Source organism: Agelaius tricolor, unplaced genomic scaffold (genome assembly GCF_023055355.1).
Source record: "Agelaius tricolor isolate 1412-34295 unplaced genomic scaffold, bAgeTri1.0.p SCAF_1, whole genome shotgun sequence".
Lineage (NCBI taxonomy): Eukaryota > Metazoa > Chordata > Aves > Passeriformes > Icteridae > Agelaius > Agelaius tricolor.
In genome coordinates this window covers 111402391-111690748 of record NW_027269261.1, presented here as the reverse complement: position 1 = coordinate 111690748, position 288358 = coordinate 111402391, and the positions used below count along the sequence as shown (strand labels likewise).

Genomic DNA, 288358 nt, shown 5'->3' with positions numbered 1-288358 from the left:
TATATTTATTATGCTATACTAAAACAATACTAAAGAATAGACAAAAAATACTTACAGAAGGCTTAACAAGATGCTAATGAAAAACTTGAGACTCTCCAGAGCCTTGACACAGCTGAACCATGATTGGCTATTAAGTCAAAACAATTCACATGTTGGATAAACAATCTCCAAACACATTCCAAAGCAGCAAAACACAGGAGAAGCAAATGAGGTAATATTGGTCTTGGTTTCAAAAGACAGGTGTTTGCTAAGGAGGGCAGGAGCCTCCCCTGAAATGGAAAATGTAAACCCCTCTCCCTCCAAATTGCTATAAATTTTAGATTAAGGGGCTCTCAGGCAAAAAACATGGGAGCAGGGAATAACAGTTCTTTAATAGGGAAGAAAATAAAAAGATAAACAATGCAGTAAACCAAATCAACACTGACAGAGTCAGGACACAACCTGACACCCTGTTGGTCAGGGTGTTGGTAGCAGTCCCATTGGAAATGTGGCTGCAGCCCTCCTACAGTGTCAGGTGTGGTTCTGCTGGAGCAGGGTGCAGTCTTACTCTGACAATCCAGGGAAAGAGAGCAAGTGTTCCTCTGGGAAATCCAATGGAGAAGCTGTGTTGGTGTTCCAGAATCTCCAGATTATATCCGGGTAGGAATGCTTGGCTCTCCCCTCTGGGCGGAGCATCTCCCAATAGGATGGTGTAGTCCTTATCAGTCATGCAGTGACATTCAATAGCTGTTATCAGTTGTCTCCCCAGTTGTGGAAGAGATAAGGAAAACTGCCCACTTAACAGAAGACACCTGCCATACAGATGGCAAATAGAATACAATTGCTTGACAATCCAGGACAATATTATTTTCCTTTTCCTCTGAGGCTTCTCAGCTTCCCAGGAGAAAAAAATCCCGGCGAAGAAATTTTTCCAGAAAAATATAACAGTGTAACACAGGTGCTTAAATCAGTTTTGTGTCCCTGTTCCCAGGCTGGACGAGGATCCCGACCGCTTCCCGCGGGTGATTGCTGATGCCCAGTGCCGCCTGCTGGGCTGCGTGACCCCCCTGGGGCAGGAGGACCACAGCCTCAACTCAGTGCCCATCCAGCAGCAGATCCTGGTGCTGCGGCGGGAGCAGCGCGGCTGCGTCCCCTCCTATCGCCTGGAGAAGAGAATCATCACTGTGGGCTGCACCTGTGTCACCCCCGTCATCCAGCACCAGTCCTAGCGGGAGCCATCAGGGCAGGCAGCGTTGGAAAGAGGGAGTAAATCCCATAAAAATGCCTCTGGTGGAATCCCACAGCTGCCCGCTTCGCGCTCCAGGAATTCAAGTCGTCATTCCCCTTTCAAATTGTCTCCTAAACTCGTGATTCTTGCTGTTGTTCATTTATGGATTTCAGGGTGGGGATCGTTGGTAGCTGGTGGTGGAGGGGAGGAAGAGTTTTGTTTGTGGCCCCAAGCAGTGAGAGGGGAAAGCAGTGCTTTTTAAAAATTTATTTTTCCCTTGTGGTTTATATCAGTTTGGTGAATCAAACTAATTATAGTTTCCAAAATTGTCCTTGGCAGTAAATTGCCCAAATTGAATACATGCCCACCAGCACTGCCACAAAAAATTCCTCATCCTGCACCTTCCTCCCTCCCTTCTTCATCCCTATCCCATTTCCCTTCTCTGGCCATCCCTGCTCACTGGGATATTCCTGGTGTCAGTCAGACATTGGTGCCACCAGGCCTGGTTGTCACCACAGTCTGGGTTTATGTCAGTGCTGCAATTGATTTATTTCAAAACATTTTGGGAGGCAACTGATTCCACTTGTTGAGTGCTAAAATGGTAAAGAACAAACAGATATCTATATTTATATTTATGTCTTCTATTTATGGCTGTATTTATGATTCTGTGTGTGCTCAGAGTATAAAAATATTGATAAATTTAATCTGTATTTATTCAATAACTTATCTGCTGAATAAAAATAATATTTTATTTAAAAAAATGGTTTTTCATGGTAGTTCAGAATGACAACAGACACAGAGAAGGGGTTTGTGCTGCAGTAGCACTGAGAGATTTTGGCACAGATCGGGTATTTTCCTGTGCAGTGAGATGAGTAAGAGGGAGCAGAAGAGAACTTGCAGCCTAAGTAGATGAAAAGACACAAAGAAGAGGCTGAAAGCAGTGAAGGGAGGTTCTGCAGGCAGTGGTGGCAATGGAATGAGGTTTTTTAGACCTCTGGGATGGTGTCTAGGGATGGTGGGAAAAGAGACAGGAGATGTCACATTCCAGGGCTGCAGCCAGAATTTGGGATGGGAAAGCTCTGTCCTATCCTCCTCCAGGCAAGCTTTATAAACAACCCCTATAAACAACCCTCTCCTCCCCCAGCAGAATGGTTGGCTGAGCAGGAATGCAGGGAGATGCCAGATGGCTTCATCTCACTGCTCCCCAGCCAGGTAATTCACAGGTGCTGGATGGGATTAAAGTGGTGGATGAGGATTCCTCACATCCAGGAACCAGGAGCTGGACCTGCAGGGCCTGGTTTGCTGCTGGGCTGAGGTGTCCTGCCTTAGGAAATGAGGAATTGCCCTGTCCCTCCCTGAGCTGCACAGGGAACACAGCCTGGCACAGCTCACTGCTCAGGAGCTGGACTGGGTGATCCTTGTGCGTCCCTCAGGATATTCCATGATCCTATAACTATCTACTATTTCATCAAATTACTGAAATGTTGCTTTTTCAGATATTGCTCCTCTTTCATCCAGATCTGAGCCAGGCTCTCAGACCTCTGAGTTTGGTTTCTGTTGCAGGAGGTTTTAAGCCTGCATTTCCTTTTACATTTAAATCAGGACAAACTCATGCAAACATTCTAGTATTTCATTTTGACTGCACAGAAACCACTTTAAATCAGATCCACCTGGTGCAGGTAGACCCTGGGTTTCCTCCCCAGGGTGGGCCAGGTGAGTTGTTGGGTCTAAATGAATCCAGGCTAGGTTGGCAGGGCTTTGAGCAACCTGGGATAGCAGAAGGTGGCAGGGGATGGAATGAGATGGTCTTTGAGTTCTCTTCCAACCCCAAACATTCCACAATTTTGTGATTCTACAATTCTATGATGTCCCCTCTTGTTGGGATGGATGAAAGTTTGACAAGAAAGTTTAACAGATAGGCATGCTTGGCAGAAAGATTCTTTTGAATGTAGAATCTGAAGAAGGAATAGAAATGAAAGCAAGTTTTGATATAGAAGAAAAGAATTGCTGAGCCAGTCTTACTGGATAACTAGGAAGGCAAAGGGTATGTTACTTAGAAGGGGTTTGTATGGCTTGGAGCAAAGGATAAACACACCACAAACAGAAGATGATGTTTTTACCGAGCATAAAGATCCCACAGGCAAACAAGACTGCCAATGATGCAAGTAGAAAAAAGGTCTCAGAATTTTCTGCTGCAAGAAAACTGAAAAACAACTTTTATCTTAAAGGGTACCATACTAACTTTTTGTGATTGGAGAATAGTAACATGAATATGGTAATTATAGCAGTTATGATAGGCTATAGGTAGGAGTAGAGGTATAGATTGGTTCTTCAGTATTAAGATGCTCAGCAAAGAAAATTATATAATGCATTGTAACCAAAATTAAAGGGTCTTCAGGCTTGTCTGCAGCTGGAGCTGCCAGCTGCAGGTGTGGCTCTGTCACCCACCACCCTGGGCTGTTGTAACATGCTGGATACAACAAATTCCCGCATCTCTCATCCAGGCTCTCATCCTCTGGTGCTCTGTGTTGAGTCAGGTGTGTTCTATGCCCCGTGGGTCACTGGGAGCCTCTCCAACCATCCGTGGGTGCCCTTCTCACTCAGTTAGGAGCATCTGCCCCCGTTTGTGGCAGCAGCTGTTTCGTTATGACCGCTGAGCTCTTCTTGTGGTGCAGAGCCAGCCCAGGGAGGCGTCTCCTGCTCTCCTCTCTCGGTAACCGCTGACCAGGAAATTGCAACCTTCTTCTTACTCCTGACCTACTTCTCTCCACAAACCTGCCTCCTGGGGCTGCCCTCACTTGTTTTTTCAGGGAGAAAACCACCCTACATCTCTCCTCTCAGTCATAATTACTTTGACACTGGGTTCGTGGCATCATCCTGTGCTGATGCTCCTAAACACCCACCAGCTTACCCTAAGAGTGGCCCTAACTGGATGGATAATGATGTGGCTAATTAGGAAAATACAAAATATATGGCTAATTAAAGAAGTTTCACCCATGGGTCATGAGGTTTTGCAGGCAGAGCTCTCAGCTGCAAACCACACACACCACTCAGGGAGGCATTGCTTGTACGTGGGGTTTGTTTCCTCCTAATGGCATCATTCTTAGAGTGCAGCAGCTTGTAAATACAAGCCTGGTTATTTTTTGGGCGCTGGTTTTTGCTGCCAGCAATCTATTAATTTGGGGGTTGGAACTAGATGATCTTTAAGGTCCCTTCCAACATAAACCACCCTGTGATTCTATGAATCAGCGAACATGGCAAACAAATTTTAGCTTCTTGTAAACAGCACAGTCATATCAGCACCGAGAGCAAGTGCAATTCACAGCCTTTGCTAAAGGCTTGGCTTGGTTTGTTCCCTTTGCAGCAGTGGCCCCAGACCCTGGGTGCCTAGCTGGGCATCTCTGGCTCTGCAATGGGGCTTGGAGCATCCTCCAGGGGCTGGGCTGTTTTACCAGGAGGAGGAGAAGACACAGCTGGAGGTGTAGCAGCAGTGCCACCTTGTCTTCTTGTAACCTGCTGGGCTAAGCAGCCTCCAGTCACAGGTTGGTATCTGAGCCTCGTGGCCTTTCCCATTCCTTTTCTCTTCTGATTTCCTCTCCCTAACCTCCTACTTTTGTTTTTTGGCTCACTGCTGCCCTTGGCTGTGTGTTCTGGCAGCTGATCCTGGGGTGGCAGCTCCTGTGGGATGTTGGATGGAGCACAGGGCAGAGCCCCCTGCATTACCATGGGCTGGGGGGCACAGCAGTGACCCAGCACAGGTAGATGCCTCCTCCCAGACCTGTGCTGTGACCTGTGGACATGTTGACTAAAAAGTATCTCAAGCTTCTTTGGACTCCTGACCACAGGCAGGTGCTCCTGGGAGTGTTCAAAGGGACTGCAGGCCATGGCAACCTATTCCACAAAAATCACTGCTTTGGAAAGCGTTACAAAATTAAATATGTAAAGAATGGAAAGGTTGCAAGTGAAAAGGTTGGAAAAAACCAAGAATCATCTGTTCAGTAAGGCAGAGGGTTAATGGCTGGAAAGTCGACGTGGTTTATTGGGAGTTTGACATTACAGGCAAAATTTCAAGGTAATGAGCAATTTTCTGATCAGTTCTGTGGGGATCTGTGGGTTGGTGCCAACATGATGGGTACAGATGATAGGATGAGTTTCTGTATCAGCTGCAGGTTCTGGAGATGGCCCGAGAGACCAGTCCAGAAAGCTGGTGGCTCCTGTGCCACCATCACCTCCAAAATAGGAGACTTTCCTTGACCTTCCCTGTGAGGGTGATGAGGCAGTGGCAGAGAGAAGCTGTGGCTGTTCCATCCCTGGAAGTGTCCAGGCCAGTTTGGATGGGGCTTGGAGCAACCTGGGATAGTGGAAGACGTCCCTGCCCATGGCAGGAGGATGAAATGAGATGATCTTCAATGTCCAACCCAAACCATTCTATAATGCCACAATCTCCTTTTGTTTCCATCTCCTTCTCCCTTTTCCTGGTTTGATATTATTTTTAACCTCGTGCTCGAGAAGAATGAGTGGGCTGATTCTGCATTTCCTACAGCACTGTTACAAGGCAGTGACGAAAAAAATCCCAAACCTGCTTAAAATGTGTGTGATTGTCTGGTACCAGTCAGCAGAGCCAGAGCTGTTGGTGGGGATGGCATGGGCTGGTGCTGGCTGTCAGGAGCTGAGAAGATGCCAGCCAGGCTCAGCACCAGACACAGACTACACTTTCTGCCTTTGCTGCTCACAAAGAGGAGTTCCAGGAGCTGGACTTCAATGATCCTTCTGTGTCCCTTCCAACTCAGGATATTCTAGGATTAAAAACATTTTTCATATTTTCTAACTATTCCCCATACTTCCAGGGCTAGACAGGGGAGGAGGTTCAGACCCTTACCTCTTCAGAGAAATCCCTTCTTGCTTTTGGTGTAATTGTTTATTTATTCTTCCTTAAGAAAAGTGGCTCAGCTTTTCTACCTTTTCCTATAACTTCAACAAAATATTAAAAATATGTTTGACGCACTTTGGGGCTCATAGACTGACAAAATGCTGTTTTCTGGGCACAGCTTTCTATGAGTGAGTAAAATCAGTACAAAACATCATGTTTCTGTTTATCTGCATTCTTAGTAAGCACAGTATATTTATATCATGATCAAGATTCCCAGTTCTGGTAAATGAATAGAGATGGTTTATCTCCCCTCTAACGTGACCCTATAATTTTTAAGGGTGGCTTTTTATTTCAGACTTCTGAAACTTGTGTTCTTGGCCCTCATTACAGCTGAATCTGCAGCACCTTTAGAAGAATCTGGTTTCCATCCAGATTGCTTTGATAAGTGGCAATGATGAGCGTGATTATCTGCAAAAATCCAATTTCAAACTTCCCTTTCTGCTGGGTTTCACTCACAGGTTGCCAAGACACTGTTGCTCAGGTTTTGCAAACTGACACGAAGCTGAGATGGGGAGCAGTGCTGGACTGGAAACTTTAATGTTGGAGAGGGTTTTGCAGCAATTCCGCCCCGCTCCCTCCAATGACAATATCACTGAAGAGCATCAAATTAGCAGAAATTTGCACTGAAACTCTTGAAAACAAGGAGGAACAATCTTTACCTGTTGAACCTCAAACTGATAAGAGCTGTGCATGGGTGAAAGAGGAGCTCTACTCTCTTTGGTGTCTCATTGTGTCATTATTGATTGTAGAAGGATAAGGACACTGATGAGGTCACCCTTGTCAGGATGCAATGGTTTGGGATTATTCTGCACCTTTCCAACTGAACACAGCAAGGAAGGAAATCAGGAAGGAAAATCTCTTGGCTCATGGTGCCAGGAGTTCCTTGCAGTAGGAAAGAAAACAGTCCTTTGGCCCTATATATCCAGTTTGTTAATTAACCTATTAAATGCTTCTGCAGGAGCATGTAGAGCACCCAAGCAGCCTGTAGGTGTGAGCACAGAGTTGTCCAAATAAATAAAAGTGATTCTGTCCTAAGGCTCAGATTTAGCTGGGTTGGTAAATGGTTTCAACAAAAATCATGCTGGATTTTTGCAAGGGAGTGTATCTTCCATAAGGCCAGGTTGGACAGGGCTTGGAGCAACCTGGGGTAGTGGAAGATGTCCCTGCCCATGGCAGGGGGGTTGGAATTAAATGACCTTTAAGGTCCTTCCAGCCCATTCCCTTCCATGATGATGATGCTGATCTGTGAAGTTTGTCAACAAAAAGCTGTTGGCTTTTCCATGCTCCAGCTGTGTCATCTCTTTCTGACCTGTTTCTGAGGTTTTCCACCTCAGCATAGCTCTCTCAGCATTTTCCAGTCCCCACTACACATGTGCCAACTCCAGCTAGTGGCACATGACTTCCAGGGAAGAAAAGGTTGGACTTTCTGTGATTTTAACTGTTGGAAGTTACTCGGGCTAATTGCAGATCATTTGACAAAAACTCCTTCTAGGAGTGGTAGGATGTTAAGAGATTATCTAAATAACAAGGAAGTCAGTTCTGTTTCAATGTTCCTGGACTAATATTTATATCAATCTTTGAAAACCTTGAAGGATGAGTGTTCCTTGATGCTTTTTGTTTTAAGGTTTTTTGGGTTTTTTTTTTTGAAGTCCATTCTTGCTTAATAACTTGTGGGACAGTCAGCTGGGTTAAACTTCAGGCCCTGCAGGAGAGCTTAAGGAAGAATAACTGGAGATAAGATCAGAAACTAGGTAAGTTAGGATCACATACACTCCTAGATTCCTCTGTTTAGGCAAAGTTACATCAATGTTTGAAGGTAACTGAAGGTGTGGACAGGAGTCCACTGCTGTGATTGCAGGTACTGGGATCAGCCTGAGTTAATCAATGTTTCCTTGGCCCAGTGTTTATCTGCCAGGTCAGGGAATGGCGTGGCTGTGCTGTGGGTTTAGGTTACAGGCTAACCCACTTGGAGCAGGTTAGGGAGGGTTTGGGCTCACTGGAACAGCTGGAGGGAGTAATTCCCAGTAGCAAAAGTTGGGATGATCACAGCTGGATCTGGAGAAGATGCTTTCACCTGAGAGGAGCTTCCCTCTGGTTAGAGACTCTCAGCCCTGAGCTCTGTTCCTCTGCAAGTTCTGTATTTGCTGTTGCACTTGCTGGCGCCTCAGCAGGGCCACACCTCCCTGAGACAGCAGCAAACAAAACATCCGCGTCTCAACCAGCCAGCCTTGCCCTCTGAACCAGGGAACATGTTCACTGGGGCACTTTTAACCCCAGTGTGCTTTAAATAAACCCACCTGCTGTGCCAGACACCCACCCACGCAAGCGCCATCCGCCGCGGCTCAAGTGCTGCGTCAGGGTGCTCCACTTTTGAGGTGCTGAAAACGTGTTGGACAGGCACGAACACAGAGAGCAATCATGACTGCAATCTGCCAGATGTGGTTAATTGCTTCAGTCACCCACCTGACTCTTGTGAGCTTCCCCCAGTGTACCCAGGTGGTGTCTCTGCTCCATGGAAAGGGGCTGGGCTGAGATTCACAGGTGATTTTGGAGTGAAGGTGAAGCTCAGCAGTGGAAATCTTTCTCCTAAAACTCGCTGTTTTAAGGGAGGGAGTTTCTTTCACCCCAAAGAAGCATTCAAAGTGTTGTGTTGAACTCATCTTTACAAATCCTTTTCCAATTGGATAATTAGGTGGAATACTGGGTAATTATGCAGCAGAATTTTTTTTTGTTTTGTTTTGGTTTGGTTTGGTTTGGTTTTTTTTGTCAGTCTTTAATGTGGATCTCTTTGATACCACTTTATAAATAATTTTCCTCCAGGTATCTTAGCTTTTCTATTGGTAAAATGGTGTTTTCCCTATTTTTTTATTTTTTCCCCCCATGGGCTATACATTCTACTGCTGCAGAGGTAGATGTTATCAAGAGAATTGGAGGATATAACATCACGTAAATCTCTTTTATGGTCATGATAGAGTGATTTCTTGCACTCAGGAAGAAATCCTTCCTTCTTTATCAAGAACACTTCTTTAGAAAGAAAGGAGAATACCAAAGAGATTTTCACTGATTTCTTTTTATTACACAAAGATAAATAAAAATTACCTTAATAATTAAAAAAATATATATTAGGATAATACATTATTACCATGTTTCCCATCAGCATAAATAGATTTACATAAATAGACATTTAAAAGTGTAAACTAAGGATGGGTAGAGTTCCCAATACTTTTCAGCCTGGCACATGAAGGTGTCTGTATTCTGAATTTGTGGAGCTCAAGATTTTGGGGGGAAAACATTATTTTTTACCCAAGATGCCTAATTCTCAATACATTCTGATGTATCCTTGACAAATTTTATGGCTTGATTCAGCTTTTTGGAAGGAAGGAAGCTCCCCGTGGCTCCTCTCTCTTGCACCTCCAGCTCCCTTCAGGCCTGGTGCTGGACCAAGGGGGTGACACAGGTGCAGCCCACGGTGATTTTTTTCTTCTCCAGCCTGTAGGACTGCTGGCAGCCCCTCTGCTCCCTGCGCAGCACCAGGATCTCCTGCGTGATGGGCACGGAGTTGAGGCTGTGGTCCAGCTGCCCCTCGGGGGTGACGCAGCGGCGGTGGCGGCACTCGGCGTCCGCGATCAGCCGCGGGAAGCGGTCGTGGTCCTCGTCGATCCTGGGGGTTGGCAGCAAAGGGAATGTTTGAACCCAAAGGCAGGGTATTCTGGGTGACTCTGGGCTCCCTGCTTGGGAACCTGTGCATCCTGCCTGTGGGGGGACAGCCGATTCTCCAAGACTGCAGGTTTTTCCAAAATAAAATGTGAGTAACTAAATATCGGATATTTTTGGATGTGTGGCTGCATGCAACTGCCTTTCAAAGGACTTGCTTTGAGCTGGCACTGACTTTGAAAGACTTATCAGAAATTATTTGAGCTTTCCGATGTGTTGCTCCAACTAACAGACCCTAAATCCTTCAGTTCCTCCCCAAAACGTGAAATGCTGGTGTTAAACCACTGTTGAATTTGGTGCATTATTAACTCTCTGAGGTGTTTTTTTAATGATGTTTTACATATAGAATGCTTTAGAAGACAAAGCTTGCCCCAGCATACAAATTAATTAGTAAATTATAAAAGTAGTTTGTTTTGCCTTCTGTATATTGCCTACATCATGCAGGGTTTTTTGTGCTGCTTTCTGTACTGGTTCTCTTTCAAAGAGGATTATACAGCCATTGATACCCTCATATTTCCAAAAATGTCTCAACTGTGAAGCACTGAAAATAGAGATGAAAGCATTTTTCCTGGCCAGGGCATCCAGTGTTTTTCCAGGCCATGGGGACAGGGATCATACCTGTAATCCCATGGAGCCAGAGAACGGCTGCTGACATCTGGACTGGTTCTGGTGTCCTGGTTCGTGCTGCTGATGCTGAGGTTGACTCTCACAGTTTGGGGGAATTGTGAGTCTTTTTGGGTCAGGCATCCAGCAGATGCTTGCTTGAAGAGATTCTCTGGCTTGAGCCCAGGCTTGATCACCTTCCCCTGGGCAGGACTGCTGGCTGACAGCACGGCCAGCAGCACGAGGAGCAGGGCTCTGAGCTGGAGAGAATTGGTACATTTAGGATGCAAGACAGGTGTGAAATTCATCCACAGTCAGCCTAACTGGTGGTTAAAGCCCCTACTGCAGGTTGGAGTAATTATGGAGAAATGTGCTGTACATCACATCCACTTTTCTTCTCATTAACTGATTTTCACAGTGCTGACAGTTATTTTTACACCCAGTTGTAATTTGGTTGTAATGTTAAATTATAGAAAAGAATATAATACAGAAGAAAGCAGAAAGGGTATAACAGAAAGAAAGATACTCTAAGGTTGAATTTTCAATTTCTTGCCTCAGAAAATGCTGCGAGAGCTCCATGTCACTGACGTGCAGTCTCATTGCTGCCCCATGAGCATTCTCACATTTTAAGTTTTTAATTATTAATGATTTAAACAAGCATTTTAAAGGTGGGTGCAGATCCCTATTCCATCTATTATGATTTAAATACGTCTCTGTCAAACTGGGGGAAAATAAACTCAGAATTCAAGTTCTTACCAGAGAAGCGCAAAAAGTTGGAGACATCTTCCTTCCTTCCTTCTCTTATTGCTTCTGATGCTTGTCCTGGGCTCTGCTGAGCTGAAGGTGTCTGGGCACATCTGCTGCTGGACCTTTTATAAGGGTTTCTGGGCTGTGCTAAATAATTTGGAGTAGGTGTTTTTTTCCCCCAACTTTAACTGTGGTTTCTGACCATAACCTAAATTAAGAAGTGCATGCGTATAGGTTCCATTAACACAGGTGGAATAGAGGATATATCTTAGATCTGTAGATGATGTCATTCCTTCAGCCATGTCACTCAAATGGTGACAAAACCACAAACGTTGCAAGTTTGTGGTGCAAAGTATTTGATTTTAAATTGGGATGCCATAGGGATCAAACCCAAATGTCGCTGGCACAGGTTTGGATCTGGTCACTCCTCGGTCGGTCTGGCGTCTTTTCACCCCAGATTGGGCAGATGTTGGACAGCTGGCCACCACCAAATTGCTCTCTCAGATTCTTCTTCTCATATTCTCATATTTTTCTTGATGTCTGAGGAGCAATGTCCCTGCTCAAGATCAATTCTCCTCTGAACTGGGCTACTTCTATTCACAGCTAAACTTCAGGTGTGATATCTCAGTGTGGATCAGAATGCTTGGTGATAGTGAGCTCCCAAAGGTCAGTCACTCTCCACATAGAGAAAAAAATGAGTGAACTTTGTTTTGAGCTTGCCATCTTTTCAGTTTTTCCTTCTCTCATGCTATGTGGGCAGTGTTTTGTTCCTAAGGAAAGGAGTTTGGGAAGTGTGATGGATGTAGTTAAACTTCCAGTTCCTAAGTTAGGGAGAGGAGAGAGGGGTTCCAGAGAAACTTTTTGAAGGCTGAGAGATGCAAAATGACATTAGACACAGGCAACCCAGAGGAGCTGTGGCTGCCCCTGGATCCCTGGAAGTGTCCAAGGCCAGGTTGGAAAGGGCTGGGAAAACCTGGGATAGTGGAAGGTGTCCCTGCCCATGGCAGAGAGTGGAACTGGATTATATTCAAGATCCTTTTCAACCCAAATCATTCTATGATTCTAGGATTCTATAACATCAAGTTTATTCTCTGATATTTCTTTTTTTTAGGAAACACTTCCATCATTTTGCTCTGACAGTGGGTTTCAAGAAGCTCAGATGTGCCCCATGAAGTGACTCTCAGTGTAACATCCTTGAGCTGCTGATCAGAACATTTCCCAGGTCTAATTTTAGTGGGTTTTTCAATAAAAATGATGTGGAGAAGGTACAGATTTTTTTTTATATTTGCTTAATATTTATATCTAAGTCCAAATTTTACTCACCTTGTGCCATCCAAAGGAGGATGCAAAAAAGGGTAGAATTTAGTTTGCGGGTTCTGGGATACCCGTGACCTACATCCGCTTGTTTTAAAGATGCTGATGTTTCAGAAATTAAATGTATATTTCAGTTTCCCTCTTCAGGTTAGAGATGTGCAGGTTAAAGGAAATGGTCCCCTCAGAAGGGGTTTTCTCTAATGCAATTTACTGAAATATCCTTTCAAAGTGGGTCAGTTAAATTGCCAATTTTAGAAGCAAAATACGTTTTTGAAAGCTTACAAGGCAGCGGAAGGTCAGGTTCAACCAGCCTGACCCTAAATTGTCTACCTTAAATGCGTCAGTGGTTTGGATTACCTAAGCAGCTGAAAGGTGAATAGTTTAGCATTTGAACATGGCTGATGCACCACAACATTTCAATGGCAAAAAAAAAAAAAATATTTCCATGGTTTATATTGGGGCATGAACACATTTGTTGGCAGTTGTCGTAGGCAAGGTCTGAGGAGAAAATGTGCCTCTTGAAATTTCTGATTTCAAGATTTTTCCAAGTTCCAAATAATTATTTTGTAATTCTTAATGCTCTGAAGTAAAAAAAAAAAAAAAAAGAAAAAGAAAAAAAAGAAAAAAAAAATTCCCCATGAGATTAGAAGTTACCCCAAAGGATTTGTTTTATTCTGTCACGTAGCTTTCTCTTAGCTAGAGATCAGGAAACTGGGACACTAAAAAAGGCTTCCTGAAACAACAACAACAACAACAACAACAACAACAACAAAAAATTAAAGGTTATCAAAAGCCTTTTGAAATGAAACCTACCCTTTCTCTTGGCTCTGGTCTTTCCTGAGAGTACTTTATTTAAGTACTCTCTATTGAAGTACTTTACCTGGCTGAGATTCCTCAGGCACCCAGACCTGGATGTGTTGGCATTTGATGACACTTTGTCTCCTCAATGTTACCTTAGAATCACAGAACGGCTCTGCAGACCCAGCAGCACCCTCAGGAGCCAGGTGTCACCAAACCTAGGGACTCACGCTGTGGCATCTCCTCCTCAGCATCACTGAAGTTGTATAGGATCAGTTAAATTAAAAATTATGAATAAATTGATTAATTAATTAATTTAATCCAGTAGGAGCCCTCCTCACCTTCAGTGCATGCCTTCTTCCTTCTGGGAGGGGGAAGGAGGGGTCAGCCAAGGGTTTGGGTTGGAAGGGACCTTAAGGATCATCCCGTTACCATCCTGTTACATCAGTACCCATCCCCATCTGTGGTGAACTCCCTACAAATACATTTCTAGAGACAGCTTTTGCTTTTACAACCCTGGGACTTTTCCACTCTGCATTCAGATTTGATGCTGACTTAGAGGCACTGATTTTGATTCAGACAAACTCTGTCATCTCAGTGATGAAAGAGACCTATTCCAGTCCCAAACTTTGGTTGGCTGTTTCTTTTCATCTTCATCTTGGAACACAAACTCAGTGAGGAACGACTGAGGGAGCTGGGGTTGTTTAGCCTGGAGAAAAGGAGACTCAGGGGTGACCTTTTCACTCTCTACAACTCCCTGAAAGGTGGCTGTAGTCAGGTGGGGGTCGGTCTCTTTCTCCAGGCAGCATCGACAGAACCAGAGGGCACAGCCTCAAGCTGCACCAAGGGAAATATAGGCTGGATATTAGGAAAAAGTTTTTTACTGAAACAATGATAAAGTTCTGGAGTGGGCTGCCCAGGGAGGTGGTGGAGTCACCATCCCTGGATGTGTTTAAAAAAAGCCTGGATGTGGCACTTGGTGCCATGGTTTAGTTGTGATGTTGGGGCTCGGTTGGACTTAGTGATCTTGAAGGTCTCTTCCCACCCAGTGATTCTGTGAATTCAACATCCCAGATCACTCCTCTGACCCTTCTCCCAGCAGTCCTTGGCTGTTTTGCTCCTTATTCATAGAATCACAGAATACCCTGAGCTGGAAGACACCCATTTAACACAAAAATCATCCAGCCCAGCTGTTTGTGCCAGCCTCTGCCATTTACCAAGGAAATACAGGGCACCCCAGCAAACAGCCCTGAGAGCAGCAGCATCTAAAACCCTGGGTACCTGAGCTGTCAAGGTGAGTCCTTTGGGAACAGAGAAGGACACAGGTATAAATCTGACCTTGGGATGCTTTTGGGTGGCAAGAACAGATGGGAAAGCTCATGGGTAAATCAATTTCTTTTGGTGTGCATCCCTTGCCATGGGCAGGGACATCTTCCCCTATCTCAGGCTGCTCCCAGCCCTGTCCAGCCTGGCCTTGGACACTTCCAGGGATCCAGGGGCAGCCACGGGAACCATCCAAGTGCTGGAGCTCTGGAGTGCTGACTGAACTTGCTGTAAATGAAAGAAAACTTTACACATTTTTTAAATTGCCATCAGTTAAGTTTATTATACTTTTGTAAAATAATATTGGTTTTTATTTACAAGTAGGAACACACTTATTTTTTTTCTTTCTGGAGAGAATGTATTTTCTTCCTTTTGAGTATATGTTATAAATCCCCATAAATACAGCAGCACTCTCCCTTCATACAAGTAATACAATGCAAGACATACAAGTATTGCATGACCCACTCTGCATTGTGGAGGTAATTTCTAGGGTTAGACTAAGCCTGAGTTCAAAGATCTGTGAGAAACTCAGAATTTGAGAAAGATCCTGGGAGGGGACACGACCAGGACAGCTACCCCAAGTTACCCAAAGGGATATTCCACACCATAGGATGGCAGCTAAGATAAAAGCTAAGAAAAGGAGGAAGGGGATGCATTTGTTATTTACAATATTTGCCTTCCAGAGCAACTGCTCTGTGTGCTGAGGTCCTGCTTCCCAGGAAGTGGCCAGACATCACCCAATGATGAGAAGTAGAGAATAAAATTATCTTTTTGTCTCTTTGCTGGTGTACAAACTTTTACTCCTGTTATTGTAAACTGTCTTATCTCAACCCAGGAGTTGTTTCCCATCTTATTTTCTCTCCCCTGTCCGGCTGGGAAAGGGGAGTGATAGAGTGGATCAAGATCCTTCCACCACAAGCCTGGAGAAGAGAAGGCTCTGGAGAGACCTCAGAGCCCCTTCCAGGGCCTAAAGTGGCTCCAGGAGAGCTGGAGAGGGACTGGGGACAAGGAATAGAGGGACAGGACACAGGGAATGGCTTCCCACTGCCACAGGGCAGGGTTGGGTGGGATATTGGGAAGGAATTGTTCCCTGTGAGGGTGGGGGCCCCTGGCACAGGGTGCCCAGAGAAGCTGTGGCTGCCCCTGGATCCCTGGGAGTGTCCAAGGCCAGGCTGGAGATGGAGCTTGGACCAACCAGGGATGGTGGGAAGTGTCCCTGCCCTTTGTAGGGGGGTGGAACTGGATGGTCTCTAAAGGTCCCTTCTAACCCAAACCATTCCATGATTCTCTGAAGTCACTGCACCAATCTCCCACCCCTTGATTCTTACACAGGAGACACAGAAGAAGAGATAAAGTCATGATTTTCCTCTATTAAACACCAGTATTTTTCCTCCCCAGCCACTGCACTGCAGTAGAAATTATCATCTCCTACTTCATGCCTAAATTTTCCAAGCACATCTAACAGAGACCACAGTCTCACATCAACTGTGGTTGCTGCCAGTGGCTGAAATGTCCTTTGCATAACTAATATCTAATGGATTCTCAGTAGGTAAGAAGCCAACTTTAAGAAAATGAGCTGCAAAGTGACATTTTATGAAAGGGACATTTGTGGAGCATTGAGAGGTCAGTGCTATTTGCCCAAAATCCAGCCCTTACTTTGGGCTCCACCACTCACCACTTCCAAACCAAATTAAATTCAGAAAACTTGTTTTCTCACCAGTACATCCCTGTATCCCCCAGAGCTCAGAGTTGCCAAGCAGGTCTGATAGGGCAGCCTGCAGAAATAAACTCATTTCTACTGTAGCCATTTTCCTGCTCCCAGGTAAAATCTGAAAATCTTGGTCATTCATTGTGGAATCAAAAAAAATCACAGAATCACAGAGGAGTTTGTGTGGGAAAGAACCTTTAAATGTCATCTAGTCCAGCACCCTACAACGAGCAGCATCTTCCACAGCACCAGCTTGTTCACAGCCCCATCCAACCTGATCTTGAATGTTTCCAGAACCATTTCTTTTTAAGAAGGGAAGTTCCTATTTTTCTGTTTTTTCTTGCAGAGCACTCACTCCTGGCCACAACATTTTGTGTGCAAGAATGTGTCAGAATCCTAAGTTTTACAGAATAAGTGACTCAGAGCAGTTTTGGTGAGAGTTGTAAAAGCACCAGTAGGATCCTGATTTTTGAGCCCTTTCACCTCACTGTGGTTCAATTTGACTTGTTTGGTTTTTGGTTTTTTTTTTTAAGTAAGTAATGGAAATTCACCCCTTTTCTAATCATATGCAAATTCTGACCACAGTGCAATGAAGTTTCCAGAACTATCCCAGGGAGGGATTTCAGAGAATAAGCACTGCTGAAGATTTCCTCCTCAGAGATGTGGCCTTGTGAAGGTGGGGTGGGGACCACGGGTGGATGACAAAAAACACCATGTCCCATTTGAACCTGAAAAATCCCTCTTAACTGGAGCTGATCCTTCTGTGCTGATGCTCTGGATACAAGGGCAAAGTGAATAGGTGTGTGCCAGGCAGAATGGACCATCCCTGATTCTTTTTCTTCTGGCTGTGCTGAGCCCAGCTGGGCTAGAAAAGGAATTGTGGTCTTTTGTTTCAACCAATGTACAATTCTGAATGATTGTGGCCTTTGAGGGCTTAGAGGGGCTTTTAGAAAAGAGACAGCAACTTTTTTACATGGGCAGATAATGATGGGACAAGGATAAACGATTTTAAACTGGCAGAGGGCAGGTTTAGATGGGATATTGGGAAGAAATTGTTCCTTGTGAGGGTGGGGAGGTTCTGGCACAGGGTGCCCAGAGAAGCTGTGGCTGCCCCTGGATCCCTGGGAGTGCCCAAGGCCAGGTTGGACAGGGCTTGGAGCAACCTGGGATAGTGGAAGGTATCCCTGCCCATGGAACCAAATGATCTTTAAAGATCTTCTCCAACTCAAACCATTCCATGACTCTGTGAATAGTGGGACCAAGACTAGTGGGGTTAGAGCAATGAGCTTCTGGAGAACAGAAAATAAAAGTTATGGCTGATGAGAGGTTGATATTCTGATTGCTCTTCACATTACCTGTGAAAGCCACTCTGTTCTGAGTGGGAAGATTAGGATCGTATAAATATACAAGACTGACACGTGCAACTACAAGCAAACTGTTTTCCCTTTAATCAGTTAAGGAATTGCTAAAAGCTCTTCCATTATAGTAGCTGAATTTCCTCTCTCTTTTTTTCATGCTTTCCTATATATATATATTTTTTTTGTTTTGTTTTGTTTTACTGTGAAGACTGAACAGCTAAAATGAAATGTGCCACCACACTTCCACCACAGAGAAATCCTCTTGCTGCTGCTTACACCTACAGCTTCCAAAGCCTGTAAAAACCTTCCCGCCGTCCCTTCAGAGACTCAGATCTGCTGCCTCCCCTGGTGGTGCCCTGGGCACAGCAGCAGTGAGGGAGATGCCAGATATCACAGGGCTTCTGTGGTACACAACATCTGATGGCTGATAAGCAGTTTTTGTGAGAAACACAGAAGGCAAAGTACCCAAATGTCTCATCATCCCAGCCTGAAGTTGGTTTGCAAAGGATTCAAGCAGGGCTTTACCATATAAAGTTGCATCAGGCAGAGTTAATCAGGTGATGGGGTGAATGCTAATCAGAATGTTAATCAGGGTGATTGCTTGTCTGTCCTATTTTCTTTCTTTTTTTGCAGCAAAGGGAAGATTGGCAGAGGCTTTCTGCATGTTTGTAGGAGACCTTTGCTCCTTCAGGGGAGAATAAATGAGGTTTTAAACTGGATTAAATGGTCTCACACCCTGAGAGAACCTGGGTATAGCTGGTGGAAGAGCAGATAAATGGTAGTGGGTCAAGAGGTGGGTCTTGGTCCTCTCAGGAAATAATTATAAAGAAAGAGGAGAGAACAGTGTTGCTCTTAGGGTGCTCAGTAATCACCAGAGATCCTCCTTGATAATGATGCCCAAAGTATTTTGTGTGGTCAGTGTCTGTTTTTGAAAGACTGGAATAATGAACTGGATTATATTGAGTTTACAGAAGTCTTCCATTTTGAATCTTTTCAATGTAAATATACAGGCATATATATATTTATTTTATGTGGGGAAAACTGGCTTCTGGGATGAATGCAGTGCTTCCTGAAAACTGACAGTTCTGGCAATTAATGCCCAATAAAATTGCACTTAATTTCACACCACAAACACTCTGAAGAATGTTCTGCAGGTGGATTTGATTTGCAACCTTGTTTTTATTTACTGTGAGCAGGGGCTTTGCTCAATGCAGAATTGCTGAAGGCTGTTTCCAAAGGGGTTTGGACTTTAGGTCTCAAGTAGACAGAAATTGGATCAATTTTTGCACTTTCTGAAGACAGAGGAACATTGGTCATTTCTAAGAATTATTTATTTTCTGAATTTAGTAATTTTTGATCCTGGTTATCTCATAATTGTTTGGCTAATAAAATTCAGAGTGTGTTTTTTTCAATTAATCAGTGTAAAAAATCACATTAACAGTGATGAAGGGAAATGAGAGAAGGTGATAGACAATCACTGAGTGTGACATGTGAAAATGCTGCTGTCTACACTCCCTTTCATTCCTGCTGTGCCAGGACTAAATCCTAGGGATGCTCCTGTCTTACAGAGTTTGGCAGAGGAAGGAGTGAGATTGTCCTGCTGTGCTCATGGCATGACAGAGAAAGATGAACTGTGGTAATTTCAGCACTCTGTGCTATTTCTCGCTTTCCAAAACACTTTTGGTGGACCAAAATGGTTCATAAATTCACCAGAAAACATTTTTTTTGTTGTTTTTGTTTTTATAGCATAATTGAACAGGGCAAGAAACTGGAATTTTGGTCCTTCTTGATGCAAGATGGTTCATTCCAGGTCATCATCAAACTCAATTATGAGCTTTGAGTATTCAAAAGACCTTTCCTTTTAAGTGTTGTTGGTGTTTTGTTCCTCATTTATGGCAGTTTAAGAAATATCTGGCTGGAATATCTGGGTTTAATGATTGCTGAAATGCAGGAGGAACAGAAGATGGGGAGGATATCCTTTGCCAAACTACTCTAATGCAAAGGGTGCTTACCAAGAGGGAACATCATGTCAAGAAGGTAATTTTTAATTTCTGTCTTGTCTTGCATATTTTATTTTCCTCATGTTATTGAGCAAATAGACACAGGTACTTTTTCCCCCACTCATATTTTTGACAAGATTTCTCTGGGGTACTTGGCAAGACAGGTGGCTGAAATCACTTTTAGTTTTTAAATTGTGGGACTATTTCCACTTATGTCCTGGCTCTCCAGGGTTTTCCTTTTATTCTGGGGCTTGCTCTGCCCACTGTTGGGACGCTCTGGGGATCCACAGCCCAGTGCTCTGCAGGTGTCCTTTGCATTGATGTGGTGCTGAGCAAACCCAGCTTGTGTGGAGAGGACATGCAGTGAGATGTGAGGTGTTAAAAATCCCCCTTTGACTCATTCCCAGGTAAAAATGAGATCAGTTGACAACAAATGCTTAGGAACCCCCAGGGATTTAGGACTGAAATGGGGGATCTCAGTGGTTAAGATCCATGGACTGATGAATTAATTGTGTATCTGGAGTTAAAGGGAACCTGGGGAATAGAATAATGGACTGGTTTGGATTGGAAGGGACCTTAAAGTCCATCTCATTCCAAGCCCCTGCCATGGGCAGGGACACCTTCCACTATCCCAGATTCTCCAAGCCCATCCAGCTTGGCCTTGGACACTGCCAGGGATCCAGGGGCAGCCACAGCTTCACTGGGCACCCTGTGCCAGGGCCTCCCCACCCTTGGAACAGTTTGTCTTTTGACATGAATTTACTAAACCTTCCAGACCCAGGAGCCTTTTGTGTGTCTGGGTTTTCCAAATGACATTGCTGAGAAAAATGAAGTTATGTTCCATTGCATTTGGGAAGATGCGCATTTCCTGACCTTAACAGAGAACCAAAATGCTTTGGAACAGAGTGATGCCACTCCTCATTCTGCTGCATCCATGCTCTTTCCTCCCCATCCATCCAGCAAAAAATAATGGTTTCATGTATGAGGCACATAAAAAGCTTATTTTGATAGACATTTGTTCATTTATTTATTAACAGCTTTGAAATTTTTTTGGTGGGGTGAAGATGGGGAACAACCAGCTGAGCTGAATGTCTGAACTTAGATCAGAATTCATTGCCTGGCTCAGAGAACAGGTCAGCAAAGACATTTTCAAGTTGTTTGGCTGTTTTTCTTCATTAGCTGCAGTGTGATGTGGGTGGGAAGATTAAGAAGATACCTCTCATGGAGATGTGTGATCTGATGTGTGTTGTCGCTGAGTGGATATGGAATAACTGATGTCAAAAACCTTTGCTGTGCAGATTATGGTTATTTACAGCTCCTTTTTGCATTAAATAAGTAAAAAAGACACTTGGACACAGAGGGTTTTCAAGAATATGTTGCCCAGGTTCTTTATGATTATTTTTAATAATTTAATAATGGATTACTTGAACTGTCAGTCCAAGCAAAAGGCAAGGTGTGGATGCAAGTTTGATAGGGAAAGAGAATAAAGATGGCTGTGGCTCTGCAGATCCATGCTGATTTAGAAATCTGCTGACTGTTTCAGAGCCAACTGCTTTGTATGTGGTATTTTGAGCCTCTGGTAATCATGCAATGGTTTGGGTTGGAAGGGACCTTAAAGCTCATCCCATTCCAACCCTCCTGCTGTGGCAGGGACACCTTCCCCTGGACCAGGCTACTCCAAACGCCATCCAGCCTGGCCTGGAACACTTCCAGGGATGAAGGAACTGCTGGAGCAGCCCTGCTTGCAGTGATGCTTATGAAAACCAAAGGCCTATCCCAAACCTTTCCAGGTGCCCATCCCCTGGTGCACCTCTGGAAAACGCTCGGAGCGGCAGCAGATCCATCCGGCAGGAAGGGCTGGTGGGGCTGAGCTGAGGCACAGGCAGGCAGACCTTTGCTGGCTTGGTGTTTTCCACACTGCTATAGCTGGTTGAAGGGGACCAAACCTCCGAGGAAGACGGGCTTGGTTCCGTTTGACCAGCCAGAGCAGAGCATAGCTCCGGAGCTCAGCGCGCGCTCAGCTCCGCTGCTCCCGACCTGCAACAGGAACAGGACACATGAGACCAGGGACACAGGGACTGACCTCTGCTCACAGGGACAGCAGGGTGCTGCAGCACTTATGGCACCACCTTGGAGACCTCACCACTCTCCACAGAGCCATGGAATGGTTTGTGTTGGGAGGGACCTTAAAGATTGTCTCGTTCCAACTCCCCTGCATGGCGGCACCTTCATAAGGCGCTTTCCTTCCTGTTTCTTTCTCTTTTCCTATTCTCCCTCTCTTTCTTTTTCTTCTTTTTAGTTTTTTAAATAATGAAAACAAGGCAAAGTGGGAGGGAGGAAAGACCCCTCCTTTGTCCATTGAAGGGGAGTCACCTGCCAGTTGTCAGTCAGGCATCACTTTTCAGAGCCACCCTGAGCCCTCCAGCTGTACCTGGAGCCTCAGCAAGGAGACAGCTGCCAGAAACCACGAGCAGCAGGGCCTGGGGCAGCTTCCAAACAGGACAAAAGCAACATTTTTCCTGCCCTGTGCATAGGCCCCTTTCCATGTGCATGTGGTTTTCTGGGGACTTAGAGTCGTTGGATCATTAAGGTCAGAAAAGGCCTCTAAGATCATCAAGTCCAAATGACTTGATACATTTTTCTCTGAAAAACATTTTGATTAGGAGGAGGTTTTCTTTTCTTTTCTTTTCTTTTCTTTTCTTTTCTTTTCTTTTCTTTTCTTTTCTTTTCTTTTCTTTTCTTTTCCTTACTTTTCTTTTTTTTCCCTTTTGTCTTCTCACTGCTCAGTGTTGGGAGGAATATTAATTTAAGTAACCTCTGGATTCCCATGCTTGCTTCATGCTTTGTTAATTGGGGTATTCATTAGCAAGAGAAGCATCAGCAACTTAAATTCAATATTCCCTATGGAAACACCTACCTTACTGCCAAAGAAACACCTCCTGCAAGCTTCCAGTTACAAAATTCACTTCATACTCTGCCCCACCAGCACTAGAATGCTGCAAACTTGACAAAATTTGGGAAGAATTAGAGTTTTTTACCTTCCGTCATGGTCTGGGTGTGGTTACACAAGTAGAGGAGGGAGGAAAGAACAGAGTTAAACCAGTGGCCTTGACCCCCCAGACAGGCTGTAAGTTTCCCTAAACCTTAGCCCTGTGTCTAGGTTATTTCTTCTCCTGTGTCCTTGCCAGTGTGTGTGTGCCTGTAACTCAATCCTGGCCCGTGCTGTGCAGGAAGAGTCACTGCTGATCCCAGGCTCTGGCAGAACAGGCTGGGAACAGCTGCAGAAAGTAAATAAGGGATGGGATTCCACTGCAGGGTTAAAGCCCACATTTATGCAGTCAGTCAAGTCTGGGACAGGCCCAGCTGGCCAGACAGAACTTTGGCTTCGTTTGCCAGCATGTGAGCACCTGGCACCATCCAAGGAGCCACAGGTTGTCTGGGACAGCCACGTGGGATGTGCAGGTGTGGCACAGCACAGAGCTGAAGGAAGCCACTGGAAGCCATTCTTAGGCTGTCTCCAAGGGCACTGGGGGACAATTTTGGCAACTAAATAAAGTCCACAGTGCCACAGACTGCAGAAGGTTTTCATCACCACAGAGGTGAAGACACCACCAGGTGCAGAAAGGAAGAATTGGGATTGAGACATGGGCAATGGGTTGGTCAGCAAAGGGAGGGAGCACAGGTCAGGATTCACACTCCTGCCAAGATCCACACCCCCGCCAGGATTCACACCCCTGCCTGCTCATTCCATCAGGAGCCTTTTTGTCTTGCCTGGTTTTCATGATTAGAACCATGGAATGGTTTGGGTAAGAAGGGACATGAAGGACCATTCAATTCTAATCCCCTGCCATGGGCAGGGACAAATTCCATTATCCAAGGTTGGTCCAAGCCCTGTCCAGCCTGGCCTTGGACACTTCCAGGGATCCAGAGGCAGCCACAGCTTCTCTGGGCACCCTGTGCCAGGGCCTCACCACCCTCCCAGAGAACAATTCCTTCCCAATATCCTACCTAACCCTGCCCTCTGGCAGTGGGAGGCCATTCTCTGTCTCCTGTCCCTCCATCCCTTGTCCCCAGTCCCTCTCCAGCTCTCCTGGAGCCCCTTTAGGCTCTGAAAGGGGCTCTGAGATCTCCCTGGAACCTTCTCCAGGTGAACATTCCCAGCTCTCCCAGCCTGGCTCCAGAGCAGAGGGTCCCCAGCTCTTGGAGCTTCTCTGTGGCCTCCTCTGGACTCTCTCCAGCACCTCCACATCCTTCTGATGCTGAACTCCAGGGCTGGAGGCAGCTCTGCAGGTGGGGTCTCACCTGAGCAGGGCAGAGGGGCAGAATCCCCTCTCTTGGCCTGCTGGCCATTCTTCCTTAGGTGCAGCTCAGAAGAAAAAAAAAGGATAATTTTTCTCTGCTAAATTTCTCTTCTAAATTATCACAACTAGGAGCTGGTTCTGTACAAGAAGGACAGGATGAAATAACTGTTTGACAAGTGCTTTCCTGAATTACATCTAGGAGACCACAGGGCCTAGGTCAGAGGCAGCAGCCCTGGCTTTGATTCAGACTGAAATTTTGCAAAGCATCCTGGTGGCTTAGGAACATAAATGTCACTGGTTTCAGGGTCTATATTGGTACATTTTATAGGGCTGATGTGCAGGCACAGGAACTCAGTGGTTTCTGCTGTGTTTTTCACAGTTGCTGGCACAGTTTTGACCTGTGTCAACTGGGACTGACCCTAACAGCCCCCAAGCTCAGCTTTGCTATTAGAAGTGGTCAAGGGCCATTCCTTGGCCAGTCAGGAATTTGAAGATGATGAAGTTGTGAACATTAATCACTGAAACATACATCTGGTTTTTAAGCTTCTAACTAGATCAGGTTTGTTAAGGGTACTTCTGGGTAGAATTCCTAAAATTTCTCAGGGGATGTGAAGGTCTGAAAACCTTTCAGACTTAGGCCTTAATGATAAGAACAGTTGCTTCAAAAAATTTGCTAAACTCTTTCTTAAAATAAATTAAGACTGACTGAAAACTGCCTTGAGTTTTGAATATTTGGCATGTAGTGGAAGAAAATAATGTATGAGAAATGGTTTGAACTCTTCAGCTCCATGTCACAGGATCTTGAGGATATCCTAGAGACATCCAGGATATCTCCAGGCTGTCCTAGAGGGGTTAAAGGCAACTGGACCACTGTTTGCAAAAAAATACACTGAGCTCATTGCTAGACAATGTTATTAGAATAAAATATCAAACAGTGCTCAGAGGAGGAAGGCACATTTGTGACATGGCAGGACTGTCCTGAGTTGTGAAAATACAGATCTGGGGAAAAATCCCACTGTTTTTGACAAGTCTGTGTGCCTGCTTAGCTCTACAGTGATGTATTAATTAGGATGAGACTTCCTGCAGCCTGTCCAATTTACTGTACTGAGGCAGTGCAATGAATTAACCTTCAACAGTCCACTGCAGCAATCCCTGTGCCTGTGGCACTCATTTCAATCCCATTAAAGAAGATCTTGTTATGAATGACTGGGAGTACAGAGGAGAATTTTCTGATATCTGGATCATACTCAGTTCTGCTCCTACCCAGCGCTTTTTAATTCTTCCTGTGCCACTGAGTCCAAAGCATTTTCCACCATCTGAGAATGGATGGCAACATGAAATAGGGTAGATCTAGATTAGATATTGGGAAGGAATTCTTGGCTGTGAGGGTGGGCAGGCCCTGGCACAGGGTGCCCAGAGAAGCTGCTGCTGCCCTTGGATCCCTGGAAGTGCCCAGGGCCAACCTGGGATAGTGGAAGGTGTTGGAAATTGATGAGCTTCAAGGTCCCCAAACCATTGTATGATTCTATGAATTATTGAAGCTCTCTGGGATGTAGTGATTTTCAGAAAGCCCTTGAAAAGCACTTTCAGTATGGTATGAATATTATTTGGATTAGGTGAAACCCACAGTCTGCTTACCCCATGCTTTTTCCAGTGAAAGATGTACAGAATATATCCTAGTTCTCAAATCTACATGGATTCAGGAATTTGCAGCCTTTTTAGATGTTCAGATCCCTCTGTGCCCTCTGTGGGTGCTGAGGGCATTGTAGAGTGAACACAAACTGCCTGGCTCTGTTTGACAAAGTCAAATTCAAATGAAATGCAGTTAGAGGAAATCTTTGGACTCCTTGCAGCGGCTGGGAGCAGAGGGCACGGCGATGTCTCCCTGAAACCACACACTTCCTTACATTCCATAGCAGCCTAATCCATATGGGCATATAAAGAAGCATGTCATCTCACAAGAGAAGCCTGGCTTGTGCCTTCTGGCCAGCAGGAGAGCTCTCCATCCTCCACTCCTGAAGGGGTAATGCTGCTCCTCAGATGTGTTTCAGAGCCAGCAGTCTGCTTCCTCCTTGGAAAAGCAGTGACAGCACAACCCTTGTAACTTCCCTGGTGCCCTGGAGCACTTGGGGATGTTTTGGAGGGATGTTTTCAGGTGGTTCTGATTTTTTCCAGTGCCTGTGGGTCAGCAAACATTCCTCTGTGTGCCTCTGCACAGTGCTGAAGGCTGGAATCTCATGGAAGTGCATGTTGGAGAAGGTCCTGGACTTTTTTTGACAGCCCTGAAATCCCCAAAAACTGAAGTGTGCTGTAAAAACAAAGTCACATGAGTGAGAGTTGATAGACTGTGTTCCTTCCTTTCCCTTTATCATTATTATTCGTGCTGAGGCAGGACCTGGAGGACCTGCCTGAGCAGAGGAGTTGCTCATACACACTCAGGGATGTGATCCCTGCCCTGGAGAGCTGCTTGGCCAAGCAAACAGTGCCTTCAGAACCAGACAGCAGCTCACCAGAACCTGCCCTGGCTGACCAGAAACAAGTTTTAGTCCAAGGGTCACACACAGAGTGGTTTGGGTCAGAAGGACCTGGAGGGCTCAAAGCAGGAGCAGCTTAGATCAGGTTGCTCATCACCATGTCTAGTTGATCTTGAATCCCCCCAAGGATGGAGTTCCCTCAGTTTTTTGGGGTCTGTTTCCTAGAGTTTGACCAAGCTGATGGCAAAAAACCTGTTTGGTGACATCTAATTGGAATTTCCTGTGTCCCAACTTGTGCAGTGCCCTGGTGCTCCTTTGAGAGGAGCCTATCATGGCACGGAGGGCAGGACATATGGATGGATTTCTGCATTTAATGATAGAAGTGGTCATCAGAGGTGAAAAGCAAAGTATCCTGCTGTCCCCTCCTATGCTAATCCTTGATTTGGGGTTGTTGCACACTCTCATCCTCAGGGATGCTCAAAGGGAGCTTTGGCCATGTTTGGGAAACAACTGGTTGGAATCAATTTGTTCATGGAGCAGATTCACAAATATGATTTATTTCTCAGTGGAAGCTTCTCTGAGGATGGAAAAGGGGAGCGAATATCCACATTTCTAATACACAACCAGTCCACACAAGTATATAGGACAGGAAAAGAAAATAAGCCTTTCTCTCATGTTTTCTCTTCCTAAAGAGCCAAAAGACCAAGGAATGATCTCAAGTGACGAGAAGCACTAAAATCAGCACAGGAATACCCCAAGCTTTGAAGGAAACATAAATCCTCTTTGAAGGCAGGCCCAGCACACACTCCAGAGCACAGAGCAGCACTGCACACCCTCCTCAGAGGCTCCAGCTCTCCCTGGAGCATGGTTCCCCCTCCCCAACTTTGCTGTCACTCCCCAGGCATTTTATTGTGATGGAGAAGTTGGGTCAGAGCTCTCTCCATGCCTGCAGGGCTCTCCATCCTCCCCTGTGGCAGAGGTGTTCCCCTGAATGTTACTACTTCAGGAAATATCAATTTTTCAGCGTCCCCCAGTGTCTGACATTGCTGATTTTTCACATCTCACACACAACCACCTGGGTTTCTCTGTCCCTATAATTTCCCTCTGTCAGCTGTCCAAACCTGTGTCAGTACTTGATAAAAAGAAGTCTGCAAAAGGTTTTAAGGTGAAAATCCATCCCATGGCATTGGTTGTGTTAATACTCAGCTGGGGCAATGGATTTGCAGAGTGAAGAGTGTCAAAATGGCTCAAATTTATTTCCACTTAAAAACTTCATGATTCTGGTATTGTACATGCTGCTCCAAGTAATTTTGCTTGTACAAAAATCCATGTTGACTGCAGTGAAGGGATGAATGGCTTTTGGGGGAAGCTGTTTGTCTTAAAGCCAGATGAAAACTTTTCTTTGTGATTTCTAAGAAATGAATGGCAGGGAATTTCACACAGTCATTGTACCAATAACCTCAGTACCTGATCAAACAAATGAATGCAAATTCTACAGAAAGAGATGAGTCAGTCAGTGACACAGGGAATTATATTGTTTAAACGTTCCCAGACCAGGAGTGGTGTTTGAATTTCCATTATTTAGAGATTTGTACACCAAGCACACCTAAAATATTCCAATTCTTTTTGGGAAAGCAAAATATTCCCATTCTTTTTTTTTTTTTTTCCTAAATGTAAGTCAGATCAATGTTATAGGAGCATTCAACTACATTTTGAGATTAAGAACTCAGTGTAATATTTACTTCCCAGTTAGATGAATGCCTTTGACTCAGAGGAGGTGAGGAAGATGAGTCCTGCTGACATCAGGGTAAAACTTCAAGAGATTTCAGCAGAGCCATGGCACAGGCTGTGAGTTCCCAGACTTTTGAGTGCATAAATCTGTTTATATCAGCTATCAACAAAAATGAATGAAGAGATATTTCTTCTTAGCCTTATTAGCCCTCAGTTTAAATGGTAGTGGTGCTTACTGATAGCATTTTTGTAAATTTCTCATAGGCCTGTATCAAAGTACCATGGAAATTCTGGGGTCAGAGAATGGATTCAGAGTGATTAATGAGGAAACAGACTTAATTACTGGGAAGATCCTTGATCCCAACCATGTAGGCAGGTAAATATTCCTCATTTATGTATGCTTTCTGATCCAATTTGTAGACTGGGACTTTAAAATCTTATTTTGGTATAAATGGGAATTTATTGATAATGTTAAAACCTAATTGGAGCAAGATTTGTATTAAATACATTGATTGGAATCAACTGGGACTGTTGCAGTAAACACTCACTAAGTTGAATTTCCAGACCACACTATTCCAAGGTTTATGAAACCCAAACCAGGCAGAATGAAGAAATGTGGATTAGGAAATTATGGCTAAATAGTTAGAAATTAAAGAGCTGACTGGGACAGATACTTGAGTACAAAAGTTTGGCAGGAATGGCCATAAAAGCCAGGAAGGAAAAGAAGGAAGTCAATAGAATATAAATGCATCCATTTACAGCCAGCATCTCTCTTTTTGCCCACCCTGGAATATTATATTCCTTGTGAGCAGCAGATATGCAAACTAAGAGCCAACAGTCCATGGCCTTTGGAGCCACTTGGAGTAACCCAATCATCTGAGGCAGATCCAGAGCCACATCTGTCCCTGCCTGGTGTGAGGAAAAGGAGGAGGGAAGAATGGGGCAGCTGTCCTCCAAGGGTCCCTGTGGCTGGCAGGGTTTGTCACCAGGGCGAGAGGGGAGGTGATACTCCCAAAATGGGCGTTCTGATACCCCTGGCATGTGGGCAGTCACTCGTCTGGGCTCTGTGTCAAGTCTCTTTTTCCAGCCTGGATTGCAGGATGAATGCTTTCCAGGGAGCAGTTGTTACTGGGAGGAGGGAGCCTGCTCAGCCTTGGCTTTTCCTGTCTACACCCACATGCACAGAGAGGCACATGGATGTGACAGCAGTGCAAAGAAGGGCAGGGATAAATAGGAGTGATCCCATTAATTTAAGGTAAATTTCTAATGCTCTGAGCTTCTCCAAAGGAAATATTTGAGCCCAAACCTTTGCATTTTTTGAATTAACCACCTCATTTTCCCCCTGTCTGCACCAAAAGGCACCTCACATGAGGCAAAAACTCGTGCAGAGACTTTTCTTGGCTCTTTTGCAACTTTTCTGTGGGCAAGTCAGTCAGGTCAACGTTTTAGCCCAGTGAGGCAAATTAGTTATCTCAGGGGAGATTTTTGAAGCAGAGTTTCATCTTAACCTGATCTTAACCACAGCCTCCAGGAAGCTTAAAACTCAAAAAAATCAAGTTTGCTTCTGTCTGCAAAATATTGCCTATATCTAACCAGAGACTTTATTTAGGCCCTTGGGTTTTGGAGAAGTTTCAAGAGCCTTTTTAGCCTTTTTTTTTTAAACTCTATTGGGGTTTAATGGTAGCGTCTCAAAGTGTATTGAGTTTCTCCATAAACTGGGGTGCTCAGCTCTCTGCCTCAGTGGGAATAAGGCCTCAGTGAGCACCTCTGAAATATCACCCAGTCCCAGTGTGCTGACATTCAATTTCTGAAAAAAGGGAGGCACAAAGGAGAAAATAAGTGAGTTGCCCAGGGCTATTTAGGAAGGCTGTGTCAGAATCACCAGCAGTCCTTTGTAAGGTGCCTGTACACCCTGCTCATCTCCTTGTTAAAATTTTTATTTCACTATAAAAAGATACTCATATTGTAATTCTCTAAATTATATTTTCTCTTGTATCTGGTGATTTTAAACTGAGATCTTCAGGCTGATTTTATGTTTTACTTGAGCAGTCTGATTCTTTGCACCAAAGAAGAGTAACTGCCCTTGAGCTAAGGCCATCAACATCCCCAGATTTGGGGTGGGGAAACTGAGGCACAGAGGTGCAATAATTTGCCTGGAACAAACTGGAGTGCCTGTAGAAATGCCCATAAATATTCAGCATGGTCTCCCTTGCTCCTTAGTTTTTCTTTTTGCCCCATATCTTGAATGTAAATTAATTTAACAGTGCAATTTATGGTAACTGTCCTTCAAGACGCCTAGTAGGATTTTTGCCACTGGTTTGAAAAAGAGGGAAATCTTTTTACTGCACCTAAGACTGTTCATCTGCGGATTTTTGGTACTCCTCATGTCACAAGGCCTTCTTCAGGTTGGAGTTCCTGGAGGGCAGGAGGCCTCTTGTACAGCCTTGGGAAAGAGCACAGTGCCCTTTTCCTCTATTTTTTTAAAATTTATTTATTTATTTTTATTTTTTGTTTTGGTTTTTTTGTGGTTTTTGTCTGGTTTTTTTTTTGTTTGTTTGTTTTGTTTGGTTGGGTTTTTTTTTTGTTTGTTTGTTCCTCTACTTGTGATCCAAGAAGGAAAATGAGGGAATGAGCTGAGACAAGAGGAGGATAAACCCACACTGGGCTTTGACAGCTTCACTCATTCATTCCCAGTTAAATTAAGCAGTAATTTTAATAGGCTGGAAAAACTGGGAGCAGCCATCCATGGGGAGCAAGGACCCAGGAATGTGTCCAGAGGGAGCTGCCCCTCTCTGTTGGCTCAGAAGGAGCCAGGGGTGACTGTGCTCATCATTTAAACTCCTCTCTGAAGGGTCTGAGGGCAAAAGGGATGGATTTGGACCTGTGGATGCCTTTACTCCTGGTTTTCCTTGGTGAAATGGGGAAACCACCTCATTGCCCAGTAGTGATTCTGGAGCATTAAATAAACCAAAAAATAGTGTTGGGAAATGTAATTTAACAGCTGGACATGGTGACAGGAAGACACTGTGGGAACCTGCTGGTCACCACTTATTTCAAGGTGAGAATTAAAATCAGATCACTTCCCCTGGAAGGTGTTCATCACCTGGGCACCCTCTGCTGTCAAAGGAGGCTCCTTGGGAGCAATCTGAGATTGCAGATCTTCCCAGGGATGAAATTGTCTCCCCCATGCCACAGCCCCTCCCCAGCAGTCCCTGCACCCCCATGGTCCATGAAGGGCTGACCTGTGAGAGGAGAGACCTGGCCAAAGGGCTCCAAACACCAACCCTGCTGTGCTTGAGAACAAAAAGAACAAAACCCCAGCTCTGAAGATGCTGCTGAAAACCAAACACATCCCTGGGGGTGGTCTGTGCACAGCTAAGAGCCTGAGCACACCCACTTTGAAAGGATGCTCCAGTGCCAGAGATGACATCCAGGCAGAGGGGGCAGATCCCTGGGAATTTGCTAATGAGCCTGGGGCCCTGTTTGAACCATGAGGACACCACATCACCTCCTCTCCTATTTCCATCCATGGCACCTGCCCAGAGCTCCTTAGGATGTTTTCCACAGCCCTGGATGGGAGGCACTGGCTGCTGCCTGTGCATTCCATAAATCTCACACACAGGAGGTATCACATGAGAGAAAAAGGAAATTACAGAATTTACCTTCAGCAAAGGAGCAGTCGGTCCCTTCATCCTCCTCTCCTGGGTCCTTTGTGGCTTTGTGGCACCCCAGGGCTGTTATCTGGGCTGGCATCTCCAGCAAGGGGTGGGGTTCATCCTTGTCAAGGTTTCCCCAAGGAAGCAGGAGCTGGGCTGGTCAGAAATGCTCTCCAGCAAGCAGCCTATGCATGGGGCTGCCCAAAAATCTCTTGAAGCAGCTGATCCTACTGACCTCTGTGTGTGTGAGTGTGTCTGGGGATTTGGGCATTTCCCCCTCTCCCACACTCCTCTACACCACTGCCTCCTTTTTTCCCTCTTTTCCCCAGTAATAACCATATTAAATTCCCCTTCCTTCCCTCAGTTTTCTACCACCTGAGCTCATTTCTTCCTACCTCGCTCCAGCATCCTCTCAACTCCCTTATCAAGGTTTTCCTGTCCCATCCTGCTCAGGGCAGAGCATCCTGCAGCCCTCCTGGCCCGTCCCTGCCGCTGTCCCCGAGGATGCTGCTGCCATCCCTGCCCGGTCCCTGCCCTGCCCGGCTGTCCCCGGCCCTTTTGTATCGCCCAGCCCCGGGGCCAGCCCGCCCCACGGCCCCGTCCCGGCACCTGCCCGTGTCCTTTAGAGCCCTCAGTGTCCCTCCTGTCCCCCTCAATCACCCTCTGACAGCGCCACCGCTCCAGCTGTCCCGTGCCCGCACGCTTTTATCCCTTTTTCCGATGCTGTAACTCAGTCCTGCCAGGGGAAGAAAAAAAAAAAAAAAAAATCCCACCAAAGATTTCCAGAATAAAGCCACTTACTACAGGTACAATGGTGTGAAAAATGTGTATTTTATGATTGGCTTTTCACAAATGTTAAAATGAAGATTATATGTGTTGTGTTAGAAAGTGATGCTGTATTAATTTTCTTAAGTAATGCGTTAAATACAGTTTTAGGTTCTAGTAAAATGTTAAAATAGAAACTATGCTATGTAGGATACTTGTTTTAAAGAAGGGTCTTGCAGTGAGATAGCAGCCACAGGACACCTGAATCTTTCAGAGAAAGAGAATTTGTTGCTCCATTTTCAGAAGAAACAAACTTCTTCCCACCTCGCTCAGCCATGAAGATGCTGTCAGGATTCAGAGGAAGAAGCTGACACTGACCAGACAGAATCCAGTGTTTGAATGGAATTTATGCATCATGCATGAGGTGTATGAATATGCAACAGGCTGTTGTTTTTAAGGGTTAATCCTCTGTCAATGTGTGTCCTTTTTTGGGCTTATTTTGCCCAGAAAAGGTACCCAGACTATCTGTAACTCTTTGTTTTTATTGTCTCATATTGTCCTAATCCAAATTGTCCAAATTATTATTACTCTAATTCTATTGCTATTTTTATAACCATTTTATTACTGCTAAACTTTTAAAATTTTAAAAACAAGTGATTGGCGTTTTTCACAAGTGGTTTTATCTCTTGATGGCCAGAGGAGGAGGAGGGAGCTGGGTTTGGAGCTGATCCAAAATCCTGATGGGTTCTTTGCTAAGAAGTGGTCAGAGGAGCTGGGCTTTGGTGAGTGCTGGGGTCAGACAGCAGGAGTGGAGTCCAAGCAGTTCTATGAGCCACAATCAGTCCAGCCAGGATCCTCCCAAACCTGGTGCTGTTAAAACTGTGCCTTTTCCCCTCTTCTCCATCAGATATTTTTAAAAAATAGTGACCCCTGGGAGACTGGAAATGAATCCATTGGTGTGGGTAAAAGTTTTCAGAGAATTTTTGGCTGGCAAATGATATCACAGAATCATGGAGTGCTAGAATAGTCTGGGTTGAAATGGACCTTAAAGATCATCTTGTTCCACCCACCTTCCACTAGACCAGGGTAATCTAAACCCCATCCAACCTGGCTTTGAACACTTGCCCTTTTTGTCCCCTTATGTTGGAATTTGAAAACATCTTCAGCTTTCTCAGAGTAAAAGAAGCAAATTTCCAATAAATCTGTCATTCTGTTCCTTACCAGATTCCTATAGCATATAATCCAAAATGCCCTCTAAAATTTTCCACCATTTCCCCTCCATCTTCTGTCAAAATCTCAGTGCTGAGTGTAATCTTGCTTCATAGGGCAGAAATACTTTTGAAACATTCTCAGCATTTTTTTGGAAGGGAAATATTTTTGTGTTAAAATCAGAGTGACCATACAACCCTGCAATCACTTCCAGAGGTTTGAATGCTCACCTAAAAAGAATTATTAGGATGGGGACAAAAGGCAGGGAGCAGGATCTGTGGTGAAAGTTGGGGTGTAATGGGATTATTTGAGAGAGCAATGACCAAAAGTAAATGAAACAGGCCCAGGCACTGCTGCTGGGTGCAGGAACTCCGCCATCCTCAGTGCAGGAACACCCTCAGCATGGCTTTGGCTGAGATGATTTCTCTCTCCCATCCTCTTTAAAGACAGTTCAGGAGTTTGCATAGGATAAGGCTCATCCCAACAGGAAGCTGCATGCAGCAATCCTGTTTTGTAGGTTGAAATACTTCAATAATACCAGTGTGGGCCGTCTGGCTTCACTGCCAGCTGTGCCAGTCATATTGAATTTACTATTTCAGATGCAGGGGAAAGTGTGATTAAAAAAAAACCAACAACTTGCTGTGCCATAAACTTCTTCCAAGAATTTGGGCATACCATCCCACGCCTCAGTTTCCCAACCATAAACAACATTTTGAGAGCGTTGCCCTCTCCCAGGGTGGGATGAGGACCCAAGAGACCCTCTGGGCACTCAGGTATCCCATTCATTCTGGGCTGTGAGGGTGGTCAGGTCCTGGCACAGGTTTCCCAGAGAGGCTGTGGCTGCTCCATCCCTGGAAGTGTCCCAGGCAAACTGAGGCTGACAGAGGGCTTTGGTGTCACTGGAATGTGCTGGTGCTTGCAGGCAGTGCCAGGTTTCACAGGGATGTGGGGATGGCAGCTGGGAACAAACTGGGCATGTGGAAGCTGTAAAAAATGGACCTTTTCTATTTGGAGCTACTGATACACCTTGTAAGGATAATGAGAGCAGCATTTGGCTCAGGGACCTCACATGATCCCATGCAATCATGGGATGAACTCTGTATTTCCTATAAGATATTGCCCCATTCCTTAAGGAAAGAAAGAAGGTTGTGCCTCAAAAACCACAACCTTGGCCTGTGGATCACATTTGTGAGCTGAAAATTTCAGTACAGAATGGATAGTCCTTTATTTTATTTTATTTTATTTTATTTTATTTTATTTTATTTTATTAACTCTACTTGTCTGAAAAATAGCAACAACAAAAAAGTTGAATGTGCTGAATTAATATTTTCTTTTAATCTCAGTTAATAACCTGTAGGGCGTAAACTGCATAAACTACACAAACTACATTTGCTTTGTTTTTAGTTTATTTTTATTCATTACTTTCGATTTCATTGGGATGTAGATTAACCCAGCCCTGTGCAGAGCTCCATGCTGATTGTCATCCATAAAATTGTGGATATGCTGGATGACTATAAACTCACTATAGGAAGGAATTTCTGTAGTCTATCTACTTTGGGTATTTCATTGCCCAGAGAAGCTGTGGCTGCCCCTGGATCCCTAGAATTGTCCAAGGCCAGGCTGGACAGGCTTTGGAGCAACCTGGGATAGTGGAAGATGTCCCTGACCATGGCAGGGGTGGAATGAGTTCAGTTTTGTCACCATTGGTGTAAAGTCCCTGTTAGAGTAAGGTAGAGATGAATTATATTCAGACACTTAAATTTCATCTTTTCCAGATTATTCAATTCAAGTAAGAAGATTGATTTTTATTTCTATACATTCCCCAGAGGGACACGAAGAGGATGGAGGCAAACAGATCCTCTGCCCCTCTGGCTGTGCCTTCATTCCCAGTGCCTGGGTTAAAGTGGCCAGGAACAAGGCAAGTGGTGGTGCCTCACACCTGCTTGCATATTTGTGGGGGTGGAAAAGAGCAGATGTCCAGAGCTGCCAATTCTGGGAGTCCTGCAGGAATGTGGGGCCTGTGACAGCTGATTGAGCTGGAGGGGCTTTGGATGGGGCTGGGAGGGGGTTTTGGTGCCTGCTCATGGCCTGGCAGAGCTGGTGATGGGGAAGGGAGGTGGAAAGTTGGTGTAGACTCTGGAATGAAAAGGTTGCTTGAACCTGGAATATTTATGTCCTGGAAGTGGAAATTCATTGCTCTTCCCTTGGGAGACACACAGTCTTGAAGTCTGTGCTGGATTTTGGGTGTATTTTCTGGGTTAGGTGATGGGAAGGGCAGGTTGTCAACCTCTTCAGCCTTGGGCTGAGACAGAGAAAGCCAACAGCTACCATCAGTCCAATCCCTTGGAGTTTCATTCCAACCATAACTGGGGGACAGCAAGGGTGAGAGGACAAAACCAGCTCAAGAAAAAGAGTGAGAATTAGCCTGGTTTTCACCCAATATTCAACAAATCTTGTAAAAAAGGTCCCCTGAGCCTTCTCATTCTCTGAAATGGCCATTGTTTAGTTTATTTTATATTGAATTTGTTTTTTTATATATTGAATTTATTTATTTATCACCTTTGCACATTCATTGTCTGAGGGTCCAACATGTCACTGATTTCACATTACTCCTGCAGTTATCATTACTGATCGATGACAAGTGAATTTCCCAGAGCCCACCAAGCATGGAACAGAGCTGGCAAGTGAACCTCTCTTCCAGGTATTCCATCTTTTAAGGACACCCAGTCTCAGCTACGGAGTTCCAGCTCGTGGCTATCCTAATTTACTGGTGTTAGAATAGGAACAGAATTCCTGCCTTTTCCTCTGTACAGGGGTGTATTTCCATGGCAGGGGGATTGGAAGTAGATGAACTTTAAGGTCACTTCCAGCTTCAACCATTCTGTGATTCTTTGACAGTTCCATCTGCCTTCAAGGCAGAAGAAAAGTTCCTGAAGAAGGATTGGTGAGTTCTGATATGTATTTAGACAGGATGAAAAAAAAGGGATGCCTTAGGATAGAGTTTCAATCTCATCCCAGTGGTGTTTTCACAATTAAGCAGCTTAAGAAAGATCTCATCAAGGTCCAATTCCATGTCAGACTTTTGGAAAACAGCCTGCAGATATCCGCACACTGGATGCATCACTGGGTGCAGATTTGTCTTTATGCAGTCAGGATATGAAACTTATTGTCCCTGGCTGCCAGAGGATGGAAAAAATCCTTCCTGCAGTTTCCAGGTAACTTCAAGGCTTCATCCAGCCCTGATGAGAAGAGTTTCTTCACCATTTTCCTGTCCTCCCTCCCCATCCTTGCAGCTACAAAAAACCAAGAGTTCCTCAGGATGCCCTTGGGGTCACAGCAGAGCTGAGCAGACCCTGAACCCAAAATCCCATCCTGCAGCCCCCCAGGGCAGGCAATTACCCAATTAACACCTTGCAGTGAGAACCCTTGAGTGCGAACTGAGCTGGATTCATGGATGGGGGGGGTTCAAATGAGGGCAGTGCCAAACTTTGTGTGACTTAAATAAATGGAGTCCCCACTGCCAGGTCAGTGATTTGGAGCCCTTTCAGATGCCCTTTGCTGTCCCTCCACCCAGGAGCTGCAGGCATCCTCTCTAGTGCCCAGCTGTTGCCCTTGAGGTTTACACAGCTGCCGTGGGGAATGGGGGGCTGGGGGTGGGAGGTGCAGCCTCCCCAGTGCCTCAGAGCCACAGCAGGGTCAGAGGTGGCCACGTTTGGGCTCAAAGAGGAACAGGTGGGCACAGGGCTGGCATTTGGAACACTGGCACTTTTATTTTTAATGGCCCTCCCTCCCCCCTGCACACACGGTGCTGGAAATGGCTATGAAATGCATCTGGCTGGGCTGAACAGGCATCCTGCCCTTAAATAAGGGAATAATCTTGGGTTTGGGGGTTGAATAGTCATTCAACTCACATTTTAATGCATGCAAACCCGTTCTGAATTAAAGCATTAATTTAGACTTAAAATGTATTGAGCAGGTTCTGATCAAGGCTTCCTTCCTCATCCCACCCATGGGATCTTTTTCTCTCTGCTTCTGTTTTTCTCTTCATTGCTGGGTTGATGGGTCTGTGCAGCAGCAGGCACAAGGATATCTCAATTAGAGATGTAATAATTACCAATTATTCAGATCACTGTCAGTACTGAAAATGTGGGGTGGAAAAATCTTGCTGTGGTTCAACCCAAGTGGTTTTTTGAGGCTGGGTGGAAAGTGACTTCTTGCTGGATTCAGGCAATGAAGGTAGGCAGAAAAAGAGAAGGAAGTGTGAAAGAAGTTGTTTTGAGTGAGAAAATAAATTAATACTCAGAGCACTAATAATGAATAGAAGATGTGCTGAGCAGTGATCAACCTATCTGGGGCTCCCAACAACCCTGAAACATCCCTTACACTTCCACTGAGAAGAAAAGTGATAGAAACTCACCTTATTTATGTGAACCTGGTACTGCCTGTGGCAAGGAGTTGGGAACTAGGTGATTTTTCAGGTCCCTTCCAACCCAAAGCATTCTGTGATTCTCTGATTGCTTTCTCCTGGAGTGACAGGTTTGGTGTTCATCCACCTGCCTTCCATGAGTTTCTGTGATTCCTCTGATTGCTTTCTCCTGGAGTGACAAGTTTGCTGTTCATCCATCTGACTTCAATGAATTTTTGGTTTTTACTCCTGAGAGGATAATATCCCTGGGATGTGACTCCCTGAGCAGTGAGTCCACCTTGGCAGGGTCCACCTGGGAGTCTGCTGTGTGTGACACCAGACTATCAGAGTTTGGGCAGAGAGAGGCTCTGATTCAGCCCTCTGTGTGATGGCAGGCTGTGGAGCTGCACACCAGGCCAATGAGACCAAATCCCACCCTAGGGATTTGACAATGGAAAAAGATCTCATATCCAGTGTCTGGCTTTACACAGCTGGGATCATTGTAAGTTGTTCTTTTGCACTTTTTTCTTTCCCTTTTTTTTTTTTTTTAACTTTTTTAAAATCAGGGCTGTGGCACATCTTACATAGAAGCCAATTGGTTAAAAAAAGAATAAAAAATAAAAAAGAAAAGTGTCATTTGAGTCCAGCCCTGAGGAATACAGTGGCAAGCCATCCCCTCAGCTGGAGGTGAAGCAAAGCCCAGGAGCAGCCTGCTGCAGGGTCTTTCCTTTCATGTGATTAATACACACAAATCCCCCCTCCCTGGGGGCTGGGGGATCACTGACAGCGGGGACAGGCTGTGAGAAAGGGGTGAGGGCAGCCAAACTGTGCTCTCCTTTCATTCACCAGGGTCAGCTGTCCCACCTGTTCCTCCTGCTTAGACATGGGGAGCAGGGATGGATGGAGGGGATGGGGCAGTGGCAGCATTCACAGTGAAAACTCCTCAAGGGAAGGAATTCCTTTTTTAAAGGAGAAGAAAGAAAGTGGGATTTTGCTACAGAGGTGGAAGGAGAGAGGCTGCAGGGCACAGCAGGGCTGGCATTTGCCTGAATCACTTCTCTGAGAACTGGGGAGCAGGCCAAGAACAAGTTTCCTAATGAAAGACTAATGATGGATGAAGCTCAGTAGGTGCTGGGTTGCAGTTTGATCCTGAAACCCAATCCTCCACCAGCTGTTTGTTTAAGCAAATGCTGAGGTTCACTCCACAGCAGTGCCTGCCCAGGCTTCCCTGAGAGATTTCTCCTGCCCAAATGACACCTCTTGGTTTTATCCTTCCCTCCAGGGTCCAACCTGTGCAGGTTTCCTTTGGGATTTTATCACCTACCTTGCAAAACCTGCAGCAGGCATCTTTTCCCACAGGCACTTGGGATTTTGTCCCTTTGCCCCTGCTTAAACTGGAAGCTGCTTTAGGGTTGGACACTCCCTGGTGCTGTGTGGCTCCAGAGTGCTCAGCACAGCAGAGCTGGAGCCTTTTTTGGGTGACCAAAAGCCCTGTAACACTGGAGGAGTGATGGTCCATCACACCAATGGGAAATGTGGATGTGTCTGTGAGCAGCCCAGCAGAGGAAAGAAGAACTCAACACCAGGAAGTTTTTCACTGTGCAGAAGCAGCTAGTGCTTTACTTGAAGTTGTTTTTATTTCCCCTTTGTGACTGTGTTTTCCCCTTAGGAGGATTTTTGTACCTGGCAGGTGCTGGGGGTGCTTAGTCTGGAGAAAAGGTGGCTCAGGGGGACCTTATTGCTCCCTACACCTGTAAGGAGGGTGTAGCCAGTTTGGGTTTGCTCTTTTCTCCCAGGTATCAAGTGATAGGACAAGAAGAAATGATCTTAACTGGTGACAGGTTGGATATCAGGGAAAATTTCTTCACTGAAAATGTGGCTGCCCAGGGAAGTGGTGGAATCACCATTCCTGGAAGTATCCAAAAAATGAATAAATGTGGCACTTTGTGGCATGGCTGAATCATGGGCATGGGAATATTTCATCAAAGGTTGGACTTGATGATCTTGGATGTCTTTTCCAATCTTAATGATCCTATGATGGGTCTGGGAGTCGGCCTTGGCCTTGGTTTTCCCTGGCAATCCCCTGTGCTCTGCAGACCCCAAGGGAGCAGGGGAGCCTCCTCTGTGTGGCTGGGAGGAGGCCAAACCTGAAAAGACAAATCCCCTGCAAGATGCTGGTTTCTCCTGGCCTAGATGCCTTGTGCATCCCTGTCACAGACATATTTTCTGAAAAATGCTTTTGCTAGGATTTTTTCTCCTGAGAAGCTGACAAGCCTCAGAGGAAAAGAAAAACAATAATTATCTGCTGCTGTGGAATGCAACAGGTGCATCTTTGATTGGTCCATGTGAGTTGTTTCTACTTGATGACCAATCACAGGTCCAGCTGTGTTGGGACTCTGGACAGTCACAAGATTTTACTATCATTCCATTCCTTTCTTTGCTAGCCTTCTGATGAAATCCTTTCTCTTTTTTTAGTATAGGTTTAGTATATAATTTTGTTTTAATATAATATATATCATAAAATAATGTCTTAAAAATAAAATAATACAAAATTAATATAACATAAAATTACATATTATATTATATTATATTATATACAAATATATATAATATAAAATATAAAATAATAAATCAGCCTTCTGAAACATGGAGTCATGATTCTCATCTCTCCCCTCATCCTGGGACCCCTGCAAACACCACCACACATCCCCAGGGTCCAGCATCTGCCAGGGACAGGGGCTGGGGGGACCCCACATCCCCTCTGTGACCCACAGGAGATGTGAGCACAAACACACCCAACCTTGAAACCAAAGAAGCCTCAAACCTGTCATTAAAGCAGCTGCATCGGCAATAAATTTAGAATTTAAAGAAGTTCAGTGCCTGTTTAAAATGCAGCAAGAGTAGCTATGGGAACAAGCTCAATAGAGTTTTTATCCTGCTGAAAAGTGACCCTGTAAAGATGTGGAAGGCTCCTGGAAGCACCAGCATTTTTCCTTTCAAAGGAAAGAGTTGAATCTCTTAAAAATCAGGTAGAAAAGTGAGCCAGGTAAGTCAGGCAGTTCATTTACAGGCTGCAAATGTAAGTAGAAGTAGTGGTAATAAAATGTTTTAAAATCTCAAAATCCTAATAATGTGAATATTAAAAATATTCACATTAAGAATCCTTAATGTGACTATTATGATTTCCAAGGAAGAAAATGCTTTTCTTTTCCTTTGTAAAGGAACAGTAGGGGTGAAGAAGCCTGAATGCTGTTCCTACCAGGAGACATTTTCAATTCCCCATCCCTGGAAGTGTTCAGGGTCAGGCTGGATAGGGCTTAGAAATAGTGGAAGGTGTCCCTGCCCATGGTAGGGGGCTGGATTTAGGTTATCTTTAGGATCCCTTTCAACCCAAATCATTCTGTGATTCTAGGATTCTTGGCCAGGAGCTTTTTCTTCTGATTTGGGATTGATCAGGAACAAACTGTATTGGCTTTCCAGTACTCAGATCCCTGTTTAGCACCACTGCCCAGCCTCAGCTCACCTCCCCATGGACAGTAGCCTCACCCAGCTGGATTCTGAGGGCCAGCAGGAGGAAGACTGGGATTCAAAGGGAAACTTGATCAGAGAAGGTTTTCCAAATCCCCTAGTTTCCTTTGGAAATCCCAGCTCAGCACCCTGCCTGCCGATGTCTAACAAGCCTCTCAAGAAAAAAAAAAAAAAAGACATCAAACCCCAGGATTTATTATTAATCAGCCCAGCTTCTTAACACCTTCTCTGTGACCTTGGTTGCTAGGAAGTTGGTGTCAATACAGGAAAAGTGAAGTATTAATAGAAAGAAAGAGCAGCTGTAAGACCTCAGCAAAGAGCAGCATGGCCAGTGGAAGTCTTCCAGGCCACTGGTAACTCAACCTTCCAGGAGAGGAGTAATGATTTCACACTGAAAGATGGTAGATTTGGATTATATATGAGGAGGGAATTCTTCACTGTGAGGGTGGGCAGGCCCTGGCACAGGGTGCCCAGAGAAGCTGTGGCTGCCCCTGGATCCCTGGAAGTGTCCAAGCCCAGGCTGGATGGGGTTTGGAGCAACTTGGGATAGTGGAAGGTGTCCCTGCCCATGGCAAGTGGTGGAATGAGATGAGCTTTAAGGTCCCTTCCAACCTGAACCATTCTGTGATCCTATGATAATGCCAAGTTGGAAAGCAGAGATCTCTCCCCGTGTCTGGAAAGTAGGGATCACAGCCCTGGGTCTGGACACTGTCACTTAGCTCCAGCAGTTTCAAGCTGTTTTTCTTTACTGTGTGTCCAGCATGGCAGACCCTGCATTGGAGGGGAAGCTGCTTATCCAAAGATAAATCCAGAGAAACACAATGCTTCTGGCCACCAAGTGCCATCAGTCCCCTAGAAACCTGATCTAGGGGGTGACACCCCTGCCCAGGACAGGGGCTGGTATAGATGAGCTTCTTGGTCCCTTCCAACCCAAACCATTCTGTGGTTTTATGATTCTATAATTTCATGCTCCAAGAATGAGCTCCATTAATCTGGCTTTCTCCTGGGATCCATTTTTCTCTCTTTACAGGGGTAGGTGCAGGAATTGTGCATTCTCACCTCATTTCCTATGGTGCCAAGGCCTGACTTTGGCAAGCAGGAGGCGGAGAAGGCCGCTGCCCTTGCTGAGGGGTGGTGGATACATCAGCAGGGCTGGGAGGGAGGAGGGGATTGCAGTAGTTGCAGACAGAATTGTTAAACCTCTCCTTATCCCACATTACCCTCCCCTCAGCTGTCCCTCTGGGAGGTGCCATGTGGTGTCCAACAACTGCCACGCTCCTGTCGCGAGGTGGCCGCTGTGGGACGGAGGAGGGAGCATGAGGGGACCCCTCATCTGGCTCCTGCAAGGCTCCTCCATCCCAGAAATGCTCCAAGTCCTGGAGAAACGGAGTCTTTCCATGCTGCTGCCTCTGAAAAAGGCCCCGTGGGCAGTTCATCCCTGCCTTACACACCACTGTTTAGCCCAAATCACGCTCCGGTGAGTGCAAGGGTTGGGAATAAATCCCACATCTCCTCTTCCTGTGCCGCCTGCTTGAACCTGGGCTTTTCCTCAAGCACAGGGAATTAACACAAAACACTCCTGGACCTGTGTCAGGCAGAGCAGCGGCAGCCAGGCCACTCCTGGGTTGTATTTCAAGTGTCAGACAGGCCTTTGATGGCTCCATGCTTCCATCTAGTGACAAAAAGCCACTGCTCGCCCCTCCTGCTTGGCTCTGCCTCCTTTCCCGTTCACTGCAGGAATCACTCAGATTCTGGATGCTGAGCCTGTCCAGAGGGCTGTTTCAATTTATTTAAATCTAAACCTCTAAACGAGTAACTCCAAACAAACAAAACCAGGGGTGAAGTTTTTGAGCAGAACTGTTCTTTGGCAGGAAAAAAAGGGGCTTGCATGTATATACAAATGTGCACTTGCTCATCAAAAGGTGCTGGTTTCCTCTTTAGTGGACATCTTTAATTAGATGTCCCTAAAAATGGGCATCAGCCTGTGGTGACAAAGTATTTACATACCCTATAGCAAGGCTCTTCTGTGCCTTGGCCATTCCTCTCCTGATCTGAATTCTAGGCCTGAGTTTCTGGTTATTAAGGACGATGTTTTTTATAGAATTGTGGAATACAGAAGGGTTTGGGATGGAAGAGACTTTAAAGCTCATCCAGTTCCACCCCCTGCCATGGGCAGGGGCACCTTCCACTATCCCAGGTTCTCCCAGCCCTGTCCAACCTGGCCTTGGACACTTCCAGGGATCCAGGGACAGCCACAGCTTCTCTGGGCACCCTGTGCCAGGGCCTCCCCACCCTCACAGAGAAATCTTTTTCCTAATATCCCATCTAGCCCTGCCCTCTGTCATTTTAAACCCTTCCCCCATGTCCTGTCCCTCCAGGCCCTTGCAAATTGTTTCTGTCCATCTTTTTTGTAGGCTCCCTGCAGGTACTGGATGAGTGCAATTGGTCACCCCCAAACCTTCTCTTTTTGAAGCTGAATTCTCCCAGTTGTCTCATCCTCTCATCCTTTTTTTTGCAGGAGAGTTGTTCCATCCCTTCAATTATCTTTGTGGCTTCCTCCAGACTTGCCCTTTCCTTCTTTTCACATTTCAGCTCCTTTATAGGTAGGGCTCCCTATGCATTGTTTCACTTAATCTGTGACCTTCTGCAGAGTAAACTCATTCCAGCCAAATCCTCCTGATCTGCAAACCTCAGATGTTTGTTTGAGATTTCCTGGATAAAACATTTCCTTAGAATTGGATCACAAAGTGCTATGGATGCTAATACCAATGCTAATAGTTTTTGCTGACTATGACTGGGAGAGTTTGAGTGGCAGAGTGTGTTGGGAGCAGCAATAAACCATAATGGCCCTGATCAGCCTCACCTGGGACCACCCTCCCCAGCCTGGCCATGGTTCCAGAGCACAATTTAACCTCATCTGTGGCCCTGTGCTCCCTCCCTGAGCTGTGCTTTGGAAGTACTGCTCTGTAATCCCCCTCTGGTCCTGTCTTTTTTTCTGGATTATGGGCTTGTGTTGTAGCTGAGCACCCTGCCCTGTCTGCTCTTGTTTCTGAGCGGGGTTTCCTGAAGTCACCTTGCACCTGGTCCATCCCTTTATTTGGGGCTGTGGGTGGACCCTGTTACCAGCATCTCTTTTGTTTGCTGGGTGAAACAGGCTGGGTTCAAGTTGTCATCCTTGAACAGCCTCTTCTTTAGCAATAGTTTTTTTTTTTTTTTTGTTTTTGGTTTTTTTTTTTTAATTCCCTTGAGTTTACTCTTCCTTCTGACCACATTTCCAGTCTAATTTTGCTAATGAGTAAACTGAGTGTAGATCACTGGTGGGGTTAACTCACACGGGGTTCCTGCAATCATTGGCCGAGACACTGGGGCTTGGCCTAAGAATAAACCAAGCACAACTGGTTCCACTGCTGGGCAGAGCTCCAGAGCTCCCCTGAGGGTTGATTGCCCGTGACTTTGTGCCACTGAGTCTCTGAATTGAGGCTCAGCAAGCCTGTTCCACCTCCCTTTGGGGCTGAGGTGAGAGCATGAGCACATTCTGCTGCTGTTTGGTGTGTGGTAACTCATTAAACCTCAGTTATGCTGCAGGGGTCTGGGAACTTCCTGCAAATTTTAGTGGAAACTTCCATGAAGGTTTCCATACCAGGGCAGGGGCTCAGCAGCCTTTGAGGGATTCCATCAAAATCCACCTGGGCTTCAAAGAGAGGAGGGCAGAGGTGGGAGCAGCGGTATTATTCAGTGTCTGGGGGAGGCTGGATTGCATCTTCCCAGGAGCTAAGGCTCTCCAGGGCATGGATGATCACACACTGTGAAAGTCCACTGCCCTCTTTTCCACAGGCAAAAAGACCTGCAGGATTAAAGCTACTTGAGAAGTGATAAGGGCTCTAAACACCCTTTGGGCAGAATTCCCAGCAGATGATGCTGTTTGGAATACCATGGAAAAATTAAATTAATAATATGTAAGGGAACCTTGAAGTCCAGTTGCTGTGAAAGTCAGTCCCAGATTGAGTATCAGCATATCAAGAAACAGTTGTCATGTTGTAGGAGGGAAAAAAAGAGGATAAAATGGATTAATTGTCCTCTTATTGGAGGACCTAACCATATACCAGTGGAGGAACAATCCAAGTTTATTTTTGTTATTGTTAATAAAGTCTTGGAACAAAACAGTTAATAGCAGCAAGTAGCTTAGGTTAATGATTAAGCACCCTCAGTGGACAGCTCTGAGCTGTCTGTGACAGGATTTGAGCCTTTTGGGAAGCTTGTCTGGTGGGTTTCAGCACTGGGCAGAGTGACTGACACAACCATAGCCTGAAACCTGTGACAGAGCTGGTGCCAAAGGGATGGAGCTCTTGTGCTGGTATCAGAGCCCCTGCACTTCACTCATCAGAGGAATGGAGGAAGAACAAATTGAATAAGGTAAGTAAAGCCAGAAAAACTCCTAAAAATAATAGCAAAATTAAATCCAAATGATGTTTTCTGCACCTGCATTGAAATGCAGCATTCACTTGTGCTGGACTCTGCCCCGTGCACTTTGCAGTGTGTTAAAATGTGCAATAAATAGAAAGTGGTTGCAGTGGGTCTTGTGGTCCATAAGCAGTAAAAACCAGGTTGGATGGGGCTTGGAGAGACCTGGTCTGATGGAAGGTGTCCATGCCCATGGCAGGGGGTTGGAACTGGGTCATCTTTAAGATCTCTTCCCACCAAAACCATTTTGTGATTTAAAAATGTGGCTAAATTCATGCACCCATACTTTTCCATACTGAGGGTGAAGGCAGGAGAAGTTGTCAGTCTGTCTTTAAATGTTAGAACAGCTCCTGACATGGACTTTATAAAGGAAATGTGTGATATCTCTGGCTATGATAGTGAGTAAGACCTGGTCTGTAACTCAAATGTTTATATTCTTAAATTATTAGAAGAGTTCACAGCTATTGCTCCCACAGATTTGCAGTGAGAAGAAAGAATATAGATTTTTTTTTTTTTTTTACATTTTAAGTTACAAGGAATGTCCTGGAGCCAGACTCTTGTGAATTCCTCATCCAATGTTCAAGATGAACCTTTGGAGAACATTCCTGATGAATGCTGTGCTGATATTCTTGGCAGGTGGGTGATGGAGAGGTGTTGTCTCCAACCACACCTGCAAAATCCAGTGGGGATTGGACACAGACTGCCTGTGAGTCGTGGAGAAGAACCTCTAAAAGTTGTTGAAAACTATGGGATATTGACTGTAGCACATTGGACACTGTCCACCCTTATTGATTTTCCATGGCATTGTTTCCATAGCCATAGAGGAGATTTCTGGATTAATTTTTAATTCTCTGTATTCTACCTGAGTTCATATCATACCTATTGTTTTTTGTTTACTTGATGATAAGTATGTCACTCTCTGCATGTTGATATTAAGGGTTCATGATGCAAAAGTGTCCAGTATTTGGCTTTGGTGGTCAATACTGATGTTTGATCAGATTGCATCCAAATATGGCTAAGAAGCTGGAAATCTCCTAAAATGTTAATCAGGCAAGTTGATATCATTATAAAATGACTTCTGGAAAATTCTGGTCAGGGGCTGCATAGAAGGAAGCCTGGTTCATCTCTGAGCTTCAGAGAATGAGGGTGCCTAAAACAAATCCTAAATTATCTGAGGAATTTGGTGTCTTTATGAAAAACATGGCATAGCATGTTAGAGGTGATTAACATCATGAAGCAGGAGCTCTTTTCCAGGCTTGAATGTCTTTCCTAAGGACTTCAAAAGGAAATAGCTGGACAGGCTGTCTGGGAGCCAGAAAAGAATATATTCTGTAGGCACCCTTAATTTTGGCAATGTGCACAGAAGTCAGCCAACACATTTCTTTGAGAGATGAAGGAATAAAAATGATGTTTATCATCTTTAATTCTTGAGGATGACAGGATGCTCGGGCTGTAGCTTGGTTCACCAAGCCCTAAAGGCATCAACACCTCCCTGAGGGCAGCTGTAAACAGGGGAGAATGGTGGGGGAAAAGGATGGGAAACAGGATTAATTTGGATGGTGCTTGAGAAAGACAAATGGGATGCAGGGTGGGATCACAGGAAGGCAGCTCTCAGGTCACTGTGTCTCATCCTGAATAATTTTTTCAAAATGTTTGCATTTCCCTTCAGCTTGATGGAGCTGGCTTTTGTTTTTTTTTGTTTTTTTTTTTTTTTCTTTTTGCAGGGACAGCCTCAGGATCACTTGTGAAGCCCCAGGAGGGCAGCATTGCTGGGGGAACATGGGTTACCATCACCCTGGATGGTGAGCTTCAAATTCTTATGAAGTGTGTGTTGAAATAGAAAGGATTGAAAGGGACCTTTAAAATCATCTTGTTCCACCCCTCTGCCATGGGCAGGGACACCTTACACTAGCCCAGGTTGCTCCAAGCCCTGTCCAACCTGATCTTGAACACTTCCAGGGATGGAAAAATAACAGATAATCAGCTCCCTTCTGAGGTTTGTGGTTGGAGTGACAAACCCTACCCAACAGAGCCATAGGCTACAACACTCATAGCATGAAATCAGCTTGAAATGATGACTTTATAAGCTATTGCTGAAGGTTTATTTCTAAGCAACAAAAGTCAAAATGTTCACTTTATTTTTTTTCAGATGTAGGGCTAGAAATTTCTTTACTGCTCCTGCCCTTTTATTGAAGAAAAGCTAAAAATCTGCCCTGTTCATATGGCCTGTGATGCTGGAGCATTTAAAAACTCTTATGATAAAAGGAGATCTTAGTAAAAATTTCAGAAAATTATATGTCATGTCCATTTTGGCCCCAAACCAACTGTACAAACACTGATTTTCCACAGTGAAGAATATTTATTAATTGTGAAGAGAGCTGGTTTCTGAATCAGCTGTGCATGGTCATTAGCTGGCACAGGCTGCCCAGTGCAGGGGTAGAGTAACCAGGGGGATTTAAAAATGTGTGGAAATGGACTTGGGAGCGTGGTTTTAACCCTTCCAATCCTTTCCCCATGTCCCTGAAGGGAAAGTGAGTGAGTGGCTGTGTGGGGCTGAGTTGACAGCTGGGGTTAAACCACCACAACATGAAATGACACAAGCAGGGTTTTAAAAAGCCTGATCAAGGGCTCTAAACCTTATTCCTAGAGAAGCTGGGTTATACCTCCAAAAATGCTCATTGTGTGACTGGGAGTGATCCTGTCCTCACAGAGCCCTTCTGATTGATTTTATTTCTTAGGCTCAGCATCCCACCAGGTAGAATCTGTCTCTCCAGCCAGTGCATCCCAGCTGGAGGTGTCCCTGGTGCACCCAGACCTGCCCAGGCTGCCGTGTGATGTCTCTCCTCTGTATTTGGACTTGCCCACCATAAGGTGCAGAACAAGGTATGATCCATAGCTACACTGTGGGTGAGACCTTGCCCTTTGTCAAACAAGATCCTCATTTTCCTTCTGTGTCTGCACAAGAAGTTTGGGAGTTGAAAGAATTCCTATGGTGCTGGAATCTGAAATTTAGGGAATTCTCAGAATTTTGGGCCTATAAGTCAAAGTTTAGAATTAAACACAGGGATTTGATATGAAGCTTTGGAAAAGTCTTTCAAATTTAGGTATTAGAAGTAAGAATGTGGATTTCTAGTTTAAAAGAGAGATATGTTAAGTTAGAAGAAAGTTTAGAGTTTTAGAGTATTGTACTGTAGGTTTGTGTACTATAACAGGATTGACTAATAAAACTTACACTGCAGTATGAGTCTATAAGAAAAAATATTTAAGGATTGGGTAAAAAGTATAAATATCCTTGTTGGTAGTGTTTTATTGGTTAATAAATTTTTAAGAGGTCTTGTGACCTTCTGAGCCATGTGGTGGAACTCACCTTTCTTGCTTATGTAGAAGATAAGAAAAATAAATCACATTATTTAAACCAACTCAGAAATCCTTAAATTCAAAATTCCTTCACAAATCCTCACGCTGTGGCCTCACTGAGCACCTGCTAACCTGGGTTGATTGATTTTTGTTGTAAATTCATGAAGCACAAGGAGACCTTGAGGGTCGCAGTGAGGATTCTTGGGCAGTCCAGGCTCAGACTTGCAGAGGTTTGTAGACATCCAGTTCTCAGATGCAAAACTCCCAAGGAAATCTTGGAGGAGACTCTACCAGCTTTTGGTGTCCTTGACCTGTCCAAGGTGATAGAGAGAGGTTATGAATAGAAGAGGAAATAAATATGGTTCCAAGCACCAACTGGGCAGTTTGGCTTGCCTGCTTTCTATCCTGTCATAGCTTTAACACAGGTGGTTGGACTGGAAGACGGGGGTGTCTGAAGAGGGACCTAAGGGGAATCTTCCATATTTTGCTGCTATGATTTGGCTGGGAGTTAATTCTGCTGGGTGCTGTGCTGGGAAACTGTGAAACAAGGATGCAGCATTAATTTATGGACCAGGATCAAGATGCCCTGCAGATCAGGGATTACTTTTATTACTAATGAATAACAATTATTTTCTGTGCATGCCTAATGAGAATGCTTGTGTTTTGCATTAACAATAATTTAGGTGGAGTGCCAATGCAGTCCTGTCACCTTCTGCTCTTAGCTGTGATTTCTTACTGTGCTTCCACATTTCTTTTAAATTGTTATTTTAAAGTTTGGCTTCATATGTGTGAAGTCTGGGCTGATAGTGTAAAGCTCCTTTGCTCTATGAAAGTCTCAGCGGACTCAATGTGAATGGAGACTCTGTAAAGGACTTGGCTCCTAAACACAATTTGTATAAAAATAAAATACACATTTTCTTCCACCTAGGTCTTCACCCCAGGAGGGTTTGTACTATGTGGAGGTGATCTTTAAAGGACACGTGATTAACAACCTGACTGGGGTGGAGAAAGAGAACTATTCTTTCAAGGTAATCACCAAGCAAGTGTAGAAGTGAGGATAAAGAATTCAAGGTATTGAAGGGAGTGAAGCTTCAACATTGTGTCACAGGAAATACATTGAAATGGATGGAATCATGGAATGGTTTGGATTGGAAGGGACCTCTAAGACCATTCAATTCCCACCCTAAACTAAAGAAAGATGGGGAGAGACTTTTTGCAAGGGCATATTAGAGACAGAACCAGGAGGGATGATTTCAAGCTGAAAGACAGTGGGCTTAGGTTGGATGTTTGCAAAAAACTCTTTAATGTGAAGCCCTGGCAAAGGTTGCCAAGAGAAGCTGTGGCTGCTCCACCCCTGGAAGTGCTCCAGGCCAGGCTGGACAGGGCTTGGAGCAACCTGGGACAGTGGAAGGTGTCTTCCTTGAGAAAGAGAAAGTCTTTAAGGTCCCTTCCAACCCAAACCATCCTGGGATTCTGTGATCTCTTGCAGAGCAGAATCCTTAACCATGACTGTGTGCTTTGGGATGAGGCCTGGTGTTTTTGAAAGTCACATCCCACCTCTGTGTTAATTTTGAGCAAAAAACCCAGCACTTTCAGTAAATTGCATATTAAAGCTGAAGAGTCACTGGGTGGTTCAGCTAGTTTAGAGAGCTGATGAAAAATCACCAGGGGATGCTGTTAATGAGGCACATTCCAAGCTAAATAAACCACAATGTGTCTCTTTGTTTTGGGGCTGGGCCCTGGGAGCTACATGTATTAAAATTAATTTTGCCTCTGCATTAGATTGGAAAAGCTGCTGCAGGCACCAACAAGTCTGAGCAGCTCACAAGACTCTGTCAGCCAGTGGCCCCAGTTTCATGCTGCTTTTGGCTTCTTTCTCCACATCTCCTGCAGCCTGGAGTATGGTGTGACGGTGCCTTTGCTCCCCAGAAGTGGCCATTGCTGGTGGAAATTTGTGGCTGCTCATTCATTTTTAACATGACCAGGAGTAGGAGGGAAGGGAAAGGCTGAGCTCTGAAATGGAATGGGCTTCAAGGAAAAGTTAGGAAAAAAACTGATATATGCAATGGTGCCTTTGAATTAATGCAAAAAATTACCTTTTTGATATTTATTGGGCTGTGAGCAGCATCTGTAAGTGCCAATGAGGTCTTGAGGGGGATCATAAGGAGGTGGGGAAGATGAACATGTCCAAAAAGGGTGGGGAAGGGTCTGGAGCACAAATCTGATGAGGAGCAGCTCAGGGAGCTGGGGGGGCTCAGCCTGGAGAAAAGGGGGGTCAGGGAGGACCTTCTCACTTTCCACAACTCCTTGACAGGAGGATGCAGCCAGGTGTGAGTTGGCCTCTTCTCCCAGGTTACAAGATACAGGATGAGAAAATTACCTCAAGTTGCACCAGGGGAGGTTTAGGTTGAATATTGGGGAAAATTTCTTCCCCAAAAGATTGTCAAACCCCAGGGAAGTGGTGGATCACCAGCCCTGGAGGGATTGAAAAACCATGCAGATGTGCCATTTGGGGATATGTTTTACTGGATTTAGCAGTATGGATTAATGGTTGGACTTGATGATTTCCAAGGTTTTTTCCTCAGAGGCAAAGGTGGTCCTTTCCCCAAAAAATCTCTGTTGTTTTGCTGTAAGATGGGCCAAGACAAAGCCTTTGCTCCACTGCTTTAGGGTACCCAACAAACTTGCCAAAGAGTGGCTGAAGTATTTCACATCTATGATGATGGAATTGTTTAAAGGATATACTATTGGGAAGAAAAATGGTGTCACCATTCCAGATAAAATGCAGGTTTTAACTTCAGCTAAAGGATGTCTTAGAAATTTGATATTGTATTATATTGTATTAAACTGTGTCTTCTGACATTGGATCAAGCCAGGATGGGCAATTTGGGCACAAAAGATTGTGCAAAAATATCACTAATCCAGACTGTGAATGGAGAAGGGGTAAGGAGGGAATAATTCTCCTTACTCCTTTCTCAGAGCAGCAATCTGCTACAAAGATCAAATGTGGAGTGTGAGTTTCTGAAATGCAGCTGCTGGCTGGGTTGTGAGCAATGCACCATCAGGTGGGGTTGGACTGCTGCAGAAATAGCTGACAATTCACTGCAAATTTCTCTTTGCAGTTCTCAGCTGAGCAGACACCTGTGGTTTACCAAATTAATCCATCATCTGGCACCCCAGGTATGGGACCTTTCTTTAATCTGTACTGCCATACAGACCTTTTGCTTAGGTTTTAGATCAGGCTTTAAAGTTACATGAGAAGTCATTCGCTGATTTTTGTCTGAAAAATTAAACGGAATATGGCAGATTTTTTCCCCCCTTATTTCTATTATTTCTGTATTTCCAGGTTTCTTTAGATAAAATTGAAAGTTTGATCCTCAAAGTCAAGATTAATCAAAAGATTTTGGTCTCTCAAGAGTTCAGACAGTCCACATGGATGATTGTGTCACACAGACGTGCCTCAATATAAATCAATGCCTAATTTCTAATTGTTTTCAGGTGTAGTTCAGCTCTAGATTCTTAGGGTGTCAGTATGGTGGTTTCTATGTATTAGCTGGATGGATATTTCACCTCCCAGTGTGAATGAAAAGCAGGAGAATAATCTGGTCACAGATATGCCAAGATCCTTCTTTAGACCTTCACCCTGTCTGATGTACAGATGATGTAATTTTGGTTGTCTCATGAGGTTCTACAGTAGAATTGGGTTAGAAAGTGGGGTTTAGCTAACAAAAGAGGTGAGGAAAAATTGTGAGCTCTGTGCAAATACAGATATGCAAAAAATGTGGGTTTTTTGGGTGGGAAACAAAGACGTGCTTTGAGAAAAGTGAATTAAGTGCAAAATCATCTTGGGCCACAGTAAATCTGAGAGTACATTCAGTGCAGGAACCTCTGCAAAATCTATAAAGACCATTAATTCCTTTTGTTCCATTAATTTCCTTTTGCTCAGAAAATCTGCAAATAAGTTCTCTGCTTTTAAAAGACTCTCTTCAATTTCCATTTCCTCTTAAACAGGAAATTTAATACAGATTCATGGGAAGACAATTGCTGGCAGATATGAGACCCTGGACTTCAACATGGATTATATTGATGGGTAATTATGAACACTCAGCTATCTGCTGCAGTCCCTGTAAATTGGCATTTCTTCCATCAGCCTCCTCGACAGCAATAAATTGCAACCAGTTGGCCCAGAATTGCCATTTACTTCCTTTGTGGTTTATTGCAGCTCATGAGTTGGGCTCCAGCAAACTTTGTTAATCTAATTGCAACTGGTCCATTAAGCTGGTTGGTTTGTTTACTGGCAGCACAGTCAATCACAGCTCAGTGTGAATTGTACTGTAATTGCAGCTGGCTGCTGTAGATTTTATTTTGGCTAGCAAATTAAAATTTAACTAATTAAAATAATGTCAGAGTTGAAAAGTTAAATAAATTTTCCCCTTTCCATTTGCATTTTCTTAAAGAAAAAACCGGATTAGTTTGAAGCAGATGCTCTGATGAACCAGAAGACTGAAGAGAAGTATTTTGAGACAAAAAGCTTTGTTGTTCACTGCTTTAAACACTCTGTAGTTGTTTTCTTGTTCTCAGAGGTTTGAGTTTTTTTTTTAATGTTGCTTCTGTGGTTACATGGAACAGAGAAAAGCAGCTAGGTTTAGAAAAACCCTCGTTTTAGGACAGCAGCTCCTTTAAACACAGTGAATCCAAAATGAACATCAACATTGTCCTGCTGTGTGTCATATGTATTTCCATATGTATGGATATGTTATCAAATGTTAATTTATGATTTCTGTGCCAGTGGCAGTGAAGAATTCAGCTCAGGTAAGTATTTTAAAGATAAACTATTAATCCACAGTTACTCTGCTGGCAGTTTAAGGATCATTTCAGGAGGCAGGAAAGGTGTGCATTCTCAGTAGTTATAAATTTTAATTAAAGCATCAGATATTTAACACTGACATACTTTTTAATGACTTCTCAAACTGATTGGAAATGTCCCTTGCTAAGTGATTAAACTCTCTGCTGGCATGCAGGAAAGTCCAGTGCAGATTCCTGCCATGCCATCTCTACACTGTGCACATCAGCAGCCTTTGTTTGGGATCAATTATTGTTTTACCTGCCTCTGGTGGAGCCCTGGGAGCTTTGAGAGGGAAGAAAGGCTGCTCTGTCTGAGCACAGGCTGGATGTGCCTGCCGTGCTCTGCTGCCAGTTTACTCATTTACAGCTCAGCCTCACCAAAAGGAAATGGCCTCAAAATCCCAGCATACCAGACAGGTTCCCTTTGTAGCTTCACATGAATAATTTGCCCATTTTTGGTGTGTGAGGAAATAGGTACCAGGTGGGGACTTGGACTTGACCAGAGCAGTCTGCCACTCAGTCACGCTGATTCAGCATTTGGAGCAAAAAAAAGGGAATGGTTTTTATGCTTCCAAGCATGTTCTGCACTTTTTCCCATGCTTTGTATGGGATGCACTGGTCCAGTGATGCTGAACAAACATTTGGCAGCACTGATATTTTTTTTAGTCTTCCTTAAAAGGAAAGGTTCTCAATATCAGCCATCTGTACTAATAAAAGCAAACTCTTTTAAGAAAACCTCATAAAACTGCATTCTGAAACATAGGCAACAGAAAACTGCATTGTGAGGGGTGGGTCATCACAAAGTGTTTGCATTACAGGTTTTAATTACCTATTTCCTTTAATTGGCTGTTAACTCTCAAAGAATCATTGCCAGCCTTTGCTTACTCTTCTAATTGCTCTGAATTTATTCCTCCCACCTTCTTCCTCCTCTCCAATGGAAGTTGTCCCATACAGATTCTTTAAGGAGCAGATATTTAAATTTTTATTAGGAGCTTGGGTGATTTCTGCTGGAAGCTGTTTGCAGTGTTTTTCCTCAATGAAATAAAGAAATGTCTGAGCTATATTTTTATTGTACTTGCTGTAGGTGGTGCTGCCTGCTGGTTTGGAAGGTGTGGGTGGGTATTGCCCTCCTGGAGTTCAGCCTTGCCCTCAGGGAGGAGGGATTGGATCATTCAGAGCTGGCATGAGGCGTCTCCAAGAGGGCCCTGCTGCACTCTCACAGAGCTGCAGCCCCCACAGTAATTGAGGAATGCACTTTGCAAACGCAGAGATGAGAGATTAGGGCATGTCCCATTTTCTAGAAGGTTAATAAATGTTAGATACAAGTGTAAGAAAATTCCTGTCCCTTGGGAAAATGCTGGCTGCTGATTTTAACAGGATCAGGTTTTTGTCTGCATCACATCATATCTTTCCTGTTTATTTTTTGCCCAGGCCAGCTGTTCTTACATCAGAAGGAGATGGATGGACCAGTCTCTGCTCTTTTGCTGACAGGAGAGCTGGAACCACGTCAGTTCTGGTTTACTTTGGGTTTGTGTTGGTGCAAGGGTTCAGCACAGCTTGTGCACAAAAACATTTGTGGCTTTTGGAGAAACTCTTCTGCTTGGGCTTAAAGTGGAGACAGACCTTGGGGAGTTATGGTCTGTGATGGGTGGGTGGGGGCTGCTGGCTTTCTGCAGCTTCAAATGCTTAAACATAAATGTGAGTTAATGGTGGGAATTGTGTTATTCCATGACTCCAGAGGGTTGATATAGTGCCAGCATATCTGTTTTAATTGCTACCTGCTCATTCTCACAGTTTAGGAACCTGCAGAGGAGCGAGAAAAGGGGAAACATTTTTGTCTTTCTATTCACCCTCCCCTTGTGCCTCCACTTGTCCCTGCTCAGTTTTTATTTCAAGAGAGGGTTCTGAAGGCCACCAACAGCATCAGCTTCTAGAAATAGGTGTAAAGGAGCCAAGCTGGAGCACTGCTGCTGGAAGACATCCTCCTAAGCTGCTGAACTCTTGATCTTTAGTGGGAAGAACTTGTTCCTCTCCCATCTCACCTGCTTCACTCCCATGTTTCTAAAGACAGCAAACCATTACTATCTTGGGTGTATAAACCCCCATCTTCTATTGATTACTTGATTTACTATATTTTGCTTTTTTTTTGCTCCCGAAGCTCAGTGAAGTCCTTTCTCTCCACAGTTACCCTGTTCAGGTGAAGGATGGACTGGGGACCCTGCAGTGCCGGGTGGAAGGGAATCACATAGGTTGGTAAAAAGGGGTAAAATCGTGGGTTTCTGTCATTCCTGAAACTCCAGGGGATGCAGGAAGGAGGGTGTCTGTCATGAGTTTCTGTTCTGCTTCCAAACTGGAATGTGGCTCAGGGCTGAGTCCATAAAAGCTGCTTCAGATCAAGGCTTGCAGCACAGCCCCTGCCCTGGTTTGTGTCCTCTGCACAGCCTGGGAGGACATGAAGGGAAACCATGATGTGATGTGGGCATTGCTGACAGCCAGCAGTGGGATTTGGGGGCCTTGCTGAGTTTCCTACTTTAATCCTTCTTGTCTGTGATGTCCCTCCCCTTTAGTGCTTTATTAGAGGAATAAATTGGGTGTTCCCTTCTAGTCACAGTCTCCAGTAGCAGGTGGGATCCCTTTCATTTTTCCGCAGTTCCAAGCACCCTGAAGAAGCTTCTAATTTCTTGTGGAGGCTTTGAGCTCCAGCCTTCCTGTTTGGGAAGGATATTGTGAGTTAAATATATAAAATAGATTTTCCTTCCTGTTGTAAGGAAAGTACAAGGAAGGGAGAACTGGGCCCAGAGAACCTGGACAACGTTTGGTAGGATTTACTTCATACTTCTGCCTGAAAGCTTTGTCACTTTTCTCTCCTCCAGGGTCCCACAACGTCAGCTTCTCAGTGTTTAACAAAGGAAAGTGAGTAAAAGAATCTTTTCTCTCTATTCCCCTGGTTCTGCATGGGAATAGAGCTGCATTTCAGTCCAGGATGAGTGAATTATGCTTTTACCTTATCATGTGTTTCATTGCTCAGAAATAAGGTTTGTTATCTTGAGGAGATGATTGCCAGATTTGGAATGACATGGGAGAATGTTTCTCCCCAAAGTATTTCCACTTTGGGGTTTTATACTTTACCTTCAGTGACGAAAACATGAGATACCTTATCTTGGACAAGGGGGAATGGCTGAAGTCTGATGGATTAAGATTGGATGTTAGGGAGAAATTCTTCCCTCTGAGGGTGGGGAGGCCCTGGCACAGGGTGCCCAGAGAAGCTGTGGCTGCCCCTGGATCCCTGGGAGTGTCCAAGGCCAGGTTGGATAGGGCTTGGAGCAACCTAGGATGGTGGAAGGTGTCCCTGCCCATGGCAGGGGGTGGCACTGGATGTTCTTTAACATCCTTTCCCACCCAAACCATTCTGTGATCTGTTAAATCTAGCTGCACTAAAACCTTTCACCTTGCTTTTAACTATTCATCCACATGGGAAAGATTTTAACCATAAAAGGAGGTGAAAACGGGTTCTGACTGTGTCAAAACATACTTTACAATGTGCTAGTACTTCTAATAAAGTGTTTACACCATTTAATGGGGTCTCATGAATCAATGTGCTGGTGAAAGGAGTTGGAGCTTGCAGAAATGTTCCACTGTTCCTCTGGAACGTCCAACCCTGCCAAATGAAGGTTTGCTTTTATTTGCTTGACCCAGGATCTCAGGCATTTTCTCTCTTGCAGGTCAGCAGTGCACAAAGGTGCTTGGCTCATCAGTGCCAAACAGGAGCTTTTCCTGTACCAGACTCATCCAGGTATTCACTGATCCACCTCACTGGCACTGTCCTCCCTCAGTCCCAGTGTGATCTAGGAAAACACCTCTCACTGTTGCTTTTCCCAGGGATCTAATCCTGTTTTGTCCTCATTTTGGTGTTCCACTCCTCTGGTATGGGCTTTATAAGCAAAAAACAACCAGATTTATTTGTGTTGTTCCTTGTCCTGTCAGATCAGTTACAGAGTTGAGGTGTTGCTCATAGGGAAACTTTTCCCCCTTAAATCACTCTGTATTTGATGAGGCTGAAAGTTTGGAAATGCAGACCTCAGGATGAGAATTCCTACACTGGCTACAGGGAAGAGGTGATGTTCACCTACTCCAAGAATTGAGTTCTGGGTAAGTGGTGAATAGCAGGGTACTGCACCATTAGTTAAAAAAATTATTTAAGGTACCTTAAAAATAACCTGCATGTGACGTTTCAAGCTGTATTGTAGACAACTCTTTGTTAAGAAGGCTAATTTTGTGTCTTTATTTACAATTTAAAGCAGGGTGAAATGAAATAACCATGCATGAAGTTGGCTGTGGGCAGAGCATGAGCAGAAAGATCTCCTAGATCTGTCCAGATCTGTCCTGTGCTAGTTAGTAGTCAATACTGTAAAATTAGTGTTTAAATACCAGATGAATTAACAAAAAATATGCAGGTATAGACCAAAATCCCTCATCATCTTCTTATTAGACCTCTTTTTCCAGAGCTATACAAGTAGAACTGGGTGGTTAAACTCCAATATGAGTGCAAAGTGGGTATTTGTCATCAAAAAGAAAAATAGTTTTCCTGTGGAATGGCACACTTGGAATAGATAAAGTCCTGAAAGGATCTCATGGTCGTGATGTGGACACTCAGATATTCTGCTCCATCCATTTGTCCCTAAAGTCTGAGGGATTATTGGAAAGAGTGGTAACATTTAAACCTAAGGACTAAGTTGAGATGTGAGTTAGAGAAGATCAAGAGGATTAAAACAGTTTTAATTCTGCCTTTTTTTTTTTTTTCTCCCAGAGATCCTCAATAGCACAGAACAGAGCATTTTGCAAACTGAGCATGACAGATGCAACCCCTGCTAAGTAACAGCCCAAGCATTGCAGTGTCCCCCTTGCCATGTGGCCAAATTATCCATGCTGCTCATCCCTGGTGTCATCCCAGAGGCTGCCAAAAAAAGGGATCAGTGAGAAGCTGGTTTCATTCACAGGAGCTGGCTGGAAGCAGTGCAAGTGCACTGCAGGCTTTCCCAGAGACAGGGCTGGGATTAACCCCTGCCAGGCTTGTGCTCAGATCCCTCTTTCCTTCCCCTGCAGAGATTTTCTCCGTGTTCCCAGCCAGAGGGAGCCTGGCAGGGGGCACTGAGCTCACTGTCACTGGGGATTTCTTTGAGGAGCCAGTGCAGGTCACTGCTGCAGGTAAGAGCAGAGCAAATAATGTGAATTTTATTTATTTAAATACAGTTTGGCCCTGATTGCAAAACCCAAGAGGTGTTCAGGGATGCCAGTGTGGGAATTGTAGGACTCACCTTGTCCTCATGCTTGTTTTGCATGGGAGGCATTTACAGAAGTGATACTAAGTAGATGGATAATAAGAACCTTTACCTTTCAACAACTCATCTTTAAAACAATACCCCATAAGTTAATACAGCCCACAAACACAGCTATGAGAAAAGCTTAGAGAAAAATGAGAAAGAAGTTCATGATTACGTATTTCCCTGGTCAGCTGCTATTTGTAAAGAGAATCACAAGAAAACTCTTTTCTTGTAGAGATATCTCCATAACATTAACAAGAGAGACTTCTCTCCCTAAAGAAAAACTATTCTAGAAGTAGTAAACTAAAATTTTAGGTTTTGTTTCTTTATATTGTCATTAAGAAAAATGAGGTTGTAGGGGGAGGAGAAATATCCTAAAGGTTTTGTTTTAATTCTTAATACTTCTTCTTTTAGTTATTATTAATGAATTTCTTTTTATACCTTTTAAAGTTTTAAACCTACTTCACCTTTCTCCTAGTCCTACCTCACAGCAGGAAATGAGTAAATACATCCTAATAAATATACTGGTAATTTACCAACACTAAACCCATCACACTCATTAATACATTAACCAAAAAAATCTCAAATTAGCAAACCAAAACCACTGCACACCTCCAGGAAGCTCCAGTTATTCTGATTGTGGGCATGAACTGTTCTGCTTGCAGGTAGTACCAGCCCAGGCTTGTGGCAAAATGTTGATGCCTTTTAGGAACAAGCTCAAAGAACCTAAGCTTTAGGAACCTAGCTAAAGGTTCCTAAGCTTTAGGAACACGGTGGATGGGAGGGGATTCTGCCTCTCTGCTCTGGTGAGATCCCACCCAGAGCACCACATCCAGGGTCCTCAGCACAGGAAAATCATGGAGCTGTTGGAATGAATCCAGAGGAGGGACCCAAAAATGATCAGAGGGATAGAACACCTCTGCTATAAGGAAAGGCTGAGAGAGATGGGGCTGTTCAGACTGGAGAAAATAAGGGGCTAAAGACCTTGGAGCACTTTCCAGTTCCTAAAGGAGCTCCAATAGAGCAGCCTGGTCTAGTGGAAGGTGACCCTGTCCATGGAAAGCTGCTTGGAACTACATATTTGTAAGGCCCCTTCCCACCCAAACCACTCCACGACTCTGAGATGTGTTTGTGCTGCAGCTCAGCTGTGTCTCCAAGTCTCCCACAGCACTTTTGTCCCCTTTCCCTGCTGGCAGGTGTTCCCTGCAAAGTCAAGCACGTCTCTCCTCGGGAAATCAGATGCACCACTGAGGCTGTTGGTGAGGGCAGGAGACATGGAGCCCCCCAGCCAGGTGAGCTGTTCCTGGAGCTCCAAATAAACAAACACACCCAGAAATGCAGGGCAGAAACCATTTGGTGATGATTGCAATCATGACGGGGTTTTCCAAAGCACTGTCTGCTTCAACATCAATTTTGGGGTGGTAGGCAAGGGGGTTACAAGTAATCCAAGGGCTGGAGCACCTCTGCTATGAGGAAAGACTGATGAGAGAGCTGGAGTTATCCAGCCTGGAGAAGAGAAGGCTTCAGGGAGACCTGAGAGCCCCTTCCAGTTCCTAAAGGAGGTTCTCAGAAACATGGGGATGTAAACAACATGGGGATAGACTTTTATTAGTTTCAGGACAGGGGGTGACGATTTTATATTAAAAGGGGATCTATTTAAATTGTTTCTAAGGAAGGTATTTTTTTACAATGAGGTAGGGGAGGCCATGGCACAGTTTGCCCAGAAAAGTGGTGGATGCTCCATCCCTGGGAACATTCAAGGCCAGTTTGGGTGCAGGTCTGAGCACCCTGTTCTGGTTGGAGATGTCCCTGCTCGTGGCAGGAGGTTGGGCTGGGTAAACTTGAGTGGTCCCTTCCAAACCATTCTGTGATTCTGTAGCCAGGAAAACCAAGGTGAAGAGCTCAGCCCACCACAAGCAGACAGGAGATGGTGGGAGGAAGGTGAGACTGGTGTGCGTGGCCCTGGAAAATGAGGGGAAAAAGGCATGGAAAATATTTAGAGGAAGGATGGCTGAACTGGAGTTACTGCAGAGGCTTCTGGGGACACTCCTTGGCTGGAACATTGCAGTAGGAGATTTTAATGCATAAAATGAGGCTTAACTTTGACTGTGGGTCATCTCAGTGCTTTTTCCTGCAATAGCAGACATGAACAGGTTGGTTGTTGTTCTCTCTGCAGAGTTTTGTTATTTCTGTTGGAAAGTTTCAAGGTAAAACAAATTCCCCATGGCGAGATCTGTGTTCTGCCTTAGACTGCAAACTACCCCACAAACAGAACCAATTTATTATTAAAATTTTCTCTCTGGCCTGCCTCCTACAGCACTGATTCCAGCATGTGCTCTGGGATTTCTGCTGGCTGCTGCTGAGAATACTTTTGTTTCAACTTTCTAGGAAACAGAGGGCTTCTCTTTGAAGTCTGGGATGATGCCTCTGATCTGACAGAAGCAGGTCCTGGATACAGATGGCAGTTTGTACCTAATGCCAGCTCCCCAGTAAGGTTTCTGTCTGGGGCAAAGAAGTCCTTCAGGTACTCAGTGATCTTAAAAAGAGACGAAGCCATGGCAATCACCTTTAGCAGTGTAAGGTGGAGCAAAAACACCTGACAGCTCTTTATAGCAGAGCCTCACTGCACAGCTCCTATAAATCAAAGCAAACCCTTTGCTCCGAGGTCCTTTTGAAGCTTAAAATATGCAGTGAAGTGCTTTATTTTTTCCTCCTTTTGCTTTCCCTCAGTGTTTCTGCTCTACCTGGCCTAGATATGCTGAAATACCACCAAAAAATTGGCTCTGGAAGTAGAAGGAGCTCCAGTTTGAGGCTGTTTTGGGCTGGCCAGATGTGGAGGGGCAGATTCTCAGCCAATGTTGGCAGCCAAGGTGGAGTTAATACAAATAAATAAATTCCCAAACCGTGTTGGTTCCCATTTCAACTTCTGATACGATATTGAAAAATTGTGCAAAGTGCATGAATTCTTACATTTTTCTACCACTTCTCTGTTTTTGTTGTTTGATTCTGAGCATTCTGGTTTTGGCTTTTTCTGCATGTTCAGGGTTAAGACTTTGCTTGAGAAGAAATGCACTGAAGTGGCCACCAACAAAATCATACTTGGTTTCATGGAGCTGTTTTTTTCTTTCCTTTTTGAAACTTTTGTAAGGCGTAATTGACATTTAATATGAAATTGGGCCATTTTGAGGTTACTTCAGCTTTGAAATAACAAGGTTTGTTTCATTAAAATGGTTTAAAGATGTTTTCTTGTTACTCAGTGTATATGTGAAGGTGGGGTGTGGGGAGGTTTGTTGTTTTGGGTTTTTTTTGTTGTACCTCTTTTGTATATTGTGGATGTTCTGTTTTTGCTTAGCTCCAGACTCCGTGGGTTTTTTGTGGCTCCTCAGACCAACAATTACACCTTCTGGATTCAGGCAGATGGTCAGGCCTCTCTCTACTTAAGTTTGTCCCAAGATCCAAATCAGAAGGTATTACTTTTGGTAGAAAAAAATGAGAGAAATGGAAATTAAAAATGAGTATGGAAAGGATTTTTATTAAGGTGATAACAAGCGGGAATTTCCCCAGTGTGGATTGGTTTATTATCTTTTATGAATCTGTTGCAGAGTCAAAGCTGTGTGATTATTTTTGATATTTTACATCTGCCCTCTCCATTATATAGCTCATAAAAAAAAAAAAAAATCACTCTTGCAACCAGAGTAATTGATTGTCTTTTCCAGAATATTTTTTGTTGTTAGTTCAGCATACTTCTGTCTGAACTAAAGCCATGAAAAGTTATTTGGGGAACTATTAACTATTATTAATGCTAGAACAAGCCATAGCAATTATCTTCTTTATGGAATTGAACCTTAAAACAAAGTTTTTTGAGATTCTGGCTTTTTCCTATATTATAGGAAGGAATTTTGTGAGCCATCAACCCATGGCTATCAGTTTCAAACACAAATATGCTGTTTGTTTTTTTATTTTTGCAGCTGTTGCATTGGAGTAAATATTATTTGGGAATGGAGAAATGTTACTAACTGGTTTAATGGCTTCAAACTGAAAGACAGTTGGTTTGTATTGGATATGAGGAATAAATTCTTGGCTGTGAGGGTGGTGAGGCCCTGGCCAAGGTTGCCCAGAGCAGCTGTGGCTGCCCCTGGATCCCTGGAAGTGTCCAAGGCCAGGTTGGACAGGACTTGGAGCACCCTGGGACAGAGGAAGGTGTCCCTGCCCATAGCAGGGGGTGGAATGAGATGGTTTTTAATGTTCCTTCCATCCCAAACCATTCTGTGATCCGGTGATTTGGTTGTTCTGCACACAGGTGAGAATTGCTTCTCTCCCTGCTGGCAATTCAGAGTGGTCTGAGAACTGGGTGAAGAACTGGAGTGAACTTTGGCAGCCAAAATCCCAGAAATTTGAGCTAACTTCTGGCTCAAGGTACTACCTGGAAGCACTGCATCATGCCAAGACACCCAGCAAGGGGATGAGAGTTGGAGTCCAGATTCACAACACGTGGCTGGACCCCCATGTGGTGAACAACTACTACACTGAGCGGCACGAAATTCAGGCTCGAGCCTTGCACCTCCCAGAAGTGCAGGTCAGTGCTGCCTGCAGCTGCCTTGATGGTGCCAGGTGTGAAAAAAAAAATGTGTGTTTCCATCTTTTTTACAACCTCCTGAGACAGATGATGTGAAGAGCATTGTGAGCTGAAGTTGTCTGTGGTTTTTACATACATGAGCGGGTGCGTGTGAGCACTCAGGAATGAGGGAAGTTTTTTCCTAAAGGTTAAACTCCTGCAGGACAGGAGCTTTAAGGACCATTTGCAGCTGCACAAGTCATGTATCCCTTGTTCTCCTGTTAATGTAAGAATCCTTGTCCTTGTAGGACAAGGGCAGTTTATGAGTAGCTGAAGCGACTCTTGGAAGGGATCCCTGGTTCACCACAGATGCTTAAAAAGGCAAAGTGGTGGTTGTAAAATCCTCCTCAGTCAAAGATTCCAGGTTTGAAGTGTATATATGTCATGCAGTTTGCATTTGTTTTCATTTCTTGATTTGCTTCTCTTTTTCTCCCAGATGTTGACTGTGTCTGGTACAGGTTATTTCAGTATCTCCTGGAACAACACACTAAAAATGATCCCCACAAATGCTACAGCTCAACAGGTAGGTGCCATTAAACACACAGAGTCCTCTGCTGGGAATTGGTGAAGCTCTGGTGCTTGATAGAAGTTAAGATTTGGCCCAGAAGCTGAGATAAAGTTAATGTGATGGAGAGGTGATTTTTTTTAAACTGAGAATATCTTACAGTGAGATTTTTTTTTTTCCTTGAGCATTGACTCCCAAGTGTATTCTAAGCTTATCACAACATCCAGATTTCTTGGACTTTCATTGATCCAGATCCTTGGACTTCTTCTCTAATGCCAGATGAGCTCTGGCTCTTGTATGGCTCTGGTTTCTTCAACAGCCCTGAGGCTCTTGATGTCTTGATTGTGAATTTGTCAACATTAAAGTGACCCTGAGTGATGGCTCCATGGCAGTCATTAGACTGAGGATGTCTCACACCCCTGAAAACTTTTATGTAAACATAAAAGTGTACACTCTGTTGAGATAAATTTTGTTATATTATTTTTTAACCTTTTTATTTTCTTAATATTTGGCTACCTGCTTGTTCAGAGCTGCTGTGCCACTGATCCCTGGCTGATGAAAAATGAAGTCTCTGCTGAAATGATTGTAACTGACTGCTTTCTACTTTCTTAATTTATTTTAAAGGTGCAAGCAGCAATAGAAGAACTCCTTTCAGTAGGATGTGAAACTGAACCAACTTCTGCTAAAATCCTCTTTCACTGTGGCTTTGAGAAAGAAGGTAGGGAGCTTCTGAGGCAAATAAGCAGTATTTGTTGTGAGGATGGATCTGCTTTTATGACATAAGTGTTCTTTAAACTTTTACTGGTAGGGAATTTACACTTTTAATGGGTATAAGTACATATTCATATTTATCATGTATTTGTTGTGTGTATGCATTAAAAACAATATGATCAATATAATAATCACAGTGATCAATATAATAATTGTAAGATATCCAGAGTTGGAAGAGAAGCACAAGAATCATCAAATCCAACTCCTGGGGTATGTACAGGACAACCCCAGGAATTTGTGTCTGAGAGTGTTGTACAAACACTTCTTGAACTCTGGCAGGAGAATTCTCAGAGTAGGCCTGTTTGACAGTTTCTCGATACCCACTTGTTGTATTTTCATGAATCTTGACTCTCATTTTCTTTTCTTTTTTATTTGTCAGATATGGAGAACGTCATCACCACAGGACACATTGTCAGTGGAACAGAGCCTTTCTGTGGGAGGTTCAGCATCCACAGAACAAGCCAGATGGTGAAAACTTCCCAACCAACACTACCAAAATATGACCTTACTAAATACCCACATGTGAGTGGCTTCTCTTCATGAGCAGCTTGCACTGGGCACTGAATGTTCAGAGCCTAATAAGCAACATAAAGTCATCTGGTTGTTTACAATGCCCCCAAATCTATCAAGCATCATGTCTTGGCACAGAACAGAGCACCTTTTATTTGGTTTGAGATCTCTGAGATGTAGATAATGTTTAACACACCTGGTTGTTAACTGTTCCTGGGGATACAGCCCTTGCTGTGGGAAAGGAAGAAGTAGGATGGTGTTGGAGAAAGGTGGAAGGGACAAGGACAACCATTTCTTGACAAAAGGAAAAAATCCTTTGTTGTTTGGTGATCCATTACTCACTTTTATGCTCATCTTCTCCTGCTTTTGACAGGAATAAACCCAAAACTTCAGAGAAGCCCCAAGGGTCAGTTTGATGCCATGTTGTGGCACACCTGGGTGCCAAAATTGTCTTCTATGGCTCTTGTTCCCTCTCCAGCTCTCTTGGAGCCCCTTTAGGCACTGGCAGAGTCTTTAAGGTCTCCCCAGAGTCTTTTCTTCTCCAGGCCAAACAACCCAGTGTTAAACCAGAACTGAAATATAATCTCTTCCTCTATCTTCCATGTACATTATATATAAATTATCTGTGTTTTGATTTGTGAAAGTCTTTCCCCCATTTTTGCAGGTGTGTTTTGCACATAAAGGACATATGAGCAACATCCTCCACCTCTCAGTGTCCTACACTAATGTCTCTTCATGTCCAGTGAGGAGAAACCTCACCTGCCAGTGGGACTTCAATGAAACTGACTCTGAAAGGTATCCAGACAATTACAGTTATCAGAGATTAAATTTTCCATAAGAAGGTGCAGTAGGGAAAATGAGGGAAGCTCTTATTTATATAGGAACAATTTGTCTGTTGGAGTAATCTGACAAAGTGCCAGCAGAGGCATTGCTGGAATGTGTTTCTTTGCTTTTTGGAGGATTTAATGAGTAAACTTCCATGTTTCTTGCTACATGCACTATCTCACCCCAGTGACACACAGGTGTACTTGAAGATTTTTGAGAACATAAATTCCCCAGTTTCTCTCCCAGTCAATTTCCTGCAGTAAGAGAGAGAATTGCTTGGTTTTTTTTTACTCCACCCTTTGAAAGCTTTGAAAATTGGTGTAGCCTTTGATTTTCTTTATTCACTTAAAAATCAATGAGTAGAAAACATTTGGTAGCAGACATAAAGCTTAGGGCAGGCAGACTTAAAAAAATCAGGGGTGTAAAAAAATGAAAAGAGCTGAGGGGTTGAATTTTGGATTGACCCCCATTGAGGTCACTGATGCCATTGTGGTATTTTGCCAAAAATAAGGCAGGTGTAGTCATTCCCATATCCCACTCTAGTGATTCAGAGAGGAAAACATAAGCAGAGATCTAAATCCTCATTTCTCACTCTGGGGAACCCAACAAGGACATGGTGAGTAATCAGAAACCACTGAGGATGTGGCTTGTGCTAAATGTCAGTAGCAACAAAACCAGAGCCTGATATTACCTGGAATCTTCACAATCACCTCAAAATTTGTTTATTGTCCCAACCCTGGTGTCTTCCAGCTGGACATTTACCTGCACCAACCTCTGGAAGAGCTGTGTGAATGTCTCTGTGCTTCTCCAGGACCTCCCAGCCAATTCCCCCGTATTTGTGCATCAGATAGACTTGCAGAGCCCTGTGCTGCAAAAAGAAACACCTGGATCATTTTATCTTGATGAGCTCATCATTGCTGACAGAGCTGTGATTGGTAAAGGCATCTCTTTTGGTTTGTTTTTTTCCCACCAAGAAATTTTGTTAAATCTATAGCAATAAAGAGGGATGAAGCTTTTTCAATGGGAAATTTCACAACAGGCACAAAAATACTTCTTTTTCTTGAACTTATATATTTTTTTTTTTGGTGACAGCAGTCAAGAAGGAATTTCCAAAATATTGATATTCTTGATTTATTTGAAAATGTGGTTCTACAAATGGAACAGGCTGTGGTGAAATCACCATCCCTGGAAAGGTGTAAAAATGATGTGGCACTTGGGGACATGGGTTAGTGATGGACTGGGCTGTGCTGCAGAATAGCTGAACTCTGTGAACTTAGAGGCCTTTTCCAAACTTAATGATTCTATGAAATATAACTTAAAACAAAACAAAAAAACATCCCAAAAAAACCAAAACCAAGTAGGCATTTCCAGCTATGAAATGGCAATACCCTGGGCATAGTCACCTCTGCTCTCCTTGCTCTAATGAATGTTTATGTTTTTTCTTTCAGTTTCTCAGAGAGACCCCAAACCCCTGTGGCCAGAGGGGAGAAGAATTGAAGCAGTGTCTGTGGTGGGGTCTCCTCCCACCTACAACATGTCCTGGTGGGTGTCTGGCTGTGGTTCCAGTCTGCCCCTTCTCTCTCCAAGGTAAGGACAGGGAGCAGCTCATCTCAATAGCCTGTAGCACCTCTTAGAGCTCCCCCAATGTACCTGGAGCTGGGTTCAGCTGCTGAAACAAGAGGTGCTGAAGAAATTTGAGGTAACTTGGGGTGTCAGATATTTGTGGGTCACCAAGGTGTGATGTGGGATTGGAAGGAAATCTAAGCCCTTCTGGAACAGTGGATGAAGATCATCCAGAGGCGTCTCCAAAACACTGTTAATGACACCAATTAGGTGCAACACCACTGTTAATGAGACCATATTAGGCACTGGAAGTCCACCTTGGGTGTCCTTGTTTGCTGAGATGAGGTTTCTGTTCCTCCCAACAATGACAGAGGAATCAGAGCCAGGGGCTATAACCAGATCAGAGACTGTAACATTAAAGGTTTGTACTGGTAGAAAATAAGTCCTGTAAAAGTTGGATTGTATCCCGCTGAGTCAAATTAGTATCTTAACATAAACCACCAAGGGTAAGGGCAGGAATGAGAGTACAGAGGGATGTTTGTGGTGGTTGAGATGAATAACCAGAGGTGTAACTAATAAGAAGAGAGAAAATTTTTACTCCTGTGTGGAGCCTGAAGACTGACATTGGAATGATGCAAATAACACTGATGGCTATATTTTTTGAATAAATTTAGAAAAAAAAAGGGGGAAAAGCCATAAGCATCACTATAGAGCTGAGGAAAATACCTGAAAGAGGAAGATTTAAGAAGATCCACCTGTTTAGATAATTAAAAAAAAAAAAAAAAAGATTAAAAAGCAGTTTGATCACAATACCCCTCACCAGGCTAAAAAAAGGTGTTAGGTACAGGTGCACTTTTCCATCTCACTGAGGAAGGTATCAGAGAAAAGCAGGAATCATCACAAGCTTTAAAAATGGGTGAGCTGAGCACTGTCTTTGGACATCTTCAAAATAAATCTGGCTCTTTCTCTTTGCTGAAAAAGAGCTATGATTTAATCCAATACAACTCCTACCCCTGTCAGAACAGGAATATTGGCTAAAATCTTGTACCAGCTGTACAAGGGCTCAGTGATCCTTTTGGTTTTGTTTCGTGGAAATTTGCTCCGCAGAAGCCACTGGTTATCCAGACTCTTAACACACGGTGGCATCGTTGTACCACAGAGAGGCTCCTTTTCCTTTGAAACACCAGAATTTCAGTGGCGAAGGAGAACGGCATTTTGACTTTTAGAAATTGGACTTTTGTGAACTTGAATGACTCCAGTACAGATGTGGTGTCTGGGGGCATGGTTTAATGAGGGACCTGGTAATGCTAGGCTGAGGATTGGGCTCGATCTTAGGGGTCTTTTCCTAAATGATTGTACAATATGAAACCTTACTGTAATTCAGGGGACTTGAGATTTTCATGGGTTTGAGGAAATTACAGTGTCCAGCAGGAAATATTTTTTGCTTTGCTGTGGCAGATGCTGTCCAGGTTGCACTGAGCTGGTTCTTTAGAAACACCAGTAGTGGTGTTTCTAAACACCACTGGTTTGCACCTGGTGCTTGATGCTGTATAAATTATTTCTTCTATCATAAATTTTAAAAGGTAATTTTCCATATTTTTTTGCTGTGTGAATTGCCTGCATAATTCACAGAACCACAGAATCACTGGGTGGGAAGAGGCCTTCAAGATCATTGAGTCCAACCCAGCCCTAACACCTCAACTAAACCATGGCATCCAGTGCCACATCCAGTATTTTTTTAAATACATCCAGGGATGGGGACTCCCCCACCTCCCTGGGCAGCCCATTCCAGTACTTTATCACTCTTTGCTTAAAAAACTTTTTCCTAATATCCAACCTATATTGCCCTTGGCACAGCTGAAGACTGTGTCCTCTGGTTCTCTCAGTTGCTGCCTGGAGAAAAAGACCAACCCCACCTGACCACATCCACCTTTCAGGGAGCTGTACAGAGTGATAAGAAGTGAGAAGTTGGGAATATCCAGGCTTTTTTTGAGGTCTGGGCACCTTCCCCTTAAATCCTTCAGGAGTGTTGTTCCCATAGGTGTCCCTGAGCTGTTGGTTGACTTGGGGGTGTCAGCAGTGAGGGTCTCCACTGCTGATGCCTTCCTGTGACCCCCTCTCTGTCCCACAGAGGTGCAGTGCTTGGGGAGGGCTCTAAGGAATATGGACACCTGAGCGTGTCCACGGAGGATGTGAGAGTCAGCCTCACCATCCAGAGGCTGCAGAAGTCATCCCCACCTCTTGGAGGAACCTTCCACATCCACTTGGCCAACACAGTGATACCAGGTAAGGAAAGATGCAGGTCAGGGCCTGGATTTCCTGAGCAGGAAGCCAAGGGAAGAATTAATTGCCAGAGAAGTTTTGGCTGCCCCATGTCTGGGTGTGCTCAAGGCCACATTGGTTGTTCACAGAATCACACAAGGTTGGAAGAGACCTTCAAGATCATCAAGTCCAACCCATTCCCTGACACCTCAACTAAAGCATGGCACTGAATCTTATTAAATAGTGTGGATGATCTTCAGATTAGACATTAGGAAGAAATTTTTTATGATGAAGTTGGGGAAACAGTGGCAGGGTTTGCCCAGAGAGGTGGTGGATGCCCCATCCCTGGAAACATTTGAAGTCAGGTTGGATGGGGCTTTGAGCAACCTGGTGTAAGGTTCATTGCTGGGATTAGATGACCTTTAAAGTCCTATCCAGCCCAAATCATTCTATGATTCTATTCTATAATTAATAGAATTAATTTAATAATATTAATTATTACATTACAATAATATAATATATATATTATACGTAATATTATATATATATATATATATATAATGATTCTATTCTATAGTTCTATAATTTTTTGGTGTTTAGGGTCCAATAAAGGTCCCTCTTTTGGCAGCTGCAGAGGGTTGAACCATGACAGCCTAGCACTCACAATGAAACCTCTTCCTTTCCTAGGAGCAGGCAGGTGTGGTCTCCTGGAAATGGAGATATCCACTGCTCCCTAACATCTTTTGCAGGTGTTCCAGTGCACATCTCTGCCCACCAGCTCCGCAGGCTTTTGCAGGACAATGTGGACAATTTCACAGCTCCCTTCTTCAACACCAGTGACTTCACTGTGACCAGAGACTGCAGCTCGTGCTATGAAAGTGTCTGGACACTGACTTGGAAAAAAACAGCTGGGGACTTGCCCAATGTTATCAGTGTACAGTAATTTCTTTTACTAATCCCCACTTTAATCCTCATTTGATGTCTTTGGTCTTGGCTGATTCACTCTCACAATGGTTGTTTTTATGAAGACACCATGGAAATTTAGGCAATCTTCCTGTTAGGAACAGCACCTTAAGCAAATTCCAGATTAAAATTATTAAAAAAACACCCCAGTTTTAGGAGAAGACATTATATGGAGTCTGTGATTCAAAACCAGGAGACTTGAGTGTAATTTCTGTGCAGCAAAGGGACTGGTTCACTGAAATGAAATCTTTCTTAATTATATATACCTTAATGTTTCAGTACAGTAACTGGAGCTCATCACAGATTTGTGGCATCATTTATTTGCCAAGAGGGTATTTTTCTGAGAACTGTTTTGTCTGGTTTTGTATCTGGTTCTCATAGGTCTCAGGTTGGAGGTTCACTTTACACTCTCCCATCCCAAGATTTGTCATGTTAGTTTTGCTTCAAGCAAAAGGATCTTTTTGAGTAAGGACTCAGACTGAGATGTTTCCTACGTCAAAAGGAAACACTGTTTCTTTGGATATTCAGCTCCTAAAAGTGTGATGTCATTTTCAACAAATTCCAGTGCCCAAGATGTTGGCCTGGAGAGTGAAAAAAGTTTGACCTGCATCTTCAGCTCTTGCACAGGCTCTTGTTTTACCTAAAGTCAGGTCTTTGAGAAGATCTTTCAGTGCCTAAATCCAAATTATATTATTGGGTATTAGAAGTTCATTTACCAACCTGACTCCTGAACTTCTTTGTCGTCTCTTTGACTGCAAGGTGGAGGTGGGAACAGGGAGGTGTTGCAAAACCTTGAGTTACGAAGATTTAGAGGTGCAGATATGATTCATGGAAGAAGGGTGAGAAGTTTCCAGGAGTTATTGCTTGTAAAGATTCTGTTTTAATTTAAAATCACAGGACAAAAAAGGATGAGAAACTTAAATTCCTTGATCTTTGCCAGGTCTCTGCTGAAAAGCTCACTGGCCTGAAGCCAACTGTTTCTACTCGTGTGGTTTATGATGGGGGTGTGTTTATTGGACCAATATTTGGGGACATGCTTGCCACCCCCCATAACCAAACACAGGTGAGTTGGTGTGCTCTCACGCTTGTCACTGATTCAGCAGGGTTGTGTAGCTCCAGGAGTCTGACAGGTATTTGGGTACCTTTTTCTGCCAATGAATCCTTTCAGGAATCTGATGTTCTTTGCCACAAATTTCTCATATTCTGCTGCCTGGTGTGTGGAGCAGGACTTTGCTCCAAGAGCTGTTGCTGGAAGGGAGAATGATGATCATGGGTGATGGAAGACAATATATATATTTTTTGGAAGCAGTGACCAAGGGGTGAAAATCTCTGAACTCCCAGCCTTGGTGGGTCCTGTGGTGCTTGGATACCGAATTGGGAATTGCACAATTCACCTGCAACACTCTGTGACACTGATGGGGAAAGTAAATGAGTTGGTGGCTGGGATACTCATCTGTGAGTTTGGCAAATCCTGAACCTCTCTGGATCTCAATTCCCCAGGAGGGAAGAGAGAGATGGAAGAGCTTCAGGCTGAAGGAGGAATCATTCTAGTCTGCTGGATGGACAAATGTATTTCCAGCTCTGCTCTCAGATGTTGCAGATCAGTGGCTATTGCTGGCTTTGTTTCCAGCAGACTCAGGCACTGTGGCCATAACAGGGTGATGTTGGATGTGCTCCACGCCCAGCTGTGCAACATCTGAGTCCAAGTCACCCTGCCTTTTTCATGAGCCATGGGAATTGCTCTTCTTCTAGTGACTCAGCCACCTATAGCATCTTTCCTTTCTGTGCTGCACAAATCCTCAAACAGCCCAAGTGAAACAAGACCAGCAGCAGCCAACAGATTTTCTGGTAGTTTTTGAAGCTTTATTCTGGCAGTGTAAAAGTGACCCTCTAATTATTGTGTCTCTGTATAAGCAGATGATTTTGCATTTCTGTGTTCCTTGCATTTCTTTGGGACAAATGCTTCACTTTTTGCAGGCACACCCTTAACACCTGGAGAGGGATAAAGAGGGGCTCTTTTATGCCTTATCCTTTGCCAGTTGACTGCAAAAATATCAAGATCTCAAGAGGAATATTTCTTGATATCTCTTTTAGATAATCAAAGTCACAGCCCATTTTTTTTCCCTTCAGCTTGAACAACAAGGGGCAAAAAATAAAATTGAGGGCAGCATGTTGAGAAGACACGTTGTGGGTTTCACTTTAATTAGTCTTCCATGGTGCTTTAGACACAATAAATTTATTCCCAAGGCAAAGTGGAAAGAACTGGGGAAAGGCAAGAACAGTCTTCAGTGGGTGACTGGAAGAACAGGAGTTTGAGGAGGTGTGGGTCCCAGGATGGTGGGAGGTAGGCTGGAGATGCAGCATCCAAAGCTGTGCCTTGGACGAGCCCTAGCAATCTGCTATTTAAATTTGCAATTAAATTTGCAGTGGGACTGCAGCAGGGTGAAGAGCTGTCTGTTTGTACCCTGTTCTAGCACTGAGTGCTCTCGGTAGCTCAGGGTGGCTACCAGCATCTATCAGTCAGTTGTGGCTCTAGAAAACACCTCTGTTCCATTACCAACTTTAAGGTGACTCTCTGCTCTGTCTCCAGGTGGTGGTGATGGTGAATGATGTCCTTGCAAACTGTTCTGGCTCGTGTTCTTTCCAGTTCAGCCAGGAATTGACACCCATAGTCAGAGATGTGGAATATTCATCAGGTAACAGGGCCTAGTGCCTGAACACAGTGGCAAAAATTCTGTGAAAAGGATCTGCCAGGTGCTGGTGATTTCATGTACACTTGTATCCTTTTGTAAATTTTTGATTTTATGGAAATTGCACTTTATGGGTCACTTCTGATCAGCTCCAGTTCCAGACATGCTGAGTGTTCAAGCTTGAACTGAGAAGGGCAGTGGAGCTGGGCAGGGTTTGGGGCACAGGTCTGAGGAGGAACAACTGGGGAGGCTCAGCCTGGAAAAAAGGAAATTCAGGGTGATCTTCTCACTCTCCACAACTCCTTGATAGGAGGGTGCAGCCAGGTGGGGCTTGGTCTCTTCTTCCAGGGATGAAGAAATAGGATGATAGGAACTGGCCTTAATGTGCATCAGGAGAATAGTTTAGAATAGTTATCAGCACAAATTTCCTCATTGAATGGGTTGTCAGGCTTTGGAACAGGCTGCTCAGGGTAGGGGTGGAGTTACCATCCCTGGATGGGGTCAGAGGGTGTGTGGCATTTGGAGACATGGTTTAGTGGTAAACACAGAGGGGATCTCAGAGGTCTTTTCAAAGCTTAACTACTCTGTGATTCTATGGTACAGGCATAAAGGGGAGAGAAACAATGGCAGGTTTGATGCCTAAAGCAAAACCCAGCTCTTGGCTCATGTTATTTTTAATAAAAATTTAAGGAAAAATGTAGCAGCTGGACAGGGACAGGCAGGAATTGCTGTTATGTGGAACAGTGAGATATCACCAGTGGTGTAGTTTTTAGGATATCCTGTTGAAGCTGTTAGAAACTTTTAACTGTTGGCTGAATTTAAATTCTGGGCATTGCTAGCCCAGAATCCATGAGTCACCTTGATTATATTCCTTCAGGTGAGGGGTCCCAGGCCACAGTGGTTCTCAGGGGAGCTGGTTTTGGTGAGGAGCAGCTGGCCCTGCAGGTGGAGGTGGACAGGAGGAGCTGCCACATCTCATCTCTGAATCAAACCCAAGTGGTTTGCCAGGTGCCAAGGCTGCCGGTCGGGACCTACCCGGTGACACTGCTGGTGGCACCTCATGGCTTTGCTCTTGGTGCCACCCCAGGACAAGGGATCTTCCTCACAGTCCAGCCAACACTGGGAGCTGTTGAACCTCCTTCGACTTCAGAGATTGGTAGGTGTGAACCCCCCAAGGGAGCTGCTTCCTGCTTCTTCCTTGGCATGGCATGTTTTGGTTCTTTACTTTCACCGCCAAGATTTTCACCTGATGAAGAAATTTTATGGCTGTGTGTGCCCCAAAGCACCATCAAAAATGACCTAAAGACTGACAGATTCTCTCTGGCTCTTTGTACAGGCAACCAGTTTCCTGGGTAGTTTTGTTTGGGAATTATATCTTCAAGTGCACATATTCATTTCAGCAAATCATTAGTGCTTCACACTCATCCTCCCATATCCATTTGATGTGTAGCTTTGTAGTATTTGAATTAATCTGGCTAATTAAAGTGGGTATTAGGGAAAATTTCTTCACTGGAATGCTTGCCAACCACTGGAACAGGTTGCCCAGGACATTGGTGGGGTCATCATCCCTAGAGGGATTTGAGAGATGTGTAAATCTGGCGCTTGGGCACAGTGGTGGGCCTGGCAGTCCTTGGTTACTGGTTTGACTTACTGATCTTAGAGGGTTTTTCAAACTAAATGATCCTATGATTCTATGACTGTGAAATGGCTGAACTCTGGTTAATTCAAGCCTCCTTGAAGCAAATTCATGTTCTGAGGAATAAAATGGAAAACTCACCTGTGTTTAGTTGAGTTAGGTACAAAGGTTTAGGTACTTAGGTACAAAGCTAAGAAACTTGGAGGAGCTAAAGCTAAACTGAATCTCCTTTCCTTCCCATTATAACTCCTCTCCTTGAAATAGAAGAGGAAATAGAGTGATAAATTTCATATCCAAAGAGAAGAGCTGGAAATATTTTTTTTTTTTGAGAGGAAAGAGTGTCCTCAACCCAATGAGAAATGTGGCAAACACTCTTGATATACCTGGGCTGTGCAGTGAAGGACAGTCTCAGATTATCCTTTGTTTTCAAGCAGCAAGGAATGCAGCAGAAACAGCATGAACCAAGTCTACCCTGACAGGAAAGTTACCCAGTCATTTCTCTGTAAATCTCATTTTATTTTTGGGATCATGGTGACAATCACCACTGGGAGCAGCACTGGCCTCAGTGCAGCTCAGACACGTGGCTTATTTTCAGTAATCATGATCTGACTGGGCCATGCTTGCCCACATTGGAGCAGCCAGACAAAAGGAATGCTGGTCTGTAAAACTACCCCTGGAAAAGCATGGGATGGACTTGGGATAACATAGGGTTCCTAAGCTAGAAGTTATGGCCACCTTTTACTGTGCTTTTGGTTTGGGGATTTTTTGTATGGTGTTTTTCTGTTTGGTTTTTTTTTTGGGGGGGGGAGGAGGGGGTTGTTTGTATTCTTTTTTTCTGCAGTTGATTTTATTGGGGTTGTTTTGGGTTTTTTTGATCACATGGAAAGAAAACTATTCTAACTCTTTTACTATCATTTTTTTGCCCCTAATGAGAGGGTCATGACACACTAAGTCTAAGAATCACTTTTAATTCGTAGAAAACCCAAATACCTCCAAATAACTTTAAAAATAACCCAGCAATGGCAAATTTTAATGCTTGAGCCTTGTTTCTCCTTTCCTTTGCTGACAAATGCACTCCTCCCAATTACAGTGATCTGTCACTCATTAAAAAGAAAGCAAGAATAATGCTATCTTATATTACATGTGCCTGGAATGCTTATAATTGGAAAGAATTACAGCTTCCATCTGTGTTTTTAATTTCTTCCATTTCAAATACCTCTCTTCAATCTCATTGTAAAGTGCACACAGGCAGTATTTCACTGCATATAGATATAATGTAGATATCAAAACTTAACAGCATCAGTCTTTACACAACACTAGTGGATTCTGAACTCTAAATCTGAAGCTCCTTATCTGACAACTCCTGCATTTGCAAGTGGCTTCAGTTTTCACTTCTTGCTCTTTCTGACTCTGCAAATTTAATGTTACAGGACAGGAAGGCAACAAAGCACCTTGCATTTTGCTGCTTCAGCTCCCTCTTGTCAAAATATCCCTGATCTCAGTGGTGCCATGCTGGGAGATCCCCATGACCTAACTCTAGAAGCATGGAATGCCTTTCTAAAGATACTCCCACGTTCCCACTGAATAGCAGGAGCTTGCTGTTAATGTATCTGATTGCTCTCGTTGGCCTGGATCTGCTGCCAGCCACAGGAAATCATGACTAAACTTCTACAATTCTCTGGTGGTTCAAAGAATTAGCAGGAATAGGTAATTTCAGGAAAGTGTGCAAGGGAATTTTTCATGAATATATAATTACTTTACTTTGCTTACATCACATGTGAAAGGAGGGATAAAAGCTCAGTAGGTTCATGATATAGCCATGCTAATAAAGACAAATAAACACTGCATTAATTAGTGCCTGTCTGAGCAGTCTGTTCAGCCATAATCCTAAAAACTCTGCAGTGCTGAGAACTAGACAAAAAGCTCTAAGTTTCAAGCAACATTTCCTTTTTACTTTTTTTTGAAGGTTTCTCTGAATCGCATCAAAGCGCAAACTCCAATTTAGAATTGTCATTAATGCCCACTCCCATTCTCTTTCCTGCTTCTCTTTGAAACATCCCTGAGTCCTCTAATCTCTTGGAAAAGCAAAGGGGCACCTTGGCTCTTTGGAAGTGGATGCTGAAGAAAGATCAAGCACAAGACTGACTTGTGTCGGGCATGATCCCGCCTGGGATTGGAGAGGCTTGGTCTGGCACGGAGGAGAGCTGATCTTGTTCGGTGCTCCACGGAACGAATCCCTCCATGACTTCCCTCACAAATCCAAGTCTCCAGCTCTGCCAAGTCCTCTTTCTATCCCAAGTTTCCTAGACACATGCTACAGGCTTTTCTGACAGCGGGGAGCTTGGCAGCTGTTTGAACTGTGAGAGCACCTGCTGTGTTAAGCTCATTTTCCATTCTTAGTGCTTCTTCCTTCCTTCCTTATTTTGTTCTTGGGCTGGGGATCTGGCTAAGGGGGAGATCACAGGCCAGGGCTTGCTGGTTTAAATAAGTATGTCATTAAAAAATAAACCCAGAAAAAAAAAACTCAGTTGTCCTGTATTGTGGAGGAGAATTCAAATAATTCAAATTCAAAGAACTCAAGTAAGGAAAGAAAGATCTCTGGTGCAAGAGAGGGAGCCAAGCACAGCAAGGTGGAACAGATCATCATCAGCTCAGCTGAGAGACTTTTGTAGTCACCTCTAAACAAAGAATTCTTTGTATATTAAAATATCCTACATATTGATTATCATGGAATAATTGTTTGTTTTAGGAGGACTCAGGGTGACTCTCAGGGGGACCAATCTGGAAGAGGTAAATGCAGTGTTGTTTGGATCCCAGCCTTGCCCAGTTTTGGAAGAGGGCAGAAATTCAACAAGAATTCAGTGTAAAGTTCCTTCTCGGGTAAGAAACCACACTTTGGGGAGCAGTCAGAAGCCAATGTGACTTCCTGTGTTTTTCTGGCCTGAACTATACTAGGGGAAGGGCAAAGAATAACCCCTCAGCCAAGTCTTGTCTGTGTACTCTACAGATTAGAACAGCTTAGTTAAAAATAGATTAATAGGAGATTGATGAAAACCAGTGAGAAAAGCAAGCTCCTCAATTTAGTAAGAGGAGCTTTAATTTTGCAAATTAAAACCTGCATAGTTAGTCTGGGATTTTATTTACTAGTTTAATGTACTTGTATGGATATAGAAAATCCAAATTTGCACAGTCTGGGATTGTTTTAAGGTTTCTGAATCTCCACAGATGCTCTTTAAAGTCAACATAACTATAAATATTTAAGTAGAGTATGGTGTATGTGAAAGTTTCATCAGTGCCATGTGCCTGACTTTTGTATGGGAGATGCAGGAACATAGGAAATAACTTAAAAAAAAAAAAAAATTGGTTCCTTATCTCTGACATTTTCTTTCTCTCTCTTCCTAGGGGTCAGAGGATGCTGCTGTCCAGGTGACACTGATTTTTGGGTACAGGTCAACAACAGTAACCAACTTGTTCCAGTATGATCCTTCCTTAAACCCTGCACTTGTATCCCTGAGCAGGAACAGAAGTGGCATAGCAGGTGAAAATGCAGATGTGTACTGGGCATCTTCTGGAGAAGGGTTGTTAGTGCTGATGGTGTTGGAGCAGAGGGAATTTATAAATCTATACAGTTTGATCTAACATTTTGATCTAACCTTGTTTGTTTTCTTTTAAATTTTAGTTCCTGTATTTCCTGCTAGTCCTGGTCAGTTGTGGTTGGTTTTTTATTGGTTTTTCACTAGTATACATGAGGTAATGAGTTGCTTGCCCCATGGTGTGGATGATGTCCACAGGATGTCAGGTTCAGTGTAGTCCTGCTTTTGTGTCAGGTTTCTCTAACTTTTCTCTGAAATGATCCCATCCATTCATGCAGTGATGGGAACCAATGGAATAGCCTGAAGCTGTGTCAGGAAAGGTTTGGGCTGGGTATGAGGAAATTATTTTTCATTCAGAGGGTAGCTGGGCACTAAACAAGCTCCCCAGGGAATGGTCACAGCCCCAAGGCTGCCAGAGCTCAAACAATGTTTGTACAACTCTCTCAGGTACAGGGTGGGATTCTCAGGACTGTCCTGTACGGGGTTGGGAGCTGAACTTTGATGATCCTTGTGGGCCCTTCCAACTCAGGCTATTCCATGATCCTGTATTGCTTAGTAACACATTCATCCATGACAGGATGAGCTCTGGAGAGTGTCCTTCTCCAGGATCCCCAGGGGTTGACCGTGAAGAGCATCACGTGCATTTTGGGTTACTGAAAGCAGGGGACAGGCAACATTTCCTTCACCCAGTTCCCATTTCCAAGCCAAACTGTTCCTTCCTTTTTGACCTTGTGATGTTTTACTCTAGAATATGAACGTAGACCTCATAGAATTCATGGGGACAAAATCCTAATTAGATCTCACGGAGTGTTTGCCATTCCTGTCTTTTGAAAGTTTCTATTTGGAGTTGTTTGGGTTTTTTGGTTGTTTTCCCCCACATTTCCCTCATTTCCCCCCCCAGGATTTTGGCTGTGTGTAGGGAATAGAAAGCATAAACAGTGAATGATGTCCACTTACAAACAAGCCTTTTAGGAAAGTTTAGCACATTTCTGCATGGCAAGCTGACAACAGTGATTTGGTATCTGAGAGAGTGGGGAAGGAGATGGGAGGAAGACAGAAATATTTCTGTTTTCTTACCTATCCCATTCCCATTCCCATTCCCATTCCTCCAAGAATATAATAATAATCTGACTTTTTTCTCAACCTCTCCAGTGAACACCTCAAAGCTACCCGCAGCTCCCAAATTCAGTTGGACTTGTTGGGGCTGTACACGGTTGGGTGACTGCCAGTGCCAAAATTCCTTGTGCACTCCCAGCATTTCTGTTCATTTTTCCCCAAATGCCCTTGTCATTTTCTATTACTCCAGAATGCATAAATAAGAGAAAACGTCCTTTATCATCTGAATATTATTCAGATACCACAGCACCAAGGGGAGGTTTTTGTAGCCGCGGGCAGCTCAGGTGCAAAGAATTCCTTAATGTTACAGTGTCTCATGAGCTGTGGTGGGGCTGAGTTCAATCTGCTATTCAGAACCTCCACGCCTTCCTCTTTTAATATAATTTTCCTTCTATATAATAAAAAGAATAAATAAATTACACTGATGCCTTCCAGGCATCTGGGATTAAGCTGACAATTGACCAAGAGTCCAAAGAGTTCATGTTATTAACATATTCAACTTCTCAGGCTTTCAAACTTTATTTGAGTCTTTGTGAATGCAGAATTGAAAAGTGCCAGCTCCAAGACCTGCTTAGAGGAGCAAGTAGTTGAAGGAATCTTTGTACAGGCTCTTCTGTTCCTTCCTCCCTCTTTCATCCTTTCAGGGGAGAGAGGAGGATGAGATTCACCACCTAAACACATCCCTGTGCTCAATGTTTAGATGTTTTGCATGGTCATTGAAGATAAATAGCTGGTTCTCTGGTGGGATTTGCCACAGCTCTTTTCTGTGTCTTGCAATAGGATGAATCATGGCAGAAGTCTCTTTTCACTGACCAAGATAGAGATATCAGTGAAAATGCCTTTATTTGGACTGATGGATACCACCTTATTTTTATAAGCTATTTCAGAAGAAATTTAAGTTATGAAAATCCCTTGTCTCTTGGCTTTGTCCTTTTCTGTCAGTGCACTGTGCACTAATAAAGAAAAATATCCTCTATCATTTGAACACAGTTTGACACACGGCAGCTTAAATAGGAGAGAGAGTCATGATTACTGAAAATGAGGTGCTTTGGAGCAGAGCTGGTTTTCCCTGGAATTGAGTTAATTTTTTTCATGTGGGGCTGTGTTTTGGGTTCATGCTGAAAATGGTGTGGGTAACACAGGGATGTTTTGTTATTGCTGAGCAGGGCTTGCACAGAGTCAGGGACTTTTCTGTTCCTCACCCCACCAGTGAATGGGCCTGGGGTGGACACGGGTTTGGGAGGGGACACAGCCAGGACAGCTGATCCCAACAGACCCAAGGGATTATCCAGACCATGTTACTCATGTCCAGTTTATAAAGCTAAGGGAGGAAGAGGGAGACAGAGTGATGGTGTTTTGTCTTCCCAAGTCACCATTCCATGTGATGGAGCCCTGCTGGGATGGCTGAACCCCTGCCTGCCCATGGGAAGCAGAGAATGAAGTCTTCGTTTTGCTTTGCACACATAACTTTAGCTCTACCCATCAAACTGTTTTTATCTCCACCCACAAGTTTTCTCCCTTTTATGCTTCCAATTCTCTCTCCCATCCCACTGCAGGGGAGGGAGTGAGCAGATGTGTAGGGCTGAGGTGCCATCTGGGGTTAAACCATGACAAGCACATCTGACTTTAGGTACACAAGGAAATGCTTGTTTTACTGAAGAAGGCTCCTATTCCTATTACATGACTTCATAATTCTGAAAAACAGGCTCTAGATAGTTTATCAGGGATTAAAAAAAAAAATAAATCCCAGAACCCCTCAGCTCCAGAGCTTTAAAAAAACCTGGTTTTGGTTTTTATCAGGTTCAGATATTTATAGGACAGACATTTATGGTAGAGGGACATGAACCCTGTCCTGAGTGTTGCTAAGAGTGGCTATTGGTGGTCATGACCAAGTTCACTGTGCTGATGGCTCAAGACAACCCTGATAGCTGGTGACCTTCTGCAGGAGAGATGGAGTAGGATACAGAACCACTGAAGGGTTTGGGCTGATGGTCATGACTGGACCTACTCTGGCATGATGGGACTCTGCTCTTCCCCAGGCAATGGTCATATGTGCTAAAATAACCACTCCCAGAAACACTGAAAAAGTTCCCTTCCTTTCTCTGCAGGAGGTGAGGAGCTCCACATTGGAATATCCCAGTTTGCCAGCTACCAGGGCTCAGATGTCAAGGTCCAAATTGGGGACTCATGGCCCCAGATCCAGGCACAGACAGAGCGTGGGGTTAATGTGACACTTCCAGCCCTGCCTGCAGGGTGGTACAATATTTCTGTCCTCATCAATGGCATTGCTGTCTCTTCAAACAGGTGTGTATTTTCCTTAGAAGCTTCATTCTCCATCTTATTTGGTGTTTTAGGGTTAATCTGAAAAGGATGGGTTGAGTTTTTCACTAATTCTGTACCTAAAGGTGAATTTTACAGTGTGGTTTGAAATTATGAATAATTATCAAGGCATTTATTTATCTGTGGAGCCCGAGTCAGCAAACTGCTAATGCTAGTCAATTAACTTCCCTTGGATCAGTAGGAGGCAGGAGAGAAACATTTTAGGAAAAAACAGTTGATTTGATGAAAAATGCATATTCAGGCAATCAAAGGTATTCGCAGATTCAGGTCAAATGCAGATAAATCCTGCTGTAGGAAAACAGCAGAAGAAAAGAAACACTTTTCATCAGAAAAACAAAAGCTAGTTTGAACAATACAAAAATGCTTTGTTTGGAGAATTTTTTAAATGATGATGTTTCCATTTCCTAAGGTGACACTTCAAGTTCATGCCTAGATAAATGTAATATAAATGAATTAAAATGTGGCGGAAAGCTGACCTGAAATTGGGATATAGGAATGTATTCAAAAGCAACACAGTTTTGTTCCTCAGCCATGGAAGCTGCCAGGAGTGGTCCTGAAATTACAATATTAGGGAGAAATGAGGTGTTTTTATTGCTCACAAACCAACTTAAGCTGCTTGTAACATTAATGAACCTCAGAAGGAGAAAAATTGTGGTTGGTGGGGTGGCACACGGGGATTCATCCCACCTGGTACTGGAGTCTGTTAGCAGCACCATCACTTCATCTCCAGGGATAGATGGGAAGGAGATGGGTCATCCCAGGAGAGGACTCGGAGCTCTGGTGGGCTGGATTGCAGGATTGGGAAGATCCCTTCTCTAAAATGTCATTTTAGGGAAGGGGATGTTTTTGAAAGCAGAGTGATGAAGAAAAATAGATGTAAATGGGACAGAAATAGAGCTATAACTTTATCTGGGTGAGCTTCAGGAGCTCATGTCTCGGTTTCCTATTGTTCAGTTTACTCCACTCTTTGGTGGGAGGGTGTGAGGATAGAGGGCAGCTGTGATGCCTTTTCAATGCACTTCTATTGGGCATTGAGATCTGCTTGCCAAAAAATCCTTATTCTTACTTTCTTTGATGGGCAATTCAGTTGAACTAAATTTGGCCCACAAGTTGCCAATAGACAAGAGAGTGTTTGTGATAGATGTAGCTCAAATGTGTCCCTGGCCAGGGATGGGGAGGGTTGGAATGAGATGATCTTTAAGGTCCCTTCCAACCCAAACCATTCTGTGATTCTAAACCACATGGAAAAAATTTGGGGCGTTGGGTGGTCTTGTCACTGTGACATCAAACAAAGGGGATGTGCCAGGTGGGTGCTTGGCTTTCTGGGAGCTGTAAGAAAGAAAAGCACTACAACAGGAAGGAAAAATAAAAGAATATCCCTAACTGCCCCAAATCCTTTCTGTGTTGGTTGTGTTTTGCAGGGTTGAGCCATTAATCCAGTACCTCTCTGAGATCTTCAGCATCCAGCCATGTTGTGGCTCCATTCTGGGTAAACAGCATTGGTACATCTGCAGCCACTTATGGAGGTTAAAGGGATCAAGGGCACAGTTTTCCTGCAGGAATGGAAAGTGCATCCCATTTCACATCCGTTTAAATGAGGGGGTTTTGGATCTATGACCCTTTATTATGCAGGCATCAATGGGCAGACAGCAGCTGTGTGGAAATTTGGGATTGTAGTGAGCATCCCTCCATCTGGTTGGCTGGCTCAGGGCTCCCTGTGCTTTGAAATTGATTTCCCCAAGTGTTTGCTCATGTATCCTTGCATGTTCCCATTGGGAAAACACAGCACGCCCACACCTGGCTCATCTGTGCTGTTTCTTTCAGTCATTTTGCCCCCATCTTTCAAGGTTTTCCATGTGAAAGTTAGGTGGAAAGCAGAGTACAATTGTGGTTTGAAGCAAACAATAATTTGATGTGATCCCAAAAGGGGATGTTCATTTTTGTTATGTTGAAAAGACAAAATAAAAAAAGCCCTTTTTCAATGTTAATTTTAATCAAAAGGGAAATATTTATTAATCCCATTCTAAGCTTTTAGACATTGGAAATAATTTAAGTGTGTTTCTGAGCAGAACATTGCCGAATTAAAAAGAAAAGTTTTACTTTAAATCTTCAAAAGCAGATTTGGGGTGGCTGATTTATTTTGTCATTTGGCTGGTGGTGGAGGAGAGTTGAATCCCTGTAGTGAATTTTACATGAGCCCTTAGAAATGCTTTTATAGAAGACAGAGAAATTCTTGTGCTACAACCTCAGGTCCTCCACAGATTGCTCTCCCAGGCTCACAACACATTTAAAGACACAAAAATTCAGAGGCTTTGTGGTACGTGATTAGTTCAATAGTTTGTGAAGTGCTCAAGCCTTGAAAGATGAGAGAGTGGATAGAGCTTGGAGAGCAAATCCTATCAGTATTGAAGATTAAGCCATACTACAAAAAAATAATACAAGTCTTACCTTTTTTATATTTCAGGGTAAATTGAAAATTAAATAAGAACTGATTAACTCTTTGGTTGTGGTTTTATGAATGGCTTAAGCTGAATATAAACCTCTTTGCTGCAAAAAGCACCAGTCCCTTCCCCCTTACCTGTCATCTTCTGCTGTCTCTAACACTTGTGTGTACATCTGGGTTAAGGATTTGGGCTCACTTAAAAAGAAACCTCATCATAAACCAACTTATTTTTTCAGCTAGATCATGGGAAAAGGGAGAGAATAGGCTGAATGGATAAAGAGGTTGAAGCAAGGCAGGACACTGGGAGTTCCAGTACTGCAAACAAAAGGAGCATGGACAGAGCCTTTGGGTGGGCTCTTCCCAGTGAGGGTGGTGCAGCCCTGGCACAGGGGGCCCAGAGGAGCTGTGGCTGCCCCTGGATCCCTGGAAGTGTTCAGGGCCAGCTTGGATGGAGTTTGGAGCAACCTGGGATAGTGGGAGGTGTCCCTGCCCATGGCAGTGGGTTGGAAGAAGGTGGCCTTTACAGCCCCTTACAACCCAAACCATTTAGTGATTCTATAAAATCTGACACTGCTTGAGTTTGAAAATATTCACAGTTGCAGTCTTCTTCCCTGTGATTATCAGGAAGAAACTACCTCCCCACCCACCTGTAGGGACAGTCCCATTCCATGAAGAGTTCAGCCTCTGTTTACTCTCAGGGGTCTTTCACAGCAGCTTTCTCCATTTCTGTGGTGGCTTCGTACAGTAATTTACTGCCACAAAGGTCCCTGGCTACTTGTTACCTTAGCCTCTTGTCCACATAGGATTATCCTGATATATGGCTGCTATTGTCTCTAGCTGTCTTGTCCAAAAAAAGGGATTTTATTTCTTTCCTTCAGCCTGTCATGCTCATCAGCTTTATCATAAAAGGTTTGTGTTGGAAAGGACCTTGAAGATCATGGTTTGAGATGGTTCAGATATGGTTATAAATTCCTCTTCTGCATATAATACCCTTCTTCCTTATTTTGCTTTTCTCCTAGGTGGAACACTGCTCACAATCTCTGGGGTGGGCTTTAGCCAAAATCCTGCCCTGGTTTCTGTGTCAATGGACAATCAAACCTGTACAGTTACTCACCTGGAAGAGCAGACAGTTTGGTGTCTGACCCCACCAGCTGTTAATTTGTCTAATGAAGATTCACATGACATCTCTGTCAGAGTAAATGTAGCCATTGGCAGTGGGTCATTTCAACAAGCTCTCTTTGCAAATAGGACCACCACCTTCCACTACCAAAGAGCTTTGACTCCCCTTGTTACTGCTGTTGAAACAGAAATCAGAGATGGAAGCCTGCTCTTGAGCATTCAGGGAATAAACATCACTGGATCTGTGGCTAAGCTTGGACACACTGAATGTCAACTTGAGTTTCAATGGGGCAACCAGTCTGCAATGTCTTATCAGTGCTCTTTGCCACTGAACAGCCTGGAACCTGGGACTTTCCCCATCCAGGTCATCCAGAGGCAGCTGGGATATGCTCAGGTGACAGCAAGGCAGCAGACCCTCACCATAACTCCACAGATAACCTCCATATTCCCATCACAAGGATCCATCTGTGGTGGGATGTTGCTCACTATATCTGGTATTGCTTTGAAATCCAGGAGGAATTTAGTACAGGTCAGCCTGGAGAATAATTACTCCTGTGAGATCCAGAAGTCTGATAATGACTCCATCAGCTGTGTTGTCCTCCCAGAAACCCACCCTCTGCACCCTCAGTGGCTGGCTGAGGCATCTCGGGCTCTCAGTGTCACTGTGGTTGTCAATGGGGTCCACAGTGTGTGCCTTGGGGGCTGCACACTCCACCTGCAGGAGCACTGGACCCCCCTGGTACATCTGGTCACCTGGAAGACCAATGGGACATCCACCCACATGACAATCAAAGGACAGAGGCTGGCATGGCAGGGTGACAGCCCCGTGGTACACGTGGACAACAGCACTGCCTGCAAGGTGACTTTTTGGAACGAGACCATCATCACGTGCCAGACAGCCTGCCTGGCCCCAGGGGAGCACAGCATTTCCATATCCAGCAGGAAAAGTGGCCGTGCTTGTTTCAGAGGGACATCCAGCCTTCTCACCATCCTGCCTTGGGTGTACCAGTTTTACCCACGGGATTTCAGCACCAATGGGGGAGGCCTGCTCAGCTTGGCTGGGTTGGCTCTGAAGGGAAAGAGGATGACTTCAGTCCTCATAGACCATCACCCTTGCCTCATTCTCAACATCACCTGTGTGCTCATCCAGTGCACAGTGCCTCCAGGGAAAGGCACGAGGGCTCTGAGTCTGAGAGTAGATGGACACTCCTATTACCTTGGAACAATAAATTACAGTGAGGAATTTACCCCAGCTTTCCTTTCACTTGTTTCCTCTGGTCTCCTTTTAACTTTGACAGTATCACAGGTCACAGAGATGGACGTTATCCAGGTGTTTATTGGAGATTTTCCTTGCAGCAGCATCACCATCAGTCGCTCCCTGTTGCAGTGCACAGCTCCTCTGCTCCCTGTGGGCGAGTACCCCGTGCTGGGCCTGGATATTCCCAGGGGATGGGCTTCCTCCAACCTGATGTTCACTTCTCATCTGGCAGTGACAGCTGCACATCACAACTGGGGTAAGTCTTGGAGGGTTGCTGCAGTTCCTCCACAGGGTTTTGTGTGAAGCACTTTCATGACTTTTTGTCATGAAAGCAAAACTTATGAATTAAAAAAAAAAACAACTTTTGTTGAGAGCTAGCTGCCAGACTCTGTCTTAAATCCCATTTTCTGTTCTTTTCTAAGGTGGCTTGAATGGAGGACGAGTTTACCTGCATGGAACTGGGTTTTCTCCAGGAAAGACTTTGGTCACAGTCTGTGGCACCAGCTGTGAGCTCCTGGGCAGCACAACAGTGACTGAGCTGAGCTGCCTTGCCCCACGCCTACCAGGTCAGTTAAAACCCAGAAACTGTCATTGTGATAAAAATATGCCCTAAAATTTTACCCAAAATGGGGAGTCCTGGTGTATCTCATCCCAGGGGAACAAGGAGCAGCCCTGGAGATAGAAGAGGAATTAACATAGCACATACAAAGTTTGGACTTGGTGATCTTGGAGGTCTTTTCCAACCATAATGATTCCATGAATCTGTGATTTCTGTTTTTTGAACTCAGTCTGAGGACAGATGGTGTCAGGATGAGTTTTTGTGTCCGTGGCCATGGATGATGGATTAGATCCAGCATGTGCCTGTGGCCACACTTGCATGACATCAACGTTTCCTCAGAGCAATTATTCCATGGGAAAAGTCCCCATGTAAAACATGAATATGGACTGTAGGGCTGGGTACCCAAGCACCTCTTGGCCATCATGACCGTCTTAATGAATTAAGCTCCCTTAAATGCCTTTTCTTCTGAGGAAACGGTCTCAAGTTGCACCAGGGAAGTTCAGTTTAGATATTAGAAATTTTTTTTTCACATAAAGTGTTTTCAAGCTTTGGAAGACAGTGTCCAAGGAAGTGGTGGAGCCATCACTCCTGAAAATGTTATAAAAACATGTGGATGTGGCACTTGAGGACACGGTTTAGTGGTGAACATAATGTTGGTGAGATGGTGGTTGGACATGATTATCTTAAAAGTCTTTTCCAACTTTAACAATTCTTTGATTCTGTGGCCACACACATTTTGTGTTTTGGTTACATGGTGGGATGGCCTCAGTGTGATAAAGGTGTAGAAGGAAAAAGGTGAATGACTGGACGGGTGAACAAATGACAGACCATGGCTAGTTCATACCTTTAGGAAGCTGGAGATGGGGATTTGACTTCTTGAGAGAAGAATGGGATCATCCATCATGACCACAGCATCTTCCTTAACTGGAGAGAGACATGATGATCTCCATCTGCCTCTTTGAGAGAAATAACCCTGCTTAAATTTTGGAGCTAACTCTTCAAAATGAGCATTTCCTGGGACAAGATACATTCCCTCCTTTTCCTACTGAAGGCTCAGAATTAGGCTTCTCAGATCTGCAAAAGGCAGAATTTAAGCCTTTTAAGTCCCACCTCTGAGCCATGTAGAATTCCCCAAATTCCAAACATGAAGAATTCACCTTGGTGCTTGACTCCTTGCTGGAATCCCCATCCCTGGAGGTGTCCAAGGAATGACTGGATGTGGCATTCAGTGCTCTGGTCTGGGTGGCAAAGTGAGGAGCAGTTAAATCTTGGACTCTGCAATCTTGGAGATCTTTTCCAGCCTAAATGGTGCTGTGATTCAGGAATTCCAACACTCAGAAGCTTAACATTTCAGCCCCTTCATAGCTCTGAAGTTGGAGAGCATCTGGCAATCTGCAGAAATATTTGCTGTTCTGAGGCTGTCCAGAAATCCAGACATCCAGGTGACCAGAGATCCATGACTTCTTATTCTTTGTGGATGTGAAAGAAAGGTGGCAAGTTAGAGTGTCCATCAGGGTAAATTCACAGGGGTTTGTTCAAAGGTCTGTGGAATATCCATGCTCCAAAATAGAAGTTGAATAAATTATTTGCCAAAAACCACCCCAATGTGAAATTTAACATTCTTTTGAGCAAGGGTTGGACAAGAGGCCTCCAGGTGTTCTCTTCAGCCTCACTTTAACCCAAATTCTAAATTTACTCTTGTCATTTTGAACAGTTCCTTTCATAGAATCCCAGAAAGATTTTGGCTGAAGGAACCTTAAAGGTCCTCTAGTTCCAGTGCCATGAGGAATACTAAAAAAGATGGAAAGGAGAAAGGGTTTTAAAACTCAACCAAAAGCACTCAAAAAGAGACACCAAGAGGGCATAAAAAGTTCAATTTTCTTTGTTTTAAACAAGGCCCAGGCACAATCCACAGAACTACTTGTTATTTTAAATAGAAAAAGACACAGTGCTGGAGTGTTGGGAAATAATAAAAAAAAAACCCACAAAACGGGGCACCCTGGTTATTGCAGGGAGAATAGCATACTAAAATTTAATCACATTGATCCAAAGTGTGCTCAGAACTCACTGAATGGTTGGTGGCAGAGGGATCCTGAGAAAAGCAATCCTAGAGGCAGGACCACGATGCTTGTTCCTGTCACTAGATGTCAGCAAGTGAATGCTGATCGCTGGCTGTGTGTCTGGAGAGGAAATGCAAAGGAAGCCTTGCCTCACCCTCTCTCTCCTGCCCCGGGTTTTGCAGCCGTGCCAGTTTCACCAGTCGAGTTGCAAAATATTTGTTAATTAAATATTTACAAATAATTTTTTTTCCTTTTCTTAAAAAAATAAGAATCATTTTGTAGACTGCTCAAATCTTCATTTGTCAGGCTCTTTGTGCTCTCTGAGACACTTGTATTCACCTTGTGCATATCTACATCTGGCATGGGTAAATCTGTATACAGAGCAAGATGCTTTCTAGATACTCTTCCACCTCATGCTTAATATTTAAGGAGTTTTTTCTAAAAATATTTAAGGTTTTAACCCTTCCCCTCACCACATTTAGGGTGGTTTAAGCGCAGTAACTCCAGTGTCACCTCATGGTTTGCATCATGCTGTTTGCCTGGGGAATTTTGCCACTTGGAAAGGTGAAAAAATTCACATCCACTGCTCAGACCTTTCTTGCACTACCTCATCCCCATGGGAGAGGTGGCAAAGAGACTCCAGGAATGGGAAGGAATGGGAAGGGGAGGTCTGTGGTGCTCCAGAGCCCCTCAGTGTTGTGTCCCAGGATATTTGTCTGACTTTTCCCTGCTCTGCTCGCTGAACTGGCTGATGTGAAGAGTTTAAGCTGCATTTCTTCTGTTACTGGGGGCTGTGAAGCAGAACCCCCTCTCTCCTCTGGCACTGTGGGATGTCAGGTGGCAATGGCTGCCCTGGCTCTCAGAGCTGGGTCATGTTGTGTCTGGCTTGCTCGAGATTAGAGATGTCCACGTGGGAATCCCCAAATGGTCCCTGTGGCTCTCTCATGTGATCCACAGGGCAAGGCTCTGCAGGTAGGAAATGTGACTTTTTCCTTCTTTCCCTTTGAGCAGGAAGTTTTCTAAGAGATGAGGGATTGCCAGGCTCAGCAGGATCCATCCATAAGCCTTCCTCATGGGGCTTTCCTTAGGAGCTGGTGCTGAGTGGGGTCGCAGAGAGGTTTTGGTTTGATCACTGGCAAGGGCTGGGAATGTTACTGAGATATTCCCAACCCAGACCACAGGGAATGGGAATGCAGGACCAGACTATTTTATAAAAACTGTTGTCTTTTGCAAGGTGCAGAAAAATCAATTCAGAACAGAGCTAGAATTTGATTTTCACCCTTAAAGCTTAAAAAAATTAACAAAATTAAATAAAATTAACAAAACCTCACTGCCTTCAAGGAAAAACAAAACCAAAAGAAAAATGCCCAAATTAACCCATGAGTCTTTAAAAGTAAAGATATAACTGGCTTGATCACCATGCCTGCAAGGGTTCAAAAGCCACGTAGATGTGGCATTTTGGGACATGATTTAGTGGTGGGTTTGTCAGTGCTGAGGGAATGGTTGGGCTCAATCTTACAAGGCTTTTCCAACCAAAATTATTCTATGATCATGAAAGCTGTCCCCTTCTCTGCTTCTTGCTTTGTTGCTTCTTTGCCACTGCATGAGCGAAAATGCAGTTGTAGATTCTGTTCAGCTCTGGTTAAATTTACAGAACATGTGGGTAATGTTTGTGGGACTGAGTTGTGCTTCTGTGAAAGATGAGAAAACTGTCAGGAAGCTTGAGACAGGTGAGAAAATATCTGATTATTCCTCTAAGGTGATATTAAGGTAAATACCATATATCATTTTTCCAGTTAGCCAGTCCCTGAGATTTTATGTTTTACATTAAGGTGAAGGTAAGGAAGGCACCTTTAAAAGGAGGTGAACTGATAAGAGGATGCATCTGGGTAAAAGCTGAGCCTGATTTTCCTGGTTGCATCAGCATGCTTGGAATAACAGGTCTGACTTCAGGGTTTTGGTGTAACAGTTTTGGGATCTTTGTAGGAGGGTTCTGGATCTGCCATTAACAAGACTCCACTGGTAAAAGTGGATGTTTAGGGAGGAGGATTTAGATTAGAGACTAGAAATGAGACTGGTTTAAAAGGATGTGGTTTGGTGGAGCCATTTAAATGGGGCAAGAGAAGGGAGAGGAATGAGTTTTGGTTCTAACAAGGAGATGCACTGAGCCAGGACAATAGGGACTAGAGCCAGGGAAATTTGGGGATTTGTATGAGCAGATACAGAAGATATGATGAAGAGGGTCTGTTGTGGTGTTGTGGCAAGTGGCACCTCAGGAGAAACCAGGGCCTCTGATGGTTATTGTGGAGATCAAACCAAAGGATCCAAATGGTCCCTTCTACCTTTCAAATCCAGAAATGAAGTTAAGAGGGGGAAATAAAGCATATTAATTACATGGCAGGAATGTTCTGACAGTGAGATCCATCAGGCAGTGGAATAGATGCTTGAAAGCCACCTCTTGGGACTTCTGAAACCTGTCTCATGAAATGAATGTCTCAGGGAGCAATTCTTCACAGGCAAAGGTTGGACTCGATGACCTTAATAGGTCTCTTTCTCCTCTCCCTTTTATTAACTTTTTTTTTTTTATTCTTTGTCTTCCCTGCTAAGCACATGTTGCTGCTCCACAGTCCATTTTGTGAGGGGTGGATAACCAGGGATGTGAGTTTTGGCACTGGGTCTCCTTGGGCAGTTCTTCAGTCAATCCCCAGCTGCCCTTGGAGCCTCCTGTAGGTTTGAGCCTCATCACACGTCCAGCAGTTGTTATTAAACAGTGACCCAGAACAAAGCCCTTGTGCTGAGCATCCCAGGATCCTGGATTAAGCCAGAGTATCCCTCAAAGCCAGGGCTGGGGGTAGTCAGTCCCTAAGCCATCACCACCACACAGAGATTTGGCTGCTGTAGTGTCTGATCTCAAAAGAGAAGCTGTAATGAGCTGAGGGCATTCATCCCAGCAATGGGATTGCAGGTTTTATCTTTATAGGGAGTATAAAGCCTAAAGCAGCTTCATTCTGGGGTTTGAACACTAACCAATTAAGCAGGGGGAAGAATTGTGTCCCAGAACAGGCAGAATATCCTTTTAGGACATGCCAAAAGTGTGTTGAAATCTTTAGTTGATATTTTTTGCTGCTGTTTGGTAGGAGATAATGGCACCAACAATACCAAGGGCTATTTGTGTTTCATGGTTGGAGAAATGGGAAGGGGAAGGCCAAGATTTCCTCCTAAATGAATAAAGACATTAAAACCTCTGAGAGGAGGGAAATAGGAAGATCTTGGAGAGCCCCAAGGAAGGAATGGGAAAAGAACATCACCTCTAAAAGTGATATCTCCATCTGACGGACAGGAGATGTGGGATGGAGAGGGTGAGATTTTCCCCTCCTTCCACCTGAGAGAGAAAAAGCAATTCTAAGTTTGATTCTGGGCTGTACAGATGAAGTAGGGCTTGTTTGGATTTTGCTTCCTCTGATCTCTTTGCAATCTTTGTAGCCATATTCTAAAACTTAGGGTTTATAAATTAATAACTTTGTTTGCCTGGTTTGAGTTAAAAATTATTTCAGCCATTGGTAGGATACAAGGCCAAAATTAATACCTTTATTTGCCTGGTTTTAGTTAAAAATTATTTCAGCCAATGGTAGGATACAAGGCCTCCTGTTCCCACAGGCATGATAACTTTGGGATGAGGGCACTGGAGCACAGCAGAAATGCCCAATTTCCACATTTTGGGGTTGTTTCAGAAGTGCCAGACTGTTCTTGTGCTGAGCTCTCAGGGCTGTGCAGGAAACACCTTCTGGTGACCTACACGAGCCAGGCAAGTTCTTTGACAGCAGCAAAATATCGAGGAAAACAGTCCTGACATTCTGCGAGTAATTTCCAACATTTGGCCCAAAATAGACTTCAAGTGGTTTTCCACATAGAAAAACTCTGCCATATTCTTTTCAAGACTACAAAAGAAAACCAAAGCCTTCCTGTAATGAATTGGTTCCACTCCAGGTTGTTGCAAATGCAAGATCTTTGCAGAATTTAGTCCTCTTGGATGCTATTTATTTGTCAAAACACAGATATTTAGTGCTGCTTAAGATGTCCTTGGAACGTCAGGAAAGACATATGGCTTTTGTTGTAGTCATAGCATACCTGAAGTAGCACTAGACAGAATTTTTGGACAACAAAAGCAAAATCTTGCTGTCATTATTTTAGGCTTCTCTGCCAATTGCTTGTCTTAGATGTAGGTCTTCAAGGCAGGGATTGTGTTTGGCTCTGTTTGGATGCCAAGCAAGAAAATTGCCCGTGGAATTTGGGAAGGAAAGGGATTAAGCAAATATTGCAAAATTTGCGAGCATGTGGGTAACTTTATTTTCTCATTCTAAATCCAGAGGAAAAAAAATACAGAAAAATTGTTAACTCTCTCTCTGAAGTTCAGAGCAGAAGAACTGATAGGTTTTAATATTTCAAAAATACCTGAAACATTAAAGAGTTATAAACTCTTCAGAAATACCCCATAAGAAATAGTAGGCTTTAGCAAAATGTGCTAAATATTTTAATACAGGAAATAGAATACTTTCGTATTTTTACAATTTCAACCCCCATTTTTTAGGATTGCTTAGGAGACAAGACGTGCATTAACAACGACACTTCCCCAGCAAACAAGGCATCTTTTGAAAAAATTGGAACTTACAAAAGCAAATAGAAAAAATCCCTTTCTTGATAAATTCCCATTGATTGGATTTCTGATGCTTAAGGAATACTCTTGGATGCTACAGTGCAGTCTGTTATACTGTCCACAGACCTTTTCAGGAGTTCATTACAACTATTTGGTTAGTTCAGGATTAATGAATATTCTCCAAAAGTCAGGGCTTTGAGGGAAACAGATTTAAATGTCTGTTATGGTTTTAATGCTCAAAGGACTCCTGTCTAAAATTGCTAAACCCAAATATTTCAACTAAATCTGGACTTAAGTTCATAATACTTTCTTTCTAGAATTTTTTGTCTGGACTTAGAATAAGAAAATCTAATTTTTTTTTTTTTCTCACAGAATCACAGTGAATCACTTAGGTTGGGAAAAAACCTCCAGGATCACTGAGTCCAACTGTGACTAATCCCCACCTTGTCACCCAGACCAGAGCACTGGGTGCCACATCCAGACCTTCCTGGACACCTCCCAGGGATGGGGACTCCAAACCTCTCAGGGCATTGCATTCTAGTGCTGAGCAACCCTTTCCATGAAAAAAAAAATAAATCCTTCCAGATGTTCACACCACTTGTTCTTTAAATAAACCTCAAAACAGCTGCTCCCATTCCAATTTTTACCTCATCTATGGAGGCGGACTTGGACCACATCTCAAGTCATACTTAGCAGTAAAGCAAGGTGGGAGATCCCAGTTCCCACCTGTTTTCCAGGAGCCCTCCAAGCTGTGTCAAAGTTTCCTCAAAAACTGTTTCTGGGTTTCAAACTTGTGATAAATGTTGTCTTACCATATATCTCCTTAAAAGTTTTGTGCCACATTACTGAACTGTAAACCATGTTCTAGCTCTCCCAGAAGAAATGTCCATGCTTTTATTCAATCCCTTATGTCATCTACTTCTGGAAAGAGCATTTTGATCCCAAAGACCATCCTGGTGTTCAAGACACAAAGGATGCTCAGGGCACATTTTGCTCACACAAAGCAAATGGGGCTGAAGGAGTTGCATGGAGACCTAATAATCCTCAAAAAGCATGCAGCTAAAGAGAGGCTGGGTGCACATCAGGAGCCAAAGGGTCATGGAATGGTTTGGGTGGGAAAGGACCTTAAAGTTAATAGGCAGGGTCACCTCCTGCAATGACACCTCTCAGCAGTTAAAATGTGCTCAGTGTCAGTGGTGTTTAGGCTGCTTTGGGTTATTTTTCCTTCTCCTGTCTTGCAGCCTCTCTGGCCATTCTCTGTGGTCTGACACATTCTTCTGCCAGCTGCCAAGAGGACAGAGCCACCTTCATTGAGTGTGACATCCGAGTCCTGGTGGGCACCTCCCAGCAGAGAGGATCTGTGTCCTACTTCTACATCTGTGGGCACACCCCTCCCCAGGGAAATTTTGCTGGACTCCTTGCCAGGTTAGTGCCACGTCTCTCCATCAGCCCAGTGGGTCCATCCACAAATTACATCCCCCCATGGCTTTCCACGTTTGCAGAGTTGTTCCAAAGGATGGGCTGAAGGAATAACTTCTTAGTTCTCACATTGATGCCAATAGAGCTGTTTAGCCTTAGACCACTAGAGAGCTCTGCTGGGTAGTGGAATTCATTCCCTGTGCCTATCAAAGCATCTCCAGTCCCCCCTCCTCCCCTCCTGCCTTTTTAAAGTGTTTGAGAGACATCAGAAAATCCATCTCGTAAACAGCCTGCTTTGTTCCTTCTTAGGTTTTAATATTTATCTTCTGATCCAAAGCAACATGTGGTGGATGCCAATGGGAAAAAAGATTAGGCATTATGAAAAGCAGAAGTCTTCTTTTTTCTGTTGTTTTCCTTTTTTTTTTTTTCCTTCTATTTTTTTTCTTCTTTTTTTTCCCCCTCTCTGCCTTTCTCCAAGTATTTTCATGAGGAAAAAGTCAAGGAGTAAATTCAGCAGGGTGTGCAAGGGTGCTTATTCTTTGCAAATCCAAGGCCAAGCTGTCCAGGAGTATAACTTGGAACTGTTGTCTTTGATGGAGCAGTGAGGATTTATTCCTGCTGAGCACTTCTAAGGATAAGTGGGATGTCTGAGTTAAGGAATAAACAGGTGAATGATTAAAGATTTGGTTTGGAAGGGACCTTAAAGGTTTTCTTGTTCCAACCCCATGGGCAGGGACACCTCCCACTATCTCAGGGTGCTCCAAGCCCATCCAACCTGGCCTCGGACACTTCCAGGGATCCAGGGGCAGCCACAGCTTCTCTGGGCACCCTGTGCCAGGGCCTGCCCACCCTCACAGGGTGGAATTTCTACCTAATCTCTAATTATCTCTAAATCTCCCCTCCTTCAATTTGGAGCCACTGCCCCTCGTCCTATCACTCTGTGCCCTTGTGAAAAGTTCCTCTCCAGGCTTCTTGTAACTCCCCTTTAGATACTGGAACAAGCTGAACAAAACTTTCCAGAAGTTAATTAGTAAATAGAGAATTAGAGCAGCATTGTAATACAGTGCCCATGATTTGCTGTACATGGTGAACAAACTTCTGGCTGCTGCATCTTGCCACAGTCCAGATATTTCAGGGAAGTTGCAGAGGTTTGATCCTCATCCTGACCTGGTCCTTGCATCATACCTGGTGTTGATTCACCAGAGAGAGCTCTGGATAACCTGAATTGAGGGGGGAAGAAAACCCTCAACTTGCATTTACTGTACAAAGACAGCAAGACATGAATTCCACAGCTTTTTTAAACTTTTTAAAAAATATAAAAATAGAAGCTTCCAACTAAAATTAATTTTAAAAAAAAAATTTACACAGTTGTGACACCTCTCTGTGGGTCTGTCACTTCTTCCTCACCAGTTTTTTAAATTTGATCTAGCCTGGACTTCTTAAGAAAATTCTTCCCAGTTTTGAGAAAATCAGTGTTTGGGAGAAAGAAATTATTTTCCTGCTGAGGAGACAGAGGGCAGAATTCTGCCCTGATCTGTACAAATGTCCAAAGGCACACTGTGCATTGGTAATATCCTGTAACTTCCCAGGAGATGGGGAGGACAGATCTTTTGAAGAAGACAAAAGTAAGGAGACTTGGAAGGGGGGAAAAATTGTGAAATTCAGCTAATTTAATCAGTTCTACTGCTCCAAGAATGACTTGTTTCAAATCAAGAGACTCCAGGATCCTTGCCTTGTCTGGGTGAGCTTTGCTTTGCTTTTCCTCACATCAGTGTAAGCCCAATCCAGAGAGACATCAAACTTGAGAGGGACAGGACAACCCCGTATGTGTTTCTTTTTTGCTTATTTTTCCCTGAATATCAAAATTGGGCTCAGCTCTTCATTGATAAAAAAATGCATCTTCAATGGCATAATAATAATAATAATAATAATAATAATAATAATAATAATAATAATATCCTATGATTACTTTTTTTCTTTCTTCTTTTCTTGGTTGCCACTGTCACGAGGGCTGCCACTGTGGAGAAAGTCACAAAGTCCTTTTACTGACTGTTTGCTTATGGTTTTCACTGTGGTTTTTAGTCCAATTTCACTGCAAATGCTCCAGAGACTGGGTTTATTATTCCTCCTGGGAATCCTATCAGGGTGAGATTTCTGAATCAAATCAATCAACTTTTTTTACCTACTGTTTTTTCCATTTTTCCCCCTTCTTCAACATCTTTCTTATTGTCTTAACTTTTCACCCTATTGTGCTCATGCTTATCTTTTAGTTGAAAATTAAAATTTGGGCTGATCTTTTTTTCTAGTGAGTTCATTTCTAAATTAAAGGGAAGTTTATTTCTTGCTAAAGGGAAGTAGGGGCAAGTAGTTTTTTTTGTTTTCAAAAAAGGTTCCTGATTTGAGAAATCTTAGAAAAAATAGAAGGAAAAAATTGAAAGGTTTGAATGATACAAATTAACTTATTTCAGTACTTCTGAAAACTGTTTTCCAAATTTCAGTTCAGAAAAATATTTAATTTTAAAGTATTAATGGAATTTGCAGGAAATCTTAGAAAATTTAAATGTTTCCACCAGAAAATAACTATTTTGAGAATTCCTGAAATAATACATATTGATCACTTTAATTAATAATTATAAATATATATATGAATTTTAGTTCTGTGCAAATACTCAAGGTTAAGATATTTGTCCCAGGAGGGGGACAAAACCACTGAAGTAATTTCTGATTTAGTGCACAAGTGCACATTGAATCTCTTCTGTTTTTCTTATTAATTTCATAGAATCACAGAATAGTTTGGGTTTGAAAGGACCCTACATCTCATTCCACCCCCTGCCACAGACAAGGACACCTTCCAGCATCCCAGGCTGCTCCAAGTCCATTCAGCCTGGCCTTGGACAATTCCAGGGTTGGGGCAGCCACATGGATAGTGTTTTTCAATGGTTTAAATAATATTTTCTTTATGTATTCTGTACCACAGCCCATCCTTTATCAGCTCATAATGGCAAAAGCATATTCCTTAAAAGAGTTGTAAGCTTTGCCATTAGCAACACTTGTATCAAGGTAGATTCCTGAATTCCATTTAATAATTCACTCCTTTTCTTGCATTTTCTTTAAACATTGCAATTTGTTAACAGTGTTTCAGAATGTGCTTGCATGAGGACAGAAAGGAACTGGCTCTTACAAGCAAAGCATATTTACTTGCTGCAAAAAAACCCCCGACCCTGTGAAAACCACCCAAAGGTGCTTGTATTGACTTGAATGTTTGGGAAATTGTGTCCATGCCCTGCATGCATCTGACCACCACCCCCTTCTGCCTTTAAAACTGTTGGTTATTTAAAAGATCCATTTTTTCTTGGAGCTTTAAAAAGTACTTTGCAGTCTTGAAAGACAGCCCAGTCCACTGAATTATTGTACAGGACAAGATCAGTTCTCAAAGTGTTGCTATCAAAAGCAAGCACAGCTCCCCAAGGCTGGCTTTTGATACAGCAGAGAGAAAAGTTTATTTAAATATAAAAAATGAAAATTTGGTGTTAAAAGGGTTCAGCAACTTGCAAAGGCTTCTTTTTCTTTTTTTTTTTTTTCTTTTCTTGTAGTTGTTTTTTGTGGGGTTTTTTGTTTGTTTGTTTGGTGGTTTTTTTGGTTAGTTTTTTGTTTTGGTTTGATTTTTTGTGTTTTTGTGGTTTCTAATGTGGGTGATTCCTTTACTACTTTAACCCTGAGAAAGGGCACCTAAACAAACAGCCTCTAAATGCAGGTCAGACCTGGGCTTTGTTTGCAGAGTGAGCTGCTGCATCCAGCAGGGAAGTTTTAAATCTTCAGGCTCATCAAACCACTCTGATCATCACCCTCCCAACAAAGCTCTGAGTCCTGGCTTTCAAAATGGGTCAATTTTGGGAGAGCTTTGGGCAAAGGAGGTGCTTCACTTCCTCTACTCCTCTCTCATGAGACCTCACCTGGAACAGGGTCCGGCTTTGGGGTCCCCAGCACAGGAAGGATTTGGAGGTGTTGGGGTGAGTCCAGAGGAAGCAGGATGATGATGATGATCAGAGGCATGGAGCAGCTCTGCAGTGAGGAAAGGCTGGGAAAACTTGGATTGCTCAGCCTGGAGAAGATGAGGCTGCAGGGAGAACTTAGAACACCTTTCAATGCCTAAAGGGACTCCATGAGATTTGGAGAGGGACTTTGAACAAGGGCCTGGAGCGACAGGGGAAGGGCTTCAGACTGACAGAAGGAAGATTTTTGAGAGTTATTAGGAAGGAATTGTTCCCTGTGAGGGTGGTGGGGCACAGGTTGCCCAGGTTGCCCCTGGATCCCTGGAAGTGTTCAAGGCCAGGTTGGACAGGGTTGGAGCAACCTGGGATAGAGGAAGGTGTCCCTGCCCATGGTAGGGGGATGGAACTGGATGGTCCTGAAGTCCTTCCAGTCCAAACCATTCTGGGGTTCCAATCCCAGAGACACTTTACAAAATCCTGTTATATGGGATTTTCAGGAACCTGAAGGCCTCTTAAAATCCTGTTCCTGCCTAGCTGATCCTCTGTTTTGTTGAGTAAATCACGCTGTGAACTCTGCCCTTTCTTATCTGTTCAGAAAAGCTGTGTAATTTCTGCTTTGCTGGTTGCTGTGTTGGTGTTGCTGTAACTCCCCTCCTTTCTCTTCACCTTCCTACAACTTGCCTGTGTGAATCTGATGGTGGGCTGGGGAGGAGAGGAACAAGTAGCCATGGCCAAGAGTTACAGAATTAGGCTGGAAAAGACCTCTGGGATCATCAAGTCCAACCATTAACCCTGCTCCACACTTTGCTCACCACCAAACCATATGTTGGATCCTAGAGCTCCCAACAATGAAACACTACCAAAATCAGCAACTGTCAGCAGCAAAACCAAGGAAAAAAATGTTTCTCTCCCACCACATTTTCTATTTCTTCTTCCCCCTGTGCAAGGGGAGGCTTTAGAGCAAATGTCTGCTGGTATAACTGGCACATATATCGAATCTCCTTAGTCTGGGCTGTTAAGTAAGTTTAATTAATTTACTAAGTTAATGTTCCAATGTTAGCAACAAAGCATCATTGCAATCAGCTGGGTAGCAGGAATTGGAACCCCTAAATGAGCTCATTTTTTCACAGTTGGAATTAGGGACCAGTTAGCCAGTTGTGTGGTTTTTCCAATTTCTCCCCTTGCCCTAGGGGAGTTGCAAGTTATTCATTCCCCATTGCTAAGTGTGAGTAAGATGGGGAGGGGGGAGACACAAACCAGCCCTACTCCTTGTAGGAGTCCATCTTTGCTCCCAACACTGCTGATTCCCTCCCTGTTGTCTGCACTTATCTGCCTGCCTTGGTCCTAGACTGGCATTTGTTCCTGTTTGTGATGGTTTGGGGAAGGAGAAAAGCATCACTGAGAGATATTTACTGCATGTGTTTTCATCCTGAGTGTGTGCAGATAAAGGGGGGAAAAACAAATAAACAATAAAAGAATGGAAACAAAATTACCGAAATTTGCAAAGTTTGACAAATGGTGGCCAGGAGTTGCCACAAGCTAATGGCTTTCAATGATTAATAAGAGTAAAAATAATTGCATTTCATTAAGATTGATGACACCCCATTTAACCTCCCTTCTCGTTTCAGCCCTAAAGTGGAAAGAGATGAAGTTCTCATCTATAATAGCTCCTGTAACATTACCATGGAAACCGAGGCAGAGATGGAGTGTGAGGGAGCTAATCAGCCAATTACTGCCAAGATTACTGAGATATGGAAAAACTGGGGCCAGAACACTCAGGTATAATCAAATCTTTTTTACAGACTGATTCAAACAGCTTAAAATTAAATTTGTAATATTGTGTACATTTAAAGGGGGGCAAGAAAAAAAACAATTTAGGCTGAGCAGCAGCAATATATAATATTAAATGCTTTCCAACTTTGAATAGCAGTTCTAATGCAGCACAGCTGAATTAATGGTTAACTATGGCTAATCATGTATTTTATGAGACATAAATGAGCTTTACCTTATTTTCTGAGCAATCTATGTATTTTTAACACTCTCTCCTTTTTTTTTTTAATATAAATTAAATTTTCTTATAAAAGTGTTATTTTCTGTTGAGCAGAAATCTTAGCCATGAGGTACAGTTTTAGCTCTCTGGCAGAGACTTAGCATTGAGTGCAGCCTTGGTTATATTTGATTTTTGCTGCTTTTCAGTAGCTGAAGGAAAATGAGACAGTGTTCCCAGTGCTATCTGTGGGTATTGCAAGAAAAGAAGATACATGCCAAGAGTTCATGGCAAAAAGGCTATAATCCTGAAACAGCATAAATTTTAAGACTTGATAGGTAAAAATATCATTGCTAACCTGAAATGTCCTGTTAGAGTCCTCACAGTTTTGCAGAGGGGGTGTTCAACCACCTGAAAGAAGAAATTTAGAGGGGTTGGATATTTGTTGAACACCAATTATCCCTTCTTCATTCTCCTTTCCTAAAGGGGCAGCTCCTGAGATGTAGAGGAGATCTCCTGAATACAGGAATGTGTGAGTGGGGATAGTTACACACCTGACTTAGGAAAAAAAAATCAAATGCTATTTTTAATCTATTAAATAAACTTTTCAAACAATCTTTTAGCACAGTTTAGGAAAATGAAGTTCATTTGCTCAGCATCAATGTTAAGGCTACCACAGTAATTTTCAACTCTATCAGCAAAGAGATTTCCTGTGTTTAAGGACTTTAAATTTACTTTGCCATTCCAAAAAGTAGCTGCATTGTCCTGGCAGAGTAATTTTGGTGCATTTCTAGTGTTGAATTCTGTATTTATTTTAAATATCTGGAGTCTCTGAATACTTGCAAATCTACCTTACATGAATCTTACTATTGGAGTGGAGTATCCGAAATTACAATTTTTTGTTTCTGTTAAGCCTGTCCTTGGTTTGTGAAGGAATGTCAGATGTAGAATGTTTCTTATTAAGGTTCATTTGCTCATCAGCCTTGTTAGTTATAGTTAGTTATGTTAGCTAAGGAGAAATACAGCCCTCAAAAATTGCTGCTTGGTGACTGCAGGAGTGAAGGGAAGTGCCCAGGCAAGCATGAGATCAAATGGTAACTCCTCCTTACATTCCTATTTTCCTTCCCAAATGGGATAAGGGCATCTCTAGAGCCCCAGAGCCTGGGCTGCAGCACAGAGGGATATTCCCCTCTGCTGTGTGTGATCTGGGCTGTGTCACTGCTCCTGAAGGCTCAGTAAAGGCAGGATAACAGCTTGTCTTGTGACTCAGGTGGGAGCAAGAAGAGGAAGAAGCTGTGAGGTTTGCTCCTGCTGTGGTTTTTCTGCTCAGAGTAGGGAAAACCAAGGAAGTCCTAAGTGTCCAGAATGAACAAATTCATTCAGAGCAGGATGAAAACAGCAGCACTTTAGATCTGGGATTTGCTGCTGCTTAATGAACCCAGTGGGCATTCAGAATCATTTTATCCCTCTTCCCAAAACTGGCTTGGGTGAGCAGAGGTGGATGGGTGGGGAGTTCAGATAAATGGCTTCAATTTTGGTCCCTTTCTGGCTGACAGCATCCCGTTAAGATTTACGAGCTGGTGCAGCGCATGCATGCTTCACTGTGGAGGTTTAAATCATGTCATGTGAACTGGCCTTACCTTTCCAGTGGAAAAAATGGTCCCCAGGTTCAGCACTAAGCAGTGAAATGCATTAATAGCACCACGTGCCTTAGGATAATGGTGCTATTAGCAGGCAGCACAACTCTGTGTACAAGTAATGGGGCTGCATCTTTTTATAATAACATCTGGCACTTCTCTTGCATGCTCATGCAAGGATCTCAAAGCATTCTGTAAAAAAGGGGTGTGATGATCCTGTTCTCAGCACAGCTACACTGCTCAATGGTTTGCTTTCTGCTGCCAGCTGAAGGATGCCCGGGCAGGCCAAGAACTCAGCTCAGTTCTTGGGTGCTGTGGGAGGGTTGTTCAGAGCTGATTTGATGGTGATGGTGGAGCAGGATTAGCTCCAGGATGGCATTGGAAGTAAAAATGTAGAAAGGCTGACAGAGGCTTATGGCATGGAATGAATGGGCACTGGCAAGAAGAGAGAACAGCCTTGGCTGAGAGCAGAAAATAATAAATGAATAAAATGTAAAATATTGGTTCTGGGAACTTGAGCCTGAGAGGTACAAATGGTGACATCACCAAACCTACCAGAGTTCAAGCAACATTTGGACAATATTCCTAGGCACAGATTAGGGGTCTGGGCTGTTCTCTGCAGAGCCAGGAGCTAACCTTGATGATGCTTGTGGGTTTCTTGAAACTCAGGATACTCTATGATATGCCCATTATTCTATGACACAGTTTTTAGGGAATTTTTTCATCAGTTGTATTATTTAAACAACTGCATTTTCTGGTAGGTGCTGCAAAATCCATCACTCAGTTTTTGTCCTTTCAACTCTGGTCTCTCAGCTGTTGCTTGCATGAATCATAGAATCCTAAATGTAGGAAAAAAAACCCACCAGAAACATCAGGTGCATGGTTACAGCCAGGGATAGGCTCAAATCTGAATCTAGAGGACTCCTGGAATTTCATGGGGTTTCAAGGTACTACCTGGAGATCTGTGATTTTTACGGCAGACTTCATGAAATTTCAGTTCAATTTGGATTTTTCCCGATGTCTGGTCTGTGTCCTACCACCCCCCCAGAGAATAATTTTTATTATTTTCGTTAGAAACTGATTTAAGCTCTTGCTTCACTTTGTGTTTGAAGTATTTTGCCCTGTATGATTTAATTAGGTCACAAGAAATAAGCAGCAGGCCTCTGCCCCACTGTTGCATTCAGCATCATTAGTGTTTGTAACTTGCTCTGTTATTATCGAAGAAGAGTTGCACAATTATTTTTATTTCAGTATATAATGCAATTTAGCCTACTGAAAAGAGAGGGAGGGCAAAAAAAAAAAAAACCCAGCACTGATTGTATATCCCACAGGACTTAATTAGTTCACAGCTTCAAGAATGCACTGGATAATGGGAAGACATGAATTAAATAATAAAAGGGAAAAGAAAAGTTCTAATGCTCACTCAGTACCTGTCCACCTCCACCTTGGCTGCATAATGAGACGTCAGCTCTGGTGACACTGATGAGATGTGCAAAATACCCCAAAAACACAAGGAGAGGATGCTCATGGGAGGGTTTGACCAGGCTGGGATAGCTCTGAACCCATTATGCTTAGTGAGCCTTCCCATTATTATTCCAGATCGCTGGACCAGACCTAATCATGATGCAAACATGCTGCTGGAGCAGCTCTTCCCTGCTTCCACTCCCCCTCCTCTGCTGGCCCACATGGCTGATGGAATATTTGGCAAAGGGCCGATACCACGTATTAAGTCAGCCCTAGGGAAGCTGAGCTGGTATCCCAGTGAATTCCCTGCAACCCAACCCTCAAGGGGTCATGTTGAGGGATAGGGGGTTAATAGAAAATAACTTGCCAGATAAAAATGCCATCGTGGATTATGGCTCTGCCTGGGTGTGCTGAGCTGCCTTGGGTTTGTTTTTTAACAGGTCTTGAGATTTAAGGGGTGGCTGAGAGTATCGAGGATCTGTGAATTCTTAGCTTGGTGACTGATACAGGGATAACTGTTTTGTTCACTTCTCATGAAAGAAAAAAATATAAAGCCCCACAATGGCTGTGTCTGAGATATGTACAGCCACCTCAAAAATCCTTTCTGTTCAACTTCCACTTAATATAATCAGGACTAGATCTTCAAATCCCTTGGACTCCTCTGAAGATCTTAGAAACATTCCTCTCCTTCTTTTTTTAGCCTTTTTTTCCCTACTTACCATCCCTCTTGATGCCGAAGTATTTGGAGGTGAGGGAAGCAGTGGAATGGTTTCAGCTGGTGGAGATATTTGGTGATTTACAAAGGTGGCAAAACCTAGGCAGCTTTCAGGGGGCATGGAAGGGTCTCTGGCAGCCCAGGGCACTCTGGGCATAAAGGATTGTTACTCACAGCAGGACTGATACAAGGTCATAGATTGGTTTGGGTTGGAAGGGACATTAAAGATCATCTCGTTCCAATCCTCTGAACAACTCTTGAGCATGTTCTCCATCTGTGAGGGTCACAAGTTATGGGAAGTGGCTCTTTTCTTTTCCTCTCATTTTCGAGCTGTCCTCATGTTGTGTGGATATTTGATGGGTAAATTTTTGGGGGTTGAAGGGCTCATACTTGGCAGTCCATGAGGAAAACCACCACAGCAGGCTGAGGGTGGTTAGGCAGGGCAGGGATCTTAGAAGTCACAGAAGGGTTTGGGTTGCAATGGATCTTAAAAACATCATCTGGTCCCAATCCCCCTGCCATGGACTGAGACTCCTTCCTCTAAACCAGATTGCTCCAAGCCCCATCCAGCCTGGCCTTGAACACTGCCAGGAATGGGGAAGGAACAGAGCAGATTCCAGTTTGATATGGAACTTGTTCGGAGTGGGATAATAAAACAGCTGTTCTGATTAATTCTCTTCTCCCCTTGAAGAAGAACTGTGGTGCAATAGATATTTATTTCCTGTTTATCCATTTAGAGAGTACAAACCCAGAACACTTTATCTGGCCATGGGGATCACAACTTGCTGAGGTTTGGAAATAGTTTCATTGGATTTATTAGCAAGTATCCTGATAGAACCTGACTTTATGCTGTCTTGGGCCGTGAGTAGAGTTCCTGGGTCCTTTGCAACCAGCCAAAAATAGCCATGTCACACAGGATGGGATATCAGAAGTAGGACTGGCTGAAACTCTTCTACAGTATTTTGTGTGTATTTTCATAAATATCCACTTTTAATAGCCCAGCAAGCTGACCCTTGCATCTCCAAATTCCCTGTTTTCTTAACTTGATATCTTGGTCACAGTGTTATTTTCAGAAGGAGGTGAGGAGGGCAATAAAACCCACCAGACCCTCACAGAAATGAAGTGGAACAGTCCATAAAAACAAAACAAACCAAAACAAAAAAACTAATAAAAATCAAACCACAAAACCAGTCTTGGGGTGTGGAGGCTGCTGGAGCAGAGAGGTACCATCTGCAAGGTTGTTAAGTTGTAGAGAACCAAGATGGGCTCCCCAGTAACCACAGGCAATGTGAAGAGATAAATGGTTGACCCGAGCCCGTGTCAGGCAAGGATTGATGCCACTATCAGCCCCAGTGCCTTTGCAATGATTTTTTAAAAAATCTCTGATAGAGTGTGTTATCTAGTTACTGGCATGAGGGCAATGGCCTGGAGGCAGCAGGGAGGAGGGGGGGAGGAAGAAGGAAAGGAGGAGAGAGAGAGAAAGGAAAAAAAAAGGTCATTCCAGGAGGACAATCTCTGTTGGACTAAATGAGAAAATAAGGGCCTTGCTCTGGAAGGGAAATAAATAAATAAATAAATATTAGGAAAAAGGGGATCATAGGAAAGGATAAGCAAAATTGCTTCTCTTCTCTGTTTTCCTTTTTTTTTTTTTTTTTTAATTCTTTCTTTGTTTCTTTCTTTTTTTTTTTTTTACCCTTCCTTTTAATGGGTTCAGCCTTGGGCTGCAATGGGAAATTTAGGACTTGGGCTTGTGGTGTGGTTTTATTTTCCTTTAACTTTTTGCTTCCTGATTTGAAGTTTAACTGTTTCCTTTCCTGCTGTCAGATGAAAAATGAACTTTCTTTTTTTTTCTCCCACACTGTGAAAAGCCTCTTCTTTTTATTTTCAGTCCCTCCATCTTTCTAATGTCTCTGAGGAGATTACTTCTGAATTGTAAGTGGCTTTCAGGGAGCACTCTTCTCCCCACCACTCATAGAGCTGCACTGAGAGATGCATTGGAATATCCAGGATATCCTAGGATGGAATGCCATAGCCCTCAGGATGGGATGCCAGTCCCTGTAATCCAAAGCACCTCAAAGCTTTTCCATATGCATTTAAACAAACCTGTGTGAAATCAGAACTGAAGACTGCATAGTTTAATGGGAGCTGTTTTCCTTTCCCCGCTTCCATTTATCCCGGCTCCCAAGCTTTAAGAGAAACAGATTTGGGGTGAAAAGCACCATTTTGGAAGTGCTGCTCCAGGGAACAGAAAGCAAATCTTTCCCTTCTTGTACAAAAGGAAGGCTCCAATACGGGTCAAGAGGGTGTGGGGAAGCTCCTGGGTGTCTGTGGGCTTTTGTCCTCTCCTCTTGCTCCCAGGTGCTTGCACAGAGTGTTGCTGCCACTTTTCTGTTTAATTATGAGAAAAAACTCTAATTGACTCCTTCAGCAATTCAGGTTTTTGGAGGGGGAAAGATTGTCTGTGTTTGGAACCATGGCTTGGTCTTGGGTTTGGTCTCTCAGAATGGTTTGGGTTGGAAAGGTTCTTAAAGATGTAGATCCTTCCACCAGACTGGGAGTCTCAGAGCCCTGTTCCACCTGGCTTTGTCTCCTTGGGGGAAGGAGGTGGCAATTTTGGATGCCTGGGACTGTGTTGAGGCATCCAGCCTTGGGCTCTGGGTGAAACTGGAGGAAGCCTCGTGCCTTCTCCAGCTGCCCATCCTGAATTTAATGGGAAAAGGGCTGAGCAACCTAGAAACACACCTAGCCCGGGCTTGTTCCACACTGGAGCATGGCTTAACAGACCTGATGGTGTTGTGTTGTAGTTGAGACAGAGACAACACAAAGCAACACACTCCACTTTCAGAAGGTTTCAAACTGATTTTATTATAGCATGCATGCTTTTTATACATTCTTACAAAACTCAATATGTTTTCACTTTACTCATTGATCATGAAAGACAAAGTGCTCATTGGAACAGGCAATTGCAGGTTTCTCTTATTTATCCTTCTTTCCTTCTTGGTTTCTATGTCAACGCCCTTGGTAGAAAATTTTCAGGGGTAAACATGGATCCTCTTATCAAACTTCCCTCTGGCTCACAGAAGTCACTGTAAAACCTCTTCCACAGTCTTGTCCTTGTTGTGGTGTGATGTGGGATAAAGATGTGGCCTTTCAGCCCCTTGTGTCACTAACAGAGGACTCTGTCACCCTCTGACTGTGTCCTCTCCCAGTCCCACCCAGAGCAGCACTGTGGGCTGGATGCCCCACGAGGTGTTTCCTGTGTACCAGAGGCATTGACTGACCTACGACCCCTTCCCAAATATTTCTGGGGTCTGGCTCAGCACCCAGCAAGGATTGGGCATGTGGGGGACCCTCTCCTGAAATTTGGGAGATTTCAGTGGCATAGTCTTGGCCAGAGTGGGATCATTGAAGGGATTCTTGATGGGGTTGGGACATGGATATAGTTTTAAAGTTCTGAGTCTGGTGCCTGCCCTGTCCTCTGCCCATGAGGGCCAGATCAGGTGTCCCACCCCATCCACAAGAAGTGAGGGGAAATCTTGGATAAAGTGTGTGAGAGTAGAACACAGTTTCTAAAAGTTTATGATTTACTTATTAAAAAAAATAAAAATCAGTCCTGAGAATAACAAAAGCCTGAAAATTAGGTCTTGTAGCAAACCGCTGGTAGTGATGGAGACTCAATCATCTTGCATCAAGATTCCTTCTGTGCACAGAGTTTAGAGTGAGGAATAGAGAAAGGACAAATAGTATTCGTTGCTCTGGGATTTTTTAAAGTTTGCTTTTTCCTGGTTTTGTTACTCTTGGTGCTATCACAACATTTAGCATAGACTAAAAATATGTACAGCTAGAGGAAAAACCAAATTTAAAGTAGGGAGATTTCAGTTCAGAGAGTGTTTATTAATAACTTTAAAAAAAAATTTGCTGTAGCAGGAGGGAAAACCAGAGCTCTTTGCCATGATGAATCTACTCGAGGCTTCCCCCTGTCTCTAAGGAAAGGGTTAATTTGCTGTGGTTGCCAGTAAAAGCAAGCTGTTTTCGTGATGAGCCTGTAATAGCCGGGTGATAGACTGGCTTAACAACTGCTCACTAAATGCTGGGTACCACCCCCTGATTGGCAGCTCCCTAAGTGGAAGCCCCTCGTGTCCAATCTGTCCTCGTGAATTGATGCAGAGCAAAGGATTTCATTAAGGGATTGCGAGGGCACCTCCTAAAAATCAGCAAATAATTACACTGGGGAGGAGAGGAGGGGACTGAGAGCTCTGTGGTCCCCGTGAAGAAAAGCAGACTGCCAGGGCAGGGAAGCATCAGGTGAAGTGAGTGCTATAAACACTTATGCTGGGTCTTCTCAGTAAAGCTCAGTTTAGCCCCTGTCTATGACTTAAACAAAATATTCCCGGTCAGCTCCCTGGGTGGTGGAGGGCTGGGAGCTGTTAGCTCATATTCAGTTAAATTTCAAATGTCAGAGCTTGTTAGTGGTGATTTTAGCCAAAGACAGTTTGTGAGGAGCTGGGTAAATTTGAACTTCCTCGAATAAAATTGAAGAAAGAGATTGCTGTTTTGCTTATTGATTTATTTTCCTGCTTTCACACATCTTCTCTGGGTCTGGGATTCTGATCAAGGGTCAGGCTCAGCTTCACCCACTCAGGGGTCACAGTGCTCACTTTTTCACACACACTCTCTTGCTCTTTCATTCTCAAATTCATCTTTATTAGCAGTTTTTCCTCCTTTCTTCATATGTGTTTGGTGAGTAGAAGATGCAATTTTTGCTTTCAGTTTTGAGGGGACCTTTTCCCTGAGCTCACCAGTAAACCCAGGAGGGCAGGCACAGGAAGGCAGCACAGATAATTCTGTGGTAAGATATTTGTGTAAGATATTTGGGAGAAATCCTTCCCTGTGAGGGTGAGGAGACCCTGGCACAGGTACTTAGAGAAGCTTTGGCTACTCCATCCCTTGTTGTCTGCTGTTGAAGTGTTCAACAGCAGATTGAATGGGGCTTGAAGCAACCTGGTCCAGTCAAAGGTGTCCTTTCCTCTGGCAGAGAGTTAGATCTAAATGGTCTTTAAGGCCCTTTCTTGCCCAAACCAGTCTGTGATTGCATGATTCTCTGAAATGAATTGGCTCAGAAGAAGTTGGGCAGTCAGTGTTGTTCTGCAGTGACTTTTTGGGAGCCCAAATGGGGTGAGTCAGGGAATGGAGCCACTGAGCTAAAAATGTGGCTTCAAAGCTGAGATGGCCCAGACAGTGTTGCAGAAATTGAGTTTTTTCCATGCTGAGAGGACTGCAGATGCTGGTCACTGGCATGGCCCCAAGCCAGTGCTCAATTTCAGGTCTGGAGCAGGGAGTTTCTGGATTGTCAGGTACATGAAGGATTTGAGTACAGATATCATGGGTAACAATTCTGGGTGGGTTTCTCCAGGTGGTGATAGCTGGCATTTCCACTTTTACCTAAATCCTCTTTTGTGTGTGTGCACTGGGATGGTATCCAACTCTCTCCAAAACTAAATTCACCCTTGGAATATTACTCAGCACACATCTGCATCCTTTAGCTTTTGTATGAATTCAAATACTGGGGTAAGGATGAGCCAGCAGGGACCCTTGGGTAGAAGGACCCTGGGTTTCATATCCTGCCAAATGATTTACAGGCAGACAAGTGTGGGAGGCAGAGAGTGAAGGCCATGGAGTGTATTATTGCAGGGGATCTGTATTCCCAACAAAGATGAGCTGTTACAGCCCTGTTACAGACAGAGGGATGTTTTTACAGCTCAAACAGCAGCAGTTTGTGCTTTCAACTCAAAGGCTCCTCAGTTCAGAGGGCAGTGTGTTGGTGGGGAGGTTCTCTCTCACGATAGGCTCTCATCTTGTCTGATTTGAATGAAGTTTGGGCTAAAATCTCCTGCAATGACAAGAACAGTTACTGTCCCATGACGTGTGTGATGCTCTCTTCAGTGGAGGAGTTCTCATTCAGGCCAAGTGGTTCAAAGTGCACTGAATTAACTTCAGCTGCCTTCTGGCTCCTTTTGTGGGGCTGTCTGCACCCCTGAAATTGTCTTTTGTGAGCTCAAACTACTGAAAAAAAATTAAAATTAAATAGAAGGAAGTGCTGTTCCATCAAGAATCAGTTCTAATTTTAGCTACATAAAATAAATGTATTAAAGTGTACATATCTGCTGCAGACATGTTCTCGTTTCAAAGGCGTCTTGTGGTGGGAGTGTTCTCCCCTCTTCGTGCAGCTCCTTGTGCAGGAGGGTGGGAGGCTTTATCTGGATTTATCAGAGTCAAAGAGACACCCCTGGATGCAGGAAAATGGCATGGATGTTCCCAGTGTTCTAAATGCCACTCAGTCCTCAGAACCCCATTAGGAACTGGCAAATTCAGCTTGGAGTGCCAGGACAAAGGTGGCCTTTGCTGGGGTGTGACATTGTCCTTGCCACCATAACATGGTGATACCCTGCTGCTTCTGTGACCTTTTCTGTACCAGTCCCATCTTCACCTTTTTACCTTTGTGGCAGCTAAGTGTTTTTGATGATGACAATAAAGATACCACGAAGCACTTTTATTCTTGGTTGCCCCATCTGGGCTGCGCGTTTGATCCGAAGGGCCGGCGTTCCAGTCAGATTGCACTATCAGATGGAGCTGGCTCTATTTCCTGCATTATTCTTCCTGGCTGTACCACATTATGCAATTATGTTTGCATTTAAACCTGAGCACTTACCTGTAATGATGCTGTGGCTCAGTACACGATACATTAGAGCAGCAGATAATGCACACAGATAGGCTGAGGGCAGCATGTTGTTGATGTGCTAAAGCTAAACAGGACACTGAGTTTGAAAGAGGGCTCTGAAAGCTCGCAGCCTGGGGAGGAGCTGCTCCAAAAGCTCACATTGCTGAAATAACAGCTGTGCATGGTGAGATCCTCTACCTGAGGGGCAGGTGTGGGATTGTTTCCATTGCAGGAGTCAGACACCAGCACTGTTGGTTGTCACTATAGGACACGAAACAACACGGCGCGCACACACCGCTGCTCTCAAGGGGAAGAAAAGGGAAGTTTATTTTCTGACTCTAACATTAATAGTTCTTTTAAAAGTGACAGTGGATTGGAGGGTGAAAGTGCCACCTCTCCAATGATACTGGACAAACTAACAGTTTATAAAATTTCTCTTCTTTTATAAAAGAATGCAAAACAATAAGTTATTTACAGAAAGTGTGTGAGAAAGTTTGCTACAGGAATGTAAACATCAGAAAACTTAGAAAATCTTAAAAAATCAGGGCGACAGTTGGTCACTGCCACAACTTCTGCAGGAGCAGGAAAGTCTTGGTGGCTGCTGGGAGTCCCAAAGCCTTCATCCCTGTAGCACAATTTGAGATGAAATGATTCTTTCAAGATTTAAAGGAAGCTTAGAGGAAGGCTGGAGATGAACTTTTCACAAGGGCATGGAGTAATAGGACAAGGGGTAATTGCCTTAAGCTGAAAGGTTTTTTAGATAAGTAATTGTGAAAAAAATTATTTGCTAAAGGGTGGGGAGGCCCTGGCACAGGTTTCCCAGAGTATCTGTTTCTGCTCAATCCCTGGCAGTGTCCAAGGCCAAGCTGGACAGGGCTTGGAGCAACCTGGGATGGTGGAAGGTGTCCCTGCCCATGGCAAGGGGTGGAACAGGATGAGCTTTAAGGAACTTTCCAACTCAAACCTTTCCAATTTTATGATGAACCTTTGGGAAGTAACTGTGCCTCTGCTGCTGGCCAAGCCCTTTGCACCTCATTACACCTGCAGTCATCCCTGAGATGCAGTGATAATTATGAATGCTGCTGCTCTGCCTCGGATCCTACCCTGGGTAGATGGTCATGCCCAGTAATAATCGATGGCCCTGACTCTTGTGCTGAGGAGATGTGGATGCAATTGAGGCAGAATCAACGTTTGTCCTTGGATTGTGGGGTTTTGCTGTCCGGTTGCTGTATTTTATGAATAGAACAGACCAAGCTGTAGCCTAAACACAGTTTGCCCTCTTCCAAGCACTTTGGAAGCCTTTTTTTCAGTCTTTGCCTGGTAAATCACTCTGGACCCCCTGTAAGCAAACCAATGGAGATGGTTTGTGTATAAACTCACCTATATTCCCAATGCTTCCATGGGAGGTGAGGGAAACTCCAAGGCTGGGTCCCACACCAGTGCTCTGACCTTCACAGCTGACTTGGGACTCTTGCAAGGGGTTCCAAAACACAAGAACTTCCACCTCAAACTGAGGAAGAACTTCTTTACACTGAGGGTATCAGAACACTGGAACAGCTGCTCAGGGAGGGTGTGGAGTTCCCTCTCTGTAGATATCCCAAACCCACCTGGATGAATTCCTGTGTCACCTGCTCTGGGTGACCCTGCCTTGGCAAGGGGTAGGACTGGATGATCTCCAGAGGTGCCTTCCATCCCAAACATCTCTGTTATTCTGTTTATCTTCCTGCCTGATCGAAAAAGCCACCATCAGCTCTACCTGGCACTGTTGGGTGGATGAGCCTCACTCCTCCCACCTTATTTACTGTAGCACCCATTCAGAAATCCTGCTTGCTGACACATAAGGACATAATTTGGTTACTTTTCCTGCAGGTGGTCGGCAAATTGTTGAGCTAATCTTTGCATTTGCAATATTTGCTCTAAGATTAGTAAGTGTAACTCAAGCTCATTCAATTGAGAGACAATATTTGCACAGTGCAAAGGCTGACACAGTCACTAGGCTTGGTTATCCTGCTTGTGTAAACAACTTGATGCTGTAATTTTCTCATTACCATTAAATTGCTGCTTTTAATTTGTCTTAGAAGCCTCCATAGTTTGAGAAATGGCTGGTTTAGAGAGATGTGTAAATTATGTGTGCCCTTTAACAGTGCTCTGGAAAGGAAAACCCAGTTCTGTTGCATCTAAACTGGAAGGTTGCACTAAATTCCTCAATGTGTTTACACTGAGGATTTTCAGCAAGCTGGGCTTAAAACTCTGTACTAGGATAGTTTCCTCTATAATAAATAATCAGTCTCTGAACATCATGCTGTAAATGAACATTGTAAAGATTCTTGTGAATTAACAAGGAGTTACAAGAAAATACACATTCTGTGAAACAAGGCTCTTCATGTGCTCCACATCAGTTCCTCTGCTTTCCAGGGCATTTTCTTTAATATATGAAATTGAGATTTCTGATTTTAGGCTCATCCTCCCACCATGACCCTGAGAGACCTAAGAACAGCACTTTGGGAAGGTCCCTGTCTCTTTACCACACTCACATGAGAGCAGAGTTCTCATGGTTTGTTTAACTATGGAGAGGATTAATACTGTTCATATCCTTGCATTATTTGGTATTTTACATTGAATTTGGGTGAGTTTCATTACATGTGTGTGTGTGCAAAGATGGCTCATCTATACCTGGGATATACCCCCTGACAACAGTGATGTCTTTTCAGTATCCTCTCTATAAAAGCACCATTAGATTTAACTAATCCTCTGTGTCCTTAATTAAATACTTCTGGAGCAAGGAGCCTTACCTTCTGTGCTTCAAAATTGCAGTGATTACTCCCCTGCTGAATAAACCTTTTTTTTTTTTTTTTGTGGTTGTTTTTTAAGTGGCTCTGCTGGTTTTGTTTGGGATTATTATTTTTTTAAACAGGAATTAAGCTGTTTCTCATGCCATAGTCCAGTTGCAAACTGGCTTGAGACTGACTTGTGCCATGGCGTCTGACCTCCAAAACTGCCCACTCATTTTTTTCCTGAGCTAATCAGCTCGATGAACTATTTACAGTTGGCTTTTGGGTCTTCTCACTGCTTCTGCGGCTGCCCCTGTCTGAGTAATTAATGATGCTGTGGCTTGTTTATGGTCTTGAGTTACTAATGCTCTTGGCTGCAAATGCATTTTTACCTCTGGGACGTGGTAGTTTCCTGGTTCTAGTCCCACCTCACCAGCCCAGGTCAATTTTTTGTGTGTAAACAGATTTATCCTCTAATAGTTTGGGAGACACTAGAGTCATTCATCAGTCCCATAGAGAACATGCCCAGCCAGATTCTTCCCTTGTTGTGCCTGTGCAACTCAGCAGAAGTCAGAAAGATTTCTGCAGGACAGCTAAAATTAAAAGAAATAAGAAAAAGGGGAAAAAAAAATCCTTTCTTTTTAACTCAGGGTACAAGCAGACTCAGTTAAAAATAAAGAAATCGGATAGTGCAGCCCATATCCAGCCATGAACCCAGCCCTGATCCTTGCTGTATCAATGCTTTGGCAGTAATTAAAGAGGGACCTGGTGGGATAATCCCACCTGCATTTTAAAGCTGGAGTAGTGGGTAAAGTGAAGTTACACAGCAGTTACACAGCAGCAGATGATGCAGACAGTGATAAAAATATCAGCTTGTGGCCTTGGAAATGGTTTGTTGGGTTGTGTTCCAGGCTTGTCCTGTCCCAGGCAGTCATGTCAAGAATGCTAATTCATAAGGAAAAACAGAGCTTGCCTCTGGAAAGCTGTTCCAGTCTCTCCATGCAGGTGTATTCAGAAGGATTCTGCTCATTTCCATGCTTGGTTTATTCACAGCAACAGTTCCTTCCAGGCTTCTTGGGGATAATATTGTCTTTTGGTATAAATGATTAATTTTTTCACAGCATATAGCTCTCTAGATATTTTGCTTTCTCCTTTTTTTCTTTTTTTGTGTTTTTTTTTTGTTTTGTTTTGTTTTGTTTTGTTTTTTGTTTTTTTTAATTTGTTTGTTTGTTTTTTGAATGTGTCTAAAGCTACTTCCTTAGTGATTTGTGATTTGAGCACAACAATTTCTGCCATTTTTGGAAGCATTTAGTTCACAAACCAGAAGAAGATGGTCCCATTATCTCTCTACCTTTGTTGCCCAGTTTGGTTACCAGTGTCTGCTCAGGTTACCCATGGATGGGATTTTTGGGATGTCCTTAGCAGGGCCAGGAGTTGGACTCAATGATCCTTGTGGGACCCTTCCAACTCTGGATATTCCATGATTCTCTGAAATGGAAGTGATAAAGATGAATGTGACGCTTTCACTGGGAGGATAGAAGAGATTTTCCATTTCAAACTTTTCCAGGGGTTCTCCTCTCTCTCTTACTTTCTTCTCCCTCACATCCAGCTTGGAAATGTCTCAATCAATGCAAATTTGGAGCACTGTAGTGATGTGCACATGAATAAAAGTCCCTTATTGTGTTGCTGAGCACATTTTCACATTTTAGGATCCACTAGACTCCTTTGGCACTCTGATTTCCTAAGAACTCAGTAGAGGCAACTTAAATATTTGAAGGCAGCTTCTCTGGAATTGCTAGATGCAAGAGAAACACTACAAATACTGGTAATTCTTAATCACTGGCTTGTCTCCTTTTTTTTTTTTTTTTTTTTTTTTTTTTTTTTTTTTTGTGAAAATTGGCCCTTTTAGAATGGGCAGGGCAGGGGTTTGCCTAAAGAAGTGTTCCCAGTGTGCTGGTTTGCAGCTCTTCCTGGTTGGTGTTTGCACCTGTAATGAGCATTAGGTGGTACCTTCTGTCCTGAGACTTCTTGGAGAGGCCTTGGGGAATCCAGCCTTAAAAATCATAGAATAATTTATGTTGGAATAGAATAATTTATATTGGAAAAGATTTCCCCATTTCATGAGGTCCAACCATTCCCCCTGCACTGCTGGGCCACCACCAAGCCATGTCCCCAAGTGCCACATTTATGTGTTTTCTGAACACTTCTAGGGATGATGATCCCACCACTTCCCTGATCAGACTGTTCCTTGACCATCTTCAGTCTGGCAATTTATTGATTACATAGCACCAACACTTAAATTCTACTAAGTTTTTGGAAGTCAAAATCCATATATTTGTCCACAAAATGAGGCATTGTGCTTTGCTCTTAGTAGAGAGAATATTTTTTCTTTAGCTTTAAACTTGTTTTTGCACAGTATAAGATATTTTCTGTTCTCTTTAGGATGGCCCCATTCCATCTTTCCCACAAAACTGTGTATATGCCTTCATTCTCTCAGTGAGCAAAATTCTTATACACTACAGGGAATGAAAAGACAATTGCAAAACTCCTCCGGTTTTGGTTTATATAGAAAAAGCATTTTCTTTTATACTGAGTGCTGAAGTGCAGGCAGGCGGCTTCTTAAAGAACAGAATGAATGAGAATCCTGAAATTGTCTCGGGGATGCTGTTATACAGTGGAAGACCTCCCCATGCCAATTGAAATTCCACAGCTTTACAGTTGTGGTGAGTATTTTTCAGTTAATTTGGCAAAGGGTTAGAGGTGTGACAGGCAGGAGAGGCAGGGAATGATGCCAAGAGACAGGTTCAGCTTCTTTGGGCACTGGGCAGCATTTTGCTTGTTAATTCTACTGACTGTAGCAAATAACTTGCATTTGCATCCCTTTCAAGTATGTGTAGGAGGGAGGAGCCTGCACCAATTTGTCTGGTTTAATTATAGATGTTCTACCCACCTTCCTAATTGCTCCTTCATTAAGAAGTAGCTTGTTTCTTTTTTTCCCTAGGAGCTAAAGATAATAAACTTTTGTTTGTTTCTGTAAATATTTTTTTTCTGCCCTTGAGGAGATAATTATTTCTATTGTTGCATGAAGATGGTGGCCAATACAGGAGGAATAATTAGAGCAGATGGCTGAAAATACTTCCCTTGTAAAAGACATCTAGTATAATAAAATACCTCCCCTTTCTCTTTTGTCTCCTCCAAATATACGTTTTGCTTTCCTTCAGGTGGATGGGAGTTGGGTGAGGGGGTGTAAATCTTTTCCTGATGTATTAAACTGAGGAGCTGTTAAGAGTTCACAGCCTGGAAAGTGAGCTCCCCTGCATCCATCACTGAAATTAAAGTGTTTTCAAATGTGGTGTGGAGTCCTGGGTGTGTGGCGTGGGGAAATGTGCGCCGCACTCCATCACTGGGAATGTTAACCTTGTCTCTCTGTGCTGACTGAGGACAGGAACACTTGCTCTCTGTACTTGCTGGTTAAATGGCAATCTGTCAGCACCAGGCTGCTCTCCTGGCTGTCAATCTCTGATGTGTGGGCAGCATTCCAAACTTTTGTTCATTCGTGGATGCGCTCCCTGGGACAGGGGAAACCTCCTCCAGCCAAAGATTGGAGGAACCACACTGTGCTTTGTGTCCCATCAGCTGGGGCTGGGGGAAAGGATAAAACTGCCCTGATGGGGCTGGAGCTGCTGGGAAAACCCTCCTGCTTTCAGGTTTCTCCTTCTGGCCACGTCACAGGTGGAACCCACAGCCTGGAATCGTGGAATGGTTTGGGTTGGGAGTGACATCAAAGAACACATTCTTTCAAAACCCCTGCCATGGGCAGGGACACTTTCCACTATCCCTGATTTCTCCAAGCCCTGTTCAGCCTTGTCTTGGACAATTCCAGGGATGGAGCAGCCACAGATCCTCTGGATAACCTGTGCCAGGGCCTCAGAGTAAAGAATTTCTCCTTAAATCTAGGGAAGAAGGGAGAATAGTAAGCACAGCAGGAAGCAGGGTCTGTGTTTAACTAAATCACTGCTTCTTGGTTTTGTTTTAACATTCATTTTCTGATGAGAGGATGAAAGCTCTTATCTTTGTGCCTGTAATTGTTACTGTAGTCCTTTTTTGAGACTGCACTGTAAACAAATCCCACTTAACTAAGGGAATTGTAAAGTTATCCCAAAGTGTGATCAAATGATCTATTCTGTATCTAAACCGGACTTCCTCAACCCTTTAAAAGCCCAAACCTTGCATTTTGGTATACTTCTCTTTTGTGAATTTTTTACCAGCCTGGGTGGGAATTTAAGTTTTTCACTGTTATTTGTTCAGTTGTTGCAGTCACTGCTGCTGTTTCTGAGCCCTGGCAGTCACAGGCACAAGCTGACAAACTGATCCTGAGATGTGTCCCCAAAGGCTGACAGAAAGACAACCCCAGCCTGGCTGACAACAGCAGCAGCTAAAAACCATAAAATGGAAAGAAATCTGCCTGGAAAATGAGAAAAAGAAGGTGCAGTAGGCAGGAAAGGGGGGTAAGGTGCTAAATTGCAAAGAGATTGTGTGTCTTTTATTGTATGCCACAAAATTGTTATTTTACTTTTACATAATTCATTGGTTATTTTGAAGATATGATTGGGAAGTTGATACCTCCCCAAAATTAACCTGTGTTGTAACAAGCTATAGGCCTGCTACACAAGGTTTGGGCTTGATATGAGTTGTGCACAGAATCCCAGAATATTCTGAGTTGGAAAGGACCTGCAGGGATCATTGAGCACAACTCCTGGCCCTCAAAGGCTCACAGGACACCCCAAAAATCCCATCATGTACCTGAGAGGTTTCTCCCAATGCATCTGAGCTCCATCCACCTTGGGGCTCTGATCTGGGGAACCTGTTCCAGTGCCCAAATTCCCTCTGGGTAAAAAAATCTTTCCCTAGAAAATAAAATTTCCTTTGTGCATGACACATTCCAAATGGATCTCAGAGCTGGAAAGCATTTACAGGATTCTATTCATTGAATTTTCAGGTCAGATCCCTTCCGAGCTCCTTCTGCTCTTTGATGCCCCAGCAAGAACAACTGGGATTTCTTAGGGTTTCCCAATGCTGATGATTTCCCACCCATAGGAGGTTTCTGTCCATATTTTGCAGGCTTGGCTCCCTACTGTGTTAATGCCATCTGCTGTGCTGGATCCAAAATGTGAAATGTTGCCAGAGTGGGTTTCCTATGGATGTGTGATGTAAGGGCACATCCTGCAACAATTTGGGGGGTGATTTTACCTGTGCAGTTCAGGTTATAATTGTTTATTTAACTTATTACATTGTATAAAGCATACAGCCAGAAAAGACTCATGCCCCAATTTATCTACTGATTGTCACAAACCCTGCAGGGCTGCAGCATCTTTGTTGTCTTGCTTCTCCTGTTAAACCTCGTTGAAATTGGCCACGTTCAGATGCGGGCTCTGACAGTGACACAGATGGCTGCAGAGATGTTGTGGTCTCACAAGCTCTGTTTCCTACCAATCATCTTTCCAGCTCTGGTGCACACTGAAGCCAGAGTGTGGAGCTGCCACCCCACTGCAGCAGCTGCTGCCAGCCGGCTCCAGCTTCACAGCTCAGGGTTTGTTTTATGCCAGCTCCTCTTTCTCCCATCCTGATTTTCCAGCTCCCTGCCATTTTTCCTGGAGCTGGGAAAAGCACGGGAGGAGAATGCCCAGCACCAGTGGCTGACACACAGCTTTCCCTGGCTCTGCAGGTTCCTTCTGCTTCATTCACCAAGCCCACGTGGGGTGGGCACTCAGCCACAACCCTGGCACCTGCAGCTGCTGCTGCTCTTCAGGCTGAGAAGTATTTCCATTAAACACCAGAGGTCAAATACAGGGTGCCAGGCAGGGGGAAAAAATAGAAAAAGAAAGAGTTTTGCTTGTCTGAAAAAAAATTAGTGAGAAGGGTGTTGTGACTCTGTCACCAGCCCTGCTTAATGAGAGATGTGCAATTCATTTGTGTATTAGTTGATGTTGTTTTACCATGGGCTGCTTAAGTGGAGCTGGAGATAAACACCACCACCCTTCTGTAAAGGATTTTAAGAATTCTGTTGCAGCTGGAGATTGCTCTGTGCTTTTCTCCCAGAAACCAGGGAGGATAATCACATGGGATTCACAAAGTTGAGGAAAAAGTACTGGTGGTTCAGGGCAGGTGTCTGTTTCACTAAACTTGCATTAGACCACACCCTCTTCTCTCAAAGATCTTAAGGAGGTGCTCTTTCATCTTAGGGAAGGGTGCAGGACTGCAAGAGAAGAGTCACCAAACAAAATTGTTTGATGTCTTTCCTCAGTCCCTCCAGAGCTGCCTTCCCTCTAACCCCACTCTGTGCTCTGGTAATTTAAAGTGTGTTCCTTCAACAAACCCCCTTTTCTCCTCCTAAAAACAGATTCTTTGGATTTATTCTCTCTGTGGTAGTGCAAGGATTGTACAAGTGATTATAAACAGCTCCTAGTCTTGTGTTATTTGGCTGATGTTCATCTGTTTAATTTTATTTATAAAGAAGAAAAAGTGATTTTACAATATTTTAAAAATACTGGTTTTACAAATCAGAAATCACTTCAAAGACACACACAGATGGTGCACATGACAATGGACTAAGCCAGGCATTTTCTCACTGGAAATTTTAGGTTTAGACTGGGTCGAAAAACAGAATTTTATGGCCTTGATTAACTCATTTTCTCCCTCTATGAGGGTGGGGAGGCCCTGGGACAGGTTGCCAAGAGAAGCTGTGGTTGCCCCATCCCTGGAAGTGTCCAAGGCCAGGATGGATGAGGCTTGGAGCAACCTGGGATAGTGGAAAATGTCCCTGCCCATGGCAGGGGGGGTGGAACAAGGTGATCTTTTAAGTCCTTTCCAACCCAAACCATTCTGGGATACTGTAATTCCACTGTCAGGTGTGAACGTTGAGATTTTTGTGCCAGATGGTGTTGGGAGAACTGAAGAGATATTGAGTCCTCTAAGAGGAGACAGCAGGAACCAATCAGGCTCAAACACTGATGTTAGAGAGAGAGAGAAGCTTAAATGAAGAGCTAGTGTTTTCCAGTTAGCAATCCCTAGTTGCCATCTTAAAAGAAAAAAAAGTCCAATTCAGGAGAGGAGTTTATTCTTAACTCTTGCAGGGCTTCTATCAACAGCTAAGTGTTAGCAAGTGGTGCTAGCAAGAAGGTCTGGCACATTCCTTGCAGCCTTGCTTGCCCATGAGAGTTAGTTGGAAGGTTCCCAGTGATTTCAGAGGGTCAGGGTAACACCAGAGTGATTTAAAGGCACTCAGCAAACCTTCTCAACCAAATGTTCCTGTGGATCTCACTATTTCCCAGCTGCCAACTCCAGTGTTATGCTGATAGCATTGGCAGCATTTGTGCCAGACAGGAATTTTTGGACTTGTAATTTTATGCTACAGCTGGCTTGATAAGCAGTGTACACACCTTTCTATGAACTGTCCCCTCCTCTGAGATAAAAACAAGTTTAATTAGCTGGTTTTCAGTGGATCTGTTGTATATTTTATGCAATCTGTTTCATAGCATTGTCAATGAAGAGTAATTCACAGCCTCTCTGGAAAGATAAGGGGTAAAGGCATCTATCCTTTCAGCTGGAAATTTGTCCTAAATCTCTGAACTATATAAACTAATGAAAATTTAACTTGTCCTACTACACTTAGCAACTATGCAATAATTTTACTTTGGTAATGATGAAGTGGTTCACTCCCTCTGACACCAGAGTTTTAACTCCCAATAATTTTTTACTGCCTTGTGTGTTAACAGTCTTCACTCTGAACTGAATCAATTCCCTTTGTGGAGAAATCTTAGAATGGATTGTAGGAAATCCCAGCATCCAGCTAGGGTGGATATCAACCCATTGTATTATTTAGCCTGGGAACCATCACTCATTCCCGGGTGAAAATAATTAAAATAGTTTATAATCGTTTAAGTGATTAGTGTGGTTTGGGTTGGAAAGACCTTAAAGCTCATCTGAAGGTCCATGGGCAGGGACACCTTCCACAGGACCAGGTTGCTCAGGGACAGCACTATGGGAAATATTCTATAAAACATCAGGCACATGAAACTAAACCTGAAAACAGCACAGTAAAAGAGAATAATGATCATAACACCCCCATTATTGATTCACCTCCCGAGCAAAAGCTTTAATGCACTCGATGGGCTCCATTTGAAAATGGAGTAACTCTGTTTTGCTTTTGTCTTGAGGTTATTCTTTCCACTGCAGTTTTGGATTAGCACAGCCCAGTGAGGACCACAAATATTTCCATGTGTGGTTTCCCCCCACTACTGCCTCAGATTAGTTGAGGATGTTCTTGCTGTTTCACATATGAGACCAAATAATATGTTTTGAATGTATATGTCCACACTTGTGCACAGGGGTCCGGGCAAAAATCTTCAAGAAATTCACCATCAGGGCTTAAAACAACCTGGTCTAGTGGGAAGTGTCACTGCCCATGCAGAAGGACTGGATGGAAATGACCTTTCAGGTCTTTCCAACCTAAATAATTCTGTGATTCTGTAAAACCTTCACTGCAAAGTACATGCTTGAAGTATAGAGATGAGGAGAAGCCTTTGAACTCAGGAATCACTTTACTATTGCACATCATGAGTCAGTCTATTAGCAGTTTTCAAGTTATTCAGGGCTTTGTTTGGAGCTGCTGTGCTCACCCTCAAAGCAGAGGCAATAATAACACCAGATAAGCAGAGAAAGCTAAAAAGGTATTTGAGAGGAGGAATATCTGTCTAAATGAGGGTGAGTGGCAGGAGAGCCTTTAGAAAAAAAAAAAAAATCAAAAAACAACCTCTAAAGCAAAATACTGTCCATCCAGCAGGATGTTTTAATTCCAAGCTCTTCAGGCTATTTAATGGCATAGCCAGGAAACAACAGTGCAGTTCTTCTTCTCGGGAGGCAGAGAGAGACACGCACCAGGAAACCTGGTGCAAATCCCTCATTCCCCAGACCAGAACGAGACAAGGGGCAACCCCCACATTATGACAAGCATTCCTGAAGGCCAGGCACCTCTCCAGTGCCAATATCCATCTGTTCCTTTGCCTTTCACGGGGTCCCTCTGGAAGTCATCCTGTACAAACCGCTGGACGCGGCTTTGGCATCTCCTCCGCTGTTCCCTGAGCAAACGCGCTTCTTGAAAGATGGCAAAGGGACGAGCTTTGAACTTCTCTGGATGTTTCTCTTTGCAGCTTGCCCTGCAGTTGTGTGGCCGGTGGGACGAGGACTCCAGCTGGCCTGCTGGCCACCAGCCGCGAGATGGCGATAATGTCACGATAGAAGGCGGCCGGACCCTGCTCTTGGGGACCACCACCAGCGTCCTCAACCTGCTGCAACTCAAAGGTCTGCAGGAGCGGGGTTCGGGGCTCTTCCTCCTCCAGGGATGGGGTTTTTCATGGCCCTGGTCTCTCTTTCCATTCCCCAGCTCCAGCATTAGAGGAGGTGATTGTGAGGCTGAGCCTGCTCTCGGTAGATGGGGGCAATGATGGGGGACAGGGCAAGAATTAAAATATTCTGCGTGCAGAAGGAATTGTTTATGCTGCTTGAGGCATGACAATATAAGCAAAAAGGCCTTTTTTCCCCTTTTTTATTTCCCCAATCTATCAAAATTGCTGCTGTCCTGAGTAGTATTCAGTGATAATTGCACTGCTGATAACAAAAATCTACTCTGTTCTGTTTGGCATCTTTGAGGCAGGTGTGTCACAAACACCTTCACAAAATTATTGACATTATAGAATTGCATTAAATAATGCAGTAAATAATCAAATCAGTAAATAATCCCAAATCCTAGAGCCCAGCTGGTGAGCAGTAAGTAAATAACTGAGCACAGTTATGACGGGAAACCTTGGATTTGCTGGGTTTATTTACCTGTACATAGGCCCAGAATAAGAATGAGACAAGGATATTTCTGTGGGTGTCAAAGTAAGAATTTAAAGGACTTGAAATTCCATGCCAGAAATCTTCCCCCCTGGAAGTTAGATCCTGGTTGTGGAATCTGCTGTACACATGCCTGATACTATGGGAATGAGTTGTGCTGGTGAAATTGCTGGCTCAAAGTTAAGCTTCTGCTGAAATAGAGCTCAAAAAATGAAAGCAGGAGTTTTGACATCTTTAAAGATTACCAGGATCATTGCTGGTAAAATTGCTTTTATACTAAAATGATACTAAAGGTACTAGTTTTTCATTGGGATGATGGTGAAAGTCATGCATTTGACAATTATATTTTAAATTTGAATGATAATGTGATAAAAAGTTTGTAAGTTTATCCCTATCCCATCATGAGAACATTTTCAAAACTGATTAAACTTGCTCAGTCTAGGCTCAGAGGTTTTCAAGAATTGCTACATCAGACATCAATTCCATTTAAAAGCAAAATTAAAAATCAACTGAGATTTTAAAATTAAAAAAGGTGAAACACTTTGGTACAATCCTTTTTCCCAGTGAAAATTCTAAATCTGTGATTCAAGATTATTCTTAACCTTATTGTGATTATGCCATACTTTAAAGGAGACAGGTCAGAACACCAGATTTCTTTTGGCTGCAAATCTGATGAAAATTTTGGGGCTCAGTCACTGATTTTGTGAAGAATTGGGGCAAAATATTGGAGCAGAAACCCTCTGAGCTTTGGACCTATTCAAAGGCTCATTTGTTCTATGAGTCAGCCCCCATGAAGCTACTGGAGCTCTGACTGAATTTAATGAAGTCTGGAGTAGTATCTTTATGGCCTTGGCTCATCTGACATTCAAATCATTCCTCTTCTTTATCGTGTTTTCCAAGAAGCCTGGTTTAAAAAGTCAATTCAGTTAGAAAAGCAGCATTAGAATATTCTAGATGTCATTATTTTCTCCATTGTTACATGCCAAACAGAGGGATAAAACGTTTTAGAATTATAACCTGCAGGAATTTTTTTTGTCAGAGCTTTGTGAAGTTGCCTGTTGCATCCACTGCCACTACCATAGGTTCTCTGGCTGTGTAGCCTTGGTTAGATTTGGAATCAAGACATACTGAGATCTATTCTGAAATGAGACTGAGATTTATCTTTCCCTATCTTCCCTTTTTTTAAGCTGTCCAGCTCAGGGGAGCTTTTTAGGCTCCTGTATTGATAGAAACACACATCAACAAAGACCTGTTCATCTTAGGAATTATAGACACCCATCTCAAACTAAACCACAGGTGATCCCTCAGAGCACAGCTACCAACCCCATGAGCACATCAAATAATCAACCACTTCCCCAGGTGCCAGATGGGCATGGCAGTAAACCCCTAACCCCTAAGGTAGGTGTCAATATGTGCTTTGATTGAAACATCCCATTCCTGTTTTACCTGGAGAGTTTTTCTTAGCTGGAGCTGGAGAATGGGATTAAATTGTAGCTCTGCTCCCTTTGGCTTTCATGACTCAGCATCAGTCTGGCTGCACACTCTTAAACTGAAAATACAAAGTTTTGTGGATGGAAAAATGATGTAACACTACTGAATACACTGCTGCTACACTGCCCGTTTTCTGGTGCTGTGTCCAGCAAACCCAACACATGTTTACAGGCCCATTTCTTGAAATTCCCCTTTTTTTAAGACACCATGAGGATTTTGAGTACTGGCCCTGTGTTGTCCCCTTTTGATGATTTCAACATTGCAGGAATTACTTAAAGAGTGTCAGAACAAGAACTTCACGTGTGGCCTTAAACTGACCCTTCTTTGGCTATATTAACATATACATAGAGGTTCTGGGAATGACCAGACTGTCTGGGCAGAAGATCTGCAGGTCAAAACAACAGAAAAATAGGATTAGGCAGCTGGGTTCTGCTCACTGCCACAAGGGCTCAGCAGTTTCTCCCTCCTCCTCAACAAGCAGAGCAGGAACACGTGGATATTGAGAGTGGAAAGTTTAATAGTCAGGCTGTGAAATGGCTCAGACAAGACTGATTGGGGAAGAGATACAAGATAGACAGACTGTAGATAATTCTATATGTTCAGCAGATTGCAGTTATTTTTGTAATCCCAGCATCACAAGCATGGAAATATTTATGATAACCCAGGACAGATGGAAATTTCCTTTGCACAGGGCTTACATTGGAGGAATTTTGTGTTTGATGGGTTGATACCTCAGACACGTATTGTTGCCTTTGTCTGAAATGATAGTGGTCTAGGAAGGTCTGGAGACAAAAAAAAAAGAAGCTGTCTGGTCTTTCAGGAGTCCCTGGAAGATGAATTTTGGGCTGAAACTCTCAGTTATACCCCAGGTGAATTGAAGATTCCCACCTGGGCAGTTGCTCTTGCAAAGGCAATTTTGGGGTGGCCACTCTTGCAGGCATAAGGGAGATAATTGCTTTGACCCTTGTACTGGAAAAGACTCATTTTCACCTAAAGAATCATTTGGGTTGGAAAAGACCTCCAAGATCGTGGAGTCCAACCTTTGACCAAATAACAACATGTCAGCTAGACCAGAGCACTGAGTGCCACGTGCAGTTTTGCTTTGATTCTCTAATCCTGTGAATATTTTGAATTTCTTGTAATCCACGTTTTGATCAGACTTTGGCCAGAAAGGATCCTGTGAGTAAATCAGGGAGTGGGGAAAACACAGATATTGATTTTGCTTGTCTTTTATTCCTCTTTGATGCTATTAGCAACAAGCATCAAATATTCACTGATACACTGACTTCAGTAGTTGTCAAATAAACTGTGCTTCAGTCACTGCTGAGAAAGATTGGATTTTAATTCACTGAAATAAGGAAAAAGTGTTTTCCTCTGTTTTCTTCTCTATGGCATCAACTAGTTCCTTAAACTAATTTTTAAATCCCTTGTCAGTAGGCACAGTTGGAACCTGTTCCTGTCATGGTGTTTTCTGTGCCCTTTTGATCAATCCATTTGGGATAAGCATTGTGATCCTTTTTTTTTTTTTTTTCAGGCAGTTTTTTTCCAGTTCATATTTTCTTTTTTTAATCAGGCAGAGACATTACAATTAAAATACCATAAAAGTGATTCTGGCAGTATTGCAATAAGCATGTTTTTTAATTAAAGAAAGAACATGGGATGTACAAATAGTACCAGCTAATGGGAAATTTCATCCAATGTATTTTTTAATTGAGATTTAAAAGGAAGAAAAGTCAGCTCTATTTCTCTCTGCTACTGTGTGATATTTTCCTACATTGTTATGGTGAGCCTTCAATAATTAGTCTCAGAGCTTTAGAATCCTCTCTGTTTTCATGAAAAACTGTAAAAGGCATCAGTTCTTTATTTTTCAGTACATTTTTCTGCAGGGATTCAGTGTTATCTGGCAGAGTGCAACTTACAGATGTGGGCATTCCTGGAGGAAGGGTTTCAAGGCCCTGAATCTGTAGCAGTTTAAGGTGTTTTCAGATCCTCCCCGAGCTGCAAACCCTGGTTCATGTTTGGGTGTGGACTGCAGGTTTCTTTTGCCATCATGTTTCATGTGGGCTTGCACGATGCGCATTGGACTCCCAGGACTCTCACTTGAAAATTAAATTGATTTACTGCAACTTCAGCAGCTCTTGAGACTCCTGTGGGACGTTTCACAGTGAGCAGATGTGTGGAAACTAATCCTGGCCAAGGAACTGAACACAGCTTTGGCAGAGACTGAGCAGAAACCCCGGGCAGCACCGGGGCAGCACCATAATCACTGTCATGGAAAGAGGGAATCACAGAATGGTTTGGGTTGGAATGGACCCTAAATCTCACCTCATTCCACACCCTGCAATGGGCAGAGTCACCTTCCACTATCTCAGGCTGCTCCAAGCCCTGTCCAGCCTGGCCTTGGACACTTCCAGGGGCAGCCACAGCTTCTCTGGGCACCCTGTGCCAGGGCCTCCCCACCCTCAGAGGGAAGAACTTCAGAATGTGCACCTAATGAATGTCTGTCACTTGGGACTTGAAATGACAGCCCAGGGACCTTTGCTTTCATCGCATCCCCATGGGTGATGTTACCTGATGCCTTCACAAGGCTCACTTGGAAGTTCCTCAATTAGATCCCAGATGATGTCAGACATGCTTGAAGACACCCTGGAGTGTCTGCACCTCTTCCCACCAAGTCATCTCTCCTCTTCCAAATCCATCCAGGTGTTGTTAAGTATCTCAGAGGCCCCTTAAGAGCTGAAGGAGTAGAAAGATTTCTTTGAAGGAGATACATCTATGGCAGCATCTTCTGGGATGCTGGTTGGAATTGCCTTTGACTTGTCTCCTGGGCTCTAAGGGAAGAGCCTGATCGGTTTCCAGGGGAGCACGTGCCATCTGAACAGATGGCTGTGAGCACAGCGAGCCAAAAAACAAAGGCTTGTCAGGCTGGGGAAATGAATTCTGTCTGAGAGTAGTGAAGCAGCTGCTGATTCCTCTCCCAGGGATGGATTAAGGCGTCCATCCAACAAAATGCTGGAATACAAGCTTAATTTTTGAGTGTGTTAGTGGTGTCCTGGTGGAAATACACAGGCATTTGAATTCAGAGCTAATCTGGGATCTGTACCTGTGTGCTATGAACATGGAGGAACATTTTGAGGGAGGTGCAGGATGAATTTTGGACTCTTGGTTTGAGCAGCCTTTTGGATGGGGCCAATATAACAAAATTGCATCTTGTTCAGCCATGGTCCAAGCTGCTAACAACTTTCATGGTTCATTGGAATGTCCTGTGAGCATGTCAACAGGGTGCAGGTGACAGATCCATGAAATAATTAATTGTCTTTTCTAAAGCTCATGAACGTTGTATTTTTATTTCTGTATGCAACAAGATCAACAAGATTTCAGTTGATTTGTTTGTTTGTTTGTTTTTTTTTCCCTGTTTGGAGGCCTTGCAGGGACACCCTTGGAGCAGAAGGATGAGCAGTAAGGGGGCTGCCAGCACTCTAAAGCCTTGTGGTTATCCAGGATCAAGCAAAGCTATTCCAGCTCTGGCAGTGGCATCCTGCTGTTTGCCACTCAGGGATGCTGGACAGGAATAGAATTTCTGATCCTGAGCCTGGGGAATTCTCATGGGGAATTCTGTGGCTTTGTCATGTGAAACAGCAAGTGAGAGGAGCTGGTAAGAGGAAGCTGAAGGCTGTGGGGCTGAGTTACTCCTGGTCATGGAGCAACCAGAGCAGATCTGCCCTGCATTGTGATGGGAAGAGGTAGTCCAGGTGAAGGGATGAGATTTCAATCTGCAAATCCCTTCCATGTAGAGGAAGTTTCCTAGTTGAAGGTTATGACACAGTGGTGATATATAAGACCATTTTGTTGGTACTCTTCTACCACTTTTATATTAAAAAAAAGTCTTGAGACAATCCAGCACTCTTCTCATAGTTTGCTGGGTTTAAACTTATTCAGCTTTACATGAAGAAGTAGAATTAAATCAAATTTGAAGTGCAACTGAATAGCTGAAGTTGAACTAAATATAAATATGTTACTTTTATCCCAGCTCTCTAATGAGCTGTTCTTTAGGAAAAATATCTTATATTGACAGTGACTGCACAGTGTGGCCTCAAAAATGTCTCCATGCAAAAGGTGCGCTTTGGAATGGGGACTTTGCTTCCCTCCAATTTCAGGAAATCTCTAAACCAGTCTATATCACAACCTAAATGAAAGTTAGTAACATTGCATTTATTCATTATGAGAATATCTGTTTTAGAATTATTTTTTTTATTTAAAATGAAGTTTTTGAGGAGGGATATAAACTGCTGTGTCTGCGAGTGTGAATCTTCTTCACAGAGGCAAGGAGAAACTCCCCGCACCTGTCTTACCTGTCTTCCCAATCTTCTACTTCATTTTTGTGGGTTTTGTTTTTCTTGGGTTGTTTTTCTTCCTTTTTTTTTTTTTTTTCCAACACATGCATGTTACAGGCTCTTTTCATAGTTAATATTTTGGATACCTGGGCTGTGGCATTGCATGAGTGAGTCCAGGACACCTGGCAGAGAGAATTTTTAATACATTTCCTTTCCAAATCCTTTACTTTTGAGCATGTCCTCCACCATTTCCCAGGGACTTCAGGAGGTAAATCTCTTTTCACAAAACCAGTGGTGCTGTAATTAATTATTCTTTCAGCAGATTAAACCTCCCACCTTATTATTAGGTTTGGTTTGTTTTCTTTAATATTCTTTTTTTTAAAATTATTTTGTCTGGCTGCTTCTCCCCTCCTGTGGGACATATGGAGTTGCCTTGTTGTTTTTATTCTTTCTTTTCCTCCTCTTTTTCCCCTGCTTTGGTAAAGACAGATAAAGAAAGATTTCTTTTCTGTTTGTGCAGAGGTGGAGGCTAATTGCTGGGTTAATTGAGAAGAATGGTGCTTCTGATGTTCTCACAAAGTATCAAATAGCCTCAACATATTTCTCCCCTCTCTCCCTCACTCCACCTAAAGAGACCCATTGAATTTGCACATTACTGTACAGAAGTGATTATGGGCTTAATTGTATTTATTTTGCTTGGTGGGGAGGCCATCATAACAGTGGTTGATTGATTTTTATAAAATCACCCTCAAGGTCATGTGTAGGCCTTTGCTTTCCTGTGCAGCCATAACAAACAATTTGAGGGTCACAGCCAAAGGCTCTGTTGAGCAATATTCCTGCTTTCTGCTTTCAGGGAAGGGGTCAAGTGCAATAAAAGAAGGAAGCATAACTTTTATTTTCTTTTAAAAAAAAGGAGAAGACAACCTTGTAAAGCAGCAGCTGTATATTTATTCTGACCCAAGGAAAAACCACAGAGGTGTAGGGGGACAATATGCAATTTTTGGACAGAAGAATTTGTAAGTTTGGCCAGAGTTTGTTTTACACATAGACTTGATAAATGGTTAAATGAGTCTCCCCTAATGCTTTCTTTTCTGTTCTCTGGTGCTGCTCTTCTTTCATCCTCAGCAGTTGAACTTTACTTCTCCACTGTATTTTCTCCCAAAGACTGAGCACCGTTTGGATTTGTCCTGGGAGGTTTTCAGAAGCTTTGCAAAGATCCAGGGGACAACAGCACTGTGGAGTGAACATGAATGAAGCTGATCTGCCCCTTTTCAGGGTTAAATTTTGTGTCTGACTGCTGCTTCTAAGGGAAAGCAAAAAAGTCCCATACAGAAAATCCCACAATCATAGGATGGTTTGGTTTGAAGGAACCTTAAAACCATCTTGTTCCAACCTCCCCCTGCTGTGGACAGGACAGCTTAAACTAGACCAGGTTGCTTAAAGCCCCATCCAAGCTGGCCTTGAACATCTCCAGGGATGGGGCAGCCACAGCTTCTCTGGGAAACCTGCTCTGATTCCTCACCACTCTCACAGGGAAGAATTTCTTCCTCAAATGAGGGCTTCTGGTGGTCAGGTTGCACCAGGGGAGGTTTAAATTGGATATTAGGAAGAATTTCTTTGCTGAAAGGGAGGGCCAGGAGTGTAACAGACTTCTCAGGGCAGTGGCTGACTCACCATCCCTGGAAGTGTTCAAAAAATGCTTGGAGACATGGTTTAGTGGTGGACTTGGCAGTGCTGAGTTGATGCTTGGACTCTTATCTTAAAGGTCTTTTCCAGCCTCAGTGACTCTGATTTCCCTCTGGAAGGGTCAAACTTGCAGGCCAGGCGTGCACAGCTGGAATTCCTGCTGGGATTCCTGCTGCTCCTGGAATGAGGTGGGACTATTGCTCCTACTTGCACCCAGAGCAGTCAGCAGCATCCAGCATCTCAGACACTCAGAAATCCACAAAAGATATGGAAAATCTTCAGTCAACAGCTTGAAAATTTTTGAATGGGCAATATATGACTGAAGCTTGGGAAATCTTGTTCGAGACAGAATTGTGATTTTGAAATCAAAGGATAGGACAACTGTCTTCCAGCCCTCCTGGTTCAGTGGTACAGCATGGCAGCAATTAAAATACTCATTAAAAATTGTATGAAGAGAAGTAGAAACAGAAATGACTGTATTTCACAGAAAATAGAGCATAGGAAGTCAATAAAGACCTTAGGGAAGATGTCTTTTTAATGTTAGGAGTGAAATAAATCACAGTGATTTACAGTTCCATTTTTAGATTGTGGTGATAAATTAACTCTGCTGCTATAAAGCAAAAGTATTTAATAAATATTTCTGTTCTCAGTATGGGAAGAAACAGGATGGTAAATTACATCACAAGAGGAAGATGGACCAGCAGTCCATTTATTGCCCAATAATGCTAATAGAATGAAAACATTAAATATTCTTTCAGAATACACATTCTTAAAATCAACAGGTCCAGTCTCATTCCAGCTTTAAAATTGCTGCTGGAATCAGATATCTTGTGTTATTTTACATGAAACAAGCTGAAATTTCTTCTGGTTCTTCACAATCCACACAGTATAATTTGCAAAGACTCTATTTAAAGGCTCAACACTAATATATTTGTAGGTAGAAAAGTATGTCTAGGGAAAGAGACAATTTACACATAGGAGAGTTGGTGTTTTTGAGAGCAAACCTGTGTTTTCCAGTGGTTATAAGCAAGAAAATGTGAGATTTATCTCTTTCTTTGATTAAGCATATTTGGTAAAAAATGGTGTAAAAAATTGTGGAAAACAATTAAATCTGGCAAGAAAATATTTAATGGATAGTCCCTATTCAAATACTATTTTTATAAGCCTAAGAAATGAAGATTAAGTTACAAGATTTATAAGCTCAAGAAATCAATGAAACAAGGAAAACCCCTCCATGTGAGAATAAAAAAGGAAATCAGGATAAGCAGAATATGAGCAATGGCAAGCAATGATAAAGATAGTACTTAATCTTTTTTTTATATTATAACTTCTTTCCTTTTCTTTTTTTTTTTTTTTTTTGTCTGAATACTGCAAATAACCCAGATGTCTGATCTCCCTTCTTCTTGCTTAGAATTGGCAGTTATCGTGGAATCATGGAATGGTTTGGGTTGGAAGGAACCTTAAAGATCATCTGATCATCTTGTTCCACCCCCTGCCATGGGCACAGACACTTTCCACTACCCCAGGTTGCTCCAAGCCCCATCCAGCCTGGTCTTTATCACTTCCACAGTTGGGCAGCCACAGCTTTTCTGGGCAGCCTGTGCCAGGGCCTCACCGCCCTCACAGGGAGGAATTTGTGAGGCAGGAGAGACCAACTGGGTGGTGGGTAGAGAGATCACCATTAAAAACTGCTTCCACCAGTAGCAAACTGGCCATGGGGTGAGCTGGTACAGTTATCAGCTACTTCACACAAAGGGAGCAGGGTAGACCCTCTGTAGGAGGTGTGGAGCTTCCAGACTTTGGGAATGTCTTTACTCTCTCCTGGGAAACTTGGCTTGACCTAGGAAGGCACATTCCATGTGCAGTGTGACAAAATGAATGAGAGTCCACTCTGTCCACATCCGTTGTACAGAAAGTGACAGCATTCTTCACAGGAGAGGAAATCATGGAATAAACCATCCTGAGGTGACAGACCGGGATTTTCAGCTCATGAGGGGCAAGAACAAGGGAGGCATTTGACAGAACTGAAGAGCTTGAGCCAAAAAAAAAAAAAAATGGGATGGAAATGGTTTTTCATGCACTATGCATTTAACCCACAATATTCATTGCTTCAAGAAGTCGTTGAGGCCAAATATCACAAAGATTCCAAAGAGCAGTTCTTTATTACTGGCAAATCTTAACCAGTTATACTAATAGTCAGCAGGAGGAAAATGTTGGCAAGCAGTTGAAACTTTATGCTTTGAGGTGAAGCTAACCTCTAATTAGGGATTAAAATGAGATTTTTATGGGATGGGGAGATCAACCCACAGCCAGCTAAGAGGGAGACGTGTCTCACACTGTATTTGGAAGCATCTGGTTTTGAACAGCCGCTGGAAGAATTTGCAGGATTAAATCAACCACTGATCCAAACAAGTTGCCAGTTCTTATGTTCCAAAGCAGTTTTCCTCTCCCCTCTCCCAGTTACAAGTAGTTTGTAACCTAAAAAGTAACATAATACAAATTAAATAGAAATATCCCTTTTCAACATTAAGTGATTTAGTTGGTTAAAATTAAATTTTTTCCAAACACAGCTTCCTTTAGCTGTGGTTGGAGAGTCTGCCCAGGCTGACTGGCCTTGCTCAAGCCTAGAAATGCAGACCATTGTAGGATCAAAAAATGGACTGGATTAATTGGGTCTCTAAAGGGTTGATAAATCCATGGGGAAAAATAAAGAACAAGGTGGGAATTTCACAGAATGCAATAACATTTTGGCCTTTATTTTGTAATTTTACTGCAAACCCCTTTGTTTACCTACCTCTTACAGTTCCTTTGGCTGTGAGAGAATGACTGAATATATTAGATTGTGTTTTCTTTTTCTCTTGTCTTCAGGTGGCAAACTCCTGTTTACTGGGCCAGGACCTGTAGAACTGCATGCTCATTACATCCTGGTGTCTGATGGAGGAGAGCTCCAGGTGGGATCCCCTGAGGCTCCTTTCCATCACAAAGCACACATCTATCTCTATGGAAGCCTCCACTCTCCACCATTATTTCCATATGGAGTCAAATTCCTGGCAGTGAGGAATGGCACCCTTTCCATTCATGGTGAGTACATTTCTTTTCTTGTCAAAAGCAAGGGACAAACGAATAACAGAAAACAAAACAGAGAAAACACAAAAAAAAGGTTTTGGAAGAAAAAATAAATCGACAAAAACTTTGGTCATGATTCTCATGGAATCATGGAATGGGTTGGGTTGGAAGAGACCTTAAACACTATCAGTTCCAACAGCCATTCCATGGGCAGGGACACCTTCCACTATCCCAGATTGCTTCAAGCCCCATCCAGCCAGGTCTTGGACACTTCCAGGGATCCAGGGGCAGCCACAGCTTCTCTGGGCACCCTGTGCCAGGGCCTTCCCACCCTCACAGAGAAGAAATTCCTTCCCAATATCCCATCTAATCCTGCCCTCTGGCAGTGGGAAGCCATTCCCTGTGTCCTGTCCCTCCATCCCTTATCCCAAGTCCCTCTCCAGCTCTCCTGGAGCCCCTTTAGGCTCTGGAAGGGGCTCTGAGCTCTCCCTGGATCCTTCTCTTGTCCAGGGGAACACCACAGCTCTCCCAGCCTGGCTCACAGAGCAGAGGGGCCCCAGCCCTCAGAACATCTTCATGGCCACCTCTGGACCCATTCCAACAACTCCACACCATTCTTATATTGTGGCATAGAAAAATTTAGATATGGAGCTTTTCTTGAAGACCATGAAATATGGGTACAGAATGGCCATTTCTTGGTGCAGGAGTTTGGACATGGCATTCAAGTCCAAACTCAGCATGATTCAGAACATTGGTGCACATTTCTCAAGTTTGTCTCTACTGGGCTATTTTTAAAAGCTCTACATCTCATAGAGGAGGAAGAAAAAAAGAAAAAGAAAAACCATCTGAATGTCTCATCTCCCTTCCTCCTGTTCTTGTGTGTCAGCCTTCCTGTTGGTGGGCATTCACACCCTCCAGCAGGTCTTGAACTTCCACCCTGTGCCCTCCAGGAGGAAATGTTGCTGTCTGAGCACAGAGACGTGTGGCTTTTGGACAAAAATGATGTCAGGCACCGAGGGTACCACCTGAGCACAGGCAGGGAGTGAGTTGTGCCTCTGTGCCCTCATCCTGCCAGCTCACAGGAGCTGAGCAAGGCCGGGAGAGGTTGGGTTTGGAGGGGAATCAGTGAACAGATGCTTTTGTGAGTCAGGAGAGATGAGCAGGGGCTGAGGAAGGAGCTCCTGGCAGGGCAGGAGAGGTGGGGCTGCACCTCAGCACCATGCCAGGTGCTCTTGATCCCTTCACTGAGACACAGCAAGGCTCAATTATTTACTGCCTGTAAAAGGCTTCGACAATTTCAGTGAAGTGGCTTTGCAGAGCGTTTCTACCCCATTTCCTGGAGGGTCTCTGTGAAGGAGGGCTATTAGAGCATCTTGGCTGAATTGACTGTCTGTTACTGGCCATTGAGTTTCACACAGTTATCCCAGCCCTGAGCTCAGAAATTCCCCTTAGATTAAAGCTTGCCTTCCAGATAGGCTTGGTCTTTGAGGATGTCAAGGGAGACAGAAACCAGCTTCTTCCTTAGAGGCTTTTTCCAGGGGATTAATTTGGTTAATCATCCATTTTTCCCCCTTTTTAAGAAAAGTATTGAGATTTGAATTTGCCTCATAGCAGCTTTTGCTGCTTCACTTTCTTTGTCTTCTGCCACTTTAAAGTGTCCTTCTATTCTTGGTTTGACCCCTGTAAGCCAGGATTTTGTCCTTAGATTGTCAGCACTTTACAGCATGAGCCTTCACTTTTCCATGCTTTTTGTTTTCTAGCAATGTAGGAAAAGCCAGTAGCAACTTTAGGCAGCTGTGCCTCCTGTGCTACTTCTGCTTTCTACTGCAAGCCTGTATCAACTCTGCCTTGGTGACTCCATCACCCACAAAATTGAAGACAAACAGGGCAGAGCACATTTTGCAGTCTTACCTTGACAATGCGATGGAGGGTGGCAAACCCAGGCATCCACATCAGTACCTTTGAGTCTTTTCTCAATGATAATTTATCCATTTTACTCCGTGCCATAATTCTCAGTGAGTCTTCATTCCCCAGGAAAACAAGAGGATGAGGTCTGCAATCCAAGTACTACCTGGATGGAGATATACAGAGTCAAAAGTGGCTTGACCCTTAGTGGAAAAAACTCTTGGTTTTAATTTTTTATAAATTATTGGATTATTGAAAGTCTTGTGTGGGAAGGGATGTTAAAGCCATCTAGTCCACCCTAATTCCATGGGCAGGGATGCCTTCCTCTATCCCAGGTTGCTCAGGGTCCTATCCAACCTGGCCTTGGACACTTCCAGGGATCCAGGGGCAACCACAGCTTCTCTGGGCACCCTGTGCCAGGGCCTCACCACCCTCACAGAGAAGAAATTCTTCCCAATATCCCATCTAACTCTTCCCTCTGTCAGTTTGAAACCATTTCCCTGGTCCTGTCCCTCTAGGCCCTTGTCCCAAGTCCCTCTCCAGCTCTCCTGGAGCCCTTTTAGGCACTGGAAGGGGCTCTGAGGTCTCCCTGATCCTTCTCTTCTCAGGCTGAACAATGCCAACTCTTATTCTATTATTATTCAAAACCAATTCTTATTCAAGAAATCATACAATTCCTTATTCAACATATCCAGAGTAGCTATGAAGTCACTTTTAAGCTTTGCACAACACACAGTCCCAGTGCATGGCTGCAATTATTGCTCATTCAAACCATGTAATCTGCAATTTAACATAGAAGCAGTAGAAGCCTGCTTTTAAACATGAACGAAAGTAGTGGGGTCTTTTACTGGGTTCATATTGCTTACATGGAAAAAAAAAATCTGCTGTTCTGTCTTCAATTTAGCATCAGTCTGGTCTGTGGTACAGAACAAATTGTGGAGCATGACAGCCCCTTTCATATAAATATATATATGTGAAAGAGGCTGACATGCTCTGCAATACACATTTGTGAGATACATTTATACACATGAATATATGTGTTATCTCAGATCAAAATCATTAGATAAGCAGGTTTCCAAATTCCTGGCTGTCTTGGCAAAGACAGGGCCAAGCACATTTTAATTCCTTTTGTCTTTCAGGCTGGGAGTGTTGGGGGATGCTCTGCAGCTCTGGTTGAGTTCAGATTGTTTAGTAAGCGCTGTCAGCTCCTCACTTTGATATGTTAATATGACTAAGGGTTTCCCACAATTCCCTCATGAGTGGCAGTCCTTAGCTCCTGTAGTTGTAGCAGACTGGGAAATTTCACTGTTGCCTTTGGCTTTGGCCAGCTCCCCTGCCAGTCAGAGCGTGCCACCCATAAACTGCCTGTCAGTCACCCGTCACTTGGACAGGGGGCTTCAGCCAGCCAGGGCAACTCGACTTTTTGACAATGTAATTATGGCCCTTGCATCCGCAGTAGGGGCCTGAGCAGGGCTGAGAGAGTTTTATTGATTGTTCAGAAGGGAAATTTATCACTGTCTCCAGCTCCATTCACGCTCCATTCCCTGAGAAACTCTCCTGACAAGCTTTGGGAGAGAAGTTCAGCGTGGTGGCCTTGGCTGTTCTTGTGCCTTTGTCCTTCCAGGGAAGTTGGAGGCACCAGTGGATGCTGAGTGGGGGCAGGAGCTGGGTGCAGAGTGGAGATGCTGCATCAGAGCAAAGAGCACCCAGCCTGTCCTTGTGACAGCTTGATCTTGTGGCCCTAACACTCTTATAATGGAATCCTGGAATGGTTTGGGTTGGAAGAGGCCTTAAAGACCATCCAGTTCCACCCCCAACCATGGGCAGGGACACCTTCCATTATCCCAGGCTGCTCCAAGCCCTGTCCAGCGTGGGCTTGAACACTTCCAGGAATCCAGGGGCAACCACAGCTTCTCTGGGCACCCTGTGCCAGGGCCTCACCACCCCTATAGGGAAGAATTTCTTCCCAATCTCCCATCTAAACCTACCCTCCTTCAGCTTAAGACCATTTATTTTTGTCCTGTCCTTTCACATCCTTGTCCCCAGTCTCTCTGCAGCTCTCCTGGAGCCCCTTTAGGCCCTGGAAGGGGCTCTGAGTTCTCCCTGCAGCCTTCTCTTCTCAAGGCTGAACACCCCCAGCTCTCCCAGCCTGGCTCCAGAGCAGAGATATTGCCCCACACTGAAATATTTTAAATTTATATTTTTATTTTCAGCAGTCCTGTGTAGGCTATGTCATTATTCTGTTGTGTCCCCATGAAACAGATTGTGACTCTTTCCAAAAAAAGACCAGCAGTTTTGCCAGGCATTTATCTAAAACTTTGTGTCAGCACTCTGGTGGGAAAGAATATGAGCTGTGAGCAAACTATTCTAGTGGAAGGTGTACTCTAGTAAACCTAGTGGAAGGTGTTCCTCCCATTGCAGAGGTTGGAACTGGATGATTTTTAAGGTCTCTTCCAACACAAAGCCTTCTGTGATTCTGTGATTCCATGAGCCTGTTCCCTGAATTTTGACTAATAATATGTATCCCCTCAGTTAGAAGAAAAATGTTACACTTCAGATTAAAAACATTTGCATTCACCTTGTCCAAACTATGAAAGGTGTGTGGTAAAGAAAAAACAATGTCCTGACTGTTTTGGTTTAATAACTTATTTATAATCAGGATACTTTAAACAGAGGTGTCAGTAGTCACTTCAATGCTCTAAAATCATGGCCAGTCCTACTGCAAAGAATGTCCCTGCATTTGCAATGGAGAAAATTACATTTTGACTTCTATCCCAGATTTCTCTGCATCCAAAGCTATATGATACTTTTTCAGGGTTAGCTCAGGAAAAAAAAAAAAAAAGTATTTTTTATCAGTTGAACCAATTATTAATTTTAATTGCTTTTAATCAATAATAAAACACAAAATATTTGTGAGCACTTCACTGTGCTCTACAAAGCCTGTGCATTCCTCCAGAGATCAAACATTTAATCAAATGCCTCTTGCTTTGCCTCCATTAGGCAGTGTTATGTATCTGTGCTGAGTTTGAGATTAAGAGATCATAGACAACATGAGAGAATTTGTTCTGCTTTACTCACATATTAAAAAGAAAAGCTTCCCAGGGGAAAAAAATAAGGCAAAAAAAATCTGTAGCAGGGGGATTCAAGATAGGGTGCAGAGATCTGTTAGAGAAAAGATTATTTTTTACTCTACTGAAATGCGTCTATTCAGTAAATGTTATTTTTCACTACCTGAACTTCCTGATTTCCTGAGCTTGCTCCCATAGGTTGGTTTTCCTTAGGTGCCAGCTACTCTGTGTGGGGGCTCAGGAGTCTTTTTTCCTCCTGTGACAGTGTTTTTCCTCTCTAAGACCTTGACTTTAACATGATGCATTAAAGCAGATGGCTGTGGAACAGAAGGCTGAGCTGCCTTGAATCCCCTCGTGTTCACCAGGGGTAAGAAACTGCACTTAGGCACTTCCCATGGAGTAACTAATGTACAATGACTTGTGCCTTCACTTTCTTATTTACAAATATAAGATGACCATTAGATTTTAAAGACCTAGCAGATGGGGGGAGAAAAAAAAAAGATTTGGGTTCAGGGCAAGCTGCTGTGTCTTTCACAGTTTGCCCTTCTTTCTAACAGAAATGCATCTATTATCTTTGATTTAAGCTTAAATCAGTTGATTTGTATTTTGGTGCTGATCTTACTGGGAAAAACATGATGCAAAGGGGACAGAGACATGGATACTGATATATATTATATAATAAAGATATATATAAGAATATATAATATATATAATATATATAATATATATTATATAATAAAGATAAATATAATATAGGTAGTAAAGATATTAGTAGAATATAACACAATATACACTTCTATATTCTCTTCTATATACTAGAAGAGAATAGAATAAAATAGGATAGACCAGAATATATATACAGACCATAGCTGATATATATAAATTTCCTTGTGATTCCTGATAGGGTCTGTGGGTTGTTACCAATGTGGAGGCATATTATATATTAAATAATTTCCTCCTTTCAAATATAACATCAAATTACTGCTTCCAATTCTGGTGCCAGCAAAACCCAGGTTATTGGCTGAAGGAAGAGAACACCCAGCAGCAAATTCAGGGTCAATTTCCACCCTGGACAGGAGAAAGGCTGAAAAGTTTGGGCTTCCTGGATAGTGGTAGAGGTAGTCAAGAAAAAACTGGACGTGGCACTCAGTGCTCCTGTTTAGTTGACAAGGCAGGGATTGGTCACAGGTTGGACTCAACCTTGGAGGTCTTTTCCAACCTGAGTGATTCTGTGATTCTGAGAAGTTTGGCAAATTGAGGGGCCTGGACCCAGCCCTGGCTTTCCCCAGAGCTGCAGGCTGAGCCAGGCAGGGACCCTCCCTTTGGGCTCACCCTCACTTTTCCTGGTGCTGAATTCTCCTCCATCACATTTTGGGGACACAGGGAGCTGATCATAGCCTGGCAATGGTTGTGCTGCCCCACATTCCCAGTCCTGCAGGGAGAAATGCCCTGTCTCACTCACTCCATAGCAGCACAGGAGATGATCTGGCCATCACACAAAGTGGCACCAGCTGTCTGCAGCTCCCTGCAGGATCCCCTGTCCTTGCCTGCCACAGCTGGAGCTCTTTGTTCCTGGATCTAAGGACCTTTTTTGCCACAGCATCTTTGGTTGTGAGCTCATTCTAGGTGTGGAGCATTGATTTTGGTTTATGCAATGGCATTACAGGAATGTCTTTCCCCTTGTTTTCAGGACTGATGTGACTTAGCAAAGTGACTGGGGGATCTCTGATTAGAAGGAATGTTTGGAAATCTGTGCATTTACGGGACAGCATGCAGGGAAGGTACATTTTTTGCAATGTAAATTGTTAGAAAAGGGGCAACAATCCTCAGTAAGATCCTATTATCATGGAATGGTTTGTGTTGGAAGGGTCCTTAAACTCATTTCATTCCAAATCCATTTTCCACCAGACCAGGCTGCTCCAAGCTCCATCCAACCTCACCTTGAGCACTTCCAGGAAAAGAACATGATAGCCCTTGCTTTCTCCAGGGTGGTGTAGAAGGATATTCAGGTGGAAATTGCTTTAAGTGAAAACTGCAGTTTCATGAACAGGAAACATTCAGCAGGACTAGGTCACTTTCAGGGATATCTCCCAGTGGAGAACATAGAAGTTATTCTGTTTGTACTCTTGTCCAGCTGATGTCAGATTTTTCATTTCTGCTCGCTGAGAGAAGATTCAAGATCAGGTTGGATGGGGCTCTGAGCAACCTGATCCAGCTGGTGCTCCTGCTCCTTCAACAGGAGGAGGGCAGCTGGACTAGATGACCTTTAAAGGTCCCCTCCAACCCAAACCATCCTCTGACTCTGATTCCAAACTACAATTTGAGCCCACCTAAAATACCCAGTGTGGTCCTGCTGCAGCTTCTTGTCAAAGAGCTGATAAACTCTTGGGTGTCCTAAGGGTTAACAATTATAAATCCTAGGGATTAAAAAGCAATTATAAATCAGAAAGGACCTTCTATTTTACCTCAGGATGGGGATGAAAAGCTCAGTGCAGTGGCTGTGGCAGGAGAGCTGCTCTGCATCTCCCCAGGGGCTGCCCAGACACAGCAGTGAATCCTGCAGGACTGCACAGGGGTGGGAAAGCAGCTCCCAGTTCCAGACAGAGATGTCCCTGTCTTTCTAAAATGTATAGCATCTTACAAAAAAAAAACCAAAAAAACCCCAAAACCCTAACAAAAAAACCCAAAACCCTAACAAACTCCTCTCATTGCAAAATAAGCTAAAAACATACAAATTCTTATGGAATATACCTAGGACTGGAATTAACAGAGAGCAAAAATAGCTGGAAACATTCAAGTCCAGAGGGTTGACAGCTCACAGTTCAAGCAAATGTTTTTTAATACGTTTAAAAAGATAGGAAAGCAGCTTTCATTCTTCTTTTTTGATTCCCTTTTCATAACAAACCCTTTATGGCCAGTGACTGGAGTAGTCACTGCAAGAGCTGATGTAGCTGTGACATTTTTTTTAAAAAAAATTATAAGATCCAGGTTCATAAAATATATTTTCCTAGTCCTTAATTAAAGATCTGTCACTTGAAGGTCCATTTGGCCATAGAGAACTGTAGCAGCACATCTGTGTATTTTCCTGACTAAAAAGGCTTCCTGGAAAAGATTTTCTATTCCTTTTCACTTGAAGAATTTAATCCATTATTATTTTTATGGTTTGTTTTATTAACTGAAGCAACAGCAGCAAAATGTCTTTGTCATGGATCAAAAATATATTTCAGAAAACTTACCTTTTCCTGAAGCACCAGTTTCCAATGGCAGTACTGCCAGTTATCACTTTGACATTTGAAAATTTTAGGAATGGCCAAGCTAATTTTGATTAGGAAGTGCATTTTGGGTCAGGAAAAGGGAATAATAATAAGGGATTATGACAATGGAGAGGAAGCTATATTTCTATGATAGTCTGAAACCAGAAATGCTGCAGGAAAGTGTGTTGGATTTTATTACCAGAGACAATCATAGAGTCACGGAATGGTTTGGGCTGGAAGAGACCTTAAAGGTCTTCTAATTTAAACTCCCTGCCATAGGTGAGAGGGTTTTAGATTCTTAAAAAAAATAAAACCAGTTATAGTCCATTGAATTATATTAACTTCTCTTGAAAAGTTTTTTTTGTTGTTGTTGTTTTTGTTTTGTTTTGTTTTGTTTGTTAGTGTTTTTGGGGGGTTTTTGGGGGGTTTTTTTGTTGTTTTCTTTTTTTTTTTTTGTGGAGGCAGGAAAATAAGTTTTCTTTTCACTTTGATCCTGGAAACTGAAAGCTCCTATTCCAATTTACACTAAAGATTTACAGTATAGCTACAACAGATTGACAAATTATCTGCAGTGTAATTTGTACATTCCCAGTAAGTAGATTTTGTGTCTGAGCCCTGCAGTTCTCGTAAATTCCTTTTGTGGAATAAAGGGATCTCATTACCTCAACTTTAAAACGCCAATAAACAGTCAGAAGGTGTAAAAGAGCTTTATAGTTTGTCAACACCCTAAACAACTGTGTTCTCAACTGAGTTAATTAATTTGTGGTAAATAGAAGCTAAAATGAGATGCAGCAGGGTCCTGGCTGTCAGAGGAGAAGGGTTCAAACCCTGCTGCCCTATGACAAAAAGGGGAAGTTTTTAAAAAACATTTAAACAACTTTTGGGAGAAAGACCAACAGATCCATGGCAGGCTTAGGACTGGAACCAGTTCTCTTAAAACCCATTAAAAGATTCCAGTTTGTACCAATACTCCCATGTGTAAACCCTATTCTCCAGCTCTGCCTGACTCTGGATGTGGCTCACACTGCTTGCTGTAAGGCTTGGTTAGGAGGTTCCCAAGCTGTCTAAAGTTAGGTAACAACATGTGCTCCAAAAAGTCCTGTTTTCAGGTCAGGAACATCTGTTTTCCATGAAAGCACCTTGTCATCTTGTCATGTGAATTCTCAGACCCCCTCTCCTTACTCTGTAGTAATTTCTTTCAAACCCCTTTATTTGAGTGTTTCCAACTGTAGCAGCTTCTGCTTTCAAAGCTGGGTGACCAGAGATGGATATCAAACACCCAGGTGAAGTTTTCAATGCCCTTTGAGCAACCCACTCTGCACCTGGATGAGGAAATGGTGCTCATGTCAAAGGATTGTAAATAATGGCCTAATTTGTTTAAGCCTACAACTATCAGTACAATGCATGTTTTGCATTCTGTGGACAGATTTTCCTGTGACCCTGGGGGTGTGTGCCCTGACACACTTTGCTGGTTTGCTCAGTTTTGATGTGACTTGGAGATATTTCTGTAAATGTCAAATTCACATCTCCTGTTGAGCTACTTAGAATCATGGAATGGTTTGAGTTGGAAAAGACCTCAAAACTCATTTAATTCCGAACCTCTTTCATGGGCAGGGACACCTTCCACTATCCCAGGTTGCCCCAAGCCTCATCCAACCTGGCCTTGGACACTTCCAGGGATCCAGGGAACCTGTGCCAGGGCCTGACCACCCTCTGACTTGGGAATTTCTTCCTAATATCCAATTTAAATCTTTCCTCTCACAGTTTAAAGTTTTTTCTCCTTGTTCTATCAGTACCTATTGGTATCCTATCACTACTTAGGACTTGGTGAAACCAGCTGACATATAATCCCACATTGATTTATGAAATATTTTGTATTAGAAGCCATAAGAAATTAAATTTATACTCTTTTTCCTTGAGAGTGGCATTGTACACATCAGAATTGTTTCATTCTCAATAATTTTACCAGGTCAATACAAGATGGCAACTTCACATTATGCCTCTAACAGGAAGCATAACCAGAGTTCTGATGCCAAGATATTCCCAGCCTTAAGATTTGTGATTAATTAATTTGGAATTAATTTTCAAATCCCTTGCATTTCTAGGCTGCACCATTCTTCTTTGCTCCATATTTAAGGGTGTTCTGTAAATTCATTTAGTAAATGCTCAATTTTTGTATTGCCTGCAACAGCTTTTTGTGTCTGAAGGCTCTGTCCTGTACCTTTAACATGAAGTCACTTCTGCTTTAGATCTCAAGATGGGTTTTTTTTTCCAACTCGTGCTTAGTTAATTATTAAAAATGAGTTCAATAATTAAGGAGTTATACAGATTCATCTATTTTTCAGCATTTTGAGTGTTTCTGCTCAGTACATTTTGGGGGAAGAAATAATTTAAATACACCACAGCTGTTGGTCTTTTAAACATTTTCCCCTCAAACAGGTAATTTATTTACCTGTTGCACAGCTGAAACCCAGGCACTGAAGGTTATTTTATGAATTTTGCATGTTTTAATCAAAACAGAGTTTGTTTTCAAGGGGAATATATTATAATTAGGGCCAAGAAGCCTCAGTTATGGTCCCTCATTGAACACCAGAAAGATGTCACTGACCATATCCTGTGTGTCACCTGTGCTGCTGGAAGTAGAGGAGATTCTGACCTGAAGGTGTTGTATGTGGGAATATAAATGGGAAATAAGGAAATGGATAGATGTGGTGCTTCGGGACATGATTTGCTGGTAGGCAGGAAAGAGCTGAGTTAATGGTTGGACTTGATGGCCTCACAGGTCTTTTTTTAATCTTAATGATTTTATGATTCTGTGAAAGTGGGATCTATTAGATTTGTTAGTTTGTTTGGTTTGGCTTTCCCTAACAAAAATATACTGAACTTATTGGAAAATGGAAGTAGATTTTGAACATGCAGAGAAATATCTCACCCCACCTAGATCAGGGAAAAAGGTACAACAAACTGTGGAATGGGAGAAAGGTAGCTGAACACAGTAAGAGGTGAAAAACAAGAAAAAGCAAATAAAGGAAATGGGGGAATGTTTGGATGCCTTGAATATTTTTTAGATGAAAAACCCCAAATAATTGAGAATATTTTTGGTAAAAAATTTTGAGTCAGAGCTGGAAAGCAGGAAAAAAGCCTGAAAAAAGCCTTTTCCATTGGAGCATGTTTTGAATGCAGAATGGTGTTTCCCACTCCCCAGTGACATGAGCTGTTGCCCAGCAGTGCTGCTGTGGAGTTTGTGTGACAGATGAACTCCACAGGGGTCAGTTGTGTGTCTGGACACAGATGCATGAGAACACACATTAACACAGGCACACAAATCAACACCAGAAACAAAATGTCCAGAGCTGGAGAGAAATTGTGCAGTGCTCCACGTGCAGATGGCTGCTGCCTGTCTTTATGCCAGCCCTAAAAATTCACGAGAATCGCTCAGTGGAAGAAGGAAGGTAAATGAATAAAAATGAAGAGAGTGCTGCTGGTAAAAGAATGCACACAGGATGGTATTAAGAGGGGATTTTTGAGCTGTATTGAGGATGAGGTCTTTGATGTCAGTGCCTGTGAATGGTGAAAGGTGGGTTTTGTCTAGGTCTGCATTAGAAAACAGTGTGGCCCTATAGAAGCAGAGCTGTAGGGTGAATGATGTACATGCTGAGGATGGAGGGTCCACATGTTCTGGGGGCTGCTAGAGAGTCATTCCAGTCTGGTTCCATTGGCACCTACAGTGCCCTATGTGTCCTTTTGCACTTCAGCTTCTGCATTGGTTTCACAGATTCCCAGGATGGGTCAGGTTGGAAGGGGCCACAGTGGCTCATCTGGTCCAACCTCCCTGCTCCAGCAGGGCCATCCCAGAGCACAGGGCACAGGATTGTGTCCAGACAGTTCTGGAATATCCCCAGTGAGGGAGACTCCACAGCCTCTCTGGGGTCTATTCAATGCTTGGTCACTGCACAGGAAAGAAGTTCTGCCTCCTGTCCAGGTGGAACTTGCTGGGATCAGTCCCTGCCCGTTCCTCTGGTGCCATCACTGGGCCCTGGAGCAGAGCCTGGGCCCTGCTCTGAGCCTCCCTGCACACAGGGACACCCAGGGCTGAGGGCCCCTCTCAGCTGTGCCTCCTCTCCAGGCTGAACAGCCCCAGCTCCCTCAGCCTTTCCTCCTCAGGGAGATGCTCCAGTCCCTTCATCAGCTTCATCATCTTCATCACCCACCACTGGACTCCAAGAGCTCCAGGTCTCTCTTGACCTGAGGAGCCCAGAAGAGGACATAGAAAACCAGATGTGCCTCACAGGGCTAAGCTGAACAGCAGGAGATGTTTGATGCCTTCCAAAAGAGTTTGAAATAACTTAAATGAAGGATGTCTGGGAGATTTTCTTAGCTGGAAGTTGAGAAATTTCAAGTTTGATTCAAGAAAATGTAATAATACAGAAGTATCTCAGGTGTAGATGCCCATCGTTGACACACAGAGCAGGTGCTCATGTATACTTCAAGATAAAAGAGTATAAAGATTTTATTCTTCTGTGATTCTGTTGTGAATTTATTGTCTTGGAGGTGCTACTTCTTATTTCCATCTTTATTAAGGAAATAGTTGAGACACTATTATATAAGTAATGAAGACACTGGAGTATAAGAAACAAGAAAGTGAAACAGGATATGGACAGAGAAGTTTGCTTAAAATAATTTGAAAATGATTTATTGGATGCAACCTCTACTCTCAGTGATTTCTGCTATTATTACTTTCCTGTAGTATGACCAAGGAGGACAGTAACTTGCTGTGGGGTAAAGGTAAATGATGATCTACTGCAAGGGAGGGAAGGAAAGTATTCTAAAGGTGGATGTGTGAGGCACACGCTCTCCCCTGATGGTGTTCAGTGTGCTGGACCTCACTGGACCAATCTTTTCCAAAGCCTGAGAGGGAAATGTCAAAAGTTAAAGCAAACTTCATTAAGTGAAGAAAGGAAGATTATAGGGCAAGACTTTTCATTGCTGGGGCTTGTTACACACAGATTTCATAGAATCATTGAATTATTGAATGGTTTTGGTTGGAAGGAACCTTAAAGACCATCTCATTCCACCCCCCTGTGATTGACAGAGACACTTCCCATTAGACCAAGTTGCTCTGAGCCCTGTCCAACCCAGCCTTGAAGCAGGAGAATGCTACTTCTCTTTGTTTGTTTTTTAAGTTGAATGGCTTGCTTTTTAACTTATGTTTTTCCCTTGTTCTTTTCAGGCTGGATGCCCAAAGTAGTTTTCACACACTTGAAATCATCAGCTAATGCCAGTGACACACGATTGGTGCTCCAGGAACCTGTTGATTGGCAACCTGGTGATGAAATCCTGGTGGGAAATTCAGGCCTCAGAGATGCACAGCAGCAGGAGGAAGTGGCTGTAATCCAGTCTGTGAACAACACAGAGCTGCACCTTAGATCACCACTCAGGTATCCTTTCAGGAGATTTTTATAGCAGAGAGCTAAACAAGGAGAAAATTTGATCAAAGTCAGGATTTGCTGTTCCCTGTGGGACATAATAACTATATAAATCCCTTTAATAAAAGTGGCCAGTGATATTTCAGTTCCTCACTCCCCCTAAAGGTAGTGGATGTTCCTGAATGTTTAAATTCTGTGTTTAAATTCTGTATCATCCCCTTGGAACTCAGAAAACCTTTGAAGCAGAAAACACTGATGGCCAGTAAAGTCCAGTGGTGTCAGTATAGGAATGACAAAGAAATTTCCTGCATATTCAATTCCTTGAGAAAGTGCATATTTTTCACAAGAAATGTATGACTTGTGTAAAAAAAAATCCTCTGTTCTTGATTGATTTTCTTAAGTAATACACTCAAAGTAAATTTTTTTTTACTATGGAAATGTGCTTCCATATTTCCAGTGAGTATTAATTTCACTGCCCTACACTTTCTTTTTTTATTGTGCATGGAGGTCTTGGACAGACTGAAAACTGTACTTCTTACATTATCTATCTGGAGGCAACCTAACTCCAATGCCCAGAAAGATTAAGAGTATTATTTTCAGAAATATTTTGGGCTCAAGGAAAAAAGTCCTGATGGTTTTCACCCAAACCTGTTTTGGGAAGAGAATTCAAAGGCTGAAATATATTGTTGTAAATCTCATGGAATCATAGAACATCCTTAATTGGAAGGGACCCACAAGAATCATTGAATCCAGTTCTTGGCCCTGCATAGGGAAATTCCAAAATCTCCACCATGTGCCTGGAAGTGTCATCCAAATGTGTTTTTGAGTTTTGGCAGCCTTGGGGCTGTAATTACTTCCCTGAGGGGCCTGTTCCAGTGCCCAACCACCCTCTGGATGAAAAGCCTTTTCCTAATAACACAACACAATATAATGTTATATACATAATCTAAGGAAGGGTTGAGAGCTTGTGAAACAAAAAGATGAAAGCAAACATCAGACAAGGAAAAGCCTGTCTAGCACTGATTGTGCCACTGTCCCTGCTGAGAAAAGAACTGAAACCAGCTCAGAATTTGGGAGTTTATGGTCAAATAACAAGAAATCATAAATGTAATTGTCTCAATCTGGTGGGTGCAGATGATATTTTTTGTCTTTTGTTAGGTACTCCCACTGTGCTGGAGAGGAATGGGGCAATGACCAAGGTCTGCCTTCCAGTGCTGTGGTGGCACTGATCAGCAGAAGGGTGGTTGTTCAAGGAAATGTCACACTGGAGAGGATGTCCCACCTCAGGCAGTGTGCAAATGCAGGTGAGGAGGTCTTTTCTCACAGAAATGTACTGGGGAGGAAAACTGCTCCATTAAAATCCCATTGTGGCAGCCTCACTGTGTATTAGAACTCTTTCTTCCTAGGATAACTTTGAGATAATTCCAATGCCAGGAAAGAGAGTTTGTCTTTCCAAACATTGTTTGACATTGAAGTGCGAAGTCTTGGGAGTTGAACTGCACTTCATTGTAATATCTCAGATGTATTATTTTCACATTGTTGTTTCAAGCCATCTTGGGAAAGACCCTTTAGTTTTGCCTGAGCCTAAGGGTGTAGAAAAGAGAGGATCTTCTGAAAACATTTCAGTGTACATAATATATTAAATTTTTAATTGTGTTTACTATTTAGTCTCTTTAAGAAGAAGGAAAAACAAAACAGCCCAATGCTGTTTGTACTCTTTAGCGTAAAATATTGAGACGTTGTTTAGTGTTTAGGGTTGCCAAGGAAAAAATAACAGGTGATGCATAAAGTATCACTGGTGAAAAAATGTTAAGTATCTCAGTTCTCCTTTGGTTTTACCTGTATGAAATGCCATGGAGTTTGACAGGTGGATTCCTGATTTACACCATCTATTCAAGAAGCAGAATCAGACACAGTGATTATAATGTGAGGAGAGTTAGGTTATCTGGCAACCCAGGTGTAAGGTTTCCTTTAAAAAAAAGTGCCTTGGGCTTTCAGACTGTGACACAAGACTTCATTTGATATCCAGCAACCAGCTGCTTATATTACTCATGGATTTATGGTCCATTTTGTGTGGAACTCATAAATATAGGCTCTGAAACGCACTAACCGTTTGAGGTTTTTATTTGAGTTAAAGGATAGGAGGATTTCTCAGAGGAGTCACCAGAAGAGGAGTGAGCAGTGTTTTTTGTGGTTAATTTATCTTCTTTAAAAGAAAAATGAGCATTACTGGGCTTCAGCAGGCAGTGCTGGAATTTGAGATCCCCTCTGCCCTTCCACTGAACAAGCCCAAGTAACACATTCATAGTCTGAATCTCATACCAAGAAATCTCACACCCATGGAAGGGCCTTTCAGGAATTTTACCCATCCCTGTGATTTAATTTTTTGTCATATCATGGAATCCAAGAATGGCCTGGTTTGAAGGGAAGTTAAAAATCATCTCATTCCACCCTCCTGCCATGGGCAGGGACACCTTCCACTATCCCAGGTTGTTCCAAGCCCTGGCATTGGATACTTCTAGGGATCCAGGGGTAGCCACAGCTGCTCTGGGCAACCTATGCCAGATCCTCACCACTCTCACAAGGAAGAATTTCTTCCTAATCTTTATTGTTGTCTTGAAACTGTGGGTAGCAAGAGTTCCCCATCCATCTGCAGGGAGAGTCAGGAGAGCAGAGTTTAAAAAAACAAACAAAACCAGAATGCCTCATTTCAGTTTAGTTCTATACATCCATACCCAATCTCCTTTTCAAGAACCTCATCTAAGGGAAATCAGTGTCAAATCCCTTTCCTCCTGCATACAATTATCTAAAATTAACTCCAAGGAGGTGTCCAAGACATAAAACTACAGCTTCCTGCTTATGATGCATTTCCCTCCAAAATGTCCAGACTTTTAAGGAGAGAACCACACCTATTTTGAAGGACATCAAAAATGTTTGCCTGTGTTGCCTTTGGGCCATTTTTCAGATCCCTACTGGAGTTGGAGTCTCACTGGGTCAGTGGGGATGATCTCCCCCTGCACATCCCACCCCATGGAGAAGGTGCCACTCACAGCTGTCCCTGCTTTGTGCCCTAGGTCACTCTGGGTGTTTGTACAAGAGAAGTGAGAGGCAGCTGGGCTCTCGGGACCTGGGGGCCGTGGTGTTTGTGGAGGCCTTCCAGGGCCAGGCGAGCCGGCTCCAGCTGGAGGGGATCCAATTCCGCCATGTGGGCCAAAAGTTCCAGCCCCACTGCAGTGCCCTGACTGTCACTGGCAACACCTGGATGGCAGGTGAGCTACCTGCACTGGAGATACCCACCTTCTCCTGCCCAAAGCTGGAGGCATCCTCAAAACCTGCTTGACTATTAAGTCAGTTGGCAAATTGGATTGCTAAATGTGAAAAAATCCTCTCACCTCTAGTCTAAGCCCAAGTGACAGAGTGGTTTCCCCTGCTTCACTTCTTTTGTATCTCTGCTTCTTCCTAAAACAATATTTTTTTAATGCTACACTGCTCTTTTGATGTAGAAGAGAGTAGCTCTGGAAATGAATGCACTAAAGACACTATGAGGGAGCCCAAAAATGCACCAAGACACTATGAGGGAGCCCAAGACACTATGAGGGAGCCCCTTCAACTAGCCAGCCCAATGACTCAGGTCTGGCTGCTTGCAGGGGCCAACATTTAATTTTATCACCCAGAGGTTAAGGAACACATTAAGTGCTTTTGACTTTGTCACTGTTAAGTGCCAAATCCACCTCTGTGGAAGTGGCAGTGAGGGCTCTGAAGACTGGTGGTGGTAGGGGCAATTTAGGTGGGCTCAAAGAATGTTTTAAGGGTGCTGAATGGATTTTCCCTTCCTAAGATACATTTGCACCTGTCACAGAATAATAAAATGGTTTGGTTTGGTTTGGTTGGGTTGGGTTGAGTTGGGTTGGTTCGGTTCGGTTCGGTTCGGTTTGGTTTGGTTTGGTTTGGTTTGGTTTGGTTTGGTTTGGTTTGGTTTGGAAGGAACCTGTGCCATCTTCATCACTGAGTGAGGGTCGGGGCTCCCTGGTGGCAGAAGGCAGCCCTGGTCAGGAGGATCTGGATCATGGGAAGGTCACCATGCCTGGCTAGAGAAGGGGTGTGAAATACCTGCCCTCAATCTGCAGGTGATTTGTGCTCACACCACTCACTCCCTTCCTTCCAGACTCTTACATCCGTGGTTGTTGTGTTCTGGACTCCTTTGGCCAAGGCCTCCATCTGAGAGGGATCTCCAACCTCAGCGTGGACAGCAATGTTTTCTACAACATTTCAGGCCATGGGCTTCTCCTGGGTAAGTGAAGCAGGCAAATATCCACACTACATACAATAGCAGCTTGTGCTGGTTCCCATGTGCATGGAAATGCTTTGGAGGAAAGAATGGCACATCCTTAACTGTACTCTGAGAACTTTAATAAGAAATCTTCTGCAATTTCTGGTGTCAATGAATTTGGAATAAAGCTCCCACAATTCCACATACAACTCCTAGCAGCTACTTCCATTTGGCCATGTCTCTTCCTTCAGGTTAGTCTTCACTTGGTAGATATCAATTATTTTTCAGTGAAAAAATACTAGATTTTTTTTTTTAGGGGATGGATTAATCTGTCTTTGGAAAAGTGTCATTATGCCGTATTTAAGACCGCAACTCAGTGAAGCATTTAAGAGAATATTACCTTTAACTTCAGTCATTTGATGTCGAAGATAATGGAATGAAAGCATATGTTAAAAGTTAACTAGAGGATTTAGCACTTAAATAAATTGGAGCTTGGAGCAACAAAAATGTTAAACAACAAAATATCTCTCCTAACTAACCATCAGGAGACTGACTTCAAGCATCTTCTGCTGAGATCTCATGTTTCCTGAATACCTAAAGATATAGCTCGATTTTTGTTTTCCGTAAGAGATGGGATAAAAATGACCAATCATGAGATAAACAGAGGAAAAAAAAAGAAAGCCTTCAATTCTGTTCCTGCAGTTCCCACCACACAGCAAATCCCTGTGCTGGGTGCTGTGTATTAACAAAATGAGGAGTGATATATGAAACAGGGAAGATTTAAACCCAGTGTGGTTATACACACCTTGCAGATGAAGAGAGCTGGCTCACAGAGATGCAAGGACTTGCCCAAGCTGATGTACAGAGCCCTTGCAGCCATGGGGAAGCAGAACAGGACCTCCAAGCTTCTGGCATCCCTTGGCTCATTTGTGTTGGGATCTGTGTCTGAGTTAAAGGACTCTGAGCTGAGTTGAAGTTTCAGCCTGAATACACCTTATCCTCAAGATGCTTTTAATGGCTGCACTGTCAGCAGCTCCAGAGGGTCTGATGGATTAATTTATATATAATTTTGTTGCCTGTGAAGGAATATTTATCATTACAGCTGGCTCTTTGCAGCTCTGGAATTGGATTCTCTCAGTGATTTCACCTAAAATCCTTATTTTCAGAGGGTTTGCAAGACCATCACAAAATGCCACTCTGGGCTTAAAATTATTGACACACAAGGTCTGAGCTTGAAAGTCAAAATCGTCTATGGCTGTCAAAAGGACTTCTTTAGGATCTTTTTCATGCTCTGGAAGAAGCATTGTTTGTAGTACATAGAGACTGGAAAAAATTGAGAAAGCTGATTCCCTCAAAATACTGAGGGAAGGCTAAAAGTATTTATTGCTATCCCAAAAACTAAAGGGCACAGCTTTTCTTGTGAAGTGGCTTGTATTTGGGGCAGTAATGATTTGGGAAGGGATCTATATTATGAACAGAACCTAAGCTATTTGAGGGTAATGACTTCTGTTGGATAAACAAAACTAGATGGATGTGATTTGCTCCTAATGTAGGCCAGAGAGAATGGCCTATGCATAGATTCCACACAGGATTCCACTTTGTATTCTGCTTCCAAAAGAGCAGCAGTGCTGATCATAGAATCACGGAGTCATTAAGGTTGGAAAAGACCTTCAAGGTCTTCCTGGTTCTGGAAGTTCAGCCATTAAATTGACCCTGCCAAGCCCACCACTGAGCCCCGTCCCCAGGTGCTCCATGGCTGCAAACACTCCCAGGGATGGTGACTCCACCACTTCCCTGGGCAGCCTGTTCCAATGCCTGACCACCCTTTAGGTGAAGAATCTTTCCTGATATCCAACCTAAACCTCTCCCAGAGCACCTTGAGGCCATTTCCCCTTATCTTATCCATGTGTCCTTATTTGGACTTGGCTTTTACGGGACTGTCCACTACTCGCCATTGGGTGGCCCATTTCTTTACAATGTAGTTTAAAAAATATTTATTTTGTTTTCTTCTTCCAATTTCTGTACTCTAACTAGATCTAGGGCCCCCCAAGAGGTCTGTGTTGTCTAATCAATTGCTTGATTGATTTTTCCCTTTCTCTTCTCCTACTCCATTGCTTAGGGGGGCAACCCTCCAGTTTTGTGCCGAGTTGCACCAGGCTTTTTTCAGCCTGTTTAGAAATTTTCTTACATGTAAGTAGGGCAGTGAACAGAGACAGGAGATAAAGAAGACTTTGAATTCTAGTACTGCCAGGAGCATGCTTATGTGTGCATAGGTGAGCCTCTTTCCCACTCTGAACCACTCTGAGTCTCTTTTCTCAACTGTAAATCTGCTTTATAATACATCTTTAATTTATTTTAACCATAAACTTGCAGTCCAGAATATATGACTTGTGGTACAGTCACCTATAATATCTCGTACAGGGAAATATATGTGAATATAACACCTGGAGTTGTGTATATTGAAATGAGAATCATGATAATAGAGGGTTTCCAGCTATATGTACATTTATATTTATTTTTCTTTTTTCTTCCTCTTATTTTTTACTTTTTTTTTCTTTTTTTTCTTCATATCCTTTTCTTTTAAAGGTGAAGGACTTGAAGAGGAGAACAAAATTAGTAACAACATAGTGATTGGCCTTTCTGCAACTGATGGTTTATCCAATATTGAGTCACTGTCACCAGCAGGGATCTACATCAGGGCTCCTGCCAGCCACATCAGGGTAAGAAGTTCTGGTATAAGACATAACATTTCCTTTCTAATAAAAGGTATCAGAAAGACACTGAGCTTCATTTATCTGGGAGATCACATACACAATACTTGTTTCTTGGCTGAGCTGTCAGAACTTGTGCTTGTGATGGGATATTGAAACAAGTGCATATTACAAAATAAATTATGTTCCTGGGTAAATTTATTACTGAGAATTTTGCTGTGTTGGAGTGGAATGGAATATTACAGTGAGAGAATTCATCCTGAGGTACTTTAAAATATTGTTTTATTTTATAATGCTCACAGATTCAGAAAACTTGGAAAAAGTTTAGTCTCAGATTCTCTAGAATTTCTGTTATTATTAAAAAAAAAAACCCCTCAATTTTAATAGACTGACTACAAAAACACTAAAATTCAGCAGCATCAATTACACCTCTGTCTGGATTTAAAATCACATTTCCCATACAGCTGAAGATTTACATTCCAGGATGAGAAAGAGAATATGTTCCCTGTCCTATAAAAACGACATTGATTTTGAAAGACATGAAGGTTGTCTATTTTAAATGGTTATAAAACACCAGGTTTTTAAAGAGAACAGCCACACATCAAAAAATTGAGCTCAGAAAAAATACTTCTATTCACTAATTCTCTGATGCTTTCTCTTACTTCATACTCTTTTTTAGTCTTACATTTCAGAATAAAGAGTCACTTTTATGTGTTTCATGGAAAAATATGATTTTCATCCTCTTCAAACCACTTTTCCTTCCCAACTATTTTAAGAAATTACATTGAAACTGACCTTTCTTATCACACTTTCAGCAGTGAAAAATGCATATTTTCATTTAAAAAATAATCCTAAGCTGTTCTATTGTTAACCCCCAGTAACCAAACCAATTAGTGTTTGTGAAGACCTAATCACCCCTGGGGTTTCTGCTCCACGAGGAAAGATTTTCACCTAAATTTGAAGGTGAAAAAGAGACCAACACATTTCCTATGTTTTTATGAAGACAGGAGCACTGAGGAAGGAGGAGAGAACTTTTCTGCAATTCCCTCAAGGCCATATTTATCATTTTTAAGGCCATCAAATATGGTTTTAAAATACAACAACCAGGCAGAATCATGAGAATTTCAGCTCCACTAAGCACAGAGTTTTGTACTGTCATGCACTGACTTACCCTGGAGCTGTTCACTCCATCGCCAGTGGCTCAGCTTTTGAAAAGGTTTGCTGCAATTACCTCCACAGGTTCCTGGGAACTGCCTGTGCTGGGTTTTCAGCACATTTATTCATCCCTCCCTGCTCACGTGAGTTTGCAGATATAAAGCTACAGCTGTGGCTGTGTACCCCAATATCAGGGGGTCGTTTCTGCTCTCCAGAGGTGTTCTGCTCCAGGCAGGGTAACAGATGGCCCTCAAATGGTTGCTGATGACCTTCATAATCTTAAGGAGTGGAATATTTGAAGAGTTGCAGCAGCAAAAGGAAAACTCGAAGAAGTTGCCCAGCTTAAAATTGTTATTAACTGCTCCTACTGTACAACAGGACCAAGCAGTGCTCAGGAAGGCAGCAAAGCACAGGGATATTGAGAGAAAAAGTCACATTTCTCCCTGGTAAAAAAAAATGGTGACTTTTCCTTAGTGATATAATAATCACTAAATTCCAGGGGTGCTGGTGCAGCACCAGCATTATGATGCTGTAGTCTTAGCACCTTTTCTCTCATGAAAATTCTCAGATCAATGACTCAAGCTTTTTAGGTATTTATAATCCTAGTTTATTTCTTTTCAAACTTCCATTTGAAGGATGTAATGGGAAAGACTCGTCTTCCACTTGTCTGGTTCTCAGGCCAGAACCTGAAATAAAAACTTTCCCAGTTTAGAATTTAATTTTAGGTGTTTGTCAGTCTTTTTGTTTATTGGTTTTGTGTTTGTTTTTTGTTTATTTTCAGATTTCCATCTTTTGGTTACTGGTTTTAACTTGGCTGCTATCTTTAAGGCAGGGACTGCAGAAAGCTCTAGGTCCAAGCTGTGTAACACCTTCTGTGCATGATGGGTTAAGCCTTTCCACAGTGAGACCTGCAGTAATGTTTTCATAACTAGTCAATTTACTTGGGAGCTTAAATTTGCATCGGTGGCTGAAGGGCTTAAATTTCCTTGAAATTCAGTGGTGGCCTAAACGGTGTGGAAATTGGGACAGAGCAGTCACTCAAACCTGAGCCTACAAAGACATTTGGAGACCCAATTCCCACTGGTTTCCATTTGACTTAAGCTCTTAAGTGCACTGGTGAATCAGGCTGTTAGACTAAATTTTATACTCAGACAGTATGAGTGCAAAATGATTATTACAAGGTTAGTATAATTTTTTTTAAACACAGTGTGTAAGCCCAGGTTATCACTTTTTAGAGTCATGGACAATCTCATTTGCAGGCTGTTTTTTTTGCCTTTTAAATGCGATCAGTGCAAGGAACTGAAGATGCTCCTCTGTGATATTTTTTTTTTCATTGTGTGGTGGTTTGACAGGAAATGTGTTTTTTGGGATGCTGTGTTTTTGGCCAATGGATATTCAGGCTTTAATATTGGCATTTAACTTGGCCACTGGGACATGGACACGCCTCTGAGAACACGGGGTTAAAAGCAGGGCTCTCCCCTGGGAGGGTCCTCTTGGGTTTCCGGCGGGAAAGAGTTCGGGTCTCTCCCCCGGCCCAGCTGCTGTCTGGGCAGGGGGAGGGGAAAAGCCATGTGGCCAAGAGAGGTAGGCCTGAGCCCCGGGGTGGAAGGGTGGAAGAGAGAAAGAGAGAGAGAGACACCGGGAGCCATCGGGCAGGCCCCCCCCGAGAGACAGAGAGAGAGAGAAAGAGAGAGCTGCTGCCTGAGACTGTAACCTTGAAGCTTGATAAACATGGGCCTGTGCCGGCAGCACGGCTGGGACGGAGAAGAGGGGGGGGTTCAGCCGGCCGCTTGTAGGAGCTTTTAACCCCTTTTTGGAAAATGAGAACTTCACAGAACATTGACCTTTCCTAGAAGATAGAGTGGAAGATGAAAAAGGAAATGGGCCAGTGTGAGAGAGGTCTGGGCAAGCGAGAGAATCCTAGTGGGAAGAGATGATGGAGTGGCTTTTGCTGGACTCTTTTTGTATAGTCATGGACAGAACCAAGAGGGTTCAGGGTGGATGCCCCTCGGCCCCAGGGGGTGGAAAAATATGGGGGGGACAGCTGTCCCAAAGGAGAGATTGTGGGGACAGGTGTCCCAGAAGAGAGATGACGGCCTCAGAACCAAGAGGGTTCAGTGTTGATGCCCCTCGGCCCCAGGGGGTGAAAAATATGGGGGGGGACAGGTGTCCCAAAGGAGAGATTGTGGGGACAGGTGTCCCAAAAGAGAGATGCCGGCCTCGGAACCAAGAGGGTTCAGTGTTGATGCCCCTCGGCCCCAGGGGGTGAAAATATGGGGGGGACAGGTGTCCCAAAGGAGGGATTGTGGGGACAAGTGTCCCAGAAGAGAGATGGACAGACCCAAGTTCCTTGTGACACAGAGACTGCATTCTAGGGGGAGGCAATGGCCTCGGAACCAAGAGGGTTCAGTGTTGATGCCCCTCGGCCCCAGGGGGTGAAAAATATGGGGGGGACAGGTGTCCCAAAGGAGAGATTGTGGGGACAGGTGTCCCAAAGGAGAGACTGTGCCTTTTTTTTTTGGATCGGGACAGAGCATCCTTAAAAGACAACCCTAGAAGCAGCTCTGGTCCATGTTCAGTGGTGAGAGCACTGGACATGGAAAGGAAGAAGTCACCACGGCAGATGTTCTCCGGGCGGTGCCACGAGTGACACGGAAACACACGAGGCTTCGACTGTGTTTCCAGGGGAAGCCCATGGCACAAGAAGGACTCCTCTCCTCTTGATGAACTGAGGATTGATTGTTTGAAGGGTGGTGCTGGACCGAGAGTTGGTGATTTGAGAAACAAATGTATTGTGTTGGAAATTTGGTGGGGGGAGGAGGAAATGCATTTGTGAAGTTTTCATTTTCCCTATGTGTGTGTTTTATTTTATCTGTAGTTGTAGAGTAGTTAATAAAGTTCTGGTTCCTTTTTCCCTAAGTAGGAGCCTGCTTTGCTTATTCCTGGTCACATCTCACAGCAGAAACCAGGGAGAAGGTATTTTCATGGGGGCACTGGCATTGTGCCAGTGTCAAACCATGACACATTGAAATATCCACCCTGTGTCCTTGGTTTTCTTTTTGTGTGCAGGAAAAATAATTTGAAAAGTAGGTTTTTATCTTTTTCTGTTGTCTCTCTTGAGCCTGGTGAGTTTTGGCCTTTTTGTTGTTCCAATCCATAAACATTCAATGCCCTGAAATGCCAGAGCCAGCATGCAGTGCTCATGCATAACAACATATGGACTGGGTTTAAGAAATCCAGCAAGAACCTCCCTTTCTTTTCTTGCCTTGGTGTTGAGGACTGGAAAACAGCTCAGATGAATGAATGGGGTGGAGCTCAGCTGGTGTGTCCGTGTCAGAGGAGTGACTGATTGTCACACTTTTGGTAAATGCATTTGTTTCCTCGTGTCACCCCATCCAGCCATTCTCCACAGCACCAAAGAGGTGAGGCTGCATCTGTCTGGCACCATTTTCCCACTGTTCCATCCCTGCTGAGAACTTTTCCAAACCTTTTTTTGCAAAGTGGGCCCACACCAAAGCAGGCACATTGTGAATACTCACTCACATCCTGCCCAACTCTCAAACTGAGAGTGGTGCTGGGAACACTGTCCAGAGCTTTAATGTCATCTTTAAGGTCAACAGTTTGAGTCCCAGCTCTCTGAAAGAAATTCATGAAATATTTACACCAGCAGAGTTGTAACAGTTAAGAGACAATTAAAACCATCAGCCACTTGATTTTAGTGACTTGCAGTGCATACCTCCAGGTTTTTGGCATGCTCAGGGAGGTAATTTCTCTCTGGAATTTTGGTTGCATGGACATTTCCATTCGTAATATACTGACTTCCACAAAGAATTGATTTCCACACAAAATTCCTTGCTTGCCTAAAACCCCTGCCCTGCAGCCACGAGCTGGCTGAATAAATATGCAGGTTTTTTTTTTTTTTTTTCCTTTTCCTTATGAATCATCTGTAGAACGCACAATTGGAGTCGCAAGTAAAATATCCTGGAAATGATGTGACTGGACTGCAGAAGTGTTTTGTTAAAGAAAACGGGTCTGTGGCTGCACTTTCAGAAAAAGCAGCAGTTTTTACCAGGGGATAGAGCAAGCAGAGCTCTGGGTCTCAGTACTTTATTCCTTGACAGATGTCAGAGATCAGGACTGCAGGGAGCACACTTGGATGGGTCAGAAGAAAGTAATTGGTATATGGAGGGTTTCACCTCGAGGTCACCAGGCTCAGCTTTGATTTGGACCATCAGGGACCAACAAGTCATTAGTATTTTAACAGTGTCCAGTGACCTATGAATGGGAGTGGTGGTGCCAGACCTGATCCTAGAGAACAAGCCCTCCTTAGAGCTGCAAGAAAGGCCATCTTAGACCCCCCCTCAGAGAGCCACATACCTCTAGAGAACAATTAATTTTGTCTAAGGACAGACCAAAAGCACTGCCTTCTGCACATGCCTATGTCTTATTATTTTTTTTCTAAAAATGGAGCTAAAATCTACCAGCCTGGACTTCAAACTTTCACACACCTAAGGCAGGTGAGAGGGACATGCACAGGTGCACACATGAAGACATTGCTATATGGACACCAAGACCCACACCCAACTAGGTTTGGCTGCTCTCCAAATTAAGCTGGCAAGAGCAGGTTTTTTTGTCCTAGAGTAGAAAAGTTCAGAACATACCCAATACAACTCATATAACCTACTTGATTCTGTAAGTACCAAACTCCTAATTTTAAGGCCAGTTAGACCTTATGTCAACTTATTTTTATTGTTTTATTATTTGCAACACAAATAATGTTACTCAAGTGCAGAATTTAGAATGCAATTTCTTTAAGAGATATTAAATGACAATAACTTACAGCACATCTTCCTATGGCTATTCACCTACCCTGTAAAAAATGATCCAAACCACATAATTTACCACAGGTGTAAGGAATTTTAATTGTTCAGTCACTGACATATCCTGAAGATGTTCTTTGCTTTCTCTTGACTTTTAGGAGTCTCACTCTTTCAATGCAAATATTTCCTATATTTCCTTATTCTGTGTTTGCTTTGGGAGATAAGAGAAATATCAAGACTGAGAAGGAAACCAATAAACTTGATTAATTTGTGATTTACCTTTGTAATTAGTTTGTGATTTACTTTTTATTCCTGACATTTTCATATATAGAAAAGAGTTTATTGACGTAAGTTTTCAACACATTTCTTTCTTACCTACTTCTTGAAGATTTGTGACAACAGTATTTTTCTGCCATTTGTCTCTATTGCTTGGCCAAATCTCTATGTCTGGTTTAAAAAGAAATATGTTTACAACTGGCCCAAGGTCAAAATGTAAACAGAACAAGACAGGGGACACGGAAATGAGGTACAAGTCTCCACCAGCCAATTTACCAGAATTCGAATGGACCACAGCTGGGATTTTCATTTGCGTGTCTTTAAATTGATTTTAATTTCCAGAAATCTGTGCTAACATTATTTTCATAGTCACATGTTCCTCTCTACAGGGTAACACAGTGTGTGGTGCTGGGTATGGCTATTTCTTTCATCTCTCCCCTGAGGGACCATCCAAAGTGCCTCTCCTGTCCTTTAGTGAGAACACAGCTCACTCCTGCACAAGGTACTTGGGGAGTTTGGTTAAGGAGATTTGCCTTCAGGAAATGGTTGTGCCATCTATAATTGCAGTGGTGGGCAGAAAAGGCCTTGCCCGTCTTTTCAGGACTTTCCCCCCCAGTTTTGCACCCTTTTTCAGGTCCTTGTCTCTTGCAAGCAGAGTTGTCTGGAGCAGGGCAAGATCTGGATCAGGAGCAGGTTGTGGGAGGTGTCCCTGCCCATGGCAGGGTGGTGGAACAAGATGATCTCTAAGGTCCCTTCCAACATTCCCTGATTCCATGGTTCTGTGACATTTCATGCAGCAATTGGTCCTTTAGTATCCAGGAATAGCTGCTGACAAAAGTTTTAACCAGTACTTCCCTAAAACAGAAAGAGAATTGGAGAAAGAATATTAAAAAATAACATTGTACTGAAAATCAGTGGTTGAGGTGACACGAATTTTAATCTGGATATTAATCTGGATTTTAAATCTCTGAGAAGGTCAAACCTAGTGCTGCATTCAGGAATGCATACATTTGGGCTGTAATCCAAGTTAACTGAATCCAAGATAAAGAAGAGCTTTACCTGTCCAGATTCAAGTCAGGTTTACCTAAAAGTGACACTGGCTGAAAACTCATGAGCATGGGGGGATGTTTTGTAGTGAGAACCTCTCAATGCCACTGCACACTCCTTTTCAGCTCTGATAGGTCTAACACTGAAAACTTGTGACTTTGCTTTTAAGAAATAAAGTCTAATGCAGACAACTGTTACAGATTTAAGGTTTTAGATACCAAAATGATGAATAGAAAAATCTGCTTACCGGTACATGCACTGCAAAGGAACAGTCTCCATGGCTCTCTCTCTTAAACAGGCATGGGTTGCTGGTGTACCCAGAGTATTTGCCAGACAGTCGTGTTCAGTTCAACAACTTCACAGCCTGGAGCTGCCAAGGGGGAGCACAGGTAGGTTTGTCCCCACTGCCTGCTGTGATGCTCAGGATCTTTCCAAGTCACCAGTCCCACCTCCACACTTGATTGTCTAAAAGCTCTTGTGCTTCTATGTCCATATCCCTCATCTGGAAGCTCCTGTTTTAATGAAAGATCCAGAAATTTGATTTGTGTGAATTCTTTTTACTACAGATTCAGTGCTACTTTCACCGGCTGGTGTTCTCTGTAATCATCTAGCATCTGTCTGCCACTGCAATCATGGAATTTTAGAATGGTTTGGGTTGGAAGGGACCTTAAAATCCATCTCATTCCAACCTCCCTGCCATGGACAGGGACACCTTCCATTAGATCATGTTGCCAAATAAAACATTCTCCAAGTATATCTGAGCTGTTCATGAAGATTGCAATAGGTAGATATATTGCCTTTATAGAACTGATGGTTTCCATGGGATTATTTTTTATTCTTCTTAAAATTTTGCACTTTTTATTTATTTGTATTTGTCTAGCTTTGTTCTCCAGCTAATATGACTCACTATTAATTAATCTGATTTTCAAAAGACACACCACCCTTTATTATGTCATATTTTTTCCCATACTCACAGTTTGGAGCCTGTGATCCTGTTAATTCCTGTCTGATGACCTGAACAGTTTGTATGTGTTTCTTTGTAAGGTTTTATAGCCTCACCCATCTCTGTGACTTCCTCTGAAGGTGTCCAATTTTTCAGTGTGATTTTTCAGGCTGATGTGTTCCCTCTCTGGAAAGGCTATTTGTATGAAAAGAAGTAAAAAGGTGATTTGCAGTTTTGTTGTTGTTCTAGGTTTGTTTTCTCTGCATAACTTGTAATTTCTTTGTATGTGACTGCCCTAGAATACACAAATAACTAAGTTTGTTCTGCTTTTTTCCATGGGCTCCCTTTAGAAACAATCCTCTTTCTTTTAGGTGCCCCATTCCAGAAGTGTTCAAGGCTGGGCTGAATGGGGCTTGGAGCAACCTGGGATAGTGGAAGGTGTCAGTGCCCATGGCACAGGTTGGAATGAAATTGTCTTTAAGGCTCCTTCTAACCTAAACCATTATATTATTTGATGATGATATCTATTTTTATTATTTTATTTTCCTTTCATGTAGATTTTCAGTAGCAGGAACCTTGAACTCCAGCATTTATGGATTTCTGCTTGCAAAGATTTTGGCATTGACATTGTGGAAAGCCTGGGAAACACCTCTGTGTCTGATAGTGTTTTAAATGGACACCTTGGGCAAAAGGTAAGAACTGCAAGAAATTTCGATGTCTCTTTAAGTCTCACACCAACGTTTCAATAGGGATTTGCAGAAATTAGAAAGGAACCTAGAGAACAGCACCTGCTCCATGGCACATTGGGAAAAACTTGGATTTTAAACAGATTATAAGGGAATGCCTTCAAGTTACACCAGTAAAGGTTTAGACTGGATTTTGGGGAAAATATCTTCGCTGAAAGGCTTTCAAATGTTGGGACAGACAGCCTAGGGCAGTAGTGGAATTACTTGGAGAGTTTTAAAAACCATGTAAATGCTGGCACTTTGGGACACTGTTTAGTGTTGGCCTTGGCAGTGTTGGGTTGATGGTTGGGCTCCATGGTCTTAGAGGGCTTTTCCAACCAAAACAGTTCTACAGGTTTTTGTTTTGTTGTTTTTTTTTTCAAACATCTTTTCTTTACAGCATGGAAGTTTTTGAGATTTTTTTAAGCATATTTGAAACAAGGACTCTGATTTTTCTGTTTTCATTAGAAACTACTATAAAATTTTACACTATAAAGCATAATTCTAGATATTCTTTCTCAAAAAAATTCAAAAAGTGAAAGCAAAATCACAAACACAAAAAGCTGAAGGGTCTTAGCAAGACAAGTGCAAAATTTTTCCTACTCATATTTTTTTCCGGTATTGATATGGTCTAAGAAAAATCTTGGAATTTCACCAAACCTGACTTTTTGAGAGGCATCATAATTTTTCTTTAATCAAGCTTTTCTAACACAAATTCCTATACACCTTATACATTTAGCACCCTTTAACTATGCACAAGTGGATTTAGTTTAGTGATTTGAGAATACTGAGGGGGAACACCAGCTTTGGTTTCCTCTGCTCTCTCTCTCAGCATCATTGGTCCACCTGGAACACAGAGTGTTACTTTTTACTTGAGAATGAAAAATACTGACAAAATGTAATTTTATTTATGCAGTAAATATGTTCTTCTTCCACTATTTCTTTAGGCAGCTGGACGAAGTCCTTTGGGTGCTACCAGGTTGTTAACAGATTAATAACATGGATAACAATGGAATTTTAGTTACAACTGGCCGCAGATGCTTGTTCATGATTTTGAGGTCTTTTTTTTTCCCTGCTCAGTTTTATATTGTTGTTCATTAAATTAATTTTCTTTCTGACTGGCAGAAAAAAAAAAAAAGTATTTTAAATGAGTTTTCTTTAGAAGCTCACAGGAAGGAACCTCCTTAGCAGGTCTATTTTAAGTAGATGGTTCAGATAAAATTCTGGCTTTACTGTCCAGCCTTGTAGTGTCCCAGGGATGTCCCAGTGAATTTCTCTGACACCAAGGGGTGGATGTCTTTGTTTTTGCTTTGCAGGATCCATGGAAAGACTCCAGTGTTGTTCTTGCTGAGAGATTTAGAGGCGCTCACACTGTGCCTTGTTTCGTGCAGTACCTCGGGGGGGGGATTATCTTTGATTATCTCATGATAAGAGCCTCCTTGTCATAATTTACATCTTAATGTATGTAATTCTCCCTTTAATAATGACGTCTCTTTAATATCAATTAAAACTTTATGACATTAATTTAATGGGAACCTTGGATATTCCTCTCTGCTAGCCCTTCCACTTTTTGGAAAAAAGTGTTTTTAAAACAAAGTTGTTTTCTGGGAATATCAGGGCATTGAAAAGTTGGGGCTTTGACCCACTGAAACATTAGTGACAGGGCTAAATCCAGGATTGGCAAAAGCCAAGTGAAAGATTTTTTTTAACTTCCAAGACATTCAGAAACCCTCCTCCATATTCCCATTAAGCAGTTCTGTCTTTATGGGACCATTTAAGTGGAAGCATTTCTTCCTGGAAAATCAAGAGTTCTGAGACACACAAGGGAGAATTATTGTCTCACACTGGTCTATTTGCTATTTGTTTAAATAAAACAATTAATCTAAAAAATATAGAAAATTGGGTGGGATGGAAGAACCAGAAATGTAAGAAAAAAGCCAATAGAGACTTTCTGAGCAATTTGTTACCAGAAACAAGGGATTTCTGCTTAGCAGTGACTTGGAATAGGAGGGCCCAAGGACCAGGACTGTCAATCATGATGTTTTGGCTTCAGAATAAAACAGCTGATGGAACTACTGTGTCTCACAAAGATTAAAGATAGCACCTTCTCTTTGAAGTAATAATCTGCTTATAAGAGTCCATTACATTCTTTCTTTTCGATTGCAGGTGTTTTCACATAGGGTGGATTTTTTGATTGATTCTTTACTATGGCTTCTGAGATATATTCTACAAGTATTCACTGGCCTCAGAAACAGGATCACAGACTCCTGCCAGCCCTTCTTCCTCCAGGCTGCTCACTAACTCTAAGTATATCTTTATTTCCAGCCTGTTTCCAAGACAGTTGGGCAGAGGGTTGTACACTTCCACTCTGCTGTGGACTACAATCACCCCAAAATCCAGTTTGTTGATTGTGTTTTTCATCTCCTGTGGCTTTTGTTCTTCCTTTCTGTCTTTTTAGGTTCTAATAGACCCTGAAGTCCTCTAGAGCTTTTCAGAGAGCCTGGCTTAAGTGTGTCCCCATGCCAAATCACACAAAATCCCTTTGAATTTCAGTGCTCAGATTTTTCTTAGAACGGAAATAAGAATGGTCATCTTTGCAGAGTAGGAAAAATTCCCACTTGCTGGACAGAAAAGACAAAGAGAAATGGGGATGTAAAAATCCACTCATTGTGGCTTTTAGGTGGATTCTTTCTCCCTAGGGAACGTCCAATCATAACTACTATGCCACAACTCAAACAAAGGGCAACAAGCTGCCCTTAAAAGTGATTCCATCACCTGCTTCGAGTGGGGAATTAGATGGGTGTTGTCAGAATTTGCCAAACAATGGCTTACATCTGTCCTTTAAACTCCACAATTATGGGCAGTCACACTCTTGCATTCCCAGCTGCTGCATCTTGGATGCTCCATTTCTGGAAATGTTCATGGCCAGGTTAGACAGGACTTGAAGCGACCTGGTCTTTTGGAAGATGTCCCTGCCATGGCAGGGGGTTGGAATGAGGTGACCTTTATGGTCCTTTGCAACCCAAACCATTCTAGGACTCCATGATTCACATGGTGATGTTTCCTTCATTTCTTCATTTCAGAATAGGACCTGTATGTCTGCAGGACTAAGGACTCCCAAAAGATACCAGCTCCTCATCTCCCACACAGCTTTCAGGAACTTTGATGTGAACACTTGCACAGCGATCAGGACTTGTTCTGGCTGTTACCAAGGGCAGGGTGAGTCTGATTTATATTTATTTCCCAGAATTCCCAAATCCCTAGCTTCCCCCTGCCATTACAAGTTCATAGTTTCCACATATGACTATTGATAATTCCTCTGCACAGGCTGAGATTTTAGGTTCTCCCCAGTCTTTCTGGATATGGCTTCATCACTCAGTTGAAGCTACATACTGCATTTATTTTAAGACAAATGTGGCCTGATTTTTGCCCTGATACAGTTTTCTCAGTGGAAATGGGTTTTATACACTGCCTTGTTTCTGCATCTTTATTTTGGGAGGTAAAATTTCAAGAGTGATGATTTCTTTAAAAGCTGTGACACCACCTCACAGAATTCCACCAAACTGCTTACCAGCCTAAACCTGAGGTGAATTTGCCTAAGATAATGTGTAAACTAAGCATCCTTCTGAGCTTTGAAGAGGTACTCAAAGGCTCTTTGAAGAATGTTCCAAATGCAATTGCCTTTTATATTGTAATAAAATGTATTTATATATAGATGAAGACTGTCCTACAATAACATAGAAGAGGATTTCAGGAGATGAGATCAAAGGACAGGAGGAATAGTAAAATTTGGCTTAGTCAGGCTAAAACTGGTTTTAGGACAGTCAAATAGTAACCCATGTGTTGTAGGGCACTCCTGCCAAAGCTGACTTGTTACAGTCCATGGGGCAATGGTTTTCTGACATTTCTGTAAATATTAATGTGCTCATAAACTCTAGCCTGCATGAATATTCATCTTTTTTGTAGCTATCTATGTTTCAGTAGTGGAAAAAATCCTCCAGACTCACTTTTCAGGCTAGGCTTTATTCTGCCAGGTGCTGCACATATGCAGAAGAGTCAAGTGCATTTACACCGTGTACTCACCTCTAAAAAAAAGGCAGACAGAATCTATAAGAGTCACTTTAATTTTGGCTGTGGGGCCTCTGAATAAATGTTTGAAGTCACTGAGGAGGTGCTGGTAGGGCCAGGAGCAGCACCTGGATCAGGCACGTCTGAACCACAGTCACAGCCGGGTACTGGGCAGGTTTGGTCTGGTACAGCAATAGCTATTCCTACAACCATCTCCATTTATTTTCCTGGATCTCCCCATTTTTGTTGACCCATCAGACATTTTTCCAAAGGCAAGGTGGAATGAAGTTGGTCTCTTTTCCTCCAGAGAGTTGTCTTCAGGCCCATTACATGAGGTGACCATTTTGTTTTTTTGACGTGCTTCTTGTCACCCGCAGGTGGGTTTACAGTGACAGCTGAACATCTGAAATTCACCAATTCCCCTTTCCAAGTGTCCTTCCCCTTTCCTCACTCTGCCATCCTTGAGGACCTTGATGGCTCCACCACGGGACAGAAGGGAAGTCACATCCTGCCTTCCACAGATATCCTGGCAGCATCTTGCAAAGCCAGTGCCAACTTCAGCCAAGCTTCTGATGGCAGTGTCTGTGACAGTGACCTTGTTTTCCACCGTATGGATCTTCATTTGTAAGTAATTACTCCACCTCCCAAAATACAGTGTGGGTTTTGCTTCTATTTGTTATTCTGATATTGCTGCTGGTCTGAGCTCAGTGCCAGGACTGCTACCTCTCTGCTTGGTCCTAAACTAGGTCTAAAGCCTCAGCAGTGGCATCTCTTAATCTGCTGTGCTGTCTCCCATGGCCTGTCACTCCATGGCTGTCACTGTCATATTTCCTGGAAAAATCCCCTTGCCCAGGATTCTTCTCCTGTGAAGCTGAGAAACCTCAGGAAAAAAAAGGAAAACAATTCTTATCTCATTTGCTTATCCTGTGTTTTGCTGCTTTGGAATGTGGTTGGAGATTGTTTATCCAACATGTGAATTGTTTTTACTTAATGACCAATCATGGTCCAGCTGTGTTGGGACTCTGGAGAGAGTCACGGGTTTTTTATTATTATCTTATTAAACCTTCTGTCTATATCCTTTCTCTATTCTTTAGTATAGTTTAGTACAGTATTCTTTAATATAATATAGTAACATAAAATAATAAATTAGCCTTCTAAGAACATGGAGTCAGATTCTTCATTTCCTTCCTGCCACGGGGACCCCAGAAAATACCACACAATGCATGGCAGAAGGACAAGGATCTCCTGGAGATGCTGTGTCAGATCTGGCATTCACACTGAAGTATTTGATAGCTTGGGAAATGAAAAAGAGCTCTAATAATAATCCAGTCCTGGGGTACAGCCAGGTTGTTCCCATCAGCTTTGGTGTCTGTACAGCTCCCAGTTCTGTCCCAGTTCACTTGTCTCCCCAAGAGACAAGTGAAATGGCAGGAACTTTCCTTGCCATTTACCAGCTGGCAGCTGACGGTATCCAGTGGGGGAATGCTGTTCAGCCAAGAACTGCCAACACTTCTATCACCCAGGAAGGACACTTCCAAATTTCTGACATAATAAAAAGGGTGAAAAAGATTTTTAGAGATCTAAACATCACTCCTGCTTTTCTTCCCATGATCATCTTCCCTTCCCAGTCCCCTGCTCAGTATTTCACTCTCCTTTTGAAATAAAAATCTGAACAATTATCCATATTTTGCTGTCTCAGGTTAGTAGTACACAGGCAGAAATCCTGAAGTGCTCTGTCAGAGGGCTGTTAATTATTCATGTCTAGCTCATAATTAATGTTTGAGAAGTAGAAGGGGGAAAACCCCAACCCCTTCCCAAACAGGAAAAAAATTAATCAGCTTTTCCATTGAAGGAGAAAAGTATGAGACTTTGAGTTACCTGGAGGCTTTGCATGTGGTTACTGTATCTCGTAATGAAAGCAAAAGTCTGCAAAAATTTAAGAGCTTGGAGTCATTCATATGTAACTAAAAGAATCCTGGGTAGAAGGCAAAATAAAACTGTGCTTGGTGTCTTTCCTAAGCAGTTAACCTTGAGGTCTTGGGGAAATTAATTCCCTTTCTAGTCTCTGTTTACCTTGATGAAATGAACTGCAAGATCTTTGGGCTGATGCTGTGTGGGTGGATGGAGCTTCTCCAAATGTTGCCTGTAGAGTGATTTGGGTCCTTTTGGGTACTGCCACAATGTAATTGTTAATGATTCATTACAGTTCATGTATTTAATACACCTTGTTCCTCCTGTTATCAAAAGGTGGGTAAGGAACAGGCACAAGCAGTTCATCTGCACTGTTGCTGTTAACTCTGGAAGACTTAACCAAACCTAAATAACCAGACCTAAACTGCATGAGAATTTCCCTGGAAGTGCTCAAGACTGGGTTAGACAGGGATTGGTGCAACCTGGTCTAGTAGAAGGTGTCTCTCCCCATGGCAGGGGGTGGGAACTAAATGAGCTTTAAGGTCCCTTCCAATCTAAATAATTTCAGGATTTGATGATTAGTCATATCAATGACTTCTCAATTAAGGTTTTATTTCAAGCAAGTATTTATTTAGCTTCTTTATTATTCATCTGCATGAGCTGGGAGTCAATTTATGTCAAAGATCCTTGGCAGTCTGAGAAGAAGAAGCCAGCTGTTAGCCTGGCCTCCTGTGTACTCAGCAGAGTAACCCCAGGGACCGTGAGCGTCCTCTCTGTGCTGCTTCCAGATCCTCTCTCCTCAGCAGCTCCCAGCAGCCAAATCACTGTCATGTGAAGTTGAAATACTGTCAGAACCAGCCAAATGAGGGTGGTGAGTCAGGGAGGCTTTGTTCAGATAAATAGAGCTCCAAAAGGAACCTGGGAGAGGACCAGGATGGGGAATAAAAGAAGCTGGAGGGGATGAAGAGTAAAAGTCAATAAAATATCTACACCATGACCAGAGGATGAGGGGTTGGGAGACGGAGAATGGATGAATTTTATCCAGATGTGTTTGGGGAGTGTTTGCAATAAAAAAGGAATAGTTTAGGATTAATACAGCAAAACATGACTAGGAGCAATTGGCAGAGGTTGAGTAAAGAGAATAAAGATAGGTGAGTGACAGGAAAAAAATTCTTAACAAGTTCCTCTTGGATCCATCTCACCTCAATGAAAAGACAAAAGCACTGTTGCTTGGCTCTCTTTAGTTTCTGACAAGAAAAGAGTTAAAAATCTCTCTGGAAGAATTCTTTCTATTATCCTCTACCAGGCTATGGAATATGAGACCTGTCAGGTCTGCTGCATGAATTTTCTGTCCTCCTCAAAAAAAAAAGCATGAGACGCTTGAGATAGTGGGTTTTTCACTTATCCTGGATTTCAGGAATGGTATTCTGGCTCCAAAAATTTTGAAGGTTGAGGCAAATAATGGATTTTAAGAGGGGAAACCTAGTATGGCACCCTCTATCTCAGCAACCTCAGGATCATACCCTGACCCTGAGAGAAACTGGCAAGGATTGGACATGGCCATATTTTTAACCATTTCAGTCTCTAAAAAATCAGGGATGTTGCATCAGCACTAATCTTTAGGGAAGATCCCCTGCTTGGGAGCTGTCAGGGATAGGACTGTTTGGTGCCAGCTAAAAGACTGTCTGGAACAATTTCAATTATTTATGATACAATGTGGGCAATTGACTGTTTATCTTTGTGTTGTTTAATTTACCAGGATGCATGTGTTGTATTGACACTTTTCCCCAAAATAATCTGCGTGTTTGGGAGAAAATGAGTGTTTTGTTAGAGAAAAACTATGGAAGCTCTTTTCTGAAAAGGAGAACTACTATCTTGAACATTTTGTGACTCTCTGTCCTGAACTACTTCACTCAACAACATCCAGGGAAATGGGGATCCATTTCCAAGCTAACGCTGCTGTAACAAAACCCTTCTTCACAAAGTCCAGTTGAAAGTTAAGCTAATGTGTCATGTAAGCACACTTTAAAGAGGGGTTTTATGTCTTTTAAAAATGTAATTGGAGCTTATAAAAGTCTTTATAAATTTATATGTGAGAAAGTTATTGAGTAGTCTGAAGCACAGCTTATGCTATGGCACAGCACAGCATGGCTGCAGGCTAGAAACGGCTGCTCCAAATGCCACCGCTACCCATATTATCATGAAACTATGAATCTCTATTAATATTAAAACAAATTTTCATTAAAAAATTGTCATAACATGATTAAGTGACTTTCAAAGTTTCTTCACATTATGCATAATTTTTACAAGAGGAGAGCATTAGAATAATCTGCAGCCTGGCAGCCCCTTGCGGCGAAGGGTACTCCAAACACGCGGTGGCTGCGCCTGCCAAAAGGGAGTTTCCCTCTTGGTCCCTCTAATTTGCTTTCCTTTTCTCTCTGGGGAAGCAGTAGATTTTGCTTTGCTTTACTTGGACTTGCTCAGCACCAGTGTTGTAGTTCAAGCCTTTTATTGTCTCCCTCTTCTGCTGCAGAGCAAGAGATTACCTTTTTAGGTTTCATTCCTAAATCAGCTCTAACATCCTCTCTGTGTGATGCACTTCTGCTGCAAACCCAGCCACTGCTGATGGGTTGGTGTCCCCCTACCTCTGTGTCTTTGAATTGTGAAGAAATTTCAGGTGGTTACTCTAGTTTTGCTTTTCCTTTGATATTTACTCTCTGTGTTGCCTTCAGCTGAACATCCCCCTGCTGTGACGACCACAATTCTTCTCTAAATGTCCTCAGTCACTCTCTGGCCATGTGTCCCCCCCACTCAGGGGGCAGCTTACATGGTCACTTGTCCCCATAACCCATCCTCTGAGCTCCTGTGATGTAACATGGAAGGCAAATATTAAATTATTGACTGCTCAGTTACCAACTCCTCAGCTCAGCTTTAGAGAGTCAGCTTTTACTCTGCTGCATTTCTGGCATTTCAGACACCCCACCAAGAGAAATTTGTTTCCCAGTGGAGGACACCTTTCCATTCACCCTGCAGTCAGGGGTATGGGCAGCAAGGACAGATCCTGCACAGTGTTATGAGTACAAAAGACAAGATATTTCTTCAAGCCTTCTCCCTCAGTTTGACCATCATCTGAGGTATTTCTAAGTGCAGGGAGATAAATTTAACATTGAGGCAACATTTGCTGGGCCTAAGCTTTCTTTCCTGGCAAAGAGAAATCTGACAAGTCTGTTGGATGCTTCTTATGACCTGGATAGATCAGAGCCAGGTGCATCAGCTGGGACTCCCCGTAATAACCAACATATTGATCCTAAAATCACAGAATGGTTTGGGTTAGAAGGGACCTTAAAGATAATTTCATTCCACCCCCTGCCATGGGCAGGGACACCTTCCACTACCCCAGGTTGTTCCAAGCCCCATCCAGCCTGGCATTGGACACTTCCAGGGACTCTTCAGAGCTCTGCCTGATGTGGTAAAAGCAGAGTGAACAAGCAGTCCTCCTCTGGTGTTTGCCATGCTCACACTGCAGACCTTTGAACTGTTTGTTTACCAACCACTTTCCAGCTCAGGATTTCTGTCTGATTTTCATTTTCCTGAAAATATCAGCTTGTAAACTGTAGGATCTGGGGAAATGTTTTAAGAACATGGGGGATTTTGGAAGGCAGGGGTAGCAAACTGAAATTCTACTCTGAAGGAATCCATCTTGTCAGTCACAACCCTTTCTATTCCTGGGAAACCATCTCAATTCTTCTTTTACTTAAAATTCAGCCCATGATGGTGACTGAAGATCAGGGTCAAAGATCTGGTTATTTCCTAAAAGACTCATGCATGAAAAAAAGTCACTGCTACTAAGGATTCATAATAAAAGACAGATTTGAATAATGAGCTTGGTATCTCAACAAAGATACACACATTTACTGAAAACAGCTGAAAATTCTTAGTTCTTGGCAATTAAAATAAAGTGAACTGGTCTGGGGCCCAAGATTAAACCTGTAAAGGGTTTGATATGGTTATAATTTTGAATTAGCCTCCCTTTGGCCAACAATAAACATGGACTCTTGATATAAACATTTGGTGTCCCATTTGAAGTTCAATGCTAAATTGTTTCCTGTTTTTGAAGAGGGATAATCATAATGGATTATTACACAAACAGAAAGCATTTAGAGCTAAACAGAGTGCCTGCCTTCATACACACAGATATGGACCCTTAGGATAAATAAGTTAATGGTAAACATAAACAGGAGAGTTAATATTTGTTCTACTCCATGTTGTTGATTGGCTTAACAAATCCTTTGTGGCCCATATCTGTTGAGCAGTTCTGCACAATGCATTTGAGCTAAATTATATAACAGTTTATACAGTCACAATTGGTGAATTGTGGCTCAGACTGTAAAGCCCTATCCTGTAATCCTGCCATATTTCTAAAGCAAATTGCTCCTTAATTGAAACCTGCTTCAATATAAAAAATACAGCCTTCACAATGAGTCATCCTTTTTCCCCCCCTTACAGTTTGCAAAGGCTTCCAGCAGTTTAAAGGGAGGGTTAATTTTGCATTAAGACCATTGCCTCCTAGTTTCTTTCAAATAAAGCCAGGAGAAGTTCAGGGGAAGGCTCTCCTCTGATAATGAAGCTCTCTACGTTAATGATGCGTGCAGGCTCCCTCGGATCCTCTGAATTAGAAATACTCGTGTGTGCCAGTGCTCTTCTACTTCATCAGCATTAAAGAGAGGTAGATTGGTGGCTATTTAGGGCACAGTGAAATCACTGGCTATTTAGGGCAAATGGAAATGGTGCTAATTGTGGCTGGTAATTCCATTAGTAGGGTACTTCCATTTTGGTGCCTTTTTGGCATGGAGGTGAAAAAACAACACACTGACATCCTTTCAAGGGAGATGTATCTCAGGCTTATTGTGTCCTTGCACCAGTTAACTTGTACACTGAGCTGAGAAGCTTCTAGGTTCCCCAAATTTTTGGTTTGGTGGTGGGCAGCCTGTCGGGAGTCGGAAATGAATTTATGGGTGGCAACACCTCAAGCAACTCATGTAAAAGGCAAGGACGCAACATTCCAGGTCAAGAAAACCCTAGAGATTCCAGGCCATAAGGTATCTCCTGCTCCTTTTCCTTCCTGGGTCAGGAACATGAGCCAGGTGAGCCCAGGTGGGCAAGAGGCCAAAGGCACCTGGGCTGTCCCAGCACTGGTGTGTCCAGCAGGAGCAGGGCAGAGCCTGTCCCCTGTGCTGGCACTGCTGGGGCACCTCCAGCCATGGGGACAGCTCTGGCACCCTCATGACAAGAGGGACACTGAGGGGCTGGAGCGTGTCCAGGGAAGGGAACAGAGCTGGGGAAGGGGCTGGAGCACCAGGAGGGGCTGAGGGAGCTGGGAAAGGGGCTCAGCCTGGAGAAAAGGAGGCTCAGGGGGGATCTTGTGGCTCTGCACAACTCCTGACAGGAGGGGGCAGCCATGGGGTATGGGGGTGTTGTCAGGCTTTGCTCCTAGGGAACAAGGCACAGGACAAGAGTACCGGGTCCCAAGAGGCACCAGGAGAGGTTTAGATTGAATATTTAAAAGAATTTCCCCATGGAAAAGGAGATCAGGCATTGAAATGGGCTTTGTGGGGCAATGATGCTCATAACTCTCTAAAAACAGAGTTAAGTCTCCATGCCTGGAGGGATTTAAAACACATGTAAATGTGGCATTTTGGGACATGGTTTAGAGGTGGCCTTGGCAGTACTGGGTTAATGGTTGGACTCTATAATCTCAAAGGTCTTTTCAAACTTAAATGATTCTATGACTCTATAACTTGTCTGTTATAAGTAGACACCCAGGAAAATATGTATTTCACTTAACTGTAGCCATCTGGAACTTCACTATACAGTTTAAGATATTTATTTGGGGTCTTCTAAATATTGGTCTCCAACATAAATGGATTCACGGTTAATTCACTAGTTAGTGAATTCACATTCCCATTCACTAGCTATTGAATCTACATGCCTGGTGTGGAATTGCCACCTAACCTTCCAACAGTTCAGACTTGTATCCCAGCAGGATTGTCCCTTCCAAGCTTTCTACTCTATCTTTACTTCTCCTGGAAGTACTGGGGAGAGTCCCCCAGTAAAAGTGATTCAAGCTGTTCTCTTCAGAGCTCTCCAGCGATGAAAATTAAAATAAATAAAGAGTAAAACCATGTGAATTTATGCTGCAGGGAGGATGGGTCTGAGTCTCTGTCACTTGCTGTGACATTGGGCATCCTTGCAACTCCATAAGGCTCCTTCTGATATGCAAGAGAGTTCTGCATTATGTGTGGTGTTCTTCTGCTGATGAAATACCTGTACAGGTGCTGATAGCTGTGGCAATAATGTGCTTGTTGTCATTTACTTGCTTAATTAGCAGCCTAATATCCTGGTCCAGTTAATGCCCATAACAGGAGGTTTATTAGTGGTACAAAAGCTGTTTAAGCCTTATAAACTCCTTCCAGTTTCATTGGTCTGCCAATATCTTCTGGTTGAGTGATTCTTTGCTGATTCACACTTCGCTTTGCCACTGCTTTTTCTCAGCTAAATGTTTCTGGGTAACCAGAAAGTGATTTGACAAAGTGACAGACACTAGAATAACAACAACAAAAAAGGGAAAAAAAAGAGAAAAAAAATCCCCAAAAAACGGAGCTGATTTTAAAAGAGAAAAGAAAAATACATCTGGGATGACTGCTCTGGTGATTTTGCATCATCTCCAAAGCACTTGGGGGGAAAAAAAGCAACAAACCAACCAAAAATTGCAAATACAGGCAAATTGCAGGATGACACAAGTTTTAGCACTGTCTTGGGTTAGTAAGCCATATCCAGTCTGAGAGGTTAGATAATATGCTGAGATGTGTAGTTGCAAGGTAATGCTTCAAATATTGAGAAAAATTATTCAAGGGATGCTTAAAAGAAGGGATTTTTTAAGCTTATTGTCAGCTCAAATGCCAAAACTGAGAGGAGTCTACTGCAACCTTTAATCTAAAGGGTTTATGACTCCTCATGATATCAGTGCTAATGTTGATCTGCTCAGTAAGGGCTTTTTCTCCTGAGCAGACTGCTCAGAAATTAGGAGTGCCAAGTTCTAGTGAAAAAGGGGGTTGAGTTCTCATTTGGATGCTCATAAGAACTGCTGTACTAAAAGTTCACCCATTTTGTGAAGGATTTAATCAGTCCTGAGCAGCCCCAGCTGTGACTGCAGGCAGAGAACAGCTCTTGGAATTACACAGGACTTTTATTGAAACTTTTGACCACTCAAATGGGAGTGAATAATCACAGAATCACAGAATGGTTTGGGTTGGGAGGGACCCTAAATATCACCTCATTCCAGCCCCCTGCCATGGGCAGGGACACCTTCCACTAGACCAGGTTACTCCAAACCCCACCCAGCCTGGGCTGAGGCTAATGAGAAGACTCCACCAAATTTCATGAAGATCCTAAAAGCTGAACCTGAGGCCCTGAGTCTGGCAGAGGGAAAATATTCTGGCAATGTACAAGCTGGTACCCTGGCTGTTCCATCTGCTCTGCTCTCTTCCTCTTCCTTTACTCCTACATGCTGTGTCTCTCTTTTTCTTTCTCCTTTTACAGCAATTGGGGCAAAATATTGTTTCTTATGGCATTTATAAAGAATTACAAAAATGGAGAAACATTTTAAGAGAGATCCAGCACAGCTGCTGTAATTCAAATAAAAATAGAACTTACAGGTTGCAAAATAACAGAGTTCAATGTGAAAATGTAATTTTTTTTTCTTTTCCTGCAGAAAAGAGGCTCCAGACATTCCCTATAATTTAACTGTGACTGACAGTAAGAATAAGTCAACCACAGTCAATTATGTCCCTGATACTTTATCAAACTTGTATGGCTGGATGGTTCTTCTCTTGGATAAAGAGACTTACACGTTGACATTTGACAACCCTTTGGTCAGCAAACAGCTCCAGGTAACACGGGAAAGTTTTATAATTTCAAAATGGTATCTGGAAGAGATAACCATGCTTTCATCTCTTTGGATGAACAGAGAGAAATAAAATAGAGTTAAGTGCACTGAGAAAGTCTCTCTGTATTTATAGGCTTAGATAAGATGACTGATAAGCTCTCTCTTATCTCTTAGATAAGATCTCAGTAGTCACCTGGAGCAGGAAGGTTGTGGAATCATGGAATGGTTTGGGTTGGAAAGGACCTTAAAGCTCATCCAGTTCCAACCCCTGCCATAGGCAGGGACACCTTCCACTAGACCAGGTTGCTCTAAGCCCCATCCCACTTGGCCATGGACACTTGATGATTTTGGATATCTCAGGTGAAAGTTCAGTGTGGTGCTTAGGAACATACAGGATTTTTACTGTGTGATGATGTGTTGAAGCACAGTTTTCAGAAGACATTGATCCTCCTCACCCTTAAAAGGTGATGAGGGGAGTTGATTTTTTCTCTGCATTTACCATCACCTCCTGCTTAGTTTTGCATCTCTTTTCCTGTTTTCAACACATTTTGCCTGTGAGGAGCACCATCCTCTTTACCCCTTGATGCTGCACTCCATGGAGCTCTAATCACAGACTCAGACATGTTTCCTTTGGTTCCCTCCTCTCCAGTATTCAGTGACATTTAGCAACTTCAAGGCTGGGAATTACCTGCTGGTGGAACACAAGGATCTTCCTGCCCATCTTGAGGCTGTGGTGTCCTGTGGGACAAGGAGGGGACAACCACTCCAGCTGGTACCTTCCTATGGCCACCACAGGAGCTGTGATTGGCATCTTGACAGCAAGCTGGGGAAGTTCACCTATCTGGGTAAGTGCAGTGTGGGGGTTGCAATCTACATTTGTGATCAGGAATGGTGACAGAGCTGATGTCTCGTTAATTTAAACCCCGAATCTACTCAAGACCAGCTTTCAATGGCCTTTCAATAAGTGAGAGGTCCTTCAAAATGCTGATCAAACAGGTAAGTGCACATCGGGTCCATCCATCCCTGATCTATCTGGTGCCTGACCTAACAACAAAAGGAATGTGCCATAAATAGAGGGTGATGTGACATCAGTTGTATTTGAGTTGGCTTTTTTTTGAGTTGTAGAGGGATTAAATTCCACCAATGACCTGTGCTGTCAGCTGGTCCTACATCACAGGTATCATTAATAAAACATGGTCATCTTGATAGGCTGAGCCCACTGAAGGCAATAAGATTACTGGGAGAGAATTTTTTCTAGGGCTGGAACTTCCAAAGACATCTTAAACCTTTGTGACTTTGTACATGAGATCATGGAATGTGGTGAAATTTTTTTTATTTTAAGAAATGGACATTTTCCATAATTTCCATTCTCAAGTAAATACTTTTATAAATATCTAAGCTCTATATGTCAAAGGCAAGGTAATGATTGTTCCTTTATTAATAGCAGCAGAACTAGAAATCACAAATATATTTTGGTGTCTTTGGGAAGGTTAGCTTCTCCTTCATGACTCATACCAGGAAAGTAAAGATGATGATTTTCATGATAAAAATTATTTTTCTCTTCTGTTCCATTAAATGTAATGAAATTCCCTTGATTTTTCACTACTGAGATGGCATGCAAATGGCTTTCTCATGTAGGATACCTTTAGAACAATCATTGTGACAGTGGAGAGGAAAACAAGACTGGAATTGGGGCAGGCAATCCACGGAGCTTGGTCTGGCAACAGTGAAAATCAACCAGTGTGGACAATGACATTTATGGAGAACTGAGGAAGCCCAAAACTTAACCTCAGTCTGAGGATCACACTTTCTATGTTCACCTCTGGTCCTTAAGCAACTGCCACAGCAAAGCTTGAGTTTAACATTTTAGCTCTAAAAATGGGCTGGATGTACCCAGCCTTCAAATGATAAAAGATCCCTGTGCTTGCTAAATCCCAAACTGTACTGGTGCACTGGTCCCCACCTGGGAGTCTGCCTGCTCTAGGCCAAAGCTGTGCCAGGAATTTGGCCAGCATTATAACCACATAGATTATTGGGGTCCTGGTCTTAGGTCTGTGTCCCGGCTCTATTTAAATACAGTTCAAGTGTAGATTGGCTACTGTAAATCAAGCTGTTGTGTCTAAGCCTTACCAGAGATCAAGTCAAGTATTTACTGGAAGAAGAAAAAAGTTTTATTATTTCTGTTTACTTACAGTGTAAATTTGTTCCTTCAAATATAAAAGGTGACTGCGTTTCAGTTTGCATATCCTGATTTGCACTGTCAGAGCAGCATAGGAAAGCTGAGAGGATGGCATCTGTAGCTTGGCCTCTGCTGTTGAAAATAGAGGAGATGAGAGTCTTGGGAAGACTGGGACAAAAGTAATCTGGCTGGCATATGCCACTTTTGCATCACAGCCACTTTCTTGTCCTTCTCTTGCCTTACTTTCATCTTGATTTTTATTACACAAAGAGCTTGTTGTGGTTCCTCATTTTAAGAGAGAGAGAAACAATAATCCAAAATACACTAGGGGAAATTTATGAAAATACCTAACATGTATAATTCATGCTGTGAACATTTTCTGTGAGGACTTTTATAGGAGTGAGATCAATAATTCAGTGTTGGGTACCTAATATCTATGCTGTGGGTGTAGGGTAAAAGTTTGAAACAAAGCAGATTCCTGGCCCTGGTGTGAGATTTCTCTCCATCTCTCTGCTGTGCAGGCTGAGAGGGTGAGGATAATTAGCCAGCAGAGCAGATTCAGGGCATGTGGTCGACTTTCCATCACTCAGGGTCCTTAGAAGATGCTTGGCTGTCTTTTCAGGGAAATATGCTCCAGCTCTGCGAGAAGCTATTAGAAACCTCATGAGGCGAGACTCATGCTCCATAGGAGGTCAGAGAAAGCTGCCACAATGGTCCCTTCTGGCCTTAAAACCCCAACAGTCCAGCTACCCACCCACCCAGAGAGGACAAGGCTGGAAGGTCTGGCCTTCCTGCCATCTTCCTGCCTAAATCTGCAAGTTGGCTCTTTTAGAATTTTTTCTTTTTTAATATTTTATTTACATTTAACTATATGAAATAATTAGCCAACTAATTAATCCCGTTTACAAGCTTTGTCGGATTCTTCAGCTGTCAGTCATGCCCGAGCCCGGGGCCGGCGTTGAGCCTCAGCTCCCTCCTTCATCAGACTTGGTCTCCATGGCTACAGGCTGCATCTGCTGACACCCCACTCTCTATTTACTGCTTAATTAAGAATTTCACGCTCAGCCCTTATCTGCTGCTAAGAACAAGAACACACTGTTAAGAAACTCCAAATTTAGGCTGCTGCACAAGGAAAGCCTTTCTTGTTGTCCTGACTGCGTGGAGCCTCTTTAACTACCCTCTTGGCAACTGCGCTGCCACCCTTCAATCAAAAATCATTAAATGGGGCAGAGATAATGAGCATGTAGCATATCAAAAGGAGGATGTTTGCTCGGGCTAAGGAGGAAAAGCTGTAAGGGCCCATAAGCAGCCACCACTTCAAAGGGAGAAGGGGCTGATAAAGAGTCATTTGTTCCTGTTTGACTTATGTAAAAGGTCTGGTATGTCGCAGCCCCGTCTAGCAGACGCGGGTCCCCCCTCTGCAGGCTCGTGTGTCAGCGCTCGGGCAGCTGGGCGCAAACAGCATCAGCCCGAGCATAAAATCACTTTACTCCATGGCCACAATGGGCACTTGTAGGGGGTGGCAGGGGGACAATGGCAAGACAATTATTGCAGCTGCTCGGGAGGGCCATAATTCTTCCTGCCCAAAGTCGGCGGGCGAATTAGTCATCCTCCGACTTTTGGAAGCGCTTCGGTGGGGTTTCGACAGCTGCTGGTGTACCACCTCTTTGCAATAATTGTACATTCTGGCCGGGGTCAACTCACTTTTGACCCTCTGCTTTTGTGCCCCTCAGAAAGCCTTTTAGGGCAAACTGTGGCGAAGTGGCAGGGGTGCATTACATCCGAAAATTAACGCCGGTAAATGCGGATCAGATGCCAGCTCATTAATGGGCAGGCTCCTGGATTCACACAGCCCTTTTACTCGGGCCTGCATGGGGGAGAAAATGGGGAGAAGGGGAAGGAAAACGCCGTGACTGAGAAGATATTGTTATTCAAACGAAGCAGGCAGCCGAATGAAGCCACCTTGGCCAGAAGTCTGCTTTGGGCTCAGGCTTTCCCCATCCCCTCTTCAGTCCCGCCTGGCATCATGCAAGTGTTTGTTTATCTTTGGCAGGAGAAAAAAAAAAAGGGTCTGTCTAGCACAAAAGGCAAGAAAATAGACCTTATGGAGGGGATTAAAGGAGTTAAGTTGCACTGATGTGTGGAGTCTTGTAAATTAGGCTTGGAGGAGAATACAGGGGGTGCTGAATGGGGAGAAATAATTGTAATGGAAAATGTTTCTGTTGTATGGGCAATGATCCTATTAACAAAGATAGTCACTGCTACCTACATACATGAAACTGTTAACCAGCTTCCAAGCCACTTTAAAAATCCCCTTTTCAAACCATTTTAAAGGAATCTGCATTGAAGGACAGGTAACCCCATGTCCCTTCTGGGTTCTGGGTGACGAGGAGGATTAGGGAGCTTGAAGCATCCCATGCCAGTCATTTCTACATCACCAGTTTTGCTTTGACATGGTTCACAGCACCACCCTGATTTTCTCTGGGGCACCCTATGTGCTAAGAGAAGTGATCCTCAAAGGTCACTGTGGGCCTGCAATTGTGATGTGACTGTGAAACACTCATGGGCTGTGGCTCAACCACATTTCAGGAGAGTGAAACATATGACCAGGCTGAAGCAAAAAAACACCCCAAAACAACATTTATTATAGCAAGAGTGGTGGAAAGAAACATCCCACTTGGACATCTGGGATATTTTTTAGGAGAAATAGCCTTTGTAAATTGCAATAATAACATTATGAGCTTTTTAAGTCTGTTACAAATTTCAGCATATGGTGCCACAGCGTGGTACTGCTCCTTGGTTAAGGTCTCTGGGCAATACTGGAACTGGCTAAAAACCAGAGAGTTGTTGTTTCCTTTCTGTTCACTTTTGAAATGTTTAAACAGTTTTCTTTTGGATTGAAACAAAGTGTTGGCTTCCTTCACCTCCAGATTTCTCTTGGCTTTTTTTTTTTCCTAAAATTTGAAGTGCTGGACAGAAACATTATTGGAAACATCACAGAAAGGATTATCAAACTTTTTATTTATCCCAAATACATTTTTCAGTAGACACAACTTTTATGCAGATGGGTCATCCTGCTGACTTTGCTCAGGCTGCTCATGTGTGAGTTGTTAAGAGGGCCTAAGGCTGAACCTCACATTACTGCTGTGTCAGAAGCAGGTTTACAATTTCCATAGTTCCTAAAAAAATAATTTGATTATACTTTTTGTCTTTTCTAGATTCCTAAAGAATGATCTCACTTCCATTAGGCTCTGTGGGTTTCTGTAATTGCTTTGTATAGGAGGAAAAACACTCTAAAGAATGTTTGTTTCTAATATGAAAATACAGAAAATAAATAAACACAGATATTTTCTGCAGCCCTATTGCTTGGGGGTAAAGGAGAATCCTAGGTGAAAGGCATGAAGAATGGAGTTAATTCTTTACAGAGAACTGATTGTACAGGGATGAATCTTTTCAGCCAGATAAAACTCACCCATACCAGTTGTTTCAGAGGGCCAGTTGACCAGATGTGGGCTGCTCAGTGACCTCCATGAAATCAAAGTCAGTTCTTTTCAAAGAGGTGACCCTTGTAATCATAGAATCATAAAATGATTTATGTTGGAAAAGACCTTCAAGGCCACCAGGTTCAGCCTAGGACCCATCCCCACCTTGTCACCCAGACCAGAGCACTGAGGGCCACATCCAGGAATTTTTTTAACAGTTCCAGGTGTGGTGACTCTACAAACTCCCCAGGCAGTCTGTAGCAGTGCTTAACCACCCTTCCAAAAAATAAATTCTTCCTGATGCCCAACCTGAACCTCCCCTAATTACAGTTTGAGGCCATTTCCTCTTGTCCTCTTGCTCACTGCCTAGGAGAAGAGACCAACACCCACCTGGCTATGACCTCACTCCAGGCAGTTGCAGAGGGCAATAGGATCCTCCCTGGGACTCTTTTTCTCCAGGCTGAGACCCCCCCACCCCATTCCCTCAGTTGCTCAATTTTTGAAATAGACAAAAAGAGAAAAAACAACCTTCTCCTGGTGGGTGAGCTCCTGTCCTTCTGGCATGGAAGCAGAGAAACCAGAGAGTGCAGCAGTTGCAGAAAAAAGATGATGAAATGCCCTTATAATCCTGTCAGGGTTTATTTTTTGATTATGTGATGTCTGCAGGAGGAATTTTACACAAATGGCAATCTGCTGTAAGCAAGAATCTGTGTCCATCAACCCAAGACTTATATACATATATATGTGTATGTGTATATGTGTGTATATATATATATATGTATATCTATATTTATATCTATATTTATATATCTTATATATATATATAAAATTGTATCTATCCAGTTATATGTATATAAAATGGGTTCTTTCACCTCTTCTCCCTAACACATTGTCCTCATTATATCACACTTCTGGGTATCTCCTCCAGAAGATTCTCACAGGGGATGACAAAACACCCTCTCCTAGGTTCTCCAGTTTCTAGAGGTGTGTCTCACTGTGTTGTTGATTGTGCTGTCTAAAAAGTTTTGATTTCCCAGTGATGGATGTTAGCCCAATTGATGTTAAATAGCATGGAGCTGCTTGTTATTTGTAAGTCAGGCTATTGGAGCCATTTATCCTAGTTTCAGCCCTTCCTAATATCCACAGGCAAAATTCCAAGTCACTGCAAAGCTGATAAAAGACTGAGTTGCTCCTCCTTCATGTTCACTCAAGGAGCCCTGAACCAGGAAAAGTTACCAGCAGTATCATCCAGAAGGCCTATATTTATGATCCACAGCCCAAACATCCAGGAGGAGCTGTAATAAGGCAGAAAATTGATGAGCCTTATAAAGGTTTTATACAACTAAACCCTGGAGCCTTATAACTACATTTTGCCAAGAGTCACCTTAATTCAATGTTTACTAATGATGTCCTTCATCTGTAGTGCCAGTATCTCTTCCTGTCCTGCAGAACCCAGTGATAACGTACTCAGCAGCAAAACAAAACCACCAGAAGGACTGTGTCACAGTAGCCTTGATTAATCCCAAGGCCTCTACATTTCCTGATCAGTTTTTAGGAGTATTTGTGGGAAAAGGCAACAAAGCACTGCTGATTCACAACCGATGCAGTTTACACCCCATGGATGTAAATAATTGTACAAGTTACAAGGATGTGGAGAGTTCTGGGGAGAATTCTGTCCCTGATTCTTATGCTCATGTCAAGAGTATAAATAACTTATAATGGTTTGAATTGTCAGGCTCTCTGGTGGGATGACACTTCAAATATGAGAAACTTTTATTATTGCCCTGACTCTGGATATGGCAGTGATAAAGCTCTGTACTGAATTAAGTCTTAATTGTTCCTTTCTTCCCCATATAAGGGGATTGAACCCTGTTATGATGTCTATGCACCATATTGATCAAGTTTTATGTCCCCTCAGGATTTAATTAGAACAGCTTTTCTCTGAAAAATACAAACATCCTTAATTAGATAATTTCACTCTAGTTCCTGCAAAAGTAAGCAAAAAAAAAAAAACCAAACCTGACAAAAAACCAAACCCAACAAACCTCACAAAATATATTGAGGTGAAAAAGGATATTGTCAAGGCTTGGTTGTCTTGTTTTTCCTAAGACTGTTTTGTCAGCTTTGGCAACTGTTTTGCCCTGTGTGAGAAGGAAAACCACCATAACCATAAATGTTCACACAGATGTATTGTCTGAAAGCCACAAGAGCTGTGTCAGAGGCTTTAAATTAGCAGTTTCATGTCATGTTTTTCCCCTGAAATGTTCACCTTGTGGCCACTCAAGGCATGCTGCTGTTCAGTGTGAGCTCTGTGTGATGGTTTGGGGCAGATTGATTTGACTGATACGTGGATCAGATCCCAGCTACCGTTGGGAGAGAAGGTGTCACTGAAGAACAGGGCTGAGGCACCTGATTACTAATTAATCAGACATGAGAAAAACCTCATGGAATCAGTTTCTATTTAATTATGGAAGCCTCATTTGGCATAGGAGCATATGCTGCTAACTCAATCGAGTGCTTTCAACTGACATCAAATAGTAATTATCAGAAAGAATCAAGTTTTTTGATTATTCATACTAATTTATTGAACACTTAAAATTAATGAACCTCAGTTATTTTAAATTTGCTCAGTTGCACTGGGAGAAAAGGAGGGTGGTAGGGAAGGATGGGTTTCACAATTTAAAAGTACAGAGACTTGTTTAAAGATAAAATAAGTAAATTACAATATGGCATGAAATCCCATCGGTGGGTTGATGCACACAGAGGAAAGTTCCAGGCATGTTCTGGAACTGAGGAAACTTCTGACAATGGCTTCATTGATGCAATTCCTCTACCCCCCAAAAATCTTCCAACAACACTTTAGGGTCACCATAAGGGGCTGGGCAGAGGACAGGAGATTTATTTGTTTGTCAGAGTGTTTCTATTTTAACCTACAGTTGTTCCAGTCTGGTGACTGAAAGGAAGTGCCTTTATGTGCCACTGGAGATGAAGAGGAGGTGGGATTTTAGCTGGGTCTGAAGCAGCTTTCTCCTGCTCCTCTTTGATTTGCATTATTCTGGCCCTTCTCCTGCTGACAATACACGGGCACAAAGGTTACCACTGTGATAATTGCTGCTGACCCCTTTTCACAGCAGAGAACACAGGGTCCCTGTCTCCAGTCTATAAAGTCTGGCTAATTAAAGCATCTCTTTCAGATACCAGATTTTGGGGGCAAAAAAAAAAAAAAAATCAAAACTAAACTACAAAACAAAAGCTGTATTTCGCTGTTTGAGCCAGTTAATACATTATGCATTCAGTGGTGTGATATCACTTATGTGAGTGGAACTGCTGTGGATTTATAGTGGGATAAATGAGATTCGAGTTCCAGCCTAGAATTTCTGATTGTTGAATGTTTTCTTTTTAGCTGTTTCTAATGAGTTGTCTTGAGACCTTCCGTATCTGTAAATTAAAATGTGTTTGTTTAATCCTTTCTCAATGCATAAAAAAAAAGACAAAAAATGCTTAGAAAACATGTATAGTTGCTCTTAAAGAAAATGTTTTTTGTAAGAAATGTATAATGTTTTCAGGAATTCATGTGTGGAAATTGGTTTATTAATGTTTTTTGGTGTTAATTTGAAAGGCATTGCTGTAACTCCCTAAAATTCTCTGTTTTCAGTCACAGGAGCTGATTTAATTCAGGTCACGCTGAAAGAGAAGGAAAGAGTGGCTTTACCTACCCCAGGTATGTGATAGTCTGTGTCAGAAAACATTGATCTGGGAGTCACACCATTTCTTTTTTATGGCTTTTTCAGGAGTAAATTGCTATTTTTCACTTCAATATTTTGTACATCTATCAAACCAACAGAGGCTCTTGGTATTCATTTAGGTGTTTCATTGAGCCCCATCTACCATTGCTCAAGATAAATGTGTGATTCCACAGTATAAAACACTATAAACTTTCCCTGGGAAATACCACAGCAGATCAGAAAGGTCATGGAGAATGTAAGACTACAGAGTATTTTAGTGCTCCACAGTCTGATATTACTACTCAGTTTCGTGTTGAATCAGACAGAAAATTATACCAAAGACAAGAGACACCTCCAAATTTTGATATTTTTGGATATTGTTGCCTAGAGAGGCTACCTGGAACAGGGGCTAGACATTGTAAAAGGGATAAAGTAGGTATTTGTTGAAAGGTCTTCAAAGGATACACCTTGGGCAGCACAAGAGCCCAGCCATGGCTCTATCCAAGATGGACCCAAGATGGACCCGAAATGGACCCAAAATGGATGACTGGTCATGAGTTTTCCCACTTTTATAAGTTTTTGTCCATTTACATATTGGGGTTAATTGTCAAATTGCAGCTCCAGGTTATGAAGTCCCATCCTCCCAGACTGCTCTCCTCAATTTGCTGTTGTTTACACAATTTGGGCCTGAAGTTGCAATGGTGTCCTTGGTTCTCAGGCTGGAAAAGGATTGTTTTGTCTGACTGAACTGTGAGGAGAGCTTGCTGACTCTTTATATGAAGTTCAGAGTCACACACTAAGGCAGAACAGAATCTGAAAAATGTGAAAGCTAAAACTTAAGGCACCATATCAGCTGCCTTCCTATGCTGTATATTAACAATAATCACTTATGTGGAAAAGGAGTTTAGAGACATTTTGGCAGGGTGTTTCTCCCAGAACAGACAAGTGATTGGAGACACAGACCCAAACTTAAGGAATTTGACATAGGTTTAATTTCTGTGTTTCCTTGTGCTGACAACAGAGTTTTTTTGTACACTACAACATTACTGAGCTGGGTCTAGCCCCTAAAACCTGGGCATGTGCTTGCTCCCATATTTTCAATCCCCAAAGAAGCTCTCCTCAAGAAAAAAATACCAGAATTCCCTTTACAGTGGAAGGACAGAAGTAGGTGCTTGCAGAGGCCTCCAGAGGGAGGCCCTGCCTGCATTAGTTTAGGATTTACTAAACTCGGTGTGCAGGATTTTCCCTTGAAGGCTTCCCTTCCTCTCCTTAGGGACAACAAATTTAGGGGCAATTCATTTATGGAGCCTGGCTAGTTGGCTCTCTAAAACACAAGTGCAAGTCAAGCAGCTGTGTTTTGTGAGCTCAGTTTCTTCCAATATTTTCCTAAGTCTCAGGATTTTTCTTTTGGATTGACCTGAAAAAGAAAATTTTGGAGAAGGAGCAGGAGTTTCCGTGTGTCTTGGTTAAGCTGCTTTTCCAAGGCACGTCTTGGTCACCTCTTGGAAAGGGAAAATTGCTTTTCTGGGTGTTAGCAAGCTTGTAAGAGTTGATCAACAATTATTTTAAATTTTTCATACTTTGGGAAAGTATGGAAATTCCCATGCCCTGGGAATTCAATCAAACAGTTTTCTTTAAACATGGAAAATAACAAAGAACAGTTAGCAGTGACAAAAGGAGGATGTTAATGTCACAGATGCTTGACTATCAAAGAAACGGCAATTCTTCCAGCTACAGAAAATGATAATTCTGTCTTTATGCATTCTGTTTTGTAGCTCCTTCTAGTGCTGTCTTGAAATGGTCACTCCCAGAGACGTGGAATGGTGTGGGAAAAGGCTGGGGCGGATCCAATGGCAGCATCCCAGGCCCTGGGGAAGATGTCATCATCTTGCCAAGTACGTGAGAAAGGAAAGGGGTTTGATTTCTGTGGAGGTGCTGGGCTCCACCTACATTGGGATTTATATTTGTGTTCCAATAAGGGGTCCTTGACCCTAGTGGCCAATCCAGTGTGTGCAGGACCCCATATTTGTTCCTTGTCACACAGACTGCAGTACAAAAATGTAGTTTTAGGAAGAGAAAGATAATTCTTTTCCATTTTCACATGCACACAAACACAAGCACTTACGCTGACTTTCAAGCTAGAGTATGTACAGGGACCTTAATTCAGAAGAGAAGTTGAAAGACCCAGAACCACAGCTCACAAAGAGTTCATCTCTTCACCCATCTCTCTTTGTGTTTTGAGCAAGGATCATATTTTACATTTCTGCATCACCTTCCATTTTATTTTTCTGTTGCAATTCCTACTTATCAATGGTAATTTCTCAAATCATTTGCCATGGATGCCTCCTAGATATTTTAGCTTAAGCCTGTATTTCAACTTGAGTTACATCTAAATCCCCACTCATCATACAACATTACTGCATGAAAAATGGATTTTAGTAAATTTATTAGGGAATTTGCAATAAAATCTGGAGAAAAGCTTATGATAACCATTTTACATAAGAGCTGACCCTCCTTTGATCAAGAAGTTGGACTACATGAGGTCCTGAGTTCCTTTCCAGATATAATTATTGAATTTCCAATTAATGTTGGATATGTACCTGAAATATTCTAGAAGCTGATGCTGTCTCCTTCTCATTTGTTTGAAACCACAGCTGCGCTTCTGGAAATGTGGAATGTGAATAACACCCCTTCGTGCCTATTCCTCTCCTACCTGGTTTTGGTTTATGGCTTTTGTGGAAAGAAATGTTTGTGTTAGTATTTGGACATGGAACTTCAGTAATTTTTAGGCTTTATCTGGCCTGTGTCATTAAAGATTTCATACACACACACACACACATACACACACACACACACACACACACACACACACATATATATATATACATGAAGATAAACCCTAACCATGACTGAAATTCCATGTCCAAATACCAAAACAAACATCTCCTCCCACATATATACATCTATACCCACACACACACACACATACATATATATATTTATATAAAATTGAAGGTTACATTAAGAATTATGATCCACTGTCAATATATATTTAGTTTAATCTTCAATTTTCTAATAAGTATGAAAAAAAACCTAAAACCTGTACCTTTAAAAATATTACTTTTCTTCACTTTTGGGGGGAACTTACATTGTGCTGAAGAGGAGACAAAGTTGGAGTTCAGGAAGAATTTCTGCATGGAAAGGGTGGTCAGGCATTGGAAGGGGCTGCCCAGGGAGGTGGTGGAATCCCCATCCCTGCAGGTGTCCAAGGAAGGTCTGGAGGTGGCACTCAGTGCTCTGGGCTGGTGACAAGGTGGGGATTGGTCACAGGTTGGACTCAATGCTCTTGGAGACCTTTTCCAGCCTTGATGAGTCTGTGAATCTGTGATTCTGTGATAACTGGTCCACCAATATCAGCCCATTACTGCCATAAGACCAGAACATTCCAGTCCTCACCATCACGTGTCAGATGCAGATATGAAGAGGCACAGAGGAAAATCACAATTTGCACAGAAGCAAAGAATAAAAAAAATAAATTAATAGGTTTGGCTGAGGGTTCGGAGTTCTGTTGTTTAGATCAGATCAAGAGAGTAGAAGATGAAGGATGAGTTTGTGATGCACGATGAATAAAACTCTTCTGTGTTTCCTGCAAAGGTGAGGAGCTGGGGCATGTCCAGAGAAGGGCAATGATGCTGGAGAAGGGTCCAGATCACACTCTGAGACACACAGTGGGGTTCTTGGGCCTGTTCTGTGCAGGGCCAGGAGCTGAACTCAGTGATCCTTGCGAGTCCCTTCCAACCCAGGTTATTCTATGATTCTATAAAAAATCTCTTCACTCCCATTGCCAGAGTAAATGTGTGTGTTGGTTGATGTGCAGAAACTGTTCTCCTCTCCAGTGCCTTTCTGGAATCCTCTGATTTTATCCTGAGAACACAAACATGAACACAAACACAAGCTGTATCACAACACCAATTTTGTTTCATCTCTTCCTTCACTGGTCACCCTCTCTCTATTTTATTTCTGCTCTCCCTCTTTAGTCCTGCTGCTTTGGAGGTGTTGAGACACTCACTGGCATTGATGTCAACAGAGTACAGGGTCTGAAATTAGAGTCATGGTTCTCACCAAGTGATAAGGGAACTGGATTTGTTGCTCTAAATGCACTAAAATGAAGTTAGGCAAGATGAATTTTCTGTCCATTTTGCATGCTTTGCTTTGCTGCCACAAGTTTTGAGTCTCCAGTTCAAAGAAAGCCAGCCCCTTGCTTAGATCAAAAATCTAAAATGAAATCAACAATTTTAAAATGTATGTTTAATTGTAGCATTTTATGGCTGTTTCTCTTCCCTTTTCCACTGGTTTGTGTAGACCCTGCTAAACTCAGAATGACTCCAGATGGCTTCAAAAAGGTGAGAATTTGTTCTCATGAGAACAAATATTCTAGAAACCACCCAAACTTTGTGCTGCTATGCGCACCAAAATAAGTTTTTGTGATTCACTCTTGGCAAGATGCAGCTGTGTCTTACTCCTTGCTGTCTTCTGGTTACTTAAAATTCTCTTCTGGGAGCCATCTACAATGATTTTCTGCTTGAAAGCCAAGACATGAGCTTGCTTCTGGTATGCTGTGCATGACTGGCTCAATCCTTTCAGCCCCCAAAGAACAGTTTTAGAGTCATAAAACCAAATAATAGATCAGTTTTCGGGTCATAAAAGCAAATAATAGATGCTTAGTGTTCATTTCTAGTGTGAAGAAATACAGGGAAAGACTCTGGTCAGACACTGTTGAAATCTTTGACTGAATGTGGATTCCTAGAGCTCACTGGAGAGCTGGGGCACTGTCTAAATTTAGCTATTGAAGGCTTCAATTTGCTTATTTAATAAAGTAAACAGAACTGCAACATTAGGGCTACCTCATAGGCTGGTCTCAGGAAGGTATAAAAAGATAGAAAATGCCTCTATTAGCAAAATATACATATTAGAAACCAGGTTTTTGTGTTCTTGCTTGGTGCCTGCTTGACATCTAGAAATTTTGGCAAGCTTGGAAATTGGGGTTGTGTGTCACAGACATGTTTTATGAAAAATCCTTTCCTTAGGATTTTCTTCTCCTGAGAAGCTGAGAGACCTCAAGAACAAAATGTAAACAATGATTATCTGCTGCTGTGGAATGCAACAGGTGGATCTGTAATTAGTCTCATGTAGTTGTTTCTAATTAATAGCCAATCACAGTCAGCTGTCCAGACTGTCTTGGTCAGTCACAAGCCTTTGTTATCATTCTTTTTCTATTCTTAGCCAGCCTTCTGATGAAATCCCTTCTTCTATTCTTTTAATATAGTTTTAGTATGATATATATCAAAAAATAATAAATCAAGCCTTATGAAACATAGAGTCAACATTCTTTTCCCTCATCCTAAGACCCCTGTGAACACCACTACAGTTGTGTACCAAGTTCTTTATTTTTTTGCCATGTTTGACTTCACAGACAGTACCAAGATGACTTTCACTTGCAGCCAAGCTGGGTTCCTCATGTGGAAATGACTTTTAGTGTTGGTGTGTTGCTGCGATTCTCCTCAGTGTCTATCTCCCCAGTGGATATGAGTCTCTTCCAGCCTGATCTGGAAATCCTCAGCTCAGGCTGCCACAGCTTGTGCTTTTATCCCTGGAGGTTCATCCTCCAGAGCCACAGCCATCCCACAAGGACCTGTCACATGCATCAGGCTTCAGCAGCCACACCAGCTTGGAAAACAAGCCAGAGGAGTTTAGTCATGCCATTCCAGCAGCCAGCAGTGGCATTAGCTTCCCAAAGCCCGGGGATTTTCAGGGCTTTGGTTTATGGTTTTTAGGGTGGCACACTCCTGATGCAGTGTGCTCTGGGTGGAAGGAGAATGTGTTATAATTCCAAGCAAAGGAATGCTGTTTTGAAGGGTATTGATATGATGTCATGTAGCCTCTGGCAATTTCTATCTTCCTTTTTTTTTTTCTCCAGTGGTGGAATTCACTCTGTTCTTCATTTTCTGATTTTGATTTTCTTTGAAGTTTTTCTGTTTGAAGAGATGAATGCTGGAGTACTGTATCCCATATAATGGCTCCTCTGTTGTGCCTGATTTCCATTCAATGGCATGCTATGGTGTTTTATACAGCAATGTGGCTGATCAAAGGCATTTTGTGTCATTGCTGTAGTCATTAGTGCCTTCTCAGTATTGTACATATGAACATTAAGACTCTGGCATACCTGAGCTTTTTGTCTGAAGAAAGTGTATGTACAATGAAATATTGCCCTGTTCTCAAGCTCAGACTATGGTTTGCTGAAAGTGGTTTCTTGCAGTTACATGAAAATTTTCATGGTGGGAAAACAGCTGCAGTTTGTCTTTCTCTGAAGGTAAATCCTTTGAGCTCAGTGACCTAAAGCCTATTTTAACTGCTAAGTCATATCTCCCTCTACGAGGTAAATGAGTGTATTCTGTAAGGAAGTTGCTTTTGAATCTGTTTGCTTTTTTCTTCACGTGTGGAAACATTTTTCCCCCCATGTTCTGTTGTTTCTGCAGAGCAACATTTCATCCTCTGAGAACTTCACACCCCAAGCATCACACCTCAGAGTGTTGTCCTTTTAAACTGAGGAAGCTCAAGGTTTACAAAGATCTCTCTGAGTGGGGGAATTTCTCACTCCTCTGTTTCAAGGCTCCCACACATGATGCCACAGATACAGAGCAGTCAGCATTTCCTTTATAAAACATTTTTTAGAAAGATGTGCAACTCAGCAAAAAAATCTCTGTTCTAGACTGAAATGTGACATATAAATGGCATGCCTGGGAGCACTGCTTCTCTTCCTTGTAAAAATGTTTCAGCCTGTGTTTGATGAATATACTTATGGCCTTTGTCAATTGCAGATTTCTGCCACATTCTTGAGCTGTGATTTCACAAACTAGATTCCCCTTCTGTCTGAGAGATACCATTTTAACAACATCTCCCTTTTTATTCTCCTCTCTGTTTCCTGTCCTCACATCCTGAGCCTTCCCTTCACATTTCTGCAGGGTATGGGACTGTACCTGTCCTGTAAAGAGATTATAGACAGGAATCTCTCCATGCCTGTAAAAATATATTAAGTACTAACATCATAAGATTTAGAGGGGAAAAAAATGCCCTTGCTCCCTAGAGACTTACTTCATCTGAATGCTGTGAAAATTTTGCATGCTTGAAAGATGTTTCAGCCCAAGGATGCAGGGAATTTGTTTTGGGATGAGGGGTTCAGATTGGCCATGGTTTGCTGCTGTACTTGGTATAGTCCTTGAGAGCAAACATCCTGGGCTTTCAGGGTGCTCATGGCCAGAGAGAAAGGATGAAAATACAGAGGGGAAAAGGAAGAGGTGGGATAATTGATTCACAAGGAATATGTAGGTAGGAGACAAACAAGTCTGTAAGCAGAGCCAGAACTCCAAGCCTGAAAACAGAACCTGAAATAAAATTTTCCTTTCCCTGGAGGTTGTGAAACTACAGGGTTGCAAAACCAAGGAGTAAAAAACTAGAAAATGCTACTAATGTTTTCTTTCAGTCCAATTCTGCGTGTACTTCATGTAGGTTTACACAGAATCATATTGATTATGTTTTCTGCAAGCAGGGCTTGGGAATTTTCTTAAATGTGTGTGCTAAATGGTTTGAGCCAGCCCCTGATTACAAGATTTTTGGCAAGGACTTTCTCTGTGCTACCCATTTTGTGGTCATTTGTGTTCCCATCCACAGCAGTTGCCAATGTCCACAGGCAGAAGTGAAACTGTTAAGTAGCTGAACCACTTCCCAAGTCACTTCATGGTTCTTATATTCCACACAAAATCAGTTTCAAGTGTCCCATTCTCACCACTCTGTCAAAATACACCAGAAAAATATGTGTGTTCCTTAATCTCCCCCCTTTTTTTTTGTATCAATGCCTTGCAATGAGTGCTTATGAGAACAATGAGAGTCACAGAAGACCTCTGTGTAGGGTAGGGCTGTCATCATTATTAGATCATATAATTGAAGCCCTTGCTAGGGAAACACCTTGCTTTTCCTTCTTCCAGGAACACCCACTGACTGAGAGAGGCACCACACTGTTACTCTTGTCAATAATGAAAGGGCATGGAAACCACAGTTTCAGGGCCTGAGCTGTTTTCCAGTGCAATCAGCTGAGAAGCTCTTAGTGACATCCAAGAGCATTAGATGGGCCCTGAGGGTGGAATTCACCTCTGTGCAGTGGGCTGCCTCTAAATGATCCACCATTTACATCCTTGCTCATGTCCTACTTGGAACATTTAAGAGACATTTTAAAGGTTCCCAGGCTGCAGACTTGCAGCTTTAGGAAGCAGCAGTGATGTTGTCATTGTGCTCAAGCCACAAAAGTTTCCACTCTGTTCTGAGATATAAGAATATCCCCCTTGCTTTCTCCTTATGGATCTGAGGGAATGGTGCTTTGCTGGTCATTGCTAACTGATTTTTAGAGGGGAATATGAATGCAGAATGGAACTCATGGTGGACCTGGCAGTGATCTCAGAGCTCTTTTCCAACTTTAATGATTCTGTGGTTCCATGACCTCTGGCTTCCTGCAGGTTGTGTTTGTGTAAGCAAAGCTTTCCTCTTGGATGGTGAGGAAGAGGTGAGTTTTCATACGCTAAACCTAACTGGGAGCAAAGCCAAGATGAAAAGAGGGAAAAGTGGTAACAGGGAGTCAGTGGAAGTAGTTCATGGTGTGTGGCTGCAGTTTGTCACCCTGATCACTGTTGTGGACAAGGTGGGGACTTGCAGGCCCTTTGTGCCATGACACACCTCAGTGATACTGATGGATATTTTTCCATTTCCATCAATCCTAGAACCCAGAAGGGTTTGTATTTGAAGGGACCTTAAAGCTCATCTTGTTCCAACCTCCTGCTATGGGCAAGGACAACTTCTACTATCCCAGGTTGCTCCTGGAAGCCCTGTCCAACCTGGGCTTGAATGCTTCCAGGGATGAGGCATTTTGTCATTCTTCTTTTCTTCAAAAAAACTCTCTTGTCCTCTTCAGTTCCATGAGGCAAAAATGGGAAAGATGAGGAGAGACTCTTTGCAAGGACAGGACAAGGACTAATGGCTTCAAACTGAAAAAAGAGTAGGTTTACATTAGATATGAGGATGAAATTCTTCCCTGAGGGGATGGTGAGGCCCTGGCACAGGTTGCCCAGAGAAACTGTGAGTGTATCCCTGGAAATGTCCAAGGCCAGGCAGGACAGGGCTTGGAGAAATGTGGGATAGTGGAAGGAGTCCCTACCTATGGCAGGAGGTTGGAACAAAAAGATGTTCAAGGTCCCTTTCAACCCAGGCCCTTCCATGATTCTGTGAAAACCAATCTGAGAAACAAAACTCAAGCCAAGTTGACATTCTTTTTGGCAAGTGGTGTTGTCAGGCTGCCATTGACCTAAACAACCTTCTGCTTTTTTTTTTCCCAGACAGGACCATCCTGGTGGATGTGGCTCTTCCCCCTCTGAGAGGACTCTACATCCTGGGAACCCTCGAGTTCCCCAGCAGCTCCAGCAATGTCCTGAGTGCAGCCTGTGTCATGGTGCTGGGGGGTGTGCTGAGAGTGGGTGAGTGAACAGCTCATTTTTGGGATGCCTGGGGTTTATTTCTGCTCTTGATAGGAAAAAAACAAAACTGTGTAGAATGACTTAAAGTGTCACCATAAACATGCTGTCCAAACTAATGCCCCGTGGCTATCTGGATATCTGCAGATGGGACACCCAGAATCCATGGGAAGCAGGATGATTATCCACTGGAGCTAATTACCTACTCCTTTAATGGCAACATGCTACAAATACTGCAATCTGCACCTCACTCCTGGTTTCACCGGGGCAGAGATTTTATCTGATATGTGTAAAAGACCTCCCTAGTCCCTGTGGGGGTTGCTTTATGAGACAGTAATTCCTCAGGGCAGGATTTGCCCTAGTGTTCAGGCAATGCCTGGTGCCTATGGGCATTAACAGGACGCTTTTTGTGACACAGAAATATTTAAACCCAACATAAACAAAGTCATGAAGAATTCCCTGAATGCCTGCAAATCCTGCTGTGGTGTGAAACAGCTGGATTCAGCACACTTGTTCTTCCCATCCCTCTGTACAGATGAGCACCAGGACCACAGGAAGGTACCACCTTGCCCCTACTTCCAGCTGTTTCACAGTCCCCAAAGTCACCGGGGCTGTTCCACATTATTTACCACAATCAGGATTGGTGTTTTTCCACTCTGAAGTAATTGCTCACATAATTCCTTTTAAATATCAAGGTTTCTAAAGCCAGGCATTATATTTACTTACAGGAATCCTTAGGACGCAGGGATCACATTGTTGATCATTGCTTGACCTTTCTCAAGATTGGTTTCATGAACTTTAAAAAGAGAATTTGTTTGTGTAATCACCTCCTGAGGAAGTCTGCTTCAATATTTGTTTGTTGTTAATCTCAAGGGACTGTTTAGTTAATATAGTACTGGCCAAAAAAGTTATTTTGCTGTCTTGTGTTTTTCTTTGGAAAAAGAGGTTGGAAAGCTTAATCTGGGAGGTTAAAATATATATATACTTAAAAGACTGTCAGTCATTTCTTACTTAGACTCCTTTGCACTTTAAATACGGTTTCATATTGGTTTTAAGAAAAAGCATGTGTTCATTGCTAAAAACACTTATTAAAAAAACATTGAGGCACTTTGCTGCACAAACTCCCCTCCAGCACATCTGTGAGTAGTAATGATATTAAAAGCCAAACAGGTATTTGCAGCTGTTGAGTTGCAGTCCAGCATCTCCTGGAGAGCTGTCCTTGTTTCAGCTGTGAGATGATGGGTGGGTAGAGGCTCTGCAAGTTCCCCACATCTCATACTGGCTTCTCTGCCTGCATGTAGAGCTGGGAGTGCCTGTGTTTTCCTCCCTTCCCCTTTCCCTTCCCATGTGTTCGAGGCCTTACGGAAATGTCTTGGAGCCCATCTGTCCAGTCCTGCCTGTTCCATGCCTGAAGGAAGGGTTTTGAAGCCCATCTGTCCGACTCCACCACACCCTAAAGAAATCCTGACACAAAATAGATAATGAGACAGTTTAGTAAACAGATTTAATAGATGTGGACATCAGCGTTCAGCATTGCCCGAGCAGGATCTCAGGTTGGCATCACGTGAGCCAAATCCCCAGGTCCTGCCTGTTGTGTAATTTCTCCATGCCCTATTTTCAGTGTAGAAATCTATAGCCACATGCTATTCCTTCTAATTTCATGGCCTGAGACAAAGACTTTCTGGTAAAGCTAGAGTATTTTGTTCCCTTGAACTCATAGAGAACAATGATCAGTTTAGAAATTCATCTTATCTGGTTTTGGTGTCCTCCAGAGCACTTGACTTCTTCTCTGCAGAGAGAAAACAAAGTCAGAAGGTTAAGTCATGACCATAAATGCTTGGAAAGAAATGATGATGGGAAATATGTAGCAAAGGGAAAAAAAATCAGTGTAAAATTGGAGTTTATCAACCATAACAAGAACCTAATTAATTTTATTGAAACAATAATTTACAGGCAAACTGGGATGAGAAAGTAGGGATGGTTGGGAAATCAGAATTTTTGGAACACCATTGACTGTGCAGGGTCAATCATTACCTTTCTCTTTAATGTATGATCACAATCCATGTGAATGATGATCTCTGGAAGATGTGAGATGATTTAAGATCCACAAAGAACTCTGTCAGAACTTTCAGAAAACCCAAAGGAAAATGTGTGGTTTTACCCACACAGGAATATCTCTGGGTGCTCCTAGACCTTTAATGTTGTTGGATCCAGGGAAACTTTCTGATTATTTCCACTTTCATAGTCCTACCCCTAAGGTAAGGAGTTTCTCTCTTTCACTTTATCCTTCAAAATCTTTTATTTTATGGTGATGTTTGCAGTAGTATTTTAGTAACACCATTTATTTCTATTTCTCTGTACTATGATATTGTAAATATTGGCTATTTTTCCAGCTTGTAAAAGGAAGTTTGAGGTTCAGAGAGAAAGTGAAGTGCTAGATATCTTTAGCACATCTGTGTCAAAGCAAGGTAAGAAGTGATGAGTTCAACATCTCACAGTTGTTTTTCCATTCTCAGCTAGGATGATTCTGTCCATTTTAACCCACAAGCATTAAAACTCAGGCAATATGTGCAGCAAATGCCCTGTTCCACTGCTGAGCAAAGCCCTCAGCTCCCAATAAAGCTGAAGGAAATGCTGAAGTTCACTTGGCACACATTGATCTGTTGGACTCATCCTGAACTAAACTGCACTCAGCTGCTCTTTGCTGGCAGGCTGCTTTTGCTTTTTATAGTAGAGCTTGCCAAGTAATTATCCAGATAGGATTTCTCTTTTTATTTCAACTTGTCACATTCTCTCCTTCACATATCTCCTGATGGCTGCTTGTCAGTCATGTCACTCATTGGAGGCAAGAAGCCTGAGGTCATCATTAGCTCATGGCTTGATTGTCTGGAGAGGCAACCCCAGACAATTCTAATGCCCCTTAACTTGCTCGTGGTGAGAGCTCTAATGCATTTATTCCCCCTCTTTTCCAGGAAGAACCCCCATACTAATTTGTCAAAGGACAAATCAGTGTATTTCATTAAATGGCCATGTGTTAGCAGTAAATAAAGAGCAGTAATTAGAGCACCAGTGAGTTTCACCAATTTACTGTCTTTTCCAACTTCTCTAGCACCTCTGTCGTGTGGGTCCCATCTTTGGCTGTGGGCTGAGTCACACCCTGCAGTCACACACCATCTCTGCACAGCTGTCCAGCTTGTATGAAGAAGGGATTCTGCTGGCGTAACAAGATGTATTTTCATTCCGGATCACAGAAAAAAAGTGGTTTGAGAAGTTCATTGGACTGTTTGTATTCCCTTCAATGAACCCCTCAGCCTCTGCCTGTTTGGCTTTTACCCTTTCCAAGTCATTCAGTTTCTTTTAACTGATTGCTCCATGTAGGGAAGGGATTTGGTTCAAATGTTCAAGACATACAAATTTAGGTGTAATGTGGACATCAGCATATGAGCTGCTGTTCCAGTAAAGGTCTATCCAATATTTCCAGTGGAGCCCCTGAAGTCAGGGGGACTGGTTGATAAAGGTATCTAGAGAAAATCTACATTAAAAAACCTGAATGTAGGTATTTGATTATCACTCAAAATGTGGTTCAGTTGTCTAATTATAAGGATTTCCTATCTTTCTGGGCACCCTAAGATGTCTCCCCCTGCCTGCAACTTCTTCTTAAAAGTCCCACTTTTCAGTCATTTATCCTTGTCTGGTATCTGCAATCCAAAAGAGATTTGGAAGGCACTGGGACTCTCAGATCCCATCCTACGTGTCTCACCACTTATTCCTCATTCACCCCTACTTCTGGCTGTTGGTTTCTACTCCACAGCTGTGGTGATGTGGAGCTGAGGACTCCTGAAATCTTCTGTACATCTGGCAGAAAGAGGCAACCAAGTGAGGTCTCCTTGTTTGGCTGCTATTCCAGGCTGCTTTCCAGAGTGCAGCCTGAACACCTGAAGGAAGCTCCAGAAGAAAACCAACAGTAGGTGCTGTCCAGCTGTCCATAGATCATGAATAAAAGTTCCTCAGACTTTCTGGTGAAAATATGACACAGTTTTCAAAATAGCTGGGTACTTAGAGTCCAAGAAGTTTTGGATTCGGGAAACAGAGATAGAGGAGATGGTCCCAGCAAGATACACAGCAAAGTCTGTTTGCCAGGTGAAGGGCAGAGATCTAGCTCAGAGATTTCGTTGCTCTTATATGCAACAGCTGTTGCAGAGTGTTATGTTGTGAAAAAAAGAGAAGGCTAGAAGGGAGGAAACACCCACTATTCTAGGAAAGAATTGAATGGGTTTTGCTATGGCACAAAACCCCAAACAATACAGCAAAAATCTGTCAGGAGGAACATCTGGAACAGAACTGAAATATGAAAACAATGGAAAATGCTTTTAAAACTCAACAAACTAGATCCAGACCACAGTCCAGGATAAATGAAAATCTGCGTAGGAAAAACACATCTTTATTTCTGTTCTCCTGTTTATTCCCTCCTTTTTTTCTCATAGTAGGTTTTCTCCTCTCCAGGAGATAAACCTGAAACCATTGTGCTAACAGATCTGTGTTACAATCTCAACATTTGCATCTCACACTTCTTCAGGCCCAGAATCAGTGGTGAATTTATTAACACATCAGGTTGTTTATTAACACAGGATTTTCATAAATGATTGGGGTTTTTTTGCGCTGTGTAGTGCAATTGGAAGAACACATATTTGAGAGAGCCCCGCCTCTGTCTTTAGTGCCTCCTGACCTTTTCTGCACATCTCACCAGACATTTCCACCTTTTGGTAATTCCCAGGTTGCAAGTATCCTTTTTTCCTGGCTCTCTGCCAGCAGCATATTAATATTTCACTTTATGATCAATCAGGTTGCTCATCAAATTGCCAGGGCTTCCAGCTGGAAGAGGAGCATGAAAGGGGATCCATTTCCACTCGTCTCATGCAGGATGGGGAATTGGGCAGTTTGGTGTGGTCTTATGTAGGATTTGCTCACTACAGAAAAGTGGGACAAGAAATCTGTAGTTTTCACAATCAAAGTCCAAAGATGGACACTTAAAGCCCAGATCCTGCACTTATGTGTTGCAGAAATCATGATTCCTGTTGTTTGTGGCAAGTTGCTGTAGCCAACAAAATTACTTATTACAAGAGCTGTGATGTCATTGACTCTTATTTCATAACGTTCTGAAACTTACCCAGCTCTGGTGACTTGTGTGAATCAACTATTTTGGAGTCCCCTAATGAGTAAGGTGAAGTCGCTGCTGCTTCCATATCTTCATTTTCAGAGGCCATTCTGCTGGAATCTATTTAGACTTAGTGTGTATCTGAGACCTTACTCAGCTTTTCCCTTTGTTTTTCATTCTTCCCCATTCATTCCCAGAGAGATTCTTACTTTTTCAAGACCTCTTGCCTTATTATGTTCAATATTAAAGAATCACAGAATGGATAAAGTTGGAATGGATCACTGAAGGTCATCTTATCCAACCATCTTGCTTAAGCAGGGTCCCCTAGAGCATTCTTCACTTTTTTCCTAATTCTTCACTTCTAAATTCCTGCTGACTTTCCTAGAGCATCCTTGTAATTGTTCTCTCCAGTTGTGTCAGTTTATCTGCTTACTTTCAGCATCCTCACACAAGTTTGAGTCCCTAATAAAACATGGAATGCCACAGGGTTTGCAGGACCAGACCTGGCTGAGTCCATGTCCCCATTCCAGTCACTCAGGCTGTAAATTAGTGTGTGCCATGTTCCTGCAGCACTCGTGTAGTTTGTTAATCACAAAGGTTTGTGCTACTAAGCCAAGTGCCTTGGAGAAGCCAATTATATGATATCAAAGCTATTATCTTTATCAAATAGACCTGTAATCTCATTAGGAGACGATAACAAGGAAGTTTCACAGGACCTTTTTTTCCTATAAAAGCAGGTTGATTGGCATTAATTATATCATCCACCTTTAATGATTTATTAATTGTGTTCAGAGTTGGACATTCCATTTTTATTTATTTTTCCCCCAGAATCAGTGTCAAGTTGACAGGCCTGTAATTACCTGGGGCTCTTACTTTTATCTTTGTTTGAAATATTGGCACAATATTAGCTTTTTTCAAGGACTCTCAGACATCATGAGTGATCCCAAAATTATTGAAGAGTCCACCTTAATAGTCCAACGGGTTTCCTGTAAAACTCTCTGCTAGCACTTGGATTCAAGTTACTAAAATCCATTGATTTAAACTCATGGAACTGTTGATGGCAATAAGCAAGTATGAAGCCTATTTTTCTTCTAGATATTCTTAAAAGAAGCAGATTTTTTTTCTACTGATTGGTGACTACTGTGTTCTTTTGTGTCATTTACCAATTACAGTTTCCAGTCATTGAAGAATTTCTGTGAATATTATCTTCCCTTTTAAATTTTATTTTATTTTCCATTATAAATAGTTTTATTATGACCTTTGTTTCTCACTCTGACTGTATTTTTTATTTGTGTGGTTTTGGATTTATTTGAACAAAGGTATAATTTCTTAATATGTTGTGCATTTTTGGACTAAAATTTATGATTTTTAGCTAAATGTAGATGTAAATCTTTTAAAGGAGGGAGAACTTCCAGTTCATGCTATAGAATCCCCATTTCCAATCCTTTGTATGTGATTGTTAAGTCTGGATGCCTACTTAAAAATGGTTTTAAAACTGAGCTGGGAATTGGATATATGAGATGGTTTTAACTGACTTAACTATAATAGTAAATGCTTTGTAACCAGGAGTAAAAAACATGAGAAATTGTGAAAGCCTATTTGGAAACAACCTAATTCCTGCTTTTCCTCTATTCAAAACACAGTTATAGGAGTTTAAACAAGGAAATCAAACCTGGTTTGGGTGGACAATGGACACTGAAAAATAATTCCATCCATGTCCCCAGAGAATAGAAGTGTTCACTAGTGTGAGATAGATGGGGAACATGCAAGTCTTGTACTGTTTGCCTTTTACCTGAGAATTTAAATATCCTCAGTTATCCATCAGACACTGGTGGGGAACAATTAATTGTTTTATTGATTTCACTTAAATAAAAAAAGGCTCTTAGAGCAAAGCGTTTCTTTAGGATACAAAATCAGCTCTCTTTTCCAAACTAGTAATTTTTAAATATTAAAAGAACATGACAGGCCAGCTAATTTTGTACAGATACATATATATATATTTTAGTTCTACATCTGCTGCAGTTTTCTGTTGCATAATTGATTTAATCTCTAATTTTAAAGGAACGTTGAACTCCTTTACTGGACTCCGCATACATTTCTCCAGGGCAAAAACTGTCCTACTTTTTCCTCCTTAGTATCTGTTTAGTGCTGGGCCATTTTCCTCTGAAACTGTAAACTACCCCTGGTGAAAGAAATGAAGGCAAAGTTGGAATATAGTTTACTGTGCAGATTTATCACCAAAATCTCTCGGGCACTTTCTTTTTCCCTAATTTTTTTTTCCTCAATCTTTCCATTTTTCTCATCCTTGCTGTACTGTTACCTTTCAACTGGTGAAGGAGCAAAAAGGCAAAAACTGGTTGAGAAAGGAAATATTAATCCAACCATTTAGTTATTTCTTTAAAATCAGATTCACACATATTCCCCCCCTAGTTTCCCTCCCGTTTTCAGCATCACAGAAGACATGGGTGCTTTTGTGGTGGGTTTGATGCTGTTTTGTCTTTATTGCAGGTTCTTTGCAACATCCCCTAGAAAGGGATTTAAAGCTGCTGTTCCTTCTTCGGGCTTCTGAAGGGATTTACTGTGATCGTCTGGAGGATATAAATGTGCACCCAGGGAGTATTGGTATGAAACCTGAATTCCACTTTTCATAGGAAACTAATTTTTATTAATATCCAAATCTACCACTGTTGAGACTGTTACTATGTTCTACAGATAAACCTCAAACAAAGGTACACAAATTTTACAGCTAACATTTAATCTTCTGGGACATATCATCTCTATGAAAAGTTTCAGTATTTTGGATTTGTCCTCTGGTTTTGGATCCCTTTTCCAGAGGGGGAAAAAAAGTTCATAGTCCAGAAAGATTAATAATAGCCAAATAATTTTTTGTACCTTTCATTCCTGGAGTTTTTACCTAATTTTTCTACTTAGAATTTTTTTTTTTAATGGTAGATATCGTTGTCTGCAATTCCTTTAATTCTAATTTGTGTCAATGGGACTTCTGTGGTAAAATCCCCTCTCTTGCCTGTACATGCAATGGTCATTTTACTTTATTGAGGACTTATTTATCCTTCACTTTATATTTTGAGTGAAGTCTTTGTGCTGTTCTTACACTTCTCATAAAATATAGAAACATACTTTAATAAAGATTTCCATATATTTAGTCATTTCTTCAGTTCTTCTCAAGCCTCTTTTTCTTTAACCTTTGAAATCCTCCTTCTGTTCTTTCTTTTTTTTTTCCCCAGGAGTTTATGGACAGGTGCAAATTTATAGTGCTTATCCTAAGACGCCTTGGACACATCTGGGAACTGATGTTGCTCCTGGCAATGAAAGGTGGTATTTTGGCTAAATATGCTTTCAAATATTAAATTTTGGCTCCTGTTGCTATGGGTTGTATTTAATATTCCTGTGAGTTGCATTATTCTTTCCCTTTGTGATGGGCTCTGTTTGAATTCTGTTTAGATAGAAAAAAACAACCTAGGTAACAGAAAATTGCACCATGATGGGGAAGCTGATGATTTTTAAGGTCCCTTACAACAGAAATTAACTTTAATTCTAAAGAAATCAAAATTCCAAGGATGAATCAAGCTGAGAATTCCCTTCCTTCCTTCCTTCCTTCCTTCCTTCCTTCCTTCCTTCCTTCCTTCCTTCCTTCCTTCCTTCCTTCCTTCCTTCCTTCCTTCCTTCCTTCCTTCCTTCCTTCCTTCCGCCACTTCCTTCCGCCACTTCCTTCCGCCACTTCCTTCCGCCACTTCCTTCCGCCACTTCCTTCCGCCACTTCCTTCCTTCCTTCCGCCACTTCCTTCCTTCCTTCCGCCACTTCCTTCCTTCCACCACTTCCTTCCGCCACTTCCTTCCTTCCTTCCTTCCTTCCTTCCTTCCGCCACTTCCTTCCTTCCTTCCTTCCTTCCTTCCTTCCTTCCTTCCTTCCTTCCTTCCTTCCTTCCTTCCTTCCTTCCTTCCTTCCTTCCTTCCGCCACTTCCTTCCGCCACTTCCTTCCGCCACTTCCTTCCGCCACTTCCTTCCGCCACTTCCTTCCTTCCTTCCTTGTTTCCTTCCTTGTTTCCTTCCTTCCTTGTTTCCTTGTTTCCTTCCTTGTTTCCTTCCTTGTTTCCTTCCTTCCTTGTTTCCTTCCTTCCTTCCTTGTTTCCTTCCTTGTTTCCTTGTTTCCTTCCTTGTTTCCTTCCTTGTTTCCTTCCTTCCTTCCTTGTTTCTTTCCTTCTTTCCTTGTTTCTTTCCTACCTTCTTTCCTTCTTTCCTTCTTTCTTTCTTTCCTTCCTTCTTTCCTTCTTTCCTTCCTTGTTTCCTTCCTTGTTTCTGCCTTTCAGCCAGGCCTAACAAAGCCTCATTGGAAGAGTTCCCATCAGAGTAGACGTGTCAGCATTTAGGGAAATGATTGCAAAGATGAGCAGTGGAAGCACAAAGACCTCACCAGTAGAACTCATCTGTTGTGAGCTCTCTCAGAGCTGTGTGTTCAGTGCAGATTAATTGTTTAGGAATTGCTGTGTAGCTGATCCTGATCCAAACCCTGCAACTTTAGAATCACCCTCTGGAAATTCTTCTCCTTCCCTGACTGAGAAGGGAGATCAGAGTGAGCAGATTCTGAGTGAAGCATGCCAGTTAAACACTTGGATGAAATGGATCCAGGCTAGGTCTGGGTTACTGCCCAGATATTTTATGTGAAATATCATGAAGTGCTAAGATACAAGTGTTTGGAGTTAATGCATGCACATTAAATACAGCACAAAGAGTTGTTTCAGTTGTTAAAAGAAAGGGGAAAAAAAAAACCAAAAACCAACCAAAACCAATGCCCTATTTTTTATTAAAAATCTACCAAAAGCCAGCTAAGAGTTAATGTGGTTGGATACAGGAAATAGGTAAAGCAGTGCTGGAATATGAAAGCTGAAGGAAAATGAAAGCTAAAGGAAGTGGATTTTATTGAAGGAGAGGAGCTGCTCTATATCATTTTCCAGTATGAATCAGCTCATCAGTACAGGAAGGACTTTCCTGCCATTTCAGAAGAGATGCAGTGATTCCTAAAAAAAGAAAAAGTAAAAAAAAAAAAAAAAAAAAAAAAAAAAAAAAAAAAATTGTTGGATTTCTCTACTGAATATTCACAGGTATTGTATACTGTACATGCTCATCTGGAACCTACTCATCTTTGAAAAATATTGGGAAAAGAGACTCTGGAAAAACTTGACCACATCCGTTGAGGAATCTCCTTTCTCTCTGCCCTTCTGTCACTCTATCCTGCATGTGAAGCATTGTCTGAATTCACTCAGTGCCCTTTTTCCCCAATAATTCCCTGAGGAGTTTAGATCATCACCTGGCCAGCAGCAGTCACCCTGTCACAGGACAAGGTGTTTATCAAATAGAGATGAACATTGATCATTATGCATTTTGCTGTCACTAAGCACTTTTATTTTCCTTATGTGAAGCTAAAAATCCCCTGAACTTCTAATGCAACTTTGACTGTAAAAGGGGATCTTCAGTTCAAGATTAAAACAAATAAATGCAGGGCTCTGTGCAACGCTCAATAAAGTTTTAAGTGATGGTGCCTAGAGGATGTTGAGCTACTAAGGGCAGGATTCAGGTTCTAAACAGATGGTTTGGGCCCATTTGAGGTGTCTTTGGGCACTTTTGAGATGTTTTTGGGGTCCTTCCATGGCTGCACATTTGTCTCCAGGAGCACTTCAGGAGCCAGTCCTGTGTCCTGTCACATCTTCTGGCTGATGTTTTAGACACCCTGGGGTATCTCAGATGGCAAGAGGTGCTCTTGTTTAGGGAATCAAATCCTGCTCAGAGTGCCCAATCCAGAGAAGTGAATTGCTTTTCACCTACTACTGACTGCACCAACAAGCTCTGGTGGAAGCTTAGATGCCAAGTGCAGACAGCCCATGACCCTGCACATGGTTGTTGTCTAAATCCAAAGCTGACTTTCAGCTCTGCAGAATATTCCTGGCACCAAAAATGGTCTGATATGTCTTTTGGAGGCAGCTTGAGCTCTGAAATGCCGTGCTGGAACGGTATATGTTGTTAATCAATGGTGTGAAGTAGATGCTTCAGGATTAATTTCCTCCCACATATTTCAGACATCTGTTTTTGCAAAAAGCCCTAAAGGGGCTTTTCCTACAGCATAGCCTGTGGAGTTTTTTTCTTTTTTTTTTTCTTTTCAGATCTCCCTGAGCAAAACTGTTCGTTTTTAATGAAATTTGTGAGCCTAACTCTTGTAAGTGTAATGACATTAAGTTTATATCATGGTGTTACAGGATTTTTGTGGAGGATGAAGTAGATTGGGATCAAGGTGGGGATATTGTGATCAGCTCTTCCTCCTATGAAGCCCACCAAGCTGAAGTAGTTACACTTAAAGAAGTCCATGGCCATAATATAAGAATTCATCAACATCTTCTGCACAGACACATTGGTAAGGAATTTTTCTTTCCTTTTTTTGAGAGTTTTCTTCTGAAGTATTGACTTTCCATTTCATATCTCAACAGGATCAATTCTACTTCCTTCTGGTGTCTCCATTTCTTTCACCATATACTTTTTTAGCTTGCTGATTCTAACATGAATTTCTGTGAATATAATCAATTCACTGCTGAATTGTTTGGGAAAACTTTCTGGTGTTTCAAGTTGAGATGGTTCACAGACAGAGAAAGTAATTTTTCCTCTTTAAAGGAAAAAAGAAATGTAGGATTTTAGGCCCTTTCTACAATTTCTATGGTATGTCAAAACCCTGAAAAATAATTAAACCCCATCCTTTTGTTCAAATTCAAAAATAATCATATTCATAAAGTTTAAAATACAAAATTTTATCAATTCCATGGTATGAAAACAATGTATTTATAAATTAATATCTAAATAAACATAAAATCTGCTATTTTCTGTGTAGACTGCATGGGATCTATATTTTTGTGGAAAAGTGGATGCAGTGTTAATACATATTTACTTTTATTTCAGCCTATATAGTAAATTTATTACCATCTATTTAACAAAAGCAAAAGAATTTCATTAACAGGTCAAATTCTGAACCTTCAAACTAAGGATTTTTCTTGTGCACATCAATATTTTTTAAATTTGATCTTTATTCCAGCCAGTAGGCCCAGAAATTAGTGTAATGGATAAAAAGATCCAGAAATATCATGTTTTAAATGGTGAATGTTTAAATGTCTGAGCCAGTAATCAAAGCTTCTCTTGGAACTGAGCTCTGTTCTGCAATTATCCACAGTGTTAATTAACAGTAGCCTGCATGGCACGGTTTTTTATGACAATTGCATTTTTCAAACAAAATGTGCAGGTCAATGCATAGAACATCTCAACTTTATTTCCAGTAGTTTATGCATTTTAGGCCTTTCTTTTTAGCTGATGTAGATACAATTAATGTATCATGAGGGGAAATTGAGTAATGCAGCAGTTGTTAGATACAGCTGAAAAAAAAAAGTACTGATGGAAAAATTAATGGGGAAATACCAAGTTTCACCTTGGCAAATGTAGATACTTTCAGGAAATGTTCCCACATGAACCAGTCACTCTCAGCTCCCTGGATAATTAAAGCAGAAAAATACATGCAATACATACTTCTCACTTGTATTTTATCTGCCCCTAAAGCAGGTATATAAAATACACAAGAAATTGCACTTGAGATTTGCCTGTTGCTCTCTGCCATGCATAAAACCAGTCTGGATAACTAAATCACATCTGCACGTGTCTAAAATCACCTGAGATTAATCCAAGCTAGACAGCTGCATAAACTTGAGCAAAAGTCTCCTTCAGAAAGGCACTGAAAAAAATGTTTTAAAATCCTCTTAGAAAGCACACACAAGCAAGACTCTGTAGCAAAAAGGGTTTTGGCATTGACATTAGTCTGATCCTGAGGAAAATTCATGGAGATCAACTCTGCAGTGTGCTGAAGAGTAACTCCAGCACACAGAGCTTGGAAAAAATGAAGTGTGAACCTGTTCATTGCTTTGGCACCTGCACACCTCAGGGGAAAGGTTTAGCACCTTCTTGTTCTAAAAAACAAGATGTCTTGGTAAAATATAAGCACACAGTGAATATTTGATGGGCAGGTGGCCTTTCTGGTTTTGTGTCGACGCACGCAGATTGTGCTGGGGGTGAAACACACCTGAATGTCAGTGCAGATTCTGCAGAGGAGCTGTCAGGATTTGTGTCCCTCAAAGCACTGGCTAATAGCTATGATAGACACTTATCACATTTGCTTTCTTGAAACTCCCCAGGGCGTCCCCATGACACAGGAGATGGAAGAACCATCCCTTTGGCCACGGAGGTTGGGCTCCTCACACGGAACGTGCAGATCCAGTCGGATGTGGCTTGTGCTGGGAGGATGCTGGTGGGACACTTCACAGACTCCACTGGGATGGAGTTTGAAGGTAGCTGAGATTCACCTGTCCTCAGCAAGAACACTGGTTTTGCCCAAGAAAGAGGTGCAGCAACATGTGAATCCATTCACATGAAAGTCAGAACAAACTGACTGTCAGCAAGTACGAAACATGAGCGCCACTAAAAACTCATAAATATGGAAGATATTTTAGGAAGGGGTGCTGTGTGCTTTGTAAGGTTTTACTGTGTGTTTGTATATATTTATTAACAAATACCCATCACAACAATACACTGACAAAGTACCTGCTGTTATACATCTGACTGTTGTTAACGTGGTTGTCCTTACCTGTTCTTATGTAATACAAATGTTCATTTCACTCAATTTCTCTCATTGCAGGTGCTCTTCAACTCTTAAATGTTCAATTTTTTAATTTTGGGCCTCCTCAGCTTTCTGCCATTGAATTCAGGAATGTATCCCAGGGGTCCTCAGTGGTGTCATCCAGCATTAGTGGCAGCTGTGGAGCTGGCATTAAAGCAGTCGAGAGCAGTGGGATCCTGTTGCATGATAATGTGGTGTTCAACACCACTGGACCTGGCATCGATTTGGAAGGGAAAAATCACTCTCTCATCAGGAGCCTTGTTATTCTGAGCAGGCAGCCAGCAGGTTCATTAAACTGGGTTGCTGGCATCAAGGTGAACCTGGCCACCAGTGTCTCCCTTCATGGCAATGCTGTGGCAGGATCCGAGAGGATTGGCTTCCATGTCAGGGGCCAGGAGTGCTCACTAGCTGGAGAATGTTGCAGTGGAAATGTGGCCCATTCGAGTCTCCACGGCGTTCACCTGTACCAGGAAGATGGACATCAGACCTGCACTAGAATCACAGGTTTTCTATCCTTTAAGAATTATGACTATGGTGTCATGCTCCACCTTGGAGGCAGCGTTATTGTGGAAAATGTGGTGCTGGTGGACAACACTGTGGGACTCCTGGCAATGGTGCACTGTGCCTACACTGAGCAATGCTACACAGGGAAAAAATTCATAGAACTTAAAAACTCCATCATTGTTGCAACAAGCTCAACTTTTGACTGCCTCAGAGACAGGATCCAGCCTCACTCAGCTGATCCAACAGCCCAGGACCGACCCCCACGTTACCCTCTAAGAGGCCATGTTGGGATTTTATGGCCCACGTTTAGCACCGCTCCCAGCCAAAGGCCAGAGCATCCCTGGCACAAAACTGGGCATTGTCCAAAAGCCCTGGGAATCATGAAGCTGAAAGGTTGGTCTTCTGCCTCCACTGGCCAGACTGTTCTGTCACTGCTTTTCTTTACTCATTTCATTTTTTCCAAATGAGGTTTTAGCCTCCCACAGATGGACTGTTGGAGAAATCAGAGTCTCAGTGAAATTGATAGCACAATTCTTCTACAACTTGATACAGTTTAATTAAGAAAAACATATTATTTGATATTTTTTGCTTCCTGAATCTACTGCAGGATAATTGTTGCCCCTAGAAGCTGTGGCTGCCCCATGCCTGGAGATATTCAGGGTTGGGTTGGATGGGGCTTGAATCAGCCTGGGATGGTGGAAGATGTCCCTGCCCATAGCAGAGGAGTGGAATGAGATGATATTTAAGGTCCTTTCCAATTCAAACCATTCTTGGATTCTGTGATTCCATGATAATAATGTCTCATGCTAACTCATAGATTCTACCTCACACATACCTTCCTTCTGTGTTACTTTTCCAATTGATTCATCTCTCTGACCCACAGCTGCTTCTACCTAAATAAAGATACCAAATCTGAGAAATGAATATCACACTTTGGATAGAATTGTCACAGAACATAAGAACTACAACTCACAGAAGCAGTTATGACCTTTATTGGTATAAGAGCTTGCACTTGAGGAATAGAAGTCTGTTAGGTATCTTGGATCTTTGTTTCAAATGAATTTTTCAGTCCCCAGAGCAATATTTGAATATAGCAGAGCCCTGATAGCTGATTGCAATGGTGGGATCTAAATACCTGATTGCTTTTCATGTCTTTACTCCTCACTGCTCTTTACTTTTGCAAGAAAATTCATTATCCCCTTTTTACTGAGGAGTAAGAGAGATCGAAGAAGACAAATAGACTTGCACAGAGTCTCACAAAAAATTCATGGCACAATATGGATTTTGGAGCTGCATAAGAGTTGAGTGACAGAGCCAAGTATGTGTCATCACACCCTGCTTGTTTTATATTAATCTCTGGCAAGTAGAAAAATCATCCAAGGCAGGTTGTTATTTAACTGGTTCTTACTCATTCAAATGAAAACATATTACATATTCTTTCTTTTTGTTTTCTCTCTCAGTTTCTGCAATATCATTTCCTATGGTGTGACTTGGTTTGTATCAACTCAGGATATAAATTAGCTACAGAGTATTCTAAAGACACGTGAAGATCCATGAACAATACTATTAGTCTGATTTAAAAATAATTTGCACTGATATATATGGGGGGCATGTTAATATGGAAAACATCACATGAAAAAAACCAAATTTCTTATCTCTAGTTATGGCATTCTTTTAACCATTTTTCCTTGCTTGATCTTCTCTTAATCCCCGGCAGAAGTCACCTTTACTGGTTTTACACAGAGCTGCTACAGTGAAGACAGGGATGTCTGTATCATGTCAAATGCTGATCATTTAGGCATCATGCCTCTCATCACAGCAGAGACATCAAGGATGTTACATGTCAGTGAGAAGGACAAGTTCTACTTTCATCCAACGAGGTAAAATGCTTCATTCTGAGCTATCTTAAAAAAAAAAAAAAAAAACAAACAAAAAAAAAAAAAAAAAAAAAAAAAAAACAAAAAAACACCTACAGCTTTGGAACTATCCTCCCCTCATATCTGCTTTTGTATTGCTCCTGTCTGACAAAAATGAAGAAGCTCTGACATCAAGCAAACATGCACAGAAAAACTCAAATACAGAGAAAAAAAAATGGAAAAACACCATCAAATTTAGTTTAGGGCAATCTTTTTTAATTTGAGTTTTGAATTCCATCAAGGTGCATCTCCGGATGAATCCTCTTGGATTTCTTCTTTTCCTGACATTTGTGTAGCAAAACAAGCCTCACATATCCCATTTCCTAAACCCCCATCCTGAGCATCTCTGACTTCTCAGCCTCAGGCTTCAGAAAATGTCAGGACCTCCAGGAAAAAAACCCTGAGACAGGGAATGTCCTTTTGGTCGGGGAAGCGTGGCTTGATTTGTGCCTGCGAGATCACATCAGAAATGTTGATCAGTACCAGGCAGGCTGTGAGATGTCAAATGATTGCCAGAACTGCTCCTGCCCAGGGAGAATATCATCTGTGAGTGTTGAGGAGGGAGGGGAGAACTTCATCTGTAACCTTTAGTCACTGCTGGTTGCAGTGGTTTAGACATACCACATCCAATGGAAACCACATGCCTATTTATTTATTGCAGTCACTGAACATGATGCAGAGGCTATGTCAGGAAAGCCTTGAAGTAGCAAAAAAAAATTCCAGCATGGACTCCACTTGCCAGTCAAAAATAATTGGAGGTGTCCCGCACTGCTATGTTTAGAGCCCCTCCAGCCTTCTGCCAGAATTTCTTATTTTATTCTATATTTTTGCTTTTTGCTCTGGGCATTAGTTTGCGTGTAGATTTCTGAGCCCTGTCCAGCTTGTCAGCTCCCATTATGTTTCACTCTTGTATCCATCCCACAATATTCTGCTGGTAGGGACCTGCTGAAAGAGCTGGTGGTTTTCAAATGTGAGGAATCCACGTGGATCACTGAATGCTTCCTTGGGAGGCTGCTGAGCCTCTGAGGGTGGTTACATCTCCTTGTGCTCCTCATGCAATATCTGCATGCATGCATTTAATCCACCTTTGCAGCTGCTGAGCTTGATCCAGGATGTGGCTGCATTCCTCTGCTTCAGCATCCTGAAGGGATATCTTGATGGATTTGTCCTGTCAAAGAGAAGATGAGCATTGCCTTGGAGCAAGAAAGGAAATAGAAATATCAGAGAATATAGCAAATCCATGAAGAACTTTGCTTGTCCTACTGGTAGACCTAACCAGCAGAAATGCTGATGTGATGAGAGATGGTCAAGAACTGAACTGTCAGGATCAGAGGAGTCTTTGTTCTCTGCCTCTTTTGAGCTTGGTTGACTGGGGGAATTGGCCTTTTTATTCCTCTGCCCTTACTGCAAGTCTCTGCCTATAACTATTTGCCCCATTCAGGGTACCAGAAATTGGTTTTTCTCAGCCTGAGACCAAATAATTCTGCATTTTCTTCAAGGTTTAATGTGTAGTAATCTGAAAATATCTCCAAGGACTTTGCTGGAGTACAAGTCTTTTTATTGTATTGAATTCTGCCATGGGTGTGAGATGCTCTGTTCACCAGTTCCTTTAAGCTGTGTTGAACCTTTAGTCAATCTGCAATTCAGCTCACTACATGCTAGTGTTTCAAAAATTAGGCATGTTATTTAAACACACTGACCTCCTTCTATAGTCAATATAGATCCTTGTTTAGGACATTATTAATCTCAACTCTTATATTTGTCTCAGTGAGATGAGTTTCTCTCAACACCCCTGTTTTGTTACAGGAACCTTCCTCTGTGGCAGCCAGTAGTTAATGACTTACATAGAAATTTATAGGCTTTTCTGGCTGTTCCAAGCCACTAATAATAATGTTACCTTTCCTACTACCCAGTGTACAAACCTCTGAAGACACCATGCTCCCTGAAAAGAGATGCAAAGGCTCAAGGAAAGCCCTTTTCAAGGATTTGGATGGAGGTGTCCTGCATCTGGAGCCACCTGTCTCTGTTTTCCCCAAGTCAGAGTTTGAATGGACACAGTTCTACTCAGAAGCTGGTAAGTGCCTGTGCTGGAGGGAGTGTTTGCAAAATCATGCAGAAACTTGAACCATGAGATGTGACTTCCACTGAGATCTGCAGCTGAGGCTGAGGTCATGGTAGTCCCAGTCTGTGTGATTCCTTTCCAGGCAGGATGTAGGGAATTGTGCTGTGCAGCTCTGTGCCCACCAGTGCCACTCTGCCTTCTTGCAGTATCATTTCACCCCGCATCCTTAGCCTCTCTAGGGTCTGACTCACTAGACTGGGTGGTAGAAAAGTTCTTCCCTGTGAGGGTGCTGAGGCCCTGGCACAGGTTTCACAGAGAAGCTGTGGCTATCCCTTGATCCCTGGAAGTGTCCAAGGCCAGGTTGGACAGGGCTTGGAGCAACCTGAGATAGTAAAAGGTGTCCCTGCCCATGGCAGGGGGTGAAATGAGATGATCCTTGAGGTCCCTTTCAACCCAAACCATTCCATGATTGGTGATTCTACCTGCCCTTTGCAAAGTCCTCTGAGAGCATTGAGGAGCCCACGCCATAAAAACACCACAAAACTTCAAAATAATACCAATAATTGGCCCTGCAAAGATTTTCATCTGCATCCCACTGAGGAGATAATCAAGCTGAAAACCCACTCCAGAAGTTTGACGACCCCTCTCTGTTTAAAAAAGGCCCATTCTGCTCAGTAACCACTTTCTGAAGGCTCCCACAGCAAGGCTCCATTCTCATCCTGATTAAAACTCAGCTCTCTGATTCCAAATAAACTCTTTAATTACAATTAGCATTCCCTGTGCCTGCTGCTGATGGTGGCCATTTTGCTGTAGAGATGCATCGTTTGTAACTCTGCTGGTACGGGAGACTGATGGGAGGGACTGTAATTAATCCTGTTTTCCTTCACACTCTAAAACTGATTAAACACAAGAAGAACTTTAATCTTTAAACAAAATGTGCAAGGCTTTTCCTCTAAGGATCCCGCTCTAGCTGGCTGCTTACAGGGTTGATTTATGTGTTGTCTAGATGCAATCACTGATTTTTATTGTACCTTTTCTACCCTAATTATGAATCACATCCAAGCACTAATGCTCTGGTACTATTACCACTTAGCACCTGCATATTAATGAATACATTTGCATACAAAACCTGGATTTTATTCAGATTCCCACCATTTTTAGCACATCCTAGCACACAGTCCTAGGTATAAGAGGAATCCCTACCATCTAAAGTGCGCTGAGGGCACAACCTTTACTCCCTAGGGTTTATCTCCTTGTGAAATGGAGGTAACAGCATATGATAAATGTTGCCTGCCTCTGAAGCTATGACAAAATTGCTGTGTTCTCTTTTTGCTGCCCAAATCTGAATGGGGATTTTTTTTCCCCTTCCCTTCACAAATGTGTGTTAAATTCCTCTGCATTTCCCATTCTGACCTATGGTTCCTTTTGTGGCTGACATTTGAAATGGCACAACTTGATGATAAGGTGAATTCATGGTCATCTTCTCTTTCTGGAAAGCTGCAGCACTGAGTATTTTTCACAGTGCAATGCAGGCTCCCAGGATAGACAAACTGGAGAAGAAGCTCAACTTTCCTGCTCCCACTCATCTCCTGCAGCAGGACCAGAGCAATTATCATCCTTCCTGTGCTGGGCAGTGATGAGGCCAAACCTCGAGTCCCATGTTCAGTTTTGAGCTCTTCACTGCAAGAAAGACATTGAGGGGCTGGAGTGGGTCCCCAGAAGGGAAAGGAGCTGGGGAAGGGTCTGGAATATAAATCCCATGAGGAGCAGCTGTGGGAGCTGAGGTTCCTTATCTGGAGAAAAGAAGGCTCAGGGGGACTCTCTACAACTCCCTGAAAAGAAGGATTGGCCTCTTCTCCCAAGAAATTAGTGATAAGTCAGGGGGAAATACCCTCAAGTTGCACCAGGGAAAATTCAGGTTGGATATTATGAAAAATTTCTTTCCAGAAAGGATGGCCAGACATTAAAACAGGCTTCCCAGGACAGGGGTGAGGCCACCATCCCTGGAATCATTAAAAAGAAATGATGAAAGAAAGAAAGAAGAAAGAAAACCAAGATGTGACCCTTTGTGTTATGGTTTAGTGGGCATGGTGGCATTCACTCATTCATCATGGGCTTGATGACCTTGGAAGCCTTTTCAAGACTTAATGATTCTGTAGGGACAGATTCCCCTTTGGTGTGACAATGCTTCAAGGCCTGTGAAGATGGTGGTGTTGTCACAGAATTATAGAATCATGGAATGGCTTGGAAGGGGCGTTGGAATGGGATGATCTTTCAGATCCCTTCCAACCCAAACCAGTCTGTGATTGTGTGATTCTGTGATAAACATAAATATTTATGTTCACTTCAAGCTTCCAGTTTGGCCAACCAGATTGAAATTGCTGTCCCTCAGCCATTTTCAGATACTCTGATTACTCTGTGGGGAGCAAACCAAAACACTCAGTAGACTTCAGGGACAAAAAAAACCATGGAAATGTTTTATAAAAATAAGGAATATCACAGGGAAGAGGTTGTGAAAGCCATAACTGGGGCACAAGGGATCATTCAGAATTATATTGGTGTTCCTGGATTCACATGGTGTCTTTTATTGAAGATATAATTGATACAGAATTTGTGAAATTTATTATTTCTATACCCACATTTTTCCCCATTTGTTTTCCCAAACTTTTACCCACTGAGTTTGCTCTTTGTTCATAAACCAAGGTTTTTATTGTGACTCTCTGAAGAAGCAGAATTGTTCACTTCAAAATGAAATTTTAGTTTTCTGGATAAACCGCAGAAATTTAGAAAAAAAGAATAAAACAGGAGGGAACAGATCCAAGATTTTTGTTGCTATTATTATTTCTACTGCAAGAAAAAAGGAGTAACAACAAAAGTGGGTTTGAGTCCAACAAAGCATAATTACTTTTTAATGTGAGAGTCCTTTTTAATCTTTTTTTTGTCTTTTAAATATAATGCTGCAAAAGTTTAAAATTAAATGTTTTCCAACACCCTCCTCCCTAAATAATTTATGAGGAACTTTCAAAGTACCATTTTTTGAATTATCCAAAACAATTTAATGAGTTTAACATGAATTTGTAATTATTTAAATCTCTTTGAGCTGCCATTTTTGGATGACAAAATGTTTTTCTCCTAAAACTCATGTCTAGAGCAAGGCTCTTGCAAAAGAGCTTGGGGACAGGCCTGGAGCACTAAATGGTTCCATGATAGAGGAAATACCAGAATCATAAGCTGTACAGCAGAATTAGCTATAAACAGGAGTTTCTTGTTGGGGAATTTAGGACAAGTGAACAGTTTGTGTATTCAGCTGATTCCTATGTCCAGGTTAAAACCCCAGCTCCACGAAGGGCAGCTGATTCAACCATCCTTGTGTAGTTAAAGGATCAGCCAGTTGCTGGCTTTTGCAGTGTTCATAAGACTGTTATCACAGTTCCTAAATCTGTAATCTGAGATGACTCCCAGAGCCATCGAAGTTCATTGTCTTCCCTTGGTGGAAATGTAGCTGAGGACCTGAAATTGGTAGAAGATCCAGCTATCTCCACTTCTGTTGTCTCCAGCGTTGTCATAGAATTTTGGAATGTTTTGGGTTGGAAAGGACCTCAAAGGTCATCGGATTCCATCTCTTGTCATGGGCAGGATCAATTTCCACTGGAGTTCACTAATGTCCCCTCCACTGAGCAAAGAGAGATTGACTCATTGCATGGGTAATACACAGAAACGGGGAGATGAAACCAAGGCTTTCAAGTTTTAGTCTTGAGCCTGCAGACTTATATTTTCTTCCTGCTGACAGATATATTCTAGGCATAACTTAAGGCAATTTGGACTGAATAATCACAAAATCATAAAGCAGATCAGGTTGGAAATGGACTCAAAAGCTCATCCGGTCCACCCTTCTGTGGGAAAGGAACATTATGTGGCACCCTGTCCAACTGCATTTTGAAAACTTCAAAATGAGGATGTGATGGAGACTCCACCATGTCCCTGAGGAGGTTGTTCCAATAAATCACAGAATGGTTTGGCTTGGAAGGGACCTTAAAGATCACCTTGTTCCATCCTCCCGCCATGGGCATGGACACCTTCCACCATCACAGCTTGCTCCAAGCCCTGTCCAACCTGGCCGTGGACACTTGCAGGGATGGGACAACTACAACACCCATGATTGCTACCACTGTGACAAAAACTTATTTCTTATATTGAGATGAGACCTTTCCTGGTGCAAGCAGTACCTGCAGCCCATTGACTTCCCCATGTGTCTCCTTGAGAAGAAAGAGTCTCATCCTCCTTGTAGCTTCCCTGTAAGTACCAGAATATTGTGATAGGATTCTCTCCTGAGTCTTGTCTACTCCAGGGAGAACACACCTAATCCTTCAGCCTTTCCCCATAGGTGAGGTTCCCCAGCCTTTTCACCAACTTCAATCCTTCCTTCAGTCCTGTCTGATTCTGATTTACTGGGGGATGATGAAGCCCTGGACTATCTGATGTATATTCCTGAAAATTTTTATTTCTCTTGTAAACATGTGCTCCTTACATTTTATGTGAATAATTGAATTTATTTTCTCCTTTACAACCTGATGACTCCTTGTAAATTCTTTGGATACAGTAGAAGAATCAGTGAAATTTAGGTCCATAATACCTCTGTGGGATGGGTATTTATTTTGACACTAGTTTTCCAGGAAGAGGAGAGAATTTGTGACTCGCCCAAGGTCAGTCATTGAATTAAAAATTTGCCTTCCAGATCCCTGACAGCCAGACTCTGAATCTAAAAACACCCCATCCTGTTAAAGCAGGTGGAACTTTATGGTTGCATGGACTAGAATAAACCCAAAGTGCATTTTACATAGCACTTTTTACTAAAAAAAATATTCCTGGACTATATTTTGGGACATCACTGAACATTTAAATTCTGGCTACAGTTATAAAGAAACAAACAAAAAATTGCAGTTGGTTTGGGGTTTTTTTTCAATTATTCTTACAAAAACCCAGAGAATTTTTTTTATTGACTCAGCTTTTGTGTTAATCTGTTGGTGAGAGGACCAGTGTGTTGTGGACAACAAAACTTTTTATCTGACCAGCAAATCACTGAGATTATATTTTCCTTTGTCATTTTCAATCTGGAGAAATCTAAAGCTATGAAATTGCTCAGTAGTCTTGCTTACTCTCTAGAGGTAATCAGTACATTTTCTAAATCATAAAGAGGAAAGTGTTTAATTTGTAAATGCTGTTCTGAAGCAAGTTATAGAGACATTTAACACTCAATTTTTTTAAAAACTATTGTCAAAAACTCTTTGAATTGTAACATTGAAGTTAAAAGTCATAAATTAATATACAGAAGTTTGCTAAGTTCATCAGAAATATGATAAAATGTCAGATGTAGGTAAAAACAATAACTTGGGTTATGGGTCGAAGATTTTTTGTACAATTTTCTTTCTTCTGGTACTTTTAATTATTGAATAAAAATCTCAAATAATAGTTGGGAAAGCATAGAATTTTGAGACACAGGCTGACAGTATAAGTTAGGGCTAAAGTTGGGTGAAGATGTTGCACCATAAATATTTATTATTCCAAGGAATATGATTAGCCACACTAGCTATGCATAATCATAGTCAGTAATTAAAGATGTCTGAGAAGAAAATGCAGGTTTGGTAGATCTGCAAGGAATGAAACAATGCAATATCAGCATTGTTTTTCTCTGGAGCTTTTTTGCTGTTGCTGTTCACAAATAGAAATTTGCTTTTTCTGCAATAAATGGCCCATGCAAAATGGGTTGGAAGTAGCAATGGAGGGCATTAAAAGAGCTCTTACCAAGCTATTCTTTCATAAAAACCAAACCTAATATGATCAGAAAATGCTTGTAATCCTTAATTTTCCTGAAAACACATCTCTGGTAAAGATTTCAGCAGACTTTAATTAAGTTGAGACCAAAGCAGAGAATAAAGTTGGGAGGATTTTCGTAATGCTCATGGGAGAACAAAGTTTAAAGTAATCCAAAGGGAAATTAAGTTATTTTTATATCTTTGATGTCTATGTGGTGGCTCATCGGGGTAAGATGGTGGAACACACTGAATTAAGGAATCAGCTCTGCCAATTTCAGCACAGCAGAGTGAGGGACAATTTTGTGGGGAGAGAATCCACCAGTTGGGAAGGAAGACAGAGCAAGGAATGGCTTTAAACTGACAGAGGACAGGTTTAAATTAGAGGTGTGGAAAAAATTCTTCTCTGTGAAGGTGCTGAGGCCCTGGCACAGGGTGCCCAGAGAAGCTGTGGCTGCCCCTGGATCCCTGGAAGTGTCCAAGGCCAGATTGGACAGGGCTTGGAGCAACCTGGGATAGTGGAAGGTGTCCCTGCCCATGGCAGGGGTGGAACAACATGAACTTCTTGGTGTCTTCCAGCACAAGCCAATCTGTGATTCTGTGATCTGGATGCCACCATGAGACTTCCTTAGGGGACAGCTCTGCCAAGGAAAACCACTCCTCTATATGATTTCTCTTGGTAAATCAGAGAGGAACTGGGCACAGTTGGGGATGTAGCAACAAGGTCAGCAGTGGGGCTGAGGTGGCCATGCCTCATGTCCATTTTGAAATACTCTAAATTGCTTTCTCTCACAGTGTTTCAGACTTTAATAAAAGACTATTTGCCTTTCTTAGGGTTGCTTTTTCCTTAATTCTGAATCCAGGATGTGTGGGATGAGTGGCATTGTTCATTTTCCATGTGATCAGCATAGAGCAATGTATATACACACACACAGATTAAATATATGTATATGTACAATTGTATAAGCCTATCAAACCCTATTTCCTTGTTCCCATCAAACAAGAGTATAAAATTCTTTTCTCCTGATGAAGCCAAAAAAACCTTGGGCAAACCCAACCATTTTGCACATTTATTGCTGTAAATGGAGTTCAGCTTTTTTGTGCCACCCTTTCTGCTTCTTTTCTAAATTCCTCAGGTTCTTTCAAACAGTCATGCACTGATGCTCAGCTGCATAAAACGTAAAATATGTATACATATCTATTAGGAATGATTATCCAAATGAATTTTGGAAAAAGTGATTATGAAGTCAGGTCCCTGACAATGGGAGATAACCTTGCCCCTTAGGATAGCAATCCTTTTTGAAGATGTGCCAACAAATAGTTTGTGCCTACTGTTGCTATCAGAAATTCTTGGCTTCCCCTTTTATTCTTAATCCTTGAGGATAAAAGAGCAGGTTTTTCATTTTCCATACTCAACTCGTGTATTTAAGGAGCTATTTTTAAAAATGCCACCATTTTTAGAGTTTGTGAGACCTTGGAGAGCCTGTTTGCTTCCCTGGAGGCTCAGTACCCCCAAAACACTACATCACCTTTATTTAGGATTCTAGTTATGGATTTGAAACCCACCTCTCTCCCTTAATGTATATAAACATTGTCTGCAACACAAGCAAAAGGTTTTTTTATCATTGACAGTATGAGGCTTCTGTTTCAATGTAGTGTTTCTTAAACTGTGATTCATAAAGCATTGGTGGTCCATGAAACCTGAATACCTGATGGTCTCACCACTCATGGATTTATTTAGGAACTTGAGAGTTAAATGTCAAAAGAATTATTAGGCATGTGGAAAATAGGAGATACGAGAAATGACTGGAAAAGCTGGGTGGCCTGCTCTTGAGAAAAAGTGGAAGAGAGGTTTTGGAACAAAAACATGAGACTGCTGGGGATTGGAGAGAAATAAATTGCTCTCAAAGTCTGTAGAGTCAGAAATAGTGGTCTGAAGTATCATCAGGATAATTTTATGTGTTGGGAGGAAATGTTGGAATAAAGACAGAGAAACATGGGCATAGCTTGCCTGAGTGAGTTGCAGAGTCCTCATCAGTGGTAACATCCTTAGATAATCAGATAGAGCTATCTTTTCCTGAGCAGGTAGAGGATGGGTCAAATAAATTCAAATAGTCCTTTCAGCACCTGTTTTTAAAATTCTGAAAGGATTTTTGTGGCCTTCAGGAATCTTTGAGGTCTGACAGTGATATATGGGTACAAAGGCCAGGGCGTTGTAGGAGGTTTGGTAATTAGGACTCTCTAAATGCTTTTGATGAAGACAAAGAGTGACCAAAGGAGGGAGGAAGGGGAGGAAAGGGATTGTCTCTCAACCCATGTGCTTGGTCCTGGTGGTTCAGTCTGCCTGTTCTTGTGAAATGCCAGTGAGCCTGGAGTTATGTGTAATATGTAAGTGTAGAGATGAGTCCCACAGAAAATGGTGTCCAGGGTGTGAGTTTACAGCACCAGGGAACCAAAACTGGCACAGGCTGCCCAGAGAAGCTGTGGCTGCCCCATCCCTGGAAATATTCAAGGCCAGGCTGGATGAAGCTGGGGGCAACCTGGGATAGGGAAAGGCTTCCCTGCTCATGGCAGGTGGTTCGAACGAGCTGATCTTGAAAGTCCCTTCTAACACAAACCATTCTATGAATCTATTCCTTATCTGGGACCTCTCCTCCAAGCTCAGACATCCTTCATATTCTCCCAAAGGGACTGTTCCATTCTTATTTATCATTCCTGTTTTGGTGATGCCCACAAATCTGAGTCAGTCTTTGGGTTTTATTCTTACAATACACCACCCAGAAATTTTCCAGCATCTTCTGGAAGAATCACAGAACACTTTGGGTTGGAAGAGACCTTAAAGATCATCTTGTTCCACCCCCTGCCATGGGCAGGGACACCATCCACTATCCCAGGCTGCTCCAAGTCCCATCCAACCTGGCCTTGGACATTTCCAGGGATTCAGGGGCAGCCACAGCTTCTCTGGGCACCCTGTGCCACAGCCTCCCTACCCTCACAAAGAAGAATTTCTTCCTAATATCCAATCTAAACTTACTTTATTTCAATTTGAATCTATTCCCACTTTTCTTGTCCATCCATGCTCTTGTAAATATTCTTTCTCAGTCTTTTTTGTTGACTCACTATAAGTACTGGAAGGCCACAATTAGATCATCCCAAAGCTTCTCTTCTCCAGCCTGAATAATCCCAACTCCCTCAGCCTTTCCTCACAGCGGAGGTGCTCTATCACTCTGATCATCCTGGTACCCCTTCTGCATTGCTCCAACACCTCCATGTCCTTCCTGTGCTGGAAATCCAGGGCTGGAAAAAACTGCAGGTGAGGTCTCACCTGAGTGAGGCAGAGTCACATCCCTTGATCTCTGCCCATGCTGCCTTTGGTGCAGCTGCTGCTGATTTTAAAAATCAAGCCAGAATGTGTCAGGAGAAGCAGAGGAAGTGGAGAAGTGAGTTGCACCAGAGGGGCAGAGATGGAACCAAGGACAGCATCTACATGGAACACCCTCTCCAGGCTTGCTGGCTGCTGCCTTTAAGGAGGCAAGATGGTTGTGTTTAAGCAATTAAAAAATAAAAAAAAAGAAAAACAGAAAAAAAGAAATGTGTATTTCATCCTGCAAGCATAACTATATTATTTCCTTTAGATCTTAGAGACATATTTATAATCCAACCAAACTGCTGAGTGGGAGTTTGCAGAGGTTTACAGGGGAAGCACCGCATTTTGCAACAATTAATTTTGTAGAGGAAGCAGCCTGTTTAAAGATGCCTGTGGCAGTCACTAAAATATGTGTTGTTTTTCAAGGCCACCAGACACACAGTTGGCTAGGTTGGCTAATAAACAAAACAACAATGCAAAAAAAAAAAACAAAACAAAAAAAAAAACAAAAAACCCAAAAAAACCCAGCCTCATGGGGTTTGCAGGAAGAAGGGATGAGAAATAAAATGAATAATGCTTACCTGCTAGGGGTGGGTGAAGACTATAATTGTTTAGCCCCCAGCAGATCCCTGCAAGGGTTAAAAATGACAAAGATATTAGTTGGTGACTGCTAAGATTGTTGGTTTGAAGCTTTGGGCAAAACGCAGACTGTTATTTACCGGACTTGGTCGATTTACTTCTTAATGCAATAATGACCTGTGAAATGAAACGTGAGCTAGACAATTGTTCCTCATTGTTTCCAGTAAAACATCCTTTCATACCCCATTAAACCACCATTAATTCCATTTGAAAGAGAAGCAGGCACAAACACCAAGGGACAGCTCTCTTTTCCTCTTTTCCTCTCTTTGAGGGACTGATCAAGGCCTGTGGATGGAAAAGCAGCTTTCTCACCCATTTTAGAGGGTGTTGGGCAGCCTGTGGGGGACACATTTTTGAATGAACACTGCAGAGATCTACTGGATTGGCACCCAGTGGATCACATTCCTGAGTTTTGCAGAACATATTAGGAAATCTGGCTAACAGTCAATTTATTGGTTTTTATACATCATGTTTCTGTCTCTTTCTTTAAGTAGGGTTTCTTCAAGCATGAGATTTATGTAATCATGCAGTGTATGTGCAGATATATCTGTGTGTTATTTCCCTCCCAGTCCTTTTAAACGCATTTTCAATTTTAAACAAAAGTAATAGAGTGATAAGTCCTCAAGGTAATAGATTTCTACAGGTTTAAAAAAGGTTGGGTCTGTGAACAAAAACTCTGTGAGTGAATGTTTCTGTTCCCCAAAGTGTGTTATCTGTTTGGAGTCCTTTGGCTACCGTGAAATGTTCTCTGGGGTGAAACTCCAGGTTTGTATCTCAACTAAAGGAAAATACTTTTGCACACTGGTTCAGAGCTGGGAATCCAGCCACAGCTGTGAAGTGCAGCACTGATTCTACTTGGTGTGGGACTGGTTTCTTTACCTCCTGATTCTCCTCTGCTGTGGCATTGAAAGACATGTTGATGTGGCACTGAAGGACACAGTTCAGAGGGATTTAGTGGCATTACATTTACAGTTGCACTTGATCTCAGAGGTCTTTTCCAAAGCCAAACCTCCACAGCCTTCCCAACCAGTAACCAAATTGTCTTGCTGCTGTTTGGCCTTACCTGAAACCTAGACCAAGACATTTAATCAGTTCTTTGGCAGGTGTTGTCCACCTGCAAGGAGGTTGCCATGGATCAATGGCTTTGATCCAAGAGTACCATTGATTTCATGCAATCACAGTTTGACAGCCTATACCCTTACATTCCATCATATTACTTGCTCTTTCTTTTTACTTGCTTCTACTTTTATATTTTATTTTATACTCTATACTTTAATGTTATTTGCTACATTAGATGCCTTTCTTTTTCCCTGATAGATTTATGCCTGGGGAAAGATTTTGTCTGAAAGTTTGCTCAAAAATGGTTCAGCTGCAATGAACAAAATGAAGCTTTCTTTTGGTGTGTGTGAAAAACAAATCTCTTAACTTTAGAACCTATGGTCTTACAGAAGAGGTTGAGGGTTATCAGGGAAACTATTCTGTGGTCAGTAAATTATTTTCTATTTACAGTCCTTGTGAAAAACTATGTCCAGAACTATTTATGAAAATAAATTGCTTAGATTCATTATTTTCTCATGTTCTTTGAAAGATCTAAGCCTTGTCTATCGCTTGTGAAAAGTTCCTGCTCTGCTGCATTGTTTGAAGCACAGACATCAAATGCTCTCCTGAGTATTTGGAGCCTCAAATCCCACATTCTAGTTCCCTTGCATTGCATCTGCTGATTAACAAAAAGAATTCTGGGCACTTGGTGACCCTGGTTGCTGCCCAAGGCTGTGTCCCCAGGAGGCAAACATGTGTTGTGTCCTGACTCTACAGACTGGGTTGGGCAGGAGCCAAGGGATTACACAGAGTCCTCTGGGGTGGAATGGAGAAGAGACCTCAAAGTTTTGCTGGCAACAAGTATGGCATCCGCTAGGAAAAAGCTGGCTAGGTGTTGATTCACCAGCCTTATTATTAAAGAACCTAGCACAGTTTAGTTTGTGTAGGATTGAGATTTTTTTGTGTGTGCCTATGTGGGACTCAATGATTATTTATAAGATCAAGTTTCACTTGGAAAAAAAAAAACAACCAAAAACCCCCAAAAAACCCCAAAAAACATTTTGTGGAAGGTTTTAATTGCAGTTCTGAAGAGAGATGGAGAATAAGAAGTGCAAAATCTCTTGTCATGAATATGAGGAGCAATAACCTGGGAAAATAGGTATCTTTTTTTCCTTTCCTTGTAATTCTTCCTACGTTGCCCTGCTCTGATTCAGAGCGAATCATGATGGTCTTGTTTGTGTGTATGCAAACATTTGTGTTTATACACACACAGGCACTGCCCTCACAACTGCTCTTGGGAGCATTTCATCATTTTTTCCTCTTATCTTCCAAATATTAGCATTTAATGAAATACACATTTCCTTCATTTATCTTGAACCTATTCCAAGGCCAGCAAATACCAGAACCTCAAATGTTATGACAGGATAGATTCTTTATTGGTTTGTTTTCTTTTCATTCTTTCTGTTTTCACTGTGATTTTTAATTTTTTTTTTTTTTAAAGATTATAGACCCTTATGTTCCAGCTCTAGGAACCTGGCTTCCAACTGAGGTACACAAATATGTCCAAAAAAATGTCCCTGAGACCCATCCAATGCAGACAGCTGTGCAGCAAACAGGAAATTGAGGAAGTCAGGTTCATCGGAAACACAGGATTTCCTTCGTGGATGTTTCAGATAAAGCATCTTTAATTTTTCCATGCTGGATCAGTGCTGTAAAAGAGCTGTGAGAAAAGCAGGGGAATTTTCTCCCTGTTCTTTGATGTCAGGGATGTAAAAGTACAACCGAAAGATGGGTTCTTGTGGGGACCATCACACCTTGGCCATGCTGGCAGGACAGGAGGCAGCTCTGAACCAGGAGCTGTGTCACTGTCACTGTGCACACAAGAGCAGCACTGCTAAACATGTCTGGGGAACTGAATTTTGAGGAGAGGTCCCAGATAGTGAATGGAACCATAGAATGGTTTGGGTTGGAAGGGACTTTTAAGACCAGCTCTTTCCACCCCCTGCCATGGGCAGGGACACCTTCCACTAGTCCAGGTTGCTCCAAGACCTGTCCAGCCTGGCCTTGGACACTGCCAGGGATTTGGTAGCCACAGCTTCTCTGGGCACCCTGTGCCAGGGCCTCAGCATCCTCACAGTAAGAAAATCACTTGATTACCCAGTGAAATTAGGATAATTCTTATTTTTCCTTCCACTCATTAATTTGAAATTACTCCTGACATTTCAGTGTCAGGAACTACAGAAATGTCTATGTGGCATCTGGTATGGTGTGATTCCAAACTAGTTTGAGTCCCCTATGAACCACTGGGAAAAATTACAAACTGTAAATTATCAGTGTTCCTGTGGCATTACTAAGTCAGGCAAGCACTTAGATGTTGCCTGTGTGACCTTAGCTTGCCTTGCTCTCCTCTTCGTGCTTTTAAATTTTGACAGTCTTTGTCTGCTTTGATGGTTTGCATGATCACACTAAGAAGCAAGTAATTTTGACTCATTTGGCCCAAAATGTAGTTGCTCTGGGCATGGCTCAGGGCTGTGTGCTAACACATGTTTGTATAATAGAAAAGGCTGTGGGGAAACCTTATTTTGGCCTTTTGGTATTAAAGGGAGCTTTTAAGAAAAATGGGGGCAGATAATTTTAGCAGGTCCTACTGCAAGAGGACATGGGTTGATGGTTTTAAATTAGGAGGTGGTCAACTTAGATTAGATATAAGGGAGAAGTTTTTACAATGAGGGTGGTGAAACACTGGCAACAGGTTGTCCAGGGAGATGGTGGCTGCTTCAATCCTAGAAACATTCAAGGCCAGGTTGGAAAAGGCTCAATCCAAGGTGTAGGTGGTCTCTGGGTGATGTTCTTTGACCATGGGGGTGTGAGGCCCTGGCCAAGGTTACCCAGAGAAGCTGTGGCTGCCCCTGGATCCCTGGAAGTGTCCAAGGCCAGGCTGGATGGGAATTGGAGCAACCTGGGATAGTGGATGGTGTCCCTGTCCATGGCTGGGAGTGGAATGGGATGATATTCAATGTCCCCTCTAATCCCAAGCATCCTGGGATTCCAGGATTCTGTGACATGCACACCAAAAATCAGCAGGAAGTGCACAACCTTCCATCCCAGTTTGAAGCATATTGCTCTCAGGACACAACTAAAGAGAACATTTTAACTTAATGAAGTAAAAGTGTTGAAAGCTTGAGCCAAGAGGTTGCTACACGCAAAAGCTGCATTTCACAAAATAATTACTGAGACAAAACATGCAAAATCTTCATTTATAAAGCATAGCTTTGATATAGATGTCATCACGTTACCAAAGTTCAAAGCACATGTGGTTGACACTATGTGCACCATTGGGTTCTCAGGATATCTAGCATGAGTATAATGCTTAGTTAAAATAATTAGTTGAAAAGAACATATTCATTTCTGAGTGAATTTTTGGAGAAATAGCTCAGTGCTTTGGAAAAAAGAAAAGTTATTAACTGACATTGTGTGTAAGAAACTGCAAAATAAATATTTTCATCTGGGGTAGTTATGTTGAATACTCAGTTTCAGATCATGCCAAGAACATGTTTATTAACTTAACACGTAAAAATTTATATTCATTTCAATATACAAATAGAGAAATATGTTATGATCAATATAAATATATTTATGAATATATGTGATTATAAAATCATTCCACATTCTCCATTTGCTGGGATAAGACACACAACCAGTGAGAGCTACCAGAGCATCATAAGGTGCTTTTGAAGAACTTTTCAATGAAAAGGTGTGGGGTTTTTTTTCTCTTTTTTGTCTCTTGTAGGCATGCTAAATTAACAACAGCACCTCATCTTGTCTTAGAAAATAAGACAAGGTAACCTTGACACTTCAATTTGTCCCACAATAGAAGTCATGGATCTGTGCAAATATATTGGACTTCTGTGTCCTTGATTTTTTTTTCCCTTTGTCTTTCCTATTTAATTTTTTTTTTTCAAATCTGGGTAACTACCCAATAATTCTAGTTTCAAAAGGCCCTATTTTCTCATTCTTGGATAAGGCAACTTGAATTAAAACTTTGGCATAGATCTTTCTTAAGAGACCAATATAGAATTTAACTTCTGTGTTTGACAAGTTAATTGGCCAAGGTTTAAAACCATCAGTTATGCAATAAAACTGTATGTAATTAATTAAAGAGAGCCGATTATTTTCAGTCAGGCTCTGTTCCTGAAACATCCTCCTACTCACTAATAAACTTTGTTCCTGCGGTGGTTTTTCTGAAATTAATAAGCACATTGCAAAACCAGGGTAAGCCTTTCTTATTGTCTGCTTCCCATGCTCACCAGTTACTGGACTGAAAATGAAGTCACATCCCTATGGGGTCCATATTGCAAGAACAATATTTTATTCTCTGTGGGTTTTGCAGAATCACAGAATCCTTTAGGTTGGAAAAGTCCTCTGAGGTCATCAAGTCCAACCACCACTGCCAAGTCTACCACTAAACCATGTCCCAAACACTGAACAGTTTCAAGGATGGTGATTTCACTGGCTGGCCTTTTCCAATGCCTGACCACCTTTTCAGTGCAGAAATTATTCCTCAGACAGATTGTAGAATTAGCTGATCAAAAGCACCAAGTAAATTCAAGGTTGCACCAAAATATAAATATGAAAGAAACAGGCGAAACAGCTCTATTGGATAAATATAGTGGGAAAGAATACTTGGCAAAAATTTCATCAATAGCTGTGAGAGTCCTTGGCTCTTCTTGGACCTCCTGATCCAACTCGTGATAAATTAATTAAATTTTCTGTCCATGTCTCACTCTGAAGATTGGCCACAATTAAAAGCACAGCTCACATTGGAGCAGGGCTGGGCTGTCCCTGCCTCTGTGCCTTAGGAGAGGGACACCACTGCTTTCTTTTCTGGAGAGGGAGCTGTGAGATAAAGTCACAACAGGATGTGTCAGGAATGAAGCCAGGCTGACCTGTCCTTGCTGTGGGGTGGAGGAATGAGCTGTGCCACTTGTTGAGGACTTTTCCAGTTCTTGGAATAATGATCTGGATTAAAAGGGACCTTATAGATCACCAAGTTCCAATCCCCTGCCATGGACAGGGACACCATCCACTAGACCAGGTTGCTCCAAGACCTGTCCAACCTGGCCTTGGAGACTTCCAGGGATGGGGCAATCACAGCTTCTCTGGCCAGCTTGTGCCAGGGTCTCACCAGTCTCTGAATAATTTCTTCCTAATATCTAATCTAAATCTACTCTTTTTCATCTTAGAGCCAATTCCCCTGGTCCTACCTCTGTATGCCCTTGTAAAAAGTACTTCTCCTAATCCCCTTTTTGATACTGGCAGGCTGTTATTAGGTTTCCATGAAAATCATTACAAGTTGTTAGAGCTGTAAGTAGAATCAGTTGAAATAATTTTTTCATTGAAGGAAAATGATATGATATCCTTCTTACTCTTTGAAACCACTGAGTAAGACATCTAAATCAACTTTAGAGAAACTATTCTGCCCAGCTTTGAGTGGTTGCTTTGGATCCTTGTGCATGGAGGGAAATCTGCTTTCTCCTTTCCCTCTCCAGACCCCAAGGGTACAAACTTCCTCAGTCACTCAAATTTGTGTCTGAAGGAAGAAGAAATCCCTAAGAAAGTCAGTGACCACACATAAAAAAAACATCCCTTGCTCTTGGAAAGGCTAAGTCTCTCTGGAAAAAGCTCTGACTCCATGTATGCCTGAAGAGCACTCCAAAGAAAAGAACCCCAAACCAGTCAGAGATTAAATACAGGTGCAGGGCTGCCTACAACAGCAGGAAGATTCCTGCCTGCAGACAGGAATCCTACAGAACTCCAGGAAAGGCTGAAAAAATCAGATTCAAATTTTATTGTGTTTTTAATGTAATGTTGGAAGCAGTGGTTGCTTTGGGAAGAATAATCAGCATTTGTAGACTGACTTCTTTTCTCATACCCTGTTTCCCAAAGCAGCCATTAATTCAGGTTAGTTTGACCTGAAGGTAAAAGAAATTCCTGTATTATTGGTTTATGTATCCTGTCTCACCCAATCTTTTAGCCATTCAAACCTCCAGTGGCAAAATGTCCCAGAATTTGTGTGAGTGACAACTTCTGGGAACGAGGTGATCCTTAGGAATTCTGATTGATAGCAAGTACCTCCATAAATTATTGCAGACTGAACAAGTCACTTGTGTTCTCTAACATTTTCCTGTTTTGGATATTTTCCGGGGTTTTTTTACTGTTCTCTGTAAAATGACTGTGGGCCCCCATTCAGTAGAAATCAGTGTAGAAGTTTGTTTGTTAGCTTTTACTGATTTTACGTAGATGTTGTTTTCAAAGAAGCCCTTTGTAACCAATAACTCTTCACTGCAACCCTGGAAGGCTCACAGGTTGTGGGATGGTGATTTAGGCAAGAGGGTAGGTGGGAAAAAGTCAATAATAATACCAATAAAAAAGCCATATTTCTGATCAAAGCAGCAAGTGCTTGAATAAAGATTATATTAAAAAGAGAAAAATGTAGAGGTCTTGTTAAAACCTTTGGGTTAGTGTCCAGTGATGTGGATTTTCCCTCTAGTGCTTATTCTGGCATTCATTAAACCCTGATAAGTTACATAGAAACACTTGAAAGAATGATTAGAAATGCTATGTGTGAATAATAGAATTGCTTAAAGGGAAATGGAAATTCTTAAAGGGAAATGCATACTGACATGGAAAGTGAACTTGTGCAATTTTCTCATTGTTCAGGGTTATTATCTTATTCTTCTTATTTTGAGGGTGTTGAATTTGTATCCTTTTACATTCACAGTTTGGGAGCTGCTTAAGGAAATTATATTGCTGCAGTGGGATTCAGATGTGCTGAAGGTTTTTCAAAAAGCAAAGTGTCTTTTTCGGGTGTCTTTCTTTGAGAGGCTGAAACTTGATTTTGGAAAGGAAAGGAATAAAAAGAGAAAAATTCCAAACCAACACAGAGCTTTACTCTCCATCTTCCTGTGCTCTTGGGGTGAAAGTCCTCATATTTGAGTTCCAGATGATTTTTCACAGGTGTTCCTTGGTAAATAGGTTCAACAGAGTCCATCTTTGCATGGAAATGATATCTTGCCAACAAGAATGACAAGAGAACCCTTTGTCTTGCAGAAAATGATGCAGCCAGCACCATCAGGAGGCTTTTTGTTTGAGTAAAGGTTTATTTCTGGTTTACTTGGTGTTGCTATTTAGCCAACCAAAGTGCAATGACAAGCACTGGAGGTTAAACCAAAATTAACTTGTTGCCATGAGAACATGTTCTATTCCTTTGCTCTGCTCTTCACGTTACAGAAATAATATATCAGCACTGTGGCAGAGGGGAGCAGAGCTGATCCTGTGGTTGAATTAGGAAGTCAAGTTATAAAAGCCCTAATCTAAACTGTGGGATAATGAGATGTGAGAGGATTTTCTGAGGTCCACTGCTGATCACATCATGTTTGTTTAGTAAGATGGGAGTGTTTTCACTGAGATAAAAGCTTAGATTTCTTCGAGAGGAGTTTCAAAACCAATCTTCAATACTTTAAGCCACAGTGATTTAATGGGACATGGAAAAGCATTTTTCAAGCCATTCTGAGGTTTTGCGCTCTACATGAGCTATATGTGGGTATAACATTGACATGCCTTTCCTTGCCAATGTTATCCAACAGAATTTGAGAAGTACTTTTCCCTTGTATTTTCTTTTTCAACAGTGCAGTCAAAAAAATCTCAGTCAGAGGACAAAACCCTGCACCTCTGATCTTAATGTCTGTGTTGACACAGCTCTCAAAGAAGGTTCTGTGGAGGAAATCAGGATGCAGTGAGTCCCCAGATCCATCCACCTTTCACACCACAGAGACCACACAGGTAGATGATGGCAGAGTAGAAATACCTGAGGTCACCCACTGACAACAGGTCCACGGGTCCTTCCTGGATATGCAAAGATTTCAAGGAAACTGAGGCTCAGAGAATTACATGTGCTCTGAAATCTGGTTTTGCCTTATTTCTAGGACCTGTGATTCCTGGTTTATTGCTGCTGTGGGCGGTGGGTCAGGTCTTGCACTGTGCCAAGGAGAAGGTGTAGATGTATTCTGAATATGATGCATAGGGTTGCAATATCTTGCTTTTCCAAAGAGACATTCAGAGTAAACTCCAAAGATTCATCTTGCCTGCCTGAAATAATCTCTCTCTTCCTAAAATTGATGTTTAATATACATAAATTTCCTGTGCAAGGTGTTGATTTCTCTCAGCTGAAAGAGCCATCCTCAGGTTCAGACACTCATGTCAAAACACACGAATTTATGAACTAGATAAAAAGCCAGACCTAGGAGAAAGCACTGCATGGGGACTATATCCCATGGGGATGGGGATGATCTCTGAATTGGTTTTGTAAGAGTCCATCATAATCTTGCTGGTGAAAATGTAGTACTGCAAAACCATGGCCTTCTGAGGATGGCACAAGGCATTGGGGTTGGATTTTCTGGTGAGATCTGGAAGAGAGAGACTCACTTATTTCTGACTGAAAGGGGGGAGGTTTAGATTAGATATTAGGACAAAGTTCTTCTCTGAGAGGGTGGGGAGGCCCTGGCACAGGTTGCCCAGAGAAGCTGTGAGTGCCTCTGGATCCCTGGAAGTGTCCAAGGCCAGGTTGGACGGGGCTTGGAGCAACCTGGGATAGTGGAAGGTGTCCCTGCCCATGGCAGGGGATTGGAATGAAATCTTCTTTAAGGTCCCTCCCCACCCAAACTGGGCTGTGAATCCATGATTTTACTGTTATCACTTCCCCCACAACTGCTGGGCTAATTCAGTATCAAATCAGTATCAGGTAGTTTGAGCTATTTTAGCAAGGCATTGAGCTGATTGGTTAAAAGCTACATAAAGCTCCTTCTGTTGCAAACACATTTATGCAAAAATTGAGCAATATTAAACAATTACATTCTGCATTTTTGGAAAACCAATACCCCTCTTAGTTTCTCTGTAAAAAAAAAAAAATATTTTAACCTTAACCTTAAATACACACCTTAAATATGTATTTTAACTGAATGTATCCATGGCATGTTATGTGTTTGTAATACCTAAAATAAAATAAATTTGTAATACCTGAAATTATATATATATATATATATATATATATATATATATATATATATATATATATTAGATTTCAAGATAATAATAGGAGATGCATAACAGGATTCTGCTTCCTTTGGTGTACAGATTGTGGAATAGTGGAGCTGTCTCTTCCTTTCTTCCTGCTGCCACAATCCTTTTGGTCACCGTCACCCGCCTGCAATCCAGTGATCTAAAAAACAAGGACTGGCAGTGACAAAGCATCAGAGGGAAGCTAAAATCCGTGTGGCATGTGACATAGAGAAAAGGTCACATTGCCCTGCATCAGCCTTCTCTTAAGTCAAGTTAATTAATGGTTCTTTTTTTTCCTAATTCAACTGGATGGGCCTCCAGGCAAAGCGCTATTTGTAATGGCTCTGGAGTCACCCAGCCTGGCTCTGGCTGTGCCCCTGTGTGTCCCCACATCTTCAGGCCAGGAGGCATCAGCTCAACACTCCACTCACTTTTCAGGTGTGTGTATTGCTCCCAAGTCACCTGACAAAGGGTGATAATGAGCCTGATCTAGGTGACTTGGCACTGAAAATCCAAACACTGGCATGAGCACTATGGATGGGAGATGCAAAGAAAGTCTCAAATGAGAAGCCACAATAATTTCAGCCTTCTCTGCTGTGAATGTGCAAAGGATTCCTGTTCACAAAAGAAAATAATCACCTCCAAATAGGAAGGGAGATTGAATCAAAGAGGCGAAATGCATTCCTGGTCCTTGCTGAGGGCAGGTCTCTGACTGAGCAGCAGTGTCTGCCTCTTTCTTCATCTTTGCCTCCACCTTGGCTGGGAGGTGGTTCATGGTATGGTTTACTGGGCATGGTGGTGTTTGGTTGAAGGTTGGACTTAATGATCCTGGAGGTCTTTTCCAACCTGACCAGTTCTATGATTCTAGGAGTCTGTGATGTGTTTGTGCCCTTTCCCCATGTGTTGCTGGCTGAGGTGGTGTCCATGACACTGGACCTACTTGGGTTCCTCACGTTCCTGTCATCCTACTCTGTGTGGGTACTTTTACATACAGCCTCAGCCTGTGCTTCTGACTCATCCCAGCACTGATGGAGTCTGCTGTGGGTCAGCCCTGTGTGTCTCTGAACCTGTGCTCAGAGCAAATGTTTCTTTGCACACTGTGTCATATGGTTAAATATACAGCAAGAGGTTTAACTGAGATTCACAGAGCTCATGCAAGGCAAGGGCACACAACAGAGATTTGTCTCCAAAAACCATTGGTGGTAGAGTTCTGGTGGTCTAGCCACTCTTCACCTATTCCCACTCTTTCTCTTGCATTTGCTCAGTGTGTCTGTAAGAGGATTTACACAGCTTTTTTGTGATTGTGACACGTTTTTTTAGGGACACATTTTTCAGGGACACATTTTTCATCCACTGTTTGCCAGAGTATCTGGATTAGGGAGGTGCTCATGTGTGGTGAGCTGATTTGGTGGCACCACCTAACATCAGACTATTTCCCACACTTAAATGTGGCCAGAACCTCACTGAACTCATAGATTAGGACTGGATGTTGAAGACCAGAGTTCAGTCCAGCTGCATCAACCTACAGAGACACAAGCTGAGTAGAGACAGGAAATCATTCCCATTTGCTCCTGGGGTGACTCCAGTCTTCCCAAGCCCATCCTCCTTGTATTAATTAAGGTTGCAGTGGGTAGGTAGGTTTCTCCTCAGCTGTTGTCAATCTATTGCCTATTTCCAGCAGGGAAATAACAGCCAGGAGGTGACTTAGTTGTCCCTTCCTTCACTTCCTCTCAAGTTCAAAGCCTGCCCTTGCAATAAACAGAAGGCACACACCAACAACTTGGTTTCCTGCCCCATTAATAATGATTTTAATAATAACCATAAATGTTTGGGTTTTTTTCCTTTTAAATATTTTTCTAGTACAAGAGAATGTCAATGTTCTAGTGGAAGGTGTCCCTGCCCATAGCAGGGGGCTGGAACTAGACAATATTTAAAGGTCCCTTCAACCCAAACCATTGTGTGACTCTGAACTTCTGAAGAGTGATGATGTTCAGCAACCTTCAACAATGCCAAAAGAAGGCCAAATATTTCACACAACATCTGCTTGGTCTTTTCTGCTGGGCGTGAACTCTTCTTTCAAACAGGCCCAGAAATAATCTGAGCTGCAGGTGTCTCTGCCCATTTCCTTAGGCTTGGAATGCCTGACCTGGGATACACCTGCCTGGTGTGGTCTCTGCCCTCTGTTGAATTTTGCAGGTAAAACTGTGGACACAGGAGCACTCTCCGGGAGCAGAAGTTCAGATGGACAGGGGTGATGTCCATGTTGAGATAAATAAAATGGCACAGAGGTGCAATCCACTGCCCTGCAAATGTGTTTGCCACAGCCCCTTGCATGCTTTATTCCTAGCCAAGTAATACTCTCCCAAATAATTCTTGTGTTCTTGGGTGCAGTTTGGGAGTCTGTGTGTGCCAAGGAACATTCCCAGCTGGTCTGGTGGATGAATCCATCATGTTTCTGAAGCTGAGCTTGTTCAGAAGATGAATGCAACCAGATGATGTCAGTTGGCCACAGTGTCTGGGAATACTCCTGTGCACATTTAATTTACTGGTGAAGATGTAGCCAGCATGTCTCTTCAGGACCATCCATTACTTAAATATCTGTGTTGAAGCTGATTTTTTTTTTTGCACTAGTCTGATTGTATCCCACTGCCTCTGGTTTTAAAGATCTTATTTTTCCCTTTTGGCTGCTGTAACTAATCGGGGATGTGATCTGCTGTCTTCATAAATCCGTGCTGTGTGGGTTCACTCAGTCTTCAAAGATGCTCAGGTTTCAAGAGCTGCTGTTTCTTTTTCATTTTCCAACTCTGAGGTGATTAAGCAACTTTGACTATAGTGAATTAAAAGTCATCCTTTCTCTTGTGCAGTTTATGTGTTAGGCTTTTTGAACAGTTTCTGTTCTTTTTTGCCTTTTAGGGTATCTCATCTATATTTAGATAGTCAGCAAAGTCATTGCTGACTCTGAGTATGGAGAGCTGGTAAAGAAAAATCTGATGGTGGAAACCTAATTTTTAGCTCTATCAATGCCTTCCATGCTTCTGAGTGGCTTGAAATTGAACATATCCTCATCCCTGGAAGTGTTCAAGGTCAGGTTGGATGGGGTTTTGAACAACCTGGTCCAGTGGAAGGTATCCCTGCCCATGACCAACTCTTAGTGTGGCCATTTATAAAATCATTAAAACCCCTTTTGCTCCAGACCAGATTGGTTGCATTCAAACTGGGATGGTCACAAATCACATTAAGCCTCAGACAGTTCCTAGACACAGTTTTAATCAGTGCTAGCTGACCTAGACAAAAAATATGCCAAATATTGCTCTAAGAATGTAAAATATTTGTGATTGAGTGCTAGGTCTAAGGCATAAACCTTCATAAGTGTGGACATAGCCTCAGTGTACCTCTTTTAAAGACTAATGAAAAATGTCTGTGGCCCACTGTGTCCCAGAAAGTGGAAAATGTATGATTCAAGCTTTTGACACTTTTCATCATGGACAGCAGGTTTAACATGCCGTCCCTACCCCAAGCCTAAACAAAGAAAAGCCTCTGTGGCAGTTCAGATGTTTATGCTGGGCTTTTTCTGTCTGTTATGAAAGAAATTCAGCCCATCAAGATCTCAGACATTGTTCTTGGCTTCCATATTCTTAGCTAAGCTCTGAGGCGTTCTGACCCTCTTCAGTCCACACTGGCATCACTGATGTAGAGAGTTATTCCCCCTTCTATGAGAGAAGTTTGGTCTCTGTGAGTAGAAAGACTGAGAGGTTACTGTTCCCCTCAAATCCTTCTTATTGATTTTTCAAGTATGGAATAAAAGCAAGAGCATTGGCAAAATAATTCCTGAGGAAGCAAAGGACAGGGCTGAGTGATGCCTTCCAGTTCTTTCAGTGATTTGTACTGCTTAGAGCAGGGAGGAGAAAAATTTGGAGAGTACAGGAGATGCTTGGGCAGCCTTCAAATTGTCAATTTTCATTGGTGCTGCTCACTCAAATTGTATGTAAGGGTAGAACCAGAACTATCCTGGTTCACAACATATTCTGTGCAGAGACTTCTTGCATAAAGTGCCTTTATACTTCTCTTAAATGTTTTTTCACTTGTTATTAAGTTGACAGAATTGAGATCTCAGTTTTAGTGGTTGTTCCCAAAGTTAATGTGTAAGATTTGGTATTACCTGAGAAAATATTAACTACCTGGGCTTGAATTATATGAAGAATCTGATTATTAAACTGGACTGTATCAGGTCCTTGGAAACCCTTATTTGCAGCAGGAGGTGGTGAATTGCCATACTGGAATTGGAGGTTGGATCTGGTGTAGGTCTGTAGGGCTCAGCTCCTAAAAGGTAAATCTCCCTTTCTCTTCCTGCTCTCTTCTTTCATCTAAGCCATCTGAGGAGGATCTCACTGACAGCTTTTTGGAGCATAGCAAAGGGGAGTCCTATCTCCACAAACCCCCAGCCATAGCAACATCCAGGCAGATAATCTTAACCCATTCTCACTCCAGACTGGCACTGTCAAGTTTGCACAAACCATCAGGATGATCTCTAAATATTCATGGAAGCACTGCTTTGGTGAAACATGGGGTATTGATCTCCCCTGATCATCCTGTTTGCTCCTGGGGTGGCTGGAAGTGCCTGGAGGTGGGACATGGATGTGGTGCCTCCGAGGTGTTGCGTGGGCTGTGGTGGCACAGACCTGATCAACGTCCACATGTCCCTCGGACGCCTGCTGGATGCTCCTGCAAAGGTCAGGCATCTTTAGAGCTCTCCCAGAAGGTTTTTAATGGAGTGAGCTGCTAGCTTTTATCCTTCCTCATAATTCCATGAGGCAGAATCTCCCCCTCCCCCAGGCAAGCAGCCAGCCTGCCACCAGCTATTCCCTTTAAAATTATGATGAAGCTTGAAATAAAACACAGCCACGGACTGAACCCTCTAACCCTCAGTCCAAAGGTATTAAGGCTGCTGGTTGATAGAGACAATATCTAGTTCTTGGAAATGTTTTGCTTCTAGCACCCCTGGATGATTAGGAAGAGAGGACTTAGCGAAAAAGATAATGATTCTGTATTTGCTGTGGAAATGACAAGTGCAATTAGAATTGCCAACTGAGTTGTGATCAAAATTCTGATTAATTACTTACTGCTATTTCACAGAGAAGAAATTAGTGCGTATCTAATTGGCGTTACTGAAATGTATTCTGTGCCTTGCTCGCATAAATTAAATGTAAGGAACAAATCTACTGCATGTCCATGAGAGGGAGAGAAAGAGATGGAGCAAAAGTGAGTGCATGATACTGGGCAAGATGCTCAGGTGATGCGAACCAGGGCTGTTCTGGTGAAATCCCTGGATGGTGAGGCTCAGACCTGGAATGCGAAAAGAAGCACTTTGATTTGGGTGTTTACTGGGGGTCTGTGCTGTAAGAAAAGGTCAGCTGGAGGATCACAGCAGCCTTTCTCCCAGTCTTATCAAATCTCACTTTATCAAAACCAGTCACAGCAGTATGAAATCCTATTTTCAGCTTGTGATACCACGGCACCAACCCCCACCGTACCATCAGAGACTCGCTATCGTGTGATTTTTGTTTGCTTATTTATTTCAATTTCAGCTCTGCACATGCTCCAGGCACATATACAATAATGGCAATTACACATTGTACAAAGCACATCAATAATTTTAGTATGAAAGGGAAGGAAAAGGCAGAGATTCGAGTGCTTTAATCGGCAGGACCACATTATGTCAATGAAGCAGGGACACGGAGGACTGATTAGATAAATTCTCCCTTGCAGTTCCAGCACCCAGCACTGAAGTGCCCACCATGTTCTGAAAATTAAATGCATGCATTAAAAATGTATCTGAATTTATTTTCCCTCTGGTGTCTTTTTTTGGTTTTTCTAACAAACAGAATCTTGTGGAAAAGAAAAGAAAAAACATCCCTAGATGGGAGCTTTGGCAGTGTATTTGCTATTTTTTTCTTTAAGGAAGTCAAACTGGTACCTTGATGGAGAAGGCTGTGCCAGTGGGGATAAGATGAGCTTCCTCCTCCTCCCTGCTCCCCTCAATTAACTTTTATTCTTCCAAGTGAAACAGGAGAAAGGTTGAAAAAGTGGGGAAGAAAAGACACCCTGTGGTTTTGCTAATCTGTGGAACTGTTAATTTGAAAGAAGTTATTTTCCTAAAGAGGGGTCTAACTTTTTGCATACTGTAAGTGTAGCTACACTGAATTTAAAGGGTCACTTCAATAATCCCCAAAACTGTGATGAAATCCAGCAGCCCTATTAATTACCTTGCAACATCTTGCCATTATCCTTGTCTTCCCTTGCCTTTGGCCTATCCTCATTACAGTGGCATGGAAATATATGCCCAAACCAATATTCTTTTCTTTTTTTTAATAATTTCCCATTTTTTCCATAATGACCTGGTGTCCTGCCTCTTAAACAAATATTTCACTTCCCCCCACTTGAGTCTGAAAGGGCACAGCCATCACCAACCAGCTGTAATGTCCTTTCTTTTCCTGCCTTCCTTTCTCTCTCTCTCTTATCTCCGTGATCTTCTCTCCCCTGCTCCCTCCCCCCAGACAGCTTTATTAAATTCAGACCTCTACTTCTGAGGCCTCTCTGTCTGAGCTCCTGCTCCCTGTGAGACATGGAGAGAGAAATGAGAAAAAAAAAAGTCAAGATTCCCTTATATTCCTCCTCTCCTCAATGTCCTTGGCAGCACAGGGATGCTTCCCACAGCACATCCTTCTGGCTGGATGTTCAGGTTGCTGTCTGTAGTGTTGCCAGAATTATTTACCATTTTGTGACCCCAGGGAAACACACCATGCAAGAAAATGTGAATCTATTTTTGACAACTGGCAACATGTGGTTGACATAAAGTACCACCCTTTTGGGAAGGATTTGAGTTGGAAAGGGGAATTACATGTAAAGAGAATTTCTGTGGCTTTCATGGAGAATGGTTGTAGCCCAGATTGTCTAGATAAGGCAATACAGGTTTGGAAATGGCTTGCACCACTTTTCTACCTGCTGGACTAGCCTTGGTACTTAGCTCTGAATACTTTGTGTACTCTGACTGTGGAATGAGCCTTTCCATCCTAGTGGGATACAAACAAAATCTACAAGTCTTCAGCCTGTTGTCCCCTGTGACTGCTACATGAGACTTGGGAAAACTGAACAAACCCTGCCAGATGGGCTCTTTGAAGGCTCTCCAAAGCATCTTGGCTCTTCATGGCACTGAAAGACACTCCCTGATGGCCCAAACCAGCAGGAATTCTTGTGGAGATTCTTGCTGACTGCTTTTCAACTGAGCTTTTCAACTGGTGTGTCCAGAAAATTAAATATGTTCTGATATTTTTGATGCCATGGAATAAACAAGCAAAAATCATTCTTGGGCTTGGCTGATGGATGTGTCTGGCAATGCAGGTGTTATATGGAAAAAAAAAAAAACCCAGACCAAAATTGTCCATGTTGACAATTCTCTTCATAAAAGTTAGATAATGTGATTATAAATGAAGGGCATCTTTTAAATTCCAGCTGGGTGCCTGAGCTAAGAAACCTTGGAGAATGTTGAATTGTTCTGCCTATCTAAAACAGTCTAACATGGTATCAGTGTTTTGTTTTTTTTCTGGTGCTAAAACACTAAAAACTCTCAAAGAAGCAGATCTGCCTAATACACATCTCTGGTTTCCTGTGCACAGATAATATTTTCTCACCTGACAGCCTTGATGAGGTTTTGAAGAAATTGAATATTTTTATACTTATCCCCATAATGACAGCAATGATAAATAAACACATAGTGCCCCAACACCAAGAGTCTCAACAATGTTATCAACTGTCATCATTTAGGGCTTGAGCATAGGGTAAGTGCCCTCAATAACATTTATTTTCTATTTTCCACAATGATCTGGAGCATTGCCCGGTGCAGGAATGCAGCTCTGTAATTTTATTGTCAGATAGGGTCAAGACATCAGCTGTTTTACATTGGCCTCATGCTGTCATCAGCTAGACCACCTGAGGAAGTGGCCTGCTGGGAATGCATTTTAACCATCCAAACAGGGACATCCAAACCTCTTCAAGCTCAACCACCAGAAATTACAGGGAAAAGCAGAGAACAAATGGGCTTCGGTTTTGCTTCCTTCTAACACCATGCAATGGGTTGTTACTTCTCTTTTCTGCTTCCCATTGCAGCTGGGGGTGTTTTCAGACTAAACAAGTCCCTGAAACCTGAAACTTGGCCATCACTTATGGAAGTACCCTGTGCAGCATGGTTAATAAATAAAAAGTTAAGAAAAATATAAAGACAACCTTTCCACTATTAACAAAAGACTCTTCAAAGCTACTCTTTTGCTCTCGGCTTTTACAATAATAAGCTGAAAAAATACATTAGAGAGCAGACTCCTTTCTAGCCACTTCATATTTCATTTTGCCTCTCACTTGTCTATTTATTTTCACGTCTTTCCTGATTACTTCTCAATTGTAGAAAGACAACATTAGGCACAATGAGTTTTAAATATACTCCCTGGCCAAAATAACTCCAAGGGCTGTCTGAAATTTCTAACAGCTTGCTAGTAAGTCTGGAATAAAATATAAAGGAAGTGATCGTTACTACTTAGAGCAGGGCAATCAGGACTGGTGGGTGATTTCAGTGCTCCACCAATGCACTTATTGTTTTTCTCCATGGACACCACCCCACACAACCAGGATCAGTGTGAATCTGTCCTTTCACCTTTATATGAACTTGAAGAACACTGTCTGATAAAGCACAAGAGATGTTCGAGCTCCAAATGTATTCCTTTCCTGTTGGAGCTGTCCAGAAGGCTTGGGATGGGACAAGGAACAGGACTTGGACTACCTAAAATAAACACACATGAGTATAAAAACTATTTGAAAAATCAACCCTCAAAGCTTCTTCAAACTATGTTGAAAGCAACTGAAGTTCTGAATGAATGTGTCATTGGGTCAAAGATATTCTCCAAGTAATTTTCAACCCTGGCAGCTCCTCTGGACATACTCTAACCTGGGAGTTTTGTCCTATGAAATCTAAAAGTGTAAAATGTAGATATGCTATAATTTGTGATAAAGCCCTCAGAAGTCTGATGTAACTCTGTAGCTAGCCAGGCTCTGAGTAGAAGTTTAAAATACATGACATCTGGAAATCTCTTCTGACCTAATTTTTTTCTCCCAAGATTCATTGTAGGCATGCTATTTTATGATTATGCCAACAGACACATTTGATTCTTTCAAAGTGGCATTTGAAACCAGTGTGCTTCTGTTCCTGCATCCTCTTGGTTCCAGAGGTTAGAAATAATTTCTTAGGGTGTTGTTCTATTTTCTCAACTCTTTTTGGATAAGTTCTCTAATTTTGAGCATTCCAAGGTATTTTGCTGAGAACCCCCTCTGTTTCCTGTGTTGGGTACAGTGTTCAGGAGCAGACAGAGCCTTGGTTTTCAGGATGACTGCACCTTGCACATGTGGCAGTACCTGGATGCCATGGCTTGGACATCAGAGGTACAAAAGTCAAATGTAGAGTTTGGTCTTTTTCAGGGTCTTCCTCAAAAATGTGTTTGTAGCGTGTTTATGTCTCTGTCAGGGATAGGGGAGTTTCTTTCTAATTTTTAATTTGATCGTAGTGACTTCATCTCCCTCCTTTTTCTCTTTCCTCTTGTTCAAAACTGGAGAAGATGATTACTTAGAAGTGTGTACAGATCTGTAATTTCCCTCTTATTTCAGAACATGAACATGGATTGGCCTGGCTGTCCCACAAGCCTCATTAGCAGCATCATTAGTGCTTGGGCTCATTTTACCCAATGGCCCTGGCACTTAGTGCTATTGGTTTAATGGCAAGGTGGTGATTGGCCAAAGGTTGGACTTGATGATCTTGGAGATCTTTTCCAAACTTAAAGATTTGGTGATTCTCTGATTCTAAAGACAGGCCTGCAGTCCAAAATATGTGTCTAGGTCCCACACATAGCCAGCAGAGACAGATACCTCCAGAAGTGATACAATCCATCCAAAGAAAAGCAGGAATGAATGACCCTCTAAAAGTCTCTCCTCTCCCCCTTTCTAATGATTATTGTCTAGATGAACAGCTTATACCAGACAATTAGCTTAGACTAGATGCTTAACATTTAGGCAGCTAGAATTAATGTGATGGATCCCTTCTATGTGCTCAGATAATGACTGTAGCCTTTGTGTCTCAAATTTTAGCTCTGCAATATGTTTTCATAGGTGTTCAGATTCTGCACCGTGCTCTCAGATTAATTTCGACTCCCAAGGCTTAAAATACTTGCCTCCCATTACTGTTCATTGTCATAAATATGTCATGGCATAATATAGCTGTCTGTACCCATAATGAAATCCTTCTGCTTTAAGATTCAAGTCCACAGCCCATACAGGACTAATATTGCTGAAAATCACCCTAATAATGTCACAGGGACTCTTCTGCTTGTGAACATTTCTGTTATGAGCACAGGCTCTTGGGCTGAACCTCCAGCCAAGGCAGGTGCAAGTAAGATTTTAACATATTTTTATAACTTAGATGGGGAAAGAAAAGAAAAGAAAAGAAAAGAAAAGAAAAGAAAAGAAAAGAAAAGAAAAGAAAAGAAAAGAGCACTCCAAAGTTATATCTGTAATTACAATGTTCCCAAAAGAAATTAATATAACCTGCTAAAAAATCCCTCAATTGTATTACTCCTCCCAGATTCCTAATCAATTGGTTTCAAGCTCTTGCTACTTACATTTTCTTTTACCAGAAAGATGATCTTCAAATTTCCAACCTAAGCCTCCCTGGTTAAAATACTAATACTTTTATTTTGTTATCTCTGTATTGGATATGGGAAACCAACCTTCCTTCCTAACAATTGTTATAAAACTTCTATAAACTAATTATGCCTTTTACTATACTAACTGAAATGTCTGCAGTCTTTCTGGGCTGAAATTGGGATATATGAAATATGTTTTATTAAATGGCATTGCTGGGGAAAAAATGGGTTTTAATAATAGGGTTTACAGGAAAAAAATGTACAAAGACCAAATATATTATAATTTCTCAGGGAAAGTTAAAAACTTAGTAAAATTTTGGTATTTAGTCAGAATGTGTTATTTGTCAATGAAAAAAGGAGAAAATAGAACAAATGAAAGCTTCTGTTCTGCCCTCTCAACCTATTTCTTAAAGAAATTATTGTCATTTTAAAGCTTATATGTAACCCAAATATTTCCAGAACCTGCAGGTATTTGGCATTTTCCTTCTAGCCTGCTTCTAGTGGAAAATCACTCAGTCTCTTTGTGAGTACGTTCCCAGGACCAAAGAACTGTTCTCATTGGGAAGAAATGATAATAATAATAGCAGTAAAGTGGAGTTCCCTGAAAATTTTATTTTGAGGCAGTTCATTTTATGCCCTAACTTTATTTTTGCAGAAGAAAAGGATGATTTGTCTTTGCAGTGACTGCAGGCCAAGGAGGGAGAGCAAAGCTGAGAACCTCCCCATCCATATCAGCGATGGTCTGAATAGAGTTCAAGTTTATTTGACTAATTCTTTCACCACTTGTCAGAGAACATACTTTTGTCTGTGGTAACAAAACAAGCTCTTTCCTCCCCTGTTTCTCCTGCGAGTAGCACAAGCACTTGTGTGGAGCACAAATTACCGTAACCATTATGATGTTTGCTGTCAAACTCATTTATTTATGCAACTGCTGTGGAAAGGCCTGGGGCCCAAAAGCAACCCTGAAAGATTTCAGAGCCCTGGTGTGGGGTCATGAAAGGGAAAGTGAGGGGGAGGGAGAAGCCTCCACTGGTTATGAGAAAGGAACTGACACAGGAAATGGTCACATATGGCACAGATTTATTGTGTCCGGGACTTCCCATCCAAAACTCATTATATCCACAGCTCAGAGCAGTGCGTGGCACAGCCACATTCATTTTTAGCTCTGGCATCTGACAAAACTGCTGTTCTGCTTTCAGGTGGTGGTGGTGGTGGTAGTTTTATCATTCTTAGACCAGAGAGATGGTGACTGGAATTGTGTTGGCAAAAGCTCTGCTGTTTGATGCCCCTCATCTTTGTTTTGAGCCACAGGTATTGCTGTGACTAAAGCTTCAGTCAGTGAGGTTGCTGGTCAAGAGAAGAGAAAAATCCTCTTAAAAACACCTAAAGGAAATCAGGATTATCTTCAAGGGGATAAAAATGGGAAAAGCTTTGGTAGTGGCACTAGAAAAGAACTGATACCTGTGGAACAGCATGTTTTTCAAAGGTGAAATAATAGGGATGAAAAGATGTTTCTCTTTGTATTTTTATTTGTCTTTCCTGGGAGACAGGACCCATCTTACACAGATATGGCTTTTTGGATGGTGGTTAATCACTTCAAGAGGTTTGAGAGAATAGTTTGTTTGTCTTCCCTGCTTCATGAGATCATCTAAAAGCTCCAGTCTGGGCTGTTTAACCATTTTTGACTCCGTGCACAATAAAATATCTGGTAACGCTTTTGTCACTGCATTGGATTTGTTCCTGAAATAAGCATTATGGGGACCTTTGTGTTTTCAGGATCACTAAAATGACCAAAGTTCCCAAATCATTAATCATAATGCAGAAAAAGAAATCCTTCCCAATTCTGTCTTTCTGATTTAATAAAATTATGGACAAGCTGCTCTGGGCCAGTGCTGACAGTTGCAGGAATGGGTCTTTACCCAGTCCAGCAGCACTGGTGTATGGGCACAGGAGCTTCCTATCACACCAAGAGTACAACTCCAAACCCACTTTTGTCCCAGCCAATGCAGAAGTGCCCAAAATAACTCCTGGGTGCTTTCCAAAAATTATCATGAGTCAGGAGCCAGTTCAAAAATGAAGCTTGGAGGTGATCACTGTCTTCTGGAGGGTCCACGGCTTTAATACTATGGAAGTGCTATGCCAGCTGGCCTCAGGGACTAGAACCTGACTTGGCAGTGATTATTTGATAAGTTTTGATGGATAAAACACTCTAGAAGCTCAGTTCCTGCTGATTCTTCTGGACACAAGTATTTCCAAGTGTGACACCTTGTAATCCAGAAGATTTGTGGAATTATAAGGAAAATTCCCTTATCCAACCTGGTCTGGGCAACCTCACTAAAGGGACCTTCCAGATTTACTCACCCACCCCCTTTGAGAGGGATCAAGATATTTTCTCCTGGCTGGGTTATTATTCTCCTCCCCAACTTTTCATGGGTTTGTAAGACAGATTTGGTGTTTTCCCTCAAATACAAAGACCAACAATGATCTCTCTGACTCAAGAGGTTCCTGACCTGTAAATCAGTGAAAGCTTGAGGAGCATTTTGGGTGAACATTGCTATACAAATGCTTGGTTCCCATACTGTTTTTGATCCCTGCTGGAGAGCATTCTGACCTCAGAGATTTGCTGGTCTCTCTTTTTAAAACTGATGCTTTGAGGTCAAGAATGAATTAGTATATTATAGTCTCTGGGAACTGTAAAACTGTAATTTTTTGTTCATGACTGGGACAGATATATTGTCATCTGTAACGTGTGCCTTCCATTTCAAGCATGGAGAGCTCTGAAGTGTTGATGCAAACATAAAAATGTATAACTGCATGAAAGTGGCAAACAACACTTGATTTTACAGAGAATAAGTGGTTTCAATATGTGTGGCCATATCAGAGCATGCACACAATGCATACAAGAGCAAATATTTCATGTATTATATCATGTATTCACCTGTTTTTCTTTGGATTTGCATGTGAAAGGGAAGGGTGAATGCAGATCTCAGGATGTGTATGAAGAGAGTTTTACTACAGAGCTTCGTTCAAAGGAAGCACCAGTAACTGTCTTTTCTCTTCTTGGGCATCTACTTTTACAAATCTTGAAAGAATATAGTATTTTTGAGTCCAAAAATGTGGCTAAAATTGGCTTGGGGGGGGTCAAAGTTTTTATAGAAGAACGATAAACAGGAGAGTATAAAACCCCCACACAGAGTGATGTTATGAGACTCATTTCCTTCCAAAATAATTTACTTTAAAAGAAAGAATTAACAGCCTAAAGCAGTCACTCTATTTTTATTTACATGGTCCCTGCTATGAGTACATATTTATGTGTGGCTGTGTTCCCATGATTTAACCCCAGCTGGCAACTCAGCCTCACAGAGCCCCTCAGTCACTCAGCCCTGGTGGGATGGGAGAGAGAACTGGAAGTGTAGAAGGGAGAAAACTTGGGGGTTGAGATAAAGACCTTTAAACAGGGGAAGTAAAAGTCCTGTAAGCAAGCAAAGCAAAACAAATAATTCATTCACCACTTCCCATGGGCAGGGAGGTGTTCAGCCACTCCAGTGGGACTCCATCTCAGGTTGCAGTGATTTGGGAAAATGCATGCCATCACTCCAAGTGTTCTCCCCTTCCTTCTTCTTATCCCAGCTTTATATGCTAAGCATGAACCCACATGGTCTGGGATATACCATGGGTCACCTGGGGTGACCTGTCCTGGCTGTGTCCCCTCCCAAATCCGTGTGCACCCCCAGCCCAATCACTGGTGGGGTGAGGAGTAGAAAAATCTTCAACTCCATGCAAGCCCCTCTCAGCAATAATGAAAATATCTCTGTGCTGTTAACACCATTTTCAGCACAAATCCAAAACACAGCCCAAAACAGCTACTGCAAAGAAAATTAACTCTGCCTGAACCAAAAACCAGCACATTTGTACACAAACACATGAGAAACATTTGTACCACTGTACCTTCCTCTGCAACTGAACTCAGAATAATTTACCTTTTCTGGATTTCCAAGGTGCTATTCCTGGGCCCTTTTTTTTCCCCCCTTTATTTCCCATTTGAATGTCAGCAGGTCAAAAGGAACAGTTAATGCTGATGAATATTTCCCTCTCAGCAAAGATATGTGCTGGCCAGCCCAAGGCCAATGAATCGCAATTTCTAAACAGTGTCCCATTTATCTCTCCCCTCCCCCTTCCTCCCCTCCTTGCTTTTATATTTTTGTAGCTATAATTGTAGTTAAATTAGAAATAACTGACGGGCAAATGCAGTCAGATGGGAAGAAAATTGTGGGAGATTTATTTTATTTTGATAAAAAACTGACATTGCCTTTTGTTTTTGTCAGAAAGAGACTCTATTTTTCCTTTTACCATGAATTGTGGAATCTATCACGAAATGGGTAAAAATTATTGAAGCAAATGGTGGTGTTAACCTGAAGGGGAAAATCATTAATGTTGATGTATTTCATTCAATTTTAAATGTAGAATTTATTTTATTTTATTTATTTGGCATTGGGGAACAAGAAAAAAGCCAGGAGACTTGTATAGGACTCTATGTGCCTTTAAGTCAGAACATCTATTTTAAAAAATGCTCTTCTTTCCTTCCACCTCTCTCCATTTTTCTAAATAAAGGATATGATGTGGTGATGGTGGCAGTGGTGGAGGTTTTTTCCCTAAGCAAAGAGGGCCCCCTCGGCGCATTATTCTTTTCAAATGTGAAATGAGGTGGAAAATCCTCATTTCACGACAGGAAGGACAAATATTGACACAAAGTTAATATTTGTCAGGAGCCCTAGAAGCAACCTGAGTGCTAAAATCTCATCTAGATATATGTGCTGGTGTGTTTATGTATATAAATAAATAATAAATTTGCCTCGATGATGGGTGGAACCTGCAGAAAGCAAAGTCTGCTCACTGAGGTGGAGGAATTATCTGCAGAGGGTGAGCACACACACACATTCCATGTATCATTTCTCTCTCTTCTTGTGTGGAGCAGGACAAACAGGTGAATTCACGAGCCCAAAGAACATGTGTCCCCTTCCTCTGCTCGGGTACACAAGATCCCAGTGTGAAGTTCAGCAATATATGAGTATCTTCAAATTTCCCACACATGTCTAAGGACTACGGTTGACTCTTTTTCCCCATTTTTTTCTCCCTCTCTCACACACACGAGTGTGTGTGTGCAAACACATACAAATAGAACCTGTGTAATCCAATTTCACCCATGGCGGGGGGGATGCTTCTGGAATTTATCACTGCTATTGTTCATCACCAATGTAAATAGCACATGTCAGCTCAATATTCAGTGGTCACTCAGTATTTATTAAGTCCTGTCCACTCTGGCCTTTTTTAGAGGAAAGCCCTGGGGCAGATTAGCTGCTGGCCGTGACACGCCGCGTCACTTATCTGTTCTCATTGATTATCAGAGTCAGCTGTGGCCAGGACTCACTTTTTTCTTCTCCTCTCAGACCCCCTCTTACAAGCACCCCTGCTTGGATTTTCATGAGGAAATAATCAGATTAGGGCTTCAGTGGCGAGTTCATATGGAGTTCTCTTTCTCCACTGTGCTACTAACCGAATAAACGTGTTTTGTGGTAAATTGTAAATGACATTATGATTACTAAGGCCAGCATGGGTTTCATTTAAAAGTGATCGAAATTGCAGGCTGCAGAAATTGTGACTGGCAGATAAGGCCATTTGGAAGAAGACAAGCAGTGATGCGTGTGTGTGCACGGGTGTGAGTGTGTGCAGGAAACCAAGCCAGCCCCCTTTGCAAGGCAGGCGGGGCTAAGGAAAGTTCTGAGGACTCATGAAATATCATCAAATCCCATTTGTAGACATGAGAAATGTCACCAGGGGGAGATGGGGTGTTTCCAGGAGAGCCGTGGATGAGATGTGTCAGCCTTTGTGGGCAGGCTGCTGGCGGCACAGCGCGTCCTCCCAGCGCTCCAGGACAATTCCAATGTCTCTGAGCACAGCATTTCCACTTCTGTTCTGAACAGAGCTGTCCCTCACTCTCTTTTTGCCTCCAGCACAAACTGACAGCAAAATACAACAGCAAAATACTTACACTGAAAAGCAAAAAAAACCAGGGAAAAGCAAGAAAATGGAAGCAAATTTGTAAGCTGGTGTCTAAAAATAGAGGGGTTTGTACAGGTCCCATCTCATTTGGACATCCTCCCTGAGCAGAGCTCAACATTTATGTAATTCCACTGCTTCCCTCAGGGACGTGCAGAGGGAGAGCTCATTCTGGGGAATGTTCACAGACTACGGGCTGCACATGATGATTCCCCTGGAAATACATAGTAGGTGAGAACCCACAGGATCTGGGCTTTGAGATGTAACTAAAGGCAGAGCCCAGAATTATAGAATCAAAGGAATGGCTTGGGTTGGAAGTAACATTAAAGATCATCCCCAGGTAGGCAGGGACACCTTCCACTGCACCATGTTGCTCAGAGCCCATCCAACAATTCTCATAGTTAATTTCTTTTTTAGGAGTCTGTTACTTTTATCTAGCAGAAATTTTCACATAATTTTTCCTTGATAAGGGACATCCTTTTGCCCCAATGTCTTCTTATTCATCCAGAAGTTTGTGACTCTCAAGGATGTTGCTGTCCCTTATTTTTTATGTGAACTGAATGCATGTCCCCATGTGCTGAATGAGGAGCACAAAGTTGGTTTGGACATTGGCCATGCTTTGCCCAACACGTTTGTGAGCACAGCTGACTAAGGAAGGAGCAGGCTAGGTGAGGGAAGGAGAATTCTAGCTGACTACAGCAGCAAATTCCTCCTTTGATTTTATTTTGAAGAGAGGAAGGAAAAACAGAAACCTACATCTTTTTTCTAAGATGCTCCAGGCAGAAATGTTTATGTTTTTGGTGCCGGTATCTGAACTCATTTACTTTTATTCTCTCTTTATAATCAGTGGTGATCTCATCATTACAGCCTGAGGCACAATTTCTCTCATCTTAAAGCAGAGACCTGTATATAGTCAGATGGAGCACACTGTAAACTTATAGCACCATTCAGGACTTCTGACATAGGTATGGAGTGGCAGCATAAGGGGGAAGGGCATCAAAGTAACAGGGGTAGGGTTAAATTTGATACTGCAGAGAAATTCTTTACTGTGAGGATGTTGAGGCATTGGTTGCCCAGAGAAGCTGTGGATTCCCCATCCCTGGAAGTGTTCAGGGACAGGAAGGGTGGGGGCCTGTGCAACCTTGTCTAGTGGAAGGTGGTCCTTTGCAGGAGGGTTGGAACTAGATGAAGTCCCACCTTACAACCCAAATCATTCTGTGAGTCTATGATTCTAACTCAGAAGACTGTGTGGATTACATCTCTTCTCTCTAGAGCCTTCCATAAAAGGATCCTCTTGACTTGTCTGCAGAGGCACTTGGGAGGGCATTCAGTGGGAAATCCTGAGATACGAGCAACAATCTCCACCCTTGTTTTGAAAGAACAAAGTGTTATGTAAAGCGGCTTTTGCACTCCTTTTGCATTCATTGTGTGTTACACCTACAGATGTTGCAGCTGCCAAAAGAAGTCCATGTGACACTCTGCACTTGTGTTTAAGTGACAGGATCCCACCTGTGGTCAATAAAATTATAGGATTTTAAAAACCAATCCAGATGACTAAACAGAAGTATTTTAGCATGAATTTCATTGGTTTTAAACTGCTTTGAATAGATGGCTGGGGAACTGAGTGTGTGTCAGTTACACAAATGTGTGTTTAGTGTAATTTCTGGTTCTGTGGAGTGTCCTTGCAAAGCACATGTCTTCTATAGACCCTGTGTCACATATCTCAGGTACCTCAAAATATACCAAACATATCTAGACACCTGCCTGTGAGCAAATGGTTGAAATTCCAGATCTCAGCTGACTGCAGTGGGAGTTTGGACATTTGGAACACGTGTGAGAGTCTCCTATATTTGTAGGTATCTGAATCTGATGGTTTCTTCCAGCTTCTCACTTGATGAGGTGGTTCATCACTGGAGTAGATTAATGATGTTCTGGTCCTTTCTAATGTTTTCTGTTTGAAGTGCAGTCTCTGTGAGTGGGACGAGACAGCATTCTGTAGGGTTAAATTATCATGGCAAAGACTTGCAGTCATGTCCAGATTCATCACTCTGCTACAGGCTTGGGACCAGGAAAAATGTAGAGGGTACAAGGACATAGGGACAAAGTGCTGGGTCAGACAAAAAGTCTGTCTTGCATGTATACTCTTTCAATGGACACTGTAGTTTTATATGTAGAAATAACAAGGTAGGTGCATGTGTTGCTTCTCTGTCATTTGTTTTCAGTCCTCAACAGTCTTCAATTCCAGGACATCTAGAGGTAGATGCAGTTTCTACCTATTTAATATCTCTCAGTGTCCAGGCTTCTCTTAAAACTATGCAAAATTTTAACACAGACAAAGTGACTTTTAATTGGGAATGGGAAAATAAGGACCTATTAAAAAAATTGAGATTGTGTCTGAAGCAGTTCAGTTTTTTCCCCATCTCCCTTTATTTTCTTCCAGGAATTTACAGAGATGACAGTAAGTGCCTCTTCAAGCCCTCAGCACAAGGCTACTTCTGCAAACAGACAGATCATGCACTTGTCATCTTAGAAAACTTGGATTCCAGTGTGGACAGCCAGAGACTGTTCCCAGTGGTTACAATGACTGGAAGCTTTATGGACACCTTCACTGATGAGACCTCGCATTCTTTGTGTCACGCTGCAGAGCATCATTCTGCTTTCTTCTCTGTTCTGCCCTCCACCAAACTCACCACAGTTTGCTTCCCAGACCTGGCACCTCTGGCTTTCAGACTCTACCTTCTCAGTGGCCAAAACACAACCAGGCTGCCCCTTGCCATATTCTTCACTGAACCACTCAGCCTTCGTGTTTTCATCCAAGGGAATTATGTCTCTCCAACACCATCTTCTTTTTCACTGAACTCAGGGGCAGGGGCCAACTACTTCAGCTTTGAGGACAACCTTCTCCATGTTCTCCTCCATGAGAAGGAACCTGTGGAAATAGTTGCTGGCCTTTCCCTTCTTGTGGCTTTCACTGTAACTGAGGCTGCTGGGGAAGAGGGTGAGGAAACCATAATACATCGATTGGCTGATTTCTTGAAGATTGGTCATGACCAAGTCAGAGTGGTCTATAATGTGCTGGGAAGTGAAAGCACTTTGCAGGTAATCTCAGCCAATGCCAGCAAAAAGAGATATCACTGCCCTAACATGGCATTTTGCACAGCCTTTCAGAGCAGATACAGCCCACAGGAAGAGGGGACACGACCAGGGAGCACCCGGGCTCTGCATCCACCTGATGGGGCTGGTCCATCCAGAGTGCTGGTCATTGAGCTTGGTGATCTTCCAGGTCATCCAAGAAATGAGTTGACAAGTGACAGCCTAAAGAGTTTAGCCAGAACAATTATCAATGCTCATCAGACTGGAGACCTCCAGAGTGGCCTTGGCTTGCCAGTTGACACCTTAATGGTGACTCAGTCAGCTTTGCTGTCCCCAAGAGAAGGTAACAGTAGGTAAGTAGCAGATGTATCATCACCAGATACTGATTTAAGTGTAGTGAGGTACTTTATCCACTTGATGTACTTACTAAGTTCTCCCTTGACTGAAATATGACTAACCATGTTGAAACATGTTATAAAGTTTCCATGACTTGCCCAGAGAAGCTGTGGCTGCCCCATCCCTGGAAGTGTCCAAGGCTGAGTTGGACAAGGCTTGGAGCAACCTGGATTTTTGGAAGGTATCCCCCCATGGCAGGGGTGGAACACAATCACCTGTAAGATCCCTTCCAAACCAGACCATTCCATGATTCTGTGATGTCAGAGCTGTGCCCAAATTCTAGCTGGATTCCCAAGCATCAATTAACCATGTTTTTCTGTTGGTGCTCATTAATCTCTGGAATGCAGAGATGTCAGTGGTGCCTTAAATGAGGAACAGAGTTCCTGGAAGTCTGCCTTGAAACTATGGAGAATTGGGTTAATTCAGGCTATCATAGCTCTTAAACTCTAACCAATTAAATCTACAAATGTTTATAAATTGATGTGACAGCATTATTGAAGATGGCTTGTTGCCTTAACTATCTTGAAGATCTAAAACATTTATTCATATACTTTTAAAATTTAAGACCACAAAAATCTGTTTAATCTTTTACTTCAATATCCTGCAGGATACAAGCCACTATTCTTCCCCTTGATGCCTAGTGTTGACTCTTATTTTTACCTAAAATTCTAGAAATCCATTTGGTCTTGATGGTACAGAAGCTGGACACATCCAGTATTACCTGAACATGTGCCCAGGTGTTGGATCCTATTCCTGTTCTTTCTGTCACAAATACTTGTCCATTTCCTGTTGTCAGCCTCTACCTCCAGATTCCCATGAGAGCACCTGGTTTCTTTCCTCCACTTTTACATCAGTAACTTTCTGGGCATTGATTCTTCCCCCTCCTCCTCCAGATATCTTCAAAGTAATCAAATCACCTCACTCTCTGCTTTGGAAAAAAAATCAAAAGGTTTGAGTTCTGGTGGGTGTTTCTTTCTTTCTCTATCTCTGTTTTCTGAATTGGAAGTGGGCATGACTAAAAGTCAAGGTTTCCTTCTTGGCAGATTCCGCAGCTTTAGACATTTTTAAGATTTAGCTGCACAGGGTGCTGGGCCACATTGACTAGGCCATGATTTTTTCAAGAAAGGTTGGACCACAGGATCATTGAGGTCCCTCCCAACCTGGTATTCTATGGTTGTATGGAATCAGTGACAAATGCAACAGTGATATTAAATCCCATTTTCTACTGGCACAATTCAATGATTCCATTAGCCCATTCTCCCACAGAAACAGGAGAGCTCATGGTCTTCTGTTTGCTCACTGTATTCTTTAATTCCTTTTCAGTTCTGACTTTCCAGAACCCCGTGCCCTCTGTTTGCCCAGATCCTACATCCCACATGATCTGGGTCCCTATGTTTGACTTTTCTGTTGGTAATTTATCAGCCCACAAAAAATTCCATGCATTTTATCAGTGGTGGCTTTATATTTGTATCTCCATGCAGATACAGCAACAGACCTGCATCTCATTTTGAAGGAAGAACACAGGATACTCCTTTGCTTTACAATAATTTCCCCCTGGAGCTCCCTTTTGAGCTCTGCCAGTTGAAGAGTTCTTGGTCAGTTCTGTACATACTAAATTTTATTGGTATTCAATACCAAGGCTCACTTTTTGAAGGTCTTTTTTCCCCTCTTCTCCACAGCAACAAAAAACCCTTTCTCTCCCTCCTTCCTCTGTCCCTGTCTTGCTCTTTTCAGCATCTTACAGACACTATTTGCACAGCCCAGATGTCAGCCCTTATCTGCAGAGGAGGCTGTGAAGAGCAGGGCTGGGATGGGAGCAGACAGCAGTGTATTTCAGCATCAGATCCTGAAACTGTATTAAAAGCATATGGGTAATATGAAAAAGGTAATATCCCATCTGTTTTTAATAGGGGACATAGGATTTGATGTTTGGCCATCTTATTGTGTACTCTCTTGATATTGCATAATGTTATTTTTTGATGTTGTGCACTACTGAGGCTTATCCAAGTATAAGTATATTCCATATATGCAAGAAAGAAATTGGATTTGTCTAAGACTTACCTTCTGAAATTAATACCACATCCTCTCCCATTTACTGCTGACCCATGGACCATCCTGATGTCTAGCAGTGATACAAATTCTGTTCACATGCTTAACTTTTCTAGTAGACCCTGTGTGGTTTGTGGTGGAAAAGCAGCCAGAAGGAGGACAAGGGTCGGTGACTGTAGGAATCTTTGTTTTGTTGTTTTGGTTTTGGTTTGTTGGTTTCAGCTGTAGGTGGTTTTTTTGTTTGTTTGGGGTTTTGGTTTTTTAGGGGGCAGGGTTTTATTTTTGTTTTCTTTTGGATTGGGTGGGTTGTTTAGTTTTGTTTTGTTTTGTTTTGCTTTGCTTTGCTTTGCTTTGCTCTTGTGCTTTTGGTTTTGGGGTTTTGCTGGTTTTATCGTGGTGCTGCATTAAGTCCAATGAGGAATTATTAAGTGCAAGATCAGATCATAAATCAGGGACAATTCTGAAGTTATAGTGTATTTTGGATCAGCTGAACCAACATCACTGTTATGAGTGGGGCTGTTTGTGTTAACTGGAGGACACTGCAAAATGGGACAGCAGAAAAATAATGTGGGAAATTTTACAGCAGGTGCTGAGGCCCTGGCACAGGTTTCCCAGAGAAGATGAGGCTGCCCCTGGATCCCTGTCTGTGTTCTAGGCCAGGCTGGATGGGGCTTGGAGCAGCCTGGGATGGTGGAAGGTGTCCCTGCCCATGGAAGGGGGTGGAACTGGATCATCTTTAAGATCCCTTCTAGCCCAAAGCATTCCATGATTTACATGATCCCAAGAGACCATTCTAAGGAGGGAAGCACCATCTTCTGTGTGCCAGCAAGGAAACCTCGAGGCTGCCTTTTTTCAGGCAGAAATGACATCTCCACACTGGGAACTGCTCTCCCAGCTGTGTTTTGTCTTCCTGTCTGTGCACACTCTGTGAAAAGATTCCGAGCAGCAAGGACCAGGAGAATTCCCTAGGATGGAGGCTGTTTTACTACAGACACAAGAGCAGTGCTAGCCTAAAGCCTTGGATTCACTTTCCCAATTATGGGAAGCCCTGGGATCTTTATTGAAGAGAACACTCACATCACCAGATCATAGGTCTGGCTCAGAACTCACCCACCCTCAGCTGCCTGGGCTCCTCTGCACTGTTATTTATTGCTCCCCATCAGTCATAGCTTTTCTGGAATTACTCATGGCTGACATTTCCGATGCAATAAAGCCACAGATAACCTGTGAAATGAAATCAGGGTTTTCCTGTTGGGACATGTACTGTCCCCAGTGTCTATCCGTCTCCATTTAAGCAGCACATGCTGGCACAGGCACAGATAATGGGGCTGGGATTACAAGTCAGACAAAGTATTCCAGTTTATTTTTCTGTGGGAGGAAAAGAGGAATATTTTCACACCTGAGTCATGCAAAACCCAGTTGGACCATCAGAAATACACAGAACCTGCACTCCTGCCAGGCCCATCTCCTTGGGCTTTCAGAGCAGTGAATTGTCCTGCATCACTATCATTCTCAAAGACTCTCTGAAAGGAGGTTGGAGCCAGGGGAGGGTTGGTCTCTTCTCCCAGGTAACAGGTAACAGGATAAGAGAAAATCTTTCTCCTTCAAGTTGCACCAGGGGAGGTTTATGTTGGATATTAGGGAAAAAAAATATCTTTCACTAAATGAGTGGTCAGGCATTGGGACAGGCTGCCCAGGGCAGGGATGGAGTCACCACCCCTGGAAGTGTTCAAGAGGTGAATGAATGGGACATTTGGGGACATGGTTTGGAGGTGAACACAGTGGTGCTGGGTTAATGGCTGGACTAAATAGTATTAGGGATTTAGAGGTATTTCCCAACCTTAATGATTTTATGGTTTTGTAACACAACAACAAGTACAAAAAGATCTTTAATCAGCACAGTCTGGAGGCTTATTTGCAGCCAGGACAGTGAGGCTGAAGGGGAGCCTTGGAAACCCTGCTGGGGTAAGGTATGAGTCAGTAGGTCCGTATATCACACTGCCAAGCCTTTAAAAAATATGGCTTGTCTGTTATGATTTGGAGTGCTTTTATACATGATTTTAATTTAACTCCTTTGTTAGGGTCACTTCAAGCATGGCTCATAAATTTGTCAAGAGAAGACAGAGGTGGTTGCTGTGACTGCTTTAGTCTTGCACAGCTGGAGAGTCAGAGATGTCTATCACACAGTTTATCTTCCAGTAAAATGCCTGTGTATAATAGATACTGTGATGTATTTACAGATAGAAATCCCTGGTTTGCAAAATCTTCCTAATATCAGTATAAATAGGAAAGAACAGGAAGCACAACGATAAATATATTGTGCATCTTTGTGCAGGTACCTTTATACAAAATCAGAAATGTAATTCTGGGCAGTTGTCCAGAAGCCATTTAGTCCCTATCCCCACTCTACTTCAGGGTGCTTTGCTCCTTATTAATTGACCTTTAACTGAACACAAACTGAAATTTTTTTTTTGTTTAGAGTTATGTTTGAGGTAGCATATGAAAATGGTGCTTGTGCAGGAAATTTGAGGCTCACAGCAAGGAATAAAAGGGAAGCAAATTATCAAGGAATGGCTCATTCCAACAGCAATTCCCATGCAGAGCACTAAATGAGATATTGCAACTAATTCCCTGTGTCACGTGGCACATATGCAGGCAGCAGGGGTGGAGTTCAAACTAGATGAATTCTGACCCCTCCTAACCCCAAAGTTCTTGGATTTGGTAACTTTTGTGAAGATTTCAGGTAGGCTGCTCTGTGGAATTGCACAGGATTTTATAAAAAAAGACTTGACAGCTCTTTTCCTGCATAAGTATACAAGTTTTTCCTCCAGTGAGCAGGCAAAGGCAGGATGCTAAAATTCTCCATGTCAAGAACTGCAGATATTGCAGCACCTGAGGTTATTTCAAAGTTTTATTTGCTACACTCCTCAAGTGAAGGTGTGGAAGTGATGATACTCAGGAGCTTAAAGTAAGCTTAAAATCTCCTTTAATTTAAATTTATTTAATTTTAAATTAGATTTTCACAGGGTTAGATTCAGGTTAGATATTCAGTGTAGGGGGCATATTCTTATGTAGAATATGCCAGTCACAGCCAATGTACAAAAAAGGACAAATTCAGTTCAAGTAAGTAAAAGGAAGGACATTTAAGATGATCATGGAAACTGAGTTTATTTTAAGAAATAAGGAAGAGAATCATAAAACCATTTAGTAAAGAGTTTGTTTAACTTGGCAAAGCAAATCTGAAAGATATCATTCTATCTGTGAAAATATGTTGCAAGAGTAAATAACAGTGAGGAATCTCTTGATAGTAATGGACAATGACAGCCCAGGAACAAAAGCATATAAGGCATTGAGAGGTAAATTTGCATTTAAAAATAGAAGCAGGTTCCTCCTCAGATAATAAACTGGAATAGCCTTGCAATAGAACTGGAAAGAGAACATTTCACATTTCCATTCAAGACTATTTTCTATATTTTTTTCCACACATGGGCAAAATTATATTATTAATTTTATTTATTTATTTTTAAAATTTATTTACTTAGTAGTGTGGGGATAGTTGAGGTGGCCAACATCTCTTTTACAGTCTACCTAAAAAGGTAGGAAATTCCACATGAAAAACCTAGAAGGTTTTCCATCAGAGGAAATTCTGGTTCTGTAATGGTTCTTTATGGGCATGATGGGATAAGGAATAACATGAGTATGAAGTGGAGGTTAAAACTTGAACGAAAAGTGTTACGTCAAATAAAACTGCCTGATCAAAAGTTGTGCTTTTGGAATCAGGATGAAATTTTTATTGTCAATTCATAATTCTTTTCCTAGTGGGAAACTTTGTTGTGGGATGAGCCAGAAGAGGTGGGTGGTCATTGGGACCTTCGAGACTCAGACACATCTTCCCACAGTGAAGGTGGTGACAATAGATGTAAAAAGAGTTTATGTGAAGGGATTCTGTGTCAATAGAATATTTATCTGTCTGAACAATAGTGGAATTTTAGTTTGTTACAAATCTATTGCTTCTGGTAGAATTGAAATTGGGCATCAAAACTGAATTGTCAGTGTAAAGAAGGCCCAGTCAATCCAGGGATGATGATGCTACAAAAAGTCTTTAATTATGGAGAGATTAGGCCCCAGATCTACTGGTTTAATTTTTTTTTCCTTCATATTTAAATAAAGGAAGAAAAACTAAGGAGGCATCTTTTGACCTGAGTCCATGGTCAATAGAGTAATTGAACTGCAGCTTAAGGGTAAATGTTTTTCATTCAGACTCTTCCAAACAAGCACAAAATATGATGTGTGTCCATAAGACTGTTTGGTTTTGAAGGGGAAAATACCAAAAGCAGCCCTTCGTATATGAGCCTTGTGCGAAGCCAGCATTTCCCTTGCAAGTTTTCCAACAAATCTCCAAACTACCTTCCATGGATCTTCACATTGCCTCTCCAATAATAGTAGATAAATCCAATAGCAGTTTTTCACCACTGCTCTGCTGGGCAGGATCCCTTCTGACAGTGTAGGGTTGAGAGGGTCTATCACCAAGACACATTTCACCTCTAAGCCTTAAATTTCAAACTAAATTTCTGTTAGTATCTAGTGTACATGTTGAACGTATCCAATAATTTGTCATTCCCACTCAAAGGTGGCAGGTGTGAATTGCGAGATTCAGGCAATTAGGAGTCCTACCCCCCACATAGCTTTGGTTGCTTGCTCTGACAATGGCCTTCCAAAACTCAGCTGGCTCCTCTGCAGGAAAGGAGCAGGAGGCAGGAAAGGTGAAAGGAGAGCAGGGGAAAGCAGAGGAAGAGGAAGGTGGAGAGGGTAGAAGAGATTTGGGAAAAGGAGCACAAGACTTTGCATCTATGGGAAGAAGGAGAAATAAATTGCCACATATCTCCCACACCAGTCTTGGTCTTTGAAACGGAAGGGTTTGTGTTAATACATCTCAGTTAAAAATGAAGAGGATCAGTTCAAGGGAAGCTATTCCCTATTTCATTGCTCCCTCAGAAGTTAACGTTATCCAGATAGATGCAGGAGATCCAGCAGTGTCCCTGCCATGCTTCTCAAGCACTGTAAAGAGATCTGACCCCAGCACTGGTACTTCAGTGCTGTCAAACAAAACCTGCCTTGCTCGTGTCACACATGAATTTATTTCCTCTCCTAACAACTAACGGGACCTGTGACATAAGCGATGATTTACACAAACAGGCTCCAGCAGAGAGGAGCTGCTGGCCACGTCTCCAAGGGACCAATCCTGTCCCCACTCCTCCTTATTTAACATATGAGTGGTGTCACCTCTATCAGCAGAGCTTGTCTGCTGTGACATTCGAGTGAGTGACGGCCGTGTCAGCTCCCAGGCCAGCCCGCTCTGCTGTCGCACTGCGCTCTTGGCCTCCGCTGCTCATCTGATGGGAAAGGGGGGAAAAATTCTTCCACATGTTTTGTTAGCAGGGATCTGGTGAGCAAAGGGTTAAATGGCTCGGGGTGCTGGGTGTTTGTGGGGTAGTGTGCATGTGTATATATGTATGTGAGAGTGTGTGTGTGTATATGTATTTTAAAAAAATTACATATATAGATACAGAGAGATATATATATGTGTACATACACAGGCACCTTGGTTTGGCTGTAGGACCTCGTGCCCGCAGGCCACAGTCACATTATCATCTGGAAATTGGATAACGACAGCACAATGACAAATCCAGGTTGCCTGCAATAAGGTGCTAATCCCTTTGCTTTAATATCGGAGCAGCGTGTAATGATGTTTGGACATCACTCCAGTTTACTGACGACCCCACTGGGGCCGGCAATAGAAGCGTACAACTGTCTAACAAGCCATCAGGTGACCGCCGTCGTCAAAGCAACGGGGGATGCAATCTAATCTTCCCTCCATCCCTTCCAGCTCCCAATAAGGACCAGATTATAGAAGTGGCCCATCAATGCTTGGTAACTCGAATCAATTAACGTTAATTCGCACAATGCTATGATGTATTGTGATCACTTTCATTTCGGAGAAGGGGGAAGAAATTGCTATAATTCACCTAAAATGAGGTTGTCTATGGTGCTGAGGTATTAATTGGGTGTCCATATTAAATGGAAAAGGAGCACGGTAGTGAAGGAAAAGTGGATGAGTGACTCTCTTGGCTGCTATTGACCTATCAGAAGAAGACAGTGCCCTTTTCCTTTGCTTTTATCTATTACAGTTTTCCCTATTGCGTGTCAAGTTGATGTATTATAAAAAATTCATTTGGTGACCTTCCACCCCCCTAGCAGATTAAACAATTTCACTGGGATGGCATCATTAACAGGGCCTTGCATTTAATGATGATTTCTCTAAAAGGCCACGGAGATTCGATTTTAAGCTAACAGATTTATTGCACTATTATAACATATCGTAAAAAACTGTACCACCTACGGTCTGGTTTTAGGATAGAAACTGTTTAAGAGTTTATGTGGAGCTTAAAGTGGTATTACCTTGGGATACGCAGCACGGCAAAGCTCTGACCTCCGGCGGGATGCTGTTTACTTTTAATAAAAGACATTTCTCTGGCAGTAAACTTGGGGACTGCGCTATGGAGGAGGCCTGGCTTAGCTCCTTGCCACTGGCTCTGTAAACAGGGGCATTTCCACCGATCTACAGCTATTAATGGAAGTCACTAATGAATCTGGAGGATGTTTCTCTCCTATCTGATGCATCTGCTCTGTCTCTCTCCTTCTAAAGGCTTCTGGTGATCCCACATCTAAACCCTTCATCAGATTCATTCTTCTAATGAAAGAAGGGCCTAGAGGGGGAGTCATAAGAGGAGAGGCTGAGGTCACTTGGTTTGCTCAGCCTGGAGGAGACTGAGGGGAGACCTCATTGCAGTTACAATTTCCTCATGAGGGGAAGAAGAGGGCCTGCACTGATCTTTGCTTTGAGGTGACCAGTGACAGGACCTGAGGGAATGACATGAAAATGTGCCATAAGATGTCTAGGTTGGATGTGAGGAAAAGTTTCTTCACCCAGAGGGTGTCTGGGCACTGAACAGGCTCCCCAGGGCAGTGGTCACAGCACCAAACCTGGCAGAGTTCAAAAGTGCTTGGACAATGCTCTCAGGCACAGGATGGGATTGTTGGATCTGTCCTGTGCAGAGCCAGGAGCTGGGCTCCATGAATCTTGTTGATTTCTTTCTATAATATGGGAAAATATGGGAACTGGTGGAAATAAAAGTCATCTTTCAAATATCTTTTTTTGCTTAAAATAGGTATGACCTCAGACTCCTCATTGTTTTCTGACGCTTATGTTGCTCTTCCCTGTCTGTATTAATTAGTAAAAAGATCTGCAGGGGGTGACAAAGCTCCAACAGTGCACCTGAGAGGGCAGAGGTCTGGCTTATTTCATCATCCCATGACATCAGAATCCATTCTCACCCAAAAACTCTGAGTTCCTCACAATCTTCCCAGTGAATATGTACCTACTTTGCTTGCCACAAGTCCTCAGCTTGTCTATGCCCTGTCCTTGCTGAACCTCCCTTTCTTGAATCCCTTGCAGTCACCAGCAATCCCCACCTTTTCAACAACAAAGAAAAATGTCTCTTCGGCTGTATCATGATTCATTTAGTCATATTATTCCCTAAATTCTTCCCAATTTCCTTCCCCTTCCAAGGATACATTGATTTTACAGCACATTGCAGACATACCAGACAACTGTTCAATTAATTTCAATGTCTATTAGGAAATTAAATATGCCAGGGGCTGTTCTTTGGCACCAAGGCCAGCTGACATATTTCAGCATGGTCTCATCCAAACTTCCAAGTGAAAATATTTTCTGACTGTACTAGCTCCCAGACCATTTGGGAGTTGTTCTGGACTTTGCCATTGGACCTGAACCACAGCTTAAGAGAGACTGACAGTTTAATTGTAGAGGTGATCAGGTGTCAGTGCCAAGGCTTTTTTTGGCATAATTTGGTTTTCTAGTAGACACATTGACTTTAATGGACCCTTGACCCAGGCTCTCATCCTGATCTCCTTCCCCTTGAAGTCAATTGATAATAGTACTTCTTCTTTTTCTTCTTCTCCTTCTTCTTTTTCTTCTTCTTCTTCTTCTTCTTCTTCTTCTTCTTCTTCTTCTTCTTCTTCTTCAGTCTTCTTCTTCTTCCCAGTACTATTATTGATGTAGATATTATCATGATGATGTAACTATACTAACAATAATATTACTATATTACATTGGATTAAATATCAGGAAGAAATTCCTTCATGTGAGGGTGATGAGGCCCTGGCACAGGTTGCCCATAGAAGCTGTGGCTGCCTCTGGATCCCTGGAAGTGTTCAAGATCAGGTTGGACAGGGCTTGGAGTAACTTAGGATAATTGAAGGTGTCCCTCCCCAAGGCAGGGGGTTGGAGCAAGATGATCCTTGAGGTTCTTTCCAACCCAAATAATTCCTATGATTTTATATTTTATTATCACAGTCATTATTACAATTATAAATAAAATGACAAGTTCTCCTTGATTACAGGGATACTTCATTTCCTCTGCCCCAAATCTCTCCACCAAGTTTCTCAATTAATCCATGATACCTGCAGCAGACCCTCCAGTTTCTGCCCTCAAACCTCCCTGCTGCTAAAGGACAAGCACTTGCTCTCCTGTGGAGCCTCAGCCTGTTCAGCAGCACTGATGGTGACAGGATCAGGGATGCCTGGTGTCCCTGCTGACTGAGGCATCCCCAGCCTGCTGTGCCCACATCTAGAAGAGCTGCAGGGCACTGAGCATCAGAGCTGCTCCCTGCCAGCAGGAAATTGCCAGCCAGGCTGCTCCTGCCCAGCAGGAGACTCCAGAGCAGTGGCAAACAGCGCATTCTTCATGGCTACAGGGTGAAGGCAAAGGCAGGTCTTGCTCTGGTCCTTGCTGGGCTGCAAGCACTCATCTACCTCCACCTCCCTGGGACAAAGCTGTGCCAGGAAAGGCCTATTTTCCTTCCAGTATGAATCAGCAGGGGAGCAGCAGGATGCTCCTTTCTCCTCCTCCACACTGACATAATTTTAAGGAATATAACTTGCTGTGTGCAGGGTTGTGCCCTAAGGCAGGGGCTCCCTCACAGCACGAGTCAGGTTGGACCATGTGGGATATAAACACCACATTCCATGCTGTGCTAACCAAGTTCAAATTACCCACAGACATTCATTTTTACACTTCCATTTTAAGTATCCATGTCTAGTTTTGCTTCGTTCTGTTTTCTTCACTGTTACTTTACCAGAGAGTGAAAGAACAAGGAGGAATGGTTCTAAATTAAAAGAGGAGAGATTTGATGAGTTGTTAAGAAGAAATTTTTTACTGTGAGGGTTGTACAGGTTGCCCAGAGAAGCTGTGGCTGCCCCATCCCTGGAAGTGTCCCAGGTCAGGCTGGATGGGGTTGGAACCTCCAGTAGTGGAAGGTGTCCCTGCCCATGGCAGGGGGTGGAACTGGATAATCTTTAAGGTCCCTTCTAATCCAAATTTTCTGTGATTCTATGACTCTATGACTCCATGATTTTATGATTTTATGACTCTATTCACCCTAGGGAGTGAGAACTACTTCCTAGATCCAAATTTTGCAGCAGCCTTCCTCTACACACAGTTTTAGAATGTAGAGACTGGGGTGTGAATTCAGGGCATTTTTCTTATTTGTTAAAGAAGCTAAGGAGAGAAAAAAAAATGGGCCTTACAGAAACAATGCCAAGACTGACCTAAACCTCTCTGTGCTCAACTGGAGCCAGGGAGCTCACAGAAAACTGCAGCTCTTTAGCTTGAAAACAGGAATGACTTGGTGTGCTGTGTGTGACTTGGTGTTTGGTCACACAGTTGAATGCACATTTTTGGAAGAAGGTGGATAACAGCCCCTTATTGATGCCCCTGACATAAATTTCAAACCTAACATCGCCTTTGAGACTTTCCCACCGACAAAAATACAAGATAAAGAACCAAGATAAGAACTAAAATTTCAATCCTTGAGCTACCTTTCAAGTATGCATATATCCTTAAAACCTTAGTTGATCTTTCCAGCAGCTGTAGTTCAGACCAGTATTTTCCATCAGCTCAGTAGGAACAGTTTCTCATTTGTAATACAGAGTAATACTCTGAAGAAACATCCACAACCATCAAAACTAGAAAAAAAGAATTAAAAGCAAAGGAAACTTAAGCTCCATATATCTTGTGTTTGTAAACACCTTTAAGCAAACACTAGAGATCAATGAATAGCTTTTCTTCTTTCATTTCAAGACAATACCAAACCCCCAGCCACTTTGTTGCAATTGCAGATTAGAGCTTTTTATAAATATATAAATTATATATATATATATAAGATACTAAATGGCACAAAGCACTGGGAGAGGGAATGAAATGATCCAGGCTCAGAATGAAGTGTTGATTCTTTATTCAAATGCAAAAGCACTCTCCTGGGATGTTCTAATTTAAATTTCAGGCTTGGAAAAACCAAAGTCTTTCAAGGGGGTGTCTGTAACTGCTTTCTTTCAGTCTGCAGACTTTGCAGATTGGGAAGGTGATGGCAGGAAAAGGAAATGCAGCAAAGCCCTGTAATTGGTGTGTTTGTGTAGAGGAACCAAGACTTTGTTCTTAGAGGAGCTCAAAGGTTGTCAGTGAAAATCTTTCTGCAGGACAGGGAGCATTTGCAGGCTCCACTGCTCTCAGTGCACTTCAATGATGACTTTGGGGCTAAGGCATTGGGTTCATGAATCCATAAAATCCCTGTCTCTGCCACATACTTCCAACATGACAGCAGGGACATAAATGACTTTGTTAATTTCTCACTTTTCCATCTGTAAACTGGCGATTGAAACAAAAGGATTTTTTCATACTTTGGTGCTGATTTCTGCTTGGAAGTCAGAACTCTTTCCTGTTTCCATGCATGCTGCTCTCACCCAAGGAATCAAAGGGTTATGATATGGTAAATATCATAGTAGGCAAGCATAAAATAGATAGAAAACAGGAGAACTTTATTTCTGATTTTCCTTTTCTTTTTTTTTTTCTTTCCCATCCCTTTTTATATGAAAGAAATGGAAGCAGACAACATTCAGAAACATGCTTATACAGGAGACCCTACAGCATCTCTGTTCAGGTGCAGCCTTCCGATGGAGAAATTGAGAAGCAGCTTCCTGTACAGCCAAAAATCATTTTCCTGGACAGAAAGGTAGAATTTGCCTCCCTGTGGATGGAGACTCTATTTAATTCAGTACTATTTTGAAATTTGAGATATTTGGCGTGGAGCAGGTTCTGCTCCAGCAAAGGCACCAGAGGAATGGGCAGGGACTGATCCCCAGCAAGTTCCACCTGGACACAATGCAGAACTTCTTTCCTGTGCAGTGCTTGAGCCCTGAACAGAGACCAGAGAGTCTGTGGAGTCTCCCCGTCTGGGGATATTCCAGAAATGTCTGGACACAATCCTGTTCCCTATGGTCCGGGATGGCCCTGCTGGAGCAGGGAGGTTGGACCAGATGAGCCACTGTGGTCCCTTCCAACCTGACCCCTTCTGTGATGTGGCCTCACCTTGAAAAGTTATGGTGACCTTTGTGACATTTGTAACAGGTGACACATAAATGCAAACTGCCCTCAGACAGGGGGCATATATATATATATATATATATATATATATACACATATATATATATATATATATATATATATACACACATATATATATATATATATATATATATATACACACATATATATATATATAAATACTACAGTTGTTAAAACCATCAAAACTTTCTTTGGCCTTGCTGAGGAGACAAGATCTTAATTCTTCTCTTCTGCTCTTCCTCCCAGGGTGAAAGAATTGACAAACTGGGGCCTCCTGCAGAACCCTGGGTTGTATCAGCTCATCTCAAGGACTCCTCTGAGGCTGTGCTGAAAGGTTTGGATGTGTTTTCCTGTGGCAAGGGTTATGGCAAAGCAGCTATGCAAAATGCTGGTGATAATTTTAGGAGTTCTCCCTAAGAAATACTGCAGTTGAAAACCAGTCTTTGGGCTGAAAATAGAAGGTTGCAGTAGGAGTTTGGTGAACTGCCCAGTCATATGCTACAGGAGAAAAAAAATCTTTTACTTTTTTAAAAGTATTTTTGTGCTCTGGTAGCTTAAAGGAAGCATAACCATAGATGTATCTGGGGTCAAAAATGGAAAGAATGAGGAATTAGAAATCCTAACACCTGATTTTCAATTTACATTAACTGGGGTAATTTCTTTAGGGTCCATGACAACCTTTTTACCCCAGCAAAGAATCTGGCCAAGTACAGGCAGAAACAAATGCCTGTAGATTATAATTAACATATTATAATGTGAAAATGTTTTTGGTTTGTTTCTTTGTTTTTTTCATGGGGGATCTAAATGTTTCCCTTCTGTTCCTCATTTATCAAAACACATGAACTCATGGAAGACTCATGAAAACTTGTGAAAAACTCTAAACCTATGAGGATTTCCCTCAAGGTTGTGTGAATATGCTTAGACATAGAACCTTGTTGAAGTCGAGTGCTGAACCAAACACCTCCTGTGGATGGTCATATGCTGCTAAATTAGAACTTGGAAATTATAATGATTATAGACTGATTAGTTTAATTTCTAAAATAGTTAAATATAAGCAAGAAGCACACACAATGAAAAGTTAGGTTCCCTATTGCAGAGAAAGTATTTTGTTCACAGTAAAGCCATTTGTGTGTTATTTTTGAGTTGAAAAGTTCACATTTAGACAAGATAAGTAGCATTTATGCTGTATATCACAGCTTCTCACCCTTTCAGTCCAGTTAATTAGAAATTCTTCCTATCACAAGATCGTTCCAGGATTACAGGTTAGAAAAATCCTTTGGTGTTTCCTACTGCTTTTCATGCCTTTTCAGGGCATGATCCTAAATTCCTTAGGTTTAGATTAGCCACAGATTATTGGATTGGGTACTGACTGACACTGAGAGGAAACAGTACCCGAGGAACAAGGAAACAAGGAAGGAAAGAAGGAAGGAAGGAAGGAAGGAAGGAAGGAAGGAAGGAAGGAAGGAAGGAAGGAAGGAAGGAAGGAAGTGGCGGAAGTGGCGGAAGTGGCGGAAGTGGCGGAAGGAAGTGGCGGAAGTGGCGGAAGTGGCGGAAGGAAGGAAGGAAGGAAGAAAGAAAGGAAGAAAGAAAGAAAGAAAGAAAGAAAGAAAGAAAGAAAGAAAAAGAAAGAAAGAAAGAAAGAAAGAAAGAAAGAAAGAAAGAAAGAAAGAAAGAAAGAAAGAAAGAAAGAAAGAAAGGAAGAAAGAAAGAAAGAAAGAAAGAAAAAGAAAAAGAGAAAAAAGAGAAAAAGAGAAAGAAAGTCACTGAAGGGAAAGACACTTCACATTCTCTAAAAGATACATGCATCAAATTAATAGTCAATAAACTGCAGCAAAGGAAGAGCAGCACAGTACAGATGTTCTGCATGTAATAGTTTGCTGCAGTTTTCCCTTTGACAAACATCCTTATTGCACTCGTCTTTTGAAGCACATGAAAGCAGCAGTTAATGGAAATGGGTCCCGTCTAGCACACTGAGGCTGCTGCATCTGACAGCAGCCAAAGTGCCTCGTGGAAGGCAGTTTAGCTCCAAATTAGCTGTGCTTCTACGTTAAATACCAGCTTGCCTGAGAGATCTTTGGGAAGACTCCCATATATATCTGTTGTATTCTGAGCTTTGAAGCATATGTGCCTGAGAGCTGAGCTAGTCTCTGTTGAGAAGTACAGTACAGTACTCCAGGCTTCTTCACACACTGGAAATGGCAATTATAAAGTATTTGGACAAGGCCCTCTGTTAAAATCTGCATTACTGTAAGTATGAGAGCCAAGAAAATCTTGGTAGACTATGCAGACACTGTCATAAGGAAGATCATATGAGTGGTAGATGGATGCACCAGGATTAGGCTGGAGCAATAAAAGAAATCTACATTCTCACACCTCCATCAAATCTATTCACAGTATAAATCACTGATTATTTATCTGTCACAGATGAACCTGGAGACTTGTAATGAAATTGGTGGTTTGGTGTGCTAGATATTGTACAGAAAAAGAAAAAAAATCCCATACATGTAGTCAAAACTAACTAGGATATTAATAAATTAAATTGTACCAGAGTCATAGAGAGGAGAAACTTTATCATTTATGATGCTAAATAATTAATAGGTGTCATGATTTTGCCTAAGACCTTGTCTTGGGCAATTTCTGGCCATAGTTCATCATTTGCTAATTCACCACATTGTCCAGTATCCTGAACATGAGAATGGCAGAGTAGAAATGTCCTGCCCACATTCAGATTTATGTACCTTCACCAGTGCTGCTTGACTGCAATAAAATGCCAAGCCACCTGCTTCATAAAGCAAATAGCTATGACATGTTGTCTTTCAGCAGGCAAAAGTCTGTGTTTGTGATCACTGGAGCCAGTCCAGCATCCTGAGGAAGTTCTGGCATCTCACCCCCACCTGAACCAACATTTGGAAATTTGTCAGCCTTTAGGATTTCACCCCTTTCACCCCAAGAGTCTGAATGCAGACCAGACCTGGCCAGCATCACTCAAAGGCCAGGCCTTGGCTGGTGCTCAAAGATACACACAATAAAATGGGGATCCAGTTGCAAAGTAAATTATAACTTTTTAAAAGAGCCTACAGAAATAACAATCATGGCAAGGGCAAATGTTGAGTAAGAATGGATTCCCTGATAGATAACAACAAGAGGTAATGTCATGGAGAAATTCTGTTTTCTGGGTTTCATTTTAATGCTCCTCATCGAGTTTTTCCTGCCAGATTTCCAGCTGGCAGTGTCTCCTGTACTGTCTCAGGGCAGTCACCACAGACATTTTCCGTGACCAAATACCTTTCAAAGCATCTGACAGAGCTGGAGAAAAATTCCAAGAGATTTAACAATTGGACAGGAGGGAATATGTCCAAAAGATAAGGTGAAACAAGTCAGAAAAGAATTGAAGATTCAGCTTGTTCCTTAGTTGCAGGGTTTGACTCCTTGAGACCATCCCCTTGGGACACTCTCATTATCACTCTCCTAACTTCGGTGAAGTACTTAGTCACACAAGATATTAATTAAATTTAAAAATGGACATTTGGAACTTCCTGGTGCATCTCTATAACTCCTGTTACCTTTGTTTGATCCCTTTAACTGCTGCATTCACATTACACCCCCAGAACACACAGAAAATGCCATTTCACAATGAGCTCAAAGAATAAACATTTAGAAGCTGAGGCCCTCCAATCCCTCTGAAATTTGTTTTCTGAGCATCTCTGCTTGAAATTTTCTGGAGTTAGACACAATGTTTATGATTAGGATGGATAATGAATGTAGGCTTTCTGAAGTCTCTTAAAGTCATGAGGACTCCCTGAGTTCCTTAAGTGGCACTTACCTGGTTGCTGTTAATTGCAATATGATTTTTTCTGACTCTCCAGGGCTCACCCAAGTGCAGGTCATAGAGGGATGTGCAACCTTTTCCAATCTGGCTGTCTCCAGCTCAGGAACAAACTGGAGACTTGTGTTCACAGTCACATCACCTCCAGGTAAACCCTGTATTCTGTGTATTCTTTGATTTGGTAAAATCAAAGCCCTACAGGTGGCCTGAATTTATTAAAGAAAGGAGTTAAACTTTGTTTGAATGGGTGGAGCTATGCCAAACCTCTAAATAGCCCGAGTTCTGTTCCACATCCAATTTGGCATTCCCCAGGCAGCAGGAGAGCTGGGTGATTCCTCTGCTATTCATGCAAGATCTCCCAAATCTAATGAACAAGTACAGAGAAGCATTGTCAGAAAAAGGTGCCTCTTTCTCCCTGGATTCCTTTGCATGTATCCTAAGAAATCAGAAACTTAAAATCAGTTAAGTTGCCTGAGCAAACTTTTTCCTGTAAATTGCTACCTCTCATTCCCTCTTTTTTTCTCTGTTTATATTCAGAAATTTTCCATCTGTGCTCCTGGCTATTTTCATAGTGCCTTTTCCTGTCTGCTTGCACCTGGTCATCTTTATAGGTGGTTGTGCACATTCAGAGCATGACTCCAGGACTGGGCTCTGCCAGGGCTCTCCTGAGAGCTTGTGGAGATGATGTTTGCACCTTCAGAGGCCCCTGAGCATCTCAGTAAAGAGGAGGCAGGTGTGCTTATGCCTTCTTGGAAATGCCAGCTGAGGGGGACACTGGAGACAAGGCACCCTGTGAAGTCTGCCTTGGAAAATCCTCGAGATGTCTGCACAAGAGAAGCACCTCTGCAACTGTTTGGGGGCCTGAAATGATCTCTAAATCTGTTTCTGAAGGTATAGAGGGGTCAAAGTGCTGGTTTCTTGTCTCAGGATGACTGCTGAGGCAAGAATATGGAGAAACAGGAACAGGTCTGGCATGCAGTCCAAGGACATATTAAGATATAAATGTTGTAAGACCATGTGTAAAGTCTCTATTATGGTATTGCATCCATCCATCCATCCATCCATCCATCCATCCATCCATCCATCCATCCATCTCTCTTTATATATAGATATATATGCATGGATATCTCTCCAGATAAAAACCATTGTAGAAGATATAGATATATTATCTGTCTATCTATCTATCTATCTATCTATCTATCTATCTATCTATCTATCTCTCATGTCTTGCCTCATCCAGAAAAAAAACAGAGGGAACAAGTACATCTGACTGGTGAAGTGTCCAGGTGGAAGTGGGTAATGAAAAAATCCGATGGAAAAAAAAATAGAAGTTTGCAAATATTGAGGGTGCCACAAGTGGCTCATCCAAATCCAGTGCTTCCCATGGCTTGGCAAAGGGAGAATTGGGGTGAATGGAACACTTGAAGTGGGCCTTCCAAGGGGAGGATTTTTGTGTATTTTGAGCTGCTAAACACATGCAGCTCCCACTACCTTCTAATCAGTGAGCGCAGATGAAAGTCAGCACCTCACAAGATCTGAATCTTTAGGCTGGAAGCACAGCTTAATGAAATGTGTTTAGAAACCTGTTCCGGGGAAATCCCAAAATCTTTTTTCTGAACAAAGGTCAAACAGAGATCCCTTCTCTGAAATATTTAGCCAGTCAGAGGGTTGCTAAGGTTAAATTAAAGAATCACAGAATGGTTTGGATTGGAAGGGATCTTCAAGATCATCGAATTTCAATTCCCCTGTGTTGGGAAGGGACAATTTTCCATAGACCAGGATGCTCAGAGCTCCATCCAGGCTGACCTTCAACACTTCCAGGGATGGGGCAGCCACAGCTTCACTGAGCAACCTGTGACTGTGCTTAATATCTAATTTAAATTGCCCTCTTTCATCTTAAAGCCATTCCTCCCCATGGAGGATGTTTAGAGGTACAATGTGTACAGGCAGCTGATGCACCTGTGCAGGTATCACCTGTGTAAATCAGATTATTCCACACTTTTAATGTGCATTGCAATTTTGTGCACACCAAAGGCACAATCCCTTTTTCTCCTTGTAATTGGGAGCCATGCTGGAGACAGCAAAAAGGTTTTTACACTTCCAGATTCTTACTGAAGAGGTTCACTTTAAGGAATTAAACAATCAAATAGTAGATGTTTGTGCTACATCTTCATGAACCAGTTGCTCTGTGCACCTAGCCTGGCATAATTCACTGTTTGGAGACAGCTCAGGAGGTGCAGCTGATGTCAAATGCAATAATCCCAAATGTTTTAGTGGTAGCTCCTGGGGAGAGCAGACTATTCATAGCCCCACTGCATCATCCTGCTCCTTGTTTTACAGTAATATTCCCTTCACTGATATGGATCCCAATGGGTTTGATACATCCACTTTCCATTTAAACCAACAGCATCCTACTCACAAACTATTAGAGTAGTGCAAAACACCTTTAAACACCTGTCTGTGTTGAGTCCTTGATACCTGAGAGATTTCTTCTCTCAGCTGAAGTTCATATGTGTTTGTACCTGCAGGCAGATTTCTCCCAATTGGAACATGCTTCCCCTTGCTCTGATGCAGCTCAGCTTTGTTCAGGTGGACAACACTGACACAAATATAATTAGTTTCTACTAAAAGTACCTACAGCTACTTACCCTGGTCTCCCAGCCTCTATCTTACAGCATTTCTGATTTTTTTAAATGAATTTATGAAAAGAAAAAAGGCTTTTAAATTTTTATTAAAAGCAGAACTCAAATAAAAGAAATATCCACCCATCAAAATGTTTAGAATTGTGGGGTTAGGATCAATAATGAGTCAGGTAGCAAGACACATAATGAGTTGATGTGCTAATCCACATCCTTCAAGGTGGTCTACAGAGAGTACCAGGGCCAGTTTTCCTAAACTCCTGTCCTTGCCCAGCACATCTGCATTCAGAACTTGTTTTGGAAATAATTTAGGGAATCAAAACCTCTCTCTATTTCAAAAGGGCAGTACTAATCCTCTTCCAGTCCTTGCAACTCAGATCTGAGACCCAATGAACTCTTGAACACAGAGACTATGAGCAGTGCCTGGCTTGATTCTGCCATATAGAGAAAACTTTAGAATTTCTGGGTGCAGAGCATTACCCAGAGCTTCTGTCTTTCAAGAGACTAAATATTTACTGTGTAACAGCAGGGACACTGACATTTCTTATTTATAATGCTGATTATCAATGTGGTGGAAAATATTAACAAGTTAACATTTTATTATAAAATATTAACAATTAACAAATTCACTGAGAGTTTTCTGCATTGTAGATTTAACCTTCATGCTGGGGAATATTTCTGGGTTCCCCCTAACTTCTATTGATATGATTCAGGTATAGCCTGTACAAAAAAAAAAAAAAAATCAGTGTTAAGAACTGTCTTATCACAACCAGTTTCTGTTGCAGAAAATGTGCATGTTTCCTGTAGGGGCCTGATCCATCTGGCCTCAAAAGCAGATGCATTGTGAATGTATTTTGTGAGGTTTGTGTCAGTTAGACAAATTTATAGAAGAAATATTAAGTAGTGTTGAATGCAAAGAAGCTGTTTATGCTTCGGAAAGCACTGAAAGCTTGAAACTTAGCTTGTAGAAAAATTGTTACACGTTTGGGTTGTCCCGGTACAATAAATAATTATTGTCCATTAATGTTGGATCTGTCTGGGGATAGATGGATTTATGGTTTGTCCCTGGATGCATCTTTACCAGTGGCATCCCTGTTAAGGAGCTATAGGGTGGTGTTTTAGCATTGAAATTGCTGTCCTTGCTTTTGTAATAAACTGACTGCTTTAAATTCTCAGGGGTGAAGTTCACTGTGCTGTCCCAGCCATTTGCCACCTTCCCTGTGCCCATGAGAGCCAGGGCCAGCATGATCCTCGTTGTCATACTGGGTTCAGCAGCATCTGCATTCACCATTGTCCTTTCATTCTGCTGGTTCAGGAAGAGCAAAAGCCACAGTAAGTTGGAAATATCCACAAAAATTTATACTTGCAGACTCCTTATTTTATTTAACAAATCCCCAGAGTGGCCGCAATGGGTTTCAGACAATAGAACTCAGAAAAAGCTCTGGGATGTTCAGTAATTAGGATATAGTTTGTAGTGTATGCAGAGACAAGATTTGAGCTTCAATAATCAGTGTGGTTCCCTTCCAATTCAGAAAATTTCATGATTCTGTGGTAGTTCAAGGTTATACAGATTTATGCCTATAAAAGGTGTCTGAGTCCAGGCAGATATTACAAAAAGTTTCTTCTTGAAAAGGACTGTTAAGCACTGGAACAGGCTGCCCAGGGCAGTGGTGGAGTCACCATCTCTGCAAGTGTTCAAAGGTGTGTGGACACAGCATTTGGTGCCATATATATATCTATATATATATAGATAGATATAGATATATATAGATATAGATATATAGATATATCCAAGCAATATTCTACTTTATATTCGACAATATGTTCAATTTTTGCTTGAATTAATAAATTCTGCTGAGCAGAGATGCACTGAGGGTGATGTGATTGTGTGTTTCATTGCAGAAACGAGGACTGAACGGCCTCATCTCCCACGGGACAGGACCAAGAGACCCAATGAACAAGCACAGCCTCCTGCAGCTCCCACCAAGCCTTGCTTCAATCAAGGACCCAATAAAAGTGGAGTGGCTGTAGCAGGAGGTGAGACTGCAATTCATAAATGATTGGACACCAAAAGAGTCAGTTTATGTCTCTTAACATATTCAGATGTTCCCTGGGAAGTGATGGAGTCACCATCACTGCAAGTGTTCAAAAAGTGTGTGGGATGTGGCAGCTGGGGAGAGGTTTAATACAGTGGTGCTGCCTTGGTGGTTGGATGCAATGATCTAAGAGGGTTTTTTTCAACTTTTAATGATTCTATGATTTTATAGGTTTGTATAGGACCAATGGCACATTCTCAAAAGGTCTATCTCTTATTGCCTCCTCCTTTTCTTCCCTGATTTTTCTTCTGTTTGTCATTTCATCTCCTTTAATACAGATGGAGTGAATTCCTAGCTACACTGAAGGCAGCAGCATAATCCCCCTTATGCTCATGCTGTGATCCTTGGGGTGTCCTGTGCAGGGACAAGGCCTGGATTTCAGTGATCCTTTTGGGTTCCTTCCCCACAATCCAGGATATTCTATGATTCAATGAGCCCATGATTTCTCCAGGTGTTTTTGGAGGAGGGCAGGGTATGCTGGTGTCCCCACATGCCTGGAGGAGCTGGGCTCCTCCCTGCCCACTTTTCCAGGTGCTGCAGGTGGACCAAAAGCTCTGGGCAGGTTTGCAGGCTGTGAAGGACTGTGAGTTACACTGGAGGTAAGAAACCCACCCAGAGCTCATTTGCACCATCCTGTGAGTCCAACCAAAGCAGTTCCACTCCCACCCACCCCACTCTGTGTTTCACTTTACTTCCCAGGGTCCTGCCACGAACAACCCTTCCCTGCACACCTCCTCGAGTCTTGTCCTTTCATCATCTTCTGATCAAACCCGACTCCTTCTGAGGTCACAGAAAAGCAGACAGCCCCGGGGGCATGTGGCTGGCAGCACAAAGCACCGGCTTCCCTTTCTGCAAGTGTGAAATGTTCTTACAGTAGTTGAGGGCTTTTTTTTATCTCACCTGCCAACAGCACAGATCTAAGGGCATTCGGGTAACCCTGATGAACCCCCCATTTGCTCTGTTTTGGGAATTTCTTTTCCTCCTCCTTACCAAAGCCTGTGGATTACATAAGAGGCAGGAAGAGGCGAGCTGGAGTTTTATCTCCTTTTAATTAGTGTCTATCACAAAAGCAGAGGGAGAGAGAGAAGGAGAGAGGAAATTCTGCAGTTTATGTGTTTTGATATTTGCCATACTCTTCCAAAACACAGCATTCAGCTGTGTGCCTTAGGACACATATCTGCTATAAATTCATTTTTTATCTAATTTGTCTGAGATCTAAGCTTCCTGTGGAGGTCTGAGATCAAAGGATCTGATTCTGTCTGATGTTGGCTCTGACACATAATGCGTGCTGACTTAGTTCTGTCTATAAACTCGCAGTGGGAGGCTGCCACTCTCCCTTGGCACCTTTACATAGTGAACTTTCATTTTGGCTGGGGAGGCTGACAGGTACAGCATTGATTGGAGCCGTCATGTAAATAATTCATGGGAAGAATTTTTTTTTGTCAGAAAAAGGCAATCCAGCCACTTAGAGTCTTTTAGGAATAGTTGCAAGACAAAAAAAGATTCCCCAATATGTTCAAATCTAAACAAGGATAACAATATCTTAAGTGAATTTAATACATATGACTTGGAAACATCTAATGTTTGATTCCCTCCTATTTAAAGAGCTGTTGGTTTTGGAGAGAGAGAGAGAAGAAATCAAAGCTGCACTCTTTTTGTTTAGTTTCTGCTTTGTAGCTCTTCCCCTCATAAGAAATGCTGCTTTTCTAACACAATTAAGTGTTCAAGGCCTTCAGTTGTTAATCACCATAGTAAGACTTGCAAAACAGAGATTTTCTCTTTGGTGGGTGCTTCTAGAGTGCAAAGTCCAATGGATCAAGGGTCCTGGATGTTGTACCAAAAGGAGCAGCTGAGGATGAAGATGAGGGAGAAACCAATATTCACAGTTATGCAGTACAGCAGGGAGAATGAATCAAGATATTGCCTTGCCCAGCCTTGGTCTAACATGAAAAATCTCCTTAGCTTCTTGCAATTATCTCTCTCTTGAATTGAAGAACTTTTGATGGACTAAGGCACTGTTAACAGAACTCACCCGGAGGTGCAGGAACATATTGTTGCTTTTTGCTTTTTGCAATTTATTCTGGTGGTTCAACAGTGCTTGTATCCTCCTACAACTTACATTTCCAGCTTCAATCTTCTGTATTCCTCTGAACCTTTTCAGAATGGTACCTGACTGATTCTTATTCTGAACTCGTTGGATGTCTTCAGCTAGAAATCACTGTGTGTTCCTGAAAATGTAATCCCAGTCTGCAAATTGGGTCTCCCCTTGTGGCTCCTGACTTTCTCACATCAGCTCCTCCTCCTTCCTTTCTACCAGTTTGCCATTATCCCTTTGTTTCAGAAAATTTAATCAGAATCAATTCCAGTTTAAATTCCAAATCGCCAGTGGAAACACTGAATATCTCCCATTTCAGTGGTAGAGTCTGGTACTGCCACACATCCCTGAGAATTATTTCCCATTTATAATTTCTGCCTGAGCTCTGTTAGCTGGTACTTAATCCATTTAATCATATGCTTTCATGATATTAAATAGTTTGTATTTAATGTTTAAAAATCAGGAATCTCAAGGCAGTACTTCATCCTTGAAACTGCTTCTATCCAGAAAACTTGTAGCCTCCTCCACTGATTAAAACTTGCTTGAAAAATGTTTTTTCCACTGTTGATAATGGCACCTTTGAAGATGAGAGAGTCAATAAATCTCCAGAACTAATATGAAGCTTTGGTATAAGAGATCATGACCTTATTATCTTGTTTATGTGTCTAAAGAGGAAAATTGAACCTGGTGATGTATGTAATTTGTACCTTAAATCAGCCAACTACCTAAAGTTAAAGCCAGCTTAAGAAGGAAAAGTGCTAAACATAACAATATGTCTGATTGCTGAAATTTTGGAAGCAACTTTCTGGTGGGTTTCCAAGAGGTACAACCCCGGAATTTAACTTTATGAGTGTACAAGTTGAAAAAAACAGCAACACCCTTTAACAGAGCCCAAGCATGAAGTTATTGCCAGGGCTGTCAGAGTTCAGGTTGGTCAGGGAGTGTCTGCACAACCTTTCTGAAATATAATTTAATTTTAGGTGTTTTTGTGAGAAGCAGGGGTGGTACTCAATGACCCTTTATGGGTCCCTTCCAATTTGAGATATTCTGTGATTCAGCAAATAGAGTTCCAATTAATGAATTACAGGAAATGCAGAAGAAAATTAATCTGAGAAAAGGTCAGAGCATTCAGCCTGAATGAGACTGAATGTCACAGGCTGTTAAGGGTTAAACTGAAAGAATAAACCTAAAATATCAGAAGTGGTAATTACACATTTTCTGGCATAATTTGTGCTAAGGACCTACAATGTGTGCTGATAAATGGACTAAAAAATCTGATTTTGTCCACTCACACATGACACATTGACCAGGACTAGTTCTGGATTTGGAAGTGGTATTAAGGGTTTGGGTGTAGGCTGATGGCATTTTTTTTTTCATGGGGGAAAGGAGAGGATTGCAAGAAAATTATAAATTTTTTTAGCATCCACATGAAGCTACAAATTAGGCTGCCAATCATGGCACACTCTGGCAGCCCAGAAATTATCTGCTATGTCACTAAAAGTGACCCTGCCTCTGTTATTGACAACCATTTGATAGATAAGGATGTAAATGTTTCCACATGAAAAATGTGTAGTGAATATTTACCTTTTCCTTCATTTTTTCTATGTCATTTTTAAAAAACATCATTGCAGGTTACAGGCCCTGCCTTGAGTAGGACTCAAATGTCAGAAATACAAAGTTCTACTCTAAGTTACAGCCTATTTCAGAAAGGGATGATGCATTTTATGGATGTGTAGTACTAAAATATTATCAGTCTTAGCAATACATAGCTTACTAAGAATTTGTATTCTATACAATTGATTATTAAACATTTATTAAAAATTTTCTAAATGTTGGAGATGCTCTAGCAGCTGTTTGTGTATCAATAAGCACAAACCAGCAGGGTTCATTTTTTTTTATTTATTGGTGGAAATAATTAATGGTTATTTGGCTTTGCCAGTTTATTTCTGTCAAACTGAAATGTATGGCCATTGAAACTATTTCTGTAACAGTAACTGCTTTTTAATTAATCATAGAATCATGGAATGGTTTGGGTTGGAAGGGACTTGAATTATCACCTACTTCCTCCCACCCTGGGCAGGCACACCTTCCACTCTGCCAGGTTGTTCCAAGCCCCATCCAAAATTTCCAGGGATGAGGCAGCCACAGCTTCCCTGGGCAACCTGTGTCAGTGGCTTACCACCCCCACAGGGAAGACTTTTTTCCTAATGTCTAACCTGAATCTCTCCTGTTCAATTTAAAACTCTTCCCCCTTGTCCTATCATTGTCCGCCCATGTAAAATGGAGGGAAAAAAATAAAATTTATTGATGTCTTTAACACACAATAAAGGCATAAAAGGACAATATACATGAAGGTGGGGGTCTCATAATCATTGTGAGAAACAAACGAGTCTTTTTTCGTAGATATGGAAGGAAGTGGAGCAGTGGGAACTGCCACAGGACATGCAGAGGAGCTGAACCTGCATCCCTATGAAGCCAAGTCAGCAAGAAAGCCAAGCACTGTCCAGCCCAAGACAAGGGACAGACACACCTTGCCCTCAGCCAGGAAAAGTGCCAGTCACCAACAGCCCCGTGGAGCAAGAGCTCCTGGTGCCTCTGAGGAGCTTCAGCAGCCAGCTTCAGTCCCAGGGTGCTCCAGCCAGGAGGAAATGCCCCAACCTTCAGCTGGGTACAGACAGGAAGGAGAGAGGCCCAACAGGATGCCCCAAACCCAGAATGATGTCAGAGAATGTGTGGCCATGGTGGCAGCAGAGGGGTGAGGCAGGGATGGGAGGGGGTGAACCACTGTGGTCACTTTGGGGATGAGCCTTTTGCCTCTGTGCTCAGAGAAAACCCCAAAGGTATTGGGATGGGCGACCACGTGGCCATGAGGGCAGATGAGACTGCAGCCAACTGTGAGGTTCTTTGATGCTGACCTTTCTTGGCTTCCAAAATGGGCTGGGTGCCTCCAAACTGCCCTTTGAGAGCAGCTCTCCTGACTCCTCCAAAACTCATTCCAGGAGTTGTTTTGGGAACCATTTATGGGATCAAAAGCAGTCAGGGATCAGCCTAACAACTCAACAGGGTTTCTGACGCTACGATGTTCTAGCATGGATGTAGTCTTAGTGTCTTGAGTATTGCTGGTGAATATCAATATATGTAAATATATATAAATTTCCCATTTCCTCCAACCATGCTTCTAGTTTCATTCAAAGAACCTTAGTATGTACACAAATATTTTCCCTTTTTTACATTTATTCAACTTCTGTGGCTTGAGTAAGTGCTTCCGTAGTGCTCTACTTAAACCTGTTATGTTTTGTTTTGTTTCTGTTTTTTAGTTTGTTTGCTTGTTTGTTTTTTAGATTAAAGTGTTTTACTGAGTAAAAATTGATGGCATTGTTTTCTGACACCTTTAAATCACTGACTTGTTATGAACACTACTCTTTATGGATGATAATAATAATAATAATAATGCTGATATTCTTCAGTTGCTTAGGGAATTCCTCTGTGCTTTGCTTTACTGAGCTGGAAGATAAGGAACTTTATTATGCCTTCTCTGTTCCATAAAACTCTTGGTTGCAAGGTGTCCTGGTGGCATCAGATAAAATTTATACTCCTTTTCAGAAAAAAAAAACCTACTTAATCAGGAAGATGAGGTTTCCAGCCAGATCAGCAATGGAAAAAAGGTGAGAAACCTTGATTTGGAAAAAACTCAAATAAACCACAAACCAGTTCTCTTCAGGCTGAAGGAATTAAGGTGCAGATTCTGATCAAGCTGCTCAGTTTCCTGGGCACAAAAGTAGATTCACCATCTTTAGCTTCTGCACTATGCTGTCTTTATAATCATAATTTTGGGGTGAAATTAGACTGACTGCACACTGAGCCAGGCTTCTTGTTGAGTGAACAGGAGTCTTTTTGGTTTAAGACATTTGTGGATGGAGATCTTATTAAGTGCAATGGATCAACCTTTCTGACCTCTTCCATGGTATAGAAAAGCCATTTATTACATTATTTTCTGCAGAGGTCAAAATATCATTATTGGGTAGATCCCTACGGATCATGATTCAGGGTCTGAATAAAAAGTTATAGCTTTCAAATATATCCATTTCTAGTGAAATTATTGGGAAACCCTTCTTTTTCTCCACAGCTGATCCCCAGTTTCAGATGCTTTCACATGGCAGTAGAGCCTTCCCTCTCTACAGAAATACAATTCCTCCATTACATGAATTCTATTTGCCTTCAGTGTTTCTATTTCTAGTAAGTTACTCCATCACATCTGACCAGTATAAGAGAAAATAATATATAATTACACATGTCAAATTGCCAGAAAATATAATTGAATTAGTTATATTAAAATACTATACAAAAAAGAATAATTTCTAAGTGAAAAGTCAGTTATACTGGAAATAGTTAAGGATTTAAATTAATCCTTTAGTTTATAATCCTTGAATTTGTCCATACTTTGTTTGCAGAATAAATAATGTCTTGTATAGCTGAACTTCTAATAGAATGAACAAGGCTAAAGGTCTTTAATTGCAGCATTTTCAACTGAGTGAGTGGTGGCATATGGGAAAGAAGTGGGGAGAAAGTGAAAAAAACACAGTCAAAAATGGGTGCAAACATGCAGCAAATCCTGAATAAGCAACATATTTAGGGGATCTTGTGTATTAGAAAAAAAAAAAAGAGATACACAACACAGTAGTGATCAGAAAGATGTGAATGAGACTCAGTCATTGAAGAGGTTGAAGCCATTTCATGTTTAAACATAAAATGACATCTTTTTCTAAAATAAATTGGTTTAGACTGACTGCCACAGCAATTGGATGAAATGGGATCCTTCTGCTTTGTGGCAGAGAGAGATCCAGATTTATTTTGAAATGTTTTCCAAGTATGTTTTCCATGAGACTGAGTTAAAATGCTCACTCTTAAAGGAACTGTGTGTTTAGATGGGAAGTTTTGGCAGCCTCTTCCCTGCAAGTGTCCAAGGCCAGGCTGGATGGGGCTTGGAGCACCCTGTGATAGAGGAAGGTGTCCCTACCCATGACAGGGGATGGTACAGGGTGGTCTTTAAGGTCCCTTCAAACCCAGCCCATTCTGTGCTTCTGTGAGCAGCCCCACCCAAGCTGCTACAGAATGTCCTGGGCGAGGCCAAGAGGAGAAAAAACATCTCAAATCCCAAGCCAAAATCCTCATTTTCCAGTATTTTGAATGCCACCTTGTCCTGAGGGACACTTGTTGTCATTGCTGTGTTGTGTCAATACTTTTGGTGATCCCACTCAACTTTTGCTTTGAGTTCTTCTTAATCCTTACATAATAATTCTTAATCCTTACATAATAATTAGGACAACAGTTGTTTCCACCTTTGCATGGGTGTTTTGTGGATAAATTTGTGACATTCTACATTCCAAAACCCAGGGTGGGGCCAGGGTAGGGATGCAGTGGGAGGAGGCAGATGAAGAATCCGCAGTGTGGTGTGTGGGTTATCCATGATAACACATGGGATGTGGTGCCTTCACAGACTTGGGCTTCTCCAAGCCCTCTGGATCAGCTCAGGGCATTCAGCTGCTGTCAAAGTCCAGCTTCTGGGAGGACATAAAGAGACAGCAAGCAGGATTTCAGCTTGGAAGGATTTTGGAAGGAGCCTGTGGTGATATCAAGATTCAAGCTCCAGCACAGCCCAGACTCAGACCAGCTCTGTGAGGGACACAAAGTATTTCCAGCAAATCTACTTGGGTTTAACAAAGTGTGGCTTCCCCACACTAGACCTGAAAGAAGCCTTCAAAGTACAGGAAAAATTAATAAAAAATCTCTGGATCTGCCTGTGGAGATCCATCCTCTGAGGCCCAAAGTCTTTCTGGACAGTGATGTTAAATGTCAGTTAAATTTGACAAGTTTGGCTCTACTGAAGCCAATGGCAAAAATTTCATTAATTTTGCTGGATTTGGGATTTCCACCTGGTAACCTTTTTCTGTAGTCCCACCTACAATACCTCTGAGTTCCTTTATTGATATAAATAAAAATATAGCTGAAAGGATGCCTTACTTTTAACCAAGCTCTCCAGGATTTCTGTGTTTCTAGACAATGTATGGTCAAAATTCTTCTTCTTTTTTTTTTTTTTTCCTCCCTATTTTGTGGGGGTGATATTTTTTCCTCTTATGTCTGAAGTAAAGGAGTGCATTACAGACAAATTTGCCTAAGGCTTTGGGCCAGAGCTGATGAGACTTCACGAAGATACAGGAACAGGCACATGGATAGGAAAAAGAAAGCCTGTGAAAAATTAAAATGACAAGCCTGGTTAGGGAGCAGAGATAACTGGTGATGTAGTAAAATTAATTACAGTCTGGGTTGAAGGAATTGTGTGCCTAAGACAAAATTAAAAAAAAAAAAAGAAAGAAAAACCAAATAACAGCAATGAGATTATAAACCTTTTGATCATCTCTATATGGTATAACTTCCAGTCCCTATTTATTATGGTATTTATTATGGCATTTATTTCTATAGCATGAGAGGTATAAATGGCAAATAAAGGAGGCAAGAGTCCAGTCAGAAGGTTTTTCTCTGAGCTCCTGACTCTGCAAAGAATAACCTTATTAACAGTGAATTGCACTCAAAAATATCTTCACTG

At 42.5% G+C, this 288358-nt stretch overlaps 3 protein-coding genes across 3 annotated transcripts in view; 2 read left to right on the top strand and 1 right to left on the bottom strand.

Annotated features, from left to right (window-relative positions):
* The window catches only part of LOC139593626 (interleukin-17F-like), a 3497-nt gene extending 2289 nt beyond the window's left edge, over positions 1-1208 (top strand). The window contains exon 3 of the mRNA XM_071434833.1: positions 971-1208. Within this exon, the coding sequence (XP_071290934.1) occupies positions 971-1208 (238 nt within the window). The remainder of the gene's footprint in view (positions 1-970) is intronic.
* Positions 1209-9560: 8352 nt separating this feature from the next.
* Positions 9561-11237, bottom strand: LOC139593583 (interleukin-17A-like). Its single transcript, XM_071434693.1, has 3 exons — positions 11211-11237; positions 10470-10714; positions 9561-9798 (listed from the first exon to the last, which is right to left on the bottom strand). Exons 1-3 carry the CDS (start codon positions 11235-11237, stop codon positions 9561-9563), a joined length of 510 nt encoding a protein of 169 aa, XP_071290794.1.
* A 35302-nt stretch (positions 11238-46539) lies between these two features.
* PKHD1 (PKHD1 ciliary IPT domain containing fibrocystin/polyductin) lies at positions 46540-285266 on the top strand. Its single transcript, XM_071447449.1, has 65 exons — positions 46540-46868; positions 47957-48034; positions 48971-49115; positions 50518-50617; positions 52712-52769; positions 53601-53679; positions 55866-55940; positions 56619-56683; positions 57308-57347; positions 58157-58227; positions 59538-59639; positions 60952-61047; positions 62144-62279; positions 63108-63222; positions 64056-64331; positions 64807-64893; positions 65500-65593; positions 66026-66168; positions 66821-66951; positions 67732-67916; positions 68430-68568; positions 70676-70830; positions 71556-71740; positions 72710-72832; positions 74360-74465; positions 75337-75615; positions 78845-78975; positions 79498-79633; positions 82913-83108; positions 84566-84633; positions 86607-88220; positions 88387-88530; positions 96479-96662; positions 102277-102427; positions 125150-125300; positions 136214-136426; positions 149869-150076; positions 151223-151368; positions 153139-153333; positions 154230-154355; positions 156921-157054; positions 163686-163798; positions 164642-164732; positions 165844-165978; positions 169095-169230; positions 170457-170703; positions 179762-179939; positions 180585-180780; positions 189252-189317; positions 191097-191216; positions 198762-198899; positions 206560-206673; positions 207297-207384; positions 210322-210476; positions 212290-212442; positions 212790-213668; positions 214993-215155; positions 217105-217265; positions 256458-257463; positions 270571-270706; positions 271345-271432; positions 274965-275072; positions 278740-278895; positions 279466-279600; positions 284158-285266. Exons 1-65 carry the CDS (start codon positions 46808-46810, stop codon positions 284511-284513), a joined length of 12039 nt encoding a protein of 4012 aa, XP_071303550.1. The 5' UTR covers positions 46540-46807; the 3' UTR covers positions 284514-285266.
* Positions 285267-288358: the final 3092 nt, after the last annotated feature.

Bases quoted from the DNA above. Each gene is read 5' to 3' on its own strand.
- LOC139593583 (XM_071434693.1), bottom strand. From the start codon at position 11,237: ATGTCTCCAACTTTTTGCGCTTCTCTG. The intron at 10,715-11,210 runs GTAAGAACTTGA...AATTCTCTCCAG, and splicing joins CAACTTTTTGCGCTTCTCTG to CTCAGAGCCCTGCTCCTCGT. The intron at 9,799-10,469 runs GTATGATCCCTG...GCCAACCCCCAG, and splicing joins CTGGCTCCATGGGATTACAG to GATCGACGAGGACCACGACC.
- PKHD1 (XM_071447449.1), top strand. From the start codon at position 46,808: ATGTTCAAGATGAACCTTTGGAGAACATTCCTGATGAATGCTGTGCTG. The intron at 52,770-53,600 runs GTATGGGACCTT...CCTCTTAAACAG, and splicing joins TCCATCATCTGGCACCCCAG to GAAATTTAATACAGATTCAT. The intron at 125,301-136,213 runs GTCTGCAGGAGC...TCTTGTCTTCAG, and splicing joins CAACCTGCTGCAACTCAAAG to GTGGCAAACTCCTGTTTACT.